The sequence below is a fragment of the Leuciscus leuciscus genome, assembly GCF_965113295.1.
Source record: "Leuciscus leuciscus genome assembly, chromosome: 5".
Lineage (NCBI taxonomy): Eukaryota > Metazoa > Chordata > Actinopteri > Cypriniformes > Leuciscidae > Leuciscus > Leuciscus leuciscus.
In genome coordinates this window covers 18,145,176-18,360,125 of record NC_138729.1, presented here as the reverse complement: position 1 = coordinate 18,360,125, position 214,950 = coordinate 18,145,176, and the positions used below count along the sequence as shown (strand labels likewise).

Here is a 214,950-nt window from a genome sequence, read left to right as displayed (position 1 = left end):
CACACATTTTAATAATGCTGCTGAATAGCATCCTTCCGGTATGAAATCAATGGTGAGATGAAAGGTGAAGATAATGGACTGTATAAGTTAAGCATTTTTGAGAACAGCATAATCTGCATTAAGAAATGTTATTAAAAGTGAGGCGAGAAAGACATTTTTAAACAAATTCAACTATTTATTCAACTAAACAGGAAATCTACTGCTACATTTTTCTTTCTTTCTTTCTTTGTAGATTAAATTGCATTTATTCTTTATTGGTATCTAAATATAGGGTGCAAATAAATGTGTAGCAAAAACCTGAGATTTACACTAAAGTATCTTAAATGGGACAGTTAATTTAAGTTACAGAATGAGCACAGAATACAATTTTCTGAAGAAACGATGATTCAGCTTGTCGCTAGGCTGTTGTGAATGGTTGCTAGCGTATTGCTATGGTGTACTGTGTAGTTGCTTACTTGCTCAATTTAAAAAAAGCCCATCCTCAAGTTTCTAAGATAGTCTGGTCTGTAGTGGGTTGCCAAGGTGTTGCTATGCAATTATTAAACTGTTTTGAGTGGTTGTTAGCACATTGCTATGGTGTTCTGTGTAGTTTCTCCTTGCCAAAGTTAATAGAGCCCATCCTCAAGTTTCTAAGGTATTCTAGTCTGTAGTTGGTTGCCAAGGTGTTTCTATGCAATTGTTAAACTGTTTTGAGTGGTTGTTAGCGCATTGCTAGGCTGTTCTGTGTAGTTTCTACTTGCCAAAGTTAATAGAGCCCATCCTCAAGTTTCTAAGGTATTCTGGTCTGTAGTTGGTTGCCAAGGTGTTGCTATGCAATTGTTAAACTGTTTTGAGTGGTTGTTAGCGCATTGCTAGGGTGTTCTGTGTAGTTGCTAATTGCCAAAGTTAATAGAGCCTATCCATGTTGCAATATATTCTGGTCTCTAGTTGGTTTTCAGGGTGTTGCTATGCAGTTGCCTAAGTCTTCTGGGTGGTTGTAAGTGTGCTGCTATGTGGTTTCTATAATGACTAGGTGGTGTCTAGGATGCTGTAAGGGTTTTATCCCGTTTAGTATGCCCGACACATAGTGTCACACACATCCTCAACAAGTCAAGTGAAATTATGTTTATTTGTATGGTTGTTGTGAGGTTTACTGATCACACTGAGTCAATGAGACATGTTAGATAAGAAGCACATCAGGGTCGTTAACCTTTTATACAATTGATTCTTCAATTACAGCTCAACACTGATTTAAAGAACTGTATATTTTTTGTCATCATGACACTCATTATGTGTCCTGTCCTAAAGGCTTACTAATATTCAAATATCTACTGTACATATTGTTCCTCCAGAAACCACACACCTTTTATATAAATTATAACAGCACATGCACTGGAAACCAAACATAAACACGCAGTCATGAAATCTTAGAGAATAGAGAGAACAGCCCACTGCCTGAGTGGGAGTCTCTGTTCTTGTTCAGTCTCTGCACTAAGGATGCCGATTACGTAACACTAGATTATGAGAACAGTAGACAGGGGATTCCACCAATGAAATATCACAGTGACACCCTGTGGTCAGAGGAAGAGCAATACACATATTTCTCAATCTTCCCTGAGACTGTTATTGTTTCTGTTACTGAGAATTATTGATTTTTATGAACTCAGGAGGTGTGAGAAAAACTTTCAATAAGCTGAATCTACTCGACATTCAGACCACCAATCAGATTTTTATTTTAAAGCAACACCAAAAATTTTTTTATCTAATCAAGTTTACAGTTCACTGCTAAATGTTGTATTCCAATATCATATATTTATATTTTTTGATATAAAAAATATCCTGCAAACAAGATAAATTTACTTTAAATTGTGTGAAGATGATAAGACCTTTTGGAGAACATGTTTAGAAATGGTTATAATGGTGTTTTCTCACCATGATAAAACCTTTTGATTTTATGATTTTATGTCAATTGTCCAAACCATTAGCCAATACAGTGCAAAAACATAATTTACAATATATTATCTAATGTCTAACTTTTTTTTCTGCCATAACATAGGAAAGTTTTCACCCAATAACATGTAGAGAGACTTAACAATGACCTTAAAACACTACATGATGGTAGCACTACAAACAATGATCTCTTTATGGAGTACTTTATTGTGCTTCATGCACTGCAGTACATGTTACTAGAGTAAATCATGAGTTTTACACTGTTTATTTTACACATCTTGTGTGCCTTTTCATATGGTAACTCCAACACAAAACCCCCTCTAATAACCACTAACTCTTGCTGCAATTCCTTTAATGCTCTAATACTGTACTACATAGCCTAAGTGTACACGTATCCCATTTTATATTTACCTGTACATACAGTATGTCATATGGAAACATCATGCTACCCTTACAAAAAAATAAGTATACTTCAAGTTCATTTTATTAAGAATACTTATGTAAAGTTAAAGTATATTTTTAAGGATACTTTATGTAGTAAATAATCTAATATCAATGTACTAGAAGTATACTTGTAAGTGTACTGTTTTAATACTAGCCCATTTTTTTGTTTAAAAAAGTATACTTTTAAGTTTATACTTTAAGTGAAATAGTAAACTGAATACACAACTAGTTTACCACAAATTGTTTCGTTTGTACTGCAACTATACTACAAGTGAACTTAGGTATACTGATAGTTTACTAGTCAAATACTTGTAGCACATTTTTTAGTTTATGAAAGTACACTCTCAGAAAGTGTGAAGTGTACTCTCAGTAAACTACTAGTTTAGTAGTTTTATACTGCAAGTATAGCCTACTTGTGAGTTTTCTTTAGGTGAACATAAGATCATACTTATAGTTTATATTTATATATTAGTTTTGCACTTTAACTATACTACTACTGTATACTACTACTTATACTACAACTACTATTTAGGTATTTTTTTATACTTGAAATATATATCTTTAACTGTAGGCTATACTTTAACTCTTTCCATTTAAAAAATGTTTTACTCTAGCTTCATGCATCCTTTTTTTATCAACACTCGAATGTGGGTAAATTTCATTAAAAACAACTACAACAAAAAACGTTTTAAACAAAAAGCTGAATAAAAATAGCATTTTTGTCAGACTATACTATATTATTAATATTCTTCAAAAGCACATTGTTCATAAATCATATTGGTGCGTAATTAAGATGAAATTACTGTTATATTTTCAAAAAAAATTAATGTAAATGAATATAGATGTGGTCTCTGAATTTATGTCAAATAAAACAAGAAAAAATTAGTCCCCAATTTAGTCCAGCTGTTGTACCGCTTGTCTAAGCCGGTTTGAAAATTTGTATTGACAAATGCACAACCAGCTGTAAAAATAATAATATTAATAAGAATTTGACTGAATAAACTAAATTGTCTGATTAATAAAAAAAAAGCTCCTTAAACTCATTCTATGCTGAAGATTTAATTATAAAATATATGATTGGCTAATACGTGTGGTAGCTTGTCTTATAAAACAGATATGTTGTAGACCTATTTATTTCCAGATTATTATTTTCTGCTGTTAATCACAAATTATCCAAAGGCAAGCAAACAAATGTTACACACACAAAAAAAAAACCCACAGCCAAGTCAGAGAATTCACAGCCAATGCATCTGACAGAACAGACCACTAATAACTAAACCATTTCCCCGTTCAGAACAGCAGATGGAAGTCTTGAGTGTAGAGATGATTTCCTGTCATTACACATTAACACAAGGCTGAGAGCACCAAATTTCTACAGCAGCAGCCTGAATCAATGCAAGAGCCCCACTGGGCACAGTCAGCCAAAACAGCAGCAAACACGCCTGTGAGAAAAAATGCATTTAATGCTCTTCTACAGATAAAGCAAAGTATTGGATTCTTCATGCCTTCTGGCATAATATTACATCCTTATCCAGTCCTGATGAAGCATGTGTAAGATGTTCTGGTCTGGGGGGTCTGGTGGGAGAATCAACGCAGAGAAAGCCAATGGTTTTTACAGATGGATGATTCAGAATATGGCTCTCTGCACTACACAAGTTCCGCGTTACTGCTCTTCATTAAAGGCAAGTAGAGATATAAAAACCAAGACAGAGAAAGATATCTAAATGAGAGGAAACATTGCTGGCTGTAATTCTGAGGTTTCATGGCGCATTTCACAAGGAAATTGAGCATCCTATTGGGGGGCAGGAGCACTACAAAAGGAAAAGTGTTAATAATTGACTTCTAAAAAACAGCTGTGCAGAAAACAATAAACCAAAGAGAATATGTGCAAAAACACTCACAAAAGAAAGAAACAAATAAATAAATAATGTATTATTAGTAGGGCTGTCAATCGATTAAAACTTTAACATTATTCACAGATATTGAATCCCCAAATTAATGTGAAACATTCGTTTAAAGGCATATTTTAACTAGTGCTATGATTGAAGGCCAATATCACAGATACTAACAGTGATACTGATTCCTCTGTTAAATTTGTCATTTCTGGGGATAAAATTATAGCCATTCAGCACTACAGCATACTTGAAAGCCAGCCCTAAACTGCAAATATAGAACATTAAAAATATTATAACAACTCTTAATTGTAAAAACTTTAACATAAACCTACCATAATAAATGTCCTTTTTGGCTGTGCCTTTTAAATAGTGTGTTTGGTGATGTTCCTGTCTCAGCAACAGATAGCTTGATCATATACTGTAATGCAACAGCCAAAGGATGCGGGGAAAAGACATTGACATAGCTACTTCAGGAATTGAAAAAAAAATGGACGCAGCATTAATTGTGTTAATTTTAATTCGCTATTTGTACTTGTTGTGAATACGCAGGTCACAAGAAGTAATTAGGTGGGGTTGTTTTTTTTTTTATATCACTTTTACTCAGGACATGCTAGCTGGCAACAAAGGATTCCATTCATTATGCTAAGCTAAGCTAGCGCCGACCCTGTCAAACTAAAACAATGCATGCACTGAGACAAAAATGCATTTGCCCACCTATCTAAATGTAGGAAAGAAGGTGAATAAGCCCTATTTAAAAAAAACGGTGGAGTGTTCCTTTAAAAGAAAATATCTCACTTTGCTTTGAACTTTGAGCGTCTTAACTTCGCAGATATTGTTTATGTTCAAACAGCAACATTACACACTAACTAAAGTTAGAAAAGTGAAATCATAATCAACCACCCCTTTAAAATGGGTAGAAAACAACACCAATAGGAGAATGAATGGATACAAACTGATCTTAAATGTAATATATTTATTACTGAATGTTATTTTAGTAGGGAAATGTCTTCACAATCTTCTAAAAAATACAGATGAGATTTCTTGGCTAATCTCTTAATAGGCTGTCATTTTTCAGTAAGGGGGATTGAATAATTAATCAGGGAGGTGATATTGTACTGTTGGCTTTGTGCAGTGATTTGAAATGAACACGTAGGCCTACACAATCAGAGAGGGACTGTCTCACTGCTACATTGATCACAAACAAGGCAGACGGCCTGTTTAAACAGAGATAACAGATATCATAGTGGTTCTCACTAATATAAGTTGTCATGGCCACAACACACACTCAGTGGCCATAACATTGTTTATACATGGTCATGAAATGTGATGTGCACACCACCCTTAAACAAACAGTCACCCAAAAATAAAAAATTCTGTCATCATTTTCTCATCCTCAAGTCATTCCAAACCTAACTGATTTTCTTTGTGGAACTTAATAGAATATATTGTGAGAAACAGCAAATCTGTTGCTTGAATTGTTTCTTACAAAACTGACATGCAATATGACGAACCAACTTAATATGTTCCAGAAACTAGATTATATACAAACATAAAATCATCTGTTGGCACTGTGTAATATGAGACTGCAGTATAACATGAGATTAAATGCAAGAGGTTTTATTCTCTAGTCTTGGGGAAATTACTCAGGCTCTAATGAGAGGATTGAAATCTCCACCTCCACTAAGCAGCATGTCTCCCATTCCACTGAATGGCTTTTGGCTAACCTCTGAGACATCTCTTCACACTCGCTGAGCCGTGTGACACACACATACACAAATGTTCTCGCGCTTTTTGCTCTCTCTTTCACTGCCTTCATTAAAACAGCTTATCACATTCGACAGCCAGCGCTTCAACAATGGCAGCTAATTTAATTGTCAAGCCAGAGGTCTCATTTGCAGCACTACCACAATCTTTTATTTGGAGAAGTGTGTCAACATATCAGAATGGATCCTTAGGAAAACACACTGATGCTTGCATTTATTAAAAAAAAAAAGTTTTTTTCCTCTCTCCAGGTTTTGACAAGAGGCGTTGTCTGTTTACTATCAAAATCCAGGTGGACATAATACAATAGTACAAGCTATATTTTAGCATTAGCTTGAAGAATATGTGATTGGTGCTTGTCAGTGCACAAGTTGATACCATGCAATTGTTGCCAGGTTGTTGCTATGCAGTTGCTAAGGTGTTCTGAATGGTTCCTAACATGTTGCTGTGCAGTTGCAAGGGTGTTGCTGTGCAGTAGTATAAAATAAGCTTGCCATTTAGTCATAGATTATTGTCAGGAAACAAATCTACATTTGCCACACTGATAAGAACATATTCTGGGCATAAAAAGTTGATTTGCATGACGAAGAACTTCAGTGAATGCAGTTCAACGCAGCCGGTGGCTTTTGTGAAAGACTGATATTCTTACAATAAATGGCAGTCGCCCAGTGTGATGCAGAGGCCACTTTGGCCTTTAGTCTAGACTGCATAGGAGGAACAGCCCTAAAGCACATTCACCTTTCATACTCATGCCAGCACAGGCTCAGATTAGCACAAAACACCTCCACACTGATGCAGTCAGATTGACGTCATTTAATGATTTTATATCCAATCTTGCTAGTTGATATAGCTGTAGACAATGCTTTGTGACAAATCCAACAAGTAGCTGTTGTGCTCATGGGCTTTTTGGAATTAGTTCAATGCAATTTTATGAAATAAGGTACTTCAAGCTGCTAGTTTAGCCAGAAAGTTTATCCATCATCAGTTTAGACTAACAAACAGCATAATGCCCACAAAACAAGCCTTTATTGAGACCATTTGACATCAGATATGTGAATGAAAATTCATTCTTAAGTGAATACCCCACACACATGTCTTTATTACTATAGGGGACTATCACTCTACACTGGCCAAGAGGGGACTAGTCTTTCTGGTCATTTTGAAGAAACAAAAATGACATACACAATTTTCTTTTAAGGTCTTTTTTCAAAATATAACTTTAAATATGATTTTTTTTTAAATTATTATTATTTAAACATGCCAAGAGGGGACCTGCAACTCTGACCGATGTCTAACTATCCAAACGGGGAATTCCATAGCCTGCAATGGAACTGTGTGAGTGTGATGAGTGAAGTGAACTGCCGTAAAGTCTGTCTTCATTATGTAACATATAAATTATGTATATATAAATATAATGTTCACACAGGCATCAGAGATCACAATATGCACACACACACACACACACACACACACACACACGTAAACATGTGGTTTACGGAGACTCTCCATAGGCGTAATGTTTTTTTTTTATACTGTACAAACTGTATATTATATCCCCTTACATTAAAGGTTACACTATTACACTATTACAGATTACCTTACACTATAATATGTTATAGGTTACTAATTATCCCCTTACACCAATTATAAATACTCATTATATACATTTGTGTCCTCATAAACCAGATATACAACACACACACACACACACACACACACGATTTATGGGGACTTTCCATATACATAATGAGTTAAATACTGTACAAACTATATATTCTATCCCCTAAACCTACCCCTAAACACAACCCTCAGAACTTGTATTTATGTATTGGTACAATGTATTTTTACATTTTCAAAAAACATCATTTAATATGATTTATAAGCTGATTATAAATCATAAATCAAAATGTCCCCACAAGGTCAAACATAGATGGTATTACTATCTTTGTGGGGACACACAACGCTGTTTTTGCTGCTGTTGATGAGGATACAATAGCTTCCACTGACACAACCACAAAAAGGTGAGATCGATATGACTGACTGGAGCAAAGTCACATTTGACTGTCTGAAATGAAGCTGACAAACTACTGCTAATGCTCTGTCATTTTGGCATGAGAAAATGTCCTCTGTCCTCTTCAACTCCCACACAATATATAGGCACATACAGTATATACATACGCATATACTGTGAAAACATGGGAGTTGGGATGGACAGAAACTGAAATGGAGGGAACCGTAATGCAACTGAGAAAGAAAAGCAAAATAGTCATGGAAAGGACCTCTGGGCAACTTTAGAGATAATCACAAGACTTCCAAGCACACACATAGCCTACACACAAACAGTCTTAATTTCTGTGTTCAGAACAGGCACACACACACTTTCCCCACATACAATCTCATAATTAAAATGACAGCAGCATGTGGAGATTCCCGACTTCACACCAAGCGCGCTCTCTCTCTCTCACACACACACACACACACACACACACACACACACACACACACACACACACACACACACACACACACACACACACACACACACACACTGTAATATCAAATGATCAAGGATGATCAGCACCAAACTGTTCTGTTGCACAGACAGCATGAGCTGAATACAGTGTGAAACGTTTTAGTGTGAATTTACCATCTTCCTGCTATCTAGTTACAGTTCTGTCACTTTTGCATAGTAGTTCATAACAATTAACTGACAACTGACAGGGAAACATTTAATTAAGTACGGGATAATGTACAGTCAGCCAGTAATTTTTTTTTTAAGGAAATGTACATTATGACAAAAAATTACATGAATTGTTCAATTGAACTGTACTTGTAGAGACTTGCATAGAGACAAAATGACAGAAAAAAAATAAAATAAAAAGAGCCTTGATGAGCAAAAGAGCTTCTTTCAAAACCATTACAATTCTTACCAACCCCAAACTTTTGGAGTCTGTAACTGAATGTTCATCAAGACTGCATTTGTTTGACCAAAAATACAGTACAAACAGTAACATATACAGTATATAGTACATTTATATAACATATAATATATTTAACAAAAAATGGAAAAGCCATGGGTGACAAACGTAGTACACCCTATTATTCAATTGCTTGCAGAGCCACTTTTAGCAACAATAAGTTGAAGGAGTCATTTTCTGTATGGCAGTATCTGTCTCTCGCATCGTTCTGGAGGAATTTTGGCCCACTCTTCTTTACAACAACGCTTCAGTTCATTAAGGTTTGCGGGAATTGGTTTATACACAGCTCTCTGAAGATCCCGCCACAGCATTTCAGTCAGGTTGAAATCTGGACTTTGACTGGACCAGTGCAACACCTTCATTATTTTCTTTTTCAGTCATTCTGTTGCAGATTTGCGGGTGTGCTTGGGATCACTGTCCTTTTGAATGACCCAATTTCGGCCAAGCTTTAGCTGTCGGACAGATGGCCTCACATTTGACTCTATAATACTTTGGTATATTGAGGAGTTCATGGCCAACTCAATGACTGTAAGGGGCCCAGGTCCCGTGGCTGCAAAACAAGCCAAAAGTCATCAGCCTTCCATCAGCGGTTTGAGGTGTTTTTGCTGATATGCTGTGTTTAGTTTACGCATAACTTGGCACATTGCATTATAGCTATCATCTCTACTTTGTCTGTCTGTCCAAAGGATATTGTTGCAGAAGTCTTGAGGTTTGTTAAGATGCAACTTTGCAAACCTAAGCCATGCTGCCATGTTCTTTTTAGAGAGAAGAAGCTTCTACTGGCAACACTTCCAAACATGCCATACTTTTCCCGTCTTTTTCTACTTGTACTGCCATAAACTTTAACATTTAACATGTTAACGGAGGCCTGTAAAGTTTGAGGTGTAGTTCTTGAGGTGTTGTTTTGCGATTTCTCTGAGCGGTCTGACCTTAAGATAAATTTGCTGGAACGTCCACGCCTGGGAAGATTGGCAACTGTCTTTTCCACTTGTGAATAATCTTCCTTACAGTAGAATAATGGAGTTCAAATTGTTTGGAAAATGGCCATATAACACTTCTCAGATTGATGGCAGCAACAATTGCTACTGATGTATTTCCTCCTTGGCATTGTATTAACACACACCTGAAGGCTCTAGACCAGCAAACTGCCAAAACTTCTGCTTTTATAGAGGTAATCACACTTGCTAATGATCAATTAATCAAAATCAATTACTCTCTTAATTCCTGGAAGCAGTAAGGGTGTACTTAGTTTGTCACTCATGACTTTTCCATTTTGGCCTTGTTTTTGTTAAATAAATAATGACACTGTGTAATGTGCCATGTGTTATTATTCATCTGAGGTTGTATTAACCTAATTTTAAGACCTGCCAAGGACCAGATTATTATGTCCTGATACATAGAACCATACATTCAATATGGTGTCCTTTCTTTTTCACATGCCTGTATATATATACAGTATATATAAAGTATAAGTATCTTCACAAATGCTGATAATACAGAGAGGACATGCGAGTAAAAGAAGTCGAATCAGTGATAGCATAAGTCCATGATTGCAGCGCTCACATGGCAGGATATTGCTTTCTGTGTGCTTCATTTCTAAGAGCTTGAGTCACAGTTAAGCTTTAGTGTGAAGATAAATTATGTAGTGTTCTCGTTATATTGACTTGGCCTGGCCTGGCCTGGCCTGAAAAAGAAACTTAGAAAGGGAAAAGTTTGAAGTCAGCAGTCTCCCCTGAGACACATGGACCACTTACAACCTGCCAGAGAGGGCTCAAATAATAGTGTGCAACCATTGCCATAAGCATTGTAAGATAATTAAACCAAGCCAGTGAATCTTATAATGTGACTACATGCTTTGACTAGCTGAGATATGCAACCGAACGAAGGAGTAATACAAGAACAGAAGCTGGATTTCAAAAAAACAGATCAGAGCACAATTTTCACACACCAGAGGGAAAACGAAGAATACACCAAGAAAACCACAGCAGACTCAGAGCAGCCGATGTCTGTTATTGTTAGCTAAATGATGCAGAAATAATGTATTTCTTGTGTAAACAATTGTAAAAAAACAAACAAAAAAACATTTAAAGAAACAGAAATCCCACTCAAAGCCCAAGGATGATAAAGTTTTCTTGAAAAAATAAAGGTTCCCCTGAATGTCACCTCTTTTCTGTATGCATGTTTAGAAACAGCTCACAGCTATTTAAATAAGTTACAATGGCTCTCTTATACGCAGGCAGTCTTGACTGTACTGTATGTTACGGCCTTGAATCCATCACAAAGCGTTGAGTCATTGAGCAAGAGAAACATGTACAGTGTTTCTTCAGCCCTGCATTTCAGCCTCTATTTAACTTCAGCACCACAGTGAAGGACAGCTCCCCATAACCCAAAAAATACACACTTCATGTTATTCTCACACAAACGCACAGTTTACACTCATCATATATAAGTCCATAAAGCAAACATAGAACATATACACCAAATGTACAATTTGCTAAGATGCATTTTATATCTGATATTATATAACAGTTAAATCCAGTCCACTGGTTTGTCGGTCCACTAGTTTGATTGTACACTTGCAGGTGTGGTATTGATATAATGAATCATGAAACAATATCTGGAATGCAGTCTCTTTTTTAACACACACACACACACACACACACACACACACACACACACACACACACACACACACACACACACACACACACACACACACACACACACACACAGAAAACAAAAATGTGCTGCATGTGGAAGCATCTAAATGTTTATGTATGTATTTATTTATCATTTCTAGTTTAAGTTAAAACACAAATTCTTTAATTATATTTATTATTTAAAAGTGCACTTAGTTATTTCCCCCTCATTAAAAACATTTTACACATACAAAATTGATAGCTGTTTTTAAATATTGTTTTAAAATAATAATACTCCCACATAAGATGATATCAAATAAGCAGACTAATTAAAGTTGCTTCATGAGGGGTCGACATGTTAAGATCACATGACCAATTTCACTTGCAGAATAAATTAAACATGGTTGACAGTTCATTTCTACAATGGCATAAGTAACTGAAAAGCCTAACAGATTTACATTGGGTTTCACCAACAAAGGTAGTTTGTAGGGATCAGATCAGGTAGCTTCATGTTTTCACTTTTTACAGTGTAATAGTAAATGCCAGTTCTGCATTTTACAATGCTGCAATGTCCTCCTTACCTTAATTTTAAGCTCTTAATTAAAAAGCAATGGCAAGAAAAATATGTGGACAGCAATACCAGTGTACTGTAAATGTAGGGCCTTATGAAAGCTTTATGAATCCATAAAGTACACCTCCTGAGAGTGAGCCACTGAGGACACACAGTATGAAGTTACCTGTCATCATTCTGAAATGATTGATCTCCGAGCAGCAGATCTCTAAAGCGGTATCGTGGAGGTAGAGGAGGAACCTCAGAGTCCACATCGGCCATTTTCAGGGTGGAAATGTCCAGAATAACACCAGTATTACTGCTGTTATTTCTCTGAACAGTCTCCGTGGGCAACCTGAAGAAACAGATGTAAATCGTAAATATATTATATAGTATACATTATGCATGTATACACAATGTATTATTCATTAATAGTTTCAGGACTACAACTAATCAATTGTAAGACTGTGGACAACATTTGCATGTTTACCTGTCAGAGGATGAGCATCGTGGCGGAGTCATGCTTGGCTCTGACAATATGGAGAGAAATGATAAGGATTACTGCTAAATGTTATAGTCATATGCATAAACATAAAATTAATCCATGCTGTTGTAGGCTAATGCAGGGTTACAGCAGAAATACATGACTTTAGGCTAATTCACATAACTGTAACTGTATGTATAACTTCTAAGCTGGAAAGCTTTAATAGTCTCTATCTAACAGTGAATCAATAACAAGACATCTTTCACAGATAGTTCACCAGTATGCTTGGCCATAATTATACCCTTGAGGAACTACAATCTACGCACTGATTTTCACCTTTTATGTCATTCTTGTCACATTTTGTACACTGTGAAAACTGTCATCTAGAATGTTCCCTGTATGGTTTCTATTAGCACTCTCAGGGACACATGAGTGTGTAATGACAGTAGTGAGCCACTGCATTAGTGTGCAAATCGCTGATGAGTGGGTGGAGGGTTATCTGGCTGGCCAAGGGGTACAGTGAAGTACAGTGCATAAAACTCAGACTAAAATGTACCTTTGCTCAAGGGTTATACAGTGTTCAGACGCTAATAAAAAGGGCTGTGTTGAGGATATAAAAAAATGGGTATTCCTAAGGCGAAAAATGGTATAGTATATTTTGACAGGCAACTGAAAAAATGTACTTCATATAGTAACATCTAACTAAATAGTTTTATAAATAACTAAAAAACTGAATACAGTACATAACAAATCACAAATATATTAAAGTAACTTTTTAAAGTCAAATCAGGTAGAAATAGCTCTTTAAAGCAATGATAGACCGATAATCGGTACAATAGTTGTTAGCGATATGCACAATTAATTGGTTGGTTGCTTATACTATCAAGTCTATAAATAAAAAGCACCATTTGGTGGAGCTGTACAGAATACCACTCAACAATATTCACAGTTAACAGATTTAATGCACCGTTTGGACAATTATTCAACCTTTATATAAGAGCCATTTATTCTCAAGCAAGAAAGGCATAGCTCATTAAATGATCAATTATACAACTCAAAAACAAAGATGAAAATAAGACTGCATTTAAAAACATTGCATAATTAACATTGTTATTAATATTATTATTTGTATCATCATCATCATCATCATCATTAATAATAATAATCTGTATTGGTATTATTGGTAATATTATTATTATTATTGGTAATAAATATTCAATAGTTGTCCAGCTCTACTTTAAGGTAACAACATATTTAAATAATATAAACATATAAAAACATATACAACAATGAAAAATAGATTATGCATATCAGTTATCAGACACAAACACAAAATCATCATCATCTGTACTGATATTGGTTATAAAATTCAGTATTTGTCCAGCTATGTTTTACAGTAACAACTACATAGCCTACTTTTACTTTTTATAGTGGCTTGCTTTTTTCCCCCTCAACATAGGTTTTCAAAAATAATAATAAAGCAATGCATGGTTGATTTTCACAAGCAAATCAACAGCACTACTTATTCCCAAAAGCAATCTTCACAAAACAATATGATAAATGTAAAAAGTACGAAGCACAGCGCAATAAAACGCGAATTAGTCATCCGTGACATGTCACGATGTCCTCACCTGCCTGAGACTGGCTGCGCGGTCCCATCATTGTAAATAACCGTGTTACTGGCGACCCAAGTGCCGCACATTTTTTACAAAAGCCACTGCGAAGAGTCCGTGAAGGACTTCCGATGGTAATGTCCTCCTAATAGATCCGTCCTCCATGGAAACTTGCATCAAAGGGGCGTATAACGACCCTGATTAAACCCTCCTCTTACAGACGACCACCACTGGGCGAAATTCCCAATACCTTTAACATCTCTGTTTATTTGTGTCGCGTGCGATTCAACTTTGCATCTATGAGATGCTGATGATGTTGGTTAATATTTAAGCAAGATAATATGTTGTCCCCATCATACAACCATCTGGAAGTTCACGCGTTCACATTCTCTCTGCATCCTCTGAGCCCAAAGCCTTGATTCGCGAGAACAAAACGGCAACCGCTGCGCGTCAGGCGAGATGTAGGGCAGCAGGGAAATATTTGAGACGCTGTCACCTCTGCATCTGTTAGGTAAAGCCACTAAGTCATCCGTACAGCCTTCTCTTCTCTCCCCTTCAAAGCTTACATCGCCATCTCCTGGACCACCTGAAATCCTCGACAAGAGACAACTAGGCGCGTGCAATCCAAATGTACTTAAATTAAACTATAGCCTATACTGTATAATTAAACTATATATTACGCACCACAAACATTCACATCGAAGTCATACATTTCATGCTATGTGCATTATAACAATGAGCTGCTAACCAATCAAAATCAAGGCTTAGATTAGGCCATTCACTTTTAGATGCAATTAATTTAATAAAAATCATTCAAGCAGAATTAAAGTGCATCTTTAGCAATCAAAGTAATTCTTTATTAACACAATGACATTAAAATGGCCATAGACATATTCATGTAAAATGAATAATACAAATTAAAAGACAATACAATATGTATTTATTTTCCATAAACTGATAAGGTAATAAAAAGTAGCCAATAATAGCATCCTTAAGGTTACAAACATAAGGATGTTGTCTTTAACCTCTTCAGCTCTGCAACATATTTTGGATTTTTTTGAGAATTAGGCATACCTGAATTTAAAAGAGCGTCCTACCCACATACATTGGAGTAAATAGATAAAAATGGTCTCATTTTACAGAAAACACTCTGAATTTTAACACAGTGGTGGAATATTGCATATATTATATTGTATATATTCACAATTTTATGATAAACACATATAAAAAGTCATTTTTTGATACAGTTTTTAATTAATATTTGATTTAAAAAAAAAAATTTTTTTTACCTTTTTTTTTCTATAGCCCTTCAGAGAGTTTCTTTTGATTCCATTAGGTGGCAGTAAACAGGGGAAAAATTTTTTTTTTTGATATCTCCTTCTAAAAAAAAGTTATTGAGATTTATCGGAAAGGAGTCACCGGTGTCTCCAAGTCTACTTTTACAGTCTCCATTTTTGATTGCTAAAAGAATTGGGCATACCTGAATTTAATATTGCGTCCTACCCACATACATTGGAGTAAATGGATAAAAATGGTCTCTTTTTACAGAAAACACTCTAAATTTTAACACAGTGGTGGAATATTGCATATATTTTGTTGTATTTATTCACAATTTTATGATAAACAAGGATAAAAAGTCAGATATTGATTAATTTTTTAATTATGTTTTTATTTGAAAGTCTGTAATTTAGGACCTGTTTGGTGTATTTCCCTGCGGAAGGTTTCTTTTGAATCCTCTATGTGGCAGTAAACCGGGACAAAAAGAATTGTTTTGATATCTCATTCTAAAAAAAAGTTATTGAGATTTATCGGAAAGGAGTCACCGGTGTCTCCAAGTCTACTTTTACAGTCTCCATTTTTGATTGCTAAAAGAATTGGGCATACCTGAATTTAATATTGCGTCCTACCCACATACATTGGAGTAAATGGATAAAAATGGTCTCTTTTTACAGAAAACACTCTAAATTTTAACACAGTGGTGGAATATTGCATATATTTTGTTGTATTTATTCACAATTTTATGATAAACAAGGATAAAAAGTCAGATATTGATTAATTTTTTAATTATGTTTTTATTTGAAAGTCTGTAATTTAGGACCTGTTTGGTGTATTTCCCTGCGGAAGGTTTCTTTTGAATCCTCTATGTGGCAGTAAACCGGGACAAAAAGAATTGTTTTGATATCTCATTCTAAAAAAAAGTTATTGAGATTTATCAGAAAGGAGTCACCGGTGTCTCCAAGTCTACTTTTACAGTTTCCATTTTTGATTGCTAAAAGAATTGGGCATACCTGAATTTAATATTGCGTCCTACCCACATACATTGGAGTAAATGGATAAAAATGGTCTCTTTTTACAGAAAACACTCTAAATTTTAACACAGTGGTGGAATATTGCATATATTTTGTTGTATTTATTCACAATTTTATGATAAACCAGGATAAAAAGTCAGATATTGATTATTTTTTAAATTAAGTTTTTATTTGAGAGTCTGTAATTTAGGACCTGTTTGGTGTATTTCCCTGCGGAAGGTTTCTTTTGAATCCTCTATGTGGCAGTAACCAGGGAAAAAAAAAATCTTCTTAATATCACCTTCTAAAGAAAAGTTATTTAGATTTAACTGAAGGGAGGAAAAATGAGTGAGGTATGAGAATGTAGCAATTCTTGTATTTTATTATACACAAAGATAATAAACTTCAACAAAATAAATTAAATGTTTTAGAGAAAACAGTGCAAAAAACAGTGCAAAAACACAATCTAAGATATAAAATAACTATATACAGCATATAGTAACTATAAAAAGTCAAAAAGTTACTATAGAAGAAAGAAGAAGAAAAACAAGCCCAACTTGTAGTTTGTTTGTTTGGTTGCAACTGTTGATGAAATGACAAGACATTATTTAGAGTGTCCATCAGTGTGCCATTTTCTAAAACAGTTTCTAGATGGCACCAAGCACAAGGGTACATTGCACTTTGTACAGTACATAGGAGGCTTTACTTGAGGCCTGAAAGTTTGCACAAAGCACAAACTCTCCTCCCACTTGCGGCATCGGACCCAAAGTACTCTGGAAAACATTGTTCACCTGCTGCTGTGGCAGATATGGACGGCTCTGGGGCATGAGATGTAGAAGCGGGCGGCTCTGGGGTATGAGATGTAGAAGCGGGCGGCTCTGGGGCATGAGATGTAGAAGCGGGCGGCTCTGGGGCATGAGATGTAGAAGCGGGCGGCTCTGGGGCATGAGATGTAGAAGTGGGCGGCTCTGGGGCATGAGATGTGGATGCGGGCGGCTCTGGGGCATCTGGGGCACCTTCTGGCTGAGAGGACTTTTGTTCTGATATGTGCAGAGGTGCTGGTAAAGAATGAAACTGTTTACCACTGCAATGTCTACAAAATGAAAAAAAAAAAGTCAAATGCAACAAATGCGTGGAAAATTACAAATCTGCATGTAACATTATTTTAGCACATGTGGGCGCAAAAAAGTAGTAAAAAACTTAAGCTTATTTGAACTATGGCATGCATATGTGCACGTTTATTTTTGCACATGTATTTGCATGCAAAAATAATCTCAATTATGCATGCAACAGACATGCACACATACATTTACGCGACAAAAAATAACTAACGTTACGCACACGCTTAGCAAAATAACCCATGCTAATTTGAATTAGCGCGCATGCATGGATGCATGCATGGGATCTGATTTTTCTTTTGGCACGCACATGTTATTTCTTTATGTCTGTTGCATGCATATTTTGTATTGTTGCATGCATTTGTTCATGAAATACACAAATACAATGTTTATAAGTTTACTCACTCAAATTCAGGGTCTTCGCCCTCATGGGATGCTACTTGCCACGCTGCAAGTTTCAGTCTCTCAGTCGATCAAGCTCCTTCAAAACCGAATCCACACCAACAAAAAACTTTCTTGAAGCCATTGTCCAAAGACAAATCGCTCCAACCAGTTGTAAAAAGCACGCAAAAACTCGAAAAAATACTGTCCAAACTATCCAACTCATCCAACATCAACTCCTACTCATCTGCGATGATCGCACGCAGCCGCTGGAAAATCATGAAAATGTCCCCGCCTCCTCAACTTTGCAACGTGAGATCTCATGCTCTGAATGGGCTAGAAGCTTGATTGACATGTCTATAGAAAGCTGAGAGTCTTAGCTTTTCTGACGTATGACGCAATACGTGATGACGTCATCAGAAATCGATGCTAACAAAGACAATCAAAACTATGGATAATAAGAGTATATGTCTGCATCGCATGTTTTGATCTGGACATCGGTGACATATTACAGTGTCGTTTGGCCATGCATGCTCATAGACATGTGAAAATAGTCTCATTTTGAAGAAAACAACCTAATGAACGAGCTGATATTGCGTTTAAGGCTAGTAGCTCCACACGATTTTAGTGATCCGAACAGGAATGTGACTCATGTGTTTGCTCGTTCAAAGGAATCAAAATAATCGTCGCGATTCTTTTGTGAATAATGTTACTGTAATGTATTGGATCGGTGAAATAAACTCCACAGTGATATTCTTAAGAGTGAGAGCTTTCATTTGATATATGACTTGTCTATTTTTGGCGAGATTGTGTGATATAAATATGAAATGTAATATTATTTATATGATTTTCTCAAGGGGGGGGTCTATGCGGGGGGGTCGAATTCAGACCTTATTATCTTCTTATATGTAACATACATGCAAAAGTGATGGGGTGTTCAGGAAAGCTGAGGTTCTAAGCTTTCAAACAATACCATATATGTGTAGTTTTGTGCTGCACAACCTATAGATTTTTTAAAATGATTATGATGATGCAATATTGGACCCACCGGTGGGTCCAAGGCCTTTCCAAGGCGTGGCCAGAGCTGAAGAGGTTAAAGAGGTGCAAAGTTCATTGAAATTTTATCTTTGTATTGATGTTGCTTTTTAAATATTTGTGAACAATGTTTATAACCAAAATTGATTTGAAGAATATTGAGTGGTGTAACCATCAAAAAAAAAATAAAAATCTTGCTTGGACCTTGAATGTACATTGACTAGTACACACTTGAATAAACATTAGTTAAAAATGTTAATTTTTTTTCCTTGACACACAGTCATAAGGGTTTAAATGGGTTATATTGTCAGAATGTGTCACGACAACAAAATGTCTCGAATATATTATACACTCAACACTGACTTTGATTTGGTGGATAACCAAGCTGATTCATCGCTTTCATTATTATAAGAATTAATATGGAAAGATTATGCCAAACGTGCATAGGATTTCTAGAATTCTATTTGAGAATTCTCTTGAAGTCTTTGAGACAGTTGTGCAATATAGACATTTATGACATCCCAAAAATATCAAAATTACTTTTAATTCAAAAATAGTTACAGAAAATGTGTTCTCACAAAATTTGTATGAACAATGTGTATTTTCCATATACTTTCTTGAGTCAGAGAACATTTTTAACAGAACAGCTTTAATTTTTTTACACAATCTTATGCTTAAGCTTTGTGCTTTGTCAAAAGTTGTGTCTAGTTCTTACATGAGGGAGATGTTGAACCTAGATAAGGTTGTTGTACTATTGTGGTATTGGGATGGAAACCCAAAGGCCTGAGGTTTATACCCTGCCCTGGAAGAGGTGAAATGGAAAAGTACTAAGATCTCCTTTTATTAAAGTGCCATTGACCAATGCTTGTAACTCCAGATTGCTCCAGAGGGACTGTCCATTAGTAAGTGTCCATAACAAGGCACTTAAATAAGTGTGTACTGATTTTTCATTCCAAACTTTATGTCTGTAAATAAAACCTTCCCAGAGAGACCCATCTAATGTAATGGATGGTTTCTCTCATGTTTGAAATTAAATTATTTTTCTGCTTACTCATTTCATTACTCACCTCTATAACCTGACATATTAGCTCCACTAACCATAAAACTCAATGATAACACATTTTACTGCTGTCACAGATCTATCAAATAGACTTTTACTCAGAGAGCAAACTAGAGCTTAGCAAATGAAGCACAAATTTAGAGCAAGTCCTTGTTGTGTCTTTTTAGCAAGACAACCCCAGCCCCTGTGTGCTTAGTCTTCATACATCCAAAGTGTCTGTCAAGAGAAGAAATAGAAAACGCATTACCAAAACAAAGAGATATAGTCCTTTATGTGTTGAATAAAAGACTTGATGGATGTGTAAGAATACAAAGTTCTGTCATGAAACTACATGGCGCAGGCTGATAGGTGCTTAAAGGGATAGTTCACCCAAAAATGAAATTTCTGTCATTAATTACTCACTCTCATGTCGTTCCAACCCCATAATACCTTTGTTCATCTCCAGAACACAAATTTAGATATTTTTTATGAAATCCGAGAGCTTTCTGATCCCTCCATAGACTGCAACGTCATGCAACTTTTAAGGCTCGGAAAGGTAGTAGAGACATCATTAAAATAGTCCATGTGACTACAGTGGTTCAAATGTAATGTAATGAAGTGACAAAAAAACGTTTGTGTTTTTTGTGTTCTGGCGTAGATCGCTGCTCAATCTTCAAATACTTGGCCAGCATTTGCTGTAGAAGTTGCACAAGGTTAAAAACCAAGCATTATGTATTACAATTTTGCATTTGATGCAGGAAAAAATTACAAAGCACAAAAGCAGCAGCGATTCTGTTATCATGTTTATACAGCATTTCAGCTGTACGCAGTGTCAGAGTCATGCTCCGTTTTTCCGTATATCTATTGGTCCAAACAACTTCCACATATACAAATAGAAGAATAGAGTGTTTTGACAACTCAGGTGGTTGTTGGAGGTTTCTTTTCTCATCTCCATCAGCCTGCAAAATGATATCATTTGTTAAAGCCACACATAGTGTGCATTCTAATTAGATGTGTTTGAGCCATATTTGCTCAGGCAGACATAATATAGTTCACCAGCATTAAGCCATTCAGCAAAGCAGGCCCAGGCACAAATAGCATAGCCCACTAGCATTAAACCATTCGGCAAAGCAGGTTCAGGTACAAATACTGTACCATAGTCCATTAGCGTTAAGCCATTCGGCAAAGCAGGTTCAGGCACAAATAGCATATGCCACTAGCATTAAGCCATTCGGAAAAAGCAGGCCCAGGCACAAATAGCATAACCCAGTAGCGTTAAGCCATTCGGCAAAGCAGGTTCAGGCACAAATAGCATAGCCCACTAGTGTTAAGCCATGCGCACCATACCAGATCTATTCCGCCAAGACCAAACATATCAACATTGTCATGTACCATGCTAAACACTCAAGTTGTCATAACATAAATATAGTTCACACCTCCAAGTGTTTGAGTCAGGGTTATAAGCCTCAACTGATGTAAGAGTAGATATCCCATCTGAGCCTCCGACTGCCAGCAGCGTCCCATCAAACACTGCCAGTGAAACCTCCACAACGCCAACATGACAAGAGATGGAATGAAACATTTAAAACTATATACTCATTTTACTTTGTCAGCCATGAGGCAAGAATATATTGTGAATAGAGTGTCAGTTTTGCTGTGGTGTACTTCAGTCAAAAAAATGTCAATAGGTGTGTACTAAAAAGTCAATAGGCACTGAAGAAAAGAAAACAGGCTGCTGTGAGGAAAATAGTCTTACTTTAAAACGCTTATGTCTCATGTGTTTGACCGGGGTCCACTTGAGGTTGTCAGGGTCAAACTTCTCTGCCGTGCTGAGCTCCAAATGTAGTTCATCTCTGCCGCCTGCCACGTAGATCCGCCGCAAGTATACCGTACAACCAGGCTGCTCTCTGGCAGACCGCATAGGAGGACACGGACGCCATGTTCCTTCCAACGGGTTAAAGCGCTCAACTGGTGAGGAAAATACAGACTGGTCTGTTATGAGTATACTTGATATCTGAAGGTATGCTAAATACTTTATTATTAAAGGGATAGTTCAGTCAAAAAAAACAAAAACAAGATTCTGTCACCATCAAATTAACGTAATTTTGGCCTGATTTTGTTCGAAATGACGTCATACCAGTTCGTTCTTCAATTTCGTTTAGAGTTTTAGGATTTCGAAACAGCTTGACAAAGTGAACTTTCTGCAAAAGTTTGCTCTGGCTGGTAAACACCTTCGTACTACCATTGGTCTGTGGCGATTACATAATAGGTGTGGCTCTGAGGCTCTGCATTTTTTGAGGAAGAAATCTTCTTTGCTTAATTTCTTCTGTTCAGTCCGTCCGTCAAGGTCAGACATCTGTGAGTAAAGACATGCACACACTGGAGAGCAGCTTTATAGCAGATGTTTGCTAATAGTATAAAGCTGCTCAGGTATTTTGAATTTCTTTTTTGACCTAAGCGAAGAATGAAAAAGAACTTCGCCGTGAGTATATCTTGGCCTTTACTCTCCCTTATGTCATTCCTATTTCTTTTGTAGAAATAACAGAAGGTATTTAGCAGAATGTCAAAGCTGGTTGTTTCCATATATTGGTTTCTCCACACTGACTTTGATTTGGGGGATAACCAAACTGATTACATTTTTTGTATGAACTACCTCATGTATTTTAATAAGTTTCAGATAAATTAAGAGGGTGATGACTTTGACTCATGTTGTTTCCTAACCTGTATGACACTTAGCAGATTGTCCAACTGCTTGTTTAAATGAAGATATGGTGATTATTATTTTATTGTATAAAAGAGCAGCTATAACATTTTAGGGTGAATTATTCATTTAAGTGATGTTTTGATGGCCACATTAGTCTTTATACTGCCATGTATGAATAAGTGAAGTGTTGCACAAATGGAAAATATTTTGGTTATTGTATGCCTTTGTAGCAATATCATAAGCAAAACAAGTAGAAAATATTACTATTTAAAATTAAAATAATACTACTTGGCTGGTCAACATGGCGACCCACATTATGTTTTCTAGGCCACCGATGTGATCATATTGTGCACTACAACATATTTGACAAATGTGACCCTGGACCACAAAACCGGTCACATGGGTCAATTTTTTTTAAATTGAGATGTATCATCTGAAAACTGAATAAATAAGCTTTCCATTGATGTATGGTTTGTTAGGATTGGGCAATATTTGGACGAGATACAACTATTTGATCATCTGGAATCTGAGGGTGCAAAAAAATCTAAACATTGAGAAAATCGCCTTTAAAGTTGTCCATTTATGTTCGCGATTGTGCTGCATTCACTCACAAAAATAAATGTTTTATATATTTACGGTAGGAAATTTACAAAATATCTTCATGGAACATGATCTTTACTTAATATCTAAATTATTTTTGGCATAAAAGAAAAATCGATAATTTTGACCCATACAATGTATTGTTGGTTATTGCCACAAATACTGTATACCCGTGCGACTTGTGACTGGTTTTGTGATCCAGGGTCACAAATGTACTATTCATTACTTTAGGAGTAGATTTGTATTATTATTTTTAAAAGTTGTAAAAGTTTTAAAAAGCACACTTTTAAAGATGTTCCAGCAAATGTTCCAGTAATAATTAATATTTAATGCAGTGTATAATGCAGCACATAATGTTTACCCTCTGTATATTTATCTAAATTAAATATTTATTTCTGTTCTGTACAAGATTTACTTTTATTTTATTTATATGCACTTGTCTGTTTTTTCCCCACTGAACAGCTTGTAATTGTTCCCAGTGCACTGACAAGTAAATCCAGGGAAAGGTTGTGGGAGTTTTCTTGACCCTCACTTCTCACAGACAGAAATAGTCATTAATACATTCAAGTATGTCACTTCTATTTTCCCTTGTTCTGGATATATATTTATTGCTATGACCAGTTTTTTGAGTTTGTGTGAATGTCTGCGAGGCGAGCTGGCATAATTTATAAAAATAATTATATAATTTGTTACATTTATATAGCGTTTTTCTGGGTACTCAATGGGAGGCATTAGAGGCATTTTGGTGAAAAACATCAACAAATGCTGGCCTGTTATTATTAAGTGCAGAGTGACAACATGTAGTTTTTTTTCATTTAGCATGTAGACATTTCCCAAATCCATTCTTGCCAATTCCTGTCCTCCGACTAAATAGCATGCTTTTTAAAACAATCGGGAAAAGGCTCTCATTTTGATATCTGCCTGATATCACATCATTCTCTATAGGGCACAGCTGATTGGTTCCTGCTGTATCAGTAGCCAATGAGCTCGCTGCTCAATCTTCAAAATATTTGGTTAGACTGAAGACTGATTAGATGATAGAAGTGCATGTATTGAACGTCAGGACACAATCGTTGTTTTAAAAATTAGACCATATGGATAGTAAACCAACATAGGCTCATTGTAAAAACATGGCTCTACCTACATTTATACAAAAACATACCTACAATTCACTTCAGTTTCCAGCCTAAATAGTATTAACACACCAATAACGTATATTTCTTCAGATTATCAATTGATAAAGAATTGTTATTGAACAATTATTTGCACAATACTGTGTTATGACCTCAAAAACACTTTTACTATAGTCCATGATTTGTAAACTAATACTTTTTGACCTTTGCATCACATAACCAGCTCCACACGTATGGCATTTCTCACATAGTAATCTTGCTCGATAGCTCCTGGTACAACATTGTGCTTGCTATGCAGAACGCTTGCATACGAGTACAGTGAAACTTGAGTCATGGTAAAAGAGCTCTATGACAAGAAGCATAGAAGCGTAGAAGCAAACTAATATGGCATAGTTGCTTAGAAAATGCATTTCATCTCTAACACACTTGAACTTGAGTGTTGATGAACACTTTCATCAATGCTAACACTATTGGTTAGGTTTAGTGTAGGTGGTACATTATTTTCAAACACGATATAACTTTATTGAGCCACTTACTGGATATTTAAATTCCAAACTGCTGTGATACATACAACAACCAACGTAATTAAAAGTTGCCAGGTTCACGTTCATTTTACTTGCAGAAATTACTCTACAAGCACATTTTTCCAATGAGCCTGGGTTGTAGTAAACATTCATTCTCACTTCTGACCTGAATTCAATGGAATGTCTCCATCAGTTCCTCCCATGACATATAAGAACCCATCCAGTACTGCCGCAGACGCCCCAGAGCGATGCTGGAGCATTGGAGACATTTTGGTCCAAGCGTCCAGCACAGGATCATACCTCAATAAAATAATTAGATTTGTCCAAAAAGATAATAAAGAGGAAACCAATGTCATATATTCCATATGATCATATGAGACAAAATATATTAATAGTGCTTTTTTGAACACTAACTGTGCAGTTATAAAATGTATTTTTGTCTACACAATGTCCCATTTTGGTATGTTTTATAACAATTATTTAGAACTGTTGTCTGATGCCATGTCTTCATGTGGCATCTGTAAAGTAGCCTACCTCTCTACGATGTTGGTACAGACTGTTCCATCAAATCCCCCCAGGGCATACATGAGCCCATCCATCTCCACCACACACACACCACTGCGGGGGCTGCTGAGGGATGCCACCTCTCTGCTCCACAGATTCGTGTTTGGATCATACCTGGTGAAGAATTAAAATGCCACGAGGAGGTTTAACCATTCTGTTTCAACATATTTCTGGTGTTGCTGAGTGTGAAATGAGTCAGACTAGAGAGAAGAAAGAAAGGGACTGTTTTGCATTGCAACGGCATCAAGTCTTAGCTAGAGGTCAATTAGCAAAAGCTTATAAGTAAAAAAAAAAAGGGATAGTTCACACAAAATTTTAAATTATTTAATTAATTACTCACCCTCATGTCGTTTCAAACCTGTAATACATATTTCGTTCATTTTTGTAACACAAATTAAGATCTTTTTGATGAAATCTGAGAGATTTCTTTCCCTCCATTGACAACTCACACAACTGACACTTTGACGCTTCAAAGAGTTCATACAATTGTAAAACTAATCCATATAAATTGAATGGTTTAGTTCAACATATTCTGAAGAGACTCAATAACTTTATATGATGAATAGATTTAATTTAGGCTTTTATTCACATATAAATATTCATCAAATCACACATCAGTTGTGCTAAACATAAGCTCAAGCATGTTCACTTGACGTGCGAGAACCAATGAGGTTCATTCTTGTGTTACGCTAGCCTGGGAAAACCCAGACAAACTTCCGGCAAATTTAGATTTGCTCAGTAAGTAGTCTGGCAAAGAGCCCATTCAAGCCGATTTCTAATCCGTCCAAATTGAGGCACCAATCAGAAACGTTGAGATGGGCTTTACACGATGACGATTGCTCTGATTGGTTTTAGGTCTATCCAATTGCGCCCAGAGGCATTTGAGCGACGTCCGTTGGTGAAGCGCACCAACTTTTAAATGCATTATTATATTCAAATTGCAAACACATGAGGACAGTCTCCATGAAAGACCCACTGGCAGATGAACGTGCTACTACATTTCTCTCTGAAACGGTAGGAAATTAAATTAGATTTAATAGAGGATTTTAACTGTGACAAAATGATTGACAGGACAGTTTAAGTGACAGGATGCACGCGACAGATCTGTCCGATAAAGATGACGAGTATGTCCCAAAGCTTGCCTACTTTTTTGCTACACATTCAAAAGTAAATACCTTCTCTTCATAAAAAGAGTACATACTTTTATGGGGTAGTGTAACTTAGGCGAATTGGGACGCAGCATATGGCTTTACACGATGACGATCACTCTGATTGGTGTTAGGTCTATCCAATTGCGCCCAGAGGCATTTGAGCGAGTTATTAATCAAGCTTTGCCAGACCATAACTCAGTTACTACTGAGAATGGTTTGGTTTTAACCAGGCTAGTGTTACGCAGCATGTTTGAGCTTCCGCGAGAACCAATGAGGTTTGTTCTCACGCGTCAAGCAGGTTCGGTTGAGCTTCTGTTTATGTTCGCTGATCAATGTTTATATGTGAATAAAAGCCTAAATTAAATCTGTTCATAAAGCGATCGAGTCTCTACAGAAAATTTGGACTAAACCGCTCAATTTATATGGATTAGTTTTACGATTTCTTTATGAACTTTTGAAGCGTCAAAGTGGTGGTTGCAAAGCTGTCAATGGAAAGGACAGAAATCTCTCAGATTTCATTAAAAAAAAATCTTAATTTGTGTTCCAAAGATGAAAGAAAGTCTTTCGGGTTTGGAACGACATGAGTGTGAGTAATTATTGACATTTTATTCAATTATTGATTTTTGGGTAAACTATCCCTTTAATACAGGCTGAGTGATATAATTGAATTGATTATTCATAATACAAATGGCGTGCAGAATCTGTATCTGACAAATGAATATGTCCTAAGAGTTGTTGTGCTGTGAGAAAGAGGAAGATGAACTTTATAAAGGAAGTGCAGGATGTCATTAACACGTGATTTGATCACTCATTAATCAAGCCATATGCACGATGGAAATGAAAATTCATCTGTCTCATGTGTCTGTGTGGCTGCTGGGGAAATCAGCATTTTAATAATGTTTGTGTGTGTGTTTTTTTTAATGGAGACTACAGGAGGTATGTGTGTGTTTGTTGGTGGCATTGCTCAGCTTTTGGCTTCAGGTTGCTAATTGAAGCCCATCTCCATGTCAGGACAATCCCACCGCTCCTTATCCAGTTCCTACTCTAATACACACACACACACATATACATTATATTAGGATATCTCATGCAATGGTTTTCATACAGATGTGTTGATTTTTTGCTAACTCCAAACCTTGAAGAGATAATCCACCCCATAATAAAAATTCTATCATACTCAACCTCATGTTGTTTTCATAAGTAAATGGAAGATGTAAATTAAAGCTTACATTAAATTAGTTTATCAAATAAAGTCACAGTGTCTCTACAAAAGACTGGGATCAAACCATTCCATTGATTTGGATTACTTTTAGGAAGTCTTCTCTTTTTTTTTTTAAACCAATACATTTTTGCTTGCGTGAACTTTAAATGGATGGAAAAAAACAATGAGAGAATAAATAAAATGTCTTAATTTGTGTTCCGAAGTGTTGTGCGGGTTTGCAATGACAGGAGAATGAGTAAACAGAAATTTTCATTTTTGGGTGAATTATTCCTTAAAAGTAACAAGCCTTACAGAAACCGGGTGATATCCCAATTTGAAGCAAACTTATTTTGTCTGATTTATAAAGTTTTCAAATAGCGATGGCCACTACAAATGTCTTCACAAATCTATTTGTGATATTTCATTATTTGTGAGTAAAAAAGAAAGAAAATTTGCTTACAAAAGTATAGCCAATCTTGTTCACATACACACACACACACACACACACACACACACACACACACACACACACACACACACACACACACACACACACACACACACACACACACACACACACACACACACACACACACACACACACACACACAAAGGAAATCAGAAAGCCCTTAGCAATGCTTCATTGTTTCCTTAATGGAAAGTGAATGGAATATATCACTGACAACATATGAGTAAAACAAAACTTATCATGTCATTATCATTATGGAAACAATAATCTCTGAAGGTTGATTCGAGTTCAAACTAAATTACACTGAAGTAGGTTATTAGATTTATAATGAGACGGACCAAAAATAGGTCATGATATATTAAAGAGTCAAAATACCTAACCTTCACACCTTGTGTTGCAGTACATAATGACCAGCACACCTTTGCCCATCTTTAAAATGATGTACTATGGAGATATTTAGGAAATGAAGAGATCTTCTCATGTGCACTGACCTCCTTTATTTTTATCTCAATGATAATTATTATTTTGCACTTCACAGTGTGGTTATGGTGGGCCCAGATCAAAGGAAAGGCTACCAAAATCAGAATAACTAGGATTTTTAGGCAGAAGCTTTTTAAGTGCATTTAAAGAATGCCTTTTATCACGTTCTTACTTCTCCACACTGCTCACACTGGTGATGTCATCACGTCCACCTAGAGTAAAGATCATTCCACCCAATGAGCAGACAGCTACATCTCCACAACGCTTCAGCATTGGCGCCATTGTTCTCCATTCATTATAGAGAGGATAAAATCGTTCCACAGCGCATGACGTAGCTGTTGGGGTCCAACCACCAACTGTAAAAATTCAAACAAGAGAAAGAGACTGTCAGAAAATACATGTGCTACACAGCTTTATGTCATTGCTTTTACCCCTCATAGCTCAGTGTTTGTGAATGACAGCAAACATCATCATGAACTTGACAAATGGACGTATTATGGGCCAGTATGGTTCCAACACACTGAAACAAGATGGTCACAAATTGGCTTATTTGATTAGTGCCTTAGAAATAGTACCGAATACTCATATTTCTTGTATTTTACATCAAAACATTTGATTACATGTTCAAAATCCTGTTTATACAGGGTTTGATTGAGTCACAGATTGCCAATGTGCTCTGACTTTTGAATTTCATAGCTGACTGATAATTAGAGCTTGAGTGTGTGCCAGGGGCTGTTTGGCACAATGTAAAATAAATGAGAAAATGTTGTTTTCTGTCCCTAGTTCCTCATCAGCAGTGTAATTTCACAGATTTATTATTTAATTATTTAAATTTGCGAAAGATAATGTAGTGACCCTTACCAATGAACATTGTGTCCATGAGCTGCTTTTCAGGAGAGATTTTGGATGAATTGACACAGGTAATGTGTGGGCTGAAAGGACGACCCGGTGTCTTCATGAGGTCACTGATTGTCCGTCTGACAGGGAAAAAACACCCATGTTACATTTTGATCTTTAGAGTTGTCAAGTAACTTAACATATAAAAATAAACTTTTATAACATTTGCTTGTGGGAAAGATTCCAATATGAGTTTGTCATTCAAACATAGCCTACTACAACCATATCATTTTTTTAATAACCAACTATATAATGGTCACATGGTCATAAGTTTACTTTCAATCATTGTCAGATTAATCTTTTTTCTTTATTAGGAACAATTCATCAAAATTATATAATAATATTCACTGCTTTCCAAAGAAGCAGTATTAGACACAGAGACAACCGCATGAGAATCATCCTAATCATCCCTTTACATAACCAATCACAGCTTTCATAAAGAGAAGTAATTACCCTTGTTCATCAATCCTCATGTCCTCTGTTTCTGTTCACTGACTCAGTGAGGCAGAAGATGTGGTTAGTCTGTTGTTTAGTGAGGCAGTGTGTAGATATGTAGATGTACACGGATGTCTTGATTAGATGGTGTCCTTTTATTGCCCCCACAGATGACATTTTGCCCTTTCGACGAGCTGGAGAAATCCCTGAGATGCATATCGTATTTGCAGCGTGGTTTAACAGTCTGTAATCATAAAAACTCAAGTCATCTGATATGTCTTATGAAATAGAATGTGTTCCAGAAAGTGTGTGGAAGTGTTTTGGGTCCGTAAAGCATCACAATAAAGGAAAAAACTCAATAATGAATAATAAGGAATATGTCACACATTTGGTTGGGGATTAACTGTCAATAAATTGGTTTTAGTATCTTTTTTTAGGGTTAGGGTTAGTACACAGAGATGTAATACACAGAGATAAATTAAAGCAATAAATACATTTTATTTAGTTAAATTACACACAGTTCACAAAATATGATATAAAGTATATAATAGTATCACTCGGATAAAACATTTTACTTTCAAAGTCAACCTCGCCTAACTCTCAATATCACCCAACAGTGAAAAATGAGGGTCCATTAATATATGTTTTCAATTTCTCCTTAAAACTTATGGAAATAGTACAAATATATTCTTCCAAATGTTTAAATTGTAGTGTAGTTTGGTGTCCTAAAATAAAGTACAAAATCCCAGCACACAATTCGCAATGTCAGTGTTTTGTTGAGCCTTGGGCCATTTGTTGATTTGACCATTTTTGTTCTGACAGGATCACAACATGTTTATATGTGCACTTTCACTGCAGACAAAGTCACAGTGTACAGTTTTACGTAGTGCTGTATATCACCACCTTGAATGTCCAAAGATGATCTCAATGAATCAGATGACAAACACGGTGTACTGGAATGAACACAATAAGAAAACCCCATTGTGATGGTGTTGCTCATTTATGATATTGCTAACATAAATCAACTGATTTACAACTGAACATTGCCTTTGGTATTTAGAATGCATTGCATAACCAGATTCCCCAGCCACACTGCAATACGACACACAGGGCAGCTGTAGATTTACCTTATTCTTTGCATAATTTGTATGTTTTCTTGTTCTAAGATGAATGCAGTTTGTTATACTGTAATTTTGCCTGAAGGATGAATGAAAACTGAAATCTCACAGGTTCTAAACAAGAGGCAATCTAGTGTGCTAAGAAAATGTGGGCTTCAAAAATGAATCCATCCAAGCCATTAAATCTTAGTTGACTCAGAAATCTACATGATTTGAATATTTTTCCCATTGTGCCTTTTTCTGAAAATATGATAAAGTGATTCTCCAGAGTGTAAACTCCATCATTAACTTCTATTCAAGCATGCTTGGCAGATCTGCTTTTGGGTGTTTGAGCAAACAAGCAGCATTTATAACCCTGTCACATAAATCGTGTTTACTATCAAAAAATGCAATGCCTATATTCCAAAATAATCATATCTAATGTGGTTGACACTTTTCTTACAAGAGATGTGTAACTTACAATTTCATGACACTCTCTCTCTCTCAAAACTACTATTTAAGTGATTGGCTTTGATAGATTCGCTAAAACTGAATGCACCGCTTGCTTACACAGCACGTGTATTTGATGTATGTTTATTTGAGACATCTCAAAAGCACATCCATTGGAAAGAATCACCAGGGGGGGCTGGCTTCTGAGACAAATAAAAACAGAGGTGGTCTTATATAAGACACTGAATGTCAGAACAATTTAAATCCAGACGGAATGGGTTATCCTCAATATTGAACACAGCAGGGAGTTAGACGTTTTTTTTAAGAGGGTTTTGTCCTTTCAAAGATTGCAAGAAAGAGCATCACCAAAGAAGCAGAATGGTTATTGCAAATCAAAAGCTCATGATGTTCTTTGAGGATGTTATTAAAGAGCAAAGGGGAAGACAGCCATAAGGATTTAATGTGCTACTTAGACGTGACGTATCATTTATTGGGTAATCCTGTAATGAGAGCACATGACTGTATAAATAACTACAGATAATCCTCTTTTGATCACAGGGGTGTTTGCCTTTCATATTTAGTTTTAGCCCATATCAGATTTTTTAGCACCCCATGAGGTTTCTGAACCATAATATGACATCATAAACCAGTTTAGTTCCAAAAATAAAATGCCCAACATCTGTATATCATTAAATAACAATTGGTTCTGGCCCTCAAATTTGTTTGACCAAGACTGATACAGTTCATCTGCAATAGGATTTTTACTGTTTGTATCACTTCGCTTGTCCTTGTTTACTTGTTCCAGATAGCCAGTGAGTAGGGGGTGACAAGTGACTGCCTTTATGAGTAAATCACTAAACTGAATTATTAATTCAACTAATTCAATGAAAAACATTGATTCATTCAGGAATAAAACAAGTGACTGTCTTTATGAGTATGCCACTGAATCATTCACCCAAATGATCGTTACAAGACACTGATTCATTAAGAAACAAAACACCACAATCAGGAAAAAGGAGGGATCACCACAGTATACGGACAACATATCAATGATTAGGGCAAGTAATCACCCAGAACACCCAAGAAACTGCATAACAACAATCTGAAATGACTCCCAGCATCCCAGCATATGGTGAGAACTTTTGCATGAAAAAATCTGGTTTGAAATGTAGCCTCTCACAGCATATGCCAGAACACAGCATCTTCATAAAAGATACTGTATGTTATGATGACTAATGCAATTTGTCTTGGTGGAACGTCCAAGCGGGACGTCTGAAATACCAGAGCAGCTGTCTCAGTCTATCAAAGCTCAGGCAGAAGATTATGCAAAGACTTGCCAAAAGACCCTGCAATAGGATTTCTACCCCCCCTGAGCAGCTGTAATAGGGCCTGAATTCTCTTCACTATTATTGTTGGATCTACATTTTATAAAGAAGCTGGTGATAAGGTCACATTTTTGTTGCAAAAGGATGACATATTTTTTGGATGAAATCAGACAAAAAATAAAACTTTTATTTATTTACTTTTACATTGAGATTGCTTTAAAAAAATAGCCCAATTTATCTGAATGCATCCTATTGAGTGGAGCATATTGACTTGAAGAAACATCCTTCAGCATACAGTAGGCTGCAACATTCAGAGTTGTGACAGTCAGATTTGAACAATATTACTGGAAGTAGGCAGTGACCGTATCAAGAAACAGGCTAGTCTGTGAGACGACTGCTCTGATCGCATGAGTCATAATAACAGAGTGATTTATACAAGCGCATCCATCAGGTCAACCAGACATTAATCATCAGCTGGCCCTTCTAAGAGACCTGAGGCTGGAAATGTCAACAGGCAACTATTTTCACAGTCAATCTGTCAAACAGACCAACTGGTGAGATTTGTTGAGTGCCTGAATTTATTAGTATAATCAAAAGGCCATTGTCAAGCCTACTGTAGGCTAAAGAAGAATAGACCAATACAGAAAGAACAGATTCAGGGCTTCATATCAAACTAAGTAGTAAATCTCAGAAAATAGATAAATAGATTCATTTAAATAAAAATGTAAATGTAAAATTTCCTACCATAGTTTAAGGTTTTTAATAAATATCTTTCTTCAGTACTCCAATTTGAATTTGATTGTTCGCTATATCCAAAAGGTCCCATGCAACCAAAACATTCTTAAGACCAATTCACACTGAACCGAAAGATAGCGACCAATGGCAGACAGACAAATTTGTCGGGTTTTGTCAAATAAGAGTGTGACCCCTGTCGGCATGTGTTGTCATTGGTCGGCACTTGTTTGTTGGGTCTGTAATCTGGTTATTGGCCTTTACCAGGGCAACTGAAACAAATAATCAATTCACAACCATTAGCCTTTCACAACCGTTCGTTTGTTGGCCAGAGGAGAACTGGCCCACCGACTGAGCCTGGTTCCTTCCAAGGTTTTTTTCTCCATTTCTGTCACCTGATGGAGTTGGGTTCCTTGCCACTGTCGCCTCTGGCTTGCTTAGTTGGGGACACTTAATATTAACACAAGCTCATTGGAAAAATGTACCTGCGTGTGGCAACATTTTTGCAAAATGCAAAATACGTACCATATCGTACATACTGCAGTATCTAACAAAAATGAACACTTTAACAAGCAAGCACTTTAAATCGTTGTCACACACAATTATGATTACAGAGGCAGATTACGGATTAATAAAGACATGTTTTCACACGACTCCTTGCACAATTATGTTATGACTTTTTACCATAATAGTTTCATGATTTGTAAACGAATAGCCTATATTTTGGAGTTTACATCACGTAACCAGCTCCATTTGTTTGGTTTTACTGATGTGTTGATGCTCGGTAGCTCAGCTGTTGCAGAATTGTACTTGTGATGAGGAGGGCAAGGCTTCGAATCCCGTGAAAGATGAGTCACGATAAAATAGTTCCAAGACAAGAGTTCAAAAACAAGCTAAAATGCCTTGGTCACAATTGCGTTTTTATGTCACATTTGATTTTGTAAATATTATCGGGTACGGGTAGGTTTAGGAGCATTGATGCTAAACGTGATTTAAGCTGTTAGCGCCACTCAACTACAGACATTTCAATTCAGAACTGCGCTGATACGTAAAAACCCAACGTAATAAAACGTTGCCATATTCATGTTCATCTGTTCAGGAAAAAACTACACACGTTTTTAGCTCCACTCACTGGACATTTCACTTTGAAGCTGTAGCTTCAAACATTATTGAATGAGAACTCAACTTAGCTGGATGATGACATAGCTGAATTGAACTCATCTCGTATAACTGATGTACTTTACACAGTTGAACCGAAATGAATCAACACAGAACTGATTTCAACTGAATAATGACTGTTTACTATTATATTTTTAGAGCTGCTTTACAGCAGAGTTGAATTCTGTTGATATCATTGAATCGTTATTTTTGTAAAGCTGCTTTGAAACTGTTGCTATAAAGCACTATACACGTAAATAAAGGTGACTTGACTTGACATGCTCAATATGAAAATGTTCAGACAGCTTTATTAGGCTAGTTGTGACAACATTTGGAGAAATATTGTTGGTCAAACACTTGACCTTGTGACCCAAAATGCCTATGCTGGATAAACTGTTACTCTCTTTTTAAACTGATTAATTTTAAATTTACATTGACATAATTTCATTTTGATCAATTTCAAGGTCTTTGATAGCCACATTAAAATGGCCTTGCCTTGAAACGTTACATAATAGATAGGAATATATTTTATGAGGTGCATGAACGCAATAGAAACCACTCATATTTATGCCACTTTCTATATTCAGGTTCCCTGAATATGATGACCAGCAAATGCTTGCCCAGTCACATGGGACAAATGTGCATGAGACTGATGTGGAGGCTCTGCCCTGTTCCATCTTAAATGTTATTATAGGGAAAGAGAATCCCTCACCTCATAAAGTCCATTTTGGTCTACAGTCAAATGGCATATGATTATGATCACGTCCTTCAATTCCCAGGCCAGCTCCCCAAAGAGAGTGGAACAAGGATATCTGAGTAAAACAAGGACAGCTGCCCAAATATTTTAGTCGGCCAAAGTAAACCTTGATAACCTAAATTATTTTCTGGAAATAGGTCTGCCCCATGAGATTTCTAAAAATGTTTCAGAGAAGGTTTTAATACATATTAAGAAAAACTTCAATTGCTTTAGCGTAAATTGATTTTAATCATAATTTGATACATTGTATTTATATAAATGCATTTGGCAATAATTTGGCATTTCTTTCACAATCAAAAAAAAAACTTGAATTGTTAATCCCTAGGGATTTGTAACCCCCCACTTGGGAAACTCTGAGCTAGTATATGGTTAAATAACAGGCAATCAATCCATATACTGTGTAAGCCTATTCCTGTCTTCTACATCATACAGACCAGAGTCTGCAATTATTTAAAGTCCCCCGTGGTGAAAATCAAGCTTTTAAATGTTGTTTATATATCTATGTGGTTACAAACCATGTGCAAATGCATAAGTCAGCACCATTGCGGAGTATTTTCTCCTTAAACTGCAGTGAACCAAAGACAGTCTCAAACTCGCTGACGTCAAACTACCTTGTAACCAATCACGTCAACGTGTGATTGTCACAAGTGAGTGGAGGCGGGGCTAATTTGCATATTCATAGAACCACATATTATACTGAATGATTGGCAGTTATATGTTATATTGACACCAATGCTATATTTTATATTAAAACCACAGACTTTAAAATTTGGTCAGATTTTTTTTGCTGATATCCATCTGGACCTGCATTTGGTCCCTTAATATCTAAATGAACCTTCAAACTAATAGGTTTAACCAGTGTTAAACCAGTGTTAAGTACTATTTCTAGAATTCGAAGCGCAGATCAATGCATACTAACGGCTAATATTGCCCACAACCCATTGCGAGTTGGACGATGATTCGATTAGAAATACAAACTACAAAGATAAAGTGTTAAAAAACGACAAACACGGCGGATGTGCGAGTCCGACGGTTAAGTAGAGAGGTTTAGATAAAGGGGTTTGGGTGATTAATTATCAGTATCTTACCTGATGAAAAGATATTTATTAAATGTTATCCACATTATATTTAATCTGCAACAGCAATGTGAACTTTTGTAATGATACGCTTGGCCACTAACTTTTTAAATGCATTATTATATTCAAATTGCAAACACATGAGGAGAGTTCTCCGCATGAAAGACCCACGAGTGGCAGATCGTTCTCTCCGAAACGGTAGGAAATTAAATTAAATTGAATGTGGATGATTTTAACTGACAAGATGATTGACAGGTCAGTTTTAACGGTGACAGGATGCACGTCACTAAGCGACAGAGCTGTCCGTTAAAGATGACAAAGTAGTATGTCCCAAAGCTTGCCGACTCTTCTGCTACACACTCAGAAGTATGTACTTTTTCTTCACAAAAAGAGTACATACTTTTAGGGCATAGTATAAAGTGGTGCCATTAATGTTTATACAAGCTAATTTCCATGACAGATTTCAATATAAAATATTTAATTACTACTGGAGTGTCCAAATTCATTCACACAACTGCTAATTTAATTTCTAAGTTAGTTGATATAAATCTTTGACGTAAACTCTTGCCAAGGTTTTAAGGGTGCAAAGTAAAAGTTTATAATGTGCTGATCAAAACATAACGTATTAAACATACTGGAGACATGCATCGACTTTTTAGTTTTGTCGATATGGTATAGGTTTCAGCAGTTCTCAGCTCAGTACACACAGGCAGCTTCAGCGATTCTCGAGTCAAGAACTGGTTGCTGCAGCAGTTCTCGAATCACCAGTACTGAACCGACAACTGTTTTTTTCGGACACATTCGATACGGAGAACCGATGAGCTGGAGATACTGCACATGCATGATAGCACAGTCTCTGAACCGAACTTTCTTTCGGCCAACTGAGCACGGGTGAACCGAGGACTTAAATGAGGGGCCGAATTCGGCGAAATGTAAGTTTATTTAATAACAAATACAATTATGAAGACCATTCACTTTATATCTTTAAGACATGTAAAACATCTGCGTTTGCACATCGCCTGTAGGCTACAGGGTTCATTTGCAAAACGTAAATGTAAGAAACTTATCCAAGATGATTATGATGACGAGTACTATAATTTAACTGAAGTTATGATTACAAATGCCTTTATTTGAATGTGTTTTTATCCGGCGGGATGATAGAATTGACATCATTACGTGAGGACATAAAAGAACTGGTGAACCGTTTTTTTTAACCGATTGATTGAAACGAACTGTCCGAAAGAACTGGTTCGCGGAAAAGAACCGGGCTTCCCATCACTACAGTGCATGTCTGTGTGAGGTAAAAGGACACAACCTGTTGTAGTTCTGCCCTCTGTACCGGGAGCAGCAACTCATTTGCATTTAAAGGGACAGGCACAAAAACGTTGTGTTTTTGCTAAGTGACAATTTTAACATGCTATATAAAAATATCTGAAGGGTATTTTGAGCTAACACACACACACTCTAGGGACATCAAAGACTTATTTTACATCTTGTGAAAAGGCATTATACCACCCCTTTAAAAGCGATTTATTGTAATAATGGCAATTTTAATGATACCCAGTACAGTCCAAAGAAGCACATGTCTGGTTTAGAGTCAGTGAATGGGGTACTTTAGCTGCACTTGGTGGGAGAGAGTTAGTAGGACAAAAATGTTGGGAAACAGTTAAAAAAACACTTATTCGAAAAGAAAGTAGTGAATACATTTCAGGTCAAGACTTGTGAATAACTCATTACCTCCTGTCTTTGTGCTGGAAGTGAGAAAGAGAAGCTATGTGCCATGTGTTGTGAGCAGCAGGAGACAAGAAAGCCTGAAGGGCAGCCAGATCCTCCCCTTTTCACGGTGCTCTCTGCTGAGGTCTCCATCAGCTGTACACTGCCAGTTAACACAAAGAGATCTATTAGTCAGATTTGTCGGCTGGAAGAGCTGTTTCGCATTATGAAACATTTTGTGTGTGTGTTAAAACCAGTACCTATTGTTGATGATTAAAAAAAGAAAGAAAAAAAATGGATATGACCGCAGACTGGACTGCACATCATTTAAGCCTTTCAGATCTTTCTGTTTTGAAGATGTTCCCATTAAACAGATCTTGTTTCATTCCCTTAGCAGAAATGAAAATATGATACAGCACACGCCAGGAAAATTAGTAGAAAGAGCCAGTAATGGCCAACAGCACAGAGAGTTGATTCTCTAGCAGACTCTAGTGGTTACATATGTTATTGCTATATTTCTAAACAAACGAGAAGCACGGATCCCTCATCGCCATCACTACAGGCCAACACTTCTGCCTGTCTGATGGTACTTCAGACAAAATGACTACCACATGTGAATGTTCTGATATCAGCAAAACCTCCTGACACTACCTATGACAGTTCCAAAACATGTCATTGCCTAAAGCAAGAGAGGAAATCAGACGCTCAAAACAAATTTTCAAACCAAATGCATAACTCAAGGTAATGCAGGACAGTCCAGCTCCTTCAGTGACTGACAACTCGCTTTAGTGGGACTGGCAGGGAGAGAGACGAGATCTGCCAAACACAACACGAAACCTGGGCCTGTTTATGGACATAACGAGCGCAGCGGGGAGGCAGCAGCTGCCCGCTCCAGAGGCTCTCTGAGGCTAATAGAGCCTTTCCATTCACAGCAACTGCATGAGAGAGCCTGGGGTGACTGTACAACAACAGATAACGGAGTATTGATGAAGCAGAAATTAAGCTTTAAATGACCAGGCTCATAATGTAACTTACATTTTAAGATTAGATTCTTTATTGTCATTGTACAAACATACAACAAAATGATGGACTTGCCAATGTATACATTAATGAATAGTTAAAAGTGCATATTACAAACAAAGGCCATATTGCGCTTTACAATATAAACTATTCATGAATCGTGTGGTGCATATTTGGATAGACCTGTAGAGTTTTCCAGATGGAAACATTTCAAAAAGGTGATGGGAAGGATGACACGAGTCCTTCAGAATGTTATGTGTTTTTCTGCAGGCAACGGGAGGGTAAATATGTCGTCCAGGGAAGATAACTGTTGGTTTGTGATGTTCGGCACTGTCTTTATGACTCTCTGCAGGGTCTTTTTTATCAGCTGCAGAGCTGCCTCCATACAACACCAGCATGCCATGTGTGAGGACACTCTCAATGGAGCAGAGAATGTCACCGAGAGATATTGTGACAGGCTTACCTACCTGAGCGTTCTTAAGAAGTACAGCCGCTTTTGAGACTTCTTGACTAGCGCCGTGATGTTTATCGTTCATGAGAGGTCCTCTGAGATATGTTTGCCCAGAAATTTAAAGCTGAACACTCTCTCCACCATCCCCCCGTTGATGTGCAGTGGTGTGTGAACATCCTGTTTCTTTCTAAATAATGAGTGATTTTGTTTTCTTGATTAGTCAGATTATTCTCTGTGCACCACACCGTCAGCCTCTGTTCCTCCTCTCTGTAGGCAGACTCATTGCCTCTGGTGATCAACTGTTTGGGCCCCGATGCCATGGTCTTGAAAAACCTGGATACTGTATATAAGGAAGCCTGATTTTTAAAAGTGAAACTTCTAGACCTGGAATTTTTTTTTTTTTTACAGTAATAAAATATTAACATTTTTCTTTGCATTTTAATGAACATACAAAGCTCTTAAATATATTTTTTTCAGGTAGAATTTGTTTGCAAAAAACATCCTTATCCTTAATCCTTATCCATCACAAACAACTTAAAAAGACATACAGTATATAGGGCTTTTAAATATTGTTGTGGACAATGGGAGCCTTGGAGTCAAAAAAGTTGAGAACCACTGCTTGATACTATTACTATGTGCCAACAATTACCCCATTCAGGAATCTTAAAAAAAAAAAAATCAATTAAAACAAAGTTAAACAATGTTATTGAGAATTCCATTCCAAGTTTCCTTAGCTTAAAAAAACAAAAAACATCTGAGCAATAAAATTTTCATCTGCGTTAGATTAAAACAAATAAAAGTGCCACTAATGGTACATGATGCTTTTTTGGCTGAGATAAAGTAGCAATTATATCACTTTTTTTTTTTCCGATTTGTTGCTGCCAAAGGCCTTCATGAAGTTTTCAACTTTTCAAAAACCAAGCAACACCTGAGACGCAGCTTACTTTCCTCTCTGTCCTGCATATGACCCTTGTACCAGTTGAAGACGGCAGGTCACAGCCTATTAAAAATACATGCTATTGTAGAGTATAAGACCTGGGCGTCAAACCCATCCAGGTATCAGATGACTCCTTGACGACAGAGAAAGAAACAAGACAACAATATTGCTGCTTTAACCAGATGAAGCTGTGAAGAAAATACATTTGGTAAGTTTACTAGACTAACTTTCTTTAAAACTAAACATGTCATCGTACCATAGATGTGATTCTATTTGAAAATGTATGTACTTGGTTGTGTTTTTTAGTCTGAAAAATGTCCATCCAACCTTTAAATTAGTTTGAGATGGATGACTGCTTCCTATTTTCCAAAATAACCTTCAAATCTAATGCAAATTACTTATCAAAGTAAAACAGTGAAGGTATTTTTCAAATAATCAAGAATTTTAATTAATCAACAAAAACATGTGCCTGTACATGTATCAATAATATTTTTGTACAATTCCAGATGTGAATCAACAGTAACTAACTAGATTTCAGTGTCTTTCAAAGCAGATGACTGTTATCTCTCTAAAATCCATGTTTAGTTTTCATCAGGATATTCAAGTTGTTCATGCATTATTTAAGCATGTGTCTGCACCTTGGCTGTTTTCCTGCCATCTGCTACTGACACTGAGCACCTGATGAAATTGCTCAAGACTCGCATGCATCTAACTGTAGAACAGGAGTTGAACCTGAATGTTTTTTTTAATGAAATGTTTACTTTATTACCAAGTGTGGATAAACAAAATTATAATTTAAAATAAATTTACACTTATTTGCATTTAAGAGAGAGCAAGGATGGAAACATATCAGAAAGAGTCCATGAAACGTATCCGCAGACATAGTCAGAGTGTCCTTCAAGACCTGCACCTCAAAGTGTTCAAAGACGAAGTCAAAGATGTAAGTACTGTAGAATATGATAATATAGCCTGTAAATGGGCTGTTGTGTAAGATGTATATATTCCTTAGCTTCAAAAAATAAATTAAAAAAACCCTACAACATATGAGAAATAAAACGTTCCTCTGGGTTTGATTAAAGGGATTAAAAGGGCCCCTGATACACCAGGCTTTTGGCTGAAATAAAGTTAAAAAAAAAAAAAAATTGTTGCAGCCACAGGCCTTTGTTGAAGCTTTTGCCACATTTTTAAATGTGGGGAAAAAATGGAGTAGTGCTAAACAACACCTGTTGCTGACACTTTAGCAATGCTAAATGTTTTTTTTGCAATGCTTTTAATTGTACTTTTATGTACATTGTATTTTTTAGCTCTTGAAGTATTTGAATGTTTAAACTAAATGTATTTTAAATGTGAAAAATATGTTTCCTTAAGCAGCACTATTTACAACATACAGTATTTAGCATATAATTGAAATATATTTTGACCAGAAACCAAATGGTCTTTATTCTGTTTATCCTTACAAATAAAAACCAAACTTGGGCATAACTAACCTTTCAAAACTGTTCTTGTATTTGACAGCAGACTCGATCTCGAGGTCGTAGGGGCGAGAGACCTCTGACTCCCACATGGCGTAATTCTCTGGATAGCGTTTTCACACGTAAAGGCAGCCTCATTCTGTTGGATGGAAACAATGCTGTGGAAATTTACAAAGTAACTCAACAGATTCAAGCACCTTCATGTTGATTCACAGTACCAAGTGAACAAAAGAAATCTTTTTTGTCTCCCATGTTGAAATTCTTTGCTTTAATCTGTGCAGTCCAACAAGTCAAGCCAGCCAGGAATCAGAGGACGGTTGAGTGACTTGTACCTTCCTGCTATCACAGGAACGATGTCAAACCTGCAGGCAGCAAGGGCCAAACTCAGTCACTCATGTCCTTATCTCAGCACTAGCAGACGCCGCGGCTCCACCTCCTCCATCAACTCACAAAGAGCTCCTGACTTCAAGCAGGTGAGCCGGCTCTGACTTTGTTGAGAGATTTGACACAGCAGCTTTGAACCAGTTATAAGTGATGAGTTATAAGTTACAGTTGGCCTGTCTGTATATGACAGTCTCTTTGCTTTGGAAAAAATTGTTCCTAAAATGTTTCAGGGCATCTTCACCACAGTATTTGTTAAACATGCCTGTCACCTTACTGGCTTCTGGAAGAGTTACTTGATGTGTAGAATATTTGAATTCTGTCTTCCAGAGTTACCTCAAAGCACAGAAGGAGTCCAAGAAGTCAAATGTGATTGTGACGATGATGTACTTGGGGCAGGGGTTTCCTGGAAACGCTCAGGATGAGATGAAAGTGCTTCAGCAGATCTGTGGAGGGGAGAACATCTGTGTGTTTAAAGGATTTGTCCAACCGGGAGGTAAAGCTCATTATCCTGTTACCACACTGAATACACTGCTTGAGATCTTATGCCAAGAAAAAAAAAAGAAAAACATTTATATAATCTAAGAAGCTATTTTTTTCTCAAATCTAAATTCTGACCACATACACAGTAAGCAATTGTCCCAAATAAAGGGGAAAAAAAGAAATACAAAGAAAGCATTATGCATTTCAGCCCTATGTATAATCAAAATTTTTATTATGCTGAACTAAGTAACTGAAATACAAAATATTAATAATGTAATTATACAATATAGTAAACATATCATAATAGAGTAACAAAAAGCACAAATGTACAATTACAGTACAATTACTTGTACTGTAAGCTAAAAACAAGATAAGTATTCATATTTTTTTACTTTACCGGATAGATCTGAAATACTTATTATACTACTGAAATAAATTAAACATTTAAACAAATATTAAATTAAATGTTTGAACAAATTAATATTTACAAAGTTAAAAAAGTATTGTGAATTACTTTTTACCACTAGAGCAGATTCAGTTCACATCCCAGAGACATCTGGGCTTCCCCTTCAGTGCTACTATCTTTGTGAATGGAATCATGGCAGCCAGGATCAGTTCCTGCTGTGAATACAGATACGCCCCTGGCTTTCAGCAAGGCCGCAGGAGCTGCTTCAGACTGACCCGTCTAAATGGAGGGAAACCCTGCTTCAAGTGAGATCAAGAAACAATTTAATGCAGGACTTTTTGGCAAGACCAAATAGGTTGCCAATGTAAACATTTTCTCCTTTTACAGATGTGTGAATTCAAGGCACGGTATTGGCACCCCAGCGATCGATAGTCCAGCTCCAACCTTAACAAGAGCCATCAATTCTAATGAAGGTTGGTCTTAATGCTGCTACTGTTACATTTTCCCACTGGCATTCTTCAAAGTAATGATCCAGGGCGCATTATTTACTGAATGCCTCGCTGTAATCATGCCTTCTGTGCAGGTGTTATGGATTTGTGCCCTTCTTCCCCTTTGTTCATCCCTCTTGGAATGGAAAGATCTCTGCAGAAGGCCAGAAAGCTCTCAAAAGATGAAGGTGCTTTGTCAACTGATAGTGAAGACAAGAATGGCAGCGTGAAAGAAAGAAGACATCACAAACGCCCTAAAAAACCACGCAGTCAGTGGGGAGAGGGCCAAGGTTTGGAGGAATCGCAACCACATAAAGATAGAAATGAACTCGAAGACAAACCTCCTTCCAACACCAAAGAACAACTGCAAACATCAGCAAAAGAAAATGTGAAAGTGACCAAAAATAAAATTAAAGTGCCAGGTGAGTGCAAATCTTTTCCAGCAATTTGGTTCTCCACTCTTTATTGGGCCTGTGAGAGGACAAGGCCGTTGGATAGAGTTGCTTGCCAGCACAATGTAATACTTTGAAGTTGTCTCACGAAAGGCTTTTGCTGTAAATCACTAGATTGTATTTTATTTTAAAGACAGCACTATCAAGATTCAGGACAGTTGCATTTCTCAAGATTCATTGCAGGAAGGAAAAACTCTGACTAAGCGTGATGGGGAGAAAACTATGGATCCTTCGAAGTCGAATGGAAAAAGCAGGAACAGGGGAAGACTGAGGGACTTCTATGAAGAATGTGTTGAAATGAGCACTGGTCTGGAATCAGGCCTAGACCAACAGAGGTGGTTCAAAGTAAACAGTGAGTCAAGAACTGTGGCTCATTGCTCATAGACAGGGTTTCCCCTGAGACTTTTAGTCCGATTGAGAGAGAGTCAATCATTTTACCATAAAGGTTATGTCTAAAGTGATTTCTAATTCAAACATATACTAAGGATAGTGTAAAGTTTTAAGGCCACGAGCACTGGTCCTATTACTCTACTGACAGGCTACTCAATTTGGGACAAGGACCAAAAAGAAAGACCACTTTAGACTTAAGATCTGATCTCTTAATTTTTTATAGTGATTACTTATATTCATGAGTTGATTATTATGTGCGCAGTATGGCTAAAATCTTATATTAGGGTAATGAATAAATTCATATTATGGTTAAGGTAAAAAAATAAATAAAAAGGAGAAGAGTATTAGATTATTGCCCCAAAATGTTTTAGATACTATTACAAAAGCATATAGTAATGCATATTTTCTTAATAATCCAGTGAATCTCATACTTAACAACTAAAAGATGATTTATCTTATTTCGCTATTTTTTTATTTTATTTTTTTTACTTGATGGACACAAACCAAAAGATAAGATCATAACAAATAAGTTCATAACAACCGAATAAGTCTGGTATCAGTGCAAAAACAACTGCTTCACATTAAAAAGACCCACACCATTTTTATTCATAGAGTACAAGATAACATAGATGACATATTGACAAAAATATATAGACACACTTCTTTTTCCAATCGGTAGGTCAAGAAAGGATAGGCTAAACAATTCTCAAAACCTGTCATGATGAAACGTATGATGAAAAGTGAAATAGTTGTGTTTGTATTATCTGCTAGAGTTTGAGAGGAATAAAATCAAAGAGCAGCTCACTTCAGGACTCCCTGCCAATGGCTCGGCATCAGAGGTGGAGCTTAGTGAGGAAAGTGACAGCAGTGTCACAGAAGCAAGGAAACCTAAAATCAATAGCAAACAAGGTTGGTACAACTAAGAAGATCAGACTTTACAATATGGCATTGTTTTATGACTAATATCTAATACATTATCTTCAAAAGTTTGCAGAATTTTAAATGTTTCTGAAAGAATTCTCTTATGTTCAAAAAGGATGCATTTATTTGATTAAAAACACAGTAAAACAGTGATATTGTAAAATAGGATTACAATTTATAATAACTGCTTTCTATTTAATATATTTTAAAATGTAATTTATTTCTGTGATGGCAAAGCAGAATTTCCAGCAGCCATTACTCCAGTCTTCAGTGTTACATCAAATAAATGAAGCCTTGGCAGTGCCTCCATTGTAATTAATACTCCATATTACAAAAAATAAAACAATGCAAACATTACAAAACGTGACATTAAAATTGTGTATAAATCACTATTTTTTTTAACTTTTTTCTAAAGTAACATTGTTTAACAGCGACAACAGCAGGTAAAATTAAGGCCCCGATAAACGCACGGCAAAGTTATTTTTCGTTCTTCGCTTAAGGGTAAAACAAAGTTCGAAATACATGACCAGCGATATACTTACTGTTAGCGAACATCCAACGCCACCCACTCTGCTGAGAGCGCCGTTTACATGAATATGTAAATATGTGCGGCGCACTTTCATCTTAATAACAAATAGCAAGCATTTTTTATGATAAAGCATTAGAAAAGCATCTGATCATAGCAATGTGGATATGTTTGCACAAGCCCTGCAATCCGGCACTATAGTAAAGTCACGTCACGTTTATTTATATAGCACTTTATACAATAGATTGCTTAAAATCAAGCAGCTTTGCCGTATTTAAAGGGCACCTATTATGCCCCTTTTCACAAGATGTAAAATAAGTCTCTGATGTCCCCAGAGTGTGTATGTTAAGTTTTAGCTCAAAATACGAAACAATACGTAAATTGTCACTTTTTGGGGCTCAGAAAAACGCACCATTTTAGTTTAAATGCAAATGAGCTGTTGTTGCCGGCACAGAGGGCAGAGCCTCACGAGCTCGCGCTCAGTGTCAGGAGGACAATCTCATCTCACGGAATTATAATATCAGAACAGAAACTCTCAGTAGCAGAGTTCATTTCGAACCCGAGTCAGACAATAATGCCCACAGAGTCAGAGAATGCTGTATGGAAATATAACAGGTATAGTGTAGTTTAATTACGGTTATAACTTTTTTTTCATCTTGCTTTTATCCACTATTAGTACAAGCCTGTTGTAGCGGACCGCGTCCGAATGATGGGCAAAAATATACTGATGAGTTCGATGAAGTTTATTGTACATCACAAAAAAAAATTAAGTGTTAGTTTTACTCCAGAGAATCGCAGTAAGAGCTGAATAAACACAGTATAAGAAGTGCGCATTAAAGTTTTATCCATAAATCTCCCTTTCATATCATACACAGCGAAGTACACAAACTACTTGTTACAACTAACAGTAAACAAATATATAAACACCTTTTCAGTGGGTGCTTAATAAACTGGTAAACTTTATATCCGTAAAACGACTCGATGAGCTGTCAGTAACGTTAGGCCTATCTCCAGAGAGTGTAAGCTGGATCATGAACAGTTGGTACTGATCCATCCTCGAATAACAACGAGAGTAAATGAAGACTGCTGTGTTCATTCTTACATCCAACAACAAAACACCTCAATCGCTTTAGGAGACATTCTTGTCTAAAGCTGCTCCGGCGTCGAAACAATGGCGGACTGTGTACAGCTCATTCAGGGCGGGTCTACGCTAAAACTGCAGTGTCAGTCAACAGTCGTGGGCGGGGCTTGTGCAAAAGTACATCACATTGCCCCGAATCTTAGAACAGCTTGTTCTGAGACAGTGCTTATGATTTATGGGGATTTTAAAAAAAGCACTGGGTGGATTTTTATCATTATAGGGTGGTTGTGTACACGTGTTATGTTCAAACGTAATGTAAAAGTGAATTTTGCATAATAGGTGCCTTTAACATGAACAGTGTCAGTGTCTCTTTTAATCAGAACAACTTCATTTTCTACAATAAAGCAGCTCTCCAGTGTGTACATTTTCACTCGCGGACATCTGACCTCGAAGGACTGAACAGGAGAAATTAACCGGAAAAGATTTTCACGAGAAAGAAGGCGCACACCTACCTATTATGTAATCGCCACGGACTAACATAGTACAAATGTGTTTACCAGCTGTAGCAAACTTTTACGGAAAGTTCCCTTTGGCAAGTTCCCTTTTCGAATTCTCAAAACAAACTGCAAACGAACTTCATTTTGGCCTGATTTTGATTGAAACGATGTCACATGAATTGGTTCCTTGATTTCATCAGAATTAATGGGGGAAAGTCATGTGAGAGGAGGCAATGCCTCCATTGCGCTATGATTGGATATAATTGGTTATGGTTGGATATTATGGCATTAATGGGAAGAATAATTAAAAAGTAAACAAACAACTCGGCCACTTAGATATCATCGCTTTATGTCACATCAAAATCAAACTTGAAATGGCATGAAATATGATGACTGTGTTTTTTTGTTTTTTTGTGAGCAATCAGCTTGGTGAAATTAAAGGTACATCTTTGTGTTTGTGACCAGTGTTTACCGAGCTTGATGAATAATGAAAATAAGACTATTAAGAAAAACAGCTGAACATCATCACAGCTGAACATTATTTCACAAATAAAATATATTGTTTAAATTGTTACTGCCTTAAGTTATTATTTTGAAATAGATGTAAAAATACTTAACTAAATTGATGAGATTTAAGTACTTGGTTTTAATAAATAGATCATTAATTGCATAGTTAATCTAAAAATACTAAATAGAATTGTATTTCGTTTCTCGCTTTTTTGATGTAATGTTTATTTAAACAGGAAAATGTTACAACATTAAGTGTAACTGCATGGGACATGAATTAGATATTTTTTTTTTTTTAAATGTATCCTTATTTCAAAACGTCTCAGTTACGTAAGTAACCTTAGTTCACTGAAGAGGGAATGAGACACTGTGGGAACACCTTTGCGTGATTGTGTCATGAAGCATGTATGAAATCAGTCCAATGGCATGACAGAACATTATAGGAATATGACGTCATCGACCAGGAAACTATAAAACATACCCAAACCAAAGAGTGTTAGCTTCTGTTAGACCTGTAGCAAATTGTTCATGGCCATTCCAGGGAGTATGGGTGATGTAGCGTTTCGTTTGTAACCGAGACATTCCCTTTCAAGGGAAAACGTGCTGCGTCGAAACGCTGAGGGAACGCTATAACCATGCCGCCATATGAGCAAGTGCTCGTCCATGTGAAATCGTAACTTCTCAGAAACTTCCGGAAATAGGCTTGTAGGGAGCAAAAGAAAGGCCTTCCAATACTATGGCCAGGTCCCAAGCTGGCACCCTCGTAAGGACTGCTGGTCTAAGCCTCAAGGTGCCACAAAGGAAACGGGTAACTAGAGGGTGTCTCCCCAAAGACACATCACCCAAAGGATTGTGGTAAGCAGCTAAGGCTGCCACATACACCTTTATTGTGGAGGGGGATAACCCTGCGGAGAATCGCTCCAGCAGGAACTCCAGCACTGCATCCACTGGGCAGTTAACTGGGTCTAACTGGTGACTTCTACACCATGAAGTGAATAATCTCCACTTCAAGGCATATCATTTCCTCATGGACGGAGCTCTTGTCTCAACAACCTTGGTTGAGCTACCTGAACTGATGAGCTGGGCCCCCTCAGAGGCCAAGCCCACAGCTTCCACAATTCTGGACTGGGGTGAAGTATCAACCCATTCGCCTGAGAAAGAAGGTCCCTCCTGGGCAGAATCTCCAGCGGAGAGCCGTCAAGGAGAGACACCTGGTCCGAGAATCACAATCAGGCCGGCCAGAACGGGGCTACTAATAGAATATGGACCCCGTCCCGGCGAACTCTCTCCAGAACTCCTAGGAGCAGAACGATCAGGGGAAAGGCATACAGATGTAGCCTTGGCCATGTCTGTACCATAGCGTCCAGTCCAAGAGGAGCTGGATGAGTGAGGGAGAACCACAGTAGACAACGTGTCATCTCTAGAGATGCAAATACATATACTTTTGCTAGGCCGAAATTCTCCCACAGGGGCTCTACCATCTCCTGCCTCGACAGAATATCTGCTCCCTGATTTAAATACACCGGGATGTAAACTGCCTTCAGAGAGAGCAGTTTCCCTTGGGCCCACAGGAGGATCTGGTGAGCTAGACTGTATAAGGGGCACGAACGGGGTTGCCCTCCAACCCGTAAGGGATGCATCCGTTGTTAGCATGACGTGATGACAAGGTCCAAGGTTTTTTCATCCGTTGTTAGCATGACGTGTGGACAAGGTCCAAGGCACCACTGTGTGACCTTGATCATACTGAGCTGATTCCCCCTTTGGGGAGAATCCCTTGGTTCTGAGCCACCACTGCAAAGGTCTCATGTACAGCAGGCCAAAAGGTATCACGTTGGACACAGCTGCCATCAGACCTAACAGTCTCTGAAACTGTTTGACAGTGAGTGACTGGCCTAGCTTCAGCTCGTTCACTGCTGAGAGGATCGAAGCTATACGAGCAGGAGACAGACGCGCCCGCATCGTCGAATCCCATATCACACCTAAAAAAGTGGTCCTTTGGGCTGGGGAAAGCACACTCTTCTTGGCGTTCAGCCTTAACCCCAACTTTCTTCATGTGGGCGAGAACGACATCTCATGTCGAACCACCAGCTGCTCCGATTGAGCTAGAATCAACCAATTGTCGATGTAATTTAGTATGTAGATGCCCTGGAGTCGCAGAGGAGCTAGAGCTGCATCCACACACTATGTGAAAGTGCAAGGTGACAAAGCTAGGCGGAAAGGAAGAACTCTGTATTGGTATGCTTTGCCAACGAAAGTGAACCTCAGAAACTTCCTGTGTTGTAAGAGGATGGATACGTGGAAGTATGAGTCCTTGAGATCTAGCGTGACAAACCAGTCCTCGGACCTGATTTGTGACACAATTTGCTTCAGAGTAAGCATCTTAAATTTGAGCTTACACATGGAGCAATTTAGTTGGCGCAGATCTAGAATCCGACGCAACCCTCCATCCTTTTTCGGAACAATAAAGTACCAGCTGTAAAACCCGGACTCCCTGCTGGAAGGAGGAACCTGTTCTATAACCTCCTTTCGTAGAAGAGCTTTTACTTCCTGTTCAATAACCAGAGCCTGCTCAGGGCCCACCACTGTAGGACCCCGCTGAACCAGGGTGGGCAAGACCTGAACTGAATAGTGTAGTCCTTTACGACTGTCTGCAGGAACCAGTGAGATATATTTGGCAGATGTAGCCACTCTGCCATAAAATCTACTAAGGGAACCAGTCTCTCGAGACTATGTCGGGGCTTTGAGGGACGATGCAAACTCAGAGGAGAGATGGCTCGCAAGCGTCATTTCAGCCCTGGGCATCGCCCCATAACCGTGTTGTTTTGGCCCTAAGATGTTAGAGTATGTAGATGTTTGTGGGCTAAACAGTACACACGATAAGAAACCGGTCTTTTCCATGACCTCGACACCTCAGGGTGGAGGTCAGGAAAGAACGGCAAGTCCAGATGTGGAAGTTGTTTATTTTGTGATGGCAGAAAGCGTTCGTCTAATTTGCTTTTATGATAAAGCTCCTGTTTCTCGGCCGGCCAGTCAATTTTTAGTTTAGCCATGGCACGAGTAATAACCACTAGCTCCTCAAACGCAGGAGACTGAAGTGACAAGCATTCAGTATCTCCTCTCGATACTAACAACATCCAGCGTCTAAGAACTGAATAGTTGTAGTACCGGAGCTTCACTCAGGGTGGAAGTAACTGCAAAGTGTGCTTCCTGACCCTGAGATGAAACACTGGACCTGGCAGGGGAGGGCAGAGAAAGGGTGAAGCCCGTCTCTAACCTCTCTGCCAGATCCATTTTTAAACCCCAAATGTTTTTTTTCCATATGGTGAAAACTTCTGCCTAACAGAATACTAAGACAGACAAAAACACCAGGAACATACAGTTTCTCAGAGAATACTTGCTGAAGGCACAGAAGCTAACCTTTGGTTTGGGTACGCTTTAAAGTTTCCTAGTCGATGACGTCACTCGCCTATGATGGTCCGTCATGCCATTGGACTGATTTCCCTGATTTGGACTGAGGCGTTCCCACAGCGTTTCGACGCAGCGCGAGTTCCCTTGAAAGGGAACATCACTGCATGCCACTAGTATAAACAGTGTGTAAAGGCTAGTACGTATGACTGTTATGACATTCTCAATTCTCAAATTCTTTTGAAGGTCCAGAGGATGATCAGCAGCAAGACTTACAAAAACAGGTAATCCTAACTTTAAAAATGAATTGCTAAAATAATTTGTCTACAAACCAAATAATACATCAGATATTTGTACAGATAACCAAATACAGCTATAATATTAACCCTGATTTACTAGGCCCTGCTTCTGTTATGCACAGTTTAGCAAAGGAAGTTGCCTTGGTTACAATTGTAACCTTCTTTCCCTGATGGAGGGAACAAGATGTGTCGATTTGATGGGGAGCCCCAAACACCTCTGATACTTCAGAAAAGGCCAATGAGAATTGTCGAGTGGAATTTGCATGTCACTCCCCCAGACATATGGGTAAAAGGATTCAGGTTTTTGCTGAGGAGCTGAGATAGTGTACCGGCCAGTTCAGCGGGTAGTTCAGTGTTGTGCCTCTGAGCCTTTTGTGAAGACGCAAGGTAACAGGGACAGCCCATAGGGGAGGACCTTGTACTGATATGCTCGTCCCCCGAGGCCAAGCCATAGGCCAAGCCATTTTCTTACATTTAATTCTTGACACACTTCATGAAATAATAGAAGACTGGCATTACTTTTATGAGCAAGAGAACATTTTAGATATTCTGTAAACTGAGAATATATTAGAAAAATCTGCTCTTTGCTTCAGATGGATGCCATGACAGAAGTGCTGAACAATTCTGATGAAGTGGAGCAGCTAATCCTGAGAAACACAGGTCTGACTGATGAACTGCTCAAGAGTTTGGCAACAGCGCTCAAGAGAAGCCAATCCGAAGTCACGGTGATTAACCTTAATCTGAACCAAATCGGACCCCCTGGAATCACTGTTTTACTAGACCTTCTGCAAGCCAAACCACAGATCAAAGAACTACTGTACGTTTCATGCAGACATTCTAAATATGTCTAAAAATAAGCTGACTTTACAGGACAGCTCTGATAAAGAAACTCTTGAAGGTTGTTATAAATCATTATGAATGATGAAGGTCTTTTTCTTTCTTCTTTAGATTGTTTGGAAACCAACTTGGCGATCTTGGAGTGCAGACCCTGCTTAGTGGATTGGCTGAACTTCAAAATAAAACAGCAGCGCTGCATGGAAACTCTGACCAGATCTACTTCTCTCCAGTTAGCATTGTGATCAAAGAGTTAGACATAGGTGGAAATGGCTTTGGCAGTGATGGCCTGAGGGTGCTGGCCACGTTCATGAGGTATCATTCTCACCTTCAGTATCTGGGCCTGGCACAGACATCATGTTCAGACATGGAGGCTTGGACAGTCTTGTTTGAAAGCCTAAAAGTGAACACTTCACTGACACACATTATCTTAGATGAAAGCAGCCTTCAGGACAATGGTATCAAGCTGTTTTCTGAGGTGCTGAGATCAAATGAGACTCTAAGGAAGGTGGACTTAGATAATAATGGTTTTGGTGAGGTTGGAGGACATTATCTCCTGGAGGCTCTGCGCTCTGGGGGAAAATGTTCCCTCGAGCACCTCACCCTGGAGGGGAACTACATCAGCACCGCTCTTATGGCCAACATACAGCAGGAGCTCAAATCTATCAGACCAGCTGCTCTTTAAATGGAGATGCATCATCAATTAATTTCTGTTACAACTCAAACCGCAAGTGGGATGTAAATAAGACTGACATCTTTAGCACAGGACAGAGGAGAGGAACTTTGTGGCCAGTATGTGGGTGGCTTCCAATAATGAAAAAATTTTTTTTGCTTTATTCAGTGATTCATCTACTTGGGAGTTTAAACAGTGAAGGCAAAACTTCAAAGAAATATTTGCTTGGGCTCTTGACCCGGTCTTTACACCACAAGCCAACAGATTCTCCCACTCACTTCTTTGAAGTTTGTGAATTGTCCGTGCATCTAATGGAAGGTGAGACGTTCAATTTGGTTCTGGGTAATATAAGATACACAATTTATTGGATGACAAGTAAAATCATCTGTACCTGGAAAGCAGAAATATAGTTCTTGATAAGAACAAAACCTTGTGTCATTATATAGACCTGATTGTAAATGTTGTACTGTATGTATGCATGATGATATTATGAACAAAGAAAAACAAACAATTAAAGTTGATTACCTCCTTTGGATGTAAAAAAAATAATTTGCTTGTAATACTTAAAAGAGGTTTTTTTGGGGTTTTTTTTATCTATGAATGTTTCACCCCCTGACCCACATCCACCAAAACTAATAGTAAAACAGTATAAAAGTGTTATTATTTGGGACAAATATTCACAATGTAAATACTGAGAATTCATGGCGGAACAATTTGGAACCTTTTCTCCGATTATCACTAGTCTGTGAGATTTCACCGTTAACTGAAACAATATTCATGGGGATGAAAATTGTTCATGAGTATATAATTCATGAGCAAGGCAAGCTGGGGTCTTTTGGTGAAACCTAGAGTACAATGCCTTGATTCATAGACAACTAAATGAGTCTCAGACATTCACGTTACAGTGGAATGACATTGTTCCATCAACAAGGACGTTTGGATAAACCTAGATCAAAGCTTTTCACAATAGAAATTTCTGCTGGAGGTTGTAGCTGTGCCAGCAAGAAACATTAGCGTACCCTTTGTGTTCTGTCTGGTAGTTAATTTTCTCTTTATCTGCTGATGAGTATCATGTCAGATCTCCTTCAAAGCTTCAGCTGAGAGATGGAGAAGCTCGAGTCACTGATAAAAGGCATTTCCCTCTAAAACATGATAGAAAAAGAAAAGGCACATCCATGTATGTCTGAACATTCCCATAATAAGACTCATGGTTTGTGTCATTGCCGCCCTGCCCCTTGATTTGTGCAAAGAAAGGATTAATAGAAATTGTGGTCAAGGTGTGAATGTTTAGTCATATCAAGTGACAGCTAATGATTTGCAAAAGGAACTTTTGTGCAGTGATACAGAAATAAAATCCAATGTACCGCTAAAGTATAAATAATTCAGTTGACCTATTGGTAAGCCCCACCCCCCTTAGGCCCCATATACACCATAGACAGTATATAAACTGGACACAGCGACCCCATTGGATTCAACGGAGACAAGTGAAGTCAATTAGAAGCTCTCACTTCCTGATGGTCGAGCGTACTGCGCAGACTCAAACTGAGCTTGACGACGTAGATGTGACGTGAGCAACCCGTCTGTCTTCTAGTAGCTGTGCCAAGAGAAATCTGAATCATTCCCTTCCGAAACTTGCAGAGACGGAGATCGTGAGTAGGAGGTGTCCATGGAGCAGGAGAAACTTTTGCTAAGTATTCTGATTAATTACTTTGTCATTTTGCCTCCACGTCCCCCCGATTGCCCGCGAGCTTCTCCTCCTGTCCATACGGTAATCTCTCTACTGTGCGACAGAGAGTCGCGTGGTTATGACACAATCGTTAGCCAATTTTTACAAAAATTGCTTCTACGGGGCCATAACGTAAGATACAAGGTAATAGAGCCTTTTATACATTTTCGTGTTTCTTTAGAAATAAATAATGGACAAATGGAGTCTTTAAATGCCTCAGATGTAAAGTTATTCGCTGTCAAAGTGACGCCAAAATGAATGGGAGTCAATGGAATGATAACAGCAGGTGATGGTCTGCTAATCAATGGTGGCGCCCGGGGAAGCTTCGATATTTTATGAAACCCTGCCCCCCTGATTTACACTGCATGGTTCAAGTGACCCAATTCCGATTTTTTCCTCTCATGTGGCACAGATCGAATATGACCGGTGAACGTGTAAGCAGGAAAAAAACGCATGGATTCCGATTTTCTCAGATCGGATTCAGGCCTCACTCATATGTGGTAATAAATCGGATATGAATCGGATACGTGCATTTGCGTGTGCCATAAGCAGACAAATCGGATATTCCCCAGTAAATGCGAGTCGTACGTCATTAAAAAAGTGACGTTAACTCAGGTGGACACCACCAACTTCGATCACATGACTTATTAATGGCGAATGGAGGAGAAAGCTCAACACAGTGGAGTATTTTTTTCTCCGCCTTACGAGAGCAATGTTTTGCTGACCTTTGAAAATAGTGCGGAAAGCAAAACACTGGATAATTTTGAGCGGATGAGCTCCAACATCACCCGAATCCGCAGCCAAAAACAAATCATCCACCCGCACCAATAATTTTCTCTGATTTAAGCACCCGATGGTCAAATTACTATTATTCTTATGTGTTGTTACGCGTGAGGATAAATGGATGATCACCTTCAACAGCGGACTTGGCCACCGTTGATGCGCGCATCTCTAATGGTAACATAATACACTGATGAATGAGCGTTGCTTTTAAATGAACATTTCTTTAAAACAAATTTATTTGAAAGAATTTCATTTTCTTAATGGCATAAACAGGCTTTAGCCTACTCCTTTGAAACTTAATCTGGAATGGAACATGCTCATATTTTAGAGAATGGTCATATTTTTGTTAATAATGATTTACCATATCCAACCGCGACCCACCAGAAATTAATGTTATTTTTATTACTTGACCCGCCCGATTCGCAGAGCCCCCGCGGATATAACCGCGATCCGCGCATCACTATTTTTTCTGCTTCTGCATCCATTGCATATCGAGCTGTTTTACTTCATTTTCCGGGTCAGAACGTCTACATTGGGTTGTTTCGGCAGTGTGTAGTGTAAATGCAAATATCGGATACGGGTCAGTTTTAAAAGATGATGTAAGCAGGTCGTCAAAAAAATCGGATATAGTCAGCAAATCGGAATTGGGCATCAAGACCTGCAGTGTAAATGCAGCCTTAGTTAATGTTGCTATATCAGACAAACAAACATAATGCTAACCGTCTTACAATGACAGCTGTCAGTGTGAAAACCTTGTCCCAAGATGTTTTTGATACATTTTGGACACAGGACGACCACCTCTTTTCAAGGAGCATTCAAGTAGGCCTAAAATGCCATGAAGGGATACATAAAAGATTCTAAAATAAATATGGTGGGTAACAAGATTAATTTGGAAGCGAGGGTTTACAGATCACAATGCAAGCGGGAGAAGCCTCATGTTACGGTCGTTACGATCGCAGGTGACAACATCGAGGATCAACAATGTTCATGTACCGCAGGATAAGATTCAATTAATTTACACTTAACCAGTTTAATATGGGGAGGCACTGGAATGTAGTGTACCCCAGGTAAAGTTGATCGTTTTACCATTTTTGTAGCACAAACACCATCAAAACAATGAGAGCATCAGATCTTACAATGTTTCTCTATGGCGCTGAAACCTAAAGTAGTCTGAGTTCCGGTCCCGTGAAACTGATACTCAACTGCCATTGGCTGATCTGCATTCGAGGGGAGGGGCTTACCGATAGTTCAATAAATTATGTCAAGTCAAATATGTTGTATTAATCTCACCAACTACAGAAATTGTTTTTAAAAAACACTTTTAAAAGAAATGAAATAAGATCCCAACTTCTGAGGCATTCCTGGATTCTGATCTTAATGCCTTAAACAATTAATCTGCTTTGAAGAGAAAAGCCTTTTCTACTTCTGTGCCAAGAGACAGTACACTCTGCTCATCCATGGCCTTCATGGGTATGCAGCTTACGAAAAGGTTTTGCTACTAGTTTTTGCTAGTTTACTGGCATGAGACTCAAAAACAAAATGAGAGAACAAAATGTGCATTTGTTAAACAAAATCCTAGAAACCAAAAAGGTGAAGAGCAGCACCGAGATACTGTTTTTCCCTCATGGATCTATATACACAGTAAAAGCCTTAGGAGTACCGTATAGGATACAGAAAATATGTTGCCATTTTAAAACAAACTGTTTGTTTGAATCATTCCTCTCCATGGTAGTGATGTACATGGAAGTGGATCCACCCCTTTTCAATGGACAGTTGTCTGAAAGGCAAGTATAAATGCACTTCTTTGACAGTAGCAGACAGCAGAGACTTGGTGTGGAGGGTGTGTTTGTGCAGATTCGGCTGGCAAGTGTTTTTGTTTGCTAAATTGTGGGTCAGACAGCAGAGTCTCTGTTTGCTTCCTCTGAGTTTACTCAATGCTTTAGACCTGTCTGTCTGAAAGATGTTATCCTCACAATAAGTGAAAAAAGAAATTACAGTAGTTTTCTACAAGAAATTACAAAGACATTTACAATTTTACATCAATAATATTCTACTACATTTTTACATTATTTCCCAAATAGTAGATTAAGGTTGGTTATAAGCAGGGGCGGTTTCTTTATTAGGGCGACGGACTACCAAAGTGCGAAAGGGACATTTTCAATCACATTCGCATGTCTTACAAACAATGTTCATATTGCATATATGTTTGTTTTCATAGCCTTCAATATGAACATTGTTTGTAGGACAATATTGATCAGGATATACAGAATTTAATTCAAAGTACAGAATTCAATTCAAATAGAAAAAATATTTAAATACTGAGATTATACCATACATCGCCATTTAGCCCAAAAATACAGATTTTTTCTATAATACTGAAGTTTCCATTTTTAGCTAAGCAGTAATGAAACATTATCACTGTTAAATGGTTATTTAACAAATAGTCAACATTCAGTCCTGCATTAATAATTCAGTTTGTTTGCCCATCCTGACTCTCCTTCACAGAGGCACAAGTCCCCTCTGCTGTTACCCAGGCCTCCGCTGCTTCTCATAGCAGAGCTGTGGGTCTGGTATACACTTTGGAAGACCTGAGGGTTACAGTGGGAGATCTTCCGCCGGGCCAGCTCCCACCGACTTCCCATTCCTCTAGCATGCCATGTACAGTCAGGTGCCGAGTGATGGTGCGGGACCCTCTCATGGGGCAGCTTGTGTCTCATTTGGTGCTCTGGATGAGGACCAGATGTCAATCGCTGGATCGGAGAGAGGACTATTGTCCCCTGGAGAGGATGATGAAGCTGAGCTGCCCCCCTCCGGGATGGTCACTTAAGCTGAATTGGATTCAGAGTTGATGGCCATTCTTGCCTGGGCTGCCGCAGGCATCAGGCTCGAGTGGAACCCTCCATCTTGCCCCGAGCACTTGCGGTTGGATGATTGGTTCCTGGGTGTGGTGCGCGGTTCACAGCCATGATACCCCAGTGCCTATCTTCCCGGAAGTGCATGAGAAGTTTCAAAAGCCGTGGAAGGCACCTTTTACTGCCCGAAGCCCCTATGTTCTCTCCTCCACTCTCACTACACTTGATGGCAGAGCCGCCAAGGGTTAACGTGGACATTCCACCGTGCAACGTACAGTTGCGGTGCATTTATGCCCACAAAGTGCTGCCACATGGCGGAATTGTCCATGCCTCCCATTCAAGTCCTGTAAGACAACAGTAGCCCTGGCTGCTAAGGCTTAAAGGTGCTGTATGTAACTTTTTTACTCTACTAAAGTATAAAACTACCATAATATTTTTGCAGATATTTAGGAAACATGCTTAGTTCACATACTCGTTTCTCTGAAAAACACTTCTACAGCCAGTTATTTTACTTATTATTTTACACGTTCTGTTTTGTCAGTCGGGTTTTGTTTTGGTCTGTGTGATCTCCCTGTTCACCCAATAGTATTTTGACCCCAGTTGGATGCCAGTTGGCAGGAAACACAGCGTATCGCAGCCTTGGAAACGAGCAAACAAACTGGTCAGAGATTGCAGATTCCACACAACCTAAAAAGTCTCGGTAACAATCTAAAAATCTCTATGAACGAGAGCATATTAAAATGCGGATAAATCAACTCATTAACTTACAGTGTCCTCAGTCTCCTCCCCTATCTCTGCATCGGTAGAAGCTCCTCCCTGGCTTGGCAGGACTTACCTCAGAGTAGGACTGGGACAATAAATCGATGTATTCGTGGACAGATTCTGAGATTTTCGGTATGCATCGTGATTCTCTCTCCAATCAATTCTGAGCTTAGTTTTTAACACCAGATGGCGCTGTAGGCTAGTCAAATGCTCACGAAGAGCGCTTGCGCATTCGGCTGTGTGCGAGATGAGTCCACATAATTGGTTACATGTACTTTCACCTCAGAATGCTTTTATGACGTGAAATTAATCTAAACACAGCCCACTGCGAAAACCCTTGTAATTTGATTCAACCTTTTCGAACTTTATGAAAGATAATTTTATGGAGGATTCAAGCAATGTGTGTAAGGAATTGGAAGCAGGCAAAGTATGGCTGTTTCTAAAGCATGCAGCATCATCTGTTGTTATAAACTAAGCTCAGAATCAATTGGAGAGAATCGTGATGCATACTGAAAATCTCAAAATTGATCCAGAATCATTTGAAGAATCGCGATGCAGCGATTTATTGTCCCAGCCCGTACTTCAGAGATCTTTCATATGTAGTACTGCCCCACGGCTCAGTCCTCCCTTTCGCCAGGGTGTGGCCTCCGTAGCATTCCTCTCCATTAGACTAGGCATGCTTCCCCAGCGTTAACAACACTGTTCATGGCTGAAAAACATGGGAATTGAGATCCGAAGCACTCTTCCCCGTGAAATGTCATAATAAGAGGAACAGCAGCTACAACAGTCGCCAGAGTAAGCCCCGTCCCTTCCATCCCTTTGGTATGGAGGACAACTCTCCTTGGGCTTACATGGGGCACTGGGAAGGTAACAACTGTGTGAGGGCAGTTGCCAAGAGGGCACACTACAGCTTGCCAGCATCTGTGTCTCCGATACTCGTAACACAGTTCAGTGGCTGTGGCGCTTTCCATAGGGACCCCAATACGTCAGTATCGACGTAATGTTGAACGTGACTGACTGAATGGTAACGTCTTGGTTACTAATGACGTTACATCCCTCCTTCCACAGCCCTGAACCACCGCTGAATGGCCCGTTGCAATCCCTGTCTCGGCTCATCAGCAAAATATGAATGAGAAGTGCATGCGGGCCATATTTATACCCTTATGTCCGGGTAGAAAATTAAGCTGAAAATTAAGCTTATTTATTAATGCTAGTCTTCTCCTCTAGTGAGCTGTTAACTTAAGAACCTGAAATAATCCATTTCATGTTTTTTTGTTTTTTTCTCTTGCCGATTTATTGAAAAGATCTGACATAAAAGAATGTTTCATTTATGAATTAGACACCAGTACTTCTATCATGAATCCATGTATACACCTAAGAATAGCTAGGGCAGATTTTAATATTTTTTGTGAATAATTGATTACTTAAATATTGTTTTGTTCCCCACATAGAACTTTCCTAACCTATCACTGACCGAGAATATCAAGCACAAGCCATGGACCACTTTTATGGAGCTTTTTTACATTTTAGAATTTTACAGCTCCAGTCCTCATTTCCTTTCTTTGTTTTGAAAATTCTTCAAAAATTCTCATTTTGTGTTTCACAGAATTTTGTGTCAGTCAGAAATGAATGAAATGATGGTGAGAAAATAAAAAAGGATACAATTAAACCTTTTCAAATTAAAGAGTCTACAGCACTGCATGCAAACTTTTTTCCATAGGCTCATAAGTAATTTATTTCACAGTATTTGGTCTCATAAATGCACAAAATTATGCAATATTTGACCACAAACATCTGTCAAAATCCTCTGTGGACTGTATGAAGCAGCATATATTTCCTCTAAATGCTCCATTTTAGCACTTCCACTTTTGGTATGTCAATAAAATGCACAGGCCAATCTACTGACTACAGTAAGTGGTTTCACAAGAGTTCTGTGAACATTTTCAAGGTATGTGGTTAACTGCATATCACTGCAGCCAAATCCAAACAAGACACTTGTTGTTTGGGGCATGGTCAGTGACAAATCTTAACTGATGTCCAAACAAGCCAGGTGAATAACAAAACAAGTGAATATTCACTTTCATAAACCCAAGTGGGATCAATGTTATCCTGTGTATTTACTGAGGAACTTATTGCTGTCTTTTCTGTAGACTCATTAATGAGAAAGTTTTTATATCAAATATTTCTGTAGTAGCAATAGACAGGCGCCTAATGAAGAGTGGAATTCAAATTCGATTCAACATGGGTTTGGGTGAAGATAAGAGAGTGAGATTTATCAGCATGGTGTTACTGGCATGAGTTCAAGTAGCTGCTAACTCGGATTTCTGAAATAGGAAGTTCTGTAATGGATTTCTTAAACTGTCTGGTTTTCAATTGAGTGGGCTTCATTTATTTCCAGCAACCTATCAGCTAATCTGAAATTTAATTTCCTGGCAATGAATTCCAATTAGCTCCAGATCAATGTACTAAAAAAAAAAAAAAAAAAAAAAAAAAAAAAATGGATGTCCTCATCTGTTTGTTAGGACTGAGTTATGCCCATGTGGGTACTTAAATGATTGAAGATTGAAATGAAGAAATGTGAAATGGCTGATAAACTCGAAATTACATTTTTCTTTACCTATTCACTGATTAGAGCTGGTCAACCATTACATTTGAAATCCAACTTATGATAAAGTTTACATTTTAAATATTTCTTATCCAAGGTTTCCTAGGATGATACTGATGTGAGCCAGCAACAGAGTTACTTGAAATTTGAGCAATGACATGCCAGACAATCGTTACATTTACTACTACACTTGTTAAGCTGATGGAAAGCCAACCAAGAGGCAGAGAATAAAGTCAGGTTGATCTATGAAGTTGTTTACATGCTAAAAATTTAAAAATACTGACAGACTTTGCTTTGATGCACCCATGGAAAGATGAACGTTTCTTTCTGCAACAAAGTATCATCATCGGTCTTAACTGTTGTTAGCCATTTTCTAAAAATTCTACTTTACATTTTATTAATTTGCTCCTGCTGTTGCTGCTTGATCTCTCTGTGAAATGTTCTGGCATTTTTGACAGACCACTGTAATGGATCATTTTAATTAAAATTTACAGTAATGAGAGGAACGTGCATGTACGCATTAATGATTGTACTAGGAGGACTGTTGTAAAATGTAGTCAGAAATGATGAACCATAAAAAATTTATTAAAATGACTTTATAATTTCTCTGATCATAATAATATATTGCCAAAGTACTTAATACATTACATGTACAACTTACTGTAACTCTTAAATACATCAGAGTGCCTTCAATAAAAAGAAATCATCAACATCAAGTTTGTTTAGTTACCTTAAAGTTAAAGGTGATCTAAGTAACTGTTTTACCTTAACTGAACAACTTCGGAGTCATTGGAATGGTTATATTACTTATTTCGGGTTGAATGGTGGTCGTTTCGCACCCCCCTGGTGCCCGTGAGCGGAAAATCCGCACTTGCAACTTGCGTCAGGAAGTATCGCGTGATATCAGGTCTCGCGATGTAAACAATTGCTTTACGACCAAAAGAAATCTGCTAAAATGCTGTCATTATTGCGCTCCCTCACGCTGTTTGAACCACCCGAATGAAGAAGACTTTTTAAAGAATGTCCCATCTGCTTTGATGTCGTTGATATACTAGCCTCGGGTATCTGAGAATCGCCAACGAGTTTTTACAACAGTATTGTCAAATATCTATTCCGAAGCTGTGGGGGGAGCTCTAGAGAGAAACCTGCAAGCAAAAAGCGAGAATACAGCGAAGAAATCCCGCAACTACTGAGCCCTGCTTTAATCATAAGACAACTAGGACCCAAGTATAACAAAAAGATTGTGAAAAGGAAAATTTTTGACTGGGTGGACTAAGCTGCTTGGATTTTATTTTTAAATATTTCCATAGCTGTAGAAGCTCTTAAGAGCAAAGAGAAATAATTGAATTTATGTTTTTAAATCTTATGGATCTGCAGCAGTTAAGTCATTTTAAACTGACTTCCTCATCAATTCTGAGATAGAGATGTGTAAAAATGAGTACCATTTATGTTTCTGACAGTAACAGCACACATTTCTGAAGCCTCAAAAGGAGGAATGACCTCACACTAACCCCATTTTCTTTGACTTTGGCCCAACATTACACCTTCTCACAAGTAGGATCTATGCAAATACCTTACAGGCCTAGATGCCTGAAATGCCTCTTTGACAAATAGACCCTTCATAGACCCTTCTGATCCAGCTGACATCATAAGCTTCCAGTGTCCGTTAATCAGGTTAAGTAAATCTGTAAACAGGGGAAAAGATACATATTTAAAAGGCAGTAAGGGTTTGTGTAGGACGAAAGTTCAAAATCACAAACCTTGAGTGAAAATATATTGTGGATTGAAGATCAAAATGCATATCATTGTAATTAGGAATTTCAATATTCTCAACTTGTAGTCTAAAAATCTAGAAGTTATGGAAGTAGGTCAATAGTCACTGCTGGTACATTCACAATTCAGACGGTAACAACATTGCTGGGCTAGGATTCTGCCCTTTGTAGATCTACCTCAGTAGGAAGGCAGACAATCTTCCCCCCAAATGTCCTGTTTACATATGTGGAAAGGATAAATACTCCAATAGAAGTGGACTTGAGCACAGCTGTACCACAGACAGATGTTTTAGCTGTACTGTACTGTGCATGGGGTTTATCAAATCTTTATAGAGGCAGCAGTTCAAGTCTTAGTCTCTTTAAAAGGTGATTACTGCTATTAGAGAGGGTTTGTGGAGTTTGATAGCAACATTTGTAACACTCATTTTGTCTCACAGTGTTTACTTAATCATAAGTCACTGTTATATGCCATTTTACTCATCTGCTTACAGGGATGTGATTACAGTAAAATTTACTAGTAAATCAATTTTCTAGATTCATGTGCAAACTATAAATATGTTCATGTGCTGTTTAGACATTAATGCAAATGAATGCAAATTTTATCACTGACGCACAACATTTGTTTCTTGGCTCTATCATATCTGTCTACAAAAATCATACTGGATTTTTGCACAAGTTAACCTTATGAAATCCAATATGATAAGACAAAACCAGCAGGCTTCCATTATTATCCTCCAGCAAAGAATACAAAATAAAACTTTTTTTTGGCACCTGCGCATAGATCTGTATGTTGCTATATATGAGACAGCTAGTGAAAGGCTAACATTTATTTTATAATCCACTTAATTGATTAAAAGATTTACCAGTGTAATGATTATGGTCTCGTATTCCCCTGTCTTGTGTTTAAGAACTTTTATGTTGAAGTGTTTTTCTCATTGCCTGCCTTGTTAGTTTCTATAGTTACCCTTGTGTGTCCCCATAGCAAACCTAGTTAGTTCCAATAGTAACTAATCACTTACACATGTTCCTGGTCAGCCCCTCGTTAACCTGTGTGTATTTAAGCAGGTTCGAGCAGGTTTGAGCTTATGGACCTGTTGCTATGACAGCAGATCTTTGAAGAACCTAACAATCCTGGATCATATAAAAAATGTCGACAGTAAAATCCAGATAACCGACTAATCCACATAGGAAGAATGGGCCCCTGATCTGGTGTTGTCCGTTATGGTTGTATCATGTGCGTTCTTTTCCATATCGTTTGAAAGGCTTTAGGGAAATTTGAAAGGTTTGCCTATTCTGTGAATATTCTTGTCCATTTAGAAGTAATGGCTCACACTGCAGTCCAGAGGAGTCAAAGAACCTTTAATGCATTGTATATATTTCTGAACAACTTTTTTCCCTCATCTGTTTTGGAATGTTCTTTGATTGTGGTAATGTGTTGAAGCTTTGTGCTGATGACTTATCTCAGATAAAAAGGTTCACTATATTTGCAACTTTAACTCAACATGACAGGTTGAAATCAAGTCTTGCTGTGTTAATCTCCTAAATCCAATTACAAACTGTAACCTGCCTGGTTGTAATGCAGAGTGGTTCAGAAACAATAGAGAGAAGGATCCAAATGTAGTTAGATGACATTTGTTAACAAATAATACCAAAAGTAAATCCAGGAACACGAGATGAAGGCAAAAACAGAAATCCAGACACGACAGGAAAACAAAGTTATTTCTAATTAATTAAACAGTAATTCCAAACAAAGGCAAAACTGAACTGAACAAAACTGTAGGTTTCTCTAGTATTGGCTAAGGTCCAAATTAATAACTCAACCTTAAGAAACCACTGCTCACTAATTGGAACGTCTCGGGTTACTTCACTGTAAACTTGTTCCCTGAAAAAGCGGGAACGAGATGCTGCGCTTGATTCAGCACTCTGGGAACATTTTTGTGTGACCAGCTGTGAAATGTGTGTAACAGGTCAATGGACTTCGAACTTTTATAGCTTCGGACAGTGACATCATCGGAATGCACGCTCATCAGAGGCTATAATTACACAGGTGCATCAACAGATATAAATTTGTGTGAAGAGTAGTCCTTGGACATGCTCAGTGTGGCAATGAAGCGCAGCATCTCATTCCTGCTTTTTCAGGGAACAGGGTTACAGTGAAGTAACCAGAGACGTTCCCTTTCAAAAGCTACACTTAATGCTGCGCTTGATTCAGTGCTCTGGGAACGAGAATACCCACGCTGCCGCACTGGAGGTGTCTGGACCCCTCACGTTTGTGTAGTGTATGCTCACAAGAATGCGAAAGGTCTCAGACATGAGCTTGTGATGTTGACTCAAGGACGTGTGAGCCCGGAGTGGCATGAACATCCAAACCTAAAATCTTGTGTATGGAGATGACCAGGCTGCCGCATCACAAACATGCTGCAGGGGGCAACCCCCACCAAGGCTTAGGAAGATGCGACCCCCCTGGTAGAATGAGCCCTGATGCCTACTGGCGAAGCTAGGCAAGTCTCATAGGCAAGTCAAGTCAGCTTTATTTAAATAGCGCTTTTAGCATCAGGCAATAGCATTCCTCGCCCAATGTGAAATTGTCTGTTTTGCGACAGCCTGTTACAGCCCCCATGACAAACGACTAGTTGCTCTGACTTACCCCACTGGCTAGTGTGGTGGACGTAGGCCTGAAGAGCACGGACTGGACACAGTCTGTGAAGTTTCTCCTGATCCGGCATTGTGAACGGCGGAGGAAAGAAGGCCTCAAAAGTGACCGGATGTATGGTTGAGGAAGGAACCTTAGGCAGGTAGTCAGGATGAGGATGCAAAATTGCTTTCCCCATTCCTGGGGCAAAGTCTGAGCAAGATGGCAAGACAGACAGAGTTTGTAAATCCCCAAATCTTTTCAAAGAAGTGATAGCCATAAGAAAAAACATCTTTAGAGTCAGAAGCTTGTCAGGCACTGACTCTAGAGGTTAAAAGGGGGTCTCTACCAGCCTCTCATGGACTATAGCTAAGTCCCATGAAGGGATATTTGTTCTAACAGAGGCCTCAGTTGCCTGGCCCCATGAACGAAGCGGGCGAGCAGAGGATTCTTCCCGAGTGACACCAGACCCCGTCAATCACGGTGTGGCAAGCCGATAAAGCGGCCACATTAAACCCTGAGAGTGGCGGGGCATGTGCCTGCTGATAATTGTTCCTGCAGGAAGTCCAGAACTGAAACAATCCGGCAGCTAACTATATCTGCATTACGTGTAGTGCACCACCTTTCAAAGACATCCAATTTATTGGAATAACTACTTCTAGAGGAGGGAGCCCTAGCACTGAGAACGGTTTCTAAAACTTCAGATAAAAGCCCAGTGTCCCTCAGTCGGTACCCTTTAGGGGCCAACTGAGGGACACTGAAATAACGTCCGCTGTGCCCAAGACAGAAGGTCCCCTCCTTTCCACTATCGCCCAGGGCAAGCCGTCCAGGACAGATATTATTTCAGAGAACCAGACTCTGTTTGGCCAACGCGGCGCTATCAGTAAGAGGCAAGACCCTTGTTGGCGAGCTCTGGCTAGGACCCCCGGTAGCAGAGAAACCAGGAGAAACGCATACAGGTGCATGTTGGGCCATGTATGCGCCATTGCGTCCAGACCCAGGGAGGCTGGGTGACTCAGAGAGAAGTAGAGGGGACAAGGAAGGGGAGAGACCGCTCCTGTCTATCTTCCAGTTTAGAGTGTTTGGGAGTCTCTTGTTCGTGTGGCCAGTCTATCTGTAACCTGGCCACCGCTGAGTAACCACCTCCTTTATCATCATGTGAGGAACGCTCAGAGGTAGGCAACTCGTAGGCAACGAATCCATACCGGATTCAAGAGATTCGTTGTCCTCCACCCGAGCAGAAGAGGCACCGGACCCGTCTCTCGCCCCTCAGCAAGATCCATACGGGAGCCCCATACTGGCCTTGGAAGTAAGCAAAGCGAGCACAAAGCATCTTAACCGTGAATAATTCACAATGCTCACACTTGCCCTGATCCAACGCAAGGGCAGCATGCTCCTCCCCCAAACAAACAAAGCCATACTGTGTGTGTCGCATTCAGACATGGACCGTAAACATGGAGGCACACACCGTTTGCTTTGCACATCACAATTTTTTTTTCTTTCCCTTTTCACTTGTTTGACAGAGTGAGAGGATAAAGATAATTTTCTGCGCACTGCCTAGTGAAAACTAACTCCTAGAAGAGAGACATTTATTCCATTGACGTGTTACACACATATTTCACAGCTAGTCATACAAAAAGTGTTCCCAGAGTGCTGAATCAAGCACAGCATTAAAGGTATAGTGGAGGATTTTCTTTTTCCGGGTGGATCATCAAGACTATTGGTCCTCCTAATTGTCAATCATTCTGGTGATATGTTTACGTAAGGCCGTCGTACGTGCTCGTCCCTAGGTAGTTTTCGCGTTCTGCGCATGCGCACTTTCATGTGTATATGTGTGGTGAGCTACGGTTTCAGCCATTCATTGAAGCTCGCACCGGGTTTTTTCAAAATGTCTGAAGGTCGCAAGAGAAAAAGTGTCTACGAATTGTATGACAAGAAGAGAAAGGCCTCTGAAGAAAGAAACGAGACCAGTGTTTTTGGGAGAATTTTTCACACGCTGGCGTGCGCTAAAAGCACGGGTTTCCCACTGATGCCTCAGTCGCAAAGTTTCTACTTGACAGGTAAAGTTTGGCTTGTTTATTGGCCTGTAGCATGCTAAAGTTAGCTATAGAGATGCTTGTCGTAAATAGATTTTCACTTACCGGTGGCGAGTCTGACATAGTGGAAAAAGTGCAAATCTTCTTTTGGAAAGTAGGCTTGTATGAGCCATGCCAACAGCAACTTGTAAACAGAGCGTGCACGAGGAGAACTAGGCCCGTGCATGCTCTCTCGTGCACACGTTTAATAGGCGTTCCCTCTCGGGTGCAGGTAATGTGCATTTTTTTTAAAAAGTGGAGAGGGCGGTTCTTTTCTAAAATTCGGGAAAATCCTCCATTATACCTTTTAAGTGTAGCTTTTGAAAGGGAACAACAAATCTCTTCTCATACTTGCTAAGAAACACCTGGATGATGTCAAAGACTTTTAGGATAATATTCTAAGGACCGATTACTCAAAATGTAATTTTTTATTTTTTTATTTACAGTAGGTCTTCTTATTTCTGGAGTAAAGAAGTACAGTAGAGTATTCCACTGTAAGAATTTCATCTACATTACAGTAAAATTAGATGGTGTCAGTGTGATTGTATGGCCATGTTTTGCTGCTATGTCACATAGACGACCTGCTTGAAGGATGCTTGAAGGAAGAAGTATCTTTTAGGCTAGTTTGTAGTTTTACTGAGTATCAAAGATATTAGCAACTTTTACTTTCTACTTGACTACATTTTTGAACAAGTTATGTACTCTTTACTCCAATACATTTGTGAAGAGTAATGCAATTAATCGTTACATATTGCATGGAACCTAACTTTTTCTGCAGCAGTTTATTGCTGCTATAAAGAAGCGATATCACCATCTACAGGGCATTGGAGGTACTATAACTTACTCGCCCTTACTCACCCAAACTTGTCAACAAGGCTACTTTACTGAATGCGAGTGCATTAGCAGGTAGTTGCTCAATCGCACGTGTTTCATATATGAGATGAGGCTGAAACCAGCACGTCCAGTGCAAGTAGGCTTTGACTATTTCATTTTACTTAAAATTATTTTATTTATCCATTATATTGAAGATACTTTTTTTTTGAAGGATATTGGTTTTCTTATGCCCTTGTTGAGCACTTGAGCTTAACTGAGACTTGAGAGTTAGCAGATGTTTAAGAGGCTGTTGTGTCAACCTTGATTTAAATATTTAGGTCTTCAGTTTTATTTTGATTTTGGAAAAATAAACTTGATCGCACTCCTCACAAATCAACTGTTTCTTGGTTTTCACTGGCATGTATTTTAGGTGTTGAGGACTAGTTCCTCTTTGAGCTTACGTTCAGTATGAGTAAAATACTTAAGTACTGTTAAAATCAGATACTCTAAGACTTTTACTCAAGTCGTATTGATATTGGTGACTCGTAATGGAATAATTTTCGCTGTAAGGTATCTGTACTTTTACTCAAGTATGGTTTTCAGGTCATCTTTACACCTCTGCTATCTACTTGCATTATATGAACTCACGCAGATGGATTACTTCTTTTTTTTTTTTATTAAAAAATGTCATATGTGCTCATCTAAAGAAAGTCATATCGGCATGGCATGAGGATTAGTAAATGATGAGAGAATATCCATTTTAGGGTGGAGTATCCTATAATCTGTGTACAAACTGAAGATTAAAGTTGGCATGAAACGGAAGTTACGATCCTCTATTCTTCCCTGTTGTGACGAGTGAAATGGCTTCTTGAATGAGAAAAAATCTAGGGCGGTACTTGATTTTGTCCATCAGGAATTGATCGTTGTGGTTTACTATTGCTGTGATCTCATGTGAGTGAAAGGTTGTCCTGCCCTCGCACCAGCAAAAACGTCATCAGAGAAAAAAAAAGATGTCGAAGTGGGAGGGGAAGACATTTTGATTTAAGATTAAAAGGGCACATGATTTAAATAAATAAATAAATATGTGCACAGATAAACCACTTATAATAAACACTGCAGCATTCCATATAAAATAAGAATTGTTCATTTTAATTTCATAGTGACTTAAAGGCATAGTCCACTCAAAAAGAAAAATTCTGTCATCATTTACTCACCCTTCCAAACAATTCGTCTAAAACTTTATTCAATTTCTGTATTAGGCTATTAGCTGAATGCTATACTGACTTCAAAAACTTGAAGCATTGTTAATTTCATTTTTATTTCATATTTTTTCTTCTATTGTAGCCTATGTTCTATTGTTTATAATTTGAGCCAAATTCTGACTCGTGCGACTCTTTTTTGGGTCGGGCCGATTTTCAGCTTTGCCTACGAACCGATTTCCATAAACTCAGTGTTTAATCAATTTAGCCTATCAATTTAATAATAAAAGTAGCCTAGGCCTTCCCTAATAATAATAATAATAATACAGTAATACTAATAATAATTTAATACATAAATTGGAAATGCTAAATCATCTTGATATTGATAGCTGATGCTTGTTTTGACAATATCTCCGGATACATGATATCGTCTATAGGCGCAACCCGGCACAAGGGTTTATCGCGCTGATTCGTGCATTTTTCACATGTGTGAGCAGTGAAGTTGCAGCTCGACGTTCGGATCGTAAGTGTGAGCACATAAATCCTGAGCTTTGGCTTTACATCGCATGCGATCATCTCGTTCAGTGTGAGTAGGTACCTTGCTGAAATCGCAGAGACATTGTATGCCCGCCTTTAACAAAGTAATCAATCAGCAATCACACATCAACGTGGAAGGCGTTGCCTTCTCTCACGTGACTTTTCGCCAGTATCCCGTGATTACAAACAGCAATTCCAAAATCCGCTCTCTGACAATTCTAACACAATTCACTTTGGACTATCATTCACAACGTCATCATTTAAGGTATGTTTGAATTAGCATTACGAAATCAGCATGCAAATCCCCTGCTAGGGGAAACACTACCCAGCAAACACAGAACGTTGGCACAACGTACCCAACCTTCTAACAACGTTTTATCAACAGGTTATCAAAGGTTGCTATAAATATGTTGTGTGGTGTAGGTTGTTACAGCGTTGTCACAATGTTGACATTAAACCACCGTTCAGGGCCATTGCTTAAGGTTGTGCCAACGGTGTCTTGACAACCACTGGACTAGCCTACATACCCAGCAAACACAGAATGTTGGCACAACATACCCGACCTTCTAACAACGTTTTATCAACATGGCCAAAAGGTTTCTTTAAATACGTTGTGTGGTGAAGATTGTTACAGCGTTGTCACAATGTTGACATTGAACCACCGTTCAGGGCCAGTGCTTAAGGTTGTGCCTAGGGTGTCTGGACAACCACTGGATGACATATGTACTCGTCACTGCCCTGAAGCGCGAAAATCAGCCTTTTAAATTTCAACTGACCATTGGGCCTTCTCTCATAATGAGAGTCTCATTCTTCATCGAGCAGTCCTTACGTGAGAATTGCGTTTAATTTACCTCAGCTAAATAAGATACGTAATTATTCAAACACAACCTAAAAACTTCCTTGTCTAATGTGACATTTATTTGAACATCTTCTGGTCAGGTATGAAAAATATTTAACTTTATGCCAAAAGTATGAAGCCAAAAGACTTTAATGATGAGTAATTGATTTCAGCGCGTTGCACGTTAATGCTTTTTCCAAATTTTCTTTTTTTTTGTGGAAACGCACAGAGAAAAACGGGACGGGACGGGATGAGGAGGAGGGATGGTCGAGTTAGCCTCCGTTTTGTTTGACAATACTTCGAACGTCAACAAGAAGTGACGTCACCCAGCATCGCTTATAGCACCTTTAAACTCACAAACCCCTGCAGTTCCATCTCTAACACCAATCTTGGAAACCCTGACGTAATGTAATATACTGTATAATGCACTTCATGTTGTTGATAACCAAGAATGGAATATATTTTCTCACTCTTTGTATTCTTATATCAATATGGGATATGGCACAAGAATTTCCTATTCAAATCAATGTGATAAACGAGTTAGGTCACAAGCAATCGAAAAGTAATCGAAAAGTAGTCAGATACTTTAAATGTGTAATGTAATGGATTACGTTAATGACAACAATTTTTGCCATGTCATTTGAAATCAGTTTGTTGTGGGTGAGGGTAATATAAAAATAAGAGTACAATCAGGTAAAAAAAAAATTACAAATAAAATATTAAAGCCTTTATAAAGCCCACAAACTTTTAAAGATTTTACAGCTTTCTTTTTTAAAGAGTCTAATAATACTGGCTCTGTGCAGCCTATACTTCAGTCAGCAAAACCATAAAGTTGGGATATGTATTAGCAGCATTGAATGTGAAATTTGGTCAAAACAAAAGTAAATAAATTAAATAAAAGCACTTTTCATTCTCTTAAGAATATTCAGCGAAGCCCAATATATTTTCTGGGACTCCTTTAACTGTGGACTTCCTTATAAATGCACTGAAAGAAAGGACTTTGTAATTGCTTTAAATACATAAAAAAATAATAATAATGTCTTCTTGTTGAAAGTTAACAAGATAGACTTTCACAAGAGCAAATGCCCAAATCAGCATGAAAGTGCGATGAGGGAACTAATGATCCACATCTGTGATAAATTAAATATAGGCCTACATATATTGGCTTATTTTTTTATCTATTTTTTTCGACGAAAGCGAAAATAAACGCGTGGGTTTAGAAAGACACACCTTCCATTGAATCCCTTCTAGTTTCCAGAGCGAAGTGTTTCTTCCTCATAAGACAGTTGAGGGCGACAGAGGGAAATATGCTTCCAGTGTCTCAAATCTTCAGCATGCCTACTAAGTACTTGAGATTCGGCGACTTGACTAAACGCTTGTACTTCACTTCAGCAAACGATGTCTGTGCCTCTTTGGACTTAACTTTCTAGTTTTCAGCATCATCGGATCTATTACTGTCAGATGGAAAAGTCTGCATTGCGCCTCGCAGGTTTCTCTCTTTGGAAAGCACTACATTTGTCAATTGGGAAAGACTACGGCATGTAGTGTTGTAATACAGTGGTGCATTAAGACCTTCAGCAGTTATTAAGGGACGTTGTGATATGGAAGTAAATCAGCAACTCTGTCATGTCTTGACTGCAGCAAACACTCCCGAGGAAGAATGAAGTAAGCGCGATGGAGCCGGACAATGCCCCGAACTCCAGACTCAAAGCAGCTGGAGTCGGGGGGTGAGTAACGTCATGGCAATAGATAGATAGATTTCACACAAATGTTAAATGGGTCATAAATTAGCCTGTTGGCTGTCAGCTCGGTTACATAAGGAAGAATGAGTTCGCGAAGGGAGGTCCGTTATGATGTCCATTCTGAAGTTTGGGGAAACTTGATGAATGAATGGGACAGAGAAAACGTGTTTAACTTTTGTGAACAGCATTCTATCAGAACCAGAAGTAAATAATTGTTTTGAGAAAAATATACCTTTGTTTTAGATTAACTTATTTTTTTTACTGATTTAATGAATTAATTGCTTTAAATTGTGTTTTGTAACCAGTGGTTAGTTTAGGAGTTATTTAGCCTACTTGTTTTTTAGTGTCCTGCTCAGCTGTTTTGTCAGGAGGCTATTTACTTAGTATTTCAATTGTTTTCCAGTAAAATCAAACAAGATCGTTTCGCTTGAGAAGCTAAAATGCGTAACACACTTTTTCAGTGAACTAAAAAAAAAAAAATATATATATTTTTTACCTCATTTGGCAAACTTTTTTTTCTTTATTTTAAGCAAAGATATCTGACAGCATTTTGTGAGGTAGCCTATAATTTAAGAAAAAAAATATATAACGAGTATAATTATCTATAAATTATATAGTTAGTTTATTGATAGATTGATTGATTGTGTTTTTCTCCAGATCCATGTTTGGTGTTTCTCTAGCCTAAGTTTTCTCATTTGTATAACTGGCATAGAGTGATCAGTTGTTACAGATCTTGATTGCATTTGTATACAATTTCCATTTTATATACTTTATTAGGGGTGAAATCATGTGTTTAGATTAGTGCTGTCTCTCTCTTGCACTCTCTGAACTGTATCATTGTCCATGGCAAGGATTTAGTTCTTGTGGCTATGACAGAAAATGCTGACTAAAGTAAAATACTAAATTTGGTCACGAATGGCATTCCCACATCCACAGTGTCGGCACATGGGGGCAGAAAAAGAATATATAACTGAACACCAGAGTGACGGAGGAGTCTTAAGATGTCATGTAAATCCACCTTTGCTTATTGTCATAGAATCAACCATTTTTGCTGCATAGTGCAAATTGATCAACACTCATTATAAATACCTCAATATATCTGCACTCGTCAATCCATTTCTTGGAGTCTCCATTAGAATTTCAGTGACACTGCAGGACCACCTAGACCACCACTAATTCACAATTTTTTCTTTCATGTTTCTTGGGTGATAGATCAAATTTAAGAATTTAAGAAGAATCAACTCAAATTGGATCTGTACTAACCTATATTTTGAATTATGAATTATAGTCAATGAGTGCATTGAATCATTGACCATAATTCAATGCACTCATTTTAGTGTATCAGTTTTTGATTGATTTAAGAGCTTTTAGAATGAAGCTCTCAGAATTTCCTCGCCTTGGCATACTGAGAGGAAACACTCACTTTCTATATGGAGCATTGCAAATTTTTGGTATCCAGGCAGATGATAAGCTTTGACTGCCTACTGAGCAGAAACAGCTGTTAGGGCTTTACAGTAGATACTGCTGCTGCTGCCAAGTGTTCCTGGGTCTACAGGCAGATGGAGCGTTGCTTTTGGACACTGACTAGACTGATAATTTAGATGGATGTGATGATGCTTTAGTGTAGAATGGAACAATGTGATCCCAATACTTTGTTTTCTTTCGGTAGCGGAGAAAAAAAAAAGATCAGTGGCAAAGAGTTTTTGGTTCTTTGGTTTGACCTTTCATGGGTTTTAAATAACTCTCTCAGAGGCCTTGTTGTTTTCTCAGTGTTGCAATACACTACTGTTGGACCTTTAAGCTGCTTGTCACTCATTGTCATTTGAGAGATTGGACACATAACATAAACTTCTTAACATAACAAAACAGATTTCTAGTCAGTATGCATGTGGGAAATAAATGCTTGAACTTTATTAAACTCTTAGGATATACACTACCATTCGAAAGTTTTGGGTCAGTGAGATATTCTTTTTAAATGTAAAAAAAAACAACTAATATTTTATTTATAAATATAATATTTATTCAGCAATGGTGCATTATAGGGGACCTATTATGCAAAATTCACTTTTACTTGGTGTTTGAACATAAATGTGTGTCAGCATGTGTGTACGCAACCACATATACACAATGGGTCTCATTCATGAAACACGAGAACGAATTTTTGTGTAAATCGTGTGTAAAGTGGTTCTGGCGTAAATTTTCGGATTCATTAAAATGTTCGTATTTTCCAAATGTTAGTTGGTACGAAAGAAATCTACACCTGCTCCCAGCCACGCGTAAATAGTGTGTTTAACATCCGAACGTTTTGCTCATTAATAAGGCTGCATTTTAATTCACCTTAATCGGGTACATATTACACAGCATTTTGAAAAAATATTATATATAGTAATTACATACGGTTTTTCTTTTTACTTTTATTACGAGAGCCAATAATAGCATCTGCAAACGGAACACAAGTCCGCAAGTCTTTTATTTTTTAAAATATTTTTTATATTCAAGCTGTTTATTCATTTATTTATTTTTTCCGCAAGTCACAAGTGTTGCAGTCAAGCTTCATGTCGAACCATTTTCTTTTCACTTCTGGGACTGTTCGATTAACAGATGAAACTCCGTTAACTGCATCTGTAGGCTATGCTGCCAAGCATTTTTACCTAAAGCATTTAGGTAAAAGCATTATTATCTAAAAAATCCTTTTTTTTTTTGGACCTGATACGGTATTTCCCAGAATTCGGGCCTATTTCTGTCCACAGGGTGTAATTCTATTAAAAACTAATTAAATCTAATATATTTTAGCACCACTAATTAGTATAAACAAAAACAAGCCTAGACTTTTTAATGGCTGCTCTTACTAATTATTTTAACACATTTTATTGGTGTTTTGTGGTACATTATCTGTGTTCTGGTGTTGTCCGCCACCAGAGTTTTCTCATGTCATGCCATATCTCAAACATTATTTATCACAAATTAATAAAAAAAAAAATGTATATGAATTAAATGTTACCTGAACTAATAAACTACATGCACAGATTAAGCATATATATGCATTTTGTACTTTATGTTGCTTAATTTCTACCTGTCCCATGGTTTAGCCGTCATTACCAACACGCTCTGCATAAAGGCACTTTCCTACTTTTTTTTCATCAAAAGTTTATTTGGTAGCCATGGTAACCTAATATCATAGTGGAGCATATGGATTTCAAGCTGCAAGACTGATGCCTTGATGTTCAGAAAAGTAAGTAAATCTACTCTTTATTTTTTGTGTTGGGCATGTACACTTATTATGCGTCATTACCATATGTGTTGTATTTCTGTAATTTTAAACATTTTTAGATTATTTTTATCACTTTAATAGTTAAAATGGTGTACATTACATGTAGAAAGCTAGCTACACTTGTTTAGTCATCATCTTTGCTTGTAAGGCTAGTTTTTTGACAAAAATGTCATTACCAGCACAGTCATTACCAGCACATTACAGCTTGTGCTGGTAATGACAGGTTGTGGTGGTGATGACGGCAGATACATTAAACATACTGTTCTTTAAAGAATTTATGTTGAATACGTTATCTTAAATGAATTAATATACATTTACCAATCAAAAGTCACTATATTTTAAATTAAGTAATGCATTTGTTTTTAAAATACTAAATTAATTCATTATAATTGTTGTGTTTAGGTGTGACATGGATCCAAAAGCAGCTGTCTAAAGGTCCAAATCATACAGAAAATGTCTAAAAGATAAGGGAGCTGGTGGGAGAGGAGACCAGGGTGGAGCCGGAGAGCCGATGAGACAGGGCAATGCAGAGGATCTGGAGGGACTTGGCAACGCAGATGGCTCTGGCGACTGAAGCGCAGGCGGGGATCCAGAAGGCCACGGTGGAGCCAGGGGGACCGAGGACCAAGGTGGAGCTGGAGGGAGAGAGGAGCTCAACGGAGCCAGAGGGACGAATGGACGAGGCAAAGCCAGAGGAGGGTAGTCCCGAGGCGAGGGCAGGGCAAGGAATGACCAAGGTGGAACTGGGGGGACGAGGGAACCCGGGGGAGCTTGTGGACTGATGGGCCACAGCGGAGATGAGGGAGACAGGAGCCACGGCGGAGCCAATGGTCCGATAGGCCGCAATGGAGTCCGGGTCGAGGAGGTCGGAGGCGGAGACCGGGGATCCACCGACCCTAATGGAGTGGATGACAGGCAGACCCACGGCGACTCCACCTCCCCGAAGGTTGTTAGAGGAGCAGAGGGGCTGACTGGCAGTGGTGGAAGAAGGGTTGAGAGGAGGCAGATGGGAGGAGGTGGGAGAGGGAGGCTGGGTGGGAATTCAGATTCAGGCTCGGGAACAGAAGATTCAGACTCAACCGGACTGACGTGAAGCGTCTCTGGCTCGGCGGGCACGACGTGAACAGTCTCTGGCTCGGCAGGCTCGACGTGAAGATCAGGCTGGTCAGGCATGACGTGAAGATTCTCAGGCTCGGTAGACATGATGTGAAGATTCTCAGGCTCGGCAGGACTGGCCTCTGGAAGACGAGATCCAGGAAGGGCGGTCTCGGCGGGACGAGACTCTGGACTGGGCGTGGCCGCGGCCATCTTGGCTGAGGGCTCAGATGGTGAGGCGGTGGCCTTCTTGGCTGAGGGTTCAGGCAGCGAGGTGGCGGCCATCTTGGCTGAGGGTTCAGGTGGCGAGGCGGCGGCCATCTTGGCTGAGGGCTCAGACGGTGAGGCGATGGCCTTCTTAGCTGAGGGCTCAGGCGGCGAGGCGGCGGCCATCTTGGCTGAGGGCACAGACGGTGAGGCGTGAGGATTCCCTGGCTCTGGCTGTGTTCCTGATCGAAGCCCGACACTTTTCAGACACCGGAGGACAATTTCCCTCCAGTTCAGTCCCGTGGTGTCGGGGAGATCAATGGGACGGTTGAAAGTGGCCCCAATCAGGAACAAGGTCCTCAGGGTCTCATCGTCGAGCAGGCTGGTAAATTTAAGACGACAGAAGTTCATTGTGAAACTCAAAAAATCAGTGCTCTCCTGAGCCACCGAAATAAACTGAGCTCCATCATCCATTTTGGAGGTCCGTAGTTCTATCACTGTGTGGTGCAGGCAGAAGATGAGGAGACAAAAGTTCCAATACAAACTTTTCCTTATAATAATATCCAACGGGTACAGACAGGCAGAAGGTTACACACACCAAAATAGGACTAATAGGACTAACACAAACAGAACACAACTGTGACAACCTGTTCTAAACTGCCCTCCTGTTTCATGTTTTTTTCTTTATTCAACATGGTTATGAAATGATTAAATAGTCTGTTTAGACTATAATTATACTGAACCAATCCTGTTCACAAGGAACACAGTTCATGTTTGATCTTCCATAATCAGATTAAACTATGTTTTGATGTTTAAACAGATTACTAGCTGTTTATTTATTATTATTTTTTTGTTGGTCTGAAGTCACTTAGGCTCTTAAAGGGATACTCCACTTTTTTTGGTAATAGGCTCATTTTACAAGTCCCCCAGAGTTAAACAGTTGAGTTTTACCGTTTTCGAATCCATTCAGCCAATCTCCGGGTCTGGCGGTACCACTTTTACCATAGCTTAGCATAGATCATTGAATATCTCTCATTCCTGCGTAATAATCAAGAAACGTTGCTGTCGTACCATGGGTCCAGCAGGCGTAATGACGCAGCGCCTGAAAATAGTCGATCCTAGTATAGTCTATCGAGCTGGGGACTATTTTCAGGCGCTGCGTCATATCATTACGCCTGCTGGACCCATGGTACGAAAGCAAAGTTTCTTGATTATTACGCAGGAATGAGAGTATAGTTCCTAGTCAATTCAGCCTAGAAAATCGCAACTTTTAATTGTCCGTCGGTCTTAGTACACGATGTAACTACAGAAGAGTCAAATTTTAAAAAGGAAAAATATCGAAACTCTTTGGTCATTTTTTGAGATAGATGCTAATGGTCTTGTCCGATTCAATGATCTATGCTAAGCTATGCTAAAAGTGGTACCGCCAGACCCTGAGTTCGGCTGAATGGATTCGAAAATGGTAAAACTCAACTGTTTAACTCTGGGGGAGTTGTAAAATGAGCCTATTTCCAAAAAAAGTGGAGTATCCCTTTAAATTACAATAGCTTATGATCAGTGATTTGTCATCACCGCAACAAACTGTCATTACCAGAACTGCAGTGTCATCACCATCACCATACATATTTTTGCCAATAAATTATGTATAAATTACAAAAACATCCTACAATTATTTGTTTCTGACAATGTTGGACAGTCTAAATGATCACTGTATTAAAAAGTTTTGATATATGGCATTCACTTAAAATAAGCTTATATTCCAAGCCAGGGTAGATTGATGAATCAGAAATTTAGATACTTAAATGACTATAATTCATCTTGCAAGTAAAAATCAACAATCCCAGTAAGTTCAAGATAAAATAGATTGTTATGTGAAACCACAAAATGTTTTAAAAGCACTGATTTATCATTTAAGTTTTATTTTTTACATATATTCGATGATGTGATGGTAATGACACATTTACTTGACATAGTTAAGAAAATGGCAAAAAATCATAAATTCCCTTATCTTATGGTCTCAACCAAGCTCATAACATCGCTCCTGACTTAAGGACTGATAATTTGATGTATACCAATTAGTCACATTTGGAATTTTAATTTTCAAAATTGCAGCAACCCAATTTGGCCCTTAATCTGAGAAATGCCCCACTATGTACGCTTGAAAATAAAATGTGGCGTTTTGAATGACCTTCTGATAATAAAACTTCAATTTCTGCATCTGAGAAATTTCTCTTCTTCATTCGCTTTTGAGAAGACGTTGAAATCCTTCGTTTCGTGTCATAATATCATGCCCATATATAGTTGTCAGTCGGTTTTAATGGGCGGGATTTATGGTAATTGAGAATGAGCGTGCAGGCGCGCGTCCCATTTACGACTGATTGGAATTCATTAACCCACACACACATTTCACTATCAAATCTGACGTTTACGAAGTATTTGTGAATCAGGAGAAGAATTTTCGGGAATGTCTCTTTACGCACAAATCACTCACATATTTACTCGTATATTTACGAATGTTTCATGAATGAGACCCAATGTGTGTACGCAACCACATAATGGTAAAAATCCACCCACTCATTTTTATTAATCCCCATAAGTCATAAGCAGTGTCTCAGAATAAGCCGAATATGGGGTGGTGGTAGCGCAATGGATAAGACACATGCCTTTGGTGTGAGAGACCCGGGTTCGAATCCACTGTGAGACACCAATGTGTCCCTGAGCAAGACACTTAACCCCTAGTTGCTCCAGAGGCGTGCGACCTCTGACATATATAGCAATTGTAAGTCGCTTTGTATAAAAGCGTCAGCTAAATGAATAAATGTAAATGTAAATGTAAGCCGGTTTCAGTTTCTATGCAATGTGATGTCACATATGCTTAGGCCCCGCCCACAACTGCTGATGGACTCTGCACTATTAGAACAGACTCCGCTCTGTGTGAGCTGTACCAGCCTGATCTCACGGCAATTCGTACGAATTCTACGAGGTGGCTAATTCGTACAAATTCATACGACCTCACTCGTACGAATTAGTACGATTTTTGCTAAATCGTACATATTTTACGAATTGCCCAATTCGTATGAATTCATACGAATGACCTACCCCTGACCCCGCCCCTAAACCTACCCATCACGTGGGTTTAGACAAATCGTACAAATTCGTACAAGTGAGGTCGTACGAATTCGTACGAATTAGACACCTTTTTATCACTCGTACGAATTTGTACGAATTGGTTGTGAGATAGCGTTGGCTGTAAACAGTCCGCGATGTTTTTTACATAATCTTGTGTGTGTTATTGACAGTTTGAGCACAATAAGATGTGAAAGAGAACTTAGTTTAATACTCACGGGACGCTCTGTCTGACATCCAGCTTTCTGTGCGGGTGCTTCGGGTGTGCGCACTCAGAAAACCATATATCAGAAGTTTAGACTGATAAGGCTTTAAAACGCATGCCGATAATAAACTTTCATGATGATGAATCACTGCAATGTCACATGAGCGTGACCGCGATAGAGATGATTATCAAAACCAAACAGATGTTTTCGTTTTTTGGCAGAGTAATCCAATACATGAGCGGTACAGGCTTCACCCTCTTCTGGAAAGCAGGGTGGGGAGCAGCAGCTCATTTGCATTTAAAGATACATGCATGAAAACAGCATGTTCTTTCTATCCATTAAAGAATCCTAAAATGCATACATTTTCACAAAACAATATTAAGCAGCATAACTGTTCACAACATTGATAATAATAAGAAATGTTTCTTGAGCTCCAAATCTGCATATTAGAATATTTTCTGAAGGATCTTCTGGCACTAAAACTGCAATAATGATGCTGAAAATTCAGCTTTGCAATCACAGGAATATATTACATTTGAAAATATATTAGAACAGAAAACAGTTATTTAAAATTTTCACGTTATTGCTGTTTTTATTGTATTTTGATCAAATAAATGCAGCCTTAGTGATTGATCATAAGTCTTCTTTAAAAAGTAATGTTAATAAATAAACTTTTGAATGGTATTGTGTAAACCAGTTTTATTTTAAATTCATTGTCTGGGGTTGTTCTTCTGTGAAAATTGTGGATAAGGCATAACATTAATATTGGCAGAAAAATGACTGGACATTAATTCTGTTACTATTAAAACCGTGTATCTACTGTTGATATTAATGCTTGAGCTGTGATGTTGCCAGAAGGCATTGTAAAATCACAAATCAATTTCAACTAAATGTTAATTTAGTCAGTTTGTAACTGTAATTCATGTTGTTGTTTTTAACAGGAGAGCTGTCTTTCTCTGCATGGTTCTTTACTGTACATGCTGTCTGAGGTTTTCACAAGCACAGTCTGCAGGTAAGTGATTTTCATTCATATATTTTTTAAAACCTGTATATTTTCGAACACAATTTTAGTGCCTGATCAGCATGCAAACTATGCTTATGTTCACTTTCACCATGGTCTGGACATCTGTGTCATAACCCTGTACGTTACATGAGCACATGGGTTCATTGAAGTCCAAAGACCTCACACTGCCTTGCAATAAAGTTTGAGGATACTTGACAGGACTTGGATAAATAGACCTCTAATGTTACAACCCATTGGAGTTTTCCATGAGTCAGAGGTGAAAGAGGCTATACATGTAGGTTCTTAGTTTTTAAGAAGCAGTGTGCTCCGTATTTGCCAGTGAACAATATTCAGATGATATATGGAGCAGCCTTTGATCAACAACATATGACTGGTCTGAGTCTGTTTATTTTTCTATAGTAAATCAGAAGCCATTGCTTCTGTGATTCTATATGCTTTGTGTTTGATTCCAACCTCATTCGAATGGCATTGTGCCTGTCACTGTTTACTGTAGTAGTTTTTAATATTGGACAGATCCTGTATTTACTTCTAGCATAAATAATGCTGGTGGTCTATTCCTGCAATATACAATTGTCAATTCAATTGAGGGATTGTGCTTTGTAAAGATTCATTGAAATGACAGCACTGAGCATGACATAAAGAACTAGCATGTGCACTTTTTAAGATGTTAAGATGTACATGTTTGTTTCAATCAAGTGGTCTAAACTTACTGATTTTCATTCAAGGTGTGTCTAGATTTCCCACATCTGCTTTGGCCAGATTTAATGTGGTGGGTGGTTCATAACATCTGTCACATTCAGTCTTAACTCATTCATGTACACATAACATGTGGTGCTTCTGTGTCAGACATTAATGAAATGCAACAGCCATCATGTTTTAAACAAGTCATGAAAGGTGCCTTTGTTCTTGAGTGTATGTTTGATGTTTTTACCATATGTGAAACAGTCCATATAGCACATTTTCCCTCTGCTGGCTGAGATTTATCCAGGTATCCGCTGCATGACTTATGATCAAGTCATCTTTGTGAGCCGTTGCTGGATAGTTTCTGGAATTCTTCTCTAGCCTTTGCTCTTATCTTAAAGTATGATTTCCTGGGTATGACATTCCACTTTCCACTGACATTTCATTCTGACATAACGTCCTGTTGCCCTTGAAATTATGATAGATTTCAGCTTGCTTCTGGTCAAGTGATCTACACACTTTACTGTCTCATTTCAAATGCATCTACTGACTTAAACAAACTGACGTTAGCTAACGTTAGAACAAAATTATAAATGCAAGACTTTAGTTTTTGCCCCCATTTGTCATGAGCTGAACTCAAAGATCTAAGACTTTTTCTATGTACACAAAAGGGGGGTCCGGGGGGGTCAGTATCTGGTGTGACCACCTTTGCATTATGCAGTGCAACACATTTTCTTTGCATAGAGTTGATCGGGTTGTTGATTGTGGCCTGTGGAATGTTGGTTCACTCCTCTTCAATGGCTGTGCGAAGTTGCTGGATATTGGCAGGACCTGGAACACGCTATCGTATACGCCGATCCAGGGCATCCCAAACATGCTCAATGGGTGACATGTCCGGTGAGTATGCTGGCCATGCTAGAACTGGGATGTTTTCAGCTTCCAGGAATTGTGTACAGATCCTTGCAACATGAGGCCGTGCATTACCATGCATGAGGTGATGGTCGTGGATGAATGGCACAACAATGGGCCTCAGGATCTCGTCACAGCATCTCTGTTCATTCAAAATGCATTCAAAATCTCATTCTCTGTGCCATCAATAAAATGCACCTGTGTTCGTTGTCCATAACATACGCCTGCCCATACCATAACCCCACTGCCACCATGGGGGACTCGATCCACAACGTTGACATCAGCAAACCGCTCACCCACACAACGCCATACACGCTGTCTGCCATCTGCCCTGTACAGTGAAAACCGGGATTCATCCGTGAAGAGAACACCTCTCCAAAGTGCCAGACGCCATTGAATGTGAGCATTTGCCCAATTAAGTCGGTTATGGCGAACTGCAGTCAGGTCGAGACCCCGATGAGGACGACGAGCATGCAGATGAGCTTCCCTGAGATGGTTTCTGACAGTTTGTGCAGAAATTCTTTGCTTATGCAAGCCGATTGTTGCAGCAGCTGTCCGGGTGACTGGTCTCAGACGATCTTGGAGGTGAAGATGCTGGTTGTGGAGGTCCTGGGCTGGTGTGGTCACACGTGGTCTGCGGTTGTGAGGCCGGTTGGATGTACTGCCAAATTCTCTGAAACGCCTTTGGAGACAACTTATGGTAGAGAAATGAACATTCAATTCACGGGCAACAGCTCTGGTGGACATTCCTGCAGTCAGCATGCCAATTGCACGCTCCCTCAAAACTTGCAACATCTGTGGCATTGTGCTGTGTGAGAAAACTGCACATTTTAGAGTGGCCTTTTATTGTGGCCAGCCTAAGGCACACCTGTGCAATAATCATGCTGTCTAATCAGTATCTTGATATGCCACACCTGTGTGGTAGATGGATTATCTCTGCAAAGGAGAAGCGCTCAATAACACAGATTTAGACAGATTTGTGAACAATATTTGAGAGAAATAGGCCTTTTGTGTATATAGAAAAAGTCTTAGATCTTTGAGTTCAGCTCATGAAAAATGGGGGCAAAAACAAAAGTGTTGAATCTATAATATTGTTCAGTGTATATAATTAATATCATAAGCGTCCGATTAGTCAATTTTGAATGAGTGACTACTAGTCAACTAGAAAAATCTTCTGATCAAAGAGGCTTAATATAACGAGAATGGAAGATTATAGTGTCCCTATTCATTGCATATGTTTAGGACCTTCCAGAAATACATAATTGTGAAATCTGTTTGTCTGTGCCCGTCACCAGTGGTTTGTTTGAGCCAGACCAGTCGCCAGCTAGACAACCTTTTACCCGGGGAAAAAAACATGTTTAAATGACCAGAATTTACAACAGCAATGTTCAATTCAAGGCATATAAATGTGACGTGAGGTGTAGCCAAGTATGGTACTCTGAATTTGTGCTCTGCATTTTACCCATCCAAGTTGCCACACACAGCAGTGAGTATTGCACACACACACACACACACACACACACACACACACACACACACACACACACACACACACACACACCGTGAACACACACCCAAAGCAGTGGGCAGCCATTTTTGCTGCGGCGCCCAGGGAGTGATTGGGGGTTATGTGCCTTGCTCAAGGGCACCTCAATTGTGGGTAATGAGAGTGGAAGAGAGTGCGTTTAAAAAAAGTGTAAGATGTAATGGCAATGCAGCAATGGCTTGATGTGGCAAGATTAATTGTGTCAACTGGTCCTAAACTCGCTCACACTGGCCCTAGGTCAGTGGGTCATGCTTATCACTGAGCCCTGCTTTAAAGAAGTTTATTTCATGCTGTAGACTCCTTACTGTGATTTGTGAGTAGAACCAGTGGCTGTTCTTCATGTGTTCTTTTGAGGTGCATCGCGGGAGTCTTGTTTTTGTTCAAGTTTTATGTCAGGATCTCATGTGATTAATGTGAAATTATTCACATCATTAATTTTCTAAATTCAAAGCAGTTGTTTTCCTGCTGTTTGTCAGGAGATGATCTGTCACCTCTTTCTGACATGCCTGATAATGAAGTGGCCATTATGTTAGTAAATCTGTTTAGATTTGCTTACAATACTACTGCAGACATAGTGCTCTCTTTCAACAATCCCGTCCAATCTGCTGATCATCATCTCGCATTATTCCATTTACATGTGCTTTTCATTTAGTGCTCATTGGGTATATTTTATAACCGCAAATGTTGAACTGGATTTTGTTTAGTCGGGATGTGTTTGGGTTAGATTTGGTTTTGTAATACATACACTCATTTATTTGTATTCTAAACTCATTAGTGACAGTTTAGAAGTGACAGCCCTAAGATAGATGGCATTGACTGTTTCTTTTGCCACTTTATGCATCATATCTACTTGCTAGCAAAGGGATCACATGAGGCATTATTGATATTGGTTATAGCAGTTGTTTTACAGCCAAAGAAAAAAAATCTTATGTATAGTCACTGTTATTGTCTTGATTTTCCAGTAAAATTATAATTTTGCAAAAGTAGCTAAATTGTTATAAAACTTTATAGCAGTTAATTTTTCTTACCCCAGTGCTTTGATAAAAAATTAAAACAAATAGTGAGGCTCATGCTTATAATATTGCCAGTAAAAAAAATACATACAAAAAAGGGCTTATTATCTTTTGCTTAAGTAAGTTTACCCTGTTTTTCTTTATTGTGAAACAAGACAAAAATACAGATTTAGAAGAATGGATCTACAGTATATATACTATGTACTTTTTTTTTTCTTTTTTTTTTTGCCATCTTATACCCAAATCGATATATAAACTGGAATGCTTCAGGCAATGTGCTTGTGGTTTTGTAAATTTTACAGGGACGTTTGAGATGCACTCCCACTCACTTTACTTGACCTAATTTATTGCAGACCTCTAATGATCTAATGAATTTGTAGTACAGTTGATGAATCTGTAAAACATAAGCCCACACAGTGTTATTTTTCTACTTGTAACAATATCAGCAGAGTATTTAATGGAAAACTGAAGCATTGCCCCAGATGAAACATTACCTTTGCCGCATATGTTCTACACATGCTTTTGTTAATGATATGTTCCTATAATGAGCTCAGTGTCTCAGTGTGTGAGAAACAGCTGCAAGCCTTCAGTCGACTGCAACAAGATCCATTTTGATCTAAATGCTTTTTTTTTTTTTTGTCACAGTACGTCTATGTATATTAATTATTCCTGCAATTATTTGTGGTTTTCCTTTTTGTAGATGTGGACGTGCTACAAAGACTGGGATTGGTTGGGAAAAGACCACCTGGGACACGCTCCACACCTCAAGGTGTCATCCCCTTCAAATCAGGAGTCATCCTAACCCAGAGGGCGAGAATTGACATCCCAGTGAGCTCTGTCGTTCCTCCATCACTGGGCTCTGCGTTCACTCTCATCCTTAGCGTATGTTCGCATCGCATAAACAATGCTTTCCTCTTCACCGTTGTGACAAAGAGGAAAAGACTGCAACTAGGGGTGCAGTTCATCCCTGGGAAGATCTTAGTTTACTTGGGCCAAATGAACACTGTAAATTTTGATTATGATGTTCACAATGGCCAGTGGCACAACCTGGCTTTGGACATTCAAGCCCAAAGGGTTACGTTATATACTTCTTGTGGGAAGACAAGTATGCATGCAGATTTGCATTTTAAAAATGAAGAAACGCTGGATCCAGAGGGCTCCTTTCGCTTGGGAAAAATGAGCCAGAACTCTGTGCAGTTTGAAGGAGCCATCTGCCAGTTTGATATTCATCCCTCTGCTAAGGCAGCTCACAATTATTGTAAGTACATTAAAAAACAGTGCAGGGAAGCTGACACTTATCGGCCTAACCTCCCTCCTCTTTTACCACTATTACCCCTGGACCTCAATATGTCTGTCACCATTCAGACCCCAAACATTGTAACAGAGATAAATGACAGACATATAAGCTCTAAATCTTCACTAACACAAGACAAGATACACAATGAAACCTCACAAGGCCTGAACATGTCTACTTTAATGACATCTCAGTCAGTACAAAGCACAGTGCCACCAACGATAGCCCAGCCCACATTACAGCCCCCCCTACAGGTCACAGCACAAACTGCCATGGCCTCCTTTGGGAGTAGGACATCACAAATATCTCCAAAGCCAACTCAACAAAGCAACCCCAGGAAGAACCTTGTAAGGGCTACTATAAGGCCACAGATATTAAAAGAGGACAGGATGGCTGACACTGCCGGACCAACAGGCCAACAGAAGAACAAATTGGATATTCAGACCCCTGCCACAACACACCCTAAAACTTCTAGCACATTCACAATGTCTGAGATTACAACATTAGCATCACGGAGACCTCTACAAAAGGAGACCTCCTTTTTCAGAACCAAATCCACCTCTTTTGAGCCTGTCACCCCTGCGGCCACCGATGGTTTCCAAACCTTTGACTATGAACCAACCCAATACTCTCTCTTGGCAGGGTCACCTGGACTGAAAGGAGAACCTGGACCACCGGTAGGATGTTCTTTAATATTTTTTGTAACCATGCTCTTTGTATTTTTCACATTTATATGGATTGAAATTGGTAAAATGTTCTGCTAACATGACCTAGAAGGTCTTAATCATTATTTTCTCATTGGTGCTGAGGTATTGAGTAGAGTCTGAAGTCGTGCTGACAGGCATGAAGGAGATATGGCAAGGCGACGCAACGCTCGTTCCCTCTTCAGGGAACCGAGGTTACAGTCGTAACCGAGGCGTTCCCTTTCAAGGGAACTCGCGTTGCGTCGAAATTGACGCTATGGGGAACGTCTATACCAACGCCACCATAGCTACAAATGTCTGTCCTGTGTGTAATCAAGTGAGCAGCACTAGGAAGACAAAACCTGAGACCCTGGAGTAGAGTCTAGGTCTAAAGAGTAGAACCTGACGAAGGTGTGCGGTGAGGACCAGCCTGCCGCATCACAAACGTCCTGCAAAGATACTCCTGATATAAGGGCCTTAGAGGCCGCCATACTCCTAGTAGAGTGCGACCGGACAGCCAAAGGAGAAGGCTGCCCAGCCGCCTCATAAGCAAGTGAGATAGCCTCAACCACCCACTTGCTCATCCTTTGCTTAGACACTGGACCTCCCTTGTTAGGGGACCCAAAGCATACAAACAATTGATCGCTTTTTCGCCACAGGGCAGCTCTGTGGACATATGCGTCTAACGCCCGAACAGGGCAAAGCTAATTATTCGCCTCCTGGTCCGCATTTTGAAAAGGAGGAGGACAGAAGGCCTGCAGAACAATAGGTCTAGCCACATTAGTGGGGACCTTGGGGATATAGCCCGGTCTAGGATGAAGAAAAGCTTTGACCATACCCGGAGCAAACTCCAAGCATGACGGAGCAACCGACAACGCTTGGAGATCCCCTATTCTCTTTAGAGAAGAAATGGCTAGAAGGAACAGAGCTTTCAAAGTCAAGAATTTCTCAGGAACCTCCTCAATAGGCTCAAAGGGGGCCAGGGAAAGGCCTTGCAGCGCAATGGACTAGAGCGAACTGCAGGCCTCAGCCTCCAAGTGCCACGAAGGAAACGAGATACCAGAGGGTCTTTCCCCACAGACATTCCACCCAAAGGAATGTGGTAAGCACCTATAGCCGCCACATAAACCTTTAAAGTGGACGGGGTCAGACCTGCAGTGAACCGGTCCTGCAGGAACTCCAGAACTGTTCCAATTGGGCAGTTGACTGGATCCAACCGACGGTCACTACACCAAGAAGTGAATACTCTCCACTTCAGGGCATAAAGTTTCCTCGTGGAGGGAGCTCTGGACTGTAGAATGGTCTCAACAACCTCAGTTGAGAGACCTGACTCTATGAGCTGGGCCCCCTCAGAGGCCAAGCCCACAGGTTCCACAGTTCCGGTCGGGGGTGAAAAATCGAGCCCCCTGCTTGGGACAGAAGGTCCCTCCTGACAGGAAGCTCCAGAGGATGCCCGTCGAGGAGGGACACAAGATCGAGAAACCATACTCTGCCCGGCCAGCGCGGGGCTATAAGAAGCAGGCAAAGACGTAGCCTCGGCCATGTCTGTACCATAGCATCCAGTCCCAGAGGAGCTGGATGCGTGAGGGAGAACCAGAGTGGACAGTGAGACGTCTCTCGAGACGCAAACAGATCCACTTGTGCTTGGCCAAACTCCCTCCATATCAGCTCCACCACCTCGGGTGGAGCCTCCATTCCCCGGGCCTCGGCCCCTGTCTCGACAGAGTGTCTGGGGCCTCATGTGCAGTAGTCCAAAAGGTATCACGTTGGAAGCTGCTGCCATGAGACCCAACAGTCTCTGGAACTGTTTGACAGTGAGTAGCTGGCCTAGCTTTACACTTTTCACAGCTGCAAGGATGGAATCTACACGTGGCGGTGACAGGCGCGCCTGCATCGACACTGAATCCCAAACCACGCCTAAAAAAAGTGGTCCTCTGAAGTGGAGAAAGCACACTCTTCTTGGCGTTCAGCCGTAACCCCAGCTCTTTCATATGGGCGAGGACGACATCTCGCTGCCGAATCGCCTCCTGATGCGACTGAGCTAAAATCAACCAATCGTCGATGTAGTTCAATATGTGAATACCCTGAAGGCGCAAGGGCGCCAGAGCTGCATCCACGCATTTGGTGAAAGTGCGGGGTGATAAAGCCAGGCCGAATGGAAGAACTCGATATTGGTATGCTTTGCCCCCGAAAGCAAACCTCAGGAACTTCCAATGACACGGACGGATGGAAATATGGAAATATGCGTCCTTGAGGTCTATCGTGACAAACCAGTCCTCGGACCTGATCTGTGGCACGATTTGTCTCAATGTTAACATTTTGAACTTGAGCTGCATGACTGACTCGTTCAGAACTCGAAGATCTAAAATGGGACGCAATCCCCCGTCCTTCTTTGGAACTATGAAGTACCGGCTGTAAAACCCGGTTTCCCTGTTGGAGGGAGGTACATATTCTATGGCCCCTTTCTCTAACAGAGTGTTTACTTCCTGTTCCATAACCAGAACCTGCTCGGGGCCCACCACTGTGGGCAGGACCCCCATAAACCGAGATGGGCATTTCTTGAATTGTATCTGATACCCTTTTTCCACGGTCTGCAGGACCCAACGAGAAACATTTGACAGTAGCTTCCACGCTGTCAAAGATTCTACTAGAGGTACCAGCCTCTCGAGACTGGTTTTTGGATTTTGTTGCTGTTGAGTAGTCGGTTCGTCGCCCTGTAACGGCGCACCGGCAGGGAACGACCGAACAGACTGCTCTAGCACCCTCCTCAGAGGGGGCGGGCATCCCGAGGCCATCCCGAGGCGGGCATACGTTTCCGGGTGGACCTTGAGATATGTGCTCGCCGGAGACCGCTGCACCCTGAAACACCGGAGGCGGCAGGGTTGGCAGACCGGTCCTCTGAGGGTACCGAAGAGAGACGGGCACCGTAAAAAGAGGTGTTGACCGCTCTGCTTCGGGGGGGACTACCCTCATTTGTCCTGAGCCCTCGGACATCAGGACTTTTTCCCAGCAGCCTTCTTGGCGGTAATAACGGTCCGCAGATCCGTTCTACCCCTCGAAGACTGCTGGGTTTGAGAGCGCCCTCCGTGTCCCCGAGATTTTTGTGGGGGAGCACGGGAGGAAACGCTCTGTTTCTGAGTGGCACGGTGCTCAGCGCTCTTTTTAGATGAGTGAGGCTGCTCCCGCTCAGCAGCCTCAATGAAAGAACGGCGGGGGAGAAGTTTCTGAAGTACAGCTGCCTGTTTTGAAGCTTCTTGTGATTTAGCTACAGCACTATTAACTGCATCTCCAAATAACCCTTGAGTGGAAACTGGTGCATCTAAAAGAACATGTTTTTCTTTGTCCTCTATATCACTTAAGTTGAGCCACAGATGCCTCTCAGTGGCCACCAGGGCTGCCATAGAGCGGCCGATGGATTTAGCCGTCTCCTTGGTGGCCCTGAGAGACAAATCTGTGGCTCTACGCAGTTCAGACACAGTATCGGGACCAATTCCCCCGCCCTCCTCAGAATCACCCAATAATTCAGCCTGGTACGCTTGCATTAGTGACATTGTGTGTAGACACGCTGCAGCTTGGCCGGCGGCGGCATAAGCCTTATGAACCAGGGAAGATGTGTACTTTACTGGCTTGGATGGTAGTGCAGGAGCCTTCAGAGAAGATGCCGTTGCTGGAGAGAGATAGCTCCCGAGCGTCTCTTCCACCTTCGGCATCTCCCCATAACCATGCTCTTTATAATTGTGAATGGATGAATAGTGTGATGTTTGTGCAGTATACACTCTATAAGACACTGGTTTCCCCCACGATCTCGACACCTCGGTGGCAAAACGGAAGGCTTCTGCGCTGAGGCTGTGCACGAGATGGCAGGAAACGCTCGTCGAGCTTGCTTTTCGAACGAGCGCCCTGCCGATCCTCTGGCCACTCAACAGATAATCGCTCGACAGCTCTCGTAACTACATCGAGCAATTCTTCAAACGCATGAGACTGAGGTGGCGAATCCTCAGACTCAGCGTCAATACTAACAACGTCCAACTCCTCAGAGCTGGACAATTGCAGTATTGGTGCCTCCATCGGGGGGGAAGAAACCGCAGCGCGTGCTTCCACACCCTGATGAGAGGCACTGGATCTATCAGAAAGAGGCTGAGATAAGGCAGAGCCCGTCTCAACATCCACTGATAGATCCATTTGCGAACCCCAGGTCTGTGATCGACGCTGTGCCTCGGCAGCGGCGGGTCCAGAGCCCTGGGGAACGCGATCCTGGTTAAATAAAGCCAGGCGGGACCTGAGCGTACGCATGGGAAGCGCATCGCAATGCTCACAGCCAGCACCCTTGAGTGCTGACTGGGCATGCTCTTCACCCAAACAGACAACACAAAGAGTGTGAGTGTCCCCACTCGTTAAATAACGCGGGCAGGGGTGAACACACACTCTAAACTGCTGCTGCTTACTCGCCATACTGAATATATAATGTAATATAGACAGACAACACCAAATAACAAGGACAGATCACACAGAGCGCAACTGAAGACTCAGAAAGCTGGCTTTTATAGCTTCCTGGTATGTGACGTCACCCGCCTCTGACGTTCCGCCACACCATTGGACTGATTTTACATGTGCTTCAAGACGTCATCACGCAAAGCGTTCCCCATAGCGTCAATTTCGACGCAACGCGAGTTCCCTTGAAAGGGAACCTTATTTAGTAGTTTGACAATGTTTTTTTTATTATATCCTAGAAAAAAAACTATATTTCTAACAACATTATAAGTATTTTAACTCCTTCACTGCTTGCTTATACACTTCCAAATCAAAGTCATATAGTGTGACTCACTAATATTATAAATATTTGAACTTCTTGACTACTTACTAATATTCAAAAAACTTTTGTTGGCCAAATCTAATGAAAGTCATGTAGTCACTAACTCACAGTCATGTGGTCAAATCAACTTGCAGAAACATGCAAGAAAACAAGCAAAAAACATAAAACTTATAGAGATGACCCCTGCACACCGGTGTGTATGACTGTGTGTAATAGGTCAGTAAGCCTCTTAAAATATCAGAAAATGTTATCTTTTTTTGGCACGGTTAGTTCAGGTTGTAAAAAAATCTTCAAGTAATTTGTCTGTCAGGCTAGCAAAATTATCCATTTATTTTACAGTAAAATGTTATTATTGCAGGTTTTTCACTGATGATTTTTACTGAAGGTGGGGACTTGCTTTCTGAAATACTCAAAGCTAAGTCAGGATACAGAACCATAACAACAAGGTCTTCAGCTTTCAACAGATCACTAGAACTTTGTAGTCTGAAGACCATTTTCTTTCTTTTTTAAACAATGTCTTATGGTGGCCAGATGGCTAGTGCTGCTTTGCTTATTTTGAAGAATGGTGAAATGTGAATTATTGGCTGTGGCCATGTTTTTTTTTTTGTGTGTGTGTGCATTGGCCTTGTCATCTGCCTTCATATGTTATATTTAACTCTTTCCTCGCCAGCTTTTTAGAAAAAGGTTGCCAGCCAGCGACAGCATTTTTTTATCATTTTCACAAAAGTTTCATGACCTCTAGAACAGTGGTTCTCAACTCCAGTCCTCGGGACCCGCTGCCCTGCACATTTTGTATGTCTCCCTTATTTAACACACCTGAACCAGATCATCAGCTCGTCAGGAGAGACTCCATGAACTGATTTGAGTGTGTCAGATAAGAGAGACATACAAAATGTGCAGAGCAGCGGGTCCCGAGGACTGGAGTTGAGAACCACTGCTCTAGAATATTTTGTTGTAAATGCAAAATATCAAAAGAAAGAAGAGACTCTCTGCTTTTAATCAAAAACAACCTGTTTTATTATTGCTTAATGCAACTTATCAACACTTGAATGTGGGTAAGTTTCTTAAAAAAATCTAAATTTTCAGCAAAAATCTGAGAAAATCATGTTTTTGTCAAAGACTCTGGATCAGATTCAGTACGATGATCAAAACATAGATGGAGTAGATCGAGTCCATCAACACCAACAAAGCTTGCACAGTCCTATTCATCGTCCTGGGTCGACATTTAATTTGGTAACGTTAGGCAGTTTTGATTCCTATGCTGTTTAATGTTGACGAACGCATTATTTTACATATGCATCTGCTTGTATAACAGTGAAAACACGGAAAGGCGGAGAATTCAATCAATGGGTAGGAAACGTTGTTTCATAAATTATCAAATTTCCGTCAATCGCGGGGAAAGAGTTAAGTGTTGACTGTAGTAGCATTGCATTAATATGGATTTTTTGTCAGTTGGTTTCCAACTTCTTGAGGAGTTCAATACATAACATACCACACACTACAAAACAACATCTTTTACCAGTTAAACAACTTCTCTCGGTGCAAAATGCTGGTTTAAGGCTGGAAAATGGTGTCATCATTGTTGCCTTTGAGTTTTGGTGGTCTTGGTCTTAAGCCTAGTTTTTAAAATCCTCTGAAAGGGCATTACAGGCCGGTAATGTGTAATGCTTACACACTTTTTCCTTGTAGTTAAATAATGAGGTCACAAGCCAGCGGGTGAGAGGACACACACTGCAAAAAAACAAAAAAACATTATCAGCAGTTTATCTTGTTTTCCGCTAAACATAAACATCCTTGAAAAGCAAGAAAAATTCACTTGAGCAGCAAAATTTTGTACATTATGGGACTTGTTTTCAGAGAATATATATCTTGAATTATATTTTGTTCTTTAACCTATTGTCATATCTTTTTAATATTATTTTAAAACTAAAACTTACTAAATGTACCTTTATGTTTAAACAAAGCATATGTGCATTTTTTTGTTAAGTAAATTTATCTTGGTTCACGAATGTTTAGATATTTGTACTGGAAAACTAGACAAAAATGCTTGATACAGTTCAGCCTAATAAAAGCTACACAAGCTCTCTTATGTACAGTATTATCATTTGCATTAGTTTTAGATTACCACAAATCCAGTCACCGTTGGGAAAACAGTAAATCATTGGGAATTTGTGTTTGAGTGGAAAGACTCTTTTTGGTAGGATGAATAATAATAAAAAAAAATATTTTGTAATAGGAATAATGTCCTTTAGCTGACAACCTGAAGGAAGGTTCTTTTTTAAATAAAGGTTGCACTGTGGTTGCACGAGAATTAATCAATCAATCTTGTAACAGACTTACAACTATAAGTCTTCCTGGATTTCTTGTGCATAAGATTTTTACTACAGGCTTGTGTGGGAGCAGAACTGTGCTCTACTGAAAGTGAGCTGATATTTTCTATAAAGTCTGCCGGCCTCATCCAGCACTATTATGCAGTGTATTATGGTGCTGTATATACAGTCACAGTGAAGTTCTGAACTCTTTTCCAACAACAAACAACAACCAGATGTGCTGTTCAGTATGGCTGTCACACAGATAGCACTGTGCATTTTCGGGAGATATCCCCTTTAGCAATTACTATAAAATGTCTTGTTTCCTCCTTTTCTAATCTTTTCATTCCTTCTTGGAGGCAGAGAGAGAAAGAGAGATTGCTTTTATTCAGGAAATTTGCCACGTGGAAGAGAGAGTAGGGGGCTCAAATAGGCTCTTCTGTCTTTCTTTCTCTCTGGAAATCAGAATTACCATATTAATGTAATTCATATCAAGCAGACACTGTGCGCACAATGTCTCTTGGTCTAGTATGTTTGATCTTACTCCATAGAAGCTCATTTTACTTGAGCAAGGAAGTTTATTGCATAAAAACTGAAGGCAGAGTAAATGCAGTTCATGTTTATTAAAAGTAGTTTTAAAGTAGATTTCTTGAAAACATTAATAGCGTACACCTTTGAATAATCTTTTATTAGTGTGTTGCTTTCAAAATGATTAGAAACAGGAAGCTTGCAATTAAACATTGTGGAATTCTGGCAGCATCGCTCAGTATGAGTATATGGGATCTTGCCAGGTCTGCAGGTGTTACGAAACATTGCCAGGAATTGTCTCGTATAATTTATTTGCAAGCAGTGATTATCATTAGTTCAAAGTTGCCATCAGATGTGTATGCAACTTGGATTGCTGCTGACACATTTGTCACTAACACAATGCAAATTCCAAAGCAGATTGCAGGTAAATTATATAAAAATAACATGGGTGATTGTTCTTCATTGACATTGCCAGATTTTTGTGAACTTGATAGAAAGAGAATATGAATATTTGGCTTAATAGGCCCTTTTCACATAACGTCACGCAACTTCTGTTTTGTGTATTCTTACTTGCGTCAGTATAGTGAAAGTGGAATACTAGCAGCACTTGAATGGATTACACCCAATATTTGTATATCTGCCACTGCCACAAATACAGTTAGAGGATGACTGCAGCCGCCTACTTTCGTCTACATTTAAGCCAGGCATTTGGCAGATCTCAAATGAACTTACCGTTTGGTGAGATTTGCCGCATGAAATTGAGGAAAAAGATGAAAATGGAGCACTAAAGTCACTCTTTCTGCTTCCCATAGTGACTCTTGTAAGGCTGGAAACTTACGCTGCTATTTTGAACCAATAATCGGAACAAAAGGCAGTTGAAGGATGACGTGTATAATTCAAATATTTATCTGACTCCAATATAATTAATCTGACTCCATTAAAGTTGTTGTTATTCTTTAACCTCTTATTCTTTAAAGGTAAATGTCTTTCTTAGAACTGATAGGAAAACGTAGGATTTAACCTGAACGTTTAGGTAACGAAGGTTATAATCACTTTAGCTTTCAACATAATCAGTGATAAAAGGAAAGATTCTCAAAGCCTTTAAAGCAGGCAAAGTTATTTATTAAGTTACATCCAGACAGTAGAATGGAACAACATACTGTAGAGAAACAAATAATGCACTGTCGTGCAGAAGAGGCCGTAAAAGCCTTTCTTGTAGTATGAGGTTAAGCACCGGGAGTGCGGGAGTGGCAGGGTTAAAGCCTTTCTCCTAGATCAACAGTTACCTTTTCTTCTTATACCCTGAGCAAAGCATTGTTAAACATGAGTGGAATACCAACACCAAACCGACCGACAGGAAACCAAAAGATGAGGCAAATGGGTAGTGATCAAGAGGGGGAGAAGAACATTAACATATTCTCCTCAATGCATGTTTAACCAATAGTACCTAGATTGTACATTAGGATACTTTAATATCGCTATTAAGTTCACCACCATTCATTTCAGTTTATAAGCTGTCAAATGAGACCAAACATGGCATAGTTACATATTAGAACACAGTAGTAAATAAACAGCATGTAGTTGAAAGCATCTACAGTGTATGTCCTGTAAAGCAAATTGTACAGACGTGTCATTGAGGTGCAAACGACTCTGTCTCTCCCGACAGAACCATCCTGTGCCTGGAGTGTCCCAACAGTCCTCAATCAGCATATTGATGAATCCCTTGCACTAGATAGGCATTAGCATACTGTGATGATGAAGGCCATTGTGCCACGTTTAATTCACATGTATACCTTTAAAAGGCTTTTTGAAGTACTAGGGCAGTAAAGAGTTCTGCCCATATTTGTTCAGCCCTACACTCTTATACAGTATTTGCTGTCTTTTATTGCAGGTGAAGTTGGTTAGATGTATTTGCAGCATTTGTCAAATAAAAGGATGTTTTAGGCGTTTACTAGGAACAGAAATATTTTTCATTCAATACTTTATGTAATTCAGCACCTGCATGTTCAAGAATGAAGGTCAATATAATAAGCTTATATGCAGAGGTGTAAAGAGTACCTGTAAAGCACTTGAGTAAAAGTATATCTTACAGCAAAAATTACTCCATTACAAGTTACAAGTCACCAATTCCAAATATTCTTCAAAAAGGTCTCTTCAATATAACAAATTAACAGTTAAGTAATGAAATAATCAAAGCCTACTTGCACTTGATATGCAGGTTTTGGCCTCATCACTGGCTGCATTCATGTCCTCATCTCATATATGAAGCACCTATTCACAACTACCTGCTAATGCACTCGCGTTCACGTAATGTATAGCCTTGTTAACTAATTTGGATGAGTAAAGAGTATAGTACCTTCAATGCCCTGTAGATTGCGAAATCACTTCTTTTGTAGCAGAAATAAACTGCTGCCGAAAAAGTTAGGTGCCATGCTAAATGTAACGAGTAACTGCATTACTCATCTCAAATGTATTGGAGTACTTATTCAAAAATGTTGTCAAGTAGAGAGAAAAAGTTGCTAATATTTTTGATACTCAGTAAAACTAAAAAGTAGCCAAAAAGATACTTAAGTACAGAAACGAATTATTTACTCAAATTCTTACTAGTGTAATACTCCTTATATGTAATTAAGTATGAAAGTCTACTTTCATGTTAGTGCATTCTCTACGAGCCAGATGCACATGAATTGCTGGATCATAATATCAGACCTGTATGTGCTCTTTTTTTTTTATCTCCCTTGACTAAGTAAAAGGAAAACACTGACCTCTTAAATGCAAGCTCAGTTGATTCATGTGTGTAATTGATTTAAAGCTATGATGTGCAAAATTAGGCCAAGGGCGCCTATGACTGAAACCAGTCATTTGCCAGTAAAACGAGCCAGAAAGTGCAGCAGAATGGACAGTTTATTGAAAACAACAGCAGTCCAATTTTGATTTCTTTTTTAAATAACTTCAGTTTAGACGTTTTTTTTAAAAAGTCCTCTTTTTTTCTATGCCTGTTTTCAACCTAAAACATTTTGTAGTTTTTCTCAATCGCTCTGGCACATTTTTCGAATTAGCCTTAACATTCTCTAAACTGTAAGTTCAGTTGTCACAACCGTTTGCTGCTGGAACATCAGAACTATGGCATCTCTGCAAAACGTAGTAACTCACCCAAAACATTTAATTCATTTTTCAAAACCTAGTTATTGTGTCAGTAAATTGGCCAATGCCACCAAAATAAAAAGTCTTGGTCATCATGTGAGCCACACTGGTCAAAATGTTTAGATGCTTTTTCACCATGAAAATATTTGTCATATACAAATTTCATGTTTTTTGTTTTCTACTTTTTTGTTGACTCTAACTGCTTTCTATTCTGTACAAGAATATCAGTTTTGTCTGTGTAAATACAGATTCAGAGAGTAGGTAAAAATTTACTTGGAAAAGTCAACAATGTACTACACAAAAATAAAATGAACATTTGTATTTGTACAGTAGACTACATTTATTTTTGCAGCAATGTGTCACATGTCAACTAAACATTCTCAGTTGCTTGTTACTGCCTCCATCCAATAGGGGGATTACTGCCTTGTTTGAGAGTTCATTCAATGTCAGCAGGTAGATATTTAACACTAAATGACCCTTTTTGTCACGATTTCCCTCCCTCCTTCTCTTTCAGGGACCTCCAGGACCTCCTGGCAAGCCAGGATTACCAGGAAAGAGAGGGCCAAGGGTAAGCCTGTTAAAATCCTTCACTTATTTTCTCATGTATCTGTTGCCTAGCCCAAGCATAGGAGATCTATATGTTTTTACTTCATCCAAGTCAACCTAATATTTCCCTGCATGTTACATTAAGTAATTTTGTTTGCCAAAGTTGCATTAAAAAAGGTCATAAAATTGGCGTTTGGCGCGACTCACACTGGCAGTTTCACCATCGGCCACACTACCATGCTCCAGTTTCAATCACACTCCAATTGTTACTCAAGGACACTGGAACAACATGTTCTTTTTGTCAGGTGTTAGAAGGGGTAACAACATTGTAAAGTAAATTAGCATTTTAGAAATGCATCTGATGTAAATATTGCAAACATATTATGCCTAACTATGCCATTCTTTATTGAGGTGGAGGAGGTGGTGGTGGTGGTGGTGGGGGTGGGGGTGGGGTGGGGTGGGGTGAGGGGGGATCTTTGAACTGAGGTGCCTTCTTTTATTTATGGTCGAGGAAGGCTAGTTCCAATTAAACCCCAATTCGCCATATGTTTGTATAAAACCAAGATCAACTTTGCATTTCCGATGGCCTGCCCTGCACTCAAAAATTGATTTTTGCTGCTTGTTCAATTTCCATGTAAAATCCAGTTTCTGTGAAATCATTTTTTAAAATTGGATTATTATTTTAAATTGTTTGCTTAGTCCATTTGCATTGGGACTATATGAATAATTTTCACTGGCCATAATCAGATGTATGAAAATTCACATCCAGACCAACACAGACATATTGAAAATGTAACCACTAAATAAAAAATAAAAAGTTATTTCCATATTTCTTGTTGCATATATTTAAATGTATTTAAAATCTTTAATGAAATTATTAGTTCACATTACAATACATTTTTGTTGTTGTTGTTAAGGCTTAATTTTATTTTGTGAAAAAGTTTTCCTCAATTTATTTAATCTCATTGAAGTCTTTCTTTGTTACAAACTGATAGTTTGTCATCAGGGTGAGTAAGTACCTTGTAGAAATGACTTTTTGTTCAGTAAGATTGTAATCAAGAATGGAAGAAAGAGTGAGACAATGAGATATCAGTTAGTCAGTGATTCAAAGAGACTTCTCTTGGTGGAAGTCTAGATGTTTTGTGTGTGAGATACCTGCCCTGGCCTATGAGACTGCCCTTTAGAGAGGCCCCTGAGGGCTTGACTGTGGGAAACCAATCTGTTGAGCTAAAGAAAGGGCTCTTTGTAGCAGTCTTATTAAAGGCATTTAAAGCCTCACCGGTGCTCACCGGCTCTTAAGCTCTCCAGAGTGGCTGGGATCCTACACCATCAGTCAGTGCCCTAAAGTACTAAGAATATTTCACGTAACTCCTGATATATAAAAAAAAATCGCTGACATTTATTTTGTAATATTAACTTTTTTTTTTACATTTCTGTAATGTTTGTTATTTGTCAGTTTTCATTCATAGCAATTCATATGCATGATACAATTTGTTACATGGGAAAAGACATTCAGCTTTGGTTACAGAAGTGCAAGCCAAAATTCGCTGTATTTAGACCATTAAAGATTAAACGGGTCATGGACACATCATAGCAAACTGGGCATTGCAATGCAGCGAGCTACAATGGACGCTTCAATACCATACAGCATCATCATGCACCAATTTATAATATTTACTTTCATGTGTCCGGTGTAAGAGGCCTCAAACATAAAAAAAAAAAAATGCGACCAGTGCCATACGTTAGATGGGCTTATTATAAGCAAAATGCTTGCAATCGCTCTACATCGTGTTAGCCTCAGTTGCATATACATAACACTTAGCAACACATTGTAGACTTGGAATTAAGCCTTTTTCCCCGTTATTATTTGATTCACGGAACCGGACACCAGTTATTTATGTTGCTTAATGTTTAAAAATGGAACGTATACCTCATGCTTAAACATGGTACAATCCACTATCCATATTAAGAAACTATCCTCGGTGTATACATTTGTGGTACATTTGCATCAGTTGAAAAACATTCCTTTCCTTGTAAATAACATGCCAATTGTACACATTTGATGTATCATCATCATTGGAACATCTCTGCTCAGTGAACGTTGCATTGCACACATACCTCTGAGCAAAATATATAACTCTCCCAGCTTCCCTCCTTGTGTCTAAAATATGATCCTTAAACACATGTGTCCATGCAATCTATAGTCTAACTCATGCATTTTAAACTTCCTAAGATTATACAAATGATTATAAATACTAATAAAGAATAATAATACAGATACATAATATTAAATAATGAAATTATATTAAAAGACATTTTTTGTCTTCAACATCAAAATTATTTCTAATATGTTGGACCTATATTGAAAGTACCTTTTGAGACATGACTTCACAGAAACCCGTAAGAGATGTATTTGTGATGATTGAGTTGGGGGAGTTGTGACACACGAATGGGTGATGCGAGGTTGTTTGAAAATATGCTTTATTTTTGTAATACCGCTAGGTGCCATAGAAATTACATACTACACCTTTAACCTAATAACGGTCATCCCCCATTTTAAGCGTAGATCCGATTGTAATTCATGAATGCTTTTGGAATACAGACATGAGGTTGGTCTTATGGCGCTTTTCCACTGCATGGTACGGTACGGCTCGGTTCGGTACGGCACGCTTTGGCGCTTTTCCACTGGATGGTATGGTACGGCTCGGTTCAGTACGGCTCACTTATGAAACATTTCCACTGCATGGTACGGTACGGTACGGTACGGCTCGCTTCGGCTCGCTTTAAATGGTACCACCTCTGTTGAGGTTCCAAGCGTACCGTACCGTTACTAAAATGTGACGTGAAAACACTGCAGATCACTGTTTGGTCAGACAGAATCATCTCTACCAGCGTCATTGTATTTACGACACGAGACGCTAAACCCGCTAGATTTAAATAGCCAGTAGACAACAGCCAACGCTGTAGCACTTGTTTTACTCGTTTTAAAAGAGTATAAACTTCAAAAAAAGAAATGGCTGAATCGTGGTCAGTGGACGAGTTGCAAACGTTCCTCTCGTTGGTTGCCGAGGAGCGGATGGGGCAACACGGAATGAAAAATTCGCATTAATATGATGATGTCATGGCAGTAGAGACGGCAACTATAACGATCAGTCCCACCCACTTTGAAGCGGTACTAACTGCAGTGGAAAAGCAACCGAGCTAAAGCGAACCGAACCGTGCCGTACCGAGTCGAGTCGTACCACGCAGTGTAAAAGCGAAGCGAAGCGAACCGAACCGTTCCGCGCCGAGTCGAGCCGTACCGAGCCGTACCATGCAGTGGAAAAGCGCCATTAGTTTAAAGCATATCGTTGTCATGTAAATGTATCTTAAGACTGAAATCAAAACAAGACAGAAACTAAACATGACCATGTCATAACTCCCCCTCCCCGGAAAGCGCATCCTCGCTTTGCAAAACATATCCCAAACTGAGGAGGGAGGGAGAGTGAGGGCTCTGGAGGAGGATGAGGAACAGGCAAGGGACGACGACCAGGGAGGAGATGAAGGTGGGTGGAGCCAAGGTGGAGATAGAAGGAACCAGAGTAGAGTCGAGAGGAGCAGGATGATGACCCCGAGCACAGACATGAAGGTCCACAGTGGAGCCGATGGAGGGAGGAGCCATGGTGGAGCCTTGGAGGAGAGGCCGGGTGGAACCAGGGAGATGACTGACTGAGGTGGAGCTGGTGGAGGTGGAGACCAAGGCACAGCCGTAGAGCCAGGGTGGCGGCAAAGACCTGGAGAGCCACGGTGGAGCTGCAGATGGGCATGACCAATGGTGGAGTCATAGGCTTGGCAGACCGGGGCAGAGACGTTATGAGTGAGAACAATGGAGAAACTGGGGGGAAGGAGGAGTCCGAAGGAGCCAGAGGTGTGAATGGTTGAGGCACAGCTGCTGACTCTGATGTCTGAGGTGGAGCAAGAGCGACAATAGACCAAGGTGGAGCCAGAGGGACAAGTTAGCCTGACGGAGCCTGAGTGATGACATTTCATGGTGAAGCCAAGGGAGTGTTGAGCCAAGGTGGAGCCAATGGGTCGGAGGGCAAAAGTGGAGTCTGGGGCTTGGAGGCTTGAGGTGGAGTCAAGGGATGAGCCAAGGCAGAGCTGATGACTGGGATGCTCCAGGCGGATCCGTGCAGCTGAGCGGAACCACTGGAGGAGCTAAGGGGCTAAAGGGAGACAACAGAGATGAGGCCGATGAACTGTATGGCTTTGACAGTGGAGGAGGGAGGCTGGGCAGGACCATCCCCAACGAAGGAGACTTGGTGCTGGATTTAGTGTTGGGTTAACCAGCGACGACTTGGAGCTGGGCTTAACTAACAACGACTTGGACAATTTGGAACTGGATGGGACCAGCGGTGATTGTAGCATAGCACAAACCTCCTCCTCAAGCTCATTACACAATACTTAATTCACCCAGCATTGTTTATGTACCTCAGCAGCAGGAGTGTGTGCAGAGCTGCAATCACAACAAACTCCTCCAATAATACCTCGACGATGGACGCTGTTGTCGGCTCACACACCTGGACCAATTCCACATTTGGCTTGATCTCCAGGACGAAAACAGCCTCTGGCGATCACTCTGGCTCAATCTTTGTGGCAAATCCAAGGAAGATGCAGAATGAAAGAAGATACTTTAATACGTTAAATCAATTGAGGGCTTAAACAGGGAACAGGTGTGTAACTAATCAGAAACCATGACAACAAATGAATGACTAGAACTCAGCCAAATGGTGACTGTGAAAACTGAAAACAAAACAAGACAGAAACTAAACATGACCGTGTCAGCGATAGTGATAGTTAATAGGCTATATAGCTTTTCCAGAGTAAGTCTCTATTTTGATATACTAAATATGCCATTTGTAAGTGTAATCTGAGTTTAATTAGTTAAACTGTATACAAATTAATCCCAATTTAACAATCTAAACATAGGAAAAGTTAATAAAATGGCACTAGAGAGCTTAAGATTCATATACAGGGAAAATCTCTAAACATTACTCTAATCTTACTGAAGGGCACAATGGTAACACCAATAAGCTTTTCATTTTCATTCTTCATCTATTTGATCCAATTTGAATGAGGAGAATAAAATATATTTTTGAACTTCTCATAAAAAAATGCATTTTCAATTTAAAAATGAATTCAAGTCAAGCATACTATCTATGTCAGTCCGGAGGAGAGAGGTGTGGCCACATTTGTGAAATTTTGGCAAAATTATCAAAAGTGTAGCGATGTATGAAGGACATCTTCAAACCAAGCAACATGGCACAATGTGACCAACTTGAACCAGTTGTGAAATCTGTGGGTGGAAATCTTTTGCCCTCACGCAAAATTTCTGATAATGGGGTTTCCTATTGGAATGACCATATTTTGCCTACAAAAATTCTTAACAATAGTAAATGTGATTGCACGTTTAGGATAAATCGCTTCTTGTATTCCTTATAAGTCACTTTGAATAAATGCTTCTACTAAATATCTAAATATGAATGTAAAAGTAATGCAAAAGTACTAACTTGCTGCCCATAAAAAGCAACAGTGTGACATAATTAGTTGCTTTTTATAATAATATAAGTTCCCCAACACTGCTCAAGAATTGTAGAATGGCAAAGAACATCGGCAGGCTAAAAAAAATTATAAATGTGGGGGTCGGAGGTCATGAACAAATCCATGTTAGTGAATTCGCTCATTCTTTCAAATCTTTAATTCATTATACTAGCATTATACTAGCAAATTAAACAGTCCTCTGAGAAAAATTTAAAAAACATTCTTCTACCATCTGAAATTGTTTGTTCTGTGTTAGCTTTTCTTCAAAACTTAGTCAGGCTAGTTTATTTAGTCTGGTGCATTGTCACTTCCTTATTGTCACATGCACTTTTTTGAAAACAAACAAAGCAATTTTCGACAATTTCCATTCTACTTTAGTGACTACACCAAGTATGGTAGTGTTTATGTAGTAATTCATCCCTCAGGTCTCTCACAACTGCACAGAACTGTAAACCATTCCCTTCTGTGTCACCATGTGCTGGGTCATGTGATCTGTAAGGGTTGTCTGGTGTGAATCAATGCCTCATAGATGACAGACATGAGGGTTGGACATACTGTATCAACACAGTAAAATTCTCTGGCATACAGTTTGTCTCTATCATTGGCACTGCTAAAGCTGTCTTAGATCAGATTCTTTACAATGCCAACACTACAAAGTTCACTTTAAACATAGCTTAACTTGGTCAAGAGGCCAGATCAGACAAATATATTTTCTCAAGTGCACTGGTAAACATTAGCAGGGGCCTTCTTTGAGCCAGGTCAGGGAGCTTTGTCATAAGTCAGCCATTCTCAAATATATGAGGCGGAAAGTGACAACCACCACGCGCGTCTTCCCACACGAGTGCCTGTTGGAGAGCTGAAAGTGAGCAAGAGAGATTAACCAATATGTAACTTGATAGGCTTTCTTGATACTCCTCTCTCAGTTTCCTCTGATCACTGACCACGGCCACATGTTCAGAACCCGACCAAACATAAAAAACGAGGTGGAAATCTGTACATGAGCTTCTTGTAAGTATCTCCATATGGCCAGTTTGTGTGCACTCAGCAGGAAAGGCAATGAATAAGAGCCCCACTCATGACTAACCCCAGGTGGATCATACATAAATAATAGCGCTGCCTTGACAAGTAGACTTAGTATTACCTCTCGGCTCTCGCTAAGTCTTTGAATTTCACCATTGCATGTTATTCGCTCTACAATATAACTTCACTGATGGTTGTCAGCTATCACTCAAAAATATTTAGGCGTAAATTTAAGATTTATGTATTTGAGTTGCATATAAAAGTTCCATCCATTTGGATTACACAGTTTTAACATAGACAGATAATGCATATTTGTCATACTTCAATAAAACAGGTCATATTTAAAAGTACAAATGAACTGAATGTGTTTCAAATACACAATAACCTGATTTATTTATTTATTTATCATCAATAAATCCCATTTCCTTCTTTTTTAACTAACTGAATATTGCTTGTAATTTATCAAATGATAATTAAATGATAGAGAAAAGTGTTAACCTGTATATATACAGACATGAAATGTTGTCAAGCACACTTACTGCATTTTAAAGAGCTGATTGAGGTGTCTAGACCACAGCGGTGGATATTTATCAGATTATAGTCTGCTGCATCCTGCACAACACCCTTAAGATAGGGAATTTCATAATGCAAATTGCTTCTTTTTTTTTCTTTTTTTCACTGTTCAAAAAATTTACCTGATTTGATTTTGGCTTTAGTGAATTGTGTGCTAAAACAATGCAGAAAGCCTGAGCAAATAAACGACAATATCAGCAAGCACAAATCATTTTCCCCACTGTTTTTTTGTATTTTTTTTGTTTTGTTTTGTTTTGTTTTTTTGCATTATTTGCTAGCCGAGTGTGTAAATTCTGGGGAGCTTTCTTGCACTCTTTCTCTACTCAAGCCCCCTGTTCGCTGCTGGAAAGTCAGCTAATGAAGAAAATCATGTCCATATGTTATATGCCAAAAGCATATGCCAGAAGTACCTTTTAAAACACAACACTTTCTTGTTAAGTGGAGGGCAATTTTCCGAATGCATGCCTTGGGCAAACTGTGCTACTTACGTACAGTACTTATCATGAGGGCCAGAATAATATAAAAAAAATGTATGAGATATTTAAACATTTCTCCATTCCCTAACTTGGACTAAGCTGCTCCCCTTTAGATTCCGACAGGGTTAGTTAAGGGACTAAAGTAAACGTTCTGATTCTTGTTTAAAAACCTTTTTTTCCCCCAGTGTTTGAGTTGAAGGTGGAGGGCTGAGAGGTCTTGATCTCCTGAATGGTCTGCTGATTTATTGCCCTGACATAATGTGATGTTTATTTCATTCTTTACGACTTTCTGTCTGAAATGTATAAAGGCACCAAAGTGTTACAGAACTTCCGCTTTGGAGTCACCTTTTTATTTTTACTGTACTGAAGTCAATTATAAAAAAAACATATTTTTAATGCATTGTTATTTTAAAAATATTTCAATTAAATCCGAATTTATATCTATAGTAAATAATGTTCTTCTTGAGCAGTTTCACCTAGGACTGCATGATATGCATTATTATATGCAGTGAAATAAATTGCTAACCTAAATGAAACCAGATTCTGCTCCTGTTTATGCAACCACTGGCACGGAGATGTAATTTTACCTGATCTCTTAAAAAATAATACATTTATTTATCCTTCCAATTGAAAACCGGGAGTTTTGGAGAAGAGACAATTTGGTTTGATTGTGAACTTTTAAGGCTTCCAAACTAAATGTCTGACAATATAATTTCCGCTAAGGAAAAAGTCATTTGAAGACAGATGAGTTGTGACAGATGTTTTCTTTAATAGGCGGTTGTTAATTAGCTTGTGTCGCTTACATCAGCGAGGGTCAAATTAACATTTTACAATGTCATTTAAATCATGTTGCAATTCCTAACTGGGCAGTTACTCATTTTACTTGCCAAAGTCAATTTCAACTCACATTGACACTTTATGAGTGTTAATTTGAGACCCTGATAACAGTGATTGAACTGACAGAAGTGATGGTCATGTCCACATAAAACAGTCCACTACATGAGTATTCATTTCACTGACTCTTTTTTCTCACTCTCTCTCTCTCTCTCTCTCTCTCTGTAAATCTACTTTTCTTGAATGTCCCTCTCCTTTTGATTCTAGTCTTTTTACTGGCCATTTATTTTGGCAAAAGGAAAAACAGTAATATGGGTCAAGGCCTGTGACCCCACTTAAGTGTCCTGCAGTGATTTCACAGTAACTATAGAGAAGAAAGCACACAAATACAAGTGAACATGTGTTGTTTTGTAGGGTCTCCTTGGTCCGTATGGAAACCCAGGCCGTCCAGGCTCCCCCGGGCCCAAGGTATGTACCACTGAATACAGTACCGTGTGGCTTTTGTGGATGCAATCAACCTAGACTTGTGTGTTTGGATCTATGGGACCATTTCCTTGTTTTATTTAGTTTAGTTTTGCATTTTGTTTTGCTTTGCTTTGTTTTGACATACCATAAAAAAGATGTCCTCGTAAAATACAAATATTAAACTTATTAGTGAATTCCACAAACTTAAAGAAGATCACTAAGCATATAGGGTTTGAAAAATTAATCTGAAACACCTGGTTTTCGACCACAATAATTTACCAGTATGGTGTAGGGCCTCCTTTTGCTGCCAATACAGTATCAGTTTGTCTTGGGAATGACAGATACAAGTCAAGAGTACGTTTGAACCATTACAGTACGTGCACATGGTCCTCCAGGATGGTTCGGTAGTCCTTGGCAGTGTTGCGCCCATCAAGCACAGTAGGGAATGCCATGATATTGCAGCCCAAACCATCACTGATCCACCCCCGTGCTTCACTCTGGGCATGCTAAGCCTCTTTAAGGCTTCTTCACACTGTAACTCCCACGGATGTGGAAAAGACAGTGAAGGTGGACTCACCAGAGAACAATACATGCTTCACATTTTTTGCACTGATTTACACTGTTGTCCCCAGTGAAACCAACATTTAGCACTGGCACGAGTGAGGTGTTCGAGGTGCGCGTTTAATTCTGCAGTGATTTGAGCAGCTGTGGGTTTATGTTTTTTTGGATGGGTTAGTACATGGACATCCCTTTCAGACAGCTTTCTCTTGCGTTGACAGTTACTCCTCGTCCTACATAGTGGTATGCTGGCATTACCCTGAATACCGTGGCTCTTGATACACCTTGTCCTGGTCACAGTAAGCCAGCAAGACACGTAGCAACAATTTATCCTCTTTTGAACTCTGATATATGTCCCATTATGTAGTGGATTGCAATATGTTATGTGCAGATGTGCTATTGCTCTGCTAATTCAACCTTCACACTCTGCTCTTACTAATGGAATGTAAAATCAGTGAAATATAGGCGTTAAAGCTCCAACTCTAAATTGGCCAGTGTTTCAATTTCCTTGTCCAACCTCTATACATGAGCTTTGATCTACTCAATGGCTTCAATTTATAAGCCACATGTGCTTTAATTAACACGTTAATAAGTGCATTTATTTATTTATTATTATACATTTTTTTTACAACAGTGATATCACAGATAGTTTATGTATTATTTTATAATACCTAGAAAGACCAAAAAAAATAAACATACTACCACAGTACTACAATAAAAATATGGCTACTTTGGGACCCAAGAGAAAACCAGTCACTCTTCCATCTACATTTAGCAGTTGTAAATTAAAAGAGAAACAATAAAATCATGAGTAGCTGAATTCTGATGAACACTGGCAAGAAATATAGGATGATGTATGAGTTTGACGACATTATTGGACCTGTTTATTTCCATTCATGTTTTTCACAGTTGTTCATTTTACCACATCTGGCTGCTTGTGGCAGTCTTACGATAGACCAGGAGAACAAAGATCTTTCTTAGCCATATGAAGGCGAGCCCAAGTTAAAATCTCCCTCTTTTTACTATTTACTGCTTTTTACTGTTATTACTGCCAAATGGGACAAAGATGAGACAAAAATGACTGAATGAGACCCACAGAATTAACACTTAGTTGCAGTATATTTGTTGTGGGATTCCAAGCAGGCGTTTCTCTCTGAAATAGCAGTAAATTTGTAATTCATTGAGCAGTAATTCATCAACTGATGTATTTTTTTTGTGTGATAACTGGCATATCCAGACACATGGTGTAGACAAGCACGCTTTTGGCTTTTAAGAGCCGAGGTGTCTGAATCGCAGTGTTGGAATGATGTTGTACAGTCTCTGCAAAGTATTGGTCTCCTGAGTCTTCCACAACCAAATTCAAAACTGACTCGCAAGATTATACCATGCAAATTCATCAAATGATGTATAAGAGTGTCAGAATTCAGCTACTCATGCTTTTATTGTTTTTCTTTTAATTTACAACAGCTAAATGTAGATGGGAGAGTTACTGGTACAGATTTCATGGACATGTTTACACTGTTACTTGATTTGCATAGTTTTGTAAAACGGCTGCAAAAAAATAAATAAAAATGAATGAATGAATGAAGCATTGAAAAAAAAAAGTATTAATTGAAAAATTATCCTACTTGGATTAATTGGAGAAAATATATATTAACAGTTATAGATGTGTTTAAAACACAGCCATAAAGCATGGCTTCATCCCATTGCCTGAAAAGGCAGAAGAATGTGTTGTGTGAACCCCAGTGTCATTGGACAGACTTACTGTAAACTTTTTCTTCAAGTGTACATGGGTCACTGTCTTGTGTAAACAACACTCCTTTCCTTTGCGAGCCTTCATTACTCTTATCCATGTAGACTATATAGAAACATTCAGAGAGGAATCCTGTTACAGTCTTCTGTTTGGAATGGGTTCCATACAGGGGTCACAGTAACTCCCCAGTAACCTCCTCATTTCCTTTGTGATGTATGCTTTATTTACAATTGGCAAAACAAGGGTGAGTGGTGTGTCAATGTAGGCAGTTTGTAAAGTCTTTTCATTGAAAAAGCCTTTTAAAACAACACTCTCTGTGTAACATTTATTAAAGCTTTGGTTAATCTATACACACCTCTTTGTAATATTTTAAATTTTTCCACAAGTAGTAGTTTGGATCCCTCACAGATATTCTATGTTATTGTAGTTGTTAGTTGTATAAGTTGTTTGTCTTCTGTGCGTTACAGGGAAAAAAGGGAGACCCTGGAATCTCACCTGGCAGAGCACCAAATGGAATAAAGGTATGTGTTATCATATCCCCCATTATTCATTATTTAAACATTTTATTTATTACAAGTATTGTTAATAATGTTCATCATAATGTTCTTTAGCTTATGTATGTGTTTAAGTGGTTGCAAAAAAAAAAAAAAGTTGTGTTGTTTGCAAACATTTTTCAGTAAAGATACAATTATGTACGTTTATGCATTTTTCAGCACACTGATTTCTTGAGAAATGTGACAGAACCTTACCTTCTGTTCTTTTTTTCCTTTATTCTCTGATAAATAGAAAGTTCATTAGAACAATATTTATTTGTACCCTTTGTATCATTCTAAATGTTATTTAATGTCACATTTGATCAATTTAATGCATCCTTTACTGAATGAAAGTATTATTTCCTTTCCAAATAAAATTTTACTGACCCTGAACTTTTGAAAAGTAGTGTGCAGTATATCAATGTGTTTATGTCCTGACAGATGGAAGATGTTAATAAAAACGATATTCCTCTCTTATAAGTTTTCACAACTGTATTTTAAAATTTTGTCAAACTCATGAAAGTCAGCGTTCATCGTGAAGGTTCTCTTTCTATATTTCACCTTCTCAAGACAAGGAAAACACAGAGTTAGTGTGAGAAAATGGAATAAGAATGAGATTACATCCTAACATATGTTTTAGTTTTTATAAATTGTAAGTTTTGTTGCCTGTTCTGTCCCAGTATTCAAGAATCAGTGAGCAAACAAGCATTATGAATTGTGTGGTGAAATGTTAACATTGCCAAATTTACCATACCAGAAGTAATTTTCAGCATCCTCCTTTATAGGGGGACCCTGGGATATTAGGGCTACCCGGACTACCTGGTCAAGCTGGTCGGAAGGTAAGTGGCATTCTTTGATTCATCTACTATAGGGAGACTCCACCAAGGTCACGTCACAGAACGGATCCAAGAGTAGTTCCCAACCCAGATGTTTGGAATTGTTCAGCACACTTAATTTGCAACAGCAAATCATTATGTTTTCCAGGAAACATTATTGCTTTATCAGCCGATGCTTGAAGTAATCCCTCACATGAAATCATATCACGGCATATTCTGGATGGCAGTACATCAGTCCAACTCAGTAAATGTGAAACAGGTTCTCGAACTGTGAACTAAAATCAGTTGTGTGAAATCCCATTGGAAAAGGTTCTTGTAGAAAAATTCCCCCTGCTTTTCTGGAGAGAAACCCAATTTGTTTCAGACATGTCCAGCTGACCTTGATGTCCTCAAACACTGCTGTGAATGGGATAGCCAGCGCATGACCTCATTGTATTCCAATTCCAAGGGAAGTCTGTGGAAAATTCCTTGTAAAATAATGTGGTTTACCTCCATGTAGTATGTGTATTTTATTTTAAAATGTGCTTTACTGAACAGGACCAAATAGGTGTCATTATAGTGCAGCAAAAGAGGTAAATGGATAGCAAATCAAATGAAACGACAGCACTTTGGCCAGGGCAGAAGGCCTGCTTCAAAACACTCATATTTCCAGTGAACATGTACACAGTCTACACCGCTCAGTCTAAACCGCTCAGTCTACACCGTTGAAATGAAGTTGACTCTGCCAGGTCCCCTTACTAACACTTACAGCCATTCTGCTACAATCTGTCTAATGGCAAATTGGAAAGACGTCCATACTCACTTACTCCAAATGGGAAAATGTGCTATTAAGCTTTTAAGAAACTTTCACAGATGAGCCAGAGTGACATTTTCTATTGGGTTTAAGAATTTGGCATACAGTACACTGGCATGATTCTAAGAAGTAATTGAATGTTCTGTTGAGTTGCACATGCAGTCAAACAACACACACAAAGAGACCCACACATGCACATCATATTACATCAGCAGTTTTACATATATTCAGAATCAATGGCATTTAAAAGTGTTTGTTTGAACGTTTGGATCAAACGGCTCTCTGAAACATTGTAAAATAATGGAATTACCTGGCATTTTCTCTGCCTCCATGTGTTTCCAATCACCAAGCCGCAGAAAAAAAATTAAAAGCTGGTGGAAAATAGTTGCAGACACTACTTGTGCTGAATTACTGCTGGCAGCACACCAGAAAGTTATTCCATCCATGGGTCTTGGCCAGATACAAAATCTTGTAACAATAAAACTAATGAAAAAAAGTAATACTCAAATGTACTGTAAAGTAACACATGTACAGTTAGTAGCACTGACACATTTGGTCATATGAGCAGGTAACAATTGGTCGGGATTGAGTTATGCTTTTAATTCCAAAGTAGTGAGCGATGTACAGTCTTTTAGTCCTTTCAAACTAGGGATCAGCAGATGTGGACTCTGGCACATCTGGACAGTGTGTTGTAATAGGACAAGCGTAGGCTACTAACGTCTGCTTGGAGATTGTGCTGCTCCACCCCTTCTATTTCTCACTGAGGTTCACTGGGACCCTGTTGGCAATGGTCGTTTATACACCGTATTTGTCATTTGGTGTGTGTAACTATTTCATAGACCCAAGCTGCGAATGGTGAACTGCTGCACGCAGTGTATATGTTAGAAATTTGTTTCTGTGATGTGTCCTGAAATGATTCCTGTAGAGCTGACTCCACTTCATTCGTCATTACAAGCTCCAGATTCCTTTCTTATTACTCATATTCCCACACTCAGCTGTTCTATGCTCAGTTGCCCTTACTTATCAAAGTTCTCAGACATTGTTGAACCAGTTTTTGTTTTCGAAGCAAAGCATCTAAGGCAAGCATCACCATAGCCCCTTTCACACAGAGATTCCGAAAAATACACGGATAAAGTGACCCGGGATTTGACCCGTGTTCGTTTTATTTTGGTTCATTCATTAATTTTGGCCAGTGATTTTCCGGAATCAGAGAGTGCGTTCACACACAACCCGTAAAAATCCCGTAAAGACATGTGACATCGATGTGACTTGTAATGTCTCAGCAGCGTCTTAAGTTTGCTTATGAAACCACGCTTGTGCATTTTTTTCTCTGATTCGATCATAAACTTGCGCATTACGTACCGTTTCACTAGCTGGCGAATGATCCCGGCTTCAGCGTCATCACTACGACATGGCATTATTGCGGCTTTTGTTCACATAGCGCGCGTTCCGGGACTGAACCCGGCAATTTTACTAGGTCCCCAACCCGGCGTCGATGCCGGCATCAATCCCGGGTCGTGTTTGTGTTCACACAGAAGGCGTTCTGGCAATTTCGCTCTGTGTGAAAGGGGCTCATGATTTTTGCTCCTAATCGGGTATTAATCGGGTAACTCCTTACCCTAATTATTAAACTGGTAACACTTTACAATAAGGTCCCAGTAGTTACGTTAGTTAATGCATCAGCTAACATTAATTAACAATGAACAATACCTTTGTTCCCATATTAACTGATCTTTGTTAATGTTAGTTCATTGTTACTTCATGTTAGCTCAGGTCCATTCAAAATGATTAACAAACACAACTTTTTATTTTAGTAATGTATTATTAAATGTTGAAATTAACATTAACTAAGATTTACATGCTATAGAAGTATTATTAATTGTTAGTTCATGTTAACTAATATAGTTAATGTTAACAAATGGAACCTCATTGTAAAGGGTCACCCTTAAACGTTTGTGCTACAGAAGTGAATGACCTCAAATTGTGTGGCTTTTTGAGTAGAGGTGAGCAAATGCTTTTGTTTGTGATCAGACTCACCGATTTTGCTTGCTGGACTATAAAACGGGCAAAAAATCCCATATTATTTGGTCTAGTTTGCTGGCTTTGAAGCTGGTCAGGCTGGAATTTCATCTATATCAACTGAAGACAAGTTTAGTCTGGTTTTGAGGCTGGTTTGATGTGTCTCTTTTAAGCATTAAACACCTTAGCAGCTGCATGGCAACACCCTAGCAACCATCCACAAAATCCTAGCATTAGGTTTTGCAAAATAAACTTTGTATGGGCAAACACCACTTGCGTTTATGAAATTGTAAAAATATTGACATTAAGGCCAATAAGAAGTCTGGGACTAAAAACACCTGGCGCTTTTTCTGAAAATGGGTAAACCATAATTAAACCCGTACAGTACTGGAGACAAGAAGAACTGCTACTCCTTCACCATGTGCTGTCATTATGTGGCATGGTTTAAGCTAAAAACCTTGCAGAATTGAAAGGAAATAAGCCTTAGGAATCTTTAGCCTTAGGAATTGGCTGAAAATAAATCTCAGACAGGGATAAAACTGCTATAAAACAGTTAACATCACATTCTCTCAGCTAAAAAATGTAGTTATTTTTCTTTCCTTTTTAACTGGGCTTTTGAACACGCCATTCCCTGCCACCTGTCTGGGCAATAGGAATATGTTCGCTCAACATCAACAAACTCAAGACTTTCAACCACATCTGTTACCGAATATCAGTCCCATAGATGTCCTTGGTTGTAATAGCATAATTATATTAAGCTTCATTCTTTGCTAATCCCTGTCACAGATTTACTGAATGAGAGAAAAAAGGGCCAGCTTCTGCAGGAAAAAAAAATACTTTTGCTTTTACTCAGCTAGAGGTGAATGACCATTTGGGAGCAAGACTGTCCTTTGGCATCGACTGTGAAATGGAACTAGAACAAGCTGCGTTTTTTGGAATTGGAGGCATCCATTCATAGTTACCTGGAAGAGGATCTGTGTCTGCAATAGTGTAAAAAAAAGACACTCTCGGGTCAAGAGAGGGAAAAAAATATGATATTTTTTTCTGTAGCTAAGGTTTACATAAGAAAAATAGTACAAAACAGTCAAAAGGAGACAGATACCACAGACTATCTTAGACTATGTTTGTTTTGGACCAAAATTAGAACTGTCAGATGTTTCTAGAGATGAAATATATCAAGTCTAAATTGAGTAAGTGCTAAGCTATCTTGGCTAATTTAGTAGCGCTCGATATCAACAGCAATCACAAGAAGTTAGTGATTACATTTATTAATCAAGGCAAGGCAAGGCAAGTTTATTTATATAGCACATTTCATACACTATGGCAATTCAAAGTGCTTTACATAGAAAGGAATAAAAATAATCACAAAATAAAAGCAAGGAAAATTAAAACAGTTATTCAAAATGCTTTACATAGGAATACAAATTTTACACTATGGCAATTCGAAGTGCTATGCATAGAAAATAAGCACAAAATAAAAGCAAGGGAAATTAAAACAGTTATAAAAGGAATGAATAAGAGGTACATAGAATAAACTTCTCATCTGGCAAAACATTGGTGTATCTTATTTTGCATCTTTCAATTTCCCCAATTAAAGGTACTCTAAGCGATATCACGCGTTTTTTAGGCTGAAACATTTTTTGTCACCTACAGCAAACATCTCACTATCCGCTAGGTGCCTGTCCCCTGAACACACTGTAAAAAAAACGTGGTCTCTGTAGACACCACAGGCTCCACAAACGGCAACAAAAACAAACTGGGCCAACCTGGACCACAAAACATAACAAACAGTGTTCCAGCCAATAACCGACAATAATGATTTGGGGGTGGGGGGTGGGGGTTGGGGGGTTAGGGGGTTAGTGGCGTGCACATGAAGGGGGGTGTGGGGAGTGGAGGAGAGAGAAGCATGAAGAGGGAAGTTAGCTAGAGGAGAGATGTCCTTACAACGACTTAGAATTATTTTATCTTGAATTTTGTTTTGGCCGACACACGACCAAAGAGACGACGTTCCGATGAAAAAATAACAAAGAAGAGGGAAAAGTAGTAGGAACGCGTGAAGTCCCGAATTCATGACTGTTTCAGGAAGCACGGAAGGGAGGGGAAGGGGACGGGATGAGGAGGAGGGAGGGTCGAGCTAGCTTCCGTTTTGTTTGACAATACTTCGAACGTCAACAAGAAGTGACGTCACCCAACATCGCTTAAAGCACCTTTAAGTGGTTTATGTTTCTCTCTTAACCAATTCTCAGTGCCATTTGAGTTCAGTTTAGAATCAAAAGGAAGAATACAGTGCAGTCAGTCGGACGTACAGTGGATACTCCCATGATGCTCAGTCTTTTCTGAAATAACTCTGAGGGCCCTATTTTAACGATCTGAAACGCAAGTGTCAAGCGCAAAGCGCAAGTAACTTTGTGGGCGGATCTCCGGCGCTGTTGCTATTTTCCCGGCGGGATAAATGCCTCTTGCGCCCGGCGCAAATCTAAAATGGGTTGGTCTGAAGTAGCTTCATTATTCATAGGTGTGGTTTGGGCGTAACGTGAAATAAACCAATCAGAGCGACATCTCACATTCCCTTTAAGATCCGGCGCGCTTGTTCTAAAGCGGATTCCTATTATAACGGTGGATTTGCCAGGTGCGCGCCAAGAGTGGTTCACTGCCGAGGAGACCGACGTTCTCGTCAGGGACGTTGGGGATGGAGAAACCCACCCAAATTAACTTCGGTTAAACAGGCGTATGATAATTTGGGTAAATGTGTAAGTTAGATGTATGCTTTTATAATAAATTGTCTGTCTATCTATCTATCTATCTATCTATCTATCTATCTATCTATCTATCTATCTATCTATCTATCGTAATAATGTATGATTTGCAAAAATGAAAACTGCTGCTTCTGTGTAGATGAGAGAATCAAAGTGCGCGTTGTGCACACGCCACATTGATTATGGCCAAGCATGCGCCCTTAAAATAGCATATGAATAACATGCGCAACGCGCCACTGACTTTAAACAAATTTTTCCTGGTTAGTGGCGCAATTGTTTTCTAAACCTGCAAAATAGCATGAAGGAACGTTTGCGCCGGAACACGCCGCCTCTTTGCGCTGAACCGCCCCCGGGAGCGCAAGTGTATTTCTTAGTTAAAGGAGAACTCATTTTTTTGTAAATTTGGAGTGCTGTCAGTACAGAGAACAACGACAAAAATCGGTGTTGCCTACACCGTGTTATCCTCTTTTTAAAATTTGCACCCTGTTGACTTCAATGGGGCACGTTTTAAATCTGCTTTTAGCCTCTTAACATCCTTGATGTGTCATTACAAGTGCACAGCCATGTTAGATGATTCATTCAGAGTGAACACGGGTGAATCTGACTGCAGTAGATATGAAAGATATGAATAGTTAATTCAGCCAGCGCACATACCTGTATTTTCTTCCTGTTTTCGGTCGAAGTCCACAGTAGTCGATTGTCGAGTTCACGCGCGTGATCATAGATACTAAACCTATGCGCGTGAACTCGACAATCGACTACTGTGGACTTCGACCGAAAACAGGAAGAAAATACAGGTATGTGCGCTGGCTGAATTAACTTCATTTTTATTCATATCTTTCATATCTACTGCAGTCAGATTAACCGCGTTCACTCTGAAGGAATCACTCACAATGGCTGTGCACTTGTAATGACACATCAAGGATGTTAAGAGGCTAAAAGCAGATTTAAAACGTGCCCCATTGAAGTCAACAGGGTGCAAATGTTTAAAAGAGGATAACACGGTGTAGGCAACACCGATTTTTGTCGTTGTTCTCTGTACTGACAGCACTCCAAATTTACAAACGAATGAGCTCAATGTTAAAATTGACCGGAATTCTCCTTTAGTTAACCGACGTGCTTCTGTGGAGGGAAAAGTCCGCTTTGCGCGGGTGCAAAATAGGAATGATACATGCGTCGGTGTACAAAGTAAATTGCGCTGGGTGCAAGATAGGGCCCTAAATGTCTCTAGAGAGATCAGTTTTCACCTCAATTGAAAAAGGTGAGCACTCACAACTTGCTCACAAATTTGATCATAATCAGCAAAATCGCAATGCTGAGAATATACTCAGTGAATTTAGTTATCACAACCGTCTATTCAGTGTACTGTTATATCTGTAGCCGGAGCCATCGGCCCTGTATGGTGAAGACTAAAATGAGACAAAGAAGTTACTGGTCCTAAATAAACTAGTCCAAAAAAAAAAAAAAGGTCGTTTAAGCTTCTATCGTTTAAGGTCTGTATTATTATTTTAAAGACTTCTTTAAAGTCATTCAGTTTTACTTTGAAAACATTTACAAATTGCCCTCTAAATGTATAAAGTCTGAACTTCCTGTAACATGATTTCTTTTAACATCTCCATGTTTATGATTTTCAACTGAAACACTGTGCTTTACTATAAATAGCTTATATCACTTATGACACAGGCTTTTAGCTGACATTGAATAAGAGAGATTCTGAGGCATTCAGGACTGGTACACTGCACTCTCATAAACTTCTAACATCAAAATTGATCTACCATCTTTTAACTCTAGCCCAGCTTAAGGCATCTTTGCCAGAAATGACGTGTTTTCAAATAAACATAATTTATATTTATTTTTGCAACTCACATTTGTTGGAGTCATTAATTTTACATCAACCTGTATTCATCAGTTCACTTATAAAAAATATTATTATAGATATTTCGTTCAAAAGGATTCCCTTAAGACTTCAATATTTTGACTTGGTTTTTATTTCTTGTTCTTTCTGAGACAAAAACTTTAAAATCATCATATTAAACACTGATCTACTTTCAAACCCACATTAACACCAGACATTTCTGTCACTTTATCATTTTCTCACCTTCTCAGTGGCCATTTACAGTAAAACACTCTCTGTCATCTGGTGGCTGTGTGTCAGTCTCAACTACAGCAGCACACACCTTGCCTACATTTTGATCATTGTGAGCTTCCTAACGGCTCCAACTTACTGCACACCCTTGAAGCAGTGTGTCCCAATCAGGAATGTAAACAGAGACACTGATAAGCAGTTCTCTGTATTCTTTTTACAGTCCACCAGTGGCAGATTCAATCACAATAGCCAAATCATAATCTTCATCATTATCATTGGCAGAACATAAATTTTCATAAGCTGCACGGAAATGCTCAAAATACTCTAAAGGGTTTTCACAGAGTTTCTGTTTATCTTTAGACACACTTGTCCAAGGAAATGATCCCAACCCATAATTTAATTTACTTGCTTTTTGTAATCATTGTAAGCAATACAAGGCAAAAAAAAAAAATATTTCAGTTTCTTTCTCTGTTCGTAGCCAGTCAAGTTGTTGTTTATCTCGCCAATCGTAATCAAAATCCTGACTACTCATTCTTTCTACCCTTAATTTCTGCAATTTTTTTTTTTTTAGAAAGTCAGAGCTTCAGAGCACAGCTGCTTACAGCGTTTTCTCTCTTCTGTCTCACTATTTGTTTCAGGACTGTTCAGGTTACTGATCAAGTTACTAAATTTGTCTGCCATATCTTAATCACGGTTCAAACTCACCTGAAGTTATTGCAGAAATGGAGGCGGCGATCTTTGAACAACACAGCTTGGCTTCTGTGTGATGAAACTGCAAAGTATACTCCAAAATCACAGTTACATATACTGGTCCACGGCAATTTGGGTCACATTTTTTTTCTCTCCGGATCGTTCCTGATGCATCCCTGGCAAACAACCCTGTTTCTATTCTATTTTTGTATTTCTAACTAATAGAATCAGTTTCCCAGTGGGGAAATTTTAAATTTTCTAAATGCTGCTGAGATACTGTTAAGTCTGTCTGCTGCTCAATTTCACCATCTTTTGGGCTTTGTATATTTTATTTTATTTTTTTTTTGTCTGCATGAAATCGGATTTTTACAAATCAAATTTGCATGTGTCTTGATCTCTGATTATTCGATTTCAGGCCGTTTGGAATTCGGCATGTCATGCACAATGTGCCATACAGCTGTGCCCACATTCACTCATGTTTACTCACTCACTGAACTACTGTACATGGCATTCATTATGTTGTAAATTGTGAATAAATAAGGTAAGCAGAAACAGATCATATGAAACTATTGGTGATAGTGTAAATGTATAGTGGTGGTGATAGTGTAAAAGGTGTAATGGTGTTTCACAAACTTCTAACCGTATGAAAATGTAAACATGATGGCATGAAATACATTGGACAAAAAAGTGCAAACATAGAAGGGAGACTTTACCTTCTAAAAGTCTACCACATGCATACGCCATCATACATGTGCTCAGGCTAGAGATAATTGCTTCCTTTTATTACTTTCTCTTTAGCTCACACATCTGGGATTTATTTGTTCTCTGTTTATGCATGGCACAAGCATAAGCACCAATGGCAAGACACATTCCTTTATTCATGGCAATGGAGACTGGTCCTGTTTCCTTCTCTGACTCTTTAGTTCTACACTAGGGACTTCCCTATCCTTATGTAATCTATTTCCATAGTTTAGGGGGAGGAAGGGCATTGTTCATTGTCCGCCGCAGCAGAGCACTCAGTTCCAGTGTGGAGATCACAAGCCCGTGTGTATGCATTTAACCTGTCTTTGATCGCTTGTGCCAGCCTATGATTTGTTTTGTTTACTTTGAAGTGTCCTTGCTAATTAGGTTTCTGTGAGCAGTGTTTTGTAAGGAGATTTGCCCCAGCAGGCACAGATAAACACAGAAAACTGTTGATGAAACAGTTGGCAGACTTGGCACTGTCACAGAAGCTGTGGATAGAACGTTCTCTTAATCACACACAGTAGCCTCAAAATGTATTTGGATACTGAAACCACACTTAGAAATGTATGAATGTCATTGCATTATGTAAGAAACTATCAAACCAAGTGGTATGTGTTACTTATTTTGAAGAAAGATTAAAAAAAATATATAAAAAAAATTAGTTAGGTTTTGAATTGTTTAATAAAATAATAGATAATAATAGATCTACTAAAAAGACCATTTGGTTAAGATCATGAAAAGCTCTGGCATTATTTGTTTGCAAATTTTTTTTTTTTTTTTTTTTCTAATATAATTGAATTCATGCATTTTATATGTCCAAAATGCTTTTGGGAACACTGTAAATATATATATATATATACGTATTATGTTAGGGATAATGTAGAACGAGGTGGTTGTTATACAACCCCGACAGGCTGATCAGCATCCCGACGCGAAGCGGAGGGGTCTTGAATCAGCCTGAAGGGGTTGTATTCGCTATAACAACCGCCTCGCGCTACATTATCCCGCTTATTACATGGCTACCTACCAAATAAATCAATAATTTGACACAAAATATTGATTTAAAAAGGAGTTAATTGATTTAAAACTATTGTATTGCTTCCGCTAAAGAAAATAGTCCGTTCCGTCTCTACGGTTAGAATCCTGCGTCCATAGCAACGCTCTGTTTTTCATGGCAACGGTGTGTTATACTTAGCAGCGGTCTGTTATCAAGAAATAACAGACCGCATTCTACAAATCAGAATTCAACCGAGCCATGTAGTAAATATATATATTAACTCTTCCATTCAAAGGTTTGGGGTCGGTAAGATTTTTTAAATGGTTTTGAAAGAAGTCTCTTATGCTCAGCAAGGTTGCATATTTCAAAATAAAGTAAAAACTTTAATATTGTGAAATATTATTAAAATTTTAAATAACAGTTCCCTTTCGAGGTAACTTCTACGCTGCGTCAGCTGCTGACGCTATGGTGACGTGCCTTCGTGGAACCCGGTGTCTGAGGCACGTGTACAAACACGCCATACAATGGCGACGCAGTGCGGTGATGTTGCAAGGTGCGCCTCAGCGTATAAGAAGGTCACCTGAGAACACGTCGCCCAGGGCAGGACCCTGGGTTTGTGGTTACATTTGGGCCCTATACCTACACCACAAATGACCTCAAGAACATCATATTGAGTATCACAAAATACACAAAAATTTAAATATGCTTGAGGTTCATAGAACAATTAATATGCAACTTGCCTATCATAATCAAAGTATAGATGCAATATTAAATAGTCGTTATATAACACAATAAAAACAGGATCTGCTCTCTCTCAGTTGAGAAAAGATCAAAACCCTGAAATAACACTGAGCAATAAAGCCAGAGATAGTATTATAAAAATGCATTGTCATATCTGTGTTAGATTCTTAAATTCAATTAATAAATTAAATCAGAATAAAAATACACTGTATGTCTACAATCAAATGAAATCACTATCAACAAAATCCATACATAGATTTTACATAAATTATATTAAGAGATTAAATAAATATAACGTTTTCATGTAGGCTAGAAATATTAAATGATTGGAAAAATGAAATAACGATAATAGGCTACTAAGAAATTAAATTAAACCCGCCAGGTGGTGGCAAATAAGTGAGTTGAATCCTTACAGATTCATACTTTATTTATAGCCTAATTGAATCATTTAGGCTACTAATCTGAGGAACAAAACACTATGATACTCGAAGACGCAGCGATTCTGCTGTATGTTCTATTTTTTTAGCCGCTTTTCGTAGGGCCGAATGTTACGGTTCCAGTTGTATTTTTTACTTGATCTTGGCTAAGGGCGCTATTTGAGTGACGTAAGCACAAATTAATAATACAATTAAAAGAAATATCTGATCATCCTCCATAACGCAGTCACTCTTTACATCTCATAGCATCTGTAAACTCTTGTATTACCATGGCAACGACTGGCACATTTGTATTACATTCCAAATAGCTCCATTATCAGCGCCACAGTGGAAAATTAAACCATATCCGTACTGGCTGGGCCGGATCAGGACCGAATAGAATGGTTAAGCAAAGAGAGCGGTTTGGCCAGACGGTGGAAAAGCGGCTTTTGATGGAGCAAAAACGGCAATGAGACGGGAGATGCGCTCAAAACTCTTCAGATCGCATAATTTAGTGGAACATTAATATAAATTGTCATCCTCTGTAAAGAAATAAGGCATGAACATGAGAATTTATCGTTATCTTTCTAGTGATGTGGCGCAATGGATAAGACACATGCCTTTGGTGTGAGAGACCCGGGTTCGAATCCACTGTGAGACACCAATGTGTCCCTGAGCAAGACACTTAACCCCTAGTTGCTCCAGAGGCGTGCGACCTCTGACATATATAGCAATTGTAAGTCGCTTTGGATAAAAGCGTCAGCTAAATGAATAAATGTAAATGTAGATGTGCACTCTTTTGGACTGTAGCCTTAATGGAGCTGTTTAACCCTCTGAGGTCTGAGCTGTTTTCTGGGCCATGGAGGTGTTCTGACATGCTCTGACATTTGTGTTTTTTTCTGTTACTAGTGACATTTTCATGGCTAAAGTCTGATTACACTGTATTCAGCACAAACTCTGCTACAATAATATATCAGCAGCATGTATGTAAAAGTTTGTAGTTTTGAGATAATGACATTTATGCGTGGTTTGTGAAAATACAAAAAAAAATTCTCACTGAAATAAGGCCATGAAACCCATACTGATTATTTCTTCACAAGACTTTTGAAAATTGTATGACATAGCCTAGAATATTTGCTCCAAAACTATGTGAAAATCACCCTGACTGCTCATTCAGATAAGACAATATATTGATTTAAAATTTCTAAGACGTGTTTTGTGTGACAAAGCCATATGCGAAAAGGCGTGATCATCTCATGAATATGTAAGGTTTTAACACCTGAGAAAGACAAAGACACTCCCCTAACTGCCCTATTAGGAGCGATCAGGCCCTGTCATTCAGAGCAACCTTGCACAAAGAATGAGGAGATTTAAAAAAGAATGGCTTATAGATTGTTTGGATTTATTTACAGCACAACACAATCCAAAAATACAAATGACAAAAGAGCACATTGAAAACAATGATCCAAAGACAGAGACCTTTGTGCCATTCCTAAAAACATTGTACATACCTTTAATTTCCAAGGTGTTTGATTTTCACTTTACCATGTTCATGTACAGAGACTCATGTGAATGTTGAAGTCAGCAGGACTCAGTTGCATCTGGTCCCTGAAAGAAAAAAAAAAAGAAAAAACTGTGAACATAATGATATCAAGAGAAACTATAGGGCTGCACGATTTTGGGAATAGATTTTAGATTTTTCTGGTTAAAATTTCTTTTTAAAATTCACAGAATACACACACACACACACGTTTCCAACAATATATAATGAACACCAGGTTTGTTGTGCCTTGTAGGCATAGGCTACGCAGTGCTGCATAAAATAATAATAACAATAAATTAAATCTTCCAAAAGATTTCAAGAACAACTACGCTAGAGAAAAATATATTGATTATCATATGTTACTTCAAATGTTTCCATTCGTTATGATGATATGAAATGAGATAATAGTAAAAACATAAAGCCTAATGTTTGGTGCATTTTTCCTTTCAAACGCAATCGCGCTCCAAAATATGATACATTAAAACCCACAGCGCGCTCCAAAATATGATATTCAAACCCACAGCGCGCTCCAAAATATGATACATTCAAACGCCATCGCGCTCCAAAATATTAAACATTATGGTTATACATATCTATGTTTGAGCAGATATCCACAAACAGTATTTATCAGGAAACACGGGTCTAAATAGTATAATATTCACCATATACAGTATCTAGCAACAGTTCAACTGCAATGTGAAGTTTATGCAACAATACCATAAACTAATAAGTAAGAATTTCTTACCTTACATCTTTCTTGTCTTCAAATCGCGTTCTTCTTCTTCTGAGTTAAATCCAATGTAAGCTCAGACGTGTCTTCCAAACTCGACGAAAAGCAGAGACTTGTGAAGTGTTTTGGTGTTTTGTGTTTGAGGTAACGAGGGCGTTCGCGTTCCATGTGGAGATTTGCATGTGAATCTCTTTTGCGCGAGTGGGCGTGTCGAATTAAAAAGTAATTAGCAAGCGTTTGAGATACTGGACATCCTGTTGGTTTTATACAAATTACTTAAACAGAGAATATTTGTTTTCAGTTTGAATCCGATCATTTAAAAGTACAAACTTAAATGTTTATAAAGGTAAATGGCTCATAAATGTGTGAGAAGTATTCGCTGAGTTTTGTTTCAGTTTATAGACGTGCTCAAGAAAAAAAAGTTCACCGCGACGGAGAGGCAGAACGCACACCCTGTTTATTTTCTTTATTTTACAAAAGCACAATGTTTTGATTTGATTGTAAGTGGACACATACAAAAGTAGAAATATCACAGATAATTTTTTTATATTTCTTTTTTCTGTATAACCATAAATGACGGAGTAATTTAAGTTTATGTTGCTGCAATGTGAAAAAAATCCAGCAAAACGCGGGGGCGCGTTTCTCGACCTCAGAGGGTTAAAGTAGCCACGTGATCACAAATTAATCAGAGCAGATGCGATTCAATAAGTGTATCCTTCTTTTATGTGAAATAATTATAAATACCAGTTTATGCAGTTTGATTATGGCCTCGATCGCAGTCGTAAACTATTAGCTCCGGCTGGCCGGTTTATAGCCCTCGCGCGTACTGGCTTGACAGTGGAAATGCGCCTAATAATTTCTGACTGGCATATATGGTAACTGTACAAATCAAATAAACATAAACAGGTATAGGTGGGGCCTCCTACAGGGCGGGGCCCATGGGCTGCAGCCCAGTCAAGCCCAATGGTAAGTCCGTCCTTGACGTCGCCTAAGAACCGATTCTTTGTCTTCAGGAAGAAGTATTTTTGAGTGCTGTGTAAAGATAGCAGTGTGTGAAGAAATTATAGAAGGTAAGCAGAATAATGGCAAGCAGAAAATTCAAGTGCCGTGTTCCTTCCTCCGAGTAAGATAAAGCTGACCTCCTTGATCCCCTGTTTCGCCATCGGGGCTGTTTGGCACTGCCACTGAGACAGTGGTGGACAGGTTTAGAGAGGCGAGAATGCAGGTGGTTCCTTTTGGAAAGTATATCCCTCACCGGGGTTCAGGCCCCTACTAAGTTGTCTACGCCCTTTCCAGGAATGAGTTCCTAGAAATAAAGCAGAAGACGAGTGTGGCTGCCCGGCCTCCCCCTCCGAGGAGTGGTGGGAAAAGGCGGCCTTTCTTCGAGTGTCTCCCCTCCCCCTCTAGCTCTTGTGGCTATTAGTAGGGCTAGGGCATCTAAACGGAGGTTGGGCCCACTCCTCACCCAAAGTGTGAGCTATAATTCTTACTGTGTCCCAAAAGAGAAGGCTGTTTTGGTTGCAAGGCCCACTCACCCACTGTAGTTTGTTAGCATGGTGTAGTTGGTATGGCATCCCCATAGCATCAGCAGCTGATGCAGCATAGAAGTTCCGTCAAAAGGATAAAGGACCTCTAGGGTTACGCTGCATTGCGCTGCCATGCTTCGGTCATGACGATACGAATCTGATTACGTGTTCTCAGGCCCCTTTCTTATTCGCTGGGGCGCACCTTGCAATATTTTCTCACTGCACCTGCCATTGTATGGTGTGTTTGTACCAGTTCCTCAGACACCGGGTTCCGCGAGGCTGCATCCCCATAGCGTCAGCAGCTGATGCAGCGTCTCTTTCTCTTTTTCAGGAAACTGGGGTTACATATGTAACCATTTCTATTTGAATATACTTTAAAATGTAATTTTAAAATGATGAATTTTGGAGCTCAAGGAAAAAAATGTATGTGATTAATTTTTTTTCAGGATTCTTTAGACAGTTCAAAAGATCAGCATTTATTTAAAATACAAATATTTTGTAACACTTTTAATCAGTTCAATACATTCTTGTGTCACGGTCGTATGTTTTGTGTTCTAGGACCAGTAGCATGCACAGACCTCTGCTGGGTTCCAGGGTGAAATTACTTTCCTGGGGACACCGCAATACGACCGAAAGGGCACTTTACTATTAGTGATTAAAGGGGCAGGAGCTCACGTGTAATATTGTGTATTATCCCTTACGTATATAATGTGTGTGTGTGAGTAATACTCACAATGTACATCTTATTTCAGAGAGCTGAATCTTACCATAGAATTTCCATTCCTCTTCTTGAATTCTAGTCACTGGAAGTTTCCTCTCTGTTATTGTGATTCCACATTGCCGAGCCAAGACACATAACACCACATGACTTTTCACTCACTGTGAAGGTGTCGATGATGTCTTCATTACTTTTACAGTCCCTATAAATTTTCATAGAAGGAGAAGTTCTTAAAGTGGGTACCTCTGCACATTGAAGATTGAGTTTCATGAATGTTTATCTTGCATTAAACCACTGGTCCTTTTGAAGAGCTCCATAGGTTGATTCTGATTTGTTTTGGAGATAATATTTTTGTTCATTGGTTCTTGTTCTTCTGAAAGTAATTGTTCAATAGAAAAGTCTGTTTTCACATACTCACCAGTCATTACAAACCTAAATACAAAGTACATTTTCTATGAAATGTCTTGGTTTCAACGGTTTTGACCGCAACACTAGCAATGGCTGTGGTGCCCTCTCAAAATTAGAAATAAATAAAAGTAAGTGCATGACGTCCCTCGTGACACCAATTGCACAACATTTTCTTTTTCGCTTACGAGAAATTTGTAATGAAGCAGTTGCAGATGTAATGAAGCAGTTGCAGTACATAGTTCAGTAATGCGGAAAACTCTCATAAAAATAATACCTGGAGAGGTATTGCTACCAAATAAGCATGAAACGCCATCTTCCTCTCATTATGGGCTGATATGAGAGTTAATTGGCCTGTCCCCAGACAGTTTAACCATCTGCTCAGCTGTTAATGAGTTGGTATTGGTTTGGAAGTGGTTTGCTGTTGGTGTAGAATCTGTTGATGTGCGCTTTGAGACCTGCTAAGTTTCTCTACATTTATTACTTTTCCATCCTTCCATCCTGGGGACATTGGTTAACCGCTGGGATTGTACATGGTTTCACTTTGTTCTTGTGATTGAGCTCATTGGCAAACAAATCAAATGCAAAGGCAAATTTTCATCACATCATGTCCAAAAAGAATGAAATTGCTTGTGTAATGAGAACAAACTGTTAGCCTATGGTCATTTAATAGCAATTCGCGGAAAATTATTCACTTCCTTTAGAATGACTAAAGTTCAGAGATCATGATACATTTTCTGCTGCCTCTTTATGTGGAAACCCCCCAGGATATGATTAAGCACATGTTTGAGAAGTGACTCCCTTAAAGGCACTTTATCCTTGCTGTAATTTTACCTCCTCTTGTTTGACCTCCAACTATAAATTATCATATCCTTTCGCAACACTCAGTCTCTCTTTCTCTCTGCTTAGGGACAGAAAGGCCATCCTGGTCCCTCTGGTCACCCCGGAGATCAAGTGAGTTCCCATTCACACCTTTTTTTTTTTTTTTACTTTCCACAAGAGGAGAATTAGAGGAATTAACAACTATGACTTTTACATCCAATACCATAGTACACTCCACGGGCCATATTACAGAAAAATAATAAAGGTGCGGTCACATTTTCCATACCTCTGCAAACTTTCACAGCCCAAATCCATTAATTTCAAGGGGAATCAACATGACAAAGTATTTTGTCTAATGGCATTTTGGTGGCAAAGAAACTTCCCTACGTAAATTTTGCATCTGGTTCAAGTTTGCAAGTTTGCTAGCTGGCAGAATAGAATTTTTTTTCATTGTCATTATTCCCGAGTAGACATTATTTCATTCACGGAATTTTGCCACATCCGGTGATGGTCACACTTTCTTTCGGCCAGAAATGTAGAAGTTCATTTAGAACTTCTCAGATTTTCTCAGACTTTTAAGACTTAAGATGGGATGTTTCTGTAATACAGACCTAGATTACTGGACAGAATCACACAAAAGAATAAATGCGTTCTTTTTTGTCACATTATTTTGTCACACAATTAATGACACATAAATTACACACTAAGCGGTGGACACAGAAAACTAGAAAGACACTGAAAATATGATTTTTTTTTTTTAAGTTGAGTTTTGGCAGCATCATTCTGTCTGACACTTGATGGACTTTCCTCCCATTTCTAGCATTGAATGAATTTCTGTAATTTAGAGTTGTTGAGTTATAGTAGTATAATAATATTTAAAACGCTTTCATTATTGTTTCATAATCTCATACTTCTGTGGTGGGTCCCACACGCTCTGTATTTGTCATATTGACATAAATGGCAACACATGAAAAAAGACTGAAACTATTTACAGACATGCATAAAAATAACATGTTGTTTTAATATAAATGCTTTTTACTCCTCTCTCTTCTCTCCATTATGCTTTTTATCTTTCTTTTTGTTTGTTATGGCTCTCTACAAGAAGAGCTTCCAATGCTAATGACATATTTATAGTAATGGATTTTTTCCTCTTTATATTTTTTATTCTCTCTCACCGCAGGGAGAAAGAGGACCGGATGGAAGCCCGGGTGCCAAAGGTTATCCTGGCAGGCAGGTGCAGTAAATCTTCTGTTGTGCTGCTGGCTTGCACAATACTCACAGATACGAGTATAATGAGACTAGTAGCAAAGTGTCATGGCTTGTATTGGAGACTAAAAGAGCTTGCTCTGCCAATATGACCCTCGTTTTGACATCATTTTTGAGAAATTAGAAGGGTTTTTGGAATTAAGAGGCACTGAAAATGGATTTTATATTTTGAGCTTAATGTGCTAGCAGTAAAATAATCATTTTTGGGGTGCCAAAGGCATGAATGATTTGGAAAAGTCATTTGCAAAAGAAAATCCTCCCCTTTTTTGATAGATTTTCTCCCACTGCTGAGCTTACAGTAAATGTAATTGGTGGAAATTATTAGATCGGCCCCAGCTTTTCTTTGTGAACTACCAGATTTACTTATTCTGGGAAGCAACAACAACTACAACAACCTAATAAATGTTTCTGGTAGCTTCTAGTCTTATATACCTTTACCATTAGGCATGTTCTAGAAAATCCTATTGGAATTTAGTTTTTCAGCTGATATAACTCTTTAATGTTTCCTTAAAGGTGAAGTAAGCGATCTCTGAGAGACACTGTTGTCGAACACTAAACAAACTATTTTGTTAATATTTGCTAGATGTGTGTGTGCAGAAAAAAATGTGTTAGTCATGGCTGTGTAAATAGGAGATAAAAATGGTCACACTTTAGATTAGGGTCCAATTCCCACAATTAACTAACAATTAACTATGACTTTTACCTCAATAAACTCCTAATTACTGCTTATTTAGTAAGGTAGTTGTTAATTTAGGTAGGATTAAGAGATGGTCATGTAGAATAAGGCATTAATATGTGCTTCATAAGTACTAATAAACAGCCAATATCCTAGTACTATGCATGCTAATAAGCAACTATAGTTAATAGTGACAATTGGACCCTACTAAAGAGTGACCAAAAAAATAAAGTGGATCTTTAATTCACTTGGCCAAGTTAGACTAGAGCACTAGATCATATTTGCAAAATTTCAACAGCATAAATCTGTTTGGGCCTCCATAAAATGGAAGTCTTCATTTTGTGATTCCAATTCTGTAGGCACAACATTATTATTGATCCCATTTGCAGGCATGAACTATTGCATTGTTTGTGTTTTTGTAGGGTTTACCAGGGCCTATAGGAAATATGGGACCAAAAGGCACACGGGTAAGGGATGGGTATTGTTTTATTTTTTTATCAGAAATAATTTCAACTGTGTTGGCTATAAATTGATCATTATGTATTCACTGAGTAGAGTTAAGATGTTTAGCATTCCATGTTTGCTCCTACTTATAAATTTGCTTTATAAATTTGAGCATTTATGTTCGGAAAGTTTTGTAAGGGCTTCTACATATTTGGTATTGAAAGCTTGTTTTCCAGTTTGGAAACTGTGAAAGGCACCAGAAAAGGAAATGGTTGTAGACATTTAAGGATCAGTTATTGGAAGTTGTTTTCATTATAAAACCTCAGAACATCAGCTCTGAAAGTATACTGCTCTCAGGGATTTGTCAGATGGGTTTTACATTATAATTCCTCTAAACTTTTAAAACCAATTTGGTCTTGTAAAGTATATGGCAGCAGTGTACATCCGAAGTCTTTTCTCTCTTGTTATTCTTTTTATTCTCTGCCTTTTTGCCAGAAAGATTTTATTTGTGTGTTAGTTGGTTCGTTTTTTTATTTTTATTTTACTGTATATATGAACACAAAACATGATTTTTATGTTAATGTTTTAACATTGTTATATTTTTGTAATGATTTTTTATGTTGATTTATTTATTATTATATAATAATGTGCATCATCTCATGTTTCTTTTGTCTTTTTCCCTTCGTGATTTCATTGTATGTTCATTTGTATTTACCTTGTGACCCATCCTTAGCCATCCTGCTGAAGGCAAGCGTGATCCCTGGTGTGAGGGTATGTGCCCTTGGACTACATCGTGGAAGCCAGCACCATGCAGTCCATGGGCATATACACTTGCCTCAAGGCCTAGATCTTCACCGAGCGACCACTGTCCTCAAAAGACCTTCGCAAGTCAATCTGCTGTTTAGCAAGGGATATTTGGACCATATAACTCTAAAGTCTCTCTGTTTGTTTCTTGTCTTCTTACACTCCCCTGGTTTAGGGCTTCATTGGAATCCCAGGCGTCTTCGGTCTCCCTGGACCTGATGGAGAAAGAGTGAGTTTTGCTGTTGTTTCTGCACTTAAGTTTTTGTTTTTTTTCTAATTCTGAAAGTTGTACACTGTTCAGAATTGAACAGCAAATTGAATTTGAATAGAATATAAATATTTAAGTGATACAGACAGAGAGTCCAGACATAACAGTCTTATATCTGTTTTATTTTACATGGAGCGGGTCAACCCCTCATGGGCACCGCCATATTGAAATTAGCCATGTTAAAAATGTTTACTTTAAATAGCGCTTTCAGTTTTTACAAAGCATAAGCATACAAGTACATCTGAACACAGCAAACAAACCAAAAAATACTTTTTTCATTAAAAGTCCATTGATGTTCCCTGATGTCTTTAGTAAAATTGTATGGCATGATGGAGATGTATAGTCTTGGTTTTAGTTGCCCCAAGAGGAAATATTACTGGAACAAACCCCCACACTATTACACATGCCATACATGTATCATTATTCCTTTCTAATGGTGGCTTGTAAATCAAAAGCACTTGCTTTGAATAGGAAGCCTGGTGAAAGGGGCACGCTCCACTAAAAACACAGCAATCCCTCTTCAAAACAGTAGTTAGTCTCAGTTCTCACAATATTTGCTCAGTAACCTCAAGCTGGTAAATTCCGACTTTGTGGAAATGGCAATATAAGCCCCCGTGAGCTGGAATATGGCCTGCTGCAGATTAGCCAGGTCATGTCTCCTATTTTCAAGCCCAGAGGGACAGAGTTCATAGAGATCAGAGAGACTCTTTTGTGTTCAGAAGAATAGAAACTAAAGACCTTTCAGCATTTACACAGTCTGTTACATACACTGGGATTGGGAATCGATTAATTGCTTCTTTTTGTTTGTGCCATTTCTGTCTCTTTTTACCTGTCTTTCCTTGCTTTCCCTCTCTCTGCTGTCTCCTCTTAGGGTTTACCTGGTGTTCCTGGGAAGAAGGGCAAGATGGGTAGGCCGGTAAAGTTTTCTCTCACCATCCTCTCTAGACAACCTCTGAATGACTTGCCTCTGTGTTCATTGATTTGTGACCCATTCACACTGTCTAAAAATGTTTGAGAGAATTTGATAGAAAGACAGACAGATAGATAGATAGATAGATAGATAGATAGATAGATAGATAGATAGATAGATAGATAGATAGATAGATAGATAGATAGATAGATAGATAGATAGATAGATAGATAGATAGATAGATAGATAGATAGATAGATAGATAGATAGATAGATAGATAGATAGATAGATAGATAGATAGATGAGTACTGTGCAAAAGTCTTAGGCATGTTAATACCCCCAACCATTTCCAAACATTCTTTTTGCCATTAATTGTAATAATCCAGTGAGATTTGTGTATGCACAAGGAATCTGACAACAGCCAGGATGATCTGATCTCACCATCATCAAGTCCGTCTGTGATTACATGAAGAAACAGAAAAAACTGAGACAGACTAAATCCAGAAGAACTGCGGGAACGTCTCCAAGATGCTTGAAGAAACCTTCCTGCAAAGCTACAGTACTGTGAAAAGTACTGGCACTTGTGTTAAAATGCTGTAAAGTGAGAATGCTTTCATAAATAAAATCACAAATTGAATTTATTTATGATTTAACTTATATTAACTAATTCAAATCAATATATGGTGTAACGACCCTTTGCGTTTAAAACGGCTTTGGTCCAGGTACACTTGCGCATAGTTTTTCAGGTAGCTTTGTAGGAAGGTTTCTTCAAGAATCTTGGAGACGTTCCCGCAGTTCTTCTGGATTTAGTCTGTCTCAGTTTTTTTCTGTTTCTTCATGTAATCACAGACGGACTCGATGATGGTGAGATCAGACCATACCGGCTGTTGTCAGACTCCTTGTGCATACACAAATCTCACTGGATTATTACAATTAATGGCAAAAAGAATGTTTTGAAATGTAAACTAATATTTCCTACTGACACACTACAATAGATAGATAGATAGATAGATAGATAGATAGATAGATAGATAGATAGATAGATAGATAGATAGATAGATAGATAGATAGATAGATAGATAGATAGATAGATAGATAGATAGATAGATAGATAGATAGATAGATAGATAGATAGATAGATAGATAGATTGATAGATCTTATAGATCTGGCTAAATACTACTGAATTACCACTAATTATTAGCAAAGGTCTTTACCATCTATACACCCATAATCATTCTCTATTTACCAAAATTATGTTGGTCTGCATATTTTATTTTCAAAAGAACTAGACATTAAGATTTCAAGCTCATCTTTTTCCAAAACAACTACCAATTATGCGCAGTTCAAAGCACAAACGTGGTGCCAAGCACAGATTCATCTGTTCTTAATAAGAAGTTCTCTAACTCTGCAGTTCTGTTTGATAGGCAGCACATGCCCCTCGGCCTTAACTTACTGTTTGCCTTGTTGGAGGACCAAAAAAAGATCTCCACACAGTGCAAGTGTTGACTTTGGCTTTCAGACAAGCACACGTTTAGCACACAGTGGAGTGCGACGTCATAGCTCTTGTCCTCTTATATAACGTAACAGTAGATAGAGGGGAAACAGCGCTGTCAGCGAATCCCTGCCGGTCCTCCTCTTGCTTCTTCTGGCTGTTGCCAGTGCAAGGAAACACTCAGCCATGGAATTTCCTGCAGAGCTGACAAAGACGAGAACTGAGCTTGTTTCTGTGACTCGACATCAGGCTCTGTTTTCACAAAACCAAAATTCAGTGCAGCAGCCATATGCCTTTTTATTAGTACTTTTTTATATGTTGTTGGGATTTTTTTTTTTTTTTTACATTTCATATAATTATCAATGTTTGATACAGCTGTACTGGTTAATATATTTTTGTGGAAACAGTGATAGTTTTTCCCCTTAAAATATATATATTTTGTAACATTATAAATGTCTTGACTAATATGACTACAGTTGTGGTCAGAATTAATGGCACCCCTGGTAAATATGATCAAAATGGCTGTACAAAATAAACCTGCATTGTTTATCCTTTTGATCTTTCATTCAAACAATTTGCAAAAATCTAACCTTTCATTGAAGTAAAAGAATTGAAAGTGGGGGGGAAATCACATTATGGAATAAATGTTTTTCTCCAAAACATTTTGGCCACAATTATTGGCACCCAAATATTAGTGCTGTCAAACGATTAAAATATTTAATCACGATTAATCGCATTAATGTCATAGTTAACTCGCAATTAATCGTAATTAATCACACATTTTTATCTATTCTAAATGTCCCTTGATTTCTTTTTGTCCCATTCTTTTTTTCTCATTTTAATGCTCTTATCAACATGGAAAAGTGGATTGGCTTGCTTTGTGCAAATGTTTTTTTTTTATTGAAAACAACATTGGCATGTACTGTAGTGTTCAATTTCACACTAATATTCACACTTGGAGCAAATAATCGCATCAGAGAATTTGCATCAGCTGTGTGCTTGGCCATGAAGTGGTATACACCTGGCAAGAGATCAGAGACCATTCCTCCTTACAGAATCTCTCCAGATCCTTCAGATTCCCAGCTCCATGTTGGTGCTTCTTCTCTTCAGTTCACTCCACTCATCAGGCCAGGGAACTGGGAACATGGCAGTAGCTTCATTTTGTGCTCCGTAACACATTTTTGTGTCTATTTTGATGTTTGTTTTGGATCGGTGTCTTGATGGAAGATCCAACCACGGCCCATTATAAGATTTCTAGCAGAAGCCGTCAGGTTTTGATTTTTATCATATATGTTGATATTTAATAGAATCTACAATACCATGTATCTGAACAAGATGTCAAGGACCTCCAGCAGGAAAATATGCCCACAACATTAAAGATCCAACGGTATATCAAATTGTACACATGGGGTACTTTTTATCCATGTGTGCACCAAACCCATCTAGCGTGTTCGCTGCCAGAAAGCTCTTTTTTTAGTTTCATCTGACCACAGAACCCTGTGTCGTTTGAAGTTCCAGTCGTGTCTGACAACTGAATTTGCTGGAGTTTGTTTTTGGATGAACGAGGAGGATTTTTCTCGAAACCCTCCCAAACAACATGTGGGGGTGTAGGGGTTGTTTGATTTATTTTTATAAAAAAAAAATTTTTTGTAGGCTTCTGACCCCAAGACTTAACTAATCTCTGCAATTCTCCATCTGTGATCCTTGAAGAGTATTTAGCCACTAAAACTCTCCTCCTCACCATGCATTAAGACAATACAGACACATCCTCTTCCTGGCAGATTCGTAACATCTTTAGTTGATTGGAACTTCTTAATTATTGCCCTGATGGTCAAAATGGGGATTTTCAATTATTTAATTGTCTTACTGCCACTTTCTATTTTGTGATGCTCAACAATATTTTGATGCAGCACATTAGAACTATATTCTTTGGTTTTACTCATTGTGATGGATGATTAATGGAATTTGGCCTTTGTGTTTCCTCATATTTAAACTCCTGTGAAACAAGAAGTCATAGCTGGACAATTTCATGTTCCTTGTCGTCAAGAGGTATAATGGGAATATACTTCAGAGATATTTTACTCTTAAAAAATTCCAGGGGTGCCAATAATTGTGGCCAACATTATTTTGGAGAAAAACATTTATTTCATAATGTGATCCCCCACACACAAAACATATGTTTTAATTTCTGGTCAGTATTTATTATTAATCATTGCTATATGGGTGGCATGACTGGTGCAAATGAAAAAGAAAAATCTGATATTTGTCCTAACTCACCAACCTAACCACAGTAATAATAATACAAAAACATTCATTTTAATTTGTTTTAGTCACATACTCAAATAGTGGAAAAGAAATTCTGGCTACTGACATATCCCTTTTCTAGGCTGTATATGAAATATTGTTGGTGGTTAGAACTTATTCTATCCAATTGCTTCTTTCCTGTGGCTGCATTTTGAGATCCAGTTTTTCAATATCCCATGATTATGGAATGGTTCTGGTGTTACAGAGGTTTGTGCAGGATTAAAGCGAAAGGACAATGTTTACCATGTGGGAAACTGGAAACAGCAATGCACAAATGGTATCTGCCCTGAGTCTAAGTGCGTTTTTTTCCACGTCTTGCTCTGCTAAACTCTGCTGTCTCTCACATTTGTGTGCTCAGGGCTTTCCAGGAGATTTTGGGGAGCGAGGACCACCAGGACCTGATGGAAACCCAGTAAGTAGTGCTACATCAACCATTTGGTCGACTGCCATGTGGGGCAACTCCAGTTTTCGAATGCTCAGAGAGTTTTAACCATTGATGTTTGAGGTTATATTTATTATCAAGTTTAGTGAATCAGAATATTACCACACAGTTGGTGAAAAGTTCACCAAAAAAGTCATCCCATAGTCTCCTAGCCTCTGCATGCCCTTTTTCTGCCGGTCATACACTGTCATGGACATACCATTATACAAGCTGACCGGGCCACTTCAACTGCTATACTCTAATAAATACCTTTGATTTATGCCACCACAATAACACACACAAGCCAGTTGGGCGTCCAGTGTGTGCCGCTCAGCGTTGAATAATACTGGTAATGAGGAAATCAGCTGTCACAACTGGAGTCTACAGCAGAAATCTGTTTTTGCCATTACAGGGGTTGCTTCACTTCTGATCGTTTTACCATATTCTTTACCTAATATTTCATCCTTGTTATTCATGTTTCCATGTACCATAATATTATAAAAAGTTTTTTTGTTTTTTTTTCACTTATTTGCATATTATGAATTGTTCTAAGACGTAAGTGTAATATTTTAGTAATGTATAGATGTGTATTGTCAAAAATGATTCTGCAGGAAAGACCACAAAACCACATTTCACCAGATTGTTAATGTTATTTCCTAAGCCAGTCATCACAATTACTTACAGTACCTCTAACCTCGAGTATTACACTTCAGCACATAATTCGTCCCACACCATTTCAGTCTTGTGACTTGTTGAGGATTCAGTATATGCGCGATCAAACATTTACCTGGCAGATGATCCCCAAATGGGTTGCAACAACTCCCCCAAAGGTATAGTTCACCCAAAAAATGACAAAAAAAATGTAATTCTGTTATTCCAAACTCCCAATTTTCTTTAATCAATTTTATCAGTAAAATAATAGCCTCCAATCCAATATGCGGTGAAAATGTTCACCTGCTGCTTCTGCTGTTTCTGCCCACCAACATAATTGATGCATTTCACCTTTCATTTTACCTTTTAAAATTGCTTAAATGTGTGGTTGCAGTTCACTCCACTGAATATGTATTAAATGATTTCCTTTTGTGTTCTGCAAAAGAAAGTAAGTGATGGGAATGAGTAAATGAAGTTTAGTTTTTGGATGAACTGTCCCTCAAAGTTAAGAAAATTCTTATTATGAGTAATAATTGTAAGTGTTCTTAATCTAAAGTCATCCTGACATATAATTAATTATAAATTAATGTTATAGGTCTTATTGTGAACAATTTGTGCATTCATATATTTTTTTTTTAACCATGTAGTTACAATGTCATAACTTTCGCTGAAACGACAGACTTCTCTCTGGTGACATATGCATAATGACACGTGATAGATGTTTTTTTTAAATGCAAACCATTATTTAATTATATGTCAGCATAAACGTACGTCGCTAGACAGGTAATGAACATAATCTAGCTAACATTTATTATTTATTTACGGCTGAAATGTGGCAGGTATATGTAACAAGCAAAGTATTTATAATTATGTTCTTTAAATAGCATTAAAATAATATAATCAAGAATCAAGTCACAGTCCTACATTTCTCTTTTCGATAATCCATTTCACTCAGATGAACGTCACAATACGGTATAAAAGATCTGTCACTACCCCCGTTACATTGCGACTTTTAAAGTTTTTGTAATGCAGAATATCATTAAGACTTTCTGGTGAGGTCAGTGTACTTGAGTTAATTACAAGCCACCTAGCAACATCCTAGAAATTATTCACATCTCCCTAGCAACAATGTGGAAACATTCTAAAAACTACTCATTTCAAATACACACTCGTGTGAACTAACTTTGTATTGTCCTCTCTAACCCACTTTAGCTGTCTGTAGCTGAGCAAACAGTAGCTTAGCTTATCGCTAACCTGAGCGGCTGACCCTGTCAACGCTGCTGCGCTGTAACCCTAACCATATCACAAAACGGACAAGACATGCACGCCTTCACTTCAATCCTTTTCCTTCATCAGCAGTCACTCGGCAAGAGCAGCAGACCCGTAACATCTATCTGCTATGTTTCAAAGAACAAGGAGAGCGAAAATACACAGGGGATTTTTTTTGGCCTGTTGCTGAGGGAGGAAGTTGGTATGGCAGGTAGCAGCCGGCCAGTCACGCCACACAACAAGCCCTTCTCTGTACTCCACAGCGTGTCTCTTTCATTGGCTCACTGAGGGGTAGATGCAAGCCACAGATTAGCTCGCTATCAGGGAACAGAGGTTTCACCCCCCCTTCCCAGCGTCCTGCCAGTAACGCTCAGTATCTGTTCTCTGTTTCTCACAGGGAGAGATGGGTGCCTCAGGTCCTGTTGGCATCCCTGGTTTTATTGTAAGTGAACCAACATTAAGTTATTAACATCTAACCTCATTGCTATGGTACTTGCCTTGCTGACAGTGATTTCTGTTGGCATGTAAAAAATAATGCAGTGTACATTTTTATGCTTGTTTATGCTTTTTATGGTTTTTTTTTGGCAGGGTGATATGGGTCCTGTTGGAATTTTGGGTCTTCCTGGACTAATAGGGCCAAAGGTGATTGCATTGAAATTATTATGAATATCCATGCTGAAAAGTCTGTTTCAAACTAGCCTAAAGGGATTTGCTAATCTTAGCTGATTTAAGATGGTTTGGCTAGTCTCCCAGCCTGATAAGTACCCAGAAAACCTCTTAAACCAGAAAAACAAACCAGCTTGGCCAGGCTGGGAGAAATCAAAGGAAATCTTCACATACTACATTGGAATAACAAAAAGAATTTTAACATGATTATTTTAACATTCAAATGACACATATTAACTCTTTTAACAGACACTGAATTTCAGAAATCAATATTATGATATAATAAATACTAGGTCATACATCTAAATGTATGCTGTTCACCAGCATAAGGTATGTTTTGCATGCTGGGACCAGCGTGGGATGCAGGTCGCTGGTGGTGGACTAACTACACCATATCAGTTTTGCTTGAGAACAGCATGAATATGCTGGTCCACCAGCTAGACCAGCTCTAATAGTATAAAGCAGCCTGGACCAACATTGAATTAATGCTGGATTTTTCAGCACAGACAGTATTACATAATACTGTGACTTTCTTTTTCAACTAGCACATTAATATGGATTTAAGTATAAATTCCATTTGCCTTCCCTGGGCATCAATTCATAAAACAATGGCCTATTGTACAAGTTCTTCTTAATAACATTTGTATCTTGGGTGTCTTGCAGGGTGTGCCAGGAAACCCAGGGGAGCCTGGACTGAAAGGTGATAAGGTGATCTGAATGCCCTTTATTAGCTTTTGCTTCTTCTGTATTTGATTGCACAGAGCCACTTTTGAGGGAAACTGAGGTCAGCTGTAACATACCACAAGTCATCAGTCACAGATACAGAAAGTTTAAAAAAAGTTTGTGTTCAGTAAGATGTTTTTAAAGATAATTAATTCTAGCAAGTATGCATTCAATTGATAAAAAGTGACTGTAAGGACATTTACAATGTTTCAAATGATTTCTATTTAAAAAAAGTGCTTCTGAAGAATCTTGAAAAAAAATTACTACAAAAAAAATGAAGCAGTTAAACATTTTTAAAAAGCCGTTTTTAACGTGGTTAATAATGACAGTAATAATTGTTTCTTAAGCACCAAATCAGCATGTTTGTCACAAATGCAGGTTGAAGCAGGGAAGGATGCAGGATCTACAGCAGCAGCTTTTATTTAAACAAACTCAACACTAGACAAATACAGACTCAGGCTAGTGAACAGGACTCGGGAACAGAACAACCAAACATAACAGAACAACCAAACATAACACAACAACGACAGACAAGGAACAGACTAAAACACAGGGCTTAAATACACAGAACAGATCAGGGAAACAAGACACAACTGGGACAAATGAACTCAATGACTAATTAACAAGAAAAAAGGTGACAGGGATAACATCAATGAAACACATGGACAAACGGTGTGCCACAGGCAAACACAACACGAACACAGACACTAAACGTGACAATATTAGAATGATTTCTGAAGGATCATGTGACACTGAAGACTGGAGTAAAGATGCTGAAAATTCAGCTTTGCTATCACAGGAAGAAATTACATTTTAAAATATTATAAAATAGAAAACTTATAAAATAAAGTCAACAAGTGCCCTTGTTACAGTGTAATTATACATTTCTGAGTAATATTAATTAACATTTTCTATTATACTTACTCTGCACATGCTCAGCAGAGTTCTCTCTCTGTCTGTGATTTGTAAATAAACAAACAAATAAATAAATAGATTTGGAGATATTTGTGACTTTTCGTTTAAAACACTTACTGAATAAAAAAACATTACTTTAAAATAGAAAACCGGATTTAACATATCAGATCATTTTTTGAATGTAGGTCCTACTCACTATTCCTGATGACTAAATGACTGTAATTATTCAGCAATACTGTTAAACAATAAAGCAATGATATTGTTATGGAGGCATGGATTTATTTGAGGTTCAGTGCAGGCTGGTCAAGGTGTCAACAGTTTAGCCTCTGTCCTGCTGCTCCTCATTTTTGTGGCCAGGTGCTGAACTTCAGGCACATTGTAACATGACTAAAGATATAGTTGAACTTGACTAATGCTGTGATTGAACTACTGGGATATCCAGACATAAAATGGACATGAAATGGAAGTTGTGTTAAGGCCCATTCACGGCAAAAAAGATAACTATAGCAATCACTATATTAGCGTTCTGTTTATTATAAGAACGTGCTGCTGTTATGTCATCTGCCGCTTTAAGTTGTTTTGATTATGAGGGCACAATTTTTTTTTCTATAAAAAAACAAGAATAGTCGATTTTGATTTCATGGTGACTTTAAATGCCATAGAGTGACGTTTCGCTGTCTCTGTTGACAGGGTGATGTCGGGTTGCCCGGAGAACCGGGGGAACCCGGATTTCAAGGTGACAAGGTATTTCAGCTAACGGCTTTTCTTTTGATTTATCCACACAGAGTGTATGTGTATGTGTATATGTATGTGCATGCATTTGTATTTTTTGTGCATTCAGACACCCCAAATAGAGTTTTTTTATTTGAATAACTATGTGCTGATTTTCCAGGGTATTCAAGGCTCACCAGGTTTACCAGGAATTCGAGGAAAGCCGGGACCACAGGTTAATTCGTAGACTTACATTTAGTTGTGTTTTACCATGTTTATTTATCTAAAATCTTTAGTGTTGATTTGACAAAAAGCCAAATTATACCAAGCTCTTTTGTCTTTTAGGGTAAGCCTGGAGATCAAGGCCCAGATGGTTTGCCAGGCCCACCTGGCCCTGAGGTAATTGTGCTGTCACTTTAGGACAAGTGTATTCTATGGTCATCGCCTTCTCTGCTGTTGCACACTGCAGTATCCAGCTGTGTCTATTATTGGATCATATTCCTCCCCAAGTTTAATTAAGTTCTCACACAAATTAATGCAGTAACTCACACTAATTAATGCACTAAATTATATATATATATGTGGATGAAAAAGGCTTTGGAGACATGTCTTTCAGCTGTTCAACAAGTGCGCTTTCATGTTTTAAGTCTGCACCAAAAACTGCAGTCATAGACTTACTACATAAAACGTCTCAGGTTACGACTGTAACCCTAGTTCCCTGAGAAGGGAACGAGACGATGCGTCAATGACGCTTTGGGAACGCTCCTGCGTGATTGCGTCTGAAGCACCTATGTCAACTAGTCCAATGGCGAGAGTGGGCGTCACGGGCGGGTGATGTGACGACCAGGAAAGGATAAAGGACATCCGGTTTAGAACCGCGCTAGCTTCGAAAAGGGCCGAAGCAAGTCGATCACAGGGATGTAGGAAGTATGGCAAAGTGACGCATCGTCTCGTTCCCTTCTCAGGGAACTAGGGTTACAGTCGTAACCTGAGACGTTCCCTTTCGAGGGAACTCGCGATGCGTCAATGACGCTTTGGGAACGAGAATGCCCAACACGCCATACGAACCAGAACCTGTCTGTGTGAATACTGCACAACTAAGACAAGAGCACTTGAGAACCTGGGGACCAAGTTGCAAAACCTTACGAATGTGAGCGGAGAGGACCAGCCTGCCGCATACCACATCCTACAGGGATATCTACGTATAATAAGGCTTCTAAGCCGCCATACTCCTGTCCTGGTCTAAAAGCACCACAGAGGAAACAACCAAAGCGTTACCCATTACCACTCCCCAGCCGGTGAGGGAAGCATCTGTCGAGATAGCAACTCGATGGCAAAGAGCTCCCAACACCGGAACCTGGGAAAGGAACCAGTATTTCCTCCATATAACCAAGGCGCGGAGACACTTCCGCGTGATCTTGATCGTACGAAGTGAGTTTCCCCTCGGGGAGAACCCTCTGGTTCTGAGCCACCACTGCAAGGGTCTCATGTACAGTAGGCCAAAGGGTATCACAATGGACCTGCTGCCATGAGGCCCAACAGTTTCTCGAACTGTTTCAAAGTGCGTGACTGCTCATGTGGGATAGGAACCAGTATTTCCTCCATATAACCAAGGCGCGGAGACACCGCCGCGTGATCTTGATCGTACGAAGTGGGTTTCCCCTCGGGGAGAACCCTCTGGTTCTGAGCCACCACTGCAAAGGTCTCATATACAGTAGGCCAAAGGGTATCACATTGGACGCTGCTGCCATGAGGCCCAACAGTTTCTCGAACTGTTTCACAGTGCGTGACTGGCCTAGCTTCAACTCTTTTGTGGCTGTGAGGATAACAGCTACACGAACGGGCAAAGTGTGGCTCGCATCGTGACTGAATCCTATACCACATCAAGGAAAGTGGTTCTCTGTAGTGGAGAAAGCACACTCTTCTTGGCATTGAGTCTCACCCCAATTTCATCATCTGAGCGAGGACGACATCTCGATGCCGAACCGCTTACTGCTCTGATTCCGCCAGAATCAGTCAGTCATCGATGCAGTTCAGAATGCGTAGCCCTGCAGCCTGGCGGGGCCAGAGCTGCATCTACGCACTTCATGAACGTGCAGGGTGATAGAGTTAGACCGAATGGAAGCACCCGATAATGATATTCTTTGCCCCCAAAAGAAAACCTCAGGAACTTCCTTTGTTGAGGGAGGATGGAAGTAAGCACCTTTTTAAATCAATTGTGACAATCCAGTCCTCAGATCTGATAAGAGTAACGATCTGTTTGAGTATGAGCATATTGAATTTCATGACTGCACGATACAACAGATGAAGATCTAAAATGGGAACGCAACCCCCCATCCTTTTTCGGAACAATAAAGTAGTGGCTGTAAAACCCTGATTCTCTGTCGGGCAAGTACACCTGCTCTATAGCTCCCTTCGCTAATAGAGACTCTACTTCTTGCTCCATTACCAGAGCCTGCTCGGGATGTACTAACGCGAGTAGCACCCCGTTGTAACGAGGTGGAGGAGAACGAAACTGGATTCTGTAACCTCTCTCTATTATCTGCAGGACCCATGGAGATATATTCGGCAGATTCTTCCACTCTGTCAGAAAATCTACTAAGGGTACCAGTCTCTCGAGACTGGCCTCTGGTGTTATTGTAACAGCCACTTCGGTGACCTGAAGCATCCTGGCAGGAAACAACCGAACTGACTCTTTTTGAACCCCCCTCAGAGGGTGCGAGTTTGACACAGTGTCGTGGTGACACTGAGCCATGTGCTCGCTGGAGACCGCTGCGCCCCGAGGCACCAAGGGTGGCGGGGTTGGCAGAACGGCCTCCTGAGGGCACCGAGGTGGGGCGGGCACCGTATACTGAGGTGTACACCGCTCCACCCCGGTTGGGGTTGCCCTCAGAGGTCTGACACCAGTGGCATCAGGACCTTGGCCGAAACCTTTTTCACAGAAAAACAGTCCTCAGATCCATCTTCTGCTTTAAAGGCTTCTGTTGAGAATGCCATTCCGGTCCCCAATCTTTCTGAGGGGGAGCACAGGAAATTACACTCTGCCCGTACAATGAGTTTGTTAATGGCTAGGGCTGCTCCGCCCAGCAGCCCCATTTACAAAGTTATAAACTCCAAACTCATTGTACACAGGAGATTGAGATGTAGAATCTTCAATTCCCTTAACTCGATGCTCAGCGCATCCATTTCCTCTGAGGTGGACAGCTGTAGCACCAAATTATACCATTTAATTCCTCAAAATTAAATGTAGTAAAAGATCAACCAGACAAGTTAACACGGTCTGGATGAATTACTGAACATATACATGAATCTAACTAATGAAAGTCAGATAAGTAAATTTAAATGCAACCCACTTATTTAATTCCTCAGAATCAAACAGCAAAAAAATCAACCGGACAAGTTAAAATAGTCTGGATGAAAGGCTGAATATATATTTATATATATAGGATTATATATAAAAAATAGTTTCAACATACAATAAAAGAATCATAAATTCATAGCTTGCAATACACTATGTATCTCTCTTAATGAATGCATAACCACTGGATTCTTATTGCAGTCTATTTTTAAATAAACAGTAGCATGGGGAAACTCCCGATAGTGCACACACGTCTGTAATTTTCATGAATGAACGTAGCCCGTCCACTATTATTCTTATTGCAGACCCCGTAATCTACGTGCTGCCTCAGCACACGCGAGATCCGAGGTCGAGTAACAGAATATTTATTGCAGACCCGTAATCTACGCGCGAGATCCGAGCCAAAGAATCTTTATTGACTTTCTTCCCTCGAGAAGAAAGCCATCAGGAACAGAGCTAACTCTCGATAGTGCAAATGTTACACATCGAGAATTTATGAATGAACACTGTCAGCCCCCTTTTACTAGAGCTGAACGTGCATGCTCCACTCCCAAACAAACAACACATGAATCGCGTGTGTCCCCACTCGTAATGAAGCGAGTGCAGGGAGGAACACACGATCCAAAGCTGTTTGCTCCCCATACTCCTGTATAGATATATACTTGTGGTTGTGGACTACATCGATGCTCAGCACATCTACCTCCTCAGAGATAGACTGCTGAAACACCGGGCTCTCTAACCAGGGCGGAAGAATCCGCGGCGCGGGCTTCCGATCCCAGAGAGAGAGCGCTGGATCCCCCGGGTAAAGGCAGAGAAAAGGCGGAGCCCGTCTCTAACCCTCCGCGAGATCCATTTGCGAACCCCACAATACCAGCTTCCATGCTGCCTCGGCAACACGGGGCCGGTACTGCGAGGAACGCGAGCCTGAACACCCTCCTCAAAGAGTGACAAGCGGGAACGGAGCGAGTAAAGCAATAGTAACTCGCAATGCTCTTAGTCAGCACCCTCGAGCGCTGACAGATCATGCTCCGTTCCAAACAAACAACACATACATCGTGTGTATCCCCACCCGTAAAGAAAGAGGGCAGGGAGGAACACACGATCTAAGGATGTTTGTTTGCCATAATATCTATGCTTGTGACTGATATAGTGACAGACAACAATAAATATGACAGACAGTATAACACAGAGTGCTTGCTGAGGCACAGAAGCTAGCGCGGTTCTAAACCGGATGTCCTTTATCCTTTCCTGGTCGTCACGTCACCCGCCCGTGACGCCCACTCTCGCCATTGGACTAGTTGACATAGGTGCTTCAGACGCAATCACGCAGGAGCGTTCCCAAAGCGTCATTGACGCATCGCGAGTTCCCTCGAAAGGGAACTGTGCTTGTTGAGCACTTTGGCTTTAGTAGTTCCTTCATTTTGTGTTAATTTGAAGTCACTACAAAGAAATAGCCATTAATTTGCTCACACAGTCCTGCAATAACTTTTAGAGTTTAGTTGTGAGAGAGGGAGGGAGGGAGAATAGAGTTGCTGTGACAGAGCGAGTCTTTTTAGATAAAGTATAGAGAAGACTTTCTCTTATTGTCTAATGTTGCTACTTTTTCTCAGGGTTTTCCAGGGGATATTGGACCACCAGGACATAATGGCATTGAGGGCCCAAAGGTATGCATCTCTCTTCTTCTTTAAAGGTTCCCAAAATTTGTAATTGTGTCCCATATTGTAAAATGGTGGCAGATAATCTAATTTTTTGATTCTTTCCAGGGAAATGCAGGAGGGAGAGGGATTCCAGGCCCTGGAGGAGTTCATGGACTTGAGGTAGGACCTGCTCATTCCTAAACCAGTGAAGGGCCTTACAAGGAAAACTGCATATAAATCCTGAATTTATAGCTGTAAATATTATTGTACAACTGTTGTACAATGTAAAAAGGAAAATGTAGTAATTATTCTAGAAGTATTACTGTATGTGTCATTTCAAAACATAAAAAGTAATTTCATGAAAATAAGCTCAATACATCCCCATTTGTAAGTCTATTAGCACAAGGAAGCAATTTATAGTCAAAATAAGAATATGTAATAGGACCAGTTGTATAATTAAGTAGAATTAATAAATATTTGCTATTGGGTGAAGGCAAATATATTTATGTTTGGCGACATATCAAAACAAGATACATTATTTTCTGTAAACAGCAGGATTTTTATGTAGCCTAGTTGTAAAACCATAAGGGCTTGGATTTTTACCAATATAAATCCTTGAAATGGCATTAGCATGCTCTGGACTCTATAATGTTTTAGGTAAATAATTTTTCTAAAGAAAAAATATGACATTAATGAATAAATTAACTGTTTAGATTGTTGTTAAAAAGAAACATCTGTTTGCAAGCTGTGCCTGTTGCTACTTTAACAGAACACTGAAGCACAGCTTTCACAAAATTAAATCAAGAGAACGAGACAAATTTAGAGAAATTATCAGGGCTGCCAACTTTTGAGTTTAGCTTGGAGTGAGATTTTGTTGGGGGGGGGGGGGGGGGGGGGGTTTCAAATTTCAAGATTTCAATTCCATTCTTGTGATTTGATTCCGATTTTGATTCAATATTGACTACTTTGGATACATGTTTTTTTTAAATTTTATTTAAAAAAATTATCTCACCTAATGCTGTAAACATAGAGGGCCCAATCTGCTGGTATTATTAAAGGTTAAAAATAACTAATGAAATTAAATATAATGCAGTTTTTTTTATAATAACAATTATTTAATGACATATGATATAATATAATATAATAAATATGTAATATAGTGCTCAGCAAAATCTCCTCTCTAGCTATTTTTTCTATTCAATTAACATGCCATGGTCATTAAATGGCTTTCCTGGGGAAAATGTAATGTTATGTGACATAATTGTTCTATTGCTATTATATATTGACCACTTTCCGTGGTTGAAAAACACTAATTGGTCGATATTATGTATACTTTCGGTAAGTTGTACTGCATCTTTAAATAAAAAAGTAACAGATGATCGGTTCACGTGCACTTGAACTGAGGCGCTCAGCGATCTGTCACGTCACATTTACAAGCGCCAAACGTATTTTTGTCTGAATTTCGTAATACAATTGAGGCAATCTAAGAGCTGATAATTCGTTTAATATTAAAAGTACCTCTTTGCTCCGCAATTTTTCTGTGCGTGAGAAAATGGATGTGTGGCGTGAGAGCGTGTGAAAAGTGTCAATTGCGTGAGTCTCACGCTCATTGCATGAGTCTCACGCTCAATGCGTGAGAGTTGGCAGCCCTGAATTATGCATTACTTGGTGTGGAAAATGACATTTCACTGTAATTTATTTTACGGTAAAAAAACCCAATCAACTCTGGTTGCCAGAAGTTGATGTTCATAGTAGTAACATTATACGCTTTACAGATTAAACTTAAATTTACAGTAAAAAAAAAAAAAAAAAAAGTTGCATCGCTTCCGGTTCAGGTCTTTTGTATGTGCTTCATATAAAGCCGTTTTACTCAAGATACCTTCAGGAGCAAGCCGTTTTACTCAAGATACCTTCAGGAGCAGGCAAAGATGAGCACAACTGATGTCCGTTACATATGCAGATTGATATAAAAAATAAAATAAAAAATCTTCTTATCACAAACATTTAGATATTTAAATAGAATAAAACCCCAACAATAAAAAGAACTAGCCAGGTTAGCTGATTACAACATGTCCATAGTCCAGATGTCACCGTCAGTTCGTAATGCCGTTAACACGTTATCCGACAAGCGGATGCAGTCAATTTGTTCATGTTATGTTCGGCATGAAGCCTATATTAATAAAATAATGCAATAAATAGTAATTTAACAACATAAGAAGAAAAAAAACTAAGAAGGAACAGTCAAATTTTATTGAAAAATCATTACATTTGAGCTGTCACAAAGAGAATTCTGGTTAATGTCAATTTACGTTTTTTCACTGTAAATTATAAGATTACTTGTTCTTTTTCTCTTCCAAAAACTGTACATTTAGTAGTATTTTACTGTAAAATTACATTAAATATATCATTAGATATATTACAGTTTTTCACCGTATAGAGAAAAAGAACGTACCGTTAAAGCTGCAGTCTGTTAGCCTGGGAAAACCCAGACAACTTCCGGCAAATTTAGATTTGCTCTGCAAGTAGTCTGGCAAAGAGCCCATTCAAGCCCATTTCTAATCCCTCGAAATCGCGGCACCAATCAGAAACATTGGGGCGGGCTTTACACGATGACGATCGCTCTGATTGGTTTTAGAGCGACGTCCGTTGGTGAAGCGCATCAACTTTTACATGCATTATTATATTCAAATTGCAAACACATGAGGACTTCTCAATGAAAGACCCACTGGCAGATGAACGTGCTACTACATTTCTCTCTGAAACGGTAGGAAATTAAATTAGATTTAATAGAGGATTTTAACTGTGACAAGATGATTGACAGGGCAGTTTATGTGACAGGATGCACGCGACAGATCCGTCCGATAAAGATGACGAAGTAGTATGTCCCAAAGCGTGCCTACTTTTTTGCTACACATTCAAAAGTAAATACCTTTTCTTCACAAAAAGAGTACATACTTTTATAGCGTAGTGTAACTTAGGCGAATTGGGACGCAGCATATGGCTTTACACGATGACGATCGCTCTGACTGGTTTTAGGTCTATCCAATTGCGCCCAGAGGCATTTGAGCGACATCCGTTGGTGACGCCCCTTTGGAAATGAGTTATTAATGAAGCTTTGCCAGACCATAACTCAGTTACTACTGAGAATGGTCTGGTTTTAACCAGGCTAGCAGTCTGTAGCTTTTTTGGGTAAAAAATTATCCAAAATAAATGTTTGAGCAAGTACATAACCAGCCAGTATTCAATACGATCTGCTTGCCTTAGCTCGATTCAGAATGGTAAGCTTGTAATAATGTTTTTAATTCCAGATTTCTGTGGGAAATTTGAGCATGTCTTTGTGTCATTATGTCACATCTGTACACATAAAGAAGGAGTCTCGGCTAGTAGGCTATATTGCGTGTGAGGATGTTGGAGGTGGAGATTTATAGCCTTTTCTCACAGCACTTGATATGATTCAACTTAACTTTTTAATGGCGAATCCAGAAAGGTTCAAATGACAATCACCAGTGACAACTGGAGATTCACCCGTTGTAAAACGCGAAAGACTTTGGAGAAAAAAGAGACTGGAATCGGGCTCATGCGAAAACAAGGACAAATATCGGAAGGGCATTAAATGTAGTCACACAATGCCGATGTTGTCAGCATTAACAATTTGAGAACAAAGTATAATTTGCACGGTTTGACGTGATATGAAAAGCGATCGTTAGATTTAATCGGCGCAATTTACTGCAATGCTTTTTTCCCCTTAGTTGGTCAGAACAAAAGTGGATGTTACTTGTTCAGACGACATTTTCGGGTGAAAATTCTTATGTTGGTCATACTTCCAAAAAGTAGAATCTGTGATTGCGAATGACAGTATCCACACCACCAGTGCGGTGATTGACAGCCGCACATTCTCCTCAAAACATTGGATTCATCCGCGCAGTGCTGTGCCGAGGCACAACGCACGTAAAGTTGATAATTCCGCGAATAACTGCAATTGCGAACAGAGATGGCGACAAAGAAGAAAAACTGCGGACTGCAGCTTTAACTAATTAACAGGTTTTTATCATAGCATTTTTACAGGCTTTTACCTTTAAACTTGTTCATTTTTTACTCTGTATGGCCAAGAATATAATGTTTAAATGTCTCAGAAACAACACCACATTTTATATGGATAATTTCTGTTTTAACACTCAAATGAATGTACACTAAATGGACGAAAGTATTGGGACCATTGCACCCACAGGGACTGTAATGTAATTATAAATACAAAGACATTAAAATGGAGTTGGTCACCCCTTTGCAACTATAAAAGCTTCCACTCTTCTGGAAAGGCTTTCCCCAATATTTTGGAGTGTTTCTGTGGGAATTTTTTCCCATTAATCCAGTAGAGCAATTGGGTCAGGTTCTGATTTTGGACAAGAAGGCCTGGCTCGGCCTTCCAGTTCATCCCAAAGGTGTTCGATGGGGTTGAGGTCAAGGCTCTGTGCGGGCCTGTCAAGTTCTTCCACACCAAACTTTCCAACCATGTCTTTATGGACCTTGCTTTGTATACTGGGGCACAGTCATTGCTGGAATAGAAAAGGGCCTACTCCAAACTGTTCCTACAAAGTTGGAAGCATAGCATTTTACAAAATGTCTTGGTATGCTGAAGCAATAAGTTTTCCCTTCACTGATCCCAACCCCTGAAAAACAGCCCCATACCATTATCCCTCCTCCACCAAGCTTGACAGTTGGCAAATTGCAGTTAGGCAGGTAACGTTCTCCTGGCATCCGCCAAACCCAGACTCGCCTGTCAGACTGCCAAACAAAGAAGCATGATTCATCACTCCACAGAACACATTTCCACATCTCCAGAGTCCATTGGCGGCGTGCTTTACCCCACTCCATCCAACGTTTGGCATTGTACTTGGTGATGTGAGGCTTGCATGCAACTGCTCGGCCATGGAAACCCATTCCATGAAGCTCTCGCCATACAGTTTTTGTGCTGACATTAATGCAAGTGGAAGTTTGAAACTCTTCAGCTGTGGAATCAGCAGAGCATAGTCAACTTGTCACACCTTGCAACCCAGCACTCGGTGACCCCGCACTGTGACTTTACATGGTCTTCCGCTTTGTGGCTGAATTACTTGCTGCTGTTTCTAAATGCTTCAACTTTCCAATAATACCACTCACAGTTGACCATGGAATATCTAGCAGGGATGAAATTTCATGAACTGACTTATTACAAATGTGGCATCCTATCACAGTACGATGCTTGAATTCACTGAGCTCTTAAGAAGGACCCATTTCCCCCCCACAAATGTTTGTAAATGCAGACTGCATGGCTACGTGCTTGATTTTATACAGCTGTGGTAAAGGGTCTGATTGAAACACCTGAATTCAAGAATAAAGAGGTGTGTCCCAATACTTTTGTCCATATAGTGTATATTAAACATATCTCTACTAATTAGAAGCTCATTAAAATCTAAGATGTTTTCAGAACACTTTTGCGCATATACATATCGAAACAAAGAAAAAAGATCCTCATCAATATAATTTTGTAGATGCTTATTATTTCTAAAATAATAATGATCCTGTTTTAAACCACAGGGGGATCAGGGCCCAGTAGGACCAGCAGGGGCTTCAGGAGTAGAGGTGAGTGCTCTCTTGAGATACCCAATAGATATCTTGAGTTAAACTTGAATTAGACATCTTAGCTATCGCCATATTAGCCTTATAACCTACTGACACTGTAAGGTACTCCATGGCTCATGACCAGAGGTTTTCCTTTAAGGCTATTGACGCTGGTTCATGTTTTGTTATAATGATAAGCTCCGTTGTATGTACATCTTCACATTTGAAATGTGGTATGATTGCTTATGGTGCTTATAGTATTTGTGACCAGTCTATTCCAGCCTGTTCATTGCGATTGTAGCATCGGTTGCCTCTTTTTCTTGTAATTATATAATTTTGTTATGTTACAGTTGAGCATTGGTGATAAATAATAGGCTTCACACACTCCTGTTGGTTTATGTCACTCTCCAAAGACTTTTATAATGTGTGAGTTTCATACCCTCCAAATATAACAATTCCCTTTCAAGGGAACTCGCGTTGCGTCGAAACTGACGCTATGGGGAACGCTTTGCGTGATGACGTCTTGAAGCACATGTAAAATCAGTCCAATGGTGTGGCGGAACGTCAGAGGCGGGTGACGTCACGTACCAGGAAGCTATAAAAGCCAGCCCGAAACAGAAAAGTCTTCAGTTGCGCTCTGTGTGAATCTGTCCCTGTTATTTGGTGTTGTCTGTCTATATTATATTATTATATATTCAGTATGGCGAGCAAGCAGCATTTTAGAGTGTGTGTCCATCCCTGCCCGCGTTATTTAACGGGAGGTGATACTCACACTCTTTGTGTTGTTTGTTTGGGTGAGGAGCATGCCCAGTCAGCACTCGAGGGTGGTGACTGTGTGCATTGCGAAGCGCTTCCATTGCGTACGCTCCGATCCCGCTTGGCTCGGTTCAATCCCGATCACGTTCCCCAGGGCTTTGGTCCCGCCGCTGCTGAGGCACGGCGTCGATCTCAGACCTGGGGTTCGCAAATGGATTTATCAGTGGATGTTGAGACGGGCTCTGCCTTATCTCAGCCTCCTTCTGATAGATCCAGTGCCTCTCATCAGGGTGTGGAAGCACGCGCTGCGGTTTCTTCCCCCCCGATAGAGGCACCAATACTGCAATTGTCCAGCTCTGAGGAGCTGGACGTTGTTAGTATTGAAGCTGAGTCTGAGGATTCGCCACCTCAGTCTCATGCTTTTGAGGAATTGCTCGATGTTCTCACGAGAGCAGTTCAGAGATTATCTATTGAGTGGCCAGAGGATAGGCAGGACGTTCGTTCGAAAAGTAAGCTCGACGAACGCTTCCTGCCATCTCGTACACAGCCTCAGCGCAGAAGCCTTCCATTTTTCCCCGATCTCCACACCGAGGTGTGGAGATCGTGGGAGAAACCAGTGTCTTACAGAGTATACACACCACAAACATCTCACTATTCTTCAATTTATAAATATAAAGAATATGGTTATGGGGAGATGCCGAAGGTGGAGGAGACGCTTGCGAGCTATCTCTCTCCAGCAACGGCATCTTCCTTGAAGGCTCCTTCACTTCCCTCTAAGCCAGTTAAATTTACATCGGCACTGGTTCATAAATCGTATACAGCCGCTGGTCAAGCTGCAGCGTGTCTGCATACGATGTCCCTTATGCAGGCTTATCAAGCAGAGTTATTGGGGGATTTAGAGGAGGGCGGGGGAATTGGTCCTGACACGGTGGCCGAACTACGCAGAGCCACAGATCTGTCTCTCAGGGCCACCAAGGAGACCGCTAAATCAATCGGGCGGTCTATGGCAGCCCTGGTGGCCACTGAGAGGCATCTGTGGCTCAATCTGAGCGATATAAAAGATAAAGAGAAACACGTTCTCTTAGATGCTCCGGTCTCCACTGTTGGTCTATTTGGTGATGCAGTTAACAGTGCTGTAGCTAAATCACAAGAAGCTTCTAAACAGGCAGCTGCACTGCAAAAACTTCTCCCCCGCCGTTCTTTCATTGAGGCTGCTGAGCGGGAGCAGCCTCACTCCTCTAAAAAGAGCGCTGAACATCGTGCCACTCAAAAACAGAGTGTGTCCTCCCGTGCTCCCCCACAAAAATCTCGGGGACACGGAGGGCGCTCTCAAACCCAGCAGCCTTCGAGGGGTAGAACGGATCTGCGGACCGTTATTACCGCCAAGAAGGCTGCTGGGAAAAAGTCCTGACGTCCGAGGGCTCAGGACAAATGAGGGTAGTCCCCCCCGAAGCAGAGCGGTTAACACCTCTTTTCACGGTGCCCGTCTCTCTTCGGTGCCCTTAGGGGACCGTTCTGCCAACCCTGCCGCCTCCGGTGTTACAGGGGCGCAGCGGTCTCCGGCGAGCACATATCTCAAGGTCCACCCGGAAACGTAGTGGCCTCGGGATGCCCGCCCCCTCTGAGGAGGGTGCTAGAGCAGTCTGTTCGGTCGTTCCCTGCCGGTGCGCCGTTACAGGGCGACGAACCGACTACTCAACAGCAACAAAATCCAGAAACCAGTCTCGAGGGGCTGGTACCTCTAGTAGAATCTTTGACAGCGTGGATGCTACTGTCAAATGTTTCTCGTTGGGTCCTGCAGACCGTGGAAAAAGGGTATCAGATACAATTCAAGAAACGCCCACCGCGGTTTATGGGGGTCCTGCCCACAGTGGTGGGCCCCGAGCAGGTTCTGGTTATGGAACAGGAAGTAAACACTCTGTTAGAGAAAGGGGCCATAGAATATGTACCCCCCTCCAACAGGGAAACCGGGTTTTACAGCCGGTACTTCATAGTTCCAAAGAAGGACGGGGGATTGCGTCCCATTTTAGATCTTCGAGTTCTGAACGAGTCAGTCATGCAGCTCAAGTTCAAAATGTTAACATTGAGACAAATCGTGCCACAGATCAGGTCCGAGGACTGGTTTGTCACGATAGACCTCAAGGACGCATATTTCCATGTTTCCATCCGTCCGTGTCATTGGAAGTTCCTGAGGTTTGCTTTCGGGGGCGAAGCATACCAATATCGAGTTCTTCCATTCGGCCTGGCTTTATCACCCCGCACTTTCACCAAATGCGTGGATGCAGCTCTGGCGCCCTTGCGCCTTCAGGGTATTCGCATATTGAACTACATCGACGATTGGTTGATTTTAGCTCAGTCGCATCAGGAGGCGATTCGGCATCGAGATGTCGTCCTCGCCCATATGAAAGAGCTGGGATTACGGCTGAACGCCAAGAAGAGTGTGCTTTCTCCACTTCAGAGGACCACTTTTTTAGGCGTGGTTTGGGATTCAGTGTCGATGCAGGCGCGCCTGTCACCGCCACGTGTAGATTCCATCCTTGCATCTGTGAAAAGTGTAAAGCTAGGCCAGCTACTCACTGTCAAACAGTTCCAGAAACTGTTGGGTCTCATGGCAGCAGCTTCCAACGTGATACCATTTGGACTACTGCACATGAGGCCCCTGCAGTGGTGGCTCAGGACCAGAGGGTTTTCCCCGAGGGGCAACCCATTTCGCACAATCAAGGTCACGCGGCGATGCCTACGTGCCTTGGTTATGTGGAAGAAACCTTGGTTCCTGTCCCAGGGCCCAGTGCTGGGAGCTCCTTGTCGTCGCAAACTGCTACAACGGATGCTTCCCTCACGGGTTGGGGAGCGATCCTAGAGGGTCGCTCATCTCAAGGTCTGTGGGAAGACCATCATCGTTCCTGGCATATCAATCGCCTAGAGATGTTAGCTGTCTTCCGGACTCTGAGGAGCTTTATCACAGATCTCAGGGGACACCATGTGTTAGTGCATACGGACAACACGTCGGTAGTCGCCTATATAAATCACCAAGGGGGTTTGCGCTCGCGCCCATTATCCAATCTGGCACGCCATATGCTCTTGTGGTCCCAGGGGAAGTTGCTGTCACTCAGGGCAGCCTACATCCCCGGGGTCCAGAATATAGGAGCAGACACTCTGTCGAGACAGGGGCCGAAGCCCGGGGAATGGAGGCTCCACCCCGAGGTGGTGGAGCTGATATGGAGGGAGTTTGGCCAAGCACAAGTGGATCTGTTTGCGTCTCGAGAGACGTCTCACTGTCCACTTTGGTTCTCCCTCACGCATCCAGCTCCTCTGGGACTGGATGCTATGGTACAGGCGTGGCCGAGGCTACGTCTGTACGCTTTTCCCCCAGTGGCTCTGCTCCCGGGAGTTCTGGAGAGAGTTCGCAGGGACCGGGTTTGTCTGCTTCTTATAGCCCCGCGCTGGCCGGGCAGAGTATGGTTTTCCGATCTTGTGTCCCTCCTCGACGGACATCCTCTGGAGCTTCCCGTCAGGAGGGACCTTCTGTCCCAAGCAGGGGGCTCGATTTTTCACCCCCGACCAGAACTGTGGAACCTGTGGGCTTGGCCTCTGAGGGGGCCCAGCTCATAGAGTCAGGTCTCTCAACTGAGGTTGTTGAGACCATTCTACAGTCCAGAGCTCCCTCCACGAGGAAACTTTATGCCCTGAAGTGGAGAGTATTCACTTCTTGGTGTAGTGACCGTCGGTTGGATCCAGTCAACTGCCCAATTGGTACAGTTCTGGAGTTCCTGCAGGACCGGTTCACTGCAGGTCTGACCCCGTCCACTTTAAAGGTCTATGTGGCGGCCATAGGTGCTTACCACATTCCTTTGGGTGGAATGTCTGTGGGGAAAGACCCTCTGGTATCTCGTTTCCTTCGTGGCACTTGGAGGCTAAGGCCTGCAGTTCGCTCTAGGGTGCCACTAGGATTTGTCCATTGCGCTGCAAGGCCTTTCCCTGGCCCCCTTTGAGCCTATTGAGGAGGTTCCTGAGAAATTCTTGACTTTGAAAGCTCTGTTCCTTCTAGCCATTTCTTCTCTAAAAAGAATAGGGGATCTCCAAGCATTGTCGGTTGCTCCGTCATGCTTAGAGTTTGCTTCGGGTATGGTCAAAGCTTTTCTTCACCCTAGACTGGGCTATATCCCCAAGGTCCCCACTAATGTGGCTAGACCTATTGTTCTGCAGGCCTTCTGTCCTCCTCCCTTTCAAAATGCGGACCAGGAGGCGAATAATTTGCTTTGCCCTGTTCGGGCGTTAGACGCATATGTCCACAGAGCTGCCCTGTGGCGTAAGAGTGATCAATTGTTTGTTTGCTTTGGGTCCCCTAACAAAGGAGGTCCAGTGTCTAAGCAAAGGATGAGCAAGTGGGTGGTTGAGGCTATCTCACTTGCTTATGAGGCGGCTGGGCAGCCTTCTCCTTTGGCTGTCCGGTCGCACTCTACTAGGAGTATGGCGGCCTCTAAGGCCCTTATATCAGGAGTATCTTTGCAGGACGTTTGTGATGCGGCAGGCTGGTCCTCACCGCACACCTTCGTCAGGTTCTACTCTTTAGACCTAGACTCTACTCCAGGGTCTCAGGTTTTGTCTTCCTAGTGCTGCTCACTTGATTACACACAGGACAGACATTTGTAGCTTTGGTATAGACGTTCCCCATAGCGTCTGTTTCGACGCAACGCGAGTTCCCTTGAAAGGGAACGCCTCGGTTACGACTGTAACCTCGGTTCCCTGAAGAGGGAACGAGCGTTGCGTCGCCTTGCCATATCTCCTTCATGCTTGTCAGCACGACTTCAGACTCTACGAAGCTTTCGTTTTCTGTTTCGGGCTGGCTTTTATAGCTTCCTGGTACGTGACGTCACCCGCCTCTGACGTTCCGCCACACCATTGGACTGATTTTACATGTGCTTCAAGACGTCATCACGCAAAGCGTTCCCCATAGCGTCAGTTTCGACGCAACGCTCGTTCCCTCTTCAGGGAACCGAGGTTACAGTCGTAACCGAGGCGTTTTCCTCTCTCCCAAAACAATTTCACAAGAGTTTGCTGCTTTGAACGCTGCATCCGGACTTGACCCAGATTCAGCAATGATAGTATAAATTATAGTGAAGAATAGTCTGTCCTCATGCCAAAGCCTGATGTACAAACAGCTGCCTGTACCTAGCAGCAAGAGATGAATCCAAATTAACAGTTCATTGCATTTAACCCAGTTTTTCACGCACAGACCTTGCCAAAGAGCCTACAGTTGGGGCAGTATGGATCATTTAGCTAATAAGACAACAGGGGTCAGACATTAGCTAATAGATGACCAGAGAAAATCCATCCCGTCTCCAACATAAACACTTCTTTGTGAGACTCAGGGTGACTGATGCTTCTGTTTCTGAGTTATTTCATGAAGCTGCTCTCACTGGGAGAGCTGATATGTTGGTGAGTGGAGGAGATTGGTCCCAGGAACAGGAGATAATGAGATGTCAGGGAGTAGATTTAGAGGATTGGGAGTCCAGTACTATGGGTCATTTCTGCTTTCTGTTCAGGGCAGACCTGGGAGGAAGGGTTTTCCTGGAAATCCAGGGGATGATGGAATGAAGGTAAGAATTCATGACAGCCAAATGACCACTATAATTTAGAGTCCAATTTTCCTCTTAAATGTGTTTCTTCAACTATGGCCTATGGCCCTATGGAAAATCTTCAAACTCTGACTACTTGATTTAATTTGTTAAACCATGTAAATACAGTACATTCACTCATTGTTTATTCCTTCCACATAGTTATTTCATCATCACAATGGTGTATCATTTTTAACAGAATTCTGTATTTTTGTTATACTATTTTGTAATACTTTTATTGAAAACTTTAAAGTCCTCATAAGGGAGTTTTTTTTCTTCTTTTTTTGGCTTTTAGTATGAATATGTTGGCCTTACTGTTATCTATAAGCTGGTGTGCTCCAAAACAATGACACAATTCACATTTAGAAGATATAAGGGTTCAAAACTTACAGTCTCTCACTTCCACCAATATAGATTAACAATTTTAATGACATCACTCTGCACTTCAGTTTCTCATCAGATTTTCTGTCCAATCAAATGCTCTCTAGAATCTGAAGCATCCCGCCCCCTACACTATAGATATACACTGAATCTCTGGCTGAAATCTTTCAATTGTTCACACATTTACTATTTTCTACATGGTGAATGGCACATAGTGCACTATATAGGGGATAAGGAATGATTCAGACAGTGTAATATGCTTTCCTTTGGGGTAAATGAAGTCTGGATTTGGGTTAGTGTCACGCAAACCGCTGCAGTGCGCACAAAGTCTGCTCCGAGCCAGAGACACAATAGCTCAGAGCGGATCATATGCGCAAGTCTGAGCAGACCGCAAAACGTATCGGACCCATTTGAATAGTACACAGAATAAAGAAAATAGAAAAAATATGTAGCGCTCCAAACAGGAAAAAAAGTCCTGGTACTGCAGGTCCTTGTACTACAGGTGCGTAGAGCCAATAGTATATTGAAGAATGAACAAAAAGGGTGACTAACCGCACACTGATCCACTCAAGACTGGAAAAGTCTACAAAAATGTTTTTTTATTTTATAAATTGCTTCGTGCAAAAAGTGCAAAGTGCATGTAAGCAAACGTTTCAGCACATTGCTATCTGCTGTCTTGAGTGGATCAGTGTGCGGTTAGGCACCCTTTTTGTTCATTCTTCAGTAGTACACAGAATGCTATATTTTAAAGCGATATGGAGGAAATTAGGAAGAAAAAAACGGTTAGACAGACTCGGCATTAGAAACAGCACTGACATTTAAGAGAACACCGGTTCCATGCACCAACAATAAATTACACACTTTTCAATCTAAGCATCCTCAGTATGATTACATTAACTTTTTTGCTTTAGTAACAGTTTGATATTAAGGGCCCTATTTTAACGATCTAAGCGCATGGTCTAAAGCGCAGGGCGCAAGTTCACTTAGATTGTGTCCGAATCCACTTTTGCTAGTTTAACGACGGGAAAAATGGTCAGCGCACCAGGCGCATGGTCTAAAAGGGTTGTCCTTGTTCTCTTAATGAGTAATGGGTGTGTTTTGGATTTACGTGCGTTAAATCAATCAGAGTCTCATCTCCCATTCCCTTTAAATGCCAGTTGCGTTCGCGCCATGGCAGATTCGCTATTTACATGAAGGAATTTGATAGTGGAAAGACCGAAGTCATCTCCAGAGCGCAAACGGAACTGCTCGTGCGCGAGGTAAAAGTGCGCAAGCAGACCATCTACGGGACAAGCCGGATTCCACCATATCTTTATGTACACAATAATAATATTTTACATTGTAATCCTTTTATTTTAAATATTTGGCATGTTTGTGTGCTGCTGTACATGTGTCCCTGTGTGTTTAATAAGCAGAGTGTACGCGTGTTGTAGACCCGCCAATAGGCGCACATTACTAATGCGCTCTTTAAATAACAAAAATATATATATTGCGCCATTGACTTTAGACCAGGTTTCAGTTGGTCGATGGCGCAGTCTATTTCTGTTGCCTCAAAATAGCAACATGCCAACAATGCGCCAGAACACACCTCGTTTTCAGACCACAAATTGGCGCAAATGCATTTGCTATTTAAACAACATGGCGCAGGACGAGAAAATGATAACTGTGTCAGACTGAAACTAGCAAGAAACACTTGGCCTCACCTGGCACTGCATTGCGCCGGGTGTAAGATAGGGCCCTAAATCTAAAAGGGGAATATATTGTGGCTGTCATAAGGGCTGTCAAATGCAGCTTTACCGAGCTCAACGGCTCTGGGCGAGCTGTAATATAAATGAAAAGCTATTGGTTATTTTTTAAAAAGGCTGCTCAATATGTCCTGTCCTGTTTACCTATTTCAGTGGAAATGACATCAACACATTGAATAACGCTGATTGTTGTAAGGCACTTCAGTGGGCCTTTAAGGCTAATTTCACAGCTAGTTTTTTCTATATTTTGAAAACTAACAGACAGGGCCGTACTCAGGGTTTTCTAAATAAATGGGTCCCATAATTGAGCTTGCTGGTAGGTTTGGGGTGTTTTGTTTATGTTTCTTGTCAACAGCTTGTGTTAACATAAATCCCACCTATCTTGATTTGATTGGTCAATGTTGTAAGGGTGGATTCCTGCAGTGGTTCAGTCTGCAAGAAATGCCGAATGACTAAAGAAACGTTATTTGCAAGATGGTAGAAAACGCCTCGGTTACGACTGTAACCTCGGTTCCCTGAAGAGGGAACGAGCGTTGCGTCGAAATTGACGCTATGGGAACGCATTGCGTGATTGCATCATGAAGCACTTGTAAAATCAGTCCAATGGCGTATAGGTGGGTGACGTCATGGCAGGAAGCTATAAAGCGCACCCAGACCAAACATTGTCAACTTCTGATAGGTCGAAGCAAGTCGATCACAGGCACGCCGGAAGTATGGCAAGGTGACGCAACGCTCGTTCCCTCTTCAGGGAACCGAGGTTACAGTCGTAACCGAGGCGTTCCCTTTCAAGGGAACTCGCGTTGCGTCGAAATTGACGCTATGGGAACGTCTATACCAACGCCACCATAGTGACCAGTGCCTGTCTTGTGTGAAATCAGGCGAGCACAACAAAGACAGAATAACCTGGGACCCAGGAGTGAAGCCCAGAAATAGGTTTTAAACCCGATGAGTGTGTGCGGAAAGGAACCGCCCGCCGCATCTAGCACCTCTTGTAGGGATACCCCTAATACAAGGCTACAAAGCCGCCATACTGCTACTGCTTCAACGCACCATGGAGGAAACCGGTTTGTTTCCTGTGCAGGGAGCTCTAGAGAGATCGTGGCCTCAACAACCTCAGTTGAGAGACCCGAGTCTATGAGTTGGGCCCCCTCAGGGGCCAAACCCATACTCCCATAACTCTGTTCTCCAGAACTCCCGGAAGTAGAACAATCAGGGAAACCATGTACAGATGCTGAACTGCCACGTCTGCAAGTCCATATGAGCTCCACCACCTCGGGGTGGAGTCTCCCTCCCCTGGGCCTCAGCCCCTGCCTCGACAGGATGTCTGCTTCCTGAATCTGGTGCCCAGGGATGAAGAGCCTGAGCCATCATCACCAGGTGATTAAGTGCCAGGTGAGATGGTGACCCGTCCACGGGCACCGAGCGACCATCCATGATCGCACCCCAGCCCGTGAGGGAAGCATCCGTCGTAAGCGTAAAGCGACGACAATGAGCTCCCAGCACAGGATCCTGGGGACAAGAACCAAGGCTTCTTCCACATAACTAGGGCACGTAAGCATTGCCGCGTGACCCTGATCATGTGAAAGGGGTTGCCCCTCGGGGAAACTCTTTGGTCCTGAGCCACCACTGCAGGGGTCTCATGTACAACAGGCCAAAAGGTATCACGTTGGACACTGCTGCCATCAGACCCCATCAGACCCCTGTTGAGATATGTTTGGCAGAAGTTCCCACGCTGCCAAAAAATCTACTAAGAGAACCAGTCTTTCAAGACTGGTGTAGGTGTTATTCGAGCGACCAATTCGGTGCCCTGTACGGCGAACCGGCAGGGAACGATCGAACTGACTGCTCTGGAACCCTCCTTGGAGGGGGCGGGCATCCCAGGACCACTACGTTTCCGGGTGGACCCTGAGATATGTGCTCGCTGGAGACCGCTGCGCCCCGAAACACACAAGGTGGCGGGGTTAGCATAATTGTCCCCTGAGGGCACCGAAGGGCAGCGGGCACCGTATAACGAAGTGTTAACCGCTTCCCTTCAGAGGAGATTGCCCTCATTGGCCCCAGCCCGTGAGGGAAGCATCCGTCGTAAGCGTTAAGCAACGACAATGAGCTCCCAGCACAGGATCCTGGGGACAAGAACCAAGGCTTCTTCCACATAACTAGGGCACGTAAGCATTGCCGCGTGACCCTGATCATGTGAAAGGGGTTGCCCCTCGGGGAAACTCTTTGGTCCTGAGCCACCACTGCAGGGGTCTCATGTACAACAGGCCAAAAGGTATCACGTTGGACACTGCTGCCATCAGACCCCACAGTCTCTGAAACTGTTTCACAGTGAGTGACCGGCCTAGCTTTATTCTTTTCACAGCTGACAGGATGTACTCTATGCGTGCAGGTGAGAGGTATGCCTGCATCAACATTAAGTCCCAACCACGCCTAGAAAAAGTGGTCCTCTGTAGTGGAGAAAGCACACTATTTTTGGCGTTTAGCCGTAACCGCAACTCTTTCCTGTGTGCGAGATCGACATCTCGATGCTGAACTGCCAACTGATGACACTGATCGTGAAAGTTTGGGGTGATAGTGCTAGGCCGAACGAAGAACTCAATATTGGTATGCTTTGCCCCCAAAAGCAAACCTCAGGAACTTCCTGTGATATGGAAGGATGGAAATGTGGAAGTATGCGTCCTTGAGATCTATCATGACAAACCAGTCCTCGGATCTGATCTGTGGCATGATTTGTCTCAGTGTTAACATTTTGAACTTTAGCTGAATGACTGACTCGTTCAGAACACTCAGATCCAAAATGGGACGCAACCCCCCATCCTTCTTTGGAACGATGAAATACCAACTGTAAAACTGGTGTCCCTGCTGGAGGGAGGTACATGTTCTATGGCCCCTTTCTCCAACAGGGTTTTCACTTCTTGTTCCATTACCAGAACCTGCTTGGGGCCCACCACGGCGGATAGGACCCCCATAAACCTGGGCGGGCGAGACCCGATGATGTGACTAAAACCCAGATGTGAGACTTTCAAACTGACCAATCAGATGATTACACTCCCCATACTGTACTAAAGGTGTGACAATTCATCGACCCCCAAAGTACAAACATTTTGCTAGATCACTATCAGCCCCTCTGTGCCTTTAGGAACTCCAAATGGTCACTGTGGTAGGAAGAGGGGGGGAGGGGTAGAAAAACAGTCAAGCAAATATCTTTGTTCATTTAAAATATCTTGGATTATTTTCAATCCTACAATGTTGATCTCAAACATTTTGACATTGACCAGCGGTTTAGCAGCAATATATTGGGTCATAGTTGAAGAAACACCCTTTACTTTTTTTGTTCCCAATAAAGTATAAATAAGTCCTCTTTAAACTAAATGTTATTATGTTGTTAACAACTAAGAGAGTTTTTGTATTATAAATCTTGGCCCTTTGCTCTAGGGAGAGCCTGGAATCACTGGAAATCCTGGGATGCTTGGTGAGAGGGTAAAGACATTTTTGTATACATTTCTGGTACCTTAATAAACATGTTTTAAACTTGAGTTAATATTCTTTGATTGTTTTTGTCCTTTTTTATTGTGTACAAAAGGGTCTTAATGGTTTCATCGGACCTTTTGGTGAGGTGGGGTTTGCTGGAGAAAAGGTCAGTAGGTCATAATCATGTTAAATTCCAATTAATCTTGGTTCCTGTTTCTGTGGCATGTGTTTTAAATCAAACGTCAGACATTTATGTTGGTTTTTATATGATGGTCAATGTTGTCTTTCCTTGATGTTAGTATTATCTTTTACTGTATTGTTTGGCTTAGATGTGTTTCTTGTGCTGTCAGGGAGATCGTGGTGAGATGGGTCTGCCCGGGCCACCTGGAGAAAAGGGAGCGATGGTAAGGAGTAAGTCTGGATCTCGTCTCTGCTCTCAGGGGAACTCTAATACCCACTTAACCTTGAGCAGTCACTATAACAGCTACAATGGTTGGAAAGTAGCAGTATGTGGGAAAATGCCTCATCAGCCATTTTCCATTCATGAGATAATCAGCTAGACCACTGCAAGAGTAATTTCCCTTTCAATGACATAAGGAAACTATGGCCATTTGCTGTGTAAAGTGGTTTGGGCCACTCCAAAGAAAGAAAAGAGCAAACTTCCTGCCTTTCCAAGAAGCTTTGTCATCATTTCAATGTTTCAGCGGTTCCTATAACACTTAAAACTGTCTGCATGTATTTGGTGCCCATGGCAATCCAAAAAAATATGAATTGTTAACTTTTGTGCACTTGCCAGAAAACAACATGGGAGTTTTCCTCCGTGTAGGTTTACATCAGAATTTCATCATGCTAATGAGAGCCCTTTCTTCTACACTGCAATAATATCTAAAAGTCCTTACAACACTTGCAACACTGCATAAGATATCAAGGTTTTCATAGGTTGATGTCTTTTTTCTTACTGCACTGGCAGATTTTTTTTTAACTTGTTTATAGTCTCAATAAATGAAAAAATATGTCATTTGCAGCAAGACAAAATAAATTCTCTGAAAGCAAGAAAACAAGTAAATCTTTAGTTTTTTTCTCAAGTAAATGTATCTTGAAAGGATTTTTAAATATTTAAATGGACAAAATACCCATTAATAATAGGATTTTTGCAGTGTATTTAGCCAAATTAGTACTAAATGACATGACAGTATGAAAAATGTTGTATTGCCACACCACCAAGTTTACTGCATTAATGCTATTCAGCACTCAGTCTGAAATGGTACAATAAAACAATTACAACTGAATAAATAGAATCACACTATAAAAATGTTATGAATGACAAAAATGTAATGAAATTATTGCTTATTTTAGAGATTATTCTATAATGATGTCTGTGTCTGTGATTGTTTTTTAGGGACACCCTGGGGTTCCGGGTGAAAGAGGCCTATCTGGATCAGCAGGTACACCAGTAAGTCAATGTTATGTATTTTATATATACTGTATAAAAACTGAATTTATTTACCTGGCCAAGAGTCTCTGCAAAAAGTAACAGCAGCACAGATCACAGCTCTGTTTTTTGTCTTACTTTGCTGTTGTAACTTCCAGGTTCTGTGCAATCATCTGGTATGAATCTTTCTAGGTAAACCCAAAGTACAGAAGCATCTTAAAAAGTCAAGTCTGTCTCATTTTGTGCAATAATCAAATGAGCATTTTACCTCTGCACAGCACTGTTTACATTCTCTCATTAGAGCTGTCCATGCACATTGATGATAGACACAGACACTAACGAAATTGCTGTCCTACTAAATGAAACCCGACAACTCGTCTAGTTTCTTTGCTCTACTCACACAAATGTTGACGTCATACAAGCATTTGGCAGGAAATGATTTTTAGAGGCACTCGGATGACCCTGTGAAGAGGGCAGAGTGCAGCAAAGTACAAACATAAACACCATCCTTTGAAGGACAGAGCTTTCACCTTTCAGTTGTAATCGGGTCAAGTGATGTTTGTTTGCCTGAGGGAGACTCTTGCCAGCTCTAACTGAGTTTTCTGAGGGAACATTCTCTTGCTGCCTGATTCAGGACTCTGTTCTTGTCCTCTGTTCTGTGTTCTCTAGGGGCCTCCCGGTTCTAGGGGCCTCAGCGGCACCAGGGGACCCAAAGGCAGAAGGGTAAGAACTGATCATCTATCTATCTATCTATAAATTACAGAAACGTCTGTCTGTCTGTCAGTGTGTCTGTGTGTGTGTGTGTTGGTTATTCGCATATCTCTCGAACCGTTAGTCCGATGGATTTCAAACTTGACAGGTGTCTTGCTACGGGCATGAGTAAGTGCAGTGCCAGGCCAAGTTTGATGTTGTTTGGATTAGAAATGCAAACGATATTGTTAAATATATATCGGTAAAAGAAGCTCACACTGGCTTTTGCCGCTCTAGCCGCTGGCCACTCCCCCTCTCACACTGCACACTGAGTGAGCACAGCCCAGGACCAGAGACAAACAGGGTCGAAGAAAGCAGCGGAGCTCAAGTAGCGTTTTCTCGGAGTTCACTGTGTAGCCTGCTCCCTGAATCGTGTAGTTCAATTTTCCACATTTATTGTATGTCATTATGTCAGTATCAGTATTTGCTTTCTACCATGCACAAATAAAAATGTCACTGAACTTTTGCTATGTAATTGTAACAATGAGCACTCAAATACACCAAACCAACAATAACTAAAAACAAACAGATTTTGCACGGGCACTTTGCACTGCTCCCTGAATCGACGCGCTTATTCATTTGTGGATGTTAACTGAATCTGTAAGTCAGCTATGCTGTTTACTTCTGAATATTATATTTCATTCTGGTGCGCTTAACGTTATCGCTACTGTGTAATAATAGCCTATGCTATTCACCAACTAAACATATCCTATTCACTGCATTCACAGTCTCTTTCACGGGCATCATTTGTAGCCTATTCACAAACTGTTTGCTCAAGCATAGCATTTTCCCGGAGTTCACTGTGTGCTTTCTACCATGCACAAATAAAAATGTAACTGAACTTTTGCTGTGTAATTGTAACAATGAGCACTCAGATACACCAAACCAATAATTACTAAAAACACACACAAAAACTAATTTTGCACGGGCATTTCGCACAGTTATTATTAACAGCAATGATGATTCTTGCATAAACGTGCTTTGGAAAGTCAAAATGCTCAATTAAAGGTTAGACAGTTTTGATAAGTAAAGCAGTATAGTGTTCAAGCCACGCTCATCTGCAGAAGTATTAATTTTACAACTTTATCCATTAATGTATTTTTGTAACCTCTCTAGATAATTATCACTGTGTACTCAAGATTCTCAGTGGAAGCTATTCAAGTTCACATAGGCCTGTAATGAGTTTTTTATTGGCATATAGTTCTGTCATCTTTGGATAGTTTAGCATCATGCTGATGCAGTGGTTGCTGGAAGCTAAATTGGGCTTTATTTCCTGAATATTCAGTCAATGACAGTATCATGGTAGAGGACCTTGACAGATGGTGTCTTTACATCAGCTCTTATTACATTCCCATTAAAAACTAATCAAAATTATAAAATTACACACCACTTTTACGCACAACTTTATCCACAACACATTAAGACAAATCTATCACTGATTGGGGAAAGTATTACTTTACATTAAGTAAAAAATAAGTCCAGCTGCAGTTGGACTAGGCATTCTTTAGATGTGAAACCATACTATCACAATGAAGGAGTCAACGCCACCCACAGGGATCTGTTCCGAATCAAAGCGAGCAACGGGAGTTGTGGGCAAACAGAGGACAGACTTGCGTCAGCTGGAGAGAAGTGACAGCACTCATGAGCAGCTTGGTCATTTACAATAACTGTGGAAGTCAAATTTTAGTCTTTTGGATGTGTGTCGTGCTGGTGGGTGTTATGGGTAATGTGAACCTGTTCGGGTTGCTTAAGAGTTGGGAAAGTCCCAAGCCTGATGATTGGATTATGTCAATGATGTCAGATTAATGATGATTCTCAGCAGACAAGAACATTGAGTGGAAAAACTCTTCAAGTCCCAATGAGTTGCCATTTGCAACCCATTTTACTTTGTAGTTTGGCGTATTTTAAAATGAAACACGATAATTCATGAGAAAAATTGCAGACCGGGTTGATTTTATTTTTCGGGAATTGATCGGATTGTAAAAAGCTGCTATTCTATTAGCTAACTGGCTTATTGGCTAAACTTATCTAATAGCCTGCACGGCCTACATGAGGACTTTTTCATTGAGGCTTCACACTTAAATTAATTTCATACTCATAATCGGTTAATATCCTCTCTAATAGCTTGTTGGCTTCCCATCAGAAATTTCAGCACTCATAGCAGTCTTTCCTCACATCACAAAAACAAAATTTTAAACTAAATTAACCATTACAAATGAAACATTACTCCTTCAACAATCAAAAAATGAACGGCTGTACGGACTGAATTACCAATGATGGAGAACGCTGAGGTCTGGGATTTGAGCCTCATTTTCTAAAGGCTCAGTGCTGTTAGTTCCCATGGACATGTGCATTTATCTCTCTGCTCTTCAGAGGATAATATTCATGTAATTTATTGAGGAATAGAAAGTCGTTTCACCTCTCGGACAAATTAAAAATAATTTGATAAATACTGATTATAAAATGAATTGGTCACTGTATGTGATACCCTTTTGTACGTTTTTTTTGTTTTGTTTTTTTAAGTTTGGGTATATCTGTTTCGAAGTATGCTATTTAAATTTAAATTTAAATTATTTTTGTTGTTTTGTTCTTTTGTTGTTGTTTCTTTGTTGTTGAAAATCTACAATTGCTGTTGAAACCAGGAAAAGCAATCTTTTAGAATTTGTATTCAGAAATACCCTTAAAGGGATAGTTCACCCAAAAATGAAAATGTTATCATAATTTACTTACCTTCAAGTTGTTCCAAACCAGTATTAGTTTCTTTCTTCTGTTGAACACAACCAGACAGGTGATGGTAGCCATTGACTTCCATAGTAGGAGAAAAACATACTATGGAAGTCAATGGCTACCGTCAAATGTCTAGTGGTTACCAACATTCTTCAAAATATCTTATTTTTTTCTTTAGCAAAAGAAACAAACTCATACAGGTTTGAAACAACATGAGGGTGAGTAAATGATTCAACAGAATGACAGAATTTTCATTTTTGGGTGAACTATCCCTTTAAATATTTTATGATGAAGTTTTGGTCCAGGCCTGATTCCCATCAGTTCAAATATAGTTATTAGCCCCTGAAACGTCAAAGGTTTCCTAAATGACATCAGATCAGGAGAACAGAGGCAACAGTGTTGTGTTGGCCCTCAAAACCAGTGCTGTCAAAGGAGCACCATGCGTCTGTTCTTCGGCAGGAGCCACAGTGGTTGCAGCCATAATAATATCCCCATTGATCACTGTTTCCACCTCCCAGACAAAGAAATCCCTCAAAGTCAGAGATCACCCAGCTGTGGCTCTACATTTTTCATAAAGCTTATGAATCATCACAATGGAAATATAATGGCTGCTGTAACTGAACTTCCATGATGTGAAAGGCTAATGTTTCACAGCGGTCTTTAAAGCTGCATTCATTCAGGTTTTTGCCCCTGGTGAGTCGGAGATTTGACTCGTTCAAGACTATAAGTCATACAAATTACTTTGAATGAGTTGTCTTTTTGTTATATGGGTTTGTCAACCTTTGACAAAATGCCATAATGTACATCTGCTATATATAGTAATAGTAACTCCTTCCCTTGACCTCGGGCCGTGTATTACCTCTGATATCTCAGAATAACTTTGTTTGTACAAATGTGCCCTCTGCTGTTCAACTAATTATTTTCTTACACCCATATGTGTCTGCTTCTAAATGCCATTCCCACCTCGATATAATCTATGCAGGGCGAGAGGGGACCAGATGGACCAGTTGGAGAAAAAGGAGTAATGGGAATGAAGGTGAAATGTTCAGCAATGGATCTTATAGAGCTTTGTTACTGTGTAATATCTCACACGGATGAGTTTGATTGGAACATATTCTTAAACTATTGTTATTAATAGACACCTTCTTTTTGGTCCACGGACATGGAGGTGCACAATTCAAAAACTGACTAACTCAAAATTTTATATTATTGCATGACTGTTTCCTTGTTTTCACAATTCTTTATAAACACAATTAGAAGCTGCATATGATTATTTTGATATTGATCTTCACTGGCAACTTAATTTTTAGATTTTGGAACATTTGGCTTAGTAATTGTTAGCAATCTTATTCTCATGGGTTTGTCATACTTTATGTTAACTTCAAAAAGTATATCTGGCTGTGCATGATACAGTTGTACAAAGTAAATAGTGCATATTGAAAGCAGCAATGTGATGCTTTGCTGTTTCAAGATGAAGAAACTGACTTCCGCCATGCTGGCATGCACTGCATTTTCCCTACCACAGAACAAAACAACATATGAAACACATCTAAATCGTCAGAAACAACATTTTTATCAACCTTTCAATGATGGAAACAGCGTGCATTGAAGGTTTATCCAAAACATTTCCAAAATACGTGGTTTTGGTTTAATCAAACAGAATAAAGGATCATTTTATTTATTTCTCAGTGTGTTGCAATGGAAAATAGTTGGTGACTGTTTTGGATTCTGTCCCTTTTTTCTGCAGGGTCCTGAGGGCCCACCAGGAAAACAAGGTTTCAATGGACAAATGGTAAAATTACAGGTTTTATTTGTTTTATTTTGAAACTGTCAGTTTGATATCATTGCATACTGGACAGAGTTTAAGGTTAGCTGATGCTTAGGTCTTCAGAAAGCAAAACAGATCATGAAAGATCAATAAAACATTTCACAGAAGATCTAGTTTTGCTGACAATGTTCTTATAGGAAAGATGGTCATGTAGGCGGTATAGTGTTTAAGTGGAGCACTGAGATTCTCTCTTGTGTATTAGGGTAAAATTGGTGAAACTGGTGAAACAGGACCAACTGGATTTACAGTAAGTAAATGAAGTAACTGACATCCTTATTAGCATAAACTTTGTTTAAAGTTCACAAAACTCATCCATTTCTAGGGTATTCAAGGACGAACTGGACCTCCTGGGGCAAAGGGCGTCTTAGGAGAACCTGTAAGTACATCTGCAAAAAGGAGTAATTCTGTCATAATTTTTAATTTTTTTGTGAAACACAAAATAAGAAATGCTGACAAATGTACTGGTTGCTCTTTTCCATATAATGAATTGAGACTTGGGTAGTCAAGCTCCAAAACACCAAAAAAATCACCAAAAAAAGCATCATAAAACAGTCAATCAATTGCAAGTCTTTGTGTAAGAAACTGAACATGTTCCCCTTCGCTGTTCAGATCAATTTACGAATGGTGCCTTCACATGCTGTATGGCATGTCAGGTTTGATTACGTCATTATGATGTGACACATCTAATGGCAGCTTGTATTCTATTCTCAAGTGAAACAGGATTTTCAACAAGATATTCTTTTAGAAAATAATTGATTTTATCCATCTAGAATTTGTGATTGTTCCATACCATAATGGAGCCAGTTTTGGACAAGAGTTGGCTATAGCAATGCCTGAAAAGCTATTTGGCTGTTAAAGAAAGAACAATTGAAAATCTATTTCCATCTCTTATCCTCACCAAGACTGCATTTATATGATCAAAATTACAGTAAACAACTGTAATATTGTAAAGTAATAGAATTTAAAATAACCATTTTCTATTTAAATATATTTTAAAATATAATTCCTTTTATGGCAAAGCTGTATTTTCAGCAGCCATTACTTCAGAGTCACATGATCCTTCAGAAATCATTCTAATATGCTGATTTGGTGCTCAATAAATTATTCTTATTATTATCAATGTGGAAACCGTCATGCTTTTTTCAGGATTCTTTGATGAATAGAAATTCAAAAAGAATGACATTTATTTGAAATCTAAATCTTTTGTAACATTATAAATGTAATTTTTGATCAATTTAATGCAAAATCTTACTGACCGCAAACTTTTGAATGGCAGTTTTTTAATATGTCTTCTGTCTCCTAATAGGGTCCTCAAGGGTCACCTGGAGTATTAGGTCCATTGGGTGAGACTGGAGCAGTGGTAAGATTCTTTATATAATCTTCAGATATGTGTCGATGTGTTTTATGGCGTTGCAACACATTCTCACTCCCAACTTGTCACATATTGATGCTTGGTCAAGACCCATTGGCGCCACTATTTGACGCGCAGGGTACTCCATTGTTTTCAATGAGAAACATTCTGCCATAGATGTTATACACAGCCACAAATTAAAAATGTGCTGCCCGAAGAAGTGTTAAGTCAGCTTTGATAGTAAAATTGCATTGGCTCTCGTATGTCTTGTGACCAATTGCGTCATCACGTCAGCTTTGATTGTAAAATGGCATTAGGCTTGTTCAACTTCATGCAGCGCTGCACAGACCGATCAGCAGCTGACTTGAAGCAGTGCATGCCGGTTAGAAATTTTGTCCGACTCAACCATGGCTCCTATACGTAATAATCATCTAAACATACTCTTTTTGGGAAAAGAAAGGTCTGAAATGCTTTGAAGATCTTTTCATTAATGATGTGTTTGCACATTTTTCTGAATTGTCCTCATCATTTAATCTGCTCCCCTCTCACCTATCTCGTTATTTTCAAATTAGGCACTGTGCCTCCTCTCTGTTCTCCTTGTTTCCCTCTTTACCTACAAAGGCTACATGGGAAGAGGCATTAAACTGAATCCTCATATGGGTGGGATTATCTCAAAGATATATGCAATTATCTTGTCAAAGGATAATGTTCACAACATTAAAATTATCAGGGCTTGGGAAGAGGAACTTGGAGTTTGAGGATGACTACTGGAGTAGAGTATTAGACAATGTACATACCACCACTTCGTGTGCTAGACTAAGCGTTATACAATTTTAAACTATTCATAGAGCTCATCTCTCGAAGACAAAAATTCTAAAATCTAAAATATATCCCAATGTTTCAGATTTGTGTGATAAACTTTCACCATGTAACCTTAGTAACCTTTGTATTTTGTCCCAAGTTACAAAACTTTTGGAATTCTTCAAAAGAATTTCTGATGTCCTAGGGGTCAAGTTAGCTGTTTGCACTTTGATTGCAATCTTTGGTGTTTCATCTCGGTGTCAGCCTTTAAGCCGTAGACAGGCTGATGTCATTGCTTTTACCTCTTCTTGCTAGGCGCAGAATACTGTTATTTTGGACCTCCCCACAACCCCCTTCTATTTTAGTTTGGCTCAAAGATTTGGCCTTTTTTTTTACTTGGAAAAATTAAGTACAATATCAGAGGTAGGGAGGAATCTTTTTTGAAAAATGGCAACAATTTATTACATTCTTTAATGATTTACAAACCTTAGACGTGGATTGAGTGGGGGTATATATATATTTTTTAGATGTTAGTATTTTTTTTTTACTAATATTATCATCTCAATTATGCATGTATATTTGCTTGTATGCAGGTGTATATACTGTATGTATGCATGTATGTAATTCATTTATTCATTTATTAAATTTGTATTTAATTGTTTTTATCTTCAGGTGTCTTGTTGTTCAGATTGGGGATTGCTTTGTTGGGGCTGGGTAGGGTTGTTTATTGTGGGTGGGGTGGGGTGGTATAAAATGTAAAAATGCAGTTTGCAACAATAAAAATTAAATTTTTTAAGAAATTTTGTCCGACTTGAGACAGCGCCGACGCTACGTGACTGTGACGTATGCCATCAAAGTACCGCGAGAGCGATTCAAGAACAGCCGGCTGTTTCATTCTGCACAGCTTCTCAAGAGTGGCTGCACGAGCTCTGATAACGACACAGCTGTTCCACGATTGGCTGGATTCACCGCATGACAATGATCACGTGTTTCGTGTTTATTCTCACACCTTCAGTTCCACCTTCAGGTTTAGGGTAGGAGTGGGGTTAGTTGCTGCACAATATACAGTCAAACCAAAATTTATTCAGACACCTTGCTATCCTCACTTACATAAATTAACTATAGTGTCCTGCATCCACTAGTAAAATAATATCAAGAATTATATGTGTTGTCTGAATAATTTTTGGTTTGACTGTTAAAGTAGCTTACAAGTATTTATAAAATCATGTCTACTTTTACAAATGCAAAGAATTATGCGCCTTGATCTGACGCATAAGGCAAACAACGGAAAGGAATGGAGTACCCTGTGCGTCAGAAAAACTACGCTAAAGGGATACCCTGTGCATTAAAAAAGTGACGCAGAGGGGTCCTGACCAAGCGTCAGTATGTGACGAGTTGGGTGTGAGAACGTGTTGCTTTTATATTGTACTTCCAGCAGTGTTAAGTCAGTTTGTTATTTACTTCTCCAGCTGTGTTATTTCCCATTATGACCCTCTGCCCTACTCTCTTTGTTTTTTTTTTAAACAAACAATTATCATTATGCCCAAATTTAGCCAATGCCAAATTAGTTTTTGTTCCTGTAAACAATTACAATGTCCTTGAGTGGCATTAGACAACACTTAGCTTGGCTAATTAAAATACTTTACGAGAAATAAGAAACAGATTTTGTCCCACATATTCACTTTGTTTCTAATAACCTATCCATTATTCCCATATGTTTTGTTAGCTGTGAGGGACCATAGACTGTAGCAAGATTCAGAAAGCTTAACGCTCAACGTTCATTCGTTTCCTGGTTTGTGTGACAGGGTTTACCTGGGAAGGTTGGAGAGCGGGGGTTACCAGGTGAACCAGGAGAGAAGGTAAAATCCCCTGTTTTCTCATACATGGTACTGAATGCTGATTAGTGTGCTGTAGCCGCTGTGCAATGATGTCATGTCCAACATTTACCATAGTGAGGTTACTGTGATCATATGCAGATGTTGTATACAAAGCCTATCTGGATATACATAATTATCTTGGGCGATTTGAGAATATGGTGGCAAACTAAATTATATCACTGAATAAGAGACAAACATTTACCAATTGTCTTTAAAGATTATTTATTCCCTTGCAATGAAAGGCCAGCAATAATACAGTTATACAGAGTGGCTGCAGAAGTGGGACAGTGAAGGGAGGGCATCATTTCTCTTTTATAATTCTTGACTCCCCAAATGTTATCGCTCTTGGCCTATCAAAGTATTTTCAAACATACATGGCCCATTGTTTAGACTTTGTTCATTATATTATACCCTTGAAGGTAGAGGACCACCTGTCACACACTTAACACATATAATGGTCACATTCCTTATGGAAGAGGCTTTCTTGTCACACACACATACAATGGTCATAAACATCTGTAAGATCAATAACTGTTCTTTTTGTTCTATTACATCAGCAGAGAAAAGTTAAACATAGAGAAAATGCAAACATAGTACAATGTTCAATAAGCATAACATATCAATAAAACGTATACTGATGACATTTTTTCCGTATTGTTATAAAATTAATGATGTTGAAATTTCAACACTTCGTCACAAAATGAAGTCACTTTTTTCCACACTTTCTAGGGTGCAGTTGGATCTCCTGGGAATATTGGCGAGCAAGGCTTGATTGGACCTCGAGTAGGTTTCTTCATTTTAGCTGCAAATGGCTTTATTCAGGAGAGATGCCATATTTAATTTAATAACACTTAAAATACATACATATTTCCCCCCAAAAATACAATGGACAGAATAAAAAACATTCTTAATTATGAAACAACTCATTCAGATTGTTAGGTGTAAAGATGTAAGATATGTCAGTGCAAATTGCTTTCAGTTAAAACAGCTCAAACATGCATTTTAGTCTGGGACTGGGCTTAAGTCCTTAACCAGGGGCAAAAATGTTGATCAACTTGGCACAAGTGTTTCGGCTCGGCAAAGTCTTCTTCAGAATGCACATGCATTGTTCACACAAACATTCTTTAAACTATTAGCAATGAGTATCCACTTTGATGGATACTTTTTTATCCACATCAAAACAGTTGAGTAACCAGTGGGAGTGGCTATAACCAGCCAACTCCTACACAAAACATTATAGTAATTTGTGCTTAATTATATTGAATGTGCACTTGCAGTATACTTCAAAAATGTATTTAAAGAGAGTACACTGTTAAAATGGGGTGGTGGTGGCGCAATGGATAAGACACATGCCTTTGGTGTGAGAGACCTGGGTTCGAATCCACTGTGAGACACCAATGTGTCCCTGAGCAAGACACTTAACCCCTAGTTGCTCCAGAGGCGTGCGACCTCTGACTATATAGCAATTGTAAGTCGCTTTGGATAAAAGCGTCAGCTAAATGAATAAATGTAAATGTAAAATGTGCACTTTGTAATAATGTTAAATAAATGTTTTACTGTACACTCATTTTGATGTGTTGGCATACTAAAGCACATGTAAGGTACTTATTGTACTTATTACTTATTGTAATTAAATGTATTTAAATATGTGAAGTTTCAATAGAAATTACACTTATACACTTAAGTATACTTAAGACACTTATATTTTAGTTACACTTATACCATGAATGCATACAGTATATATATGTATACAGCAGTACACTTTAACCATATTTCAAAGACAATAGAATTATAAAATAATATATAAACATGTAATTAAGTCCTATTTCAGTGGGTCAAAAAAAAAACACTGTAACGTTCAGCTAATTGCATTTCATTTCAATTAATATGCAATTAAGTAAAAAAAAAAAAGAAAGAAACCTTTACATTCAGTAAATACTTAAGTATTTTTTAAGGTATATTATTTCCTTTACACATACTCTTTTTAAAAGTAGGATAAAGTGTACTTGTTTTTCACAAGGGATGGTTTATTAGATGCAACCTTGAAACTACATGTTTGTCCCTCACAGCATTGTTTTCATTTGTGTCAAGTTAAATATGGCATCTACCCAGATGAAATTCCATATCTGTCTCTTTAAAGTAGTACAGTGAATTTATTTAAACAAAGCTCTCGTTTAGGGTGACCCTGGACTTGATGGAGAGGCTGGTCTGAGCGGTCCTGATGGAGCTAAGGTCAGAAAACTGACAAATCTTTTTTTATTTTCGCATGATCACTTTAATTAAGCAAATGTCTGTAAACATTGTTTAGTTCTTTGCTTGGATAGATAATATTTTATTGACCCTAAGTCTCAACAAGTGTTGTTGTCTCTAGGGTGAAAAGGGGGATATTGGAATGGAGGGTGAAACTGGTGAAAAAGGAGCAATCGGGTTTAAAGGAACGGAAGGGCGTCCTGGAGATCCTGGCTTAATAGGCATCAAGGTGCTTGCTCTTTTCTATTTGGAAATAGCTGATCATTTTGTTGAGATATTCATGTGCGCTGTACAGTGCTAATGTTTTTGCATATTTAGCAGTAAGAAAAAAGTTATTGATTGTGGTATTTTGCTTGTTATTCCAGTATTACTCGATTTCTAACATACTAACTGATTCATTTAGTACAATTTCCCAAACCATTCATTCAGTTCTCACAACAAAGAAATATTTCTCAAAACGCTCAACACATTTCACCTGCTTTCACACACATTCAAATTGTATTGATTAAAAACTACATAAGAATGCCCTAATTTTACACAGGTTTAACCATGTTCTCATTCATAAAACAAACACATAATATAAAAAACTCAAGTGTCACAATGTGAACTCAAATAGCACACATTTATCCATGAATAAACATGAAGAAGCAAAACTGATATAGTACTGTATAGTAATTAAATTTGGCCAGAGTTGCAGAGGATGCTGAATTAATTTATTTAGTACTGTACTGTAATTGGCAGTATACTGTATTATGTTGCATTGGTATTTAAACTTTTCTTCTCTGGTGGTTTTCATCTACTTTAAGATCACTTTACTGTAGTGTAAATAGTCACTGATCTGCAAAATGATTCCTTAATCCCAATAAGATGTTTTTGTTACAGTGTTATGAATTGATCTCACTAGTGTTCACTAGGCAGGAAGATAGTCTGTGTATTTGTTAGGTTTTGTGTCAAAAGAGAATATCGTTTTGACAAAAATATTTGATTTTGACCGGAAAGTTTGAGGTTTGTTAGTTGGTGTATTCTTGAGATCGTGTTTATAGTTTAGCAATAGCAGCGTGTTAGCAATCGAGAAAAACTTAATAAAATGTAAAAAAAAGCAAATCTAGGCCTGCTAAAAAAAAAATAGTTTACCACTAAATTAGATTGTTTTCAGTAGTCAGGCTGGTTTGGTTTGCAGGTTTTAGAGAAGTTTTGGTCACTTATAGCTGGTCAGGCTGGGGTAGGGTTAGGTTAGGGTTAATCACCTTAGGCTGGTTTCAGCAGTTTCTCAGCAGGACTGGTATAAATCATTTCACTCTAGGTCACTTTATATTGCTGTACCACATGCTTTAAAGTTTTATTGAAGATTGAGTGATGTTGGATGACAGCAAAGACAAACTCACATCCTTGTGGTTGTGCTGAATGATCAAACTCATAAGTCATTACTGAATGTGTTCATTCAGAGATATCACTCTATTCATTTTTGCAGTTTGTCAACTCTGTCATGTTAATTTCAGGGCCCTGAGGGTAAATCTGGAAAGATTGGTGAGAGGGGAAAACCTGGAGAGAAGGTATTTTATGTTGGCATTTCAGTTTACATGGTTACCCGTCAACATTCTCAATACATATCATTAGATATCAGTGTGTGTTCTTCCAAATGTAGAGTATAAATGATGCTTAAATTAATTTCAGGGCAGCAAAGGTCACCAGGGTCACCTTGGCGAGACTGGACCAATGGGAGAGCAAGGTGCAATGGGTTTCATCGGGCCAAAAGGAAGCAGAGGAACTACTGGATTTATGGTATGGTATATACTCTACATTGTTGTTTTCAAAGGGCTGTCTTCTGCAAAATCTATTTTATTTTAATATTTTTATGTGCTACGTCAATGCCGTCAACCGAAACGGCATTAAGAGAGGAAGAGAGAAATAATTACAAATGCTTTTCTCTGAAAAAGCCTTGCCAGAGATATATTGTTTGATTTTAAACATCTCATATTACATCAACATACCACAGAAAATGCTGATATTTGTGTGTTTTTTTGGCAAGAGTGCAATGTCTGATTTTGCTATCTGAAACTAACTCAGATTCCATGGCTATCATTTTCAGGGTGCTCCGGGAAAAATGGGTCAGCAAGGAGAACCGGGTTTAGTGGGATATGAAGTAAGAGTTATTTAACATAGACATGCCTTATAAAACTTAATTTTACCTCAGCATAAAGTGGTACAAAGTCAAAACATCTGCTCTGCATCATGTGAAGTTCTGAGTTAATAGGGCTTTTTAGAGCTAGTTGACTTGTCTTTGAGTGCTCAAATAGCTCCATACTCCACTTCTTTTCTTTAATGTTTACTTTAGGGTCATCAAGGACCACAAGGTCCAATGGGATCCCCAGGACCAAAAGGTGCAAAGGTGAAAAAAATCTAAAAAGATTGCTTATAACTAAGCTAGTTTCAGAAGCCCAAGAAATCTAACAGATGATTTCTTTGTTTTTGCATAATAAAATCAAACATTGTATTTTCCAAAAATGTAAACGGACTTTGGAGGATAACCTTCTTTTAAACCACCTTCCAGATTTTTATAAACTCTAATTTATTGATGTTGTTTTACCTTAGGACATACACAGCGCATGGCCAACTATATACAATATTTTAGGTAGAAAAATTCAGAAATGAATGCTTAAATCAATTTTTATTATTTTCAGGGAGAGCAAGGAGATGACGGGAAGGTTGAAGGTCCACCTGGTCCTTCAGGTGACATCGTGAGTCAGTCCGCTAGATTTACTACACATTTATGTCTTGTTTTGGGAGAATTCTGGATGCTAAACTGATCAATGTGTTTGGTTTTCATTGGGATTCAGGGAACTGTCGGCAACAGAGGAGAAAGGGGAGAGTCAGGTGACCCTGGATACCCAGTACGTTTTTTGCTTTTTATTTTATAGACATTTGTTTTTGAATATATAGATCACTAATTACATATACTTTATATGTCAATTTTTTAATTACATTTTTTTTATCTAAAGGGTCATGAAGGTGTTCATGGAGAAAGAGGAAACCCGGGGGCTCCTGGACTCCCTGTGAGTAAATCTACCAATAATTACATCTTTAAACCAGTGTTATTTAATGTCTTTGTTATGCTATTATAGTTTTGTTCATATTTTAAATTCATTTTTGTTGTAGTTATTTTTATTTACTTGTTATTGTTTTATTAAGTTTATTTAGTTTTAGTTATTTTAGTATGAAAATGAGAAATGTCGCTATGGCAACTAGCTGAAATAAAAAAACTGTAAATTTTATTTCAAATAATGAAAATATTTATGGTTTTAGTTAACGAATTATATAAAATATAAATGTTCATTACTTTTCTTCATTTTACTTTCCCTGTCTATAACCACAGGGAAATGCAGGGCCAAGAGGGTTTCCAGGGCCTAAAGGATCCAAAGGCAATAAAGTAATTTACCATGTGAACACAAACATAATGTGGATTTTGTTTTGTCTATAATGCACACACATGGCCTCTATTTTAAATCATATACCCCCGGTGTCACACACAATGCTTACGATTATTCCCAGACTAAAATGCATGTTTGAGCTGTTTTAACTGAAAGCAACTGGCACTGAGATATCCTAAAATATGTCAGTGCCATTGTTTTGTCTCAAGATGCACACTAGTAATGTTTTTTTTCTAAGGCATGTTTATTAAATCTGCTTAAATGTCCTAACTGAACTAAGGTCTAATCCTGGCTTAATCTAAGCCCCGATTGTGAAACCAGGCCATAATATCCATCTCAACTAAATAACCGATTTTATTCAGGGTCCAAAAGGCAAAAACGGTCCTCGTGGTGAATCTGGAAATCGAGGGTCCCCTGTAAGTATGTTTCTTACACACTGAACTGAGGTCAGTGACATCATGATAAACCTACAACAGTTGTGATTCTCCCACAGGGTCCTGTTGGTCTTCCTGGTCCCAGAGGAGTTGTTGGTCGTGAGGGTCTTGAGGGTGATCCTGGGGTTGATGGAGCCCTCGGGAAAGATGGAGCTAAAGGAATGCCAGTAAGACAATGAATGTAATTCTCAATGCTTTCAATGTAACACTTTATATGGCCCAGGTGCTTTTTGTGGTTTGTGATGTTTTGGTTTGTTTTTCCTCTTCTGTTATGTGCGTTAGGGTGAGCATGGAAGTGATGGGGAGTTTGGTCTTCCTGGAAAACCAGGTCCTCAAGGAAATGCAGGTGTACCAGGTTTGCCAGGAATTCAAGGCTCTTTTGGCCCAAAGGTAACTTGCTTATATGGATAGTGACCTGCTCTTTGTGTTTGTGTGTCACCACTATCTGCATCTTTCACAATATATGCTGGTGTTAGCTTAAACATTCCACTATGTTGTGATTTAGGGTGACAGGGGCATCCCTGGCCAAACTGGACCTCCAGGCAAAAGAGGATTTAATGGAGGAATGGGATTTCCTGGAAAACAAGGTGACCGAGGGGTCAAAGGGCAACCTGTGAGTATCACTTGTCCGTTATCGATCCATTGCAGATAGGACAAACACATCAATGATGTCAGATTGCTTAAATGATGAACCTCTAAAAATCAAACATAATTGCTGCAACCAGGCAGTAACTTCTTACACAACTCTTTAAAATATTTGATTCTGACTGGACAATTACAGCATTTTGACTTTTTAACAATGACACAGTGTACCTGCTTAGATGATATACTGTACCCTACCATTCAACTTTTTTCTTTTTTTTTTAATAAGTCTCTAATGTTCACATAGGCTGCATTTATTTGATCAAAAATACAGGAAAAAAACTAATATTATGAAATATTAGATTTGCTGCTCAAGAAACATTATTATTTTATTATTATCACTGTTGAAAATGGTTGTGCTGCTTAATATTTTTGTGGAAACTGAGAGATACATACTTTCAGGATTCTTTGATGAATAGAAAAAGAGGGGCAAAAAGGCAGCGTTGAAATATTTTAACATTTATTTTAACATTTTCTTTACTTTCACATTTGATCTATTTAATACATCCAAGAGCTAATTTAAAATAATAATTAAAATCTTACTGGCCCTAAACTTTTGAACGGTAGTGTATATACATGTTTTCAGTCTATTTATCAGTTAATGAATCACAGTGACATTTCTTTAACACTAATTGTCACAAACTGTTTTTGACACTGTTCTGTATGATTTTCTCTTTAGGGTGATACTGGTGAACAGGGATTTCCTGGAGTTCTTGGAATGTTTGGACCACAGGTAAACACACTTATTGTACTACTATTATCATATAAATAAAACATTTCATAAAAATTGCCGTGTTTACTTTAATATGTGTTGCTGGTCTCATTGTGAATGATCTGTGCATGTTACAAATAAAAAAAAGCTTGTCTTCATAATCTTTCATCCAAATGTATTTACTCCACATCCTTTTTAAAGGGATAGTTCACCCAAAAATTCTGTCAGTAATGACTTACCCTCATGTTGTTCCAACCCCGTAAGACTTTCGTTCATCTTCGGAACACAAATTAAGATATTTTTGATGAAATCTGAGAGCTGGCTCACTCCTTCATAGGCTGCTAGGTAAATTGCATCTGCCGGCCCAGAAAAGTTAGTAAAGACATTGTTAAAATAGTCCAAGTGACTACAGTGGCTCAACCTTAAGTTTATCAAGCGACGATAATACTTTTTGTGCGAAAAAAAAGAATAACTTTATACAACCATTCATTTTCTTCTGTGTGGGCCTCTGATGTGAGTTCACGAGAGCGCCACAACGCATGCACGACAACTGAGAAAATGAGAACCAATCAAGTCCCTTCCTTGAATACCCTGTTTCACATGGAAATGTCCTCTTTATTCTGAGTATCTGAAATGATTTCCTGTTTTACTAGAGGCTAAAAAAGGGTAGATTTCACCACAGATAAAATCTATTACACAAAGTAAAGATGCTACGTGTTTATTAATGTTTAATGATGCTTACATAAAACCAGTGACTACTCTTGTGATTAATGAACAGTCTAAACTGAAAAGAAAGAGCACATTTATGTGATTCGTCAGAATCCAATTAATCAGGCAAGCAGTAATTGTTTCCTTCTCATTTAAATGCTAAGCCTTCAAGCAAACAGTGCAATCTACTGTAGCATTTCATTACAGCTGTAGAAGCACTGTAGCGTAAGATGAAAAATAGCTTCTTTAAGCAGCTTTGAGAGATCTATTCATGCAGTATAACCAAAAGCTTTGTGATGACATTTGTTTCAGTTTAAGGTCAAACAGTTTTGACCTCTTAAGTGTTTCTGTCATTTACAGGGGCCACCCGGAGACCTTGGCTCTGTGGGTATCCAGGGCCCAAAGGGTCCTCTGGGTTTAATGGTAAGTACCACTGTGAGAACTGTTGTTAAAACACCAATGAGTTGGATGAAGAGTTCTTGATCAGCAACTACTGTAGGTGTTTCTTCTTTTAAGGGGATGCAAGGAGCCATCGGACTTGTTGGTATCATTGGGCCTAGTGGTAACCCAGTATGTATGATCTGAATCACTCAAGATGTTTCACAGGTGGCTTCTAATTGGGTGCATAATCTAAAAAGATCCTCTTTTTATTAGGGACCACAAGGAGATAAAGGAAATAAAGGGGAAATGGTAAGAATCCTTTTGAAATGCTGAACTTCTAATACGTATGGTTCCTATATAATCCTGTTTTAGACTGGCATTGATTTTGGCATAAACTCACTTCCTGCCTTATCATATCTGTTCAGTGACATTACTGAGATGGGAGTCAGTCTAAGGGCCCCGATATACTTGCAGCAAAGTTATTTTTCATTCTTTGCTAAGGGGTAAAAAGAAGTTGAAATATTCTTGCAGCGGTATAATGGTAGCTAACATTCCGACGCCACTCACACTGCTGGGTAGACTAATATATGAATATGTGCTGGGCACTTTTCTCACAATAACAAAATAAACGTACAACACAAATGATAGTAGTGAGAAAACAGCAGTTAAGAAAGCATCTAAGCATAGGGATGTGGATATGTTTGCATGACCTCTGCAATTTGGCAGTCCATTTGAGTCATGTCATGTTTATGTATAGCACTTCATAGCAAAGCAAGCAGCTTTACAGTATTAAAAACAGTGTCAGTGTCACTTTCAATATAAAGCAGCTCTCCAGTGTGTTTTTTACGTTATTTTTATTAAATTTTTCTTGCATCTGACCTTGACTGACATAACAGAAGAAATGAAAGAGCACAGCTACGTATTATGTAATCACAACGTAATTACGTAGTTCAAAGGTGTTTACCAGTGTAACGTTTCTGGAAAGATCACTAAGGCAAGATGTTTAGAACTCCTGAAACACTTAGTTGTGGCCTAATTTTGTTCGAAATGATATCACACTAGTTTGTTCTTCGATTTCGCTTGAAGTATATCGGGGCCTTAGGGGTGTGTCTCAATCCACTCAAGTGCACTTCCCAGGGATTAAACCATTTCTAAGGCTGTTGCATTGTCAACTCAAAATTGTTACAAGTGCACTCAAACATTCACTCTACAAGTTCACTGAATACACTGGGAATCTTGTAACTGGGAACTTGTGTTGCAGGTAATTGAATCATTTATATCCATGAACTGATTCATGAATAGAGAGTGGAATGAGACTTAGCCTATGACACTTTCAAGCTACATTCAGATTAGTTGGGATAACCATTTCTAGTCAATTTCCAAGTAAATTCATGTTTGAAAAGGGTTCGCCACTGAAAATAACATTTTGTGTTTCTCCTTTTATTTTAAATAGGGTGTTCAAGGACCCAGGGTATGTTTCCCCAATGTCCTTCAATGTTACTACCCATGTATATTCATATAAATTAAGTAGTACTATTTAACCAACATAAACATTTTCTTTTCGCCAATCTTTAGGGACATCCAGGTCCTCGTGGACCACCTGGACCTCCAGTAAGTAGTCTTAATGCATTTTAACAAACAAATGAATAGTACAGTATGTGTCATGCTTGAATTGCATTTAGCTGAAGCGCATAGTAATCAGTGCTTTCTGTTTCTTTATCTCTCATTGGTTTATAGGGTCTTCCTGGTGTATCTTATGCTCATGTAAGTATGCCTAGAAGAATATATTAAGGTATCTTTGTCGGTCTTGGCCATTTGAGAGTATGTGTATGCGACAGGAGGTAAGAGCAGAAGACTAATAAATGCCAAAGCTCAGTGCCCTTAATGCACACTAAATCCACACTATCTCTAATACTGCTTCTGAGTAGCTCTAATACTGCTCAGAAACTTGTGTGCCCCGAAATCACGAAGATTTGCTAAAAAACTTCCAGTCTAAGTTAAATTAATTAGAAATTACATATAATTTATTAGGAAAATGTGTTGCACATTTTATTGGTACAGAGATGAGAACATTAGTTCAACAAAATACAATGTGGGGATGACAGTGGTGATGATTTACATTGGATACGAGCGAGAGTGAGCATGCAGTGTAATCGTGCAGAATGAGTGAAATCTGAGCAGAGCTCACAATCAGCTGTCTCCTCAGTTTAGTAGACACAAGTGTCGTTCACTCTGCTGCTCATAATAGCACAGATAAAAAAAAAAAATACATATTGACGCGTTCTGTTTTCTATCATGCGCCATTCACGTTAGTGAGGACGAAAGATGAACACAAATGCGTCAGGTAACGATTTAATCAAATGAGTGTGAAACCAGATCATCGCTGCCGGGGACACCGGGAACAATCGTACTCGGATTCAGACCTCAGCATAGATGCCCAGTGTGAAAGCCCCTAGTCACAGGTAATCTGCAAACATCAGACCATTTAGACTTTGTTTCATTCCATTCCACAGATGTATCAGGATACTGACCTTCCTATGCTGGACCAGGGGACCGAGATCTTTAAGACTCTCCACTACCTCAGCACCCTGATCCACAGCATCAAGAACCCGCTGGGCACCCAGGAGAATCCAGCCAGAATGTGCAGAGATCTGTTTGAATGCGAGCAGAAGTTGAATGATGGTGAGCACATTATATTCATTGTAAAGTTCAATGGCGTTCGCTATAGCTACTTTAATACAACCAAATATGTAAAATAATAAAGATAGCTAATAGCCAATTGCAGCTGTAGTTTGTCATGATAGGAATGAATAGGAATGTACTCACTCATTTTATTTTGATCTTTTCTTTACTAAAGGCACTTATTGGATAGATCCTAACCTGGGCTGCTCCTCTGACAATATTGAAGTGATGTGTAACTTCACCAATGGAGGTCAAACCTGCCTCAAGCCAGTCGCTGTGTCCAAGGTCTTTAAAGCCGGCAACCAACCGTAGAACATTATGAGCAGTATTACGCTGAATTTACACTGCCCTATTTCAGGAAGCTCTGCTTTTGTGTCCATTTCTCTACAGAATAGTTCAAAATCTGCCAGCATTTCTTCCCCCTCATGTTGTTCCATTGTTCTAATTGATCAATTATATTGTTATTTCTTTTCTTAAGTTGGAGACTGGAGTGAGTCTGATCCAGATGAACTTCATCCACCTCCTGAGCTCAGAGTCTGTGCAGATCATCACCATCCACTGCCTGAATGTCTCTGTTTGGGCAGAGGGGGATTCCAAAACTCCTTCCTCTAGTGCAGTGTACTTTAAAGCCTGGAACGGACAGATAATCGAGTCTGGGGGATTCATCGAGCCGGATCTGATAAAGGATGAGTGCTGGGTATGCATAAAGTAATACAGGGTTTCCCAAACAAGGGAAGTTTGTGCAGTTTGTGCAGTTTGTGCAGTTTGTGAGCTGATGAAAAGCTCAAACTAAAGTATATAAATGGGACTGTGCAATAATTGCAATATAGCTTTGTGTGATTATCAAATCAAAGGCTGCAATTTGATTAAAAATCGATATAGTCTGATGTTTCAGAGTGTGGTACTGTTTTATGATCCGGTGTCTCACAGCGCCTCAGTTCACAGTAAATGCACAAACTCTATCTCTGAATGTGCTGCGATTTTAACATGCATTTGGGAAAGAAACATGTGCCATTGTTTACTTTATTTGCACATTCGCATGAATTCCAACATTGCGTAAATTTCTAACATGTTTACAGCATTTCATCAGTATTCCGCCAATTTGAATTTGAAATGTTAAAAGCTTTACGGTTTGAATGTTTTGTAATACTATTTGTATTGTAACTTACAATGTAATGTAACATTATTCTGATTATCCTCATATTTATTTGTAGCTGTAATTTACAACAGTAATATATTTCTTCATTTGAATAATTACACAATAATTATTATTAGTATCATTCAATTTGATAATTTTCTTAAAACAGTGTAAATTTAATGTGGACTGAGACACTAAAAAGAGAATTGAGTCCACTTTAAAGTCAAAATAAAGCAATGTTGTCGAATGTGTGTTTTCCTTGAGCTTTTGACATACAAGAGGTCATCCTACTATAAGAATATCCTGTAAGTTTCAGAACTGAAAACATCCTTATTAGTCCAAAAACAGCTTTTATTGTTATATCATTTAAATATTAACTTAAAATATCAGGGGGTCCTTCGAGTAAATATTTTACATCTTAAGGGGTTCAGCCTTTTTGGCAATGTAAAATCTACTATTTTACACATGTCATTATTAGGATACCTCATTATTGCAGCTGATCCTTCCATGTTTTATCCTCTCAGATCACAGATGGACGATGGCATCAGACACAGTTCATTTTCCGGACACAGGACCCAAACTTACTGCCCATTGTGGAGGTCTACAATTTGCCCAGCTCTAAACCTGGCTCACATTACCACCTGGAGGTGGGCCCTGTATGCTTTTTATAAAGAAAGCAACAATGGAAGCCAAAAAAAACCCTGATCAACAGGATTACAGAGTCTCTGTTAGCCTAGAGGCCAACAAAACTGGCCTGAGTTTTGTACCTCTCCTCTCAAGCATGGACCTCAGCCTTTAAACACGAGGAAAGAGGAATCGAGAGCAGCTTTGGAGGAAACAAGACTTCTTATGCGAGCAGCTCGAGATGAGAGATGCTGTCTTTTCAGAGCAAAACAATGTTAGAGGTGGTAGAGGTGATTATTATATGCTGTTAGAAGTCTTAATTTATTCACAGTTGTGTTTTTCGCACATGATCCATTTTGGACAAGCTATAATGAGCTTAACATTTATTTGTAATAAAGTACTTATTTTGTATTCTGTAGTTATACATGATCATGTGTATTTATACATGTACATGTGTGTGTATGTATATTTTATGTAAAGTGCAATAGAGAATGAACAGATTGTTTTTAAAAGATGAATCTTCTGTTTGGTTTTCTAGTGAGGTTTACTGTCACTCATATCATAAATTCAGGTTTATTGTCATGCGTACTTGTGTATATCTGCGCGTCTGTTGTAAAAGCCTCAGATACCAACACACATATGCATTCATTCATAGCCAGAATATGAGTCAAGGTGAATCCAGACTTGAAAAGTAACATGTAAACAGCTACCTCCCATCTCTATTTTTTTGGTGTTTTGGGACAGTACGTTTTAAAGAAATGGATTCACATGCATTTAACTCCTGTGGTTAGATTTCTGTTTTTAACTGAAGTGCCTTTTATACTTTAAAAGGGAATTTTTTTTTTTTTTTAAGGAAAGTTAAAATGATACATTTTTTCCAGCCAAAAATACTTTTAATCCTCTATTATGCCTTATTTGTACAAATATTTGAACTTTAAAGGCACAAGAACTCTTTTATTATAGCAGACATGGTGTTGTCATAAAGCATTCTGCTTTATATCCCTCAGCTGTAGGCCTTTCCATCATTAAGTACATATATGCAATTGAATAAGCCCTATCTGACTGCAGAAGTAATTGTTTGACATGGAAAATATGCTCTGCTGCGTCAAAATGACTGATTTTTGTGTCTTTGTTGAGGTGTGTGTACAAATTACAAACCCTGAGTTGTAATATTGCTGTTGCTGATCAAAAGGAGAGCACTAGAATATTCCACTATATTAGGTTTGTCAACAGCTTTGACATCATGGTGAGCTAATTATTTCAATATCTGTGACCAAAAAGAGTATGAAATTCTTGTGAAATATGTCTGTCTTGATCAAAACTGTCAGGAGCCATCTTATCTTGCCACAAGAGGTTGTTAAATATCTGTTCTTTGTATGTGTAAATTTGAGGTCTCATTGTAATGCATGTTGTGATTTCAGAGCAAAGAAAGAGGTGGATATTCCTATAATGAATATTTTTACATTACCTCCAAAAAACCAAAGAACAAAGATTTCAGTTTTGTGTAAATTAAATCACATTGATACCACAGAAATATGAGTATGGAGGACAGCAGTCCTTATATTTGTCTATCTGAAATTGTTTTGGCCGTTTGAATAAATAAAGAATAATGAAAACATGCTGACAATGTTCATACCCACCCTCGTTTTGTTCCAAACCCATATGCTTTTGTTTTATCAATGAAACACAAAAATAGCTTGAAGAATCTTTACGACACTCTTGACCATATGACGACAGTTCAGATTGACCGTGAACCAATAAAAAATAACGGATTTACACTACAGTAGATTCATTGGGCAATGGACACACCACCCGTTGGTGGTGCTTCTCAATCGGAAGGCTATATCACAGCTGCCAAGTCGTCAAGCTCCGTCAAAGGACGTCTCAATTTGAAGGATCCATGGAAGGCAGCCTTCGCTTCGCGTCCTTCTTTCGGCTCATTTTGAAGGATGCATCAAGTGTATCCTTCACATGCCTTCAATCATTCACAATACTTTGCACACATACCAATTCATGAAAAAAAGTGAGCTTGTCTGAGTTTATTATGAAGGGCATACTTGTTATCTTTTGTTTTGCTGCAAATTAAGCCACTAGGAGACCACAGACAGTTGTCATTCACTATATAGCATTAATAGAAAGCCAGGTGATATAACGATTTTTAATACAAAGTATTTTTCCTAAATTAAGTTTTAATAGTATTTTCCATGACCATGAGGGCGGGAACATGTGTGACGAAGCCATGCGCACTTACTAGACCGTGGCGTGGCTGTGTCTGAAATCACCCCATTTAGCAAATAGCCACTATTTGAAGGGAAAGCCACTTCGGACTGCAATAACCACTGTCCAACCGATGTACGCTCAACCAGAGATGGTCTTATTATTGGGAGATACGAAGGTCCGTGGCTGACTCTATCTACCATTGGAGAAAGCGTAACGGCTAACTAGGATCACATGTGCCTTGATAACCAATCACACTACTGACGTTATTAGCTGCATCCAAAAACTAAGGCAACTGACTTGTTGCCTCGCTGCCCTATCAAGCAATGACTTTGCAGGCAGTGTTTGCGCATGAAGGTACCTCACGTAACTGATTTCGGACAGACTTCTGAGGCAGCGTAACAGTTTAATGATCTACAGCTGAATAGAGCAAGCTTTGGTGAAAACGAAACAAAAATGTAGTGGAAAACGTGGAAAACGTTGGTCAAAAAAATATACACACAAACTGACCAGCAATCGCAACTTTCAGACGCCATCTTTCTTTTTCTAGCTTAACTGTCACCGAATGGAACACCTTAAAAATGTCATCAGATGAAGGTATCTCAGGAGACAGGAAGTGAAGCTAACATTGGATTCGGACGTGCCTTGATGCCTTCCTACCTTGGAATGCTTCTTACCACCGAAGGCAGTATTTTTAAGATTTTGGATGCAGCCAGTCATTGTTTGCAGATACCATATAAATAAAAGTGCCGTAAACTGAATCAGACCTGCCCATTTGTCTGTGACTTCTCTTATAAAACAGCTGGGTTTTTTCTAAGTGTAAACACTAAAAATAGATCAATCCAAAAGGCATTTTTCTTTTTTCTGATTTCATTTTTCTGATTTTAGCCTCTGATTTGAACGCTCTGTTTTAAGGGGCATGTCTGCTGACTTCAATGTAAACGCCCACTGCTGTGATTGGCTAACATCTTTGCATATGAAATAGCTAAGTATTACATGTGGAACTCTCTCAAAAACCATTTACTATTTACTATTACAGCTGTCAAGGTCAACTGATCGTGAAAAGTGTTGATAGCATTATATTTAGATCTATAGCATTATTTAGATAAGGACTGCAGTAATGAGCATTGTGGCCAATCACAGACATGCTGAGCACATGAATGCAGTGATCTCTCATTGCAACTCTATTTCTGCACCCTCACGAATGCTTTCATCGTAACTAACGGTGCAAACCCGATTTAAATAAGAGATTTGTTGATTATAACAGGAGTTTTAGCGAGAGTCCGGAACTCAGTCACTGATAAACTCGGCTTTTTAAATCATTTAATCACAGTTTAATTAACAGATTATTTTCATCCTACTAAGAGAAACAGTGTGAAGTTGACCGTTTAGTCACTTGTTTGATTTACTGACACATAAACAGCAATGAACAATTTTGAGACAATGAACATCTGACTGTACATAAATAATAATTACATATCATAAATCACTGGTCACAGATCAGGCATTAGAATGAACACAGTTACTTACATGTTGTTACATTACTGTTGAGTCCATATCATAAAAGTCTGTTTAATGCTTAAATAGCAACTGATTTACCATAGAATACGCAGTGAAATGTACCGAAAGGAACTTTTGGAAGGTAATGTAATGCATGCATTTATATCTTCTCGTTATAGTGAATCCTAAATGAACCGTTTGTAAATAGTCCGAAATGCAGCTGCAAGACTTCTCACTGGCACACGTAAATATGAGACATTACCCCCGTTTTGCGCATTGGTTGCTGGTATGTTTTAGAATAGAGTTTAAGATTTTACTCTTTGTTTTTAAGGTCTTAAATGGGCTGGCACCTTCTTATCTGAACTTGTGACTGTTACCATATCTGCTAGATGTTTAAGGTCATCAAATCAGATGTTTGAATGTTCCCAGATCACGGTTAAAAAGAAAGAGAGACCACAGGCTTTTGCCATAGCCTGCCCCAAATTGTGGAATAGCCTACAGTTATCTATGTAAGACTTTATTTTGATAGTCCACTTTAGACATTCTACTAACTATAACTAACTTTGCAGCTACATGTCAACTTATTCTCCTAACCCAAACCCTAACACCTAACCATAACCAACAGTCTACTACAGCCTACTAATACTCTAATGACAGTTAGTTGACATGTAGTTTAAAAGTTACTTATAGTAAGTGGAATGTCTAAGTGGACTATCGAAATAAAGTGTAACCGTTATCTATTAGGGTAATCGCAACAGAATCTCTGTTTAAAGCAAAACGTAAAACCTTTTAGAGAAGGCTCATAATAGGGGAGTCTCTCTGAGCTTGTTTCGCTGTATGTAAAATGTCTTTGTATGTTATTTTGTTGTTTTGATTGGTGTTTTTATATTGTTTATATTGTTGTTGTTGTTGTTTTCAATGTTTGTACAGCACAATGGTCAGCGACTGTTGTTTTATTGTGCTATATAAATAATAAAAATACAAAAAATACAAATAAATAATACAAATAAATAATGCTCAATTTGATTTCTTAATTTATGACCCCTTTAAGAGCAAACATGTTGAAGATTAACCGATGGGCTGTCGATTCATTAAATGATAAGCTAATTTCCTCACAAAAGTGCTAGAGAATACCTATAATCCACTGTGAGAGTCGCCCGCGTCTGACCAGAAGATGTCGCCCATTGCTAAATCATCCATCCATTTTCCAAACAGGTATAAATTCTCGATTAATTTAATTATTATTAAAATGTTTATTTAAAGTTTATAGTTTCCAAGGTAAATCTTTACTTTGCCTACTGGACAATAACTTTATTCTAGAGCTGCTGTAAAGCCAAAACAATCTCTGTTACGGCTACTTTAATTTCCTATTATCACTGTAAAGCTGCTTTGAAACAAACTATATTGTTAAAAGCTTTATATAAATGAAGGTGACTTGACTACTGGAGCTGCCAGTTTGCTGTTTCAAATAATGATTAAACAGCAAGCACGAACTAAAAGCGGCAGCCAATAAAAATATTTGCGATATAGGCTAAATTACTGTAGCCTATGTACTGGTAAAGGTAAGTAGGCCTAATGTTAACCACAGACGTATGCACACAATTAATAACTAAATAACAGTCTTTTTTTACTGCCAGAGTTTTTCTGAGAAGTAAACAGGAACACATTTCCTAATAGTTTGTCATAATTTCGCGTAACCCTTGATAAGGTCTCAAAATCTCAATGAGTCATTTATAGGCCTGTGTAAACATTTGCAGTTGAGATATAGCCAACGTGACTGTAGGGCCCTCACTGACCCAGGGACACACACAAAGCCTACATTACCCGGAGAAAGATATTCATCAGCATTAGCTATCATTCATTTCAAAAGAATGTGCTCGACTGGCTCAGAACCCCCCAAAAGTATGTTTGAAAAGTTGTCAATGGAGAAAGATACCAAAGATATCTGGTTTTAGAACCAGATGGTGTATTTACATCACCAGCAGAGGGCAATACTAATCAGTACTAATCTTTGAAATCTTTTTTCCTGTTTAAATACAAAGCTATTTTTAGTAGATAGTAGATAGATTTATATTTTAGTAGATAGTAAATAAAGTATAATTACACTTGTTATAACACTTGATGAACCAGACTTTTTATTTTACAAAAGACACTTTTATTGCGATTTCAAGCCAAGTTCACTTATCTATCCATATAATAATACAACACTGCCACCTAATGGCAAGACATGAAAACAATAATGAAATTTGGAATTATACAACAAAAACAAAAAAAACAATCCCCCACAAAGCTTGTGATGAGCTATGACTATTGAGAAGTCAGTCATTTTTCACTTGATAACTTCCTAAAAAAGAATTAAACGTACACTAATGAATCTCATCCTCCAAAATTAATCAGCATAAACAATATTTCACATTATTACATCGTTACATGCTGTCTGTACTGTTGATGTGCCATAACTTATATATTCACTTATGTGGAGAGGTATAAGCACTCCTAGAGAGATTTCTCATCTTTGATGAGGTGGTGTGGGTTTTGCGAGGGACCAAACCCAGGTCTCCATTTTCGAAGTGAGAAAGATTAGTAGATTTCTGTTGGAGTTCACTTGGTCTGGAGGTGAAAGCAAGTATGAGAGTCATTCAATCACATTGCCATAATCAATTCTTCATACTATATTATGGTTATGTTTTCCATGTAATTGAAGTAAAATACATTTTGTACCTTTTCATGTCAGAGACTTTTTTAAGATCACTTCTGCAAGCCAATTCAGTAATAGCAGGACCTTTTCCTAAAGCTGCAGCACTGTCCAGCACAGCCAGCAGCTTTTGCATCATCTGATTTCGTCTCACAATAACCTTCAGTTCCGAGTCTTGCTCTTTAGGGACCTCCTGTAACCAAAGCAGAGTAAGACTACTGTTTATTTACTTTTCTAAAGCACAGAATGATAATGTATCTTTACGTTCACTCTTACTGTTAAGGCCTCTTTCAGCGCTATAGCTGCTTCTTCAAGAACTGTCTTTATCTGTCCTGTCAGTGTCCTTTCCTCCTCAAGCTCTCTCCTGTGAGTCTTGGCTTCAGCTTTTGTTTGGTTCAGCACTTCTATAACTGTTGCATGTTTCTTTCTGTAAGTGGTGGTAATACTATTAAAATACATGTAATAGAGTATTTCAAGTCATTTACTTAACTCATAAGTGACTTCAGGAGTCCTACCTGAGAGCATCAAGCTCTGTGGATACTGCAGTATGACTGTCCAGCAGCTCTTGGTGCTCCAGTTTAAGTTTGGCACATTTCTCAACTTCAGACTGCATTTGCTTGCACTTTTCTGTCAACTGATGGACCACCTTGAGAAAGAGTTATGTTTCATCTGAGCATTAGGCTATATAAAATACACGTTTCAAAAGAGCAAAGAAAAAAAATCCCTTAAATGCATGAAAGTACCCAGCTAACAAAAAATACACTATGTTGCAAGAATGTTTTGCTAATATTCCCATTTAAATTGTCCATTTTTAAAAATGTTGTAACTTTTTATTTTGGTTATGTGAATGTTTCAGAATGTTCAGAGAAAAAAAAATTACATCCAACTAAAACATTTCAGGAAACGTTTGAAAGAATTTGAAAGAATGCTCTGTTAACGTTACTGGAAGAACGTTTGTTTATAGCTTTGAGATAACCTTGCCAGAACGTTATCAAAAGTTCTAAGAACATTCCCTGTTAGCTGGGTATTTTTGGGCTAAATTGGCAACCTTTTGATTAGCAACATTCTTCTTGGTTACTTCATGCAGCAGCGGTTCTGTAATGCCATTCTCTATTTTGAGTTGCCTTTCTCTTGCTCGTAGAGCATCATTCTCCTTCAGCAGCTCCTGGGTCTTGTCTGAGAGCAGCTGAAGTTGTGCCGTCACAGAGAGGTTCTCTTGCATGGCCCTCATTGTCGTCTCAGGCATCTTTTGGTCTGACACCCGCCGGAATTCAGCTGCTACGGCAGCAACGTGTTGCAGCATTTCTTTCTTTAGCCTGTCACCATACAATCAAAATGGGTAATTCTGTTTAATGTTTTTCAGTATTTATTATAAATGATTTATTCGTACACATCTTTTTTATTTTTTTATTCATATGCCCTCGTAATCTTTAATTAAAATAACTTTCCCTCCCTCTAGCAGCAACTTATTTCTCTTCTCTGATGATGCGTTTACTGGCGTGAGGGCGGGGCAACCTGTCACTCACATGACATCACACCAATAACAAACCACAATGATCCAACAATCCAATCAATTCCTAATGGGCACGATCATATGTTTGTTAATGGATTAGCTAATATTAACTAATGGGACCTTATTGTAAAGTATTACCATAATATTTTTAAAGACTATTTATTGCAGAAATGTACACATTTTTTAAACTATTAATTTTATAATTGATTTAATTCTTTTTTTGTGTGAGAACTGAGAAGTTGAAAAATCTCTGCAACATAGTGAGTACAAGGATTTGAAAGAACCTTAGTGTCTTTTGAATGCAGTACTATACATATATACCAAGCAACAGATCCACTTGTTTACTGAACAAATGCCTCTTTGTAATCCTTTACATTGCAATCATTCAGTGAAATTAGATGATGAGTGTAACATGAAACAATCTCCCGTTCTATGCTGATGGTTCCAGACATCAAATAATGCACAATATTTATAAATAAGAGTTATTGTTGATCAAGTCACAGGCACCTCTCATGACCTTGATCTCTGAACGATGAACATGCTCACCTGTCATTGTCCAGTACAGCTTTTTTCTCCAGATTATAGATTTGTGCTTGATGCTCCTCTTTTTGATTTTGAAGCTGCTGTTCCAACGACCTGCGTTCAGCCATAAGCTTCTCTCTCTGCATAGAAAAGTCCTCCAAAGACGCCAGCTTACCGGCTAAACACAAAAAGGTAAACATATTTTAATTATGGACACTGGTAATCTTGATAGGTAGAAAGGTGCATTTAATAATACCAGTCACTTATATGATAGTGCCTCATTCACATAGCAGTACAGCTAAGACCCAAAAAACGTTTCTATTTTTTTCTTAGTGTGAAGAACCTTTTCCCAATACACAGAACCTTTTGCGAAATGGAAAGGTTCCATAGATTCCATTAAAAGTTCTTCATGGAACTATCATAAGGAACCTTTATTTTTAAGAGTGTATTAGTGACAATTTGTTATATGTTTTCATTTTATTTGAAATTTGTTTTGTATGCAAACATGTGACTGCTCAGAAGCTTGTACCAAGCGTCATGTTCTCAGATGTGAATTTTTCCTTATTTTCCTGAAGTTCATGTCTAAGCATGCTCAGCTGTAACTCAAAGGATTCTCTCTCGGTCTCTTGGGCTTGCTGGTGTCTTGATAAAGTCTCAGCCAGATCATTCAGTTCATCCTCTTTTTGAGCCAGTGTGCGTTTCATGTAGAGAACTATGTCTTTCTTCCCTTTCTCCACATTATTAATCTTAGAGGATAAGTCCTTTTCTTTAACCTCCAATTCATCACATTTAAGCTGGTATCTGCAAGGAAAAAAGACAATGTCACAGTTCTTAATAGCACATATGAGGCAAGTAGGCCTACTTCCTGTTGAGATATGACATATTTGGTGAAGCATATTGTAAGGTTAATTATTAACATTATTCATTATAAACCAAAGTCTACTCCATTTTATTTCCCTCTAAGGCAGAGACATGAGCTAAACGAATTAAACAATTGGCCAACTAACTGATTTCTGAAGATGCGATTATAATATCTTTAAGTGTAAACGTACTGAAACTTCAATCAAGTGGTCAAATCTGTTTCGTCATTAGGTGAGTGTTTCCTCCATTGCTTTAGGTTTTTACTGTAGGCTATAAGAATGTGCAAATACGTTTTTGTTTTTGGGTTGTTGTTTTTCTCCAATTCTGAGGTAGTTTGAATGTCGTGTAAACTTCAAAAAACTCTTATGTAATAAAAATAAACAACAATGTCAGTGGTCGTGATAACTCGCCAGAACTCTCACCTTTCCAGTCGCTCCTCCAAATCACGTATTTGAGCCCGAAAAAAGTTTTTGTCACTCTCCGTTAATTCTTCGCCGTTTTTCTGCACAGGCTCAATACTTTCCTTTTTATTTGATAGCCCATCTCCGCTCCCCTTTCCATTCTTTTTGGGAGGCATTGAACTTTTACGTGCTTTAAACTAAACAGTCTGAGAAGTAAAAACTTAAACAAATGCAATTGTTTCTTGTTGCCATGGACGTGAGGTTGGAGTTGTGTGTCATGCGCAGAGACGTGCGCAAAAAGTATTTGCCACATGTTGTGCTTTTTCGCAAAGCCTACTTTAAAAACCTGAAATTGTTGAAAATATTATACTAACATGTTTGGCCATATTAAACAACAGTTTCACTTTCATTTCTGATTAAAAGCTGTAGCAGCTACCACTCCCAATTCGGCCGATAGACTCATTCAATGTTTTATTAGGTAGGCCTAGCCTATTTCTATTTTATTCTTAACCTGTTGGCAGAATATTTTACATTTACTAACATGTAGGCAACTAGTATTTAAATGTAATTTGCTATAAAAATCACTACAGCACTTTCAAACACCTGTAATACTGAAACCAATTCTTTTGCATATTGAGGATGACAATTTGTTGTGCGGTTGTGTAAAGTGTTCATATCGACTGCTCACAATTGGATATTTATTTTGTGTAATACACATTTGTATTGTAGCTCTAATATTTACACCGTTGAACAGAAATTGGTACAAAAGATGTTCAATAATGCATAATGTTTTTAAGGAAAAGGGATACTTTTTAACCCACAAGTTGTATCCCACAAGTTATTTTACTAAATTGATATTACAGAGAATTTGCACTAAGCCCTCTTGTATGCTGCAATGATCCTAATTTACCCTTGAAGAATTCCCCTTTTTTAATAACAAGGGCTATAACAATCCATGTGTTAAAATTACAGCTAGTCACACTTTAACTGTTTTAACTATGTATTAACATTAATCATTTGATACAATGTCATGTTTTACATTGTAGCCTACTTATATTTAAAAATGCCTGCATGTTCATTTGATACAATGTCATGTTTTACATTGTACTTATATTTAAAAATGCCTGCATGTAATTACAGCCGTAATCAAGTAGTTACACAATTAATGTAGCCTATTATTTACCTGTAAAATAACAGTGTTTATTGTAAAATTGTTTGTACTTTTTGCACTTAATTAGGATATTTTACTTTTATTTTACAGTTTTTGTTTGGCAGCCAGTCATTTGACCGTGTTTAATATTTTTATATGGCGGATATATGACCAGATGGCGCAAAGGGACAGTTGGCACCATTGCTCACTGTAAAAAAAAAGATAGATATATATGAAGAGCTCAGATGCAAAAGCCATCTGAAATTTTCTTCTAGAATGATAATTTTTTATCAAGCTTGTATATTTAAATTCAGTAATTTCACTTAAATGGCAATGAAAATTACCTATTAATTGTCATTTAAGTGAAATTACTGAATTTAAATGTACCAGCTTGATAAAAATTATCCTTCTAGAAAAAAATTTCAGATGGCACTTTTTTTGCATCTGAACTCTTCATATATATATATATATATATATATATATATATATATATATATATATATATATATTTTTTATTTATTTTTTTTTTACAGTGAGCAATGGTGCCAACTGTCCCTTTTGCGCCATCTGGTGGTGATTTCACGAATTATTATCTCCATTAGGCTATTTTTGGAGATAATGTGTAATTTAAGAAAAGAAAAAAAACTCTATAAATAATAGAGTATTTTTCCTGTATCAGAAAGTGATCATTTTATGGATATTGTTTTTAATTTTACAGAGTTGTGAGTAGCCTACATTTTAAAATAAAGGTAAAGGACCGTATTTTTTTGTTGTTGTTATTTTCCGTTATTTATTTATTACATTTTTTGTTTTACAGTGTAATCATACTATGAAACCTGCCCCTAACAATACTCGTATCCCACCAGCAGTGGGGTTACAATGCAACATAAACATGAACGTCTAATATAAATTATGACCTTACCTTATTCTTTAAATCTCCATACATTTCTGAGGTTGGTGCATGTGGCTTGACATTTTCATAGTAAATAAGGTTTATAACCGTTTTGTGTATTACGTTTTTATTTATTTACTTATTTATTCTTGGCATTTATAAAACCTCACCGTTCAATTCACTTTAATGTTTCACAAAAAAAAAAAAAAAAAAAGTTTCTGTGCTTTATCTGCAAGCCGTGCCAGTCAGAGACTGGCTCAAGGAATAAAACAATGACCTGAATGACACCATGGGCATCTGCGAACTTCAAGTTGGTTTTACTGAACTGTCTAAACAAAAGCTTGTTGCGTAAAATAACAGGCATTTTGTCAGTATGATGTTGCCAAGTTGGAGGGGGAAGGGTGAGAAAGATACAGAAAGAAACGACGTCATCATGAGACAGACACTGCAACATTGTAGCAAAAAATTATAGACGCGCTGGGTGTCAATATTCTGTGACAGTGATGGACTTCCTCACCAGCAGGACCAAATCTCACGACCCTGTTAGTAGTGGTTAATGACAGTTGAAGTTACTTTTAAAACTTTTATGAGAAATTATATAGCAATGAGTTATTCACTGAGCGCTGAGGTGAGATATTTTAAACGTTGTTACATTATTTTAAATGTTGAACTGATCGGGTCTTCTGATTTTGGAACTAATCGTAGAATTAGCATTCTGTGTACAGAGTGACCACTGTGTATTGTCACATCATGATAGGGTAAAAGTTACAGTGTCTGTAAATGTTTGTGTTTATAGTGATATATGGTGCTTGTTTATGTGTGTCTGAGAGGAGAAAGGTTTCTCGGTTCGGGGAGGGGACTCAGTCTGCTCATTATGTAACTGCTGTTTGGAAATGTGTTTTCGCGCTCCGCTTTTTGAGTCTGACATTCCTACAGTTCCATTGGGATTCCGTTATAAACATCACAGCGAGAACAGATCACAGAAGAAAACAGAGAGACAGCGTGCGTAGAGTACGTGTTCATCCTCATCCTGTCGTGTCGAACCTAGAACAAGTGAAGTGTCTGAGTCTAAGAAGTAGAGAGGAGGATGACTTTGGTGAGAATCCCTTTCTGGTAGGAGGTTATTTTATGGTTCGTAAAAGGATGTTTATGGGACTCCTTTATAATGTAAACAAATGAAATTATTGGAGTAAGATGTTAAAATGTCTTCTGATATGTTTAATTATGTGTTTTCATATAGGCCTACTGCAAAAATGTTTAATTTGCGTAATGATTTCACAGAGGAAAACACCAAAACACAGTACGTGCTCATCCTCATCCTGTCATATCGCATGTTGTATTTGTGTCTGAGGCTAAAAAGTGCTTTATAGAGAAGAATGACTTTGAGAATTATAGTTGCTGAAAGGTTGTTTTAAAGACGCCTGTTTTATATTGTAAACAAATTATTGGAGTAAGGTGTTAAAGTGTCTTCTAATATGTTTATGCCATGTTCATAAACATAAAAATTGTTTTCTTAATTAGTATTTTGACTTGTTTTATAGTATATAGGCTATATATATAAAAGAAACCATAAAGAAACTAAATACAAAGCAGTTTGCTGTATTGCCAACTCTCTCTCTCTCTCTCTCTCTCTCTCTCTCTCTCTCTCTCTCTCTCTCTCTCTCTCTCTCTCTATCTCTCTCTCTCTATATATATATATATATATATATATACACACACACAAAACCAATGCTTAAGAAATTCAGGTTTCAGGTTATATGTATAAGTCTCCAACGTTATGTGTCTGACTGTGAACACCATGTGTTGAGGAATGTTTATTTTTTTTAATGTGCTGTTTTTTCAACCCATAAGGCTACATTCCGTACAGAGCGTTAAATGTTTTATTGTGAAACCTTGAGAGGGAACTGGTGTTGTAATCTCTAAGATATTTAAGCTGTCTGGCATGGAGGCTTTTTGTTTGGGAATGGACGTTGCAGGCTGTTACTGGGTGTTGTCAGATGTGTCTGTGGTCCAACAGTTAATGTTCTGAACTGTGTAACGGCATCCCCATTATACACAGAGGATATAGTGGTCATGGGAAAGAGCAGCATGTGTTTTTCCTCTGACAGTTTCCTGCCTTGGAGCCACTTTATACTCAAATGTGAAGTTACATTACAAAAAATTGACATTAGTTGGCATTAGTTACACTGGTATAATTTGATAATTTTTCTGCATTTACAGGCATTCGGGTCCCATGGAAAATGGTGGTGTTTATGTAAAGGTAGGCTACTGCATGATACATGTAATATATTGACTTTGACAAAGTTCAGGGTGACATTCTGACATGTTAAGGGAAACTTGGCTGCATGGCTTTCAGTCATGCAGATCATTTAAATGGATATACCACCCAAAAATGAAAATTCTGTCATAATTTAGTCACCCTCACGTTGTTTTAAACCTGAATGACTTTCTTTCATTCTGTGGAACACAAAATAAGATATTTTGAAGGATGATGGTAACTAAACATTTTCGGATCACATTGACTTCCATTGTATTTTTTGTCCATACAATGGAAGGCAATGGGAAACAAACTGTTTTGTATTGCCCAAAGAAGAAAGAAAGGTAAATGATGACAGGATTTTCAATATTACGTTTAATTAGCTTTTCTGATGACATTTCCTCACAAAGCGGTAGTCACAAAGGAATCTGAGAGCTTAGCCATAAACTCTAATTGAATTAAAACGGGTGACACAAAAGGGCTTGGGCTGTTGCCCATGTCTTCAGAATGGTTGAGGACAAACAGGGTTACTGTAGGCAACCAACTGTGCCAAATGTTGCTGTTTATTTTAGGGCAACTGAAAATGGGCTCACATTTAAATAGAGTTGCTTCACATTATACCACTGGTAGTTCTGTTGTAGCCTCTAGAACAAAGGCAGTCTTTTCACCATTACTGTCGTTTGTCTTTTCCACAATGTTTATTTAACATTCAGGACATTTTCCCATAATTTAAGTTCACCTATATCAGTTTTATTGCTCCAGATGAACATAAATATATTGGATAATAGGGCTAGTTGATGCTCGTAAGACTTCACACTGTTGTTAGCGATAATATATTGGCCTATTACAAACTGTAAACAGTTATGTCACCTTAACAACTGACCAAAACGGCTCTAGACGTGATCCACCTGAGTCATTGGTTTCATAGGAAGTGGCTAATGATTTCTTTATTCTTATGGTTTTTCATCATTGCTTTATTTCCTTTAGTTTTCTAAAGAGACATGCCAACTGAATTCCCCATCAGACAAACTAAAGCAGGAGTTGGAGATAGAGCTGAAATTGAGCAGCAGTAACTTATCAAGTCATGGCTGGTACCATGGTCGTATACCTTGGGAGGTGAGATTGTAAAAAAAAAAAGAAGTTTTGCAAGTTCTTGCTTTGACTAGTATTTCATCTCAAAATAGATATTGATATAATAAACCATATGACTTAATATTTGTTTCTCACAGGTGTCTGAGTCTCTCGTGCAACAGAACGGGGACTTTCTAGTCCGTGACTCCCTCAGTAACATTGGAGACTATGTCTTAACCTGCCGCTGGAACCAGAATGCTCTTCATTTCCTCATCAGCAAGGTTCTGATCAGATCTCATGACGCATCTACACGAGCGCAGTATATTCTGGAGGAGGAAACCTTTGATTCTGTGCTGACGTTGGTTCATTCCTATGTTGGAAATAAAAGGCCTCTGACAAAGAAAAGTGGTGCATTGATTTACTCACCAGTTTACAGGACACTTCCACTAAGATACCTAGAAACCATGTTTGGGCTACCAAGTATGGAGAGCAGCCCAGTGAACTCACCAACCAGGCAGAAAGGAAGCCAAAAGAAGAGGGAGAGCATAACTGTGACAGAGGCTTTGGAAATTGAGCTAATAAGACCGCAGAGGTGAGTTGTATGATAGAAACTGTTTGTATTCGAGGTGAAGTGTTTAATTTCTCAGCCTTAATAGGATACTTATCCCAAAAAATGAAAATTCTCTCATCATTTACTCACCCTCATGCCGTCCCATATGTGTATAACTTTCTTTCTTCAGATGAACACAAAGATTTTTTAAACTCACTCTCTGTGAGTCCAGATAACGCAAGTATGAGACTTATAAACCAATGCTTCCAGCTAACTGTCAAATGGGTTTACTCAAGTGGGAAGTGATGGTGAAGCATGTGAGTTTCACAATCATATGACAGTTGGCCAGAAGCAATAGTTTATTGTTAAATATTAGCCTATCGTATTTTTCTTACACACACACCTATCGTTTCACTTCAAAAAGTAACATACAGTATGGATTACTGTCGTGTTCTCTTTGTGTGGTTTTTGAAGCTTCAAATTTGGAGGTCCAGTACACTTGAATTATCACAGAGATGGATTATTTTTCTAATTATCTTTGTGTTCATCTGAAGAAAGAAAGTTATAAACATCTGGGACAACATGAAGGCGAGTAAATGAAGAGAGAATTTTCCCTTTAAACAACAACAAACAGATCTGCAAAAATAATGACCCCTATTAGTCCCCCTATCTGCCATTGGTCAGTCAAACACAGCCACGCCTATTTAAAGGGTTAGTTGAATGAAATGAAAATTCTGACATCATTTACTCATCCTCACATCGTTCCAAATTGTAAGACTTTCGTTCATCTTCGGAACACAAATTAAGATATTTTTTATGAAATCTGAGAGATTTCTGCCCTCCATTGACAGTTATGCAACTGTCACAATCTCCACAGAAGAAGGTCAGATGAAGATGTATTTAAGATGTAAAAGTATTTAACCCTCTGATGGTCTTCGTTTAGCAGTCACAGTGGGGGCCTTCCCGGTCATAAATGACCGGACACCTAAAAATGAAACTTCCTCCATCCCAGTAAAAACCAATGCAATTTATTTTTGTTCTATAATATTTATTCTTTTTAATTTAGAATTTTGAGACAATTTGATTGAACTTATTAATATTTATGCAATATTTATAGTCCATTTTTTGCCATTGGAAATAATGATTTTTTTTTTTTTTTTTTTTTTTAAATAAAAAAAATTCTATGCAGTATTTTCGGGTAAAATAGAGACTAGGCTTTCAGAAAAAAAATAAAAGAAAAAAAAATTCATCAATTTATTAAACATAAAATTAAATAAAACATGTTATTGCATGGGTTTACCACTAGATGCCTGTATAGCTCTAAATGGAGATGTTTGTGAATTCTAGTTGTTTTTGGACCAAATTACTTACTTTTAAGATGTGGATTTAATGTATTTTTGTAGAAATTCTCAAATAATACTTTTTGCCAAGGTTTATAACATTTTATTAATTATTATTTTAATAATTTTAATAATTATTATATTAATTATATATACATATATTAATTATAATTATTAATTATGTTATATTTTTCACTCTTGATGTTTTAGAGCTTCACCCCTTCATAGCTGAGCACTTTTTTCTGCATCGTGGCTGATTTGTAGAGAATTTTTGTGTTTTTGTCAATTTCCCATTCATTTCCTATGGGGGTCATTTTTGACCGAAGACCAAAATCGTGACTAATTTTTTTACGACCACTTAGCATGCTCGGATCATGAACTCAATTTTTTTGTGTGTTCACATACCTAATGCCAGAAAAGTCACCAAGTTTCGTAACATTCTAATGAAGCTGTGATTTTTAAAAATTCAAAACAGATTTTTGTAATCTGAATTTATTGGTGTGTATGTGTATAAACGTGTGTTTGTATGTGTGTGTGTGTGGGTGGGTGTGAATTTTTTGCACTCTTGATGTTGTAGAGTGTCACCCCTTTACTACGGTGTACTTTTTTTTAGAATCGTGTCCGATTTGTAGATTGTACAGACAAAAATTCAGAGAATTTTTGTGTTTTTGTAAATTTCCCATTCATTTCCTATGGGTCGGTCATTTTTGACCGAAGACCACGAGTGTGACTATTTTTTTTACGACCACTTAGCATGCTCGGATCATGACCTCAATTTTTTTTTGTATTCACATACCTAATCCCAGAAAAGTCACCAAGTATCATAACCTTCCGATGAAGCTGTGATTTTTAGAAATTCAAAACAGAAAATTATTCGGTCAGAAATGACCGAGGACCATCAGAGGGTTTTAATCAAACAAATCCACAGGTGACACAACTGTTACGAACTGCTCTGAGACACAAACGCAACTTTTATTGAGTAATCCATAATCGTAATCCAAACACAGGCAAAGGGTCAAGCACAGGAAGGCAGTCCAAACAAACAAAAGCAGGCAGGCAAGGGACACAGGAAAAAATCCAAGAACCAAGAGACATGAAACCAGGGAGAATGCTCAAGAGATGCAGAGTAACACTAGGCAAGACTTCACAGGGAAATGAATGAGAAAACAGGCTTATATGGTGAGATAAACAAGGTAATTACACACAGGTGAATGTAATCATGGCTGATTAATCTGGGCAAAGGATTGTGGGAAATGGAGTCCGTGATAGTGTGGTGCTTGTCCGGGATGGAGTGGTAATCACGGCCACTCTCACTGGTGATCGTGACAATAACAGTGCGTTCTTGTACAAACTCGTAACACAAGTAATAACTGACAACTCAGGCAGAAAAATGAGGGACTTAAATATACACAAAGATAATGAACTAAAACGACTAGCAGGTGCGATGATTAAACGAATTACCATAATAACAAAAGAGAGAGGGAAATATGAAGAAAGAACACAGGAAATTAAGAATTTCAATCCAAAAGTCCATGATAGTGAAACTTAATGAACAAAAGACTACATGTCTCTAAAAGCAACTAACACTTTGACGCTTTAAGAAGTTCAAAAGAGATTGTAAAACTAATCCATATTAATTGAGCGGTTTATTACAAATTTTCTGAAGAGACACGATTGCTCTATATGATGAACAGTTTCAACGGATTGTGACTTCTATACACTTATAAATCTTCTTCAGCGCACACATCAGATCTGGTAAACAGAGTGCTCAAGCATGTTCGCTTGACGTAGGTTCATTTTAGTGTTACGCAGCACGTTTGAGCTTCAGAACCAATGAGGCTCTCGCGCGTCAAGCAGGTTCGGTTGAGCTTCTGTTTATGTTCGCTGATCAATGTTTATATGTGAATAAAAAGCCTAAATTCAATCTGTTCTCCATATAAAGCGATCATGTCTCTTTGGAAATTTTGACTAAACCACTTAATTAGTTTTACAATTTCTTTATGAACTTTTAGAAGCATCAGAGTAGTAGTTGCCTAGCTGTCAATGGAGGGACATAAATCACTCAGATTTCATTAAAAATATCTTCATTTCTTTTCCGAAGATGAATGAAAGTCTTAGGGATTTGGAACAACATGAGGGTGAGTAACTCATTTGAATTTTTTGGGTGAACTATCCCTTTAATATCACACATTTCATCTTTAAGGGATATACATAAATCTCATCCTATGATTAGGTTTCGTTTGAATAATAATTGATTGTCCTGTACTGTATTCCACAGTGATGTGGTGAGGAGTTTTGATCGCACTGTAGAGCAGCGCCTTGTAGTGTCGACTTCCCCCATATTAATGAGCACATGTAAGATTCAGTTCCCAACAAATCAAGTAAAACCAGACAATCAGAGAATAGCATTGTGACTGTGCACCTGCTCTTTCCTCTAGTGGCCAGGCGGCGACGGAGCCCCTCCGAAAACAGGAAGTTTGTTGTTGTTCCTTCATCACCTGTTCTGCAAAATTCCAGTGAAATACGGCTTTGTTCATCCCCCCCTGAAAACACTCTCATTTATTTGGAACCAACACTACATCTTCTGTCCTCCTTGACACATTCCCATCAAAACAACAGAGAAGCGAACCATCCACAAAATGACCCAGCGATTTCTCCAACTGACCCTGTTACTACAAATCATCCCTTTGTAAGACATGAGATGCAGGCTTTGGATCGCAGAGAAGAGTACGATGAGGATTATTTAGTGCCTTTCACCATAGACACAGTTTCCTGTTTCAGGCCTTGTATGTACCAGTCACCACTACTGTCCCCAGAAAATAAACCTCTGGAGACCAACATGCTAAAAAAAGTGAAGGATGTCCTGTTTAAAGTTGACATAAAAACAATGGCAATGTATATTACCAAAGCTGACTGCATGGTAGGTTTGATTTTATAAACTATTAATCATTTTAGATTAGATTACATTTCATGGATTAAAATAACAGACATTCATTAGGGCTGTACGGTTTATCAAAATAAAACCAAAATTGCAATATGGCTTTTATGGAGATGATCAGTGCTGCATTTGAATTAAGAGTGTTCGTTTACACACAGTCAGCTCATAATTCAGTGTTTTAATTTATCATTATTGTTTCTTAAATACTGAATTTTTTACATTAGCAATTTTTTGTTTATTATTATTATTATAATTATTCGATAGTCATACTGAGACATAATCACCAACTTTTTGGCCAAATTGTACAGCCCTACAAATAATCACAGTAAAACTGGAACTTAAAAAAAAATTGCATTTTAAATCACAATCCAAATTTTTGGCAGAAATCAATCTGAAGCTGTCCCCAAATAATGCATCCCTAATATATTGTTATTATTATTATTATTATTATTATGTTTTTTGTTGCTGTTATTATTCAAAACTTTTTTACATTTAATCTGGATATTCTGATTATTAATACAAAAAAAAAAGTAAACTTCCCTAAATCATGCAGCCCTAACATAATATATATAACCAAAGCAGAAACCATAATAATTATATATATATTATATAATTATTATATACATTATGGTTTTTTGCTTTGGTTAGTATTATTGTTGTTGCTTTCATTATTATTCAAAACTTTTTTTAATATAATTTAATATAATGATTTAATATAATCTTTTTTCAAGTAAAATATGCACTGCACTATGCTCTTAACAAGATTTCTCATCTTCACTCTGCAGGTTGCTCGAATTCTGGATATGTCTGATGATATGATGAAAGGGATGGGTGTGAGTTCGGGAATGGAGCTACTCACCCTCCCACACGGACATCAACTCCGCCAAGATCTGCTTGAAAGGTTGGTTAGTTACCCCCACTGTGTCCAATAAATTCTTCCTTTGAGATGACAGCTTCTACATTAAATTAAAATAACCAAATAACTCTTCCATGTCCCCTCAGGTTCCACACCATGTCCATAATGTTGGCTGTAGAGCTGCTGGGCTGCACTGGCAGTGCTGATGAGAGAGCCACCCTCCTGCATAGACTCATCTGCCTGGCCTCTGAACTCAAGAGCAATTTGGCCAATTTGTTTGGTTTTGCCACAGTTATGAAATGCCTCGAATTACCACAGGTTAGAAGACTAATGAAAGCATTTCTCTTGAACCATGGTCCATGAGGGAAAGTTTATCAATAAAGAATAGATTTTTTAATTAATAAAAATGTCTAAGTAAATAACTTAATAAATAAAAATGTATAATAATAAATTAATATGGTGGACCTAAAGGTTGAACCTGATTTCACCAAGTACAACATCAACATCTTTGTTGATCCTGGAACAACATTCCAATCAACCAATCAGATTTGAGGGGCAAGTTTACAGTTTATATCAAGTTTAAGCTTACAACCACCTCAGTGTTATTCGCTTATAATTTCCCTCTGATTTTAGGGATATGTTATGGGTAGTGTTAGGTTTAGGGGTAGGGATAGGGTTAATATAAAATGTTCAGACAGGAATGCTGTTTCAGGATCAACAAAATAGCTCTTACTTGGAAAATCACGGTGACCTTTTATAATGTTCTAATAAATCAGTCTTCTGCTTTTTTTCAGATTGTTCGATTGGATGAGACATGGACGGTTTTACGTCAGAAGTATACAGGAAGTGCTGTTCTTTATGAGAAAACCCTTAGACCCTCAATGAGGATGATGAATGATGGAGAAGGTATACATTCACACATACTAATCATCTAATGTAATTCATAATCTTTTACATAAAGTTCATGGACTGACCCAGCTATGTTCTAAAAAAACATTTAGCTGATGTTCCCATTAAGTTATGAAAATTAAAAAAGATGTTACTTTTGAATGTTCTCTAAACATTTTTAAACAAATTAAAACAATAAGTCCCAAAAAGCTGTGGTTTACAGTGAATTTAGAACAGCTAAGTTGCTAAGCTCGTTGTTAGGCATGAAGCGGAGCGGAAAAAATATGAATGTAGTTCTTCAGAAAGAACTTGTACGCTGCAACACACAGACACAGAGGCGCTGTAATACTGATGAGTATGTTTAGAGTATCCTCTTGTTTCACAGGTGCTTAGCCTGCATTGTGGTTCTGGAAGCTGTTCTCCGTAAAATGTGCAGCACACAGACAAACGCTGAGGTTATAATGTTCAGGAACAGTGTTTAAAATGAATTATAACCTCTCTCATCAGCCTTAGGAAGGTCAAACAAATGAGTTTTGTAAACGGGGTGGAAAAAACAGCGTCTCTTTGACATAATGACAACACTGCCTTCTCTAATGCAGCTCAACCAGGCCTCGTCCCCTTTTGTGTGTATGCCGTGGACACAGATATTTAAATGGGTAACATTGTGACTTCGTAAGATCCGGAAAAATCGCATTGTGGTCCAAATGAGCAGTTCGTTGTTCTTGGACAGTGGATTCTGTTAAATAAAAGATAAAATAAAAGACTTTGAGCTTTGTAACCTTGCAGATCTTTTTTATGTTCAAGCATAATAAAGCATAATAGGAGCCCTTTAAATATTCTGTGTGCTTACCATTTCAAATTCTCCAGTGACAACCTCAATCTCTCTTTCAGAGATAAGTGAACCCACAGAGACAACGTTTCCCCATGTGCTTCCCCTGCTGTCTCTTCTTGAAAGGAGTGTTGTGACTCTTGATGAATCCGAGTCATGGGAAAGTGCAGACACTGGAGTGGCCATGGTCTTGAGCCATCTGAATGCTGCACGTATGATTGCGTGCAATGGCAGGATCTTCAGTGCTAATGCAGAGGCCAAACTGCAGGGTAATGCTTTATAACATAAACAGTTTGTAATGGTTACTGAATTTAAGGCCTATTTAGTATAGCTACACTTAAAGACAATACATGGTTTCATTTATATTTATTGTACCTTGTGACTTTAAAGTCACATATATTAATGTAAAAACATTGTAATTAGGAACAAGTCCAATGTTAATAAGTGTTGTAAAACATACAATTTGCATGCTATTAATAAAAAAAGTGATTTAATTCATTCAATATGCCCAGTGAATGTGTTTAAGGTCATGTGCCAATTTTTCTGATTTTTTATTTGCAGGGTTTCAGGAGGAAGCGGATGTTCGGGAGGTCTTCCTCACAGAGTTTCAGATGCGTCTCCTGTGGGGAAGCCGTGGAGTGGAAAGAATTAAAGATGAACGTTATGCAAAGTTTGATGAAGTGCTAACAGCTCTGTCTAACAGGCTTGAGCTTTCTCACTCACCAAAATGACAGAAGGGATGATAGCTATTCACATATTATTTACAATATATACACTGTTTTGTGAATGTATTTACAGTCCCCCCCCCCACACACACAGGAATATGGAGGGCATGTACACTACCGGTCAATAGTTTTAGATCGGTACGATTTTTAATGTTTTTAAAAGAAGTATCTTCTGCTCACCGAGGCTGCATTTATTTGATTAAAAATGCAAACAAAAACAGTCATATTGTGAAATATTATTACGATTTAAAACAGCTGTTTTCTATGTGAATATATAGTTAAGTGTAATTTATTCCTGTGATCAAAGCTGAATTTTCAGCATCATTACTCCAGTCTTCAGTGTCACATGATCCTTCAGAAGTCATTATAATATGATGATTTGATGCTCAAGAAACATTTATGATTATTATCAATGTTGAAAACAGTTTTTTACATTTTTTATTTCATGATGCTATGATGAATAGAATGTTCAAAAGAACAGCATTTATCTGAAATGGAAAGCTTTTGTAACATTAAACACTACTCTTCAAAAGTTTGGGGGGGGGGAGTTAAACTGATCAAAAGTTACAGTAAAGACATTTATAATGTTAGAAAATATTCTATTTTAAATAAATGCTGTTCTTTTGAACTGTCTATTCATCGAAGAATTTTGAAAAAAAAAAATTGTACACAACAATTTGTATATTACAACAAAATAATAATGAATGTTTTTTGAGCATAAAATCAGTATATTAGAATGATTTCTGAAGGATCATGTGACATTGAAGACTGGAGTAATGATGCTGAAAATTCAGCTTTCATCTAAGGAATAAATTACATTGTAAAATATATTAAAATAGAAAACAGTCATTTTAAATTGTCATTATATTTCACAATAATACAGTTTTTTTTATTAATTTTTTTAAATCAAATAAATGCAGCCTTGGTGAGCAGAAGAGACTTCTTTTAAAAACATAAAAAATCTTACCGATCTAAAACTTTTGACCAGTAGCCTAGTGTATGTCTGCCACTGTACATAAACTGAACACCTTCTGCAATTTTAACTTATTTGATTTTGGTTGTTATTGGGTTTTTGTTCTTTTGTTTTATGTAATGTGTTATTATTTCAAGAGGAAATAACTTTAACTGTGCTAATATTGTTAGCTTTGATCTTTGATGTATTTAATTGCACTTGTTATTGGTTATATAATCAATTACCAAATAATGGGTAATATTTACTCGTTGGTAAACTTTTTGGAGATTTTAATTGTATACATTTAACGCTACTAGGCTATTTCATACTTACACACAGGGATTATTTACACAATTATTTAGTTATTTCAATTTACTGTGGTGGTACTATATTCAAGTGAAATGTTTGTTTATCTGATTTGAAATTGTTGTATGTACTTTGATACCAGACGCCACATCATAGTCAAATAAAACTTGGGTCAAGTGAATATCTTATGCCTAATTTATATAACAGATTCAGAATCATATTTTACTCATAAGGACCAATTTATAATTCTTGCATAGGTAATAGTTTAAGATAATTTATTTAATGTGCTAATGATCATGCTGATGACAACACCGAACACAGTTGTTTATGTGAAAAATAGGCCTATAGTGTAACAATACAAACAGTGTATTAGCACTTTAGTTAGCTACTTCTATACTGGTCGACCTCGTTGGTAGCCTACTGGTAGTAATTCTTAATATCGTTATTT

The 214,950-nt window shown here is 38.7% G+C and overlaps 5 protein-coding genes and 1 long non-coding RNA gene across 17 annotated transcripts; 4 read left to right on the top strand and 2 right to left on the bottom strand.

The window, feature by feature from the left end:
* Window positions 1-19,179: 19,179 nt before the first annotated feature.
* Window positions 19,180-30,488, bottom strand: LOC309498182 (uncharacterized protein). Its single transcript, XM_082168734.1, has 8 exons — window positions 30,331-30,488; window positions 29,842-29,957; window positions 29,153-29,336; window positions 25,650-25,793; window positions 25,282-25,415; window positions 21,911-22,122; window positions 21,591-21,697; window positions 19,180-20,391 (listed from the first exon to the last, which is right to left on the bottom strand). The coding sequence occupies exons 1-8, from the start codon at window positions 30,348-30,350 to the stop codon at window positions 20,313-20,315; spliced, it is 996 nt and encodes a 331-aa protein (XP_082024860.1). The 5' UTR covers window positions 30,351-30,488; the 3' UTR covers window positions 19,180-20,312.
* Window positions 30,489-41,866: 11,378 nt separating this feature from the next.
* Window positions 41,867-54,325, top strand: LOC309500155 (uncharacterized protein; the record flags this gene model as incomplete). The annotated part of the gene is made up of 11 exons (XM_082171719.1): window positions 41,867-41,968; window positions 42,782-42,973; window positions 43,212-43,377; window positions 43,892-44,075; window positions 44,158-44,243; window positions 44,354-44,680; window positions 44,844-45,062; window positions 45,872-46,009; window positions 52,284-52,321; window positions 52,930-53,153; window positions 53,285-54,325. 11 exons carry the CDS (start codon window positions 41,867-41,869, stop codon window positions 53,853-53,855), a joined length of 2,247 nt encoding a protein of 748 aa, XP_082027845.1. The 3' UTR covers window positions 53,856-54,325.
* A 19,405-nt stretch (window positions 54,326-73,730) lies between these two features.
* On the top strand, window positions 73,731-191,670 carry col27a1b (collagen, type XXVII, alpha 1b). 4 transcript variants are annotated; one of them, XM_082168893.1, is made up of 60 exons: window positions 73,731-74,102; window positions 83,026-83,096; window positions 87,958-89,228; window positions 100,543-100,596; window positions 109,472-109,525; window positions 112,301-112,354; window positions 113,152-113,205; window positions 130,276-130,320; window positions 131,369-131,422; window positions 132,553-132,597; window positions 133,554-133,607; window positions 134,518-134,562; window positions 138,713-138,766; window positions 141,093-141,137; window positions 141,284-141,337; window positions 142,025-142,069; window positions 143,690-143,743; window positions 143,892-143,945; window positions 144,056-144,109; window positions 148,679-148,732; window positions 148,832-148,885; window positions 154,280-154,324; window positions 160,606-160,659; window positions 166,239-166,283; window positions 166,387-166,440; window positions 166,625-166,678; window positions 167,674-167,727; window positions 168,376-168,429; window positions 172,166-172,219; window positions 172,931-172,975; window positions 173,214-173,258; window positions 173,334-173,387; window positions 174,318-174,371; window positions 176,969-177,022; window positions 177,770-177,823; window positions 179,219-179,272; window positions 179,412-179,519; window positions 180,790-180,843; window positions 180,965-181,072; window positions 181,380-181,433; window positions 181,626-181,679; window positions 181,972-182,028; window positions 182,128-182,181; window positions 182,290-182,343; window positions 182,664-182,717; window positions 183,081-183,134; window positions 183,212-183,319; window positions 183,435-183,542; window positions 183,658-183,765; window positions 184,474-184,527; window positions 185,575-185,637; window positions 185,731-185,784; window positions 185,869-185,904; window positions 187,049-187,066; window positions 187,171-187,206; window positions 187,333-187,359; window positions 188,109-188,277; window positions 188,453-188,562; window positions 188,756-188,974; window positions 189,940-191,670. In XM_082168893.1, exons 1-60 carry the CDS (start codon window positions 74,098-74,100, stop codon window positions 190,084-190,086), a joined length of 4,956 nt encoding a protein of 1,651 aa, XP_082025019.1. In that variant the 5' UTR covers window positions 73,731-74,097; the 3' UTR covers window positions 190,087-191,670. The 4 variants fall into 4 exon arrangements, 3 of the variants coding, with proteins under 3 accessions (XP_082025019.1, XP_082025018.1, XP_082025020.1); XM_082168892.1 differs by having other exon boundaries at window positions 73,731-74,164; XR_014205902.1 differs by lacking the exons at window positions 188,756-188,974; window positions 189,940-191,670 and having other exon boundaries at window positions 73,731-74,164; window positions 185,714-185,784.
* A 4,219-nt stretch (window positions 191,671-195,889) lies between these two features.
* On the bottom strand, window positions 195,890-201,063 carry cfap157 (cilia and flagella associated protein 157). Its single transcript, XM_082169762.1, has 8 exons — window positions 199,770-201,063; window positions 199,016-199,287; window positions 198,511-198,664; window positions 197,500-197,767; window positions 196,967-197,097; window positions 196,728-196,878; window positions 196,478-196,644; window positions 195,890-196,366 (listed from the first exon to the last, which is right to left on the bottom strand). The coding sequence occupies exons 1-8, from the start codon at window positions 199,922-199,924 to the stop codon at window positions 196,225-196,227; spliced, it is 1,440 nt and encodes a 479-aa protein (XP_082025888.1). The 5' UTR covers window positions 199,925-201,063; the 3' UTR covers window positions 195,890-196,224.
* On the top strand, window positions 199,411-214,683 carry sh2d3cb (SH2 domain containing 3Cb). 9 transcript variants are annotated; one of them, XM_082169757.1, is made up of 12 exons: window positions 199,411-199,578; window positions 203,031-203,090; window positions 204,011-204,050; window positions 205,035-205,163; window positions 205,277-205,710; window positions 209,287-209,363; window positions 209,447-209,928; window positions 210,732-210,847; window positions 210,949-211,120; window positions 211,597-211,708; window positions 212,582-212,788; window positions 213,081-214,683. In XM_082169757.1, the coding sequence occupies exons 2-12, from the start codon at window positions 203,044-203,046 to the stop codon at window positions 213,248-213,250; spliced, it is 1,986 nt and encodes a 661-aa protein (XP_082025883.1). In that variant the 5' UTR covers window positions 199,411-199,578; window positions 203,031-203,043; the 3' UTR covers window positions 213,251-214,683. The 9 variants fall into 9 exon arrangements, with proteins under 9 accessions (XP_082025883.1, XP_082025885.1, XP_082025886.1 ...); XM_082169756.1 differs by lacking the exon at window positions 199,411-199,578 and adding an exon at window positions 202,439-202,886; XM_082169754.1 differs by lacking the exon at window positions 199,411-199,578 and adding an exon at window positions 202,439-202,903.
* LOC309498833 lies at window positions 205,717-206,572 on the top strand. Its single transcript, XR_014206057.1, has 2 exons — window positions 205,717-205,894; window positions 206,379-206,572. It is a non-coding gene; the product is annotated as an uncharacterized lncRNA (long non-coding RNA).
* Window positions 214,684-214,950: the final 267 nt, after the last annotated feature.

Excerpts from the sequence above, each read along its gene's own strand:
- LOC309498182 (XM_082168734.1), bottom strand. The coding sequence starts at position 30,350 with ATGAGGATTGATGAACAAGG. Across the intron at positions 25,794-29,152 it reads AGTGTGAGCAGTGTGGAGAA|GTATGATCCAAACACGAATC; the intron begins GTAAGAACGTGA and ends ATTCTTCACCAG. Across the intron at positions 22,123-25,281 it reads AGACATTCCATTGAATTCAG|TTGAGCGCTTTAACCCGTTG; the intron begins GTCAGAAGTGAG and ends TTTCCTCACCAG.
- sh2d3cb (XM_082169753.1), top strand. The coding sequence starts at position 202,993 with ATGTCTTCTGATATGTTTAATTATGTGTTTTCATATAGGCCTACTGCA. Across the intron at positions 204,051-205,034 it reads ATGGTGGTGTTTATGTAAAG|TTTTCTAAAGAGACATGCCA; the intron begins GTAGGCTACTGC and ends TATTTCCTTTAG. Across the intron at positions 211,709-212,581 it reads GATGATGAATGATGGAGAAG|AGATAAGTGAACCCACAGAG; the intron begins GTATACATTCAC and ends TCTCTCTTTCAG.
- col27a1b (XM_082168892.1), top strand. The coding sequence starts at position 74,112 with ATGGAGCCGGACAATGCCCCGAACTCCAGACTCAAAGCAGCTGGAGTC. Across the intron at positions 166,284-166,386 it reads CTGGGATGCTTGGTGAGAGG|GGTCTTAATGGTTTCATCGG; the intron begins GTAAAGACATTT and ends TGTGTACAAAAG. Across the intron at positions 185,785-185,868 it reads TTGGGCCTAGTGGTAACCCA|GGACCACAAGGAGATAAAGG; the intron begins GTATGTATGATC and ends TCTTTTTATTAG.
- cfap157 (XM_082169762.1), bottom strand. The coding sequence starts at position 199,924 with ATGCCTCCCAAAAAGAATGGAAAGGGGAGCGGAGATGGGCTATCAAAT. Across the intron at positions 198,665-199,015 it reads ATCTGAGAACATGACGCTTG|CCGGTAAGCTGGCGTCTTTG; the intron begins GTACAAGCTTCT and ends TTTTGTGTTTAG. Across the intron at positions 196,645-196,727 it reads CGCTGAAAGAGGCCTTAACA|GAGGTCCCTAAAGAGCAAGA; the intron begins GTAAGAGTGAAC and ends CTTTGGTTACAG.